General features: G+C 35.1%; 26 protein-coding genes, 5 long non-coding RNA genes, 2 other non-coding genes and 5 pseudogenes across 46 annotated transcripts; 21 read left to right on the top strand and 17 right to left on the bottom strand.

Annotated features, from left to right (window-relative positions):
• Positions 1–7,171: 7,171 nt before the first annotated feature.
• LOC147485013 (extradiol ring-cleavage dioxygenase-like) lies at positions 7,172–7,866 on the bottom strand (annotated as a pseudogene). Its single transcript, XR_015201999.1, has 2 exons — positions 7,537–7,866; positions 7,172–7,392 (listed from the first exon to the last, which is right to left on the bottom strand). The product of XR_015201999.1 is annotated as an extradiol ring-cleavage dioxygenase-like (transcript).
• A 2,527-nt stretch (positions 7,867–10,393) lies between these two features.
• Positions 10,394–11,751, bottom strand: LOC147485012 (uncharacterized). The gene is made up of 4 exons (XR_015201429.1): positions 11,634–11,751; positions 11,324–11,482; positions 10,833–11,224; positions 10,394–10,698 (listed from the first exon to the last, which is right to left on the bottom strand). It is a non-coding gene; the product is annotated as an uncharacterized LOC147485012 (long non-coding RNA).
• A 1,983-nt stretch (positions 11,752–13,734) lies between these two features.
• LOC147485011 (uncharacterized) lies at positions 13,735–15,073 on the bottom strand. Its single transcript, XM_086572915.1, has 2 exons — positions 14,657–15,073; positions 13,735–13,943 (listed from the first exon to the last, which is right to left on the bottom strand). Exons 1-2 carry the CDS (start codon positions 14,990–14,992, stop codon positions 13,857–13,859), a joined length of 423 nt encoding a protein of 140 aa, XP_086429041.1. The 5' UTR covers positions 14,993–15,073; the 3' UTR covers positions 13,735–13,856.
• Positions 15,074–15,962: 889 nt separating this feature from the next.
• On the bottom strand, positions 15,963–21,120 carry LOC147485010 (Cation efflux family protein). The gene is made up of 10 exons (XM_086570275.1): positions 20,631–21,120; positions 20,450–20,558; positions 19,575–19,614; positions 18,800–18,876; positions 17,939–18,027; positions 17,267–17,336; positions 17,108–17,146; positions 16,870–17,017; positions 16,697–16,786; positions 15,963–16,498 (listed from the first exon to the last, which is right to left on the bottom strand). The coding sequence occupies exons 1-10, from the start codon at positions 21,016–21,018 to the stop codon at positions 16,397–16,399; spliced, it is 1,152 nt and encodes a 383-aa protein (XP_086426401.1). The 5' UTR covers positions 21,019–21,120; the 3' UTR covers positions 15,963–16,396.
• Positions 21,121–22,914: 1,794 nt separating this feature from the next.
• Positions 22,915–24,935, top strand: LOC147485009 (peroxidase N-like). Its single transcript, XM_086570276.1, has 4 exons — positions 22,915–23,398; positions 23,738–23,920; positions 24,031–24,196; positions 24,410–24,935. The coding sequence occupies exons 1-4, from the start codon at positions 23,177–23,179 to the stop codon at positions 24,829–24,831; spliced, it is 993 nt and encodes a 330-aa protein (XP_086426402.1). The 5' UTR covers positions 22,915–23,176; the 3' UTR covers positions 24,832–24,935.
• Positions 24,936–42,870: 17,935 nt separating this feature from the next.
• On the top strand, positions 42,871–44,622 carry HAT14 (homeobox leucine zipper protein). Of its 2 annotated transcripts, XM_086571163.1 has the most exons (5): positions 42,872–43,241; positions 43,378–43,494; positions 43,594–43,718; positions 43,812–43,891; positions 43,976–44,622. In XM_086571163.1, exons 1-5 carry the CDS (start codon positions 42,938–42,940, stop codon positions 44,349–44,351), a joined length of 1,002 nt encoding a protein of 333 aa, XP_086427289.1. In that variant the 5' UTR covers positions 42,872–42,937; the 3' UTR covers positions 44,352–44,622. The 2 variants fall into 2 exon arrangements, with proteins under 2 accessions (XP_086427288.1, XP_086427289.1); XM_086571162.1 differs by having other exon boundaries at positions 42,871–43,241; positions 43,378–43,718.
• A 6,983-nt stretch (positions 44,623–51,605) lies between these two features.
• Positions 51,606–60,925, bottom strand: LOC147485007 (uncharacterized). 4 transcript variants are annotated; one of them, XR_015202188.1, is made up of 9 exons: positions 60,799–60,925; positions 59,517–59,614; positions 59,409–59,435; positions 53,579–53,693; positions 53,355–53,465; positions 53,114–53,182; positions 52,476–52,538; positions 52,275–52,400; positions 51,913–52,153 (listed from the first exon to the last, which is right to left on the bottom strand). It is a non-coding gene; the product is annotated as an uncharacterized LOC147485007 (long non-coding RNA). The 4 variants fall into 4 exon arrangements; XR_015202187.1 differs by lacking the exons at positions 59,409–59,435; positions 60,799–60,925 and adding an exon at positions 51,606–51,686 and having other exon boundaries at positions 51,823–52,153; positions 53,579–53,702; positions 59,517–59,745; XR_015202185.1 differs by lacking the exon at positions 60,799–60,925 and having other exon boundaries at positions 59,517–59,745.
• Positions 60,926–61,992: 1,067 nt separating this feature from the next.
• On the bottom strand, positions 61,993–64,697 carry LOC147485006 (protein trichome birefringence-like). Its single transcript, XM_086570891.1, has 5 exons — positions 63,704–64,697; positions 63,415–63,607; positions 63,119–63,312; positions 62,825–62,983; positions 61,993–62,643 (listed from the first exon to the last, which is right to left on the bottom strand). Exons 1-5 carry the CDS (start codon positions 64,477–64,479, stop codon positions 62,286–62,288), a joined length of 1,680 nt encoding a protein of 559 aa, XP_086427017.1. The 5' UTR covers positions 64,480–64,697; the 3' UTR covers positions 61,993–62,285.
• Positions 64,698–70,531: 5,834 nt separating this feature from the next.
• Positions 70,532–76,195, bottom strand: LOC147485005 (uncharacterized). Of its 2 annotated transcripts, none has more exons than XM_086572595.1 (7): positions 75,724–76,195; positions 75,097–75,149; positions 74,964–75,009; positions 74,442–74,519; positions 73,315–73,425; positions 72,509–72,588; positions 70,532–71,092 (listed from the first exon to the last, which is right to left on the bottom strand). In XM_086572595.1, exons 1-7 carry the CDS (start codon positions 75,925–75,927, stop codon positions 70,984–70,986), a joined length of 681 nt encoding a protein of 226 aa, XP_086428721.1. In that variant the 5' UTR covers positions 75,928–76,195; the 3' UTR covers positions 70,532–70,983. The 2 variants fall into 2 exon arrangements, with proteins under 2 accessions (XP_086428721.1, XP_086428722.1); XM_086572596.1 differs by having other exon boundaries at positions 73,315–73,419; positions 75,724–76,179.
• A 2,234-nt stretch (positions 76,196–78,429) lies between these two features.
• On the top strand, positions 78,430–80,197 carry WCRKC1 (WCRKC thioredoxin 1). The gene is made up of 5 exons (XM_086573483.1): positions 78,430–78,907; positions 79,018–79,092; positions 79,204–79,270; positions 79,397–79,414; positions 79,518–80,197. Exons 1-5 carry the CDS (start codon positions 78,591–78,593, stop codon positions 79,614–79,616), a joined length of 576 nt encoding a protein of 191 aa, XP_086429609.1. The 5' UTR covers positions 78,430–78,590; the 3' UTR covers positions 79,617–80,197.
• Positions 80,198–83,472: 3,275 nt separating this feature from the next.
• On the bottom strand, positions 83,473–84,590 carry LOC147485003 (E3 ubiquitin-protein ligase SIRP1-like; annotated as a pseudogene).
• Positions 84,591–86,251: 1,661 nt separating this feature from the next.
• Positions 86,252–87,877, bottom strand: LOC147485002 (Aha1 domain-containing protein). Its single transcript, XM_086572538.1, has 3 exons — positions 86,848–87,877; positions 86,685–86,764; positions 86,252–86,580 (listed from the first exon to the last, which is right to left on the bottom strand). Exons 1-3 carry the CDS (start codon positions 87,730–87,732, stop codon positions 86,487–86,489), a joined length of 1,059 nt encoding a protein of 352 aa, XP_086428664.1. The 5' UTR covers positions 87,733–87,877; the 3' UTR covers positions 86,252–86,486.
• Positions 87,878–93,097: 5,220 nt separating this feature from the next.
• LOC147484999 (2,3-bisphosphoglycerate-dependent phosphoglycerate mutase) lies at positions 93,098–97,715 on the bottom strand. The gene is made up of 2 exons (XM_086572441.1): positions 97,519–97,715; positions 93,098–93,456 (listed from the first exon to the last, which is right to left on the bottom strand). The coding sequence occupies exons 1-2, from the start codon at positions 97,660–97,662 to the stop codon at positions 93,277–93,279; spliced, it is 324 nt and encodes a 107-aa protein (XP_086428567.1). The 5' UTR covers positions 97,663–97,715; the 3' UTR covers positions 93,098–93,276.
• Positions 93,509–95,316, top strand: LOC147485001 (uncharacterized). The gene is made up of 2 exons (XM_086572440.1): positions 93,509–94,650; positions 94,684–95,316. Exons 1-2 carry the CDS (start codon positions 94,502–94,504, stop codon positions 95,306–95,308), a joined length of 774 nt encoding a protein of 257 aa, XP_086428566.1. The 5' UTR covers positions 93,509–94,501; the 3' UTR covers positions 95,309–95,316.
• LOC147485000 (uncharacterized) lies at positions 95,316–96,924 on the top strand (annotated as a pseudogene). Its single transcript, XR_015201985.1, has one exon. The product of XR_015201985.1 is annotated as an uncharacterized LOC147485000 (transcript).
• A 695-nt stretch (positions 97,716–98,410) lies between the features above and the next one.
• LOC147484998 (endoglucanase-like) lies at positions 98,411–102,337 on the bottom strand. The gene is made up of 8 exons (XM_086571227.1): positions 101,910–102,337; positions 101,132–101,344; positions 100,465–100,665; positions 100,281–100,358; positions 99,603–99,755; positions 99,379–99,487; positions 99,108–99,274; positions 98,411–98,907 (listed from the first exon to the last, which is right to left on the bottom strand). Exons 1-8 carry the CDS (start codon positions 102,138–102,140, stop codon positions 98,509–98,511), a joined length of 1,551 nt encoding a protein of 516 aa, XP_086427353.1. The 5' UTR covers positions 102,141–102,337; the 3' UTR covers positions 98,411–98,508.
• Positions 102,338–107,177: 4,840 nt separating this feature from the next.
• Positions 107,178–110,344, bottom strand: LOC147484997 (uncharacterized). The gene is made up of 5 exons (XM_086571105.1): positions 108,488–110,344; positions 108,272–108,400; positions 108,007–108,129; positions 107,743–107,917; positions 107,178–107,632 (listed from the first exon to the last, which is right to left on the bottom strand). Exons 1-5 carry the CDS (start codon positions 110,342–110,344, stop codon positions 107,457–107,459), a joined length of 2,460 nt encoding a protein of 819 aa, XP_086427231.1. The 3' UTR covers positions 107,178–107,456.
• A 5,974-nt stretch (positions 110,345–116,318) lies between these two features.
• LOC147484996 (pentatricopeptide repeat-containing protein At5g48910-like) lies at positions 116,319–116,895 on the top strand. 3 transcript variants are annotated; one of them, XR_015202559.1, is made up of 2 exons: positions 116,319–116,608; positions 116,715–116,895. XR_015202559.1 is itself a non-coding variant. In XM_086573327.1 (2 exons), exons 1-2 carry the CDS (start codon positions 116,340–116,342, stop codon positions 116,873–116,875), a joined length of 405 nt encoding a protein of 134 aa, XP_086429453.1. In that variant the 5' UTR covers positions 116,319–116,339; the 3' UTR covers positions 116,876–116,895. The 3 variants fall into 3 exon arrangements, 2 of the variants coding, with proteins under 2 accessions (XP_086429453.1, XP_086429452.1); XM_086573327.1 differs by having other exon boundaries at positions 116,319–116,604; positions 116,736–116,895; XM_086573326.1 differs by having other exon boundaries at positions 116,319–116,604.
• Positions 116,896–126,946: 10,051 nt separating this feature from the next.
• Positions 126,947–127,745, bottom strand: LOC147484995 (late embryogenesis abundant protein Lea14-A pseudogene; annotated as a pseudogene). Its single transcript, XR_015202719.1, has one exon. The product of XR_015202719.1 is annotated as a late embryogenesis abundant protein Lea14-A pseudogene (transcript).
• Positions 127,746–129,712: 1,967 nt separating this feature from the next.
• On the bottom strand, positions 129,713–133,019 carry SPC98 (spindle pole body component 98). Its single transcript, XM_086573481.1, is given in 4 exon segments — positions 129,713–129,950; positions 130,069–130,526; positions 130,657–132,444; positions 132,446–133,019. Coding segments are annotated over 3 exon segments (2,268 nt in total). The 5' UTR covers positions 132,877–133,019; the 3' UTR covers positions 129,713–129,950; positions 130,069–130,477.
• Positions 133,020–134,708: 1,689 nt separating this feature from the next.
• LOC147484993 (chaperone protein dnaJ 15-like) lies at positions 134,709–135,883 on the bottom strand. The gene is made up of 3 exons (XM_086573375.1): positions 135,131–135,883; positions 134,917–135,028; positions 134,709–134,852 (listed from the first exon to the last, which is right to left on the bottom strand). The coding sequence occupies exons 1-3, from the start codon at positions 135,187–135,189 to the stop codon at positions 134,742–134,744; spliced, it is 282 nt and encodes a 93-aa protein (XP_086429501.1). The 5' UTR covers positions 135,190–135,883; the 3' UTR covers positions 134,709–134,741.
• Positions 135,884–135,992: 109 nt separating this feature from the next.
• LOC147484992 (uncharacterized) lies at positions 135,993–138,413 on the top strand. Of its 2 annotated transcripts, none has more exons than XR_015202164.1 (5): positions 135,993–136,609; positions 136,721–136,800; positions 136,945–137,025; positions 137,672–137,801; positions 138,064–138,413. It is a non-coding gene; the product is annotated as an uncharacterized LOC147484992 (long non-coding RNA). The 2 variants fall into 2 exon arrangements; XR_015202163.1 differs by having other exon boundaries at positions 136,945–137,052.
• Positions 138,414–140,860: 2,447 nt separating this feature from the next.
• On the top strand, positions 140,861–141,256 carry LOC147484991 (uncharacterized). Its single transcript, XR_015202025.1, has 2 exons — positions 140,861–140,905; positions 140,987–141,256. It is a non-coding gene; the product is annotated as an uncharacterized LOC147484991 (long non-coding RNA).
• A 4,118-nt stretch (positions 141,257–145,374) lies between these two features.
• On the top strand, positions 145,375–148,781 carry LOC147484990 (E3 ubiquitin-protein ligase SINAT2-like). Its single transcript, XM_086573283.1, is given in 5 exon segments — positions 145,375–145,513; positions 146,699–146,996; positions 147,753–148,139; positions 148,261–148,482; positions 148,484–148,781. Coding segments are annotated over 4 exon segments (927 nt in total). The 5' UTR covers positions 145,375–145,513; positions 146,699–146,777; the 3' UTR covers positions 148,583–148,781.
• A 26-nt stretch (positions 148,782–148,807) lies between these two features.
• On the top strand, positions 148,808–157,441 carry LOC147484989 (casein kinase 1-like protein HD16). The gene is made up of 16 exons (XM_086573282.1): positions 148,808–149,251; positions 149,495–149,623; positions 149,720–149,793; positions 150,115–150,184; positions 150,395–150,450; positions 151,695–151,766; positions 151,896–151,990; positions 152,102–152,165; positions 152,253–152,382; positions 152,471–152,689; positions 152,803–152,945; positions 154,464–154,638; positions 154,769–154,859; positions 155,727–155,884; positions 156,800–156,988; positions 157,141–157,441. Exons 1-16 carry the CDS (start codon positions 149,069–149,071, stop codon positions 157,198–157,200), a joined length of 1,908 nt encoding a protein of 635 aa, XP_086429408.1. The 5' UTR covers positions 148,808–149,068; the 3' UTR covers positions 157,201–157,441.
• Positions 157,442–158,524: 1,083 nt separating this feature from the next.
• LOC147484988 (uncharacterized) lies at positions 158,525–162,360 on the top strand. Its single transcript, XM_086572837.1, is given in 4 exon segments — positions 158,525–158,835; positions 158,838–159,491; positions 160,387–160,802; positions 161,481–162,360. Coding segments are annotated over 4 exon segments (1,980 nt in total). The 5' UTR covers positions 158,525–158,651; the 3' UTR covers positions 162,207–162,360.
• A 564-nt stretch (positions 162,361–162,924) lies between these two features.
• Positions 162,925–167,905, top strand: LOC147484987 (dnaJ protein ERDJ2A-like). Its single transcript, XM_086570572.1, has 11 exons — positions 162,925–163,059; positions 163,210–163,418; positions 163,500–163,595; positions 164,161–164,281; positions 164,395–164,501; positions 164,653–164,871; positions 165,045–165,222; positions 165,323–165,442; positions 165,695–165,781; positions 166,291–166,401; positions 166,937–167,905. The coding sequence occupies exons 6-11, from the start codon at positions 164,816–164,818 to the stop codon at positions 167,771–167,773; spliced, it is 1,389 nt and encodes a 462-aa protein (XP_086426698.1). The 5' UTR covers positions 162,925–163,059; positions 163,210–163,418; positions 163,500–163,595; positions 164,161–164,281; positions 164,395–164,501; positions 164,653–164,815; the 3' UTR covers positions 167,774–167,905.
• Positions 167,906–168,024: 119 nt separating this feature from the next.
• Positions 168,025–169,561, top strand: LOC147484985 (uncharacterized). Its single transcript, XM_086570573.1, has 2 exons — positions 168,025–168,336; positions 168,423–169,561. The coding sequence occupies exons 1-2, from the start codon at positions 168,187–168,189 to the stop codon at positions 168,522–168,524; spliced, it is 252 nt and encodes an 83-aa protein (XP_086426699.1). The 5' UTR covers positions 168,025–168,186; the 3' UTR covers positions 168,525–169,561.
• On the top strand, positions 169,044–169,445 carry LOC147484986 (uncharacterized). Its single transcript, XM_086571098.1, has one exon. The coding sequence runs from the start codon at positions 169,044–169,046 to the stop codon at positions 169,443–169,445; it is 402 nt and encodes a 133-aa protein (XP_086427224.1).
• Positions 169,562–171,031: 1,470 nt separating the features above from the next.
• Positions 171,032–171,633, top strand: LOC147484984 (uncharacterized). The gene has a single exon (XM_086570557.1). The coding sequence runs from the start codon at positions 171,115–171,117 to the stop codon at positions 171,538–171,540; it is 426 nt and encodes a 141-aa protein (XP_086426683.1). The 5' UTR covers positions 171,032–171,114; the 3' UTR covers positions 171,541–171,633.
• Positions 171,634–172,491: 858 nt separating this feature from the next.
• On the top strand, positions 172,492–179,327 carry LOC147484983 (Pectin lyase-like superfamily protein). 2 transcript variants are annotated; one of them, XM_086570556.1, is made up of 4 exons: positions 172,492–172,759; positions 173,371–173,469; positions 173,666–173,890; positions 174,627–179,327. In XM_086570556.1, exons 1-4 carry the CDS (start codon positions 172,757–172,759, stop codon positions 175,704–175,706), a joined length of 1,407 nt encoding a protein of 468 aa, XP_086426682.1. In that variant the 5' UTR covers positions 172,492–172,756; the 3' UTR covers positions 175,707–179,327. The 2 variants fall into 2 exon arrangements, with proteins under 2 accessions (XP_086426682.1, XP_086426681.1); XM_086570555.1 differs by having other exon boundaries at positions 172,492–173,469.
• Positions 177,520–179,361, bottom strand: LOC147484982 (AAA-ATPase At4g30250 pseudogene; annotated as a pseudogene). The gene has a single exon (XR_015201003.1). The product of XR_015201003.1 is annotated as an AAA-ATPase At4g30250 pseudogene (transcript).
• Positions 179,362–185,514: 6,153 nt separating this feature from the next.
• On the top strand, positions 185,515–210,858 carry NRPA1 (nuclear RNA polymerase A1). The gene is made up of 21 exons (XM_086569974.1): positions 185,515–185,808; positions 185,884–186,043; positions 186,131–186,409; positions 187,340–187,621; positions 187,767–187,946; positions 189,208–189,364; positions 192,646–192,833; positions 193,121–193,399; positions 195,592–195,680; positions 195,793–195,940; positions 196,260–196,478; positions 197,778–198,053; positions 198,166–198,313; positions 200,810–200,922; positions 201,022–201,117; positions 203,663–203,865; positions 204,998–205,196; positions 205,286–205,656; positions 206,844–206,984; positions 208,259–209,030; positions 210,024–210,858. The coding sequence occupies exons 1-21, from the start codon at positions 185,627–185,629 to the stop codon at positions 210,693–210,695; spliced, it is 5,154 nt and encodes a 1,717-aa protein (XP_086426100.1). The 5' UTR covers positions 185,515–185,626; the 3' UTR covers positions 210,696–210,858.
• A 3,145-nt stretch (positions 210,859–214,003) lies between these two features.
• On the top strand, positions 214,004–219,249 carry LOC147484980 (protein STRUBBELIG-RECEPTOR FAMILY 2-like). Its single transcript, XM_086573260.1, is given in 18 exon segments — positions 214,004–214,130; positions 214,207–214,307; positions 214,936–215,068; positions 215,164–215,235; positions 215,334–215,399; positions 215,488–215,559; positions 215,650–215,721; positions 216,197–216,268; positions 216,362–216,427; positions 216,518–216,583; positions 216,668–216,984; positions 217,457–217,629; positions 217,631–217,732; positions 217,830–218,095; positions 218,175–218,322; positions 218,428–218,567; positions 218,659–218,815; positions 218,949–219,249. Coding segments are annotated over 17 exon segments (2,199 nt in total). The 5' UTR covers positions 214,004–214,130; positions 214,207–214,216; the 3' UTR covers positions 219,135–219,249.
• Positions 219,250–219,719: 470 nt separating this feature from the next.
• Positions 219,720–222,363, top strand: LOC147484977 (anthocyanidin reductase ((2S)-flavan-3-ol-forming)-like). Its single transcript, XM_086571095.1, has 5 exons — positions 219,720–219,857; positions 220,051–220,197; positions 220,879–221,079; positions 221,168–221,325; positions 222,219–222,363. The coding sequence occupies exons 1-5, from the start codon at positions 219,720–219,722 to the stop codon at positions 222,361–222,363; spliced, it is 789 nt and encodes a 262-aa protein (XP_086427221.1).
• On the top strand, positions 220,630–220,716 carry TRNAM-CAU (transfer RNA methionine (anticodon CAU)). The gene is given in 2 exon segments: positions 220,630–220,667; positions 220,681–220,716. It is a non-coding gene; the product is annotated as a tRNA-Met (tRNA).
• Positions 220,727–220,799, top strand: TRNAF-GAA (transfer RNA phenylalanine (anticodon GAA)). The gene has a single exon. It is a non-coding gene; the product is annotated as a tRNA-Phe (tRNA).
• Positions 222,364–277,323: 54,960 nt separating the features above from the next.
• On the bottom strand, positions 277,324–277,769 carry LOC147484976 (uncharacterized). Its single transcript, XR_015203080.1, has 2 exons — positions 277,693–277,769; positions 277,324–277,586 (listed from the first exon to the last, which is right to left on the bottom strand). It is a non-coding gene; the product is annotated as an uncharacterized LOC147484976 (long non-coding RNA).
• Positions 277,770–285,828: the final 8,059 nt, after the last annotated feature.

Below are 285,828 nucleotides of genomic sequence, written 5' to 3'. Positions count from 1 at the left end.
TGAATTAATGTAAAAAACAGGATGGTACGTTATATTTTCCAAGTATTTGCATGCACCTGCCTGAAATTTCATTTTCGTTCTACTTTGGTCCCCAAAATAGTTTCTTGGCTATCAACCTGCAGGAGTCTGGTAGCGTTGGTGCCTTACACTACAGAGCATTATGAACTTTCAAAAGAAGTCCACCATACATTTCTAATTGAAACACGAGTTTGTAAGAAGGTTGGTAGCAGTTTGTTACACAACAAAATTTGAAGAATAATTTGTGTTTTAATTAATCACAAATTCAAAGAAGCAGTACGGTTCTTCATTGTTCCAATCAGCATAGAGCTGCAACTATCTGCTTAAAAAAATGTATACGTTTCCATTTTGTTCGTGTTTTCAAAATATTCAAGCTTATAAATTTGGGATATGAACACGAATTTGGGGTACATCTGGTTTCCATTGGCGGTCCAATCAAATTGGTCAAAGTTGTCTGTCTATGTGGGTGGGTGGGTTATGTCCATAGTTCATGATTTTGACAGAATTTTCCGCAAAATATTCCGATTTTTGAGAAATTTGGAATTCCAGATCAAGAGGCGAAAAAACATAAATTTCAAAATGTATTTGAAATATAGCAGAATAAAAATCGGAATTCCAATATTTAGATTTGTTAGAATTTCATAAATTCAGAAATCTTGAACTATGGTTATGTCTAGGAAACTAACTTAAAAATATGTATCATGATTTGATTAAAGGTAGTGGCCTCACAAGGTAGATGCAAACAAATTTCCAACAACTCTGGATTGTGATTCAAATAGATATTGATTGGCCTATGATTTTGACATATGTCTATATACTATTTTCGCATTTGTATTATTATATGGGGACTGTGATTCAAATAGATATTGATTGGCCTATGATTTTGACATACGTCTATATAGTCTTCTTGCATTTGTATTATTATAACTAGCACGTCTATATAGTCTTCTTGCATTTGTATTATTATAACTAGCCCTGTTAGTTATAATAATACAAATGCAAGAAGACTATATAGACGTGCTAGTTATAATAATACAAATGCAAGAAGACTATATAGACGTATGTCAAAATCATAGGCCAATCAATATCTATTTGAATCACAGTCCCCATATAATAATACAGATGCGAAATAATAATACAATCTCAATGTGGTTGAGCCCCACCACTATTTTTCTTTTTTTTTTAAATAAAAATAAAAATACAATAGAAGTGAATTTACTACTTTATCCCTATCTGCAAATCTTTTTCCCACCACTAGAACCCACCACTTCGACGTGTTTGACAAAAAACAAAATTTTAAATTGTATAATTACAGTTTTACCCCTCAAAAAGCCCAAAAAAAAAAAGAAACTGTAAACTTACAAAAATACCCCTGGGGCGGATGTAGAATTTATAGTTCACTCGACCCCATATTTTTCTATAATAGTAAGAATAATCTTCTCGCTAGTGAATCCAGTTACTTGATACCTGATAAGAGCCTAAAACTGTAGTTTTAACCCCTTAACAATATAGCTGTTAGACCAATTTTGTGATTAATAATATAGGTTTATCACTAATTACGTGTTTTTTAGTATTTCGCGCTTGAGTTGAATAAATGTAAATTTGTTACTAATTAGCGCTTAAAGTGATTCTTTATGAAAGTTCTAAGAAGTTCCAAGTTTCAAATGGAGAAAAAGCCCAAAAAGCCGAGTTGTTGTTAAGTGAAAGTCAAACCGGATTAGAAAGCTGAAGAAAAGTCAACAGAACTTCAAAAGGCCATATCTTTGGGCTCAGACCTCGGATTTGGGCCCATTTTATGTCAAAATGACCGTCTCAGAAAGCTCTTTCCAATGGTCCAGACCTTGACTCGATCAGAATAGTATAAGTTGGTGAAAACTCGTGCTACAGTAACACGACCAGAAGGGGAAGTTTTGAATTCAACAAATTGGGTTTTGGGCTCGATTTTTCGGCCCAAAACATGGCTCCTCAGCCATGCACGAATTTGGGGATCTAACTCTTCTTAAAAGTAACATACAACTGAGTTGACTGTCAACTGAGTTGACTAACGATGAACAAACAGAACTAGGACTAAAGTATAATATTCAAGCTTTTATGGACCAAAGTCTAATAAACCAACTATGCGTATGATTGTATGACCAAAGTCTAAAAAGCCCAATTTATAAATCTGCTACTTAAAGATACTACTGTACTGGGAATAGTTTGATTTGCTGACTAATATTCGCATCGTTTTGGTGTCGAAATAAAATCAGGAGACCAAACAAATATTTGGTCTTCATGACTAATGTGGTTACTTGGAAGTTGGAACTGACCATAACAGTGAGATGAGTTTCATTTCAAAAAGTGTGCTCTTGTCCAAAGAACAGCAGGAAAACAATAGCAATAGTAATAACATCAGTATGCAGACAAATAAATGTTGTCGTTACTTTGAGAGGCAACAATACAGATTCATCCATAATGTTAGGAACGTACCCAAAAAAGATCATCCCAAACTGCTTTCTCCCTGACCGCTAGATATAATAACATTAAAAAAACCAAGCTGTTTTATTATATAGACCAGTACTCATACTCACATAAAACCTTTATGAAAACGTACACAAAAATAGTGAAAGTCATAGATCCATTAATAAGTAAAAACAAAATGGATCCTCGCTAAATCCAACATATATGCAACCAACAATACTGGATAAGAAGCTAAAGACAGCCTAAAACCAATGCTCAAGACAACATGGAGCAGTTTAATAGCTAGCTATTAAGAAGTAAGCCCAATTGACAATGAAAGCTGAACTTCTGTAGCCACTTCTTGCAACTAAATCTTAATCGCAAAGCCATAGCCAACCTTTCACAATGCAATGATGAAAATATAATATTTTGTCAATCCAGCTATGTTCGTTAGACGAGTATGAGTACTGGTCTATATAATAAAACAGCTTGGTTTTTTTTATGTTGTTATATCTAGCGGTCAGGGAGAAAACAGTTTGGGATGATCTTTTTTGGGTACGTTCCTAACATTATGGATGAATCTATATTGTTGCCTCTCAAAGTAACGACAACATTTATTTGTCTGCATACTGATGTTATTACTATTGCTATTGTTTTCCTGCTGTTCTTTGGACAAGAGCACACTTTTTGAATATGAAACTCATCTCACTGTTATGGTCAGTTCCAACTTCCAAGGATATAAACTATTAGTTTTCAAACTTCTGACCCAAATATGCAAGTCAATTGTATCTGATGAAGAGGGTGCTTTCATGCCTACCTTTATCTACTTGTTCTGATCTTAGTGTGAGGTAGTCTTCATGTGTCACATTCTCAAAATATTGGTTTCAATTCAACCCACAATCCTTTGTACCTGGATTTAACATAATTAATAACTGTCAAATGATAACTAAATTCATATACTGTGAGGTACGGTTATGAAGTCCTAATAAGTGCACACAAAGTCATAATACAAAAAGGCCGAAAACATCCAAGAAACTACAACCTTAATATAAAAATTTATCGAAACTAAAATATCATATTAGAAATTATGAGGATTCAAAAATCTAATAAGAAGATGGGATACTGATCCTTGATACTCGAGTGATGATATCATAAGAAGTAGAAGTTCTACTTGTGCCTTGACTTATACTCTTTTGGTTGTTATTGCATCCTTGACCATGCACTTATGTAACACAATAAACATGGAAAATGAGTCCAACACAAACATTTGGGATTGGGAAACGATACATTCTTCTGCATTTAGTCTCCCACTCAACACGTCCTTACAACTACAAAATGCACAAAATGAAGCATACATCTATAGACAAATAAGACATAGCTTTTCAAATATAAATAGTGAAAAATAACTTTTCCACTAACTTACTTGCTTCCATTATAGCTAATTCTTCACTCTTACATTTTCTTGTAACTCCGACACGTTCTCAGTCATGTTGACTAAAAAAGTTCCCATTCAACAATACGTAAACCTTCCATTGATTAGTTCAATCTTGCAAAAGAAGCATTGAAGTCTCTGCACTCTGTACATACCAAAATGAATGTAGATTTTTTGTTGTTCTATGTATAAAAATAAACTTGAACAATTATAAAGAAATGACGTTAAAATGTACTTGTCGTCACAACTGTCGCTTAATCCCGAGGTATCTTATTCAATAGAAAAGATTTATTCACGTATCAATGGATTTTGCCGAAATCCCATCCCGCCGAAATCCAAATTGAGTGTTAAAGGCATAGTTTTCATTACGCCCATAAAACTATACACTGAACCACTATGTAAACTAAATATAAATTAATATTATCTGTTGAAGAAGAAACTTAGAGTGGTGGAGAGAGCATGACGTAGTGGAGAGAACCGAGATAGATAAATCATATTAAGAATTCTTATTGAAGAGAAGAAGATAGTATTAAAGAAGGTTACTGAAAAAACATTGTGGAAAAAGCAACAAAACTCACTGACAACGAAATAATGAGATTTTTTTACCTTAAATTGAGAATTGCGCACGTCGGGAGATCCTTGCAGTCAAACGTGACAGGGTGAGAAGAAGGGTGTTACCTTACTGGTTAGGAAGAAGAAAGGGTTGTAAGGTATCTTCGTGAGAAAGAGGAAAGTTAAGAGTGAAAGACGTAGGATTTTTTTTCTTTTTTTTTTGGTAACTTAAAGTGATTTGTGTATTGGTAACTAAAAGTGATTTGAAGAAAAAAAAAATAGATTGGCCCAAGATTCTTATTTCCTAATTTCGTGGGTTAGTAAGTGTTATAATTACCGTTAAATCATCCCAAAACTAAAAGTGATTTGTTTATTGGTAGCTAAAAGTGATTTGAAGGAAAAAGTGAGATTGGCCCGATGAATGATTCTTATTTTTATTTCCTAATTTTGTACTCATTAGTAAGTGTTATAATTACTGTTAGATCATCCCATCCCAAAATTGCTTTCTCCCTGACCGCTTGATATAAATACATAAAAAACTAAGCTACTTTATTATATATAAATACTCTCCAAAGAATTTGCCAATAAGAAGGCTATGAGGATTAATATCATCAGTACGTTAGAATTTAGATAACTTTATATATATTTTTTTCGGTAACTAAAAGTGATTTGCTTATTGGTAACTAAAAGTGATTTGAAGAAAAAAAAAATAGATTGGCCCAGGATTCTTATTTTCTAATTTCGTGGGTATTAGTAAGTGTTATAATTACCGTTAGATCATCCCAAAACTAAAAGTGATTTGTTTATTGGTAGCTAAATGTGATTTGAAGGAAAAAGAGAGATTGGCCCGATGAAGGATTCTTATTTTTATTTCCTAATTTTGTGGGTATTAGTAAGTGTTATAATTACCGTTAGATCATTCCAAAACTGCTTTCTCCCTAACCACTCGATATAAATACATAAAAAATCAAGCTACTTTATTATATATACTAGAAATTAACCCATGGCTACGCCACTCGAGTCATAAAGTTATTCATTTTTTTATTAATTAAATTAAAAGCTGCAAAAGAAACACAAAAATCTAATAACTATTATTTACAAAATTAATATTGAGTGCTTATGGAGGGTGTATGCTACTTAGATTGTTTTGGATTAGGATGACCTTTGTTATATAAACATATGCATCAAATTCATTCATTTATCAAAAAAATTAAGAAGTCATTACAATACAGAAATAACTCTACAGGTCCACTCTTGGCTGCCTAAGCAGCAAGTGTTTTTGAGCAAGCATGTTACATGCTCTAAGGGTATGTCTAAAAGAAACGAAGTTCATTACAGAAAAATTTATAACAAAATATATTTGTAAGCACTGCTCTCCACCTCCATGGTGCATTGTCAACTCCATCCTTATATGCGTCTATAACTTGCTTGGCATCCCCTTCATAAAAAGTACTGCTCCATTGTTTCTGGTGTGAAAATTCCCCTACTGGCGCAGCATCTAGTAATTTTGCTTATGCAGACGTATTAGCCTTCTTCTTTCTTGAGCAAGCACCTTGAAAGCTTCCTTCATTGTCCCTTCCAGCCATAGCTAGAGTATCATGATAACCATCACTTTTAAAAGCATCATAAAACTTAATCTTCACCAAACCAAGTGGTGGGCAAATGGTGATGAATATGTTATTGTCTTCGCTTGACTAAGAAGAAGCCAATGCAATCAATTACGCTCCCTCCATATAACATATGAAGTATTTATAGATATCTCAAGCAAGATGCCCCTTAAAACTATGATGTGTGTCTTCTTAGTGTATGATGGATTTCAAGAATCATCGAGTAATGAAATCATTAAGGCAAAATGGCATAGTAAATAAGATTGTGTCAAATTCCAACAACAACATATGTCACTAAATGCAAGAACTCTATTGATAATTGATAATGGCAAAATAGTAGCAGACACATCTTTTATGGAATTTAAACAGTATATCATCGACTTTTTATATAAATGATAAAATATTATAAACACACAGCATTGGTTGTTCTCTACTTTCTCTAACCACTCTCTAATATTGGTTGTGATTTCGACCTCATGGCCATGAAAGATGAAAAGAGTTGGTGCTATCAAATTTCGAAAATCCTTGTTGCAGAGCCAACCATTATAGACATAGAACATTGTATTCTTCCTTTCGTCGCAAGTACTAATGAACTCCTTCAAGGTAATATTCATGCTCATTTACCTACTTTCCATCACCATGATACCCTTGGTTCTACTCTAAATTTATTTCAGCAGCCAATCATCTGCTTCAAGCTCGTATATTTTACTTGATGCTGAAGTTGATATTTCATTCATCATATTAAATGGAATTTAAGCTTTTCAAAATTAGAACCAGTGAACTTATAGTAGCTGCTTTCTAAAGGTCAGATTTGAAGTTATTTGTTTTGTGTGTCATCTCAATACTACGAAAAAAAATCAAGATAAATGTTTGAAAATGTAAAACTGGTAAAGAAAAAACTTAAATGCTAGCTGGATCAGAATAGATGTTTTCATAAAGAACTTTTATAGCAACCATCGTCGTCCCATTCCATTTACCTACTTAATTGATTTGATTCCTGTAAGGGGAAAAGTAAAATTGATTTGGAGCATTTTCTCATTGGTTTCTCTAGAAACAAATGAGATGACAATAATTACATACATATAATCTTTCAAATGTCAATTTTTATTGTCATCATGAATAAATACGATTGTCGAAAGTGCATCCAGGAATGATCAATTTGTCGTGAAACGGTAAAAGGCATATGAAATTGAACCAAGGCTCCAACTATGATAGATCTGTTCCGCCTTAGACTTGTCCCCTGCAACCCCAAGTGCTACGTGCAAAGGGTAAAAGTGATCTGGGTGGGGGTGTGCTTTTTTGCCATATGGGGCCTTCTTCTCATAATGGTTCACATCTTCATATCTGCAAAACAATCCTTTCCAAGTTCAACATATAATTATAGAGGTCCCCTTGTTTATGAACATAAGTTACCAACAATGTTTTTCTCTATCTCCATATTTTTTTCTAAATAATCAATGGAAAAACTTAGATTTTGAGTGCAGTTACCTTCCGTTTAATAGAGACTCTTTGAGCCATGTATCAAAGACTTCAGCCCAAGAAACAACATGACCATTACTCATACCCATTTCTCTTAAGTTGTGTGTAGCACTTCTTGATCCAAATATAAGTACCCCTTCTTCTCTAAGAGGAGCCAATGCCTTGCCCAGTGATAGGTTCCATCCTTGTTGGTTTGAATAGAAAGTTGACACATTGGAATGTCGGCATTGGGATACATGAGCATGGTGGGCACCCAAGCACCATGGTCGAGTCTACGTCCTTTTTCTACATTTACGCGTTTAAAGCCGCTCGCTATCAACAACTCCTTCACTCTCATTGCTAGGTGCAGTGCACAGTGCGGTAATTAATCTGGTGTATAAAGAACCCAAGTTCAGGGAAATTCATTAAATCTTTTAATTATGATTAAGACTTCAGAAATATAAAATCGTCTACGATTAAAGCATTAAACCAATAGCAGAATTAGGAAAAACCAGGACAATCTACCTTATCTCACCAGCCATAACTATTCAATTGTATATAAGACAATGAAATCTTTATGAAGAGCAATGTGGCAAAACATAATATTGAATTAAAGGACTGAAAAATAAGTCTGGTCACGGTTCATTGGATTAACGCACCTAATACATGGATTTATGAAAACCATAAAAATCATAGATGGTGTCATTAGGACCATTTACGACGTTCACTGTCGGTTCTGAAGTCTCCGAATCCCGAGATGGTGATTTTTTTAGAGTAAATAGGACTTTTAAAAGAAAGTAGAACTCTTTAGTTTAGAGTAAGTAGGACTCTTAAAAGAAGCTTATTTATCACTGTAAGATCATCCCAAAACTGTTTTCTCCCTGACCGCTCGATATAACAGCATAAAAAGACCAAGCTGCTTTATTATATAGACATGTAAGGCATGTTCTGTTTTTCTTGGGCTCATTAGGCTGGTATTAAGCTTCAAATTATGTTAAGCCCTAAAATCTGATCAGACTAATGAATTTATTAGGGCTTTGGTTTGAAACACTAATGAACTTATACTGTATAGAGTGAATTTTATATGTGGGCAATTATTCTATGTGGGCATGTGGGATGAATATGATATCGACATTTGTCAAAACTAGTTAGTCATTCTTAACTGTGGCAACTAATTTTGATGAATCTAAAATCTAGGGAAAGAGAGAGCAATTGTTATTCGAATTGCACGGACTCGAGTTACATAAACGCTAAGATTATTACCAAGTACATACATACTGGTTTATTGAGTAAGATGCAAACTATAATGGGATCCCAACTATAGTAGGGCTGCATGCTGCATCTAAGTGTGAGACTGGAATAGCCGTCAGTTCATCCATGTGCAACAAGAAGCTCATTGTACTTCAACAAGGGGGCTAGTCGCTAGCAAGCCAAACACAACCATATGATGAATTCTACTGGTGATACTAATGGTCATGGGACGCATACTGCTTCATGCACTGCCGCAGGTCGTTACGGCAAAAAGGGTATCGTACTTCGATTATGCTACAGGGACTCTGCTATTTGTCACAGACAACCACTCATTTTCTTCATGTTTAAAGCGTATCACGCCTCCCAGAGCCATATTTTTCCTTTCGGCTACCTGTTGGTTCATACAATTTAATTTGTTGTTTATGCAGAGAATGAGTCAATCAACGTGTACAGTTTTGTGAGTCTTGTATGTGACAGTATTCTTCTTGTTTGATTACATACTTAGCTTAATGGAAATGTTTTCATATATTGCCGATACATCATCATCCAATTATCCATACATAACGAATTGGTATGGTTTGCCAGAAGAAAAGAAAATTTTATCATGGGGATGGTTATATGAACTCCACCACTTAACTCAATGAACTAGAAGCTGATTTTTGGTGGAGATGTTTTCCACACAATAGAGATCATCCTCACAAAAAATCAGCTCATTTGAAGATGTACAACCTCATCAAAAATCATTTAGAAAGTTATGAAATTATCCAATAGTCCAGATTTTTTTAATTTTGATACAATTTTTGACAAGGTTAGACATATTCAATTGAGCTGATTTTTGGTGGGGGTGTTCTCCATCATGAGATGTACACATCCACAAAAAATTAGTCCTCAGTTCATTTTGTAAGTTCATTTTTATGAGTGGAGTAACTTTGGAGTTACTATAAGGTGGAGTTCATATAACCATCCCCATCATAGAGAACATAAGGTGCAAATGAAGTTCCATTGTTCCAACATTAAATATTAGCACGGGGTACTTGAGGCAGATCTCTGAAAACTCAGCAGAGAAATATCACTAATTTTGATTAATCTTTCTTTAGGTGGAAAGGATCCTCCAGAGGATTTGGATTAGGGAGAAGGAATGATCAGTACTTCACTCTAGTTTGCAACATATAGTATATATATAGGTCTGAGTCAGACAAACAAATCCAAAAGAGAATGGATATGCAACACCATGAGTGGAAAAGAGATCTTTGCAAAATTAGGAATCACTACTTCACTCATTTGAATCTACTTGTTCCCTGGAAAAGAGAATATATGGAGAAACAATTCTTGGCGCATCTTGGGAGAAACTTATCTTGGCGAATCCTTTTCTTCAGGCTCAGCTCATACTGTAAGACAAACGAGCTTTTGTGAGCCAGAAACTAATTCAATCCCCAAGTAGGCCTCCCTATTTGAATAGATCAAGTTCATAACTTTGTCCAAAAAATTTTGTTATTAATATTCTAAATATGGGCATTTTATGGTTTAAGTGACTGTTGAATATAGATTATAATCCTTATCTTACTAGAAAATGGACAAGATATGAAGATACATTAAAACTCTCTATGGCCATTATTTCAGGCTTGAGCCCTACAGCTCCTCAAAAAAATTTAATTGACTGCAGCATGCAAACTTTAATAAGACACAAAAAGTGCGATTTGAACTTTTGTTGTCAGCAGAAAATTACAAAGAAATGAACAATAGTGAGAAGAAACTGTCATTGAACAACTTAACAGACCTGGCTAGTAACAGGAGAGGATATGATGAAGAAAGTATTAGTTGTTTGAAGCGACAAATCAAAGGAGACTCCTGTCCAAAACCACCTTCCTAAGTATACCTAATGTTCAGGAGCTCAAGAGATTCCACCATTTCCGACATTGTTAGCCTGAACTCTGGCTCAGTCTGTGCATTGCAGAGAAAAACCAAGTATCATAATGTTGGTATATGCTAAATTCTGAACAATATTATACAGTACTGCAATTAAATGCATATCTGAAACTTATGTAAGAGGTATCTGAATCTTTGATTGGCCTTACCTGAATACAGAGCGTGACAATGTCAGCAAACCGAGAGAGGGACCTGGAGAAGAACATTGGTCTAGTTGTTGGATCAACGATTGCTTCCTTACATTTGTAATCATGTAGACGCGTTGAAGCCCATCACCAGAGATTGCTCCTGTCTTGGTCTTGAATTATAACATATCAATATAGCAAAACTTGATCAGTAAAATATAACAGTACGTAACAAGTTCCCATGTAACTTGGGAAGGAAGAGAAGGTTAATTAAGACATCTGCCAATGGGTTGTCTTCCTGTTAGAAGCTCCAAAAGAAACATGTGGAATGCATAGAGATCCCTCTTCAGTTGATCTACTCCTGGTTGGCTGTTTTCTTAAGCAGTGTAGTCCGTGCAACTAACAGGTTCAGAAGCCTGCAATGTTTGCTGATCACTGAGATGGCCAAGTTTATATGCCATCTTATATTTTACAACCAACTTGATTAGGATATGATTTCTGTTCAAATTGCTCACCTTAAGCTTAACGCTATTGGTTGTGAGAGGCCTCAAAACAGCTAGTCCGCAGTCACAGAAATGAAGCAGAAGCTCATTATCAAGTAAGATGTTAGCAGCCTTTAGATTGCAGTGTGAGCCACAGGTGACGTACAAGCAGGTCGAATGCAAATATCTGTACTGCACAAATATTCCATTAAATCAAGAAAACTAAAACAAACAGACAACTTTACACTCCCTTCAACATAACAGAACCATTGACTATAATTATCTGTACAAATTAAGATCTGCTCAAAGTTTAATTTTGAGAGATTTTGGAGAAGACACTTACAGCTGCTTAAGACTTGAGAGATTTCCGAGCTGCCTACCAAGGTATCCACCACGATCAAGTCCAATAAGCTGACTGGTTTCAGAAGTATGAGTTCAGACAAATCAGCAAAAAGAGATGAAAGGGTATACTCAAAAGTACAGAGATGAATTTTGAATTACACCTCTATATAATAAAAGACCCAGATGATGTTTCTTTCCATGTACAAGGATCACCTCCATCTAATTACCGTCCTATTAGCTGTTGGGGGTATTCAAAGTCTTGTACAGATCCTGAACAACTATGACTGCAACAAGGTCATGTACAAAACCAAATTTTACGCAAATTCTAAAACCAATTTTTGTCATTCCAAGTGTATAACATATACTACATCTTAGTATATCGACGATCTATCTGAAGAGTATTTGCAAAGAATTAGGGAGAATGGTGTTAGAAATCTCACTTGGCTTATTATTAGCACAGGGGAGTTGTCTAAATCGCAAGCTCTCTATGATGGTAAGTTTATGGCAATGATTCATCCTCAGTCATGTTTTTTTTAAAGAAGTGTCAGATTGATGTTTATGTTCGTTTAATGCCTTGGCTTTTCATGTGTTTTGTGTACCCCGGGCATTTGAAGGCAGATTGGCAGACTAAGCAGTAGAATAGGCAAAATGTAGTCATATGAACTATGAAGACAGTCTATTTTACTATTTTAAAGGAGATTCTGGTGCGTTGTTAATAGTTTGTAATACACTTGTGGAATGTACCCATCAATATGGCGCTATTCTAATATCCATCTATAGTTTGTCTGTTGCACTTTAAAGTACTAATTGTACAATTAAATTTATGACTCCATAGTTCCATACTCATCTTTCCAATTTTCAACAGCCCAAAAAGGACTTTTGAAGTAGCATTAATGTCTTGAATACATGGTTTGATATATTTTTTCTCCTCCTGGTGTATTTAGGTTGCAATCTGAAGTTTGGAACTCAGATCATATTGAAAACTTTGCTGGAACTAATATGCCCAAGTAGTTGCTCTTCACTTTCTGATTTCAAAGACTTCTGGAGAATGTATATAGTACGACAGAGTAAAATAACAGGCCAACATGAAGGGACTTTTGGTTCAACTAATGGTTGAAACACATTTTGCACACAATTCTAATATAAGAAGAGTATATGGAATTGGAGGTTCTTACTCTTATGAGAGCATGAGACTCATAACGGTCCAAATAGCGGACTTCTGTGATTCTGTCCCTCCTAGTTTGAGATACTCTTATATCTCTTCAGTTCTCAGCTGCAGCTGTCTTTGCACCTTGACACTGGGGATTCAAGAATCTCATCATACAGCAACCCATATTCTAACAGTTCTGTGTTTGCTTCTGAAGCGAAATCAGCTCTAGTATCATCACAGGTGGTCTCTCCCACGAGAGAGATTGAACCTACTCAGTCTTATCTCTAAGAGAGACTGAAGTAAGAGAACCTAGAACTCATCCTCATTGAAAAATAACAAGCTAGTGAAGTCTCAAACCTCAAGCTATACAAGTAAGTGCTGTTAGTGCTTTGTTCATTCGCATTCCTTCTGCCCCTATTGAATGAAAATTTTCCCTGTGAAATTCAATAGGAACATAATGAGTCGGCTCTAAAGAAACTTCCTGAATGATCCTCTTGATTGGAACCTATTTGTGGCATGAGAAGGTAGATAGATTACACAAAGGCGTAGGTTGTAGAATGATGTTGCATACTCAATGATGATCCACACTCCGACACTCGTACATCAAGCAAGGATAAATACATGATGAGAGCATTGCAAGATTAAGCCACAAAATTTACAATTATCAATAGAATAAGACCAACAAAGAACTGAACACAAATAACCCTTTCACAATTATCAATAGAATAAGACCAAATATTTGGTTCAACAATTTTCGCATTGCTTACAAAGAACTGAACACAAACTAGATAGTGGTCCTTTTTTTTTTTGTTATATATATTTTTAACAATGAAACTTTATTTATAGTGGTCCAGACAGAACTTAGACGGAATCCCCACATTGTTAGTGTTAAAAAAGAAGGTTTGTTAATCCACTACTTGAATTTGGCCATAGTTGGATGCCCAAACATTCATTTTTTTTCCATTAAAATTTTATTTCACTCGCCAAAAATGTAAACAAATAAACAACTTTGATGTATTATACAACAAAAAACAGTTTAAGGAGAAAAAATAGAATTAAAAACATTAGCTTGTGCTAAACGTCATTAATCAGACGCTTGTGTCGATTGTAATGATTTTCCATGAAAAACTTTGATGCACCTTCAACTGTTTTATGCCATGTCTGCAAAGAATAAAGTTGAATCTAAATTAGTCATACAATATACAGCGACACACTATACAGAATCAATTAGTGATCAGACAAAAAAAAACAGGCCAAATGTTGCTAATAAAAGTTTTTTTTAGAGATTTATAACAAATATTGACTTCAAGATTAAGGGGAAAAAAATCATTTTGCCGCAACAACACTTGCTAATAAAAATGCATTTGCATTGGTCTTGGGCCCTTGATGAGCACAGTGTTAAGCATCAATGGTGAAGCTTAATTAGGACTCTACCAGCAACAGTATGTAAAAAATCAGACTGGAGAATGATACAAAGGACAGAAACTTGATAGTATCATCTAACAATATTGGTTAACTTTACATAAAAAGGATGATAGAGCAACATAACAAATAAGCTAGATTGTGTGCTGCATTTTTAGTTTCACTGCACACATGATTGAACTCAAATATATAATAAGTTGCAAAGTGAGATGTAAAGTATTCAAAAAGTACCATGGTGGCTTCTCAACTCTCCTCATGGCTTTTTTCTCAATGGTTTTCATATGACTATTGGTTTAACATTGTTTCAAGTCTCAATGATTCTAGTTCATTGTTGATCCTACATTATTCTGCCTTTTTTTCATCACCAGAAAATTCTACATTCTAACTGCATTGGATATCTAACAAAACAAAATTAAGAGTTGGTGAGTTGGGATGAGAGAAATCTCTCTAACCTTTTCAATTGTTCCCAATAGAGACTTGTTCTTCACTTCCCTAGCTCTGAGTTGCGACATTCCCCGAATCCCAAGCCGTCGAAGCACCGTTGATCTCCTAGTACCTCGAGGAATAAGAGATTTCCTTTCAACTAAACCAGTTCCATTCGTAGATGGACTTTCGCAATTTTCGTTATTACTATCTCTTCGGCATTTCTTAGACCGTTTTATGATCTGCAAGTCTCTTTTTCTCGACATTTTGTTGCGCGATTCGGAATCCATTTCTGCGAACTTACTAAGTAATTCATCTGATGATGCTTTGGTAACATGTTGGACTTTAGGTGGAGTGGTCTCCATTAGAACTGGTGTGAAAGTGAGTTGAGAGAAGAAGAAGAAGACAGGAGAGATTTTGTTGGCTTATTGAGTGGGAAAATGACCGTTGAAACATTTGAAAGAATATAGCCGTTAGTCATTTTACAGGTATATATGATGCAAGTATGTCCAAACTCCAAAGGCCATGTTGTGAAACATATTCATACGCGCCCCTACGTTGATCTGTGCCAATTGTCTAATGATTATTTTCACTGAATATGAGGAGAAAATTTCGGGGATACAGAAGTTGGAATGTTGGGTAATCTGTTCCAAATTTTATCATTTACTGGCTTGGTAACGAATGTGGATAGAATGGAGTAAGAGCATCATCAAAGCACTGATATAATCAATTTCTAATGTGACACTTGACAATTTATTTGGATTTTATATTTTAACAATCAGAAAATTTCCCGTCCAAGAGTGGGACAGGACAAATTTTGCTGTCCAACATTTTTTTCTTTTTTTTTATTAAAAAATTAAGAGGACTCGATTCTGAATGTGGAGCCCAATAAATTAGAACGGGGCAAGTTTTGCCATTTAACTTTTTCAATTTTTTTAAAACGGCTAATGTGTCACTAAAATAAGAAATTGGAACGGGCCAACTATTCCAATCCAAAATAAAAACCCCAAATTTTGTCTAAATGCATTAGTACTTGACACGTTTTTAGCAATTTTTATAAACCAAAAAAACTGATGTGTCACAAAAAAAATTTAGCAATTTTGATCAACAAAAAAAATTTATGTGTTACAAAAAATTATAGCAGCACAAAAAATTAATGTGTTGATGATGCTCTAAAGACCTCGACTTCGAAAGCTTGACAAATCTGGGCACTATCAAGTTTTCTTTTCAAAATCAATAATAGAGTGCAAACTCAAAACACGCAACTTCCAATCTTATGCAGTGGTTATCCTCGAACAATATTTACTTCAAATTAGTGACACAGACACATAGGTCTTTCATGCAGCCGCAAGCTGATGTGTGAGACAGTCAACAGACACACATATATATATCCCCATTAATTTCTGAACCTCGGCAATAACTCTAAGAATGTAAAATGGGATCACTGTTACAGGTGCTGAGGTGCAGCAATATTGCACATCCACTAAAACAACTCACTGTTGGAAATTGGTATACATAAGCTTTTCTGTTAATCTATAAATCAAAATAACAATTCCACATTGTAAAAAAGAAAACCAAAATTGATGAACTTATTCACAAAAGGCCCATTCGTAACAATATCATCTTACGCCATTTTTTCTTGAACTGGAGCCTGTCACCCTACAGCCTCACTCCCAGGGTTGCTAATATAATGGTGCATGTCAACGATGAAATGGAAACCCAGGCAAGCTTTCTCTTAGTACAACATCAAGAGACAAGCAGAAAGAATCTCAGACGTCGTCAATTTGAACCGTCAAGTCCTGTACCCCCAAGTCATGGTACAAACTATGTACATAGTGTAATATCGGGTTATGATCTGCCCCTTTCTTTACCTATGGCATTCATTATAAGAAAAAAGGACAATTGTTAAACACACTGATAGGCAAAAATAACACGGAAAGCAGCCATATAGTTTACCATAGATGCCATTGTTGGTGAAATCATGTATAAAAAGATCTTGGAAGTCAAACCCATAAAAACAAAGCACCTTTTTTCAAATACAAAATGCATAAAACTTCTTCAGTGTTTACCTGTATCAAAAGGGAACCAACAACATGTCCAGGAACCAATGCCCAAAAACGAGCTTGAGAAATTTCAGAAACATCTTCAAGAGAAGTAATCTGACAGAACTAAATCTAATAAATATAATTATTGAAAAAAACACAAAGAAGATAACAAACAAACTACAGAAAGACAAGACTACCTGTCTCAAGCACTTATTTAAAGCCGAGGATGGTATGTTGGGTGACATCTGTAGTAAGATACTTCCTGTAGTTCTAAAAAGCGGTATGACAAGCATTACCACTGCAACTGAAACCAGTCCCAAGCACAAAACTTCAGCATTCTTAACTCTGAAAATGGAGGGTGGAGAAACCATCAGTATAAACAGCGTAAGAAGCACAATATCAAAGCAGTAGCAAGAGTAGGAGAGAGCGACTTACCCAAGGGTCAGCAACCAAGAAGCCAGGACAATACCTGCACTGAAGAATGATTGAAAAACAACAACTTAACTTCAATTCATCTGAGAAGGAATTAGGGGGGGGGGAAGAGACTACATAGAGAAATTGCCAGAATGGATAGTACAAGAGAAAGCATTATACCTACGAATAGAGTCTGCAAGAACATGCAGAAAGATCGAGTGGAAGTTCATATCTTCAGCTTTTCTGTAGACTACAAACGAATGAAGGAATCAACCAACCAAAAGATAAATGATCTTCACATCGGATTTAACTGACACAAATTTGGTCCTATTTAGCTTTATAAATATATAGGCCAAAGAAGGTACTCCACAAGTTCGCAGCATAAGGCAATAAATAAATCGGGCTTCCAAACTCATTGATGTTTATGAAATTATAGAAAAATCACCCAAGTTGCAAACTGCTTCTATATTATGATGCTGTAATCTTTTTCTACATATAATGAAATAGAGAAAGAAAAGGGTAGCTTTCAGAAAGTAACTACTATTTTCCAGGATTGAGAACTTTTTTAGATGGTAACACGTAATCACAGTAAAATTTATCACGTTATTTGGTTATCATTTGTTCTCGGGAACCTCTGTTTTAGGCAGGAAAATATAAATTTGTCCTAGAAATCTCAGTACTTGGGAGTTTGTAATATGATTATATTTATCACTTTAGTAATTCATTAGAATTTTTCTTTTCTTACATATCCACCTCTATTTTCAGATCAAAGGTAATAACTGAGCCAAATCAAATCTCAAGAACAGACTATTACGTAATGTACAATAAGAACGTCAACAACATGAAGCTCACCTAGATTAACACGAGCATAGTTGCGGAAGAACCACACACCAAGCATATTCACCAATAAGTTTGTCACCGCTGAGACTATTAAATAATGCCTAATGGAATAGGTCAACCAGTTAGCAAAATGAAAATACAAGAAGAAAATGGAACAGACAGTCTTTAAAACAACTTCCGTGTAGAATTTATTTAAAATCGTTTTATTCACACAACATGTTTATTCACCTAAATGGATAAACTAACTAATAATGCACTTGAAAACAGTTTAAACTATATAAATCTAAACTCTGAAGACTAGATTAGTTTCATAGTTATCTCAATGGTAGTGAATGCAACCAAAATCTCCTCCACTTCCTGAGCTAGTTGGGCTAATTGCCCACTTTCGTCTCCATGGTCAAACCAACCAGGTATCGAAGCTACAGATCAGAAACCTTGGTAACATACTCCATTGTGCTAACCTAAGGGCTTTACCACAGAAGAGGAATAAAAACATCTGATAAGGACAGTGAGATGGCATCACAAAAACTATCATACTTTTCGCCCTGATGTTTCCAAGAGGGTACCCAGCTTAAATGTATTAACAGAATATTTACTTCGAATTTCAATATACTACTACGTAATATGCCCTATAAGAATCACGGTCGCCATGGAAGACCTTGTGTTCACATTAGAACCAATACCAGGTATGGAATTCATGGTTTGAACAAGTATAGTAGTATAGATATGACCAAAAAATAATGTATCATGAGCTTAGAACTCAATAATTTCACATAAACAAAGTTGCAATAAGACATGAAGCTGGCACTCATTACAACAGATAACACTCAATCACAACACAAAGTTTTACCAACTAAGTAGCAAATTACTTACTTGTGCTCAGATTCATCTTGTATAAATGCATGAAGTGCTTCCACAGCTAAGGAGAATGCCATGAACAAAAGGAACAGCTGTCTACACATGCAGCAGAAGAAAAAAAAACTTCATATATTAGCTCTAAAAATGAAATTGCCGAAGTTAACAAATAGACTAGAAGAATTCAAGCCAATACCAAGTCTGAGAGAGCAATCAATGCAAAACTAGGTACATATTGCACTGTCATCAAGATACCAAATACATAATGCAACTAAACATTTGTCACATCATCTGATCATAGCAGACGCATCAAGAAAGGTAATCTTTTTATTTCAGCAACTCCAAATATACATCTGATCTTGGAATTGCAAAATTTATCAAGTAAAAAATTATTCCCAGAGTCTAGTAATTCAGCTTTGTCTAAGAATTTCGCCTATGCCTGTGTTTGGCTCACCATAAAAACGTGTAAAGTGTGACCTAAGTCGGAGCATTTGTCATTGCATGGAACTATAATATAGGATTTTATTTTTTCCCTGCTTACAACAAAATTTCGAAAAGTATCAATTTTATGCGTCCTTCATGTCAGCTTCATATGGTTGAAGTCTGAAACTTCGTCCATCTACCATTCTACTGTCAAAATGCATAAATTTTTTTATGACCAGGATGTTCTACGCCTCTTACACGGAAAATAACTACAAGAAGTTGCCCTATATTTTTAAAAAAATGTGAAGGATTTGCACGACACACATTTAAAGAAAATAGGGTAACACCGTAACATGTGTCAAGTACTTACAGCATTAGTAAAAGCAGATAGAACTTCTAGCCTTTGGTACCTGAAATATTCAAACAATTATAAGTAAGTTCTTCTGCCTCTCACAAGCTTCATGAGTCCACGGATCTCATTTAAATTACAGCTTTTACCTATATCATTACAATCTACCCAAAATCAAACAAATAACTCCTTGTTAGGGCATCTCCAATGGGGGGTGTAAAATTACACCTCCACCTAGGCTCCACGTAGGTGCCATTAGGATTTTACACCTCTAATTGTATACTATTGTATAGCCTATAAATATCCACATTCTATACTCTCCAATGGAGAAGTGTAAAAAAAATTAGATTTTAAACTCGGACGTCACTTTACTCTTTAATTTAAACTAAGACGTCACTTAAAGTGACGTCCGAGTTAAAAAATTACTTTAGAATTAGAAAGGGACGTTACTTAAAGTGACGTCAAAATTTTTTGTTCGGACATTGGTTAAAGTGTCTCCCGAGCTATTTATCAACTGATAGCGAGAAGGGGAATTCCCCACCTCCTCTATCAACTAATACTCTATTATCTACGGTATACCACCCCTATTGGAAAGAGTTTTTTTATTTGGAGTGTAAACTTTACACTCTATACAGTTTACACCCTCCATTGGAGATGCCCTAAGACTCTTTTACTTAACATGCTTATTTTAAACTCTGCAACAATTATCTAAATAAGTTGTGATCACACTTCCCTCGTTGGATATTTACGTGTTACGTGTCTTGGGAAGACACGGGAGAAAGGTGTGTATATTTAAGAGTCGTACAACAGAAATCACAACAATGTAACTCAGTGTTAATGATAATCAACACAAATTTCTATATAAACATTCATTGAAGCAAAGATTTTCAGCTTACCCATAGCTATAAACTCGATCGAGTTTCCTCCGTGAAGCAGCCATTGCAAACAACGAAAATGTTAAAAGCCCACAACCAAATGTCAAATGAAATGCATCCGACACCAATCCTAATCACAACAACAATAAAACATAAACAAATAATCATTCACATATATAAACTTAAAAGCAAATAATCTCACCAACACGGCCCGTGAAAAGACCAATAAACAATTCCGCAGTAGAATACGCAACATTAAGCGTAATCATAACAAACAATCTCTTCATAGCTCGATTACCCGATCTAATAATCCGATAAACAGACACAACGAGTAGAAAAAACGAAACACTCTCAAAGTTTCCATCTTTATTATAATTATTAAAGTGTGGAGGAGGAATGTTAATACTAGAAACAGTTCTAGAAAGTAATGGTCGAATTGAATCATTTGAAATGATTGAAATTGGTTGGTGTTCGTTTAATTGAAATGAAGATTGTCTTGTAAATGCTAATCTTCTATCACTTTCATTGAATCCATATGGTGATGATTCCGTGTCAGTTTTTCTGTATACGAATGATGTAGTTTTCTTCATTTTTTTTTTTTTTTTCCTTGGTCTCAAAACTCTTCAAAAAAAAGTTTAGAAGAAATGATGAAGAAGAAGAAGAAGAAGAGTGTTTGACTGTTATTTGCACCCATGGAAAATGGATGGGTTAAGGTTAACTATGGCTGTCAATGGGCCGAGACAAGCTCGAAGCCCGATTAAATCCGAACCGAGACTTTAAATTTAGCCCGATAAGATTATTAGGCCAAGTCTGGACATACTTATGTCCGATCCGATAATGGCTCAGCCCGAAATCTATAATAGTTTTATGTGTTTTATATTTAATATTATTAATATATTTATTATATTTACTAAAAGTTGACATAGAAAATTAGAAATTATATTGGTTAGTATTGTGTTTGTCACACAAGAGATGTGGGTCCAATTCTTGCCACTTACAAATTTGATTAAATTTTAAATGAAAATAACAATTTTCATGTATGCTAATGGATTTAGGCCTGGCCTGAATCCGAACTTGCCCAATATAGGACCTAGGCTAGGCTTGGACTCAAAATATCAAATATGATTTGGGCGGGGCCTGGACCTAGGTGTGTCATGTTCAGGTCCGGCCCATTGACAGCACTAATGTGGGTTCAATTCTTGCCACTTATAAATTTGATTATATTTTAAATGAAAATAACAATTTTTATGTATTGCTAATGGACTTAGGCATGGCCCGAATCCGAACTTGCCCAATATAGGACCTAGGCTAGGCTTGGACTCAAAATATCAAATATAATTTGGGCGGGGCCTGGACCTAGGTGTGTCTGTTCAGGTCCAGCCCGTTAACAGCACTAATGTGGATTCAATTCTTGCTACTTACAAATTTGATTAAATTTTAAATGAAAATAACAATTTTTCATGTATTGCTAATGAACTTAGGCGACCGAATCGAATTTGCCCAATATAGGACCTAGGCTAGGCTTGGACTCAAAATATCAAATATAATTTGGGCGGGGCCTGGACCTAGGTGTGTCCTGTTCAGGTCCAGCCCGTTAACAGCACTAATGTGGGTTCAATTCTTGCTACTTACAAATTTGATTAAATTTTAAATGAAAATAACAATTTTCATGTATTGCTAACAGACTTAGGCCTGACCCGAATCCGAATTTGCCCAATATAGGACCTAGGCTAGGCTTGGACTCAAAATATCAAATATGATTTGGGCGGGGCTTGGACCTAGGTGTGTCCTATTCAGGTCCGGCCCGTTGACAGCACTAGGTTAACCCGAACCCGACACTACTGTAAATGGGTTTCGGTCCACCACGCGATGTGCGACAACTTTCTTCTTTATTTTCTTTTCAAATCTCTCACGCGATTTTGCCAAAACCGCGCCGCGCCATAGAAGCCCAAGCCCATACGGTGTTAAAAAAACCACATGGTTTTTCCAAAACCGCGAGAGATATTTGATACAACACCAAAGTTGGAATCAAATTTTGGCCGATTTGGTGTTTGGTTTAGTATTTTTTTAGTATTTTCATCAACATGTGTCTCTCCTGAAGATGAAAAAACACCAAATTGTTAGAAATTTGGTATTTGATGCTAGAATAGTATCTCACCTAAAAATACTCTTAGTGGCTCTATTTGATAATCTCGACTTCCTTTCACCATCCCCACTATACTGAGATTACTTTGTTTAGTTCTCTTTAATGTTTGGAGCTTAGTTTGTGGATGTTACTTGTTGCCACTGAAAATGAATAAATCGTGCACGCAATTTTGACACTAGTTGTTCTGTTTTTAATGAGAGATTAACTGCATAGTTATTTTTGAAAGTCAAACTGATAAGATTAGCATCACCATCCATTTATTCTACTACAGTGGGCAATATTAAAAGTATATATTTACATGCCTATTAATACTTAAGCAAGGTTTAATGGAATTTAAGATAAAGTTTGTGCTCTTAATACAGACAAACTCAGGCACTCAGCCACTGCCGCCATACCTCACAGCACTAGGGTTAACCTTGAAAGTGGAATTATAAAATAGTTTTGTATTATGTACTAATTCAGCCATGGACTATGGGACTTGTCCTATAAATATGTCTTCCTGGACTGTTACGACAGTCTCACATCGCATTTGAAGTACAAATTTTCATATTTCCATTGGTTTTTTATAATCTTGAAACGATACTTGTTCTGTGAATTGAAAGATGAAACCAAGCAAAACTACTACACACCCTTCGTTGATTATAATAATGTTAATGTTGCTATTATGTGCATCAGTGAATTCACAATTGACCTCTGACTTTTATGTTCAATCATGTCCGAAAGTTTTCCAAATTGTTCGTCAAGAGGTCAAGAATGCAATCAAAACTGAAATGCGGATGGCTGCTTCTTTACTTCGTCTACATTTCCATGATTGCTTCGTAAATGTTAGTTCCACTTTTTAGTAGTCGTTTAGTACTAATAGCAAATTGTGCGAGATGCAAACATGGTTCATTTGCATGGGGTAGTTGGCTAATGAACAATTCTAAATGGTTGAGTTTGTTTTCCCCCCTAAAGATGGCATCCTTATTATCATGAGCATAAAACGAAAATTCAATCTATTGCTTCCTTCCTTTATTTGTTGATCACATTCTTAGGAGAATCTTCCTTGTATATCCAACTCATTACATGTTGTTTAGCAACTTAATTTGATATACATAGCACTAAGTCACTAACAGTATTTTGTTCTCTCAATCTTTCATTTCATATGTTTTGTACGTGTACAGGGATGTGATGCATCGCTCCTACTAGATGGAAATAACACTGAGAAATCTTCAAATGCTAACTTGAACTCAGCAAGAGGATTTGAAGTCGTGGACAATATCAAGAATGCTCTTGAACGAACATGTAGTGGAGTTGTCTCATGTGCAGATATACTTGCCATCGCTGCTAGAGATTCAGTTATCTTGGTATGTCTCAGTCCAATATATTTCACTAATCATTTAACCATATATTAACCTCGAACCACAATTTAAATATGATCGTGAGGCGAAGTAACTGATATAGCATGTTGTTGTAGAGCGGAGGGCCTTCATGGAGAGTTCTCCTAGGAAGAAGGGATGGTATGGTGTCCAATCAGACAGCAGCCAATTCTGCTCTTCCTTCTCCATTTGAGACTGCCGATCAAATACTTGCCAAATTTGTTGCAGTAGACCTCAACGCCACTGATGTTGCGTCCCTATCAGGTAATCACCATAAAATTCTCTTTAGAACACATTATTTCTTTTCTATTAAACAGTTAAAGGACTAATTTTCAGCGAAGGCACCTTGAACAACTTTTGCTCATTTGCTCAGAGGCGTGGTCCATGAACAGTATCAATAAAGATGTCTTGGCGAATAGAGTGCCCCTTAAAATTAAGTAAACATAATTATGAACTCATTTTTGTGCATACATGCAGGAGCCCATACGATAGGTTTAGCAAAGTGTGGCACCTTCAGCCACAGATTGTTCAACTTCTCTGGAAGTGGTGCCCCGGACAGAACAATGAATACAGAGTTGCAAACCAATTTGCAAGGTGTTTGTCCACTGAATGGAGATGGAGATAAGACAACTGACTTGGACATAAACTCGGTAGATTTATTTGATAATCATTACTTCAGCAACCTTGTAAACGGAAAGGGCATTCTTCAATCTGATCAAGAACTGTTTTCTGGCGGTGATGCAGCTGCATTGGCAACTAAAATTCTTGTCCAACAATATAGTGATGATTCCAAACTTTTCTTCAATGACTTTCGTAATTCCATGATCAGAATGGGTAATATTAGACCTCTAACTGGATCCCAGGGCGAGATTCGTAAGAACTGCAGGGTGTTAAATTAAATGGTTCACAATATTATTAGTCATAAAACCATTGCAGTTTAATCATATGAAATGTTGTGGCTTTGTATATTTGTTCAATGTGAGAATAAAGCAAATATTAGTTACGTTCGACAAGCTTTCATATTTCAAACAAGAATATATTTGCTAGGATACAATTATACGTTAAAAGTTTCAATGTTTTTGGAACCTACGATGAAAAATAAATCTTGGGCTGGACTGGAACCTCAGTAGATGGGGCCGCTTGTTTTTTGAACCAAAGACTGATATGTTCAAACGGTTCAACCTGGCCCATTAGTTAATTTTGGGTTACCGATTAACCGTACATACCAACTAATTCTTGGATTGAGCTTATTCTATTGCATTACCAACCCAATCAAACTCCATTGTTTTTTTTTTTTTTGTAGTGCTTCATTGTTTGATACTTCAACAGTTCAACATGGTTGCATAGTTGGATACGACTCATAGCTAGTAAATTCGCGTATACATATTTTATATATTTTTACATATATTATGAATAATAAGGTGAATGTTTTAAACCCAGGGATTAATATACAAATTCTATGATCTAGACTTATAATTGCCAAATAATAAAGTCTATATTTTTTAAACTAAAAAAAAATATTATAAAAAGTATGATGCAACTTCAAAATGGAAGGTTTTGAAAATCCACTTAAGTTAGAATCTTCCATACCTAAAGAATATCGAAGAACTAAAGTGTTAACAAATAAATATAAATGAAAAATTTGAATTATGTATTTATAGTTAATGAGTAATTCTGACAAATTATTATATTCTAAACTTGTAATGCAACAAATTATATATGTTTTTTTTTTTATTATATGCGTATAAAAGACAAATTGTATGTTTGTCATTTTTTTCGTTTTTTTGGCCGAATTTTTAAACGTATTATTATTCAAAATTTCAAACTTTTGACAAATAATTTTCATATCAAATTTTTGCCGTCCACAAATTTACTAGCTATGGATACGAGTTTTGCAACTGACACGGGTAGTCCAAGCGACTTGTAGAGTTGTAGGGTTGAGCAATGAATAACTTTTACTGGGTTGGGCTTTAGTTGAAGGCTTTTAGTGCTTACAAGCTTGCACTAACCTCAACTCTCACCGGCTCACGTAGTCACATAGACAACAAACTCAGCCCAAATTCAGAAAACTGTATCAATTTTGAAATCTGATTTCGGATATCATTAGCGGATCGGGGATCCCTCATCATCGAAATAGAGATTGACGATAAATGACAAAAACAATTAGAACTTAATAACCAATTTAAAGTGTGAGTTACTTGAAACGTACAATTCATATTGTATAAGAGAATGCGAGCAATGCCAAACAGCGACTAATCAAAGTCCTGAACCCAAGCTCGGTTTATTTTGAACCAAACACCATACGTTGTAACCCAAAACATCACCACTCCCGAAATAAAATGGCTGTGTGAAATGTTACTGTATCTGCTGGTGGTTTTTAATGGCCGTGAGTCTGTGACACCAAAGTTTAGTCGAATATATGACACAGAAAAACTCCTTTATTGGTTATTTATCGAAAGGCAGCTCTTATCGAAATGGAAAATCTATATAATAAGACACAATGGTTTTTGGAGAGATATGTTAATTAGTTTGTAGTATGGAACAGCGTATGGGGAGACACGTGTCCGGTTGAAATCTTCTCAGGTTTTAGGTGGACTTCGGGCCTTTAAGTTTTTACATTGTTAATTGGGTTGAGCAGTCCAATCAATACTAATCAATGTCACAATTTAATATGTATCGGTTTTTCTAAAGACTATATTAGCATTGAGTAAATAAGCCCAATCAATATTGATCAATATCTCAATTTAATGGGTATCGTTTTCATATTAATTTTATTAACCTTGACTAAATATAAAACCTAAATTGATTTTTTCTGGTATAAGTATTGAAAGGTTGAGCAGTCCAATCAATACCAATCAATAATATCCCAATTTAAATATCACCAAAACACATTGGTTTTTAGAGAGACGTGTTAATTCACGGTGTGGATTGGCGTCTAGAGAGACACATGTCCGGTCGAGATCTTCTCAAGTTTTAGGTGGGTTTCAGACCGTAAGTCTTTACATTGTTAATTGGGTTGAGCAGCCCAACCAATACTAATCAATATCACAATTTAATATATATCGGTTTTCTTATTGACTTTATTAGGCATAACTAAATAAGCCCAATAAATATCAATCAATAATATCCCAATTTAAATACCACCATATGGCAGTTTTCAATATAACTATTGAAGTACTAATTTAGGAGCAAAATTAATAGCAGTCATGCAAGATCCCAATTTAATAACACATGTATAGTATAGTAGAGATGGAGTTGAACACCCTTGAAGGGTCTTCTTAATAACAACTAAATTATTGACTTCACAAATTAAAGACTATTAAATATAGGTTATCAAATTAAAGACTTCAATGAATAACCCATCCCAACGAAAGAAATGGGTGTTATATTTTCCCAACGAAATAAAATGGATGCGAGAAATTCATATCTACCACCATCTCTCTACCACACTTTCCTAACTTATACTCCTGTTTGCTTACACAGTCAATGCATAAATGTATGAAGTGTGGGTTCTACTCAGTTAGTCAGGTCATAAACTCTCTGTTCCACTCATTTTGGGTTTTATATGATTTTAATTTCCTTGACAGTGTGAATTTGTTTAGTTTTATGTGATTTGATTATTCTCTTTTCAAAAGCACTCAATTTTAGAATTGTTCGTCTTAGTAATCAAATTAACTCCTCCAATGATTATTTTCTTTTTCTTTTCATAAAAATTGTTTTCAAGTCGGAATATCTAAAGATTCATGGGAGGTTTCTTTTTTCTGATGGTGAGTCGTCAATCCACACTCCTAACTCAAAGTGAGAGGATTGATGATTACAGGTACTAAAAGTGTGAAGCCTTTTTCTTTATTTAGTAAGATTATGCTCTACGATTATTGTTACATACACCGCATGACTTTTGATTGAAACATCCGACTACTTTCAAATTTTCATAATATTTTTGGTTAATGTTTTCTCACTCTTCCATTAAAGTTTTGAGCAAGGTCTAATGTGTGCATTGGTAATATTTGGGGGCATTAAGTTTTGGTTCTTATCAATTTCCTCTATTTTATATTTTGTATCTTTTTTACATTGTCTTGAGTATAGCAATTTCTTTCTAAAAGCAAATAGTAATGTTTAATTTCATTAGGAACGTTTCGTTGTACAAAAGAATTTGATTGCAAAAGTTTGATTGTTTACTGTTAACAAAAATGCAACATTTAAAGTTTTGTTTCAGCATTTTCCCTACCATTTATAGTTTTATATACAATTCTTTTTTCTTTTTTCTTTACATGGACTTCAGTATTTATTTCTTTGTAAAATTGAAAAACCAAAAATAATGATTCTAAGATTGAACATAACTTTCAAGTGAAGGGGTTTTAAAACCTAAGAGTGTCTTCTCTTTTATTTTATTTTCATTTTTCATTTTTGAGTTTTTTAATTTTGATTCTGTAGTAAATACCCCCGATAAACTGCCCTGATTGTATTAATTTGTACGTAAATTTTTACAATCATAACAATTAACATCAAACTGAAAACATAAAATGAAAACTGAAATTAATACAGTTGAAACCAACAGAAGCTATAAACAACCACCAACGGCACCTCGACCAAATAGTTGCTAATGCTTCCACCGTGTTGGATCTCCCAAGCTGACGACTCACGAGTCATCAAGTCGTACAACATAAAACTCCACAACAACAAAGTTAGATTAGTAATTCCAAACTGGAATTCCCCACCAAAGGCCCAACTAGTGAGCAGTGGCCTAACCAAGAACCCCAAACCAGCAATTCGGAGAGGGGGTAGAAAATGGGAGAGAGCCATGGCTTTGAACAAACAAATTATAGAGCCAAACCAGAAATCCGGACATAAAGGGCAGAACCCATGGCTTTGACGTTGATAGAGAGATGTTAGACCAAGTAAAACCAAATTGCAACTAACACAACCAGCTGCATACCAAAAACCAACTAAACCCAACTTATTTAAGGTCTTGAGATAGTGTAAGATCTACAAAATGTGGGAAGGTGGCTACACCAAAGGAGACAACCCCAAAACCCACCACCAGATCCAACGAAGATGGAGACCAACGTCGATCGATATAAACACTCCTACATACCATCAGAAAGGAGGAAGCTTTTTTTTTTTTTTTTTTTTTTCTTCTTCTTCTTCTTCTTCACCACTTCCAATTAGTAGATCTACTAGAATCAAAAAGTTTTGGGTTGTGGAGGCTGGGAATGGTAAGGCTTAGATTGTGGAAAACTAATTAATTTGGATAGCTCTAGGTGGAGAGGAGAGTTTAAAGGAGAAAGGGGAAGTGGAAGTGGAAAGGTTTGTTGTTCCCTATAAGAAAGGTATCTCTACTCCCTCAAGCTTGAGGGAGATCGAGAGCGGAGACCATTAAAGAATATTAAGAATATAATATTGCATTTTCCCATGCTTTCAATTTCAAACTTGCACATAACTTGATTTAATTGTGCAAACGAGTAAAAATGGCCAACCAATATCTTTGTTCCCCTTGCATATATATTTGATATTACATACTGATGCAATAGCACTTTAATACGATATAAGATATCGTTTTCGAACTTCAAATTCGATTATTTTCTTTGTTTGTGAAGAACACAAAATTATCCATGTCCTTTTTGTGAATTTCTAAAATTTTAAACCCAATTATATATGACCAACATTGTTTTTCATACGAAGTCCACTCCACTATATATATATATATATAGTAGGTTAGCATCTAAAACGAAGTCACTTTTGTACCTCTTACATTCAATTCAATTCTCACACTTTTTTTTATTTTCTAGTATACTTTAGATCCCGAATTAGGCTACACATTTAAGGGGACCGTATGAATACCACCTTATTGTAGAAAACAACTATATATCCCCATATGCATCACAATATTCTATTTAGATGAGAGAACTATATAGCGAAGACATTTGACTACAACGTGTTTAGGCTTGGTAGAAACTACAATGAGATAGAGAGAGCCTAACTATGAGGACACAAAGACATTGGTTTCCATCTTTGTTTTCTTTGGAATCTCATAGTGAAACCAAAGATGGACATCAAGCTCTTACAAAAAAAGTTGGCATCCGATACAATTTTCACGTAGTTTGAGAATTATAAACATGACTTCATTGTTAGGTAAATATAAGCTATAACTTATTTTCTTTGGAGTGGGATTGATGATTGTATCTTCTTGAGGAAGTATCAAATGATGCTCAATATACACTGTTAATTGTCTTTACAGGAACTAGTTGAATTGTCCCAAGAATCTTATAATGGAGTTGCTCGATCTTCAGAAATTGGTAATTACATATTATATTTTTCTATTTTCACTTATAAAATGCTAGGATTCTTCTTAATAATAAAATAGATCATTACCATCCTACCATTTTTTTAAGGAAATATGTATGACATTTTTAATAGGTGTTTTGCATATTTTGATCCATTAAAGCTTTCTTTAGCTGATGGCAAATGTTGATGCATGCAAACTAGAGCTCTAAGGATGCAACCTATAGTTAATTTGTGTTGCAATTCAAGTAACTTATTCGAACACACAGCTAATTATCCCCGGTCAGTAAGTTTTATATATATATATATATATATATATATATATATATATATATATATATATATATATATATATATATATATACAGTCCTTCTCTAAAAAATAGTTATTTAAGTTAACTTAAAATAAATACGTAAGTAAAATTTTACCTACAAAATAAATTTAAACCTAATTTTTTGTGGATATGATACTCACAATAAATATCATCTCTACAAAATTTTAACTCGTTTGGAAACCTCTAACATTGGCAAAAAAAATATTGCAAAAACTTAACATTTTTGGATCGTTACATTTTTTTTTTAATGATGACAATAATTTTTATCTATGTTAGAGGTTTCTAAATGAGCTGAAATTTTATTGAGATAATTTTTATGGTGAGTTCTTCATAACCCCAAAAAAAAAAAAAAAAAAAAAAAAAAAAAAAAAAAAAATAACATTTTTAAGTTAACTTAAGTAGCTACTTAAAAAAAAAAAAAAAAAAAAAAAAAAAAAAAAAAAACTATATATATACAACGTAAAATTTCTGTAATATATATATTTTTTAAATTTAAGTGCACATAATACAACATAAATAAATGCGTGTGTCACCTAATATTAAGATGCATTTCTTTTGATGATTCATCATATGCATTGTTTGTTGATAATGGTATGTGTAGATTTTTTACTTCATCATAACATTAGTTATTTTCGACCACCACTTTGTGTTTGGTTAGTATCTCACCGTTTCTTTACATTGAAAGTCAAAAAGAAAATAATAGATCGAGGGGAAAAAATACTTAAAATAATTTAACAGTTATTTTTTTATATGTGCATGCATTATATGTTGTGCCTTTCACTCCTTTTTAACCAACTTCTACACAAAACTTAATATGCTATATATGTTAGTTTTTCACTAGAAATTAATAATATATTAGTTTTTATATGTTATTTATATAGCCTACCCAAACACAATAGTTACAAACTATTTGGAATTGGCTACCTTTTGCTCTATGCAGGGTGATACGGTGAGCTCAAAATCACTACATCACCAACAAAAAATCAAGCAACTGAAATTTCTAATGTAGTTTAACCCTCAAAGGCTATTTACTTTGCTACATTTCTTCTTTGGAGTACGAGATCAGTTGGTACAAACTTAAAAAGTCTAGAATACGTGAGCCATCAAGGTTATATACTTTGTTGCATGTCTTCCTTGAAGTACAAGAACAGCTGGTACAACCCTGAAAATTCTAGGTTAATAGGTGTGTGGGAGTATATGAATCTTATGGTGTACGTGGGTTAGAATACGAAAAAATTGTTGTATTAAAGTTTTCAATGTTAAAACGTTTTTTGCTATAAAGTTTTATTGATGTGTGCGTATTATTTTGGTATGTTCAGCTGTGTGCATTGTTTGGCTAATTAAAATCTATTACACATTTATGACACAATAAATCTTATCTTATTAGTTTGAGAGGTTGTTTACATGTTACTACGTCATGGCGTGATATTTTACCATTTTTATTGTTTAAATTTGATTTTTCATTTCTAGTTGAACCTATTTTGATTGTTGATAAGAAAGATTGCATATGCATGAAATCAAGAATTTCCAAATATAAGTCAATTAAAATTTTCAAAAGCATTATGTGCCAAAAGCACGAGATACACCTAGCCTATCTAATAAAACACAAAGGTTTGGAGGCCGAATGGCGCCATCCGGTGGCTACAAATCATCCTCACAAATTTTGACATGACAGATCTAATGTATTCCACGTCTTGAGTTGTTTACTCTTTTTGCATGTGATCCACTCAATCACATTTTATAATAAAATAAAAAACTATTCTATTGTAATGGGACGGTGGTGGGTCAATGTTGTCCCCATGTTAGTCAACAATAGTTGTTGGACTATGGATTGGGCTTTTAACTATTTAGGTCTGTTAGTGTTTAACTTAAAATAAAAAGAGTTGGGCCTTAAGTCACAACAATAGATTAAGTGTGGCACCCACTAGGCCCTTGGTGCATGGTGGTGTTATGTCCTATTTACGAGTTGCTTCAAAGGCGCGATGAGCTGGTCAGTGCCATAATACCCACTAAGTAGTGATGGTGGTGGTAGTGATACGTTGCGTTTAAAGTAACGCAGAAGGGGTGATGAGCTAATCAGTGTTGTACTGTGGGTGCATCTTGGATATATATTTATACTGATAAAAAATATACAAATGTAGTTAAAATCAAGGCCCATTATTTCGATATCGGACCCTCAAAAATTGATATATATATATGAACTCCACTAAAACGAACTCCAAATGAACTCCACCACTTAACTCAATGAACTAGAAACTGATTTTTTGTGGAGATGTTTTCCACACAATAGAGATCATCCTCACAAAAAATCAGCTCATTTGAAGATGTACAACCTCATCGAAAATCATTTAGAAAGTTATGAAATTATCCAACGGTCTAAATTTTTTTAATTTCGATACAATTTTTGACAAGGTTAGACATATTCAATTGAGCTGATTTTTTGTGGGAGTGTTCTTCATCATGAGATGTACACATCCACAAAAAAATTAGTCCTCAGTTCATTTTTATGAGTAGAGTAACTTTAAAGTCGCTATAAGGTGGAGTTCATATAACCATCCCCATCATATATCTTTGAATTGATTTGTCAAAAAAAATTATATGTCGATATACCATAAAATATCATAAATATCAATGATATAAACTGATATATATATATATAAACGGAGATATTAACAAAAAATCGATCAAAGTCAACCAAGTCAATGAGATATTTCGATTAATATCAGATATATCAATATATCAAAAAATCCAATATATATCAGTTCAAAATTGTGTCAATATATCCAACCGATATATCAAAACATATCCATATCGGATACCCAAAATACCGATATATATCTCTAATATATTGATATATATCTCCAATATATAGATATATCAGTCATATTTTCGGACCTGGTTAAAATGGAAACTTTCTGTCTTATCTTCCCAGACGATATTTTCGTATCAGCTTTGGAGACATTCAATGCTTTGGTTCGACTAGGCATTTTGTCCTAGCCCTGGGTAGAGTGGTAGACCAGTGGTAGAGGAACCCGAAGTGAGTAGAGTAGTAGACCACCATAATACTCACTGTTTCTGAGCACTGACAGCGTAAGAAGCTATGATGATGAAGCTCGACTGAGACATATCCTGTTTATTAGCTTTGCTCCTTTAGTCCTTTGCCGCCCTAATATTCACTTCTCTTCTGCTGCGTATATCCTTTTTTTGTTTTTCGATGGGAATTCTGCAGCGTATCTCACCAAGAACCGTCCTTAAAGATCCTCTCGATCAAAGATAGGCTATACTAGATTACCTTGCACCCTACACTAGAACAGTCTACAACCGTCTGGGTTATAGGTTCAGACTATGTACTTTTAATGACCCTCCTGGTCAGGCACATAGGCTAAACTAAAGTTCCTCTAATTTGAAATGACCATACCTAACTTATTATTTATTGAGCAATCACCTTTTTATGATGTCTTTTCCAATTACCATGTCTATACATCCCTACAAGCCTACTTCCTTCCCCCAACAGTTTATAACCCCACATCAATCATGCCATGCTTTACTCCACTCAAAACATCCATTATGATCAACTACCCTTATAACTAAACGTCAACGGAAAATGATATCAGCTGATAAGGTGCCAAGGTGGTCTGTGTATTTATACTTTTAGATGGTGATATGGAATAGCCCATGAGATAGGAGTTCAAGATGTTTGCTCAATGATAAAGAAAATCATACCGCCTCGATCAGCAGTCTGATGATGCCAATCGGATGCTAACATTAACTCATTAAGCCCAGTTGGGTCAGTTCATTTCCTACACAGATGATGGTCAGCCTACATTGACTGGTCATTGCCATATCTTTAGGGGGCATGTCAAATATCGGACGAGAAGGTGTCTCACGTTGGGTTCCCGTTGGCCATTTTTTATTTCCGCTAATCTAGTTCCCGCCGTGTACTACAGTATTGGGTATGTTAGTCTTAAATTTTCCCTTTTGTGTCCAACGTGATTTGTAACTTGTGAACTGCGAGTCAAGACTTTGAACTTATGACTTTGGAGCTGCACTCGCTAGTCCCTACATATGTGGTTTGGTTTGGGGCCAATAATCCCAAATGACTCATTACTTGAACTAGACCTCTTTTCATTGGTGAAAAAAAATGGGTTTAATTTAATTTAATTTTTGTTGATAATGGAAATGAGTTTAAATCAGTGTTTAGAAAACCGGACCGGATCATTGGTTGAACCGAGATCCGATTGGAACTGGTAAATGTTCGTTCCGATCAGTTAGTCTAAATTTAAACCGTAGTTGAACCGGTTCAGCTCTAAACCGAGATCACTTTTATTATAAAAAAATTTATATTGTGGAGAGTTGAATCTAACATCTAAACAAAATAATCTAAACTCTAAAAAACTCTAAACCAATATGTTATTATGTATTTATTTTATAAAAAAATTATTTTGATATATAATATCAATTAATATTGAATTACAATATATATTTATTCATTTTTTTATTATAATTATTAAAAAATTTGCTAAATAAATATCAATCGGTCTGACCGAGTCAAATTATAATTGAACCATTTTAACAACAAATTCGATAACCAGTTCGATTTTCAAAACATTGGTTTAATTAAGTTGTCACCACGTTATTAAAAAAAAAATTATCTCCATTGTAAATTTAAAGTAAAATTAATTTAGTACTTCAGTTCTTCAAAACAAATAACCCCGCTCGAAAGAAAATAATTACTGTCTATCGAGAAAGAAAAAAAGTACAAAATTGAGGCAACAGGTTATTCAGCCATTCAGGTGCAAATGTGTAATGCAAATGTCGTACTAAAGATAGAAAATAGGACTATCGGATATTCGGATGCAGAGAAAAGGATTAAACAACTGAAAAAATAAGCACAAAAGTTACATGCGCACAAGAGACTCGTGGACAGAGAAAGTAAAATGGTGATGATGAGGAGAGAGAGAAAAATAGGAGACGTGAAGAAAAGGACGAGAGGAGGCAATGAAGAGAATTTAATCACTCCCATAATAATTTGGTCATTGGTCTTCTTGTATCAATTGCTGATTGGAATGGGACCATACCACCACCACAGTGGAGGACAAGAAAATAAAATATGAAACTAGGCTCCCCTAATTGTAGGGAAATTGTTGATGCTTTCACGTTCTTTGTTCTTTTACTGTTTCACAAGAGGAGCCCAAGTTACTTGATTCTTTGATTATTATCAACATAAACACTTAACCAAAATCATCATAATTTCCGTAAGCAAAATGTGCCGAAGAAAATAAAAAAAACTAAACAAATACTTTTATTCTAAGTGCCAAAACTTACGATAATTTTCATATTTTTAGTACGTTTGCATGGAAATGCTAAAACTCAATTTCTGTATTCCTTTCACCCCTTTCGGTAAAGTTAGTAAGTTTTGCAGTAAACTTTCATAATTGTTCTATTGGGAATGGCAGTGATATTTGCAAATTATGACTCTGTATATCTGGGCAATAGCTCTTTTTTATTGTGCTATCAGTAGTTTGCATTTTCTTCTCTTGGTGGTGACCGTCAACAACAATTTGACACTAGACATTTTGAGAGTATATTTGATGCAGTATTTTGTAATCTTAGCGTACTACGACATGTCTGATATGTTTCTCGCCACTACTAATGATGAATCCCTCTCTTAGAAAAGAGTGAAAAGAACTTATGTATAGAATAATAAAGAATTCCTGTTAATGATTAGAACTGGCCCTTTGACACATTCAATATATATACTTAATCAAATATCTAATGATGGTCACGAGATGAGGAGATATGTTTTGAGACCAAATCAATGAACCCCAGGTGACAACATTATCTTTAGGACCATGTTTGGGATAAACCGATAAACAAACCAAAACACATAAGAAAGTGTTGTTTTAAATTGGCTTTTAAATTGTGCAAAATGGAATATCAAATGATGGTCTCAAGATCAGGTGAGACCAAATCATTTGTTCCAATAAAATGCACTTCTTTTCAACACATCTTTTATAGGTGTCAATTGATGTTTAATGTTTCATAAATAATAAGAGGTTATGGTGTTGAAATTAAAATATATTGGTGTTCATAGTTTATTATTTTGGAATCCTTGAAATTCTGACAAGTTAAAAAACTAGAATTTCATTCGGAATACCGAGGACAGTGTCAAAACTTACAAGGTTGCCATAATTTATAGCAACCACTGATTATTTAGATATGAAAATCCAATTGTCTTAGATTTGTTCTCATTTAAAAACCCTATCTCTTTCTAGTTTCTCTCATTCAATTCAAATTTAGAAACATATCTATACTTAGTTAACGTGGAAGAACATTAAAATTGGTGAAGAACATGCTATTAATGTGATTAGAACATGAATAATGAACGCCATCAATAATGGATGACGTCGGATCTACATTCCATTATCTGGCTCTTTCTTTAATTTTATAATTTTTCTTATTTAATTTATGATTTTTTTTTACTTAATATTTTTATTTATTTATAATTTGGTAGTGTGTTAAACCTTTAGAGCATCTCTAGGTAGTAGTATAATTTGTGTTTTTATTTAAATTTGGAGAAAAACTTTGAATTTTTTTGGAATTTCATCTCTAGGTGGCTTCAAATCCGGTCGCATCACCTTTTTGTTTACATTTTTGTTTGCAAATTTGGCAATTTAGATGCGGATGTGGAGCGACATTGGTAATGCCGCGCGCCATTGCAAATATCGCCCCAAATTTTTTTTTGACTTTGACTAACACCACGCTCCAGTGGTACTATCGTGCGCCACTCCTAATGTCGTGTGGGGTTTTTTTTTTTTTTTTTTTTTTTTTGTTTTTTTTTATTTACTTTTGGAATGGTTGCGCGCCACTCCTAATGTCGCGTGAGTGGTTTTGGAATTGTACATTGGCGACACTCCAACTGTCGCACGACAATGGCAATATCGCGTGAGTTGCTTTTTGCTAATTGAATTTGTGACCACCTAGAGTTGGTTTAAATTTTCGACCAGCTTCTTCAAAAAATTTCTTCAAATTTAAAAATTATACTACCACCACCTATAAATGCTCTTGGATCAAGAGTTAGTTAATTTTTTAAAAATTGGTTAAATAAACCATGTTTAATGATTAATCCATTTTTTTTTATCGTTTTAATTTTTAAAATTTTGTTGGGAATTCTAACATTGTATCATTTCGGTGCCATTTATGTATATCCAGCAGAACTTCAAGATAAAAGGTTGAAGTAGAAATTTGGACAATGTTATTTATCTTTGGATTTCGACAATAATTTGACTCGAATTTTGTTTAGAAATAAAGAAATATAATGAAATTCTAAATTTTCACCTATACAAGAGTTTAAAATAAATACAAAAATAAATAAATAAAAAGTTTAAAAATAGTACCGAAAAGTGTTGTACATTACTATTACTATTGTAACTGGCTTGTTGACATATTATTTTGGGTTAAAAACCTTTTTTTTTCCCAACAAACTCTTGGGCTAAAAACTTACAAAACCATGCGAAAAGAAAATCAGAATGCCTGAAATGCCATGAAATTATGGTAGTTAGAAACTTACCTTCCTAGTTCCAAAACATTACAACGGGTTGTGTAAATTTACACAGCCACATATAAGTTCTATATAGAAGTCACATGTGGCTTTAAAAGAGATTTACATAGTGAGTTTAACAGGTAAAAAACACATTCAATAGTGAACCAATAGAATTTTTTTACAAAATGTATAAAAACAAGTAGTATTTGTTTTCTATTGGTTTAAAATAATGAGAATACAAAATTATGTTAGAACTAATTGAATTAAAAAATATATATAAAACTATTTTTTTTTTAAACTAAAAGTGTTTTAGAGATGGAAATTTAAATTTACATTAAAAATGGTTTTACACAAAATGTCTGTGGAAGTAGTGAAGTAGCAAAAAGTGATGGTGAAAATAACACAAAATGAAACAGTTGAGAAACAATAAAGAATGAGGAAGATCTTAGAGACCGTACTAAATAAATGATTTGGTATGTATAAGAGTTGTCTCCTCTAGACAAAGCACCTGTCCCGTCTTCGCGGCAACCGCTATCATTACATCTAGTCATCTACTACTTTCTTACTTACTCTCTCTTCTCATGATGCTTTTTTTTTTTTTTTTTGTTATTGTTGCTACTGTTACATCGCCTCATCACGTGACTCTTCTGACCCTTATGTCGCACGCCACCATCATAAGCTATTTGACTCTTTCTTTACTTTTCTCCACCCCAAAATCCCATTCCTTGCTTCTTTTTCAAAGATTTGACGTTCAATTTACTCCCTCTCTCCAATCAATTTTGTGTAGAGAATAGATTCTCCCAATGTTTAATAGTGACTGGTCACAAGAGATCAGATCTTCGAAATCAGTCTGACACGTGTCTGTACATAAACAAATTTAGTATGGCTCAGATAACATTCTTTGTTTTTTAAAATTTTTTTAAAAAAAAAATAAAATAATAATGTCTTGGATATTTGGGTGTTTGGATCTTGTTAATAAATATTTATTAGTGAAAAAACGTTTTTTTGAAAAAATATACACGTTTGATCTCTATTTTTTAAAAAACGTACGTTATTAAAAAAAAAATATTTATTGGTCTAAAAAATGTTTTATAATAAATAGCAAAAATTTATTTTTCAAGTTAAAAAAAAAATAGTTTTTTTTTCTCTAATTCTAATCTCCCCCAAAGACAAATAGACTGCCCGATACCTACCATTAGTAAAAAAATACGATGATATATCAAGAAATATTGTGAAATTGACTAGTTTGATAAAGATAGTTTTTAAAAAAAATCTTAACTAAATATGTTTATTTAAAATTTGTTTTTAAAATAAATATTTTTTTTTCAGAAAAATAGTTTTTTTTAAAAAATGAAATCCAAACACCCACTTAAGCTTCACCAAAATATAATAATGTGATGATTCAATAAAGGTGTACGAGTTGTGTGATAGTATCATTATATGAAGGTGAGGAGGAAGGTAGTATAGGATTTCATTATTTTTCAATATTTCAAATTTTCTAAAAATTATAATTTTTGTTGGACTTTCCATATATTCATTATAAATTTTGAATTTTCAACTCTAATACAGTTATTTTGATTTCTTCAAAAGCAAAGTATTCGACATAAATTCGGAAGAACTATGAAAAGCGAATAACTTCTCATCAATTCCATCGTCAAGCGTAATCTAAACATTAAAATACATACGCAGTGACCCCATAGTGTATGGGTAGTTTTAATGGTGCAACCTTTTTCCTCATATAACCTCTAAAAGGTGTTTGCAATTATGGGCAAAATGTCAAATCTTTATAATTATTTTTGTATTTTTTGAAATAATGAAACACCATTGAAATACTAACGCATTGATGGAATTCAAGTGATTCTGAAATCAATCATATAATAATTAATTCCGATTTTAAAACTTGTCAAACTTCCATTAATTTGAATCTTAAATGTAAAACCAAATTTCCCATATGATATGAGCAACTATATTTGGTCAACAAGACTAACATAAATTCACACTAGTTTAAGTTCATTTTGTATAGCACATACAATAAAAGTTGTTGCCAATTAAGTTTTTGTTGTACGTTAATGTAGCAATAACGCCTTGGTTTTTGATGAAATTAAAATAAATATGTAATGGACGAAAAATACAAATTTTGACATTTGTTTGAAATAAAAAAATGTTTTAAATATTTTAGAATTTTGAAAATTCTGAAACCTGAACTTTGATTATACTATTATAGCACAAAAGAAAATTTGAAAAGAAAAAATAGAAGTGAAAGAAAACCTTATCTTTGTCAAAAAACATGATGGGGGGAGTGGTTGAGGCTTTCCTCGGGTCATTTTCCACCATCCCTGCATTCATGCTTCTCCCATGTCTCATCCCTTACTCCCCATTTCTTCTCTCTCCAACCTATCATTAAAATCTGCATGACTTCAATTATTGCAATGATCCTAAAAGCATGACATTTGTGACCTCACCTTCAGTTTACCCCACCAGTGCTCTTCACCGGGTACCCCAGTCAACATAAAGTGCTCCTTTCCAAGAAAAACTCATTTTGATTTTTGATTAAAACATTCTAATATTCAAAATACAAATAAAATCAACACTGGGAATGATCATTGCAATTTCAGTATGTCTATCGTATAGACGTAGATAGTACACACTTTGTATGGCATGGACATGAATGAAATACTTACTAAGTCCAATGGTTTGTCCGGCCACAATAGATGGGACAATCCAATGGTTTTTTTTTTAAAATCTTCAACCGCCATTCCCATCCCGCGTGTGGAAAAAAAAAAAAAATTTTTTTTAGACTCTCAACCGCCCATATTTTTTTTTAATTAAGACTCTCAACCTCCAAAGCCTTTTTTTTTTTTTTTGAGACTCCAATTTTTCCCACAGGGAAAAAATAAAAAAAGATATATATATATTTTTTTTGACTCTCTAGCCGCCATTCCCAAAAGATTTTTTACCAAGTGGCGGACGCTATCCCGTTAAAAACCGACGCTCATTCTATATAAAATAAATTTATACCGATAGCATTGGCGGGTTAGCGTTTTGCCGCACCATTGGATCAAAATTTCCGTGATATTTGGTGTTTTGCCGCACCATTGGACTTAGCCTTAAAACATAGCAGACATAGCATTTCTTGTAGTTTTGTACATGCTGTCGTATCAAATACCAAAGTATTTGAGAAGATTTTGTGAAATACCAAAATAGTAAAAGGAGTTTATGTCCAAAAGTCCAAGACAAACCTTCCTACTCGCAAGTCCCAACCATTGTCACCTAAAAGTATTCTCAGCAAATATCAAATCTTCATCTTGTTGTTTTGACTCAATAAAGAAGGCCATCTAGTAAAGAAAATTCGATAAGGAAAAATTAGTCAAAGCTCGTGCTAAGCTGATTCTACTTTCCAAAGGTTAGATTCTCACACAAGCCCTCTTGGTCCAACACTTCAAAGCTTTGTTCCCAACCATACCACTAGTAAGCGAACACGTCGCAGACTGAGACGCTTATGCAGTGTAGACTGTAGACTACATTGCCTCTATTTGTGGGTTGTTGAGTCAGCGGTCCATATGATAATCAGCCGTTGCGCCACCATCCCATTTACTCTCCTATGTAACTAGGGAGCAGCAAATCTTAGATTTCTCGTTAGTGTCTGTTGGGAGTTGGGACCCATAGGAAAAATCTAATGAGTCAAAGTCAAAATTGAAAAATATGATTGTGGAAAAAGACCCAAAATCAACTGCTAATCTTGTAATCACCCTTGATTAGAGGTATAGGTAAAGAGAAGACCGTGTCCACTATTCCGCTATTGCATTTTCAATATTTTGAGCAACAATTTAGAGGGGAGAGGGTGGGTTTGTCAGTTGAATTTTAAATATTTTGTTGTTATTTTGCTTGAAAAACAAAAGATTCCTCAACTTGAAGTGGGAGGGTGGTTTTATGAGGGAAGCAGAGTTCTCCTGGTCATAAATGCATAATACAAGATTTCCAATAGAGTCCGATTTCTCTGTAACCGGGTAACTGTATTATTTCACTGTTAAAACTGTGTTGAGATACACAACACACGAAATTCGAGGTCAAAATCTGTATTTTGAAACGATCCAATAGTTAAATAACACGATTACAAAAATTAATCTATGTACCCGGTTATAGAGAAATTGGACTCTTTACAATATATCAAAACACAAAAATATGGTTTTGATATATGTCAGTGTGCCCATAGTCTTCAAATATTATGCCTGAGGAATTGGAATTTACTTGGGCATCAATACTCTGAAGTGTAAACTATACTTTATCAGCATTGACAATTTTATTTTGATTCTTCTTCTTTCCATGTTCTTTCATCCAAAGTTTTTATGGGTTGGGTTGTTCTCCAGTAGCAATGTAGCATCCAATGATCAAATAGTCTGAATTCGGAAATAACAAAAGGAGTGGTCTTTTGTTCCACGCTAACGCTTTGCCACTTCACACGAGCAACTTTTACATTGGATCCTAATTCAGTAATTCAAATAAGAGTACCCTTCAAAAAAATTGAATTTCAGACATTGTGTTTGTTTATTTTAGTGGTTTCTCACGTGTGTTTGTCAACATGAATCTAGATGTTGTCGGTCAAAGGAGGTTCTCAGTTCTCACAAGGCAAAATTATACAAGCACTGTGTCTCTGTGTAGTGTGTACTGTGCGTAAGATTTCGTTTCACTTTATTAAAATACAACAAATAATTATATACACAATAATTGCTTGGATGGGATTTCTATAAAGACTGTTTTGGTCCTTTTTTTTAACAATTCAACGCTCTCTTTTTCTCTCCTCATTCTTTATTTAAACTCACTTTTTTCTCTTGCCTCTGGAGCAAAAATGGAGTTGGGCTTGAGTTTGGGAGAGAGTTCAAGAACATCATTTACATTTCTAGACAAAGGCAATACTAACAAGATGAACAACAAGGGTTTTGGGTTTTGCATGGGTTTAGGCTTAAGTAGTACTTTGAATGCTAGTGAAGCTGAAAGGAAAGAAAATGGTGGAAATGAAAGAGAAGAAAGAAATGAGAAAAGGGTATCTGCAGAATGTATAGTTACACAACCCCTTCAGCTAGATCTCCTTCCACTTGCTCCTGTTCCTCGTAACAACTCATCACAAGGTCTTCCATGGCTGTCTGAAAATGGTATGACCACTTTTTTAAGTTCACTTCTTTTGCATAAAAGAACTGATCTTTTTGTGATTTTTATGAGTTTTGAAGCTTGGGTATTGTTGGGGGTTACTTATTTTGTTTGAATTTTGTGATTTTTTTGGGGTTTCAGGCAACTCTGAAGCTGGTTCTACAGGTCAATTAGGGGGGTCTGTTAGGGGTTTTGATGTGAATATGTTTCCATCAACAGAAGATGTAGAAGATGGTGCTGCAGTTTCTTCTCCAAACAGTACTGTTTCTTCATTTCAGATAGATTTCAATATCTACAAAAGTGGAAGTGGTAATAAAAGAGACTCAGAAACAGCTGGTTTGAATGATGTTGATGCAGAGAGGACTTCTTCTAGAGCTAGTGATGATGATGAGAATGGATCATCAAGGAAGAAACTTAGACTCTCTAAAGAACAGTCTGCTTATCTCGAGGACAGTTTCAAAGAGCACAATACTCTCAACCCTGTAAGTCCCATAACCCCCCCCAAATAAAACATAAAAATGGAGTGATTCTTCACTTAAATTCTTAGTATTAATCCATTTTTTTGGTAACTGCAGAAACAAAAACTTGCTTTGGCAAAGCAGCTTAGCTTGCGTCCTAGACAAGTAGAAGTATGGTTTCAGAACAGAAGAGCAAGGTAACAAAATCTTTCAATTCTTCTTCATTTCCTTTTGGTTAAATGAGTCAACAAGGTGTTTAATTTTGTTCTAAATGATTGCAGAACAAAGTTGAAGCAAACAGAAGTTGATTGTGAATATTTGAAGAGATGCTGTGACACATTAAATGAAGAGAACAGAAGGTTACAAAAAGAAATATCAGAGTTGAGAGCTTTGAAAACTTCACACCCTTTTTACATGCAACTTCCAGCTACCACTTTAACTATGTGTCCATCATGTGAACGAGTTGCCACCACCACTAACTCCACCACCAACAATAACCACCATAACAATAGCAACACTTCTGCTGAAAACTCCACCACCACCACCACCACCACCACCAATAATAACACCCCCATTGCATCTGCTTTTTCACTTACTAAGCCTAGATTTTATCCTTTTGTTCATCCCCACCCTCACCAATCTGCTGCTCCTTCATAGGATAAAAAATGTGTTTGGAGTTTGGACTGAAGGGTATTTTTGTAAATACAAGAAAAATCTAATGTTTTGATTTTATTGAATATTGGTTTGATGGTGTGGATTTGGGAGGTTGGTTGTAGGGGTTTTGTGAGGTGTAGGACTAGAAATTTTAATCTTTTTGGGGGTATGATTTTATTTATTTTTGTTTTGTAACAACAAATGTTATGTTGAAAAATTTGTTGTTTTTAGTATCAAAGTTGGATGAAATAGAATACATGAAAACATTATCATTGTTCCTACTGTTCTAGCACCAGCAGTTGTTCCATTCCATCAGATTATTATTAGTGATCAACTCTTGATAATATTCACAATAAATATATAATAATAAGATAATGATGGCCTGATGGGGTTGTTGCAGAGATGTTTTCATGCAGCAATATGTGACAAGATCTCTCTCTAAAAAGTCTCCGCTCATTTCATGCTTTCTTGCATCAGGCGTGCTGCATGAAAAGTTGGTATATAGGGGACAAAGTAGGTCATTAAGAAATGATTGAGTTGTCCTCTTTGAATGAGATTGTGATCCTCTACTCTATACTTTACCCATTGGATTCAAGTGTCGTCCCTCCTCTTTCCATGAACCCATGCCACGTCTCACCTAGTATATTGTATAAGAAAAAAAAGAGAGGATGTGATTAAGGTTGGCAAGTGGGTTATTACCAGTAATAGCTCTTCATTAGGTGAAAAGATGGTGGTGAGTTTATAATGTGAAGTCATTAGATATGATTTTTAAATATAATCTTGCCGACCATTCGACCAAGCCTTATTGGGAATTAAGAAAGTGGGGGTCGTATGACCTAAATAGAAAGTGAAACCACTATTATTGTAAGTCATCCAATGATTTGTTCAATGACCTTTTTGTTAATTTAATATTGATTTTTCTAATTTAATAAGTTCGTATATATCTACACATTTTGCTGATGCCATAAGCCAACTAAAATATGAGAGTTGAGGATAAAAGCAATAGACTAAGTTGGCTCATAGTGTATTAGTAGTACGAAGTTGAAAACACACTATCAGGTTCGCTAAAAATGTCATCAAAACATATGATAGTATGATACACATTAATTATATGTAATCTCATATGTGATATTTGGTTGTTTTCGACTTTAAGTACTGTTCACAACTTGGCATATGATAATTGTTAGGTGAGTGCTACGACGAACTCCAAATGATGATGAAATATGATATTTGGTTAAACTAACCGAGCAAACAGTCTGCAATTTTAAATGATTCAAGGCATAAGCTGAGAGGTGAATTATGTGGTATGCATGATGACCAACAACATGAGATATGATGACTTAATATTATTGGACATTGGCATGCTTTTGATTTGTAGTGAAAGATACTTGTACGCTGTAACAGTTCGTGATTACTTGTTATATTGGAAAAAAATTAAACTGAAAATTAAACATGTTAATAGAACTTATAGAAGAGAATAATAGGTGAATTATATGTACCGTATTCATCTTCAAGACTTCCACATTGGATGAATGTTTCTTATTTTCTACTTAGTTGATCTTAACATTGGTATTCTGAACAATGTCTTGCTTATTTGCTTGTGAATCCCATTCTTGATGTACTTTGCTCTGCATATGAGACCAACTCCAGCTCACCTAGACGAGTAGATCCCACATTGCCAGAAAAGTTTAGTATAGCAACGCATCTCTTTCCTTTCTATGTCCAAAAAGATTCTTCGAATTCTGTCGGATGCCGTTGTCTTGCTGTAGAATGCGCTGCAATCATCACTTCTGCTTAACCAGAATGAGAAAAAAACTCACATACTGGGAATCGGCTCGTGTGTGCCTAAACTTAATTAGGACTATTGGTCTGTTCCAGCCCGGGTTCATGTCATACCAAGTCTTGCAAGCTAAAAATATCCTGGCCTAAAAATTAGATAAAAAACGTTAAATCTGTAAACAGATGATCTAAATGGTACAAGATTGGAGGGATCCGCTTATTTTAGAAATATAAACCCTGTACTAACACATTTTGGAATTCGAGCTAAACGAGCCGAGTTTTATCATGTTCAAGCTCGGCTCGTTAATTACACGAGCTTTCAATTGAGTTCTAGCTCGTCATATAGTTAAACGAGCGAGCTCGAACCGAGCTAAGTCTGAGTGGTTTGGTCATTTTACACTACAAATATACTATTTGAATCAAGGCCCAAAATTTCGATATCGGTTAATATATCGGTGTACTCAAAAACCGAGATATATCGGATATCTCGGATATATCGGATATCTCGGTTTTTTGGTGACTAGTCCAAAGTTTCTAAAATATTGGATATCTCACCGATATATCTCGGATATATCGGAAATTTCGGAAATTTCAATATTAAGTTATTAACAATTGGTCAAAAAGTCAACTGATATATATCGATTATCTCGGAAATATCGATTATATCGATATAAACTTTCATATCGGAAATTCATTATGTTCAATATTATTGGATATATGCCGGAAATATCGATATCGGTGTTTTTACCGAATATCTTGAGATATCGGATATCTCGATTTGAATTAAACGAGTTTTCAACAACACGAGTTTTAATTTGAACTCGAACTCGACTTATATAGTTAAACAAACGAATTCGAGCTGAGCTAAACGAGCCAAGCCCGAGCCGCTCGGCTCAAATTCCCCCTTAAACGCAAAGTCATGAAGTCCGTCATTGAAAGTTGGAAACCTCTTCTACACGCAAGATCAAATCATTGGGTACCAAACGGTAAACCTTCGGAAATACTGAAATACATACAAAAGAAATAAAGATATTGGAAGAAAAGGTCCTTTTGACTTTTGAGCAAACTACCAAGCAAACAAACAAGTGAGATTTTAGAAAAATTCTTGCAAAAATCCAACTTTGGACACTTGGATGGATTAAGCAGAGGAACAGCAGACTTACGAATAAACAATTACTCACCGTGATTAGTATGTCATTAAAAATTAGCAAAAAAAAAAAAGTCTTGAGATGGCTATGTTGATAGGATCCTTAAAACATGCGGCTTTCTGGTTGGGACTGACATCATTGGTTTATCTTTGTTTGATTGATTCGATTGCCTAACATCCCCACTACTCCCGATTCCTTTGTTCCTTCATACTTTGTCTGCATTAGGCTCTCCCTTTTGGTGCCAAATGAATGATTGTTGTCCCAGCATGTTGATTACCTAATATATTCTACTCCTAATCGCATGCGTTCTTATTGCATTCTTGTCATAATACTTTGTCATCATGAATCATTTTATTTTTGTTTATTACTATGATCTGATCTAGCCTAACTCTTTATTTTTTGTTTGCAAAAATAAAATTAGGATTTTTTTGACCTCCACCCTAATTTGAAAATGGAATTAGACTTGCTACTAGACTCACTTGCCGTGTCTCAGTCAACATATTTTGACTGTTATTTCCATAGTCAAGGCAGTGAAATGTCAATACCTTTTGTCGTTATAAACTACCAAAATAACTTTTGACTTCCCAATTCAAAACTCATTTTCATGTTTCATATTTGAGAAAGAAAGAAACACATATCAACTTCTCTCATCTATCTCATAAACAATTAATACATGAGACACGTGGTGATAAAAGAGGCGTTAGTAGTAAAAAAAAACAATTAAAAAATAAATCTTAAATTAGAAATTAGACATGCCTCCTACCCAAATCGCCATTACAATTGAATAGTTTCCATTAATAAATTCAAAGTTTAGTGATGTGAATTACCAATTAGTTTTGATGTGAGTACATTTTCTATTTTAAATTGGATTGCAAAAATTATGATTTTGACATGTATTATATACATTTTCTAGTTTAAATTGGGTATTACAAAACCAATATATTATTTTGGTAATTTTTCAATAAAAAAAACATTGAAGACATTTCAAATGCCATGACCATGAGATGAGGGTCAATGATAGATTGACGGTTGACGGTGAGTTAGTATGGAGACAATCAGGCAAGTCTAATTCTCTTGAATTTGGAGGCAAGTCTAATTCCATTTTCAAATGGGGTTAAGTAAAAAAAACCCATAAAATTAAAACTGTTATGCCGGAAATGTCATAACAATATCGGGAGACTGTAGTTTTCTGACTTTTCTTGTTTCCACTTCAATGACTTACACGTTGTTGACAGTTCGATTATGAAAGTTTAATTATTTCAATGACGACGCCTTTTTGTCTCTCAATTTCTAGTACTAATAATATTCCCAGGAGTTTGTTGTTACATAAGATAAATCGTGTGGTGGCCGAGATTTTCTATAGTTGACGCTGGGAGGTATGCGGGTACGCTGTGTATACGTACTAGATACAATATTTTCTTTGGCACGGTTTATATGTGATCGACAATTTATGTGATCGAAAAAGTTTTGGCAAGATTCTAGAAGGAGTTTATTTTATCTATTTGTCAAAAAACTGTCATTTCATGTTTGCACTCAAAACATACAAATGATTTTTTACTTACTATTCCGATAGAAGGACTTGGACATCTTATGTCGCCGGTAAAGTATTGTTTTATTTTTCGATACCGTCTCATTATTTTTTGTACTATGGTGATATGTTCTATTTCTAAAAAGAATAAACTGGATGCTTTCGGAGACTATGCAATACATTTTAGATATTTTTCAGATTTCAAATATCGACATGATTATGTTAAAATTTTATGTAATGTATTTTGAAAGGCTGGGGTACAAGTGAAGAATGAGGCTCCTATCAATTTTCTCACTGATCCGAATGAGGGAATATTGGTGTTTTGGTCTACGAATGTATTGATTTATAGTTGGTCTGAAATGAAGCATATGTTTATTGATGTAATTGGAGCATTTTAGTGCAAAATTTGGGAATGAAGTCTTTGAAGTGGGAGAATAAGCTAATAGAGCAACGATAGGAAAGATTGAGAAACACAACAATACTTGTAGGGCTAGACCAGATTGTTTCATTCCATTTGGTTTCAACACTTCGATTTCTTGGCACAACATTTTGTTGAATTCTTTTAGAATTTACAAAAAGTTATGGATAGTAACGTAATGATAGGTTGTGTTCTAATGAGTTTGCATTTCGAAGGATACGATTTACCACTTATAAAAGACTTGCGGTGTAGTTTGTTGCACGATTGTCTTAATTATTTGTAAAATTTGTTATTATTATTAATAAAATTTTCACTTAAAATAAATATATATATATTTTCCACCATCCTTTTTTCGACAGGTAGCTAAGACTTTTGATTGGCATTTCCGCAGTGTTCTCTAGGGTATTGTGGTTTCTGATGGTCTTGATTTTGGTGATTTGCAGTAACGTTTATCGACACTCCCATCATGTCTTGGTTAGGCATTTATTGTGCCATTGATGTCTCTTGAGGTTTAATACAAGTGTATTTGTGGCTTTTTTGCCGATTATTTTTGTTGTCCGGGGTGGCCGATGAACTGGTATGTGAAACCTATCGCACAGGCAGAACCATACATTCTCCTCAAACACGGTTTTTTAGAATTGGACAGAGTAATTGTTTGATCGAGCAACTAACACATTTTTTAGTAGTTCCATATCTAAGTCGATTACGTACTGTTATCATCAGTGAATTCATAGTGCAAGCTAGAGATTAAAGAGATGTTCAATGTGAAACTTCTTCGAAAAACAAGACCCGGGAATTTCAAAGTAGAGAGAACAAATTGTCTCTTCTGATCGCCTTTGCCAATGACAAGCCAAAGGACATTTTCAAATTTCAATTCCCCTCTCTTCTAGGTGATTGCAAAACAGCAGCAATCAATGTCATGCATGATGCCATGGCCACTTTGGCAAAGGAAAAACGAAGAAAACCGGTGAGAGTAAGCTCGCCAGTAAGCTAACAGGGGCTAACCCCCTAACTTTCTAAGAAAAAAAAACTACTAAATATCTCTATAATGTTATGTATAGTAAAAAAGACATTGGTTTTTTTTATTAACATCCCCTCACCTAAAATCCTGGTTCCGCCCGAGTAAGTTTGGTGTCTAGTAAAGCAATAACTAATAATACCACCATAGAAGTGTATAGAACACCTGTGATTAAACAATATTAGCTTCACGATTCATGAAATGATTTCCTTTACAAAATGACTGCTACATGTTCCAAGCCCTTTAATTAAGGCCATTACAGGAATTAGGTTACCCTACAGTCTCCGACACTCCCCTTCTGGTTATGGACTGAGCTACTCAACGTTCAATTACACCGTACCTTCGACAAAGAGAGCACTCCCTATGAAGCTAAACAAATACCAACAATGTCGTGACCTCAGATGGCGCATATAATCCTCCATATCCATGCTGTACTAGTTGATACATTACTTGCAATGAGAAATTCAGTTTCGAAGTCAAACTTCAAAAAAATGGAAGCTTTGAGGACAACCATACGATCCTAGTGTATTCAAAGCCTCCTGTGGACATTTGTTGGCACGCATGCAAAGAGGCTATTAGATTTAAGAAGGTCAAAATTCCCGGTGGTGCAACAGAGGCTCTGAAGTTCAAGTTTAATGCAGGGATTCGGGCTGCTGCCACATTCCCTCTTCACACATCTTCCTTCCAAAGAATCAAGGGATGTTCTGATGATAGACAAAGTTTAGCATTAGAATCTCTACCTTCACTCCTTCAGTAGCTACTGTTCCACCTTTTTTTTTGGTATTGGTTTTAAGCAGGGAGTTACTATTTTGAACCAGTAGTCATGGCCTTTATTTGTTAGGACTAGCAAGTTGTTACTTGCGAGGAGAAAAGACTTGCCTAAGAGTCTAAGACCCAGCCTTTTTTGGCCTTAGGTTATAGATGAAAGTAGCCATAATCCAGTGCTTGGAATGGTTTACATATCTTTACATATGCAAACCATTGTGTATGAAAATATGAAATGTAGAATAGTGAAAATGGGTTGGTCTTTATGTGTTTTTTCACAATTCACAATCTAAAAATTTTGTGGTGTTGAAGGCAAAGGCATACATGATACATCTAAGTATCAATTGACTTTTCTTTTTAATATCTATCATTACAATTTACATCTTCTTATCACATGAATATCAATAGACTGCAGCACTGCTGCAGCAATATTATCTGCTCTGAGAAACTTTGGATATTCTTTAGTTACATATGTAAGTCAGATATGAAATCAAAGCAGCATACACCTCAGCATGTACCCCCAAGATATATCCTAACAAACAAAAATACGAGCCTCCTCACTAGGCAAAAATCAAAACAGGAAACCACTAACAAATAAACAGATCCACAAAATCTAGCTGATTGCATATATAGCAGGCAAAATAAATCAAACTAATGTCACGCATGATGCCACCTCCACTTTCTGGGAACAAGAAAAACAAAAAAAATAGGGGGAAAGAAGTCCAGTGAGTTTGATACACAGTCAAAGTAATAGCACCATACCATCAAGTGAACCTAGATTAGACAATAGTAGCTGCAAGATTAACCAAATGAATTACCTTCCAAAATGGCCACTAAATGTGCCGATACCCTGTAAAGAATGGGTGTGCAAGGGCTTCTCGAGCAGTCAATCTCTCAGAGGGTTTGTATTTGACGAGGCATTGCAAAAGGTTAAAATGATCACAAAACTCCGGATAATGGGCAAATTGCACAAAAAGATCCTGGCAGTCAGATTATAACCTCAAAACATGTTGAAAAGACAAATCTGAACCAGAAGGCCAACAAAAACTACATCCATTAAGTCCAGCCAACCCCTGAACATATTTTACGATCTTCGTCGAACCAAACTCTGCCCATTGTGCTGAAGTCCGTTTGAAGTGCTTCTTCCCACTAGAGCAAACATATTTACACAAAGGACTTTAGTACTAACAATAATCTCAAATTGACAGCTAGACAAAATGGAGAAACAAGCAATGAAAAACATTTGGAACGTGACCAAGGAGATGCATACCTGGCATAGATATATTTATCCAACATATCCTCTGGTACTGGGCCTAAAATTTTTGCATTATGGCAAGGTGCTCAAACAAATTCGTGGTTGGAAAAAACGACCAAAGAAAAAGAAGATAGTAATAATCTTTAGAATTTCTTCAAATCTATCCAACACTCAAATTTCCTAAAAATGGTAAAGAACCATGGGGAGAAATATTACAGAGATAATCTCGAACAAAACAACCAACACTCCACATATCACATGGAGAATTCCATCCAAGACCTGTTACAATAACCACATTAAGACAGTCCTAAGAGCAAGTCCAATGAAGGGCTGCTAAACCCTTGCAACATAAGATTTTTAGGGTTTTATCTATACCTTGCCGGCCAAATATGAAAGGCCAAAACCTTAAATTTCATTCCAATCGCCTTTTTATGTTTTGAAGTGCTAAATCATACGGACGACATAGTTTTTGCCGTCCATCCATTATTTTATAACTTGAGTCGATTTTTTTTTTAACTCATGACACGGTTTTTGCTGTCCGTCGAAATTTAACACATGGATGGCAAAAACTATACATTCCGTCTCGAAATTTATTGTGGTAGTTGCTAGACAATGCCACAAATTTGATTGGATTTATCACACCAGCCAAATTTAAAACCCTTCTAACAATCCCATTGGAATGACATTTTGGTGTTTGGGAATGCTATATGGCCCATTAGCAACCTATATAGCACCCCATAGGACTTGTTCTAAGGGAACAACTTAGTGCGGAAATCACTTAAAAGTTAAAATGAAAATAGATGTCATGCATAACATACGAAGCAAAATCTTAGGTGCATGATAGGGAACTGTACCAATAAGAAGATCAAACAACCGGAGCTGCCAAAATCTATCAGTTTAATCCCATTTGAATTGGGCAAATCCTTTAAGAGAACCAAAGCATTGGATGAAATAGAAATATGTCAACATTTAGGGTTAAACAGCAAATACTCAAATAATATGAAAGAACCCAAACAAAAAAAAAAAAAAAAGAAGAAAAGAAAACTAGCAAAACTTAAACGAGGAGAAGGTAATACATACTCCTACAGAAAATACCTTATCAATGATCAAATTTACAATATCTGGTGATGTAAAAAGGACGTTTTGAGGCTTCAAATCGCCATGTATGAAACATCATGAATAACTGTCACCATCAACACAAACCATCTGAGGAGAGCACCATGTATGAGACGATTATTTACTTAAACAATGATCTCAACTAATTAAGTAAAGCTTGAAAACGAAAAATATAAAATGGAAGATAATGAATCATTACGCACAAGAAACACACTCCAACAGTTGCCTGCCAAGCTCCCTCCATACATTAAACGAAAGATTCATAAATTCCCTTTTCAGCAGAAGATAAAATAAAGGAGGACCAAGCTTCTCATATACCTGTTATCACTTAAAACAAATGGAAGGGAAGTCAAGACTATATACAAATAATAAACAAATATTTTGTCATAAAATTTTTACGTACTTTAGACAGAAGTACATAAAAATTTATTGAAATTCAAAAATCAACTAAGAATATTTAAAGATAGAAGGACATGTCTTCAATCGTCAGGTTGCACTTGATCTCCAATCCCCTCAAATAATTGGTTTTCAATAAGGAGTTCATTCTCATTCATCATCTTGATCGTTAAAAAATTCAGCAAAACGTTGGTATAGGGGGACGTGATCTTCCCTTATATCGTAGCAAGTGCTTTCTCTCCTGTCATATTTTAAAAATGTGTAAATCATATGTGTATTAACTAAAATGGTGGCATGTAGATAGAATATTTGTATATATAATTTGGTAGTACCAACATTCTTGATAGAGAGTTCCAAATAGTTTCCTCGGCTTGTACCTGATTTGCTTCATTATCTCATGCAAACCCTGTAATTGACATCAATTTTTGTACATCCTCTTTGATTTTTTCCATTGACGAACCGACTTGTAGTACAGTGACTTGAGACGTCGACACAACATATGCAACTCACTTTATTGGCGATACGAAAAGAAATAATTCTAAAGCCCCTTCTATTTATATTGTGTTCTAGCTCTCTCAATGTGTCCACCAAAACAGAATCCATTTCAGTTGTCCATATAACATGACGATGTGGTTGGAAAGTTGGCATACATGTCTAAATAAGTATTAACACCAAATATTTATATATATAAGTATTTCATATAACTAAATAATGTTTAACAAAGCAAAAACACAAACTAATAAACTACCATCATTATTACATCAATTATTTTAAAGACTTAATAAATTAAATAAATTAAAAAACTACTTATTAGCCTAAGTAAGGTAACTATCTCCTAAAGCCAACTAGAAATAAAAAGTTTAACGAACCTAAAACCATAAATCCTAAATGTGAAACAAGTGTTTTTCACACTACTTTATTCTACTAAACTGTAGTTCTTTAGCTTTTACCAAATACCAACTAAAATTGAGATGGATATGACATCGAGTGGTAATTAAACTTCCTAATTAATGAGCCATCGTTGACATTGATGTTCGTCCGTATTGAGAAATATTCTCTACTTCTCAACATCTTGAGCAAACCATTCCATAGCTTCAATTTTAATATCTTCATCCACATCAACAAAAGCTTTTATAGCTTCCCACAAAAGAGCCCAGAGAGAATCATCCATTTCATTTGTCGACTCTATAACAGCTGTAATGCGACAAATTTTCTTACGTATTCCAACCATCTCACGTTGCACTCTTGCAATTATAGACCGATAACCCTTTAGTTTGTCATTTGGTTGAGCAAGGATTGGGTTGGATGAGGACGAATCAGGAGTAGGCGGCACTGTGTCCTCATCCCCATCATTATCATCGGCATCCTACATGTTTACATTATCTTCCATATCATCATTAACATGCATGCCTTCATCAGCCATGGTTGTAGTTTTGTCTCTCTCAAACCATTTGCTTGATCATTCCCTACCACTTTAATTTTGTTGGTGTATAATTATTAATTTCCTTGCCCTTTAGTTTTTTCAAATATTTCTTTTCCTGTCAAATATGAAATAACAAGTGTTAAATGTTTACTTCTTATTGTATATTGGGAAAACAAATATGACACGTAATACATAAAACTAATACCTTCAAAACATCAACCCAAACAATAAAAATTTCTTATGGTCATCCCAGCCAAAACCACTCAAACCTAGTAATTCCTGCACTTCACTCACAATTATCTTCCATGTCTTCAAACGGTTTTCGACATGGGTACTTGTGATTTTCATTCTGCATATGTGCAACACATTGTTAAGCACCGATGTATATGCTATAACTTTCCAACCCCTTGGCCTTTGTTACCAAGAGACAATTGTTCACGCAACGTGTCCAACATCACCTGGTCCATCTGGTCATTCCAAAATAGAGGACCGGACTGTTGAAACTCTGGCCCAGATTCAGATTGGATTCGATACCTATTTAATAATATAGTCGAAAATGCATTCAAGTTCCTGTCTAGTATAAAAGGGCAATCAAGTTTCTGTCTAGTATAAAAAGGCATTCAAGTTCCATACCTAACACTAATAACTTGATGAACAGTTATACTTTTCAATAAGGGCAATCCTTTTATACTAGACAGAAACTTGATTGCCCTTTTATACTAAACAGGAACTTGAATGCATTTTTGACTATTTTATTAAATAGGTATAGAATCCCAATCTGAATCTAGGCCAGAGTTTCAACAATCCGGTCATCTATTTGAAATTACCAGAAAGACCAGGTGATGTTGGACACATTGCGTGAATAATTGTCGCTTGTTAACAAAGGCCAAGGGGGATGGAAAGTTGTAGCATATACAACGATGGTTAACAATGTGTTCCACATATGCAGAATGAAAATCACAAATACCCATGTCAGAAACCGTTTGAAGACATGGAAGAAAATCGTGAGCGGAGTGCATGAATTACTAGGTTTGAGTGGTTTTGGTTGGGATGACCGTAAGAAAATTGTTATTGTTTAGGCTGATGTTTTGAAGGTATTAGTTTTATATATTACGTGTCATATTTGTTTACCCAATATACAATAATAAGTAAACATTTAACACTTGTTATTTCATATTTGACAGAAAGGAAACATTTGAAAAACTTAAGGGCAAGGAAATTGATAATTATGCAGAACTTCTTGAAGTGGTAGGGAATGATCAAACAAATGGTTTGAGAGAGACAACTACAACCATGGCTGATGAAGACATACATGTTAATGATTATACGGAAGACAGTGTGAACATGGAGGATGCCGATGATAATCTGGGGATGAGGACACAGTGCTGCCTACTCCTGATTCATCCTCATCCAACCCAATCCTAGCTTGCTCAACCAAATGACAAACTAAAGGGTCGTCAACTGTGATTGCAGGGGTGCAACGTGCAATGGTTGGAATGCGCAAGGAAATTAGTGCAAATGCTATGGAGTCGACAAATGAAATGAATGACTCTCTTTGGGCTCCTTTGAGGGAAGCTCTAAAAGTCTTTGGTGATGTGGATGAAAATATTAAAATTGAAGCTATGAAGTGGTTTGCTTAAGATGTTGAGAAGCGGAGAGTGTTTTTCAATATGGACGAACATTAACATCAACGATAGCTCGTTAGGAAGTTTAATTATCACCCGATGCCATATCCATCTCAATTTTAGTTAGCATTTGGTAGAAGTTAAGAAACTACAGTTTAGTAGAATAAAGTAGTATGAAAAACACTTGTTTCACATTTAGGATTTATAATTTTTAGGTTCGTTAAACTCTTTATTCCTAGCTGGCTTTAGGAGATGGTTACCTTGCTTAGGCTAACAAGTAGTTCTTTAATTTATTTAATTTATTAAGTCTTTGAAATAATTGATGTACTAATGATGGTTGTTTATTAGTTTGTGTTTTTGCTTTGATATATATATATATATATCGGTTACGTCTATATACAGAAATGACATACATAATCCAAAAATGAATTTACACATTGCACTAGGGGCTGATTTTTGGTAGAGATGACCTCCATACCATGGATAATATATCCATAAAAAATTAGTTCAATTGGATGTGTCTAGTCTTGTCAAAAGAGTGTTAAAATTTTGGACCGTCGGATAAATTTCAAACTTGAAATTTATATATAAAAATTTGGTGTTAATACTTATTTAGATAGGTATGCCAACTTTCCAACCATGTTGTCATGTTATGAGGGCAGCTGAAATGAACTCTGTTTTGGTGGACACATTGAGAGAGCTGGAAGACAATATAAGTAGAAGGGGATTTAGAATTATTTCTCTTCGTATCGCCAACAAGGTGAGTTGCATATGCGGTGTCGACGTCTCAGGTCACAGTATTACAGGTTGGGTTCGTCAATAGAAAAAAATCAAAGAGGATGTACAAAAATTGATGTTAATTACAATATTTGCATGGGATGATGAAGCAAATCAGGTACAAGCCGATGAAGCTATTTGGAGCTCTCTCTATCAACAATGTATGTACTACCAATTATATATACAAATATTCTATCTACATGCCATTTTAGTTAATACACATGATTTACATATTTTGTAAATTTGACAGAAAGAAGGCACTTCTTACGATATAAAGGAAGATCACTTCTCCTATACCAACGCTTTGCTGAATTTTTTAACAATCAAGATAATGAATGAGAATGAACCCCTTATTGTAAACCAACTATCTAAGGAGATTGGAGATCAAGTATAGCCTGACCATTGAAGACATGTCCTTCTATCTTTAAATATTTTTAGTTGATTTTTGAATTTCAATAAGTTTTTATGTATTTTTGTAAGTATGTAAAATTTTTATGACATAACATTTGTTTATTATTTTTATGCTACAACTCTTTTTAAATAAATTGATGTTCTATAATTTTGACAATGCCCATTTTATATGTTAGCTTAGTTATATTAGATTGATGATGTATAATATGTTGTAATGTATGAAATTTGATCACATTTATTGTGTTTTGGAATGACTATTATTTTGGTTTTGTGAAATACTTGAGCAAAAAAAATTAACAAATATGGTATGAGAAATTGATAATTCTTTGCAGCCAAACAACATGTGGGAAATTGATAGTAAGAATTATCGAAAATTCTCACAATTTGCCAAACAATCATAATTCTCGCATAATCATGTTCTAACTCTCACGATAATTCCATTTCTCATTTCCAAACGCACCCTAAGTATTAATGTGTCTATTTTTTTGTATATACTACCCAGCATAATATTAGGACTTGATGTGGCAAAAATAATACACCTAATATAATAGGCTAGATTGATAACTCTTAAGGCCCAAAAACAATAACACTGTTGGGCTTTAGCAATTACTTATTATAAGACCCAACAATTGAAAGAGGATGATGTCATCGTCTTCTTCAACAATCAACACGACTAAATCTAAAAACAACAACAATCACAAAACACTAAAGTAAAGTTTTACCTAAAAACTCAAGTGATGACATACCATATGAAATAATTAATAATCACTATTCTATCATAACTAATTCAAACACATTTCCTAGCTCCCTTCCCAAATCATATGTAATGCCAATTTCTCGACCCGTAGACTCTTTACCCCATGACTTGTTTACTCTACTAGTCCCATGATTCAATCTATAATCAATCGAAAATGGGTTCAACTTTTTCGTCTTCTACTTCTTTTTCCGATCTACTCACAACAATCACCCATATCTCAAAATTAGGAAAACCCAATTCGTATTCAAGCTCCTAGATCCAATGAACCACCAAAATAGACACAATTCAGCCAAAATTTTAACAATTTTTAAAAAAAAACTTTTGTACTTTAAATGGAAATGGTGTCAATATAAATCAAAACTAACCAACCCCCAGACCGAAATTAACCTTCACTAATTACACATCACCACTTAACTGACAGAGTATAACAAAAATTGAAAAATAATACATTGATACAATTGTTACAGAAAATAATATGTTGATACAAGTGTTAAGAGAACCTAAATACGTTGAATATTTTTGTAATTAAGCTTTAAATGCATATTTACTTCAATTGATATGACATAGCAGAATTAAAGCAGTCGAAAAATAAATAAATAAAAATAGAGAAGTATGCAGTAGGATACGTAAGAGATGTAACTTGCCTTCACCAAGTTGTCTAATAACTGTATCTGCAGTAACATAGAAATACAATAAGTAACATATCCTCGCAATAACAATAAGTAGTATAAACTGGTAAAGCAAACACTTACAGCGAGAATGTAAAAGCTCCCCAATGCTAAACAAGTAATGTCTCCTCGTAGTTGCCTCCATTTTTCTGTTGCTCAAGCTGAATTGAATGGTAATTAACCTAGTGACAGAAGCAAGGGAAACATAATCAAATCGCCAACCAAAATGCTAAAAGATTACGTAAAATGCAAATAATATTCCACGTAAAACCAATAGTTTGCTTCGTAAATGATAAAACAAGTGACTAGTGACAAAGTACACTCGAAGATATGTCAGTGATATAAAAGACTAAAAAACAAAATTTTATAATGACTCAAAAGTAGTGATGTCCAATTGTCCAAATGAGTACCCAACTTAGTTTGAACTTGATTTTTTGGGTTTTGAATGGGTATCGGATTACTCAAACTCAAACCGATTCTTAGCGGGTGGGGTTCGGAGTTGGATATTTTATTGAGAAATGTGACTAAACACTTTTCTAATTCTATATTTTAGATACCCATTGGACTCAAATTTCGAATAGGATAAGACTTGATATAAATGAAAAAAAAAATCAAATAATAAAAAAATTATTTAAAATATATATCTACATTTTATTTTATTTTTCAGTTATTCACTAATTTTTCAAACAAACTAATTTTCTAATAAATTTGGAAGTAATTGTCATCTATATTCGGACATAATTTTTTCACATACTCTAAAAATTGATAGACTCAGAAGGAACTATAAACTCATTAACACACATTAGATCACGTGCAATTGCCGAAAAAATTAAAAGCCCTTACACAAGTCTTTCAAAAATCTAATATATTAAATAATTCATCATTATAAATATAAATGAGATAATAATCCAAATATTTCTTTAACTCATTCTTTTCATGGGATTATTAGTTGGTAATTGAAACTAAATTTGGGGTTCAGTTTCAAGCATTTTAACCTTTTTAATAGGTTTAGAGCTAAATTATTATGTCGGTTTGGGTTTTAAAGAGTGACAAAATCCTACCCTATGTATTTTGGTCTTAGTTTGAATTCGGATTCGGTGGTGCTGGATTTTCTTTTTCGAGGGGTGAATTCAGATTCGGTGGTGTTGGGTTTTTTTTTCAGGGGTTCGAGCAAGATGGACATTCCTACCCAAAAGTAGTGTTTTATTTTCTTATTCTCAGATGGAATAATGGGATTTGTAACTCTAAACAGATCCAGACGTCGTTCGGATGATATTTGGCAAATCAAAGGCCACGCTCATACAACAATTAGGTAGGAAATTTTCAAGACAAACAAGTAGTAAAAAATAACTAAATAAAAATATACCTCGGTTGTTGGAGAAGCACCTAAAGTCCCCATGTATAATTTTGTGTGTCCCTGTCTCCATGATTGGACGATAAAAAACATTGGGCTGGTAATATATGCATTATGCACCGACATTGATCAAAATCTAGGCCCAAAATATCAATGCACTGCTGGAAAAAAACCTCCAAAGCGGAAAGGCCGATATATAGAGCCCTTCCTTTTCGGCGTTATATTCAACAACAAACTTACGGATCCTAATCTCCAACACCTTGGGTATAGCTAGCTGGAGCATTGAAGTATACTGTATACATAGTTACATACTATTCCATATTTTCATCTATAAAACATGCCAATTGTATGGCTTTTCATAACACTAGTTGGTGACTTGGTTTATTTTTTTCCCACAACTAATCGTAAAGTTTACAGCCACTTGTTGGACAGCAAATTTTCTCTATGTAGCTAGTTTATGTTTTATGTAGGCTCATGTGTATTTGCATAACAAAAACCTTTAGACTAGGGATCAACGAATAATTTTGTAAAATTTTGAGGACACAAAAAATAGAAGGTTTAGTAAAAATATATAATTTCAAAATGCAAAATAATACCCACGAGAAATTGAATCGAGAATTTGAGATGATTTGAGAAATAAATCCGACAAAATATCTAAATAATAAAAGAAATGATTGAGAAATTGAGAAAATTTGAAAAGTTTATTGAAAAAAGACTAAATAAATTACTCATTTTAAATAAAAGTATGGACTTAGATTACGTTACAGAGTCCATAATCCAAAATGTTAAAAATAACTTATAAATTAATGGGCCAAATGTGTTTTTTTATACTAAATACTAATGGCCAAGTTAAATATCAAGCATTTAACAAAACTTTTGGCTAGATAATACATACTTGGTCAAAACGTTTCACGAACAATTCTAATCTTGCACCGAAAAAAATGGGTTTTTATAAACCTAAAGTAAAGTAAAATAGCTTCAAAGTTCAAAAATACATTTTCCTACCTTGAATCTAACTTTTTTCCCTTTTAACATGCAACATAAAAATCCAATGATCAATTGCTGAGTACTGAATGCTAATACACCATTACTTCATTTTAAATAAACAAACTCATAAAAGAAATACACAATGTTTAAGTCTCATTGGACTAAAAAAAAATATTTCATTGTGGGGGAGAGATATCCCAGAGGACATATATACTAATCTAAACCGAAAGCCAAGATTTTTCTTCTTTGATTTTCCTCATATCCAAACACATAAATTAAAGCTCAACCCCCTCTTAATTCCTCTCCAAAGAAATCTCAATTGGGAACTGTGTTCATTTTCCTCACTTTGTCCACCTCACTCCCTCACTCCTCTCTCTACTTACCATTATTTAAGAACAATATGTTGGATCTTCTCCATTAAATATGTTTAAAAGAAAGTAAAAATTTATGATACACATATTTTCACAATTAACAAGAACATTGGACAACTAATCTGTACTTTTCTTTTTATTTTACCTATGTTGCTTTTGTTTCTGTTGTTGCTCTTGCTGTTTGATCAGGAGCCGAGCGTAAAGAAGCTCGTTCCATGAGTCAGGTACTCCTGGAAGACACCAATGACTGCAGTCTTGGAACCTTAATGGAGACTTCCTCTCCTCTGCCGACAAATTCTGTTTCCGATAAACTGATGGATGAGCATCCTTTCGAAAATCAGTCATTCTGGTAATGTTTAGATAGGCAACTGGTGTTTTCATATTCTTCAGTACTTTCTCCAAAACTCTCATCTTCGGAGGGTACTTTGACAGATATGTATTGTTCTTGATTGGTTCAGTCTCATCGTTGCATTGCCCACCAGAATTCCACTGTCCACCCCTGGAATACCAAAAGAAAAACATTAAAACTTGTTCATTTTCTTATCTCAGAACTTCAATGTGGATGAACTAATATGACGAAGTAAACTGATATGCATTCACAAACTAAACCATTCACATAATACAGGTAGCTCGACTATAAGTCTAAGCATTCAAAACTAATTATATTCTTGACTCAATACCTGAAATGGGAAGCCGAATAGCCCCTAAACAAAACCAGGGACTTGGTAGGATTTATATTTGCGTCGACCCATCTTGCCCATGTAGTCAGAGCTTTCCGAAAGGCCTCAACGACGTTTAAGTCCTCGTAAACATGACTACCTTCTTGGTAATAATCCTTCCTGTAAGATGCAAACATAATTAGCATTTCTACTTTGGTTTATCATTTAACAGTTCATGCTAGTATTGCAAATTTGATTGAGACAGAGATATGCAGAACTGCTCATGGATAAGAAATACAAGTTAAAAAGGAATACCCTTTGGAAGTCTTCTCATGAGTCCACCAGTGTCCAGTATTAAAGACAATGTAATCAGCATCTTTGTATTTAGATGACGAACTCTCAACTAAATCAAGACGAAGGGTTTCCTTCTTTGATCCATCTGTTTCAGGCAATTCCCATTCTTGAACTAGGAATGGCGATCGAAAAAATTCCACAGTGCAATTATAGTCCTATTGATCAAGCCAATTCCAAATCATCAGAAACATATATAACATATCAAACAATTAAATCTAAAACATAATGAAAACTAGTAAAATGGACTAGTAACATACTTTGAAAACAAACAAGTAAGAATGTTCTGTTCTGAATTCGCGTCTACCCGAACCTTCAAACACCTTGGATTTATCACTCACAGAATTTCTAAGAATGCAAATCAATGATTCCCACATATTCCTATTAAGTGAATCGCCAACGAATGCTAATCGCTTTCCTCTCAACAATTCCAACATGTCTTTCCCATTCAACCTTCAATAAGCACAAAATAAACAACAATGTAAATATAATTCAGTAAAATATAACAATGCCTCCAAAACAAAAACATTTATTTATTAAAACCCATACCTCGGGATATTGCAATCTTTGGGCTGCCATCTATATTTCTGAAAATCACGATCAAGCCGACCATTTATGAAACAATTAAATTGTTCATCGATAAGAGGACAAGAACCAGGTGAGTAAAGAGGGTAAGAATCATCCTTTACCCAATTCCCATCAAAGATGTCACAATGCATCAAAGAACTAAAATTTCCCACTTTGTTATTCTTCAATTTCTCATCTTTAGTACTATTATTACCACTAGTTACACTAGAACTAGAACTGTTACTATTGGTTTGTTTCGAAAGTGATGAAGTGTAATTATCCACTCTGCTTTGCTCTGTCACTGTCTTATTCATAGAACTAGTCTCATTCTTCACTCCTGATGATGATGTTGATGATCCATTAACAGTCTGATTCAATACAGGTTGTTGTTTAACATCAGTATGATTTGAAGGGGGAGCTTGTTTTTGTAATTCAGAAGTAGTATTCAAAGATCTAGTGATGTTGGGATTGTTATCTAGCATGGGCACAGATGAATTTGGAAAAAAGGAAGAAAAAAAAGAAGACAATTGAGATCCATAACTAGTACTAGTAGAAGAAGAAGAGAAGATGTTGTTAAACCAAGGAGCAGAAGAGTTAGAAGAAGGACTAAAAGCAATGAAAACAGTACAAGCAATAACAGTGAATAAAAAACCATATGCTACCATTGTTCTTCTTGTTTTAAAAACTGAAAACAAGTTTTTAAAGTCTGACAAAAAACTCCCACCACCTGCATGGATTTGTTTTGCTAGATCAGTCATGGTGGAGATAGATTTCTTTACATAAAACTGTGCAGTGGAAACAAGAGTAGTTTAAGAACAAGTGTAGAAGAAGAAAGATTGATGAATGGAAAATGGAAAGACTGGTGTTGTGTGTGTGTGGTGTAAAGAGGTTTTGAGGTGATGACTGTAGATGAAAATCGATAGTTTGGTTGTATACATTGTCAGTAACTACCCACTTATGTTTCTTAAATCTCATTAATGCCACTACAGTTAGAAATCCTAATCATTAGGTGATCTAGTAGTTAAGGAGTGAGTAATTCTAGCCCATTTTATGGTCAACTAAATTTGACGCAGCCAGAATTCTAAACTAGGAGGTGCGAAATTATGTGCATGTAATTTTTTATTTTTTATTTTTGTCAGTAGGTCTAAATAATAAAATTATGATATTTATTTCAATTTAAAAAACTAAAGTGTATTGACTATTAAAAATTTAATATTGACTGACAAAGTTAACTATTTAAGCAATTAAATCATTAATTTATATTACTATGTCTATAAATATCTACATAATTTATTCCACAAGTCTACAATAATTCAATAAATTATTAACTTCCTATAATACTATAAGTCTATATAACCCTACTATTATGTGGAAAAAACTATAAAAGATTAATATTAAAAGTACAAAATTACTTTGTTTTGTTTTGTTATATATTTGTTTTTTGTTTTTTTTTTAAGTAGATTTTTTTTTGATAATGATAACGAGTTTTACAAATAATTATGACAAGCGTTATGTTTATATATATCTACATAATTTAGTCCACAAGTCTATAATAATTCAACAAATTGTTAACTTTCTATAATACTATAAGTCTATATAACCCTATTATTATGTGAAGAAAATTATAAAAGATTAATATTGAAAGTAAAAAATTACCTTGTTTTGTTTTGTTTTTTATTTTTTTTAAGTGAAATTTTTATTGATAATGATAACGAGTTTTACAAATAATTAAAACAAACGTGTAATAAGCTGCGTCGCAAAGTCTTTTATGAATTTGTTTTTTGTTTTTTGTTTGGGTTGATGTCTGACGCTTGTTTAAGAATTGAGAGTAAAAGAAATGAGGGAGAGCTTTTACGGGTTTTGTTTTGGTTGATTAGAATTATATGAGGGAGAGACGGGGGTTTGTTATGGTTGATTAGGGCCTTTTAGTTATTTGTTTTTTGTTTTAGTTTCATTAACTCATCAAACCTTCGAAGATACATTTATCCCTCTTTAATGGTTTTCGACTCAAAATAAATGATAATTTTATAAGGGCAAATAGAGAAAAAAAAAAAAAACGTTGGTTTATTGGAATATTTTTTATTAGTTTTTTTTTTCATACTATTTTTTATTATTATTATTATATTCTCACTATAGTTGTGAAAATTTTGAGAGGTGAAATAGTGGAAATTTGTTTAAAAAATTGAAGGGTGCAAATCCTTATAGTTTGAATATTTTTCTAGACAATTAGTTATATGATAGTAGAACTTTTCTAATTTCAGGGGGTGTGACTACCCCACACTCACCCCCATTTATCTATATGTGTTGTTGTTTCATCTTATGGTTTCTCGATTTTATGGAAACACACATAAATCAATGTGATCGAAGATTTGTAGCCGTTAGATCAAATACTTCAAACTAAGTTATTATTATCATTTAACAAAAATACTTCTTCTTAAAATACTTAATTGGAGACCTTTTATTTGTCCACAGCAAAATAAAATTAAAACAGTTCAAAACCAAAAGGCCCATCATGGTAGTGAATGTAAAAATAACTTTAGAGATAGCACAACTGGTCTGATCTTGGGTTTGCTCACCATTGGTCACTAGTTCAATTCCATTCTAAGGCCACTGAGGGCAGTACGGACCGGATACCTTGTTAGCAAAAACAAAAAGAATGTGAAAATAACTTGGAAGCACACTTTGAATTGACTAGGCTGCCTCCATATGTGAATATGTGATCGAGTCCATTTGAATTGACTAGGCTGCCTCTATATGTGAATATGTGATCGAGTTCATCATCCATGTATCCGGCTCTCCAGACGAACTGAACTGTGGGCAAGGGGCATGGGCTCCATCACTTGTGGATTATTCGGCCTAATCACTTGAGATTATATTCAGTAATATCCTAGTACACGTTGTTTTCTGCCGAAGAGTTTGTTTTCATTAGCTTGAAAGCTATAAAGTGTCTAGAGTAGTGGCAAAGAGCAACATTTACATTTGGAGTTGATCTGTCTTCCAAATGAAAAGAACAGGTCTTAAAATAAGGTTGACAGTATATAAGAAAGATTTCGTTGGACTCTTACTGCAAACGTTCCAATAGGTGTCGTTTCTAGTCGGTGGTCTATTTAAACTCTTAATTTAACTAATGAATCAAATGATTTGCTTTCATTCTAAGAATTGACATGGTTTTGACTCTTTGTGACAGATTTGTGGTCGTGATTCATACATCGCCTGACCTTGTTGCCGTTGTGTTTACAATGGCCTACATATGCCAAAAAAATCTTTATCTCCATGTAATTTATCGACATTCAATTAAATCCTTTTGCGGTAAGCAATGCAATTCCTGTGGCAACTTCCCCATCTATTTATGTAACGCCTCAAATCCTGATTCTATGTTCTAACAATATGTACAAAAATTCTCTACTAACGAGTTCGCTTAGGAATGCTCTAAAACTGGATAGATATGGTATTTTTCTTTGGTCCTGAATCATTATAAATAGCAAGCGCGTTATAAACAAAGAGAATTATGTGAAAATGGACTAATCAACAAGTACATATCAAATATCAAATGCCATTTAATTACCAAAAAAAAAAATCAAATAGGGGCTCCATACCATTTAATTCGATGCAAACGCAACTAACAACTTTCTCCCCCACCGACTAAAGTCCCCAAGCAACTCGACCATCAGTTCTCCATTGTGACTTTTGAGTAGAAAGGGACAATTTCATCTTGGACACACACCCCTCTAGTATATGTATGCCATGTGAATCCAACTACTTCATTTTGAGTATATGGCTATATGCACAAGACTTTCTCATTCTGTGTCAACTCTCACACAGTCTATTCCTTTGATGGTCACAAAATTGTTAAACATTTCTCTGGCGTTGAGTGGTTGGTTTCATAATGTTATGAATTTGCATCTTCGTTTCATAGAGCTTTCGTAAAGAATTCCCAATCAAATTTTAGCTCCTTAAAAGTGTCTCATCTGTGTCTTGATTCACTCTTTATGCCCATATGGGCGTGGAAGCTACATTGCCTACTACTATACAAAATTACAAACAGTTAATCTGATTGATGATTGTTTATAGCTAATACAATGCATGTGATCGCTAGCTACCTGTAAATTACTAAAATTGATATAGTCTATAACAAACCATTTTTTTGTGATGTTCATTAACTGTACATGCAGGCAAGCCTACTAGTTGGCCCCAAAACATTTTTGGGATGTTTTGAGGAATTTGTCATTGAAGTTTGCAAGTTGTTTTCTGCAAACTAAAAGCAAAAGCTTTTGCACAGTTAGAAAATCACCGCTACATGGGAACTAAAGCTGTGTACCACGTACCTAGTCCCATGAGAAAAATAGACGTGTATATTAAGTGTGCTGAGCAAAGATTTCTCCTCTCCAAGATTCCCTCCATAATTGTAGCAACAATAAAGTGGAGAGATGAACTTGGGAGGCTAGATGGCAAACATTTGATTAGTGTTTAAAATCCCTGTTGTTAAGCTCATATGTTGAAAAATCATCTTATAACAAATAAATAAAAGGCAGACTTCGATCCACATTTGTTTTTTTTTTGGTGCTAAAGCGTTTGTTTCTTTGATCTTCCAATCGCCAATAATTGGCTACTCATCGACATAGATGATATATATATATAGTCATACTGTCATACACTGATACACATCAATTTCGTTGGAATGTCTAAAATGATTTTTTTTCTGTAGGATTTTCAGTTTAATTTCCAAGTATTATGTACAAAAGTTTCAATACATTTCGAAGCAGTACTAGTGGAATTACCGAAAAGTCCCAAAAAGCATATCACTCAAAATTTCACAGGTTGTAACTTGTCAGTGATTGAGGATTATTCTGTGAAATGGATGACCATACTTATATATAAGAAGGATACTCATACCGTCTTACGATAATGAGGTATGAGGTATCATTCCCTTGCTAAAAGCTTATCATATTGGTTCCATTTCTCACCGACCCACAGCTTTAGAAAGACTGGGAAGGCACGCCTCAGTACATGTGTTGCAAATGAAATATGTGCACGCCAATAATGATAGATATGGACACAATGCTATAACTGGGAATTAGCAAAGTTTGATCAAGTTTGCATTCTGTGTTTATTTCTTGTTTTGCTCATTGTTCAAGACCATATTCAAGTCAGTTCTGGAAAATAAAATATAATCATATTACTTTTTCCTATTTTTGAGTTTATAATACTCAAATTCATATTTGAAATTGTCCCGAGCCTTAAGACCTGTGACTGTATACTATTAAACTAGTATACAATTAAACTAGGTCTTCATAGCATTTCCAATGTAAACAATTTTTTTTCACCTCCACGTAAGACTATTTCTCCTCTTTACTATCTTTGTAGTGAAAAACAATAACAGGTTGCCCAATGCAGAGGTGATTTTAAACTTCGGATGGAATGTTTGATTCCGTCTGAATGTAAAAATAAAAAAAACGCACCGGACGGAATGAAACATTCTGTCTGAAGTTTAAAAAAAATTGAAAAAAGTTGAAAAAACACGCAAGATGGAATGAAAAAACATTCCGTCCGGAAAAAAAAAAACCGAAAAAATTAAAAAAAAAACACACAAGACGGAATAAAACATTCCGTCCGAAACTCACAACTCAGTGAAAATCTCAATAGCAAGTGTTACCCTCGTTCATTGTGACTTAGTCACCGACTTTGTCATTCTTGCATTGGGGAAGGATTTTTTGGTATTCAAAGGTGAAAACTCTCAATTTTCATTCATAGTGACTTGCATTGTAAATGTTCTAATTAAGTCCTAATGGTCCATTAACTCAAAGACGTGACTTGCATTGGGAATGCTCTAAGTCCTAATGGTCCATTAACTCCAAGACAACCACTGCCGACCACACACTGGTGAGTGCTGACTAATGAAAATATTATATGCCTAACATGTTATGTAACTTATACATTTTTTTTTTTATAAATAACTTATACATTTTCGTAGATGAATATTTTTTCCATTTTAAAAGCGATGGATCATCCTCATTAACACACTAAATTCTTATGTAAACAAACTCAGTAAACATTACTTTCTGATAAGTTAGGTAATGTGAATCGAGGCAAAGCATGATTAGTGCATCTAATAGAAGCAGCCTCAACTTTACTTTTGAAACATGTCTCCTACTTATTTTTTTTTATAGTTTGATTTTCTAGAGTAGTAGAGTAACAATCCTTGTCACCTATCATCCTTCAAAATATTATATATTTAGTGATAATGATTAGTCCTTGAACATGTTCTATTTTTTCTTCTTTGCCTTTGACACGCATCAATCAAATAGTGGTATTAATTCTAGTTTTTGGCTTCTAAGTAATTTTTTTTCCTTCTAAGAATCCATGGCACTTTTGAGTTTTGACTATGGAATTAAGAGATTAAAAAAAAGTGCGTATGAGGTTAGTTTTTTTTTTGGTAACTGTACAAGGTTAGTTGCCCAGACGAAATACATCAGGATTTCCGCATTTTGAATCGACGTTCATTGAGACAACTAATTTTCTAAGAACCACATGAGACTTATCGCAGTCAGCTTGAAGTGATGCGCTCCAACATTGTGAATATACAATTATTCAACTAACAATTGACACTCTAAGGACTTTCCAGAACAACTGACACTCTAAGGTCCACGCATAAGACCAGTTATATGTAGAAGAAGTCCAATTAGCTTTGAATTGAGCTTTAGACATTTTGGCTAGTTGTTAAAGAAAGTCGGTCAAATCGAGTTTTATTTACCAGAACAACAGTCTTCAAGGGGCTTTGTTCACGTTATTTTCGTAACACAATGTGCAATATTTTAAGGAAAAACATAGATCCATGCTATGATGGGTACCCTATAAAAAACACTAAAAGCAGTGTCACTGTGTCAGTGTAAAAGCTACAATAGAATGTCAGAAACTGCTAGAACAAACAGAATACTGAATCGCTCCCTGCCCTTCAAATCATTGTACCATTAATGTAACAAACCTTCGTCCATATCAGCACATGCAAATGCTTTTCATTTTCAATTCTTTATAGACTGACATGCTGCATCCATCAAGTAAAGTATGACAATTGACAAGAAGTCCCAAAATGGCAACCTTCTACTAACTACACTTGGGAAGCACTTTAGCAGCAAAGTATGCTGGCTCAACTGTATGTTTCACTGTATTCTCTTGCCTGTCTCACTCACGATCATGCATATTACTATAGCATGTGAGATGCAAGAGTTAGATACCAGTAGATATTAAGAAACAAGCAGTTGTAGTCAGTTGTCAGTGGCTGCATCACTCCTGAAATGTTCGACCGGAGAGGGAAGGAGAAGAGCAAGCCTCTGTTTATAACGCTCAATTCGCTGAAGCCGTTCGTCCCTTAATCTGTAATTAAAAGAAGGGGCTAATATGAGAAATGATCCACAACAGATATATCTTCGACAAAGCAGGGTTCACATCTCTTTTCACATCACAGTTGAGAAACGTACAATAAAATTAATGCACTCAGAATATCAGTGCAAGTTATAACATACCACTACTAGGTTTTTTCATATCACTACTAAGTTTTTTCTCCGATCAATTGACTTAACTGATAGTTGCAAGTTAAAACACTACCACCAAATTTTTTAACCTTTGTGCATGTTGGTGATTGTTCTAATTAACCATCCATCAGAATAGTTCAAAAATCCCTCTTGCAATCTTACTTAAAGCTCATGGGTAACACCTTACTAGCAAAGAAGAATGTCAACATACTTCAAAACCATATCCATATAAAGACGAAGTATGAACTACTACTTATTCAGAGGCTCCGAGCAAATTGGCTAGGATAACCCTGATATCACTAGTTAGTTTTTTCTCCAATCAGTTGATTTAATTGATAGTTGCAAGTTGAAACACTACGACCTATGGTTTGACATTTGTGCACGTTGGTGATTGTTCAAATTAACCATCCATCAGAATATTCAAAAATCCCTCTCCTACTCTCCTGGGCTCATCCTAGTCTCCTTCCTGTGCCTAGCACCTTTGAGTAGATGGCTCATGGCTGAGCTCTATAACTAGTATACTAAAAGATTTTACTTAGTTTTATGGATCATCACACCCCCGTTGTTATTGTAGAGCCAGGTGTCATTTAAAAAGTGTAAAAGACTAATCTACTCTGCCAAGTCACAACCGCCAATGTCCTCCCCGACCCCCACTAAAAAATATCTTACAATACAGGTGGCACATTTGGAGATTTATAAACTTAATATTATCACTTTTGACTTCAATCACAGCAAGTGAAGTGAGGCTCCTCTTCTAAGCTACATGATAGGAGTGGTAAGGGAAACATGTAGCGAGTCCAGCAGACTGGTTATGAATTTCGCCTTCGAGCAACTCATCTTTGTATCTTTTCACACAATACCTTAGATAGCAATTCCAGAATAATCACGTATCAAGTAGACAAGTACACACTTGTGCGTTAATTCTTGAAGCCATGCATAGCACATTTTTTTTTTATTAATATACTGATAGGCACTCTTTTCTAACCACATCATCAAGAACTGCACTTAGTTCAATGATGTCAATTGCTATAAATGGAGTTGGCCATTAGCATAGTTGGTTTTCACATTAATTTTGTCATATCGGTCTGTATGAGGCGTATATAACGTGATTGCATGTTTTCATCGGGATTGACACAGCAAAAGACAAGAGATAAAGCATCTACCATCAGGTATCATCATTCAGCAAACAGCTTCAACAGCCAAAGAGTGCAGCCCAAAGGAATTTATAAATTAGGTTTGTTGGAATAAAGGCACTAACCTTGCCCGTACTTTTTTAGCACGCTTCACATGTCTCTGTAACAACTCACAAGCAGACAAATGTTCCACTGAGGTTGCATCCTACAAGCAAATTAACAAACGAATTTACTCAAATACACAAAACAAAGCGAAAATGTGTATTTACATTTAAAAAATGTTAATGATAAGAATAAGATTCAACGAGCATATGAGTAGAGGGAGATTCATTCAACATTACAAAAATATACATATAAATAATCTTTTTTTAAAGAAAACAACTCATGTGACAGTGCAATGCAATTCCGATTCTCAAAGAGTGCAAACTTCAGTAAGCTATACCAGTGACAAATCTGAAATTCCTTTAACCCCAAGGTCTCTTGATTCTAAACAAGGGTACCTTATAGACATCCACTTTAAACATACAAATTACTATAAGATACATTGGGGCCTGGAAAGGCATTACTATACACCCCTAAAATCCCATAAATGCATTGCATGACGCATGCCAAAACCAAAAATTAAGTACCGCTTATTGATAATTTCAATAAAGTACACAATACATTTCACACAGTACTACCAATAAAATGGACCAACTAAGCCACAAGAAAGTCGAATCATGCCAACTCTTGTTTTAGACATCAGAAACAATATTAAGTTATAAACGGTCATGGGATGCTACCATCTCACTTCCAATTGAATGTGCCTAAAAGAAAAGACTTCTTTACTTCATTCATACTATAATTCCACCTCTTTGTCTAATAGATAAGAAAAATATACACTTAGATAAACATTTTCAGAAAAAAATACAAACTTGTTAAAACAACCAACCTCTTCTTTCTCTTCTTTGTGACAACTTTCATTTCTGTCTGTCGTTTGTGAGTTTGCCACACGTACGGGTAAGGGTCTTGGAAGAAGCTTTAAGCCTTCACCGAACTGTGGCTGCCAAAAAAAATTAATGAAGGGCCATGAAACCAGAATCAGACACAATAAGAAAAGTCTTGATATATTGTCATCAATAAACAATCATGGTATTAACGCAGATAGCATCGGATGCACGTTTGTAAGTGTTTCAATGTATCACTACTTGAAGAGAAACACATTACTACCACATTTGCAATAGATTATGCAGTGACTATTTATACATTCATGTATGCAAACAATAATATTAATTCGAAAGGGAAAATGGGTAATGAGTCCAAGGCAGGGTGAGACAAACCCTTGGCAGTGTAGTGGAAATTTCTAGAAAATCAACAAAAAATGACTACAAAATGAAAAAACCACTGCACATAGGAAATAGTTTTTGCAATGCAACATGGTTAATGGCAGTTGCCACGGGTTCCAAGAAGTCAGAATCAAGTCATTCAAGCCCATTAGGATTTGGAATCTACAAATAATATTATCAACATATTATTCATTTTTAAGTCGCTTATTATGAGATGGAGAGAGACAAACTGTCCTTCAACTTTCATTTCATTTATTTCATGATAGAGAAAAACATAATATCCTTAGTCTTTCATCTTAGTCGATTGATCACAAGATCATAGTTTCATAAGTTGACATGACAATTACCATCCAGATCAGGTTAAAGTATTTGTACCATATAGCTAAGCACGTAGATTTCAGTAACTACTGTAAATTGCATGAATTTTAAATTACTAAAGTTTCTTCTTGACTAATGGGATACCAAAATCTAAGTCACATTGATACGGATACATGTGTCGGTGCCCGACATGGACACAGAGCGTCTGGCACGGCGACCTATATAAAGTAGGGCATGGATTAAGATGGCGGTTTCTGAAGCTAGGTAAGTGGCAACAAGTTAACAACACATACAAACTTTACCAACTAAGCTAGCTGAGAGGAGCAGAAAAAATTGGAGAAAGAAGCAAAAATATACCAAGAAGAAATTGCTCCAGAATACGTAAACCCATAGAAAACAGAAAACCATGGCAAACCTGAGTTTCTTTAGGCAAACCGTTCCGCACCCATGACCGACAAAGAGCATAAAGAGAAGCTCCATCTGATAATCTGACCTATAAATAAACATAACTATCTTCGTATAAGGAAGGTCATAGTTTTGTAGTGACTATAGGAATGTGTACAATAGAAAGAGTATAATGGTATTTGAAGGAACTACATAGTTATTCCTTTTCATCTTCATAGTTCAACATATACACTCTATGTTTTAGAGTTCTAGCGTAACTTGTCATCTTTATCATTTCAACCCAAGAAGTATAAGAATGATTACACATGATGTGAGGTGTCATTGCTTCATTTAGAAATGTTTGATTGAAGGAAACCAATCCTTGATTCACTCACTTTACATGCATTGTCAAAACCCAATTTTGCAGTCAATTTTAGCAAAATTATAAAACAAAAAAAAAGAAAAGGGATCTCATGTTTTTAGGAAATCAGTATCACAACTGTTCTTCTAAAAGAAATGGAAACAAAAGTAGATAAGGATAATGCCAACTTACTTTTCGATCGTGAATCGTAACAACTGTATCATCTCTACTTCTATCCCTAATCAAAACCACATAGGGAAAATGTATAATTAGTCTACAGACACAATATATAGAGTAAGGAACAAACAGTAAAATGAATGTCTACCTTGAATCTCTATAGCCATTTAATTCAGGACCTGTTGATGGATATGGAGAAGCCTAAAGAAAAACAATGATTTAGAAACTGTCAGAAGTAACAAATTGCAAAGAATGACGAACGAAGATCTGAGAACAACAGTAAGCAGAATAACTGTTGACCCAAAATCTTGTAATACAAATTAGGTGCATATAGTGAGTCATAAGATGAAATGAATCACGCATAAGCTGAGGCATTCTTTGGTGACAATGAATTTCCCCGAGAAAATAAAAGCAACACACCAAGACAGCTCATAGGCTGCTTGCAAAGTATTACATGCAAATTACAACAACTATATAGCGTTCATTTATATGGCGGCTTAAGTATCTTAATATCTAAGACACCAAGTCCTAGATTCACAAAACAAAGATGATAATACTTATTCATCCAAATGTAATGCGCGACGACACCGAGCCAAAACAACTTCTAAAATTCTAAAAAGAATCAAATACACAACACCTTGTGAATACCGAAATGAAACATTTAAGCTGAAACCACACTACCACTAATAAATTAACAATCTTTATCCTTTTAAATAGCGAAAAACACATAAAAAACTATCATAGTACACTAGTTATTAAAAAAAAATAAACAAACCTTGGGTGTACCAGAAGCAGAATTACTCCTAACAGTACCAACACCCCGAGAAGCAAACGGAGAAGAATGGGGAACCCGGGGCCTCATAAGATTATTACCCGAAATTGGGTGAATCAGAACCAGAAAGCCCATAATTAGGCCTAGTCTGATTACTAGTATTATTATTATTAAACTGGGGAACAGAAGAACGAGGACGATACCCATTGTTTCCACGTGGGTTTGCAACAGTGACAAGTTGATCAGTTGGTTGTTGGGGTCTAAATGTTTTATTAGTAGCAGGTGGAATGAAACCACGACCTGAAGATGAAAGTGGGTAGAAATTATTGGGTTGTTGTTGTTGAAGTGATGGGGTTGTTGTTGGTGGTGGTGGTGATGGTGAGGATTTGGGCTGTGGAGATGGAGATGGAGATGATGGGTTTGTTGAGGCCATGGCTCAAAACTTGAATTCAAGAGTGTTTCAATTTTTCAAATCAACCGGCAAAAACGTTTTAATACACAGAGTAAAATATCGAAACAAATGTCGGTAGTATATATATCGGGAAATTGGACTGACTTTTTACTCAATTTTGACTTGACTTGGAAATGTTGAACCCTCGTCGACTTCTTGGGCTTAAGCAGAAGAAAGACACGCCTCTGATTTAGCCCATTTAATTGACAACCTTGAACCAACTAGTTTTAACATACCACGATCCAAAAGAAAACGTGTTTTATTACGAGTATGAGATTTTTTTTCAAATCTTTAAATTTGTCGCTCTAACATGTTTAAAAAATAATATAAAAATATTATGAAGGTTGATTATAATTTTAGTGACGTGAATGAGGTTTTTTAAATTATTTTAAATAATATGAAAACTATTTCTAATTTCAATGAAGTGACTATATAATGTAGAGATTGATTTCTCATTCAAAGTGATATAACTATGTTTTACAAAAAAACGAGCTATTAATTCATCTGGAAATGGTGCAGTTGGTTGGATCGGCTATTAAAATGTTATATTTGTTTGCAGTTTGGGTGTTATTGTTTGATAAGGCAATCTTTTGCAGATGTTGTAAAAATGAACTAAGAGCATCTCTAGGTGGTAGTAGTATACTGTTTATATTTGAAGAATTTTTTTGAAAAAATTAGTCGCAAATTTCGACCACAAAATTTGGTTGGATCCGCTATTAAAATGTTATATTTCTTTGTAGTCTCGGTGCTATTGTTTGATGAGGCAATCTTTTGCAAATGTTGTAAAAATGAACTAAGAGCATCTCTAGGTGGTGGTAGTATGCTCTTCATATTTGAAGAATTTTTTTGAAAAAGTTGGTCACAAATTTCGACTGCAAAATTTCATTATAGACCCACCCTATGCGAGTTGGAGTGTCGCTCATGTACAATTCCAAAACAACCCACGTAACATTAGGAGTGGCGCACAACCATTCAAAAAAAAAACACACACACACACACACACACACACACATACATATGCACGATATTAGGAGTGGCGCGCGACAATACCACTAGCGCGTAGTGCTAGTCAAAGTAAAAAAAAAAATTGGGGCAACATTTGCAATGGCGTGCGAAATTACCAATGTCACTCCGCATCAGCATCTAGATTGCCAAATTTGCAAACAAACAGATGATGCGACCGGATTTGAGACCACCTAGAAATGAAATTCCGAAAAATTCCAAACTTTTCCTGAAGAAAAAAGCAAATTATAGTGTTATACTACCACTTAGGGTGGGAATTTGGCCCTAACGACCCTAACCCTACCGACCGAAAATCCGACCTAAAGCCCTCACAACTAAAGCCCTCACGAGTTTAGGGCCGGGGCCGACCGACCTAAGGCCTTCTAGGCGTATTAATAAAGGCTAAGGTTCAAAACATAAAGGCCGAATACTTAATTCAAATTTCTAACCAAGCCCCTAGTTATAGTTTTATATTTTCACTATAAATACAAGCACCATAATAATTGTCAACTCTTTATTTAAATATTTTAAATTAAAATAACATTGTCGTTTCAGAATTTATCACTTATACCCAAAGTACTTCTAATAACTTGTCTTATATAACAAAAAACTTGTATAGCGTGACGTGAAGAACAATGAGCACTAGCTTAATAAAAAATAAGAATTTATTCTTTTGATCATCAAATCAAAGTCTATAACTTATTATTCTCAATTTATTTTTCCACTTACTTTTATAAGTTATATTTTTATTCACATCCATCCAAAAAGTCAAAAAAACTTTGGGTGATGATACTAAAAGGTTTTCGAACCCACAAAGATCAAAGAAAAGTTATTTAAAGTGAAATACGTAATGTGAGAGGATAAAGCGTAAAACCAAAACAACCTTTTTGTTGAAAAAACGACATTTGTAAAACGAATAAAATATATAGGTTCCGCCCTAAAACCCGATTCTAAAGCCTTTAAAGAGGGCTTAGGATAGGGTCAAATTTAGACTTGTGACCCGGCCCGACCCGATCCTATACTGACTTTAGAGCCAGACCGACCCAGTCTTAATATCTAAAAGGCTTTTAAATATTTACGGCCGGACTAGCCCAACCCGACCCATTGCCCACCCCTACTACCACCTACCTAGAGATGCTCTAACTCTTGGGAGCAAATTTTCTCTTGCCCACCGAGGCCTTTCTTGTCTGTATTTCTCTTTGCGGATAAGCCTTGTTATGTGGACTTAAAGGATAACCACTATTTATCACTATTTTATTCGATCAAAAATAAAAAAACCAAGAAAAGAAAATATCTAATCTCAATTCAATATCTTTCTCTGCTCAAGCCTCTAGCCAAATATATAGAACATGTCCAGCATGGGTTAAAAAGTGATTTTCATTAACATTTTTTTGAGTCTTAATAGAAAAACAAGTACATGGCAGTATCAGTTGCAAATTCCCACATATTCTGCAGAGAGATATTTTACAGTAAGGATCAAAACCAACAACAGTGGTTGAGCTCAACAAGTGTTGGAAGTAGTAGTTTAGTGTCTTCAGGAAATGGTGTAGGATTCTTCAGTGAGATTAAGAGAAAGGAGCCAAGATTCTCAAATAGAAGTGTGAAAGGCCAGGCGTTCTGGCAAGGTACAGCTAAACCAACAACCTTGGAAATGGAGGCCATTACTAGTGTAGAGCATTTGGATCAGATTCTAATAGAAGCCCAGGAGCAATCACAGCCCGTCATCATTGACTGGTAATGATTTTAGTAACTATTCAACTCCGGCCTGTAAATGTTGGTGTACTATCAACAGAGTTGTATTGTCTAATCATTAACTTGTTCCTAACTGAACGATATATTGTTAGGATGGCTGCTTGGTGTCGAAAGTGCATCTATTTGAAGCCTAAATTGGAGAAGCTTGCGGCTGAATACGACACAAAGTAAGTCATTACTGTTTTCTCCATGGACAAGATATCGGAGTTCATTTTGTTAATTCGAGTTCGGGTGTCCTGTGCTATGTCTAATTCATTGTTCAAAACTGTTGTCCACAGAGTCAAATTCTATTACGTGGATGTAAACAATGTTTCTCAACTTCTTGTGAAGCGCGGAAATATCTCAGTATGTGGATTGCATCCCAAGTAGTGGCTGATTATGTTTCACTAATTATTTTTCTTATTTAACTTCTGTCATTCTTAAAACCCTTCTTAAATTTCTAATTGCATTCATTGGTTTTGATGTCACCAGAAAATGCCAACAATTCAGGTAGTTTTTTGGTCCCCTTTGCTTTTCAATTTACATAGTTTTGATTCTTGAAAAAACTGTAATACGAATGAACAATGAAACTAAAGTGAAGTTCAAATGGCAGTTGTGGAAGGATGGAGAAATGAAGGAAGAAGTTATTGGAGGACATAAAGCATGGCTAGTTGTAGATGAAGTCAGAGAAATGATCCAAAAGTTTATTTGATTATACAGTTTGTATTTTATGAGCACTTGCTTCAGTAAAATCATGACGAAGTTGTATATAAAGGTCTTGATCACAGAATCAATTGAGAAGAAGTCTAAAATGGCAACCTTCTACAAACAACGATTAGGAAGCATTTTAGCAGCAAAGTATGTTGGCTCAACTGCATGTTTCACTGTATCTTGTTTTTCTCCTCACGATCATGCATTTCTTTAACAAGTGGCCGTAGTCAGTTGTCAGTGGCTGCATCACTCCTGAAATGTTCGACCGGTGAGGGAGGGAGAAGTGCAAGCTTCAATAGATATTAAGAAACAAGTGGCCGTAATCAGTGGCTGCGTCACTGCTGAAATGTTCGACCAGTGAGGGAAGGAGAAGAGCAAGGCTCTGTTTATAACGCTCAGTTCGTTGAAGCCGGTCGGCCGTATTCAGTTCGTTGAATATAAGAAATGATCCACAACAGATATATCCTTGACAAAGCAGGGTTCACATCTTCTTTTCACGTCACAGTTGAGAATCTTACAATAAAATTAATGTACTCAGAATATCGTTGCAAGTTATAATATATCCTACTAAGTTTTCTCTCCGATCAATTGACTTAACTGATAGTTGCAAGTTAAAACACTACCACCAAAAGTTTTAACATTTGTGCATGTTGGTGATTGTCTTTAAAATTAACCATCCATCAGAACCGTTCAAAAATCCCTCTTGCAATTCTACTTGAAGTTCATGGGTAACACCTTAATTACTAGGAAAGAAGAATGTCAACATATTTCAATATAAAGAATTAAAGACGCAGTATGGCCTAATACTTATTCAGAGGCTCAGAGCAAATTGGAGCCTAATACTTGAGCAGTTGAGCCTTATTTTCGCTTGCAATACTCACACATTGAAGCCAAGGGATCGAGCATTTCTTTTAGTGATCTTGCGGTTTAGGTGTCTATACTTTATAATTTCATTTTCCATGAAAGCCCACTGAAATCGTACACTCCCTTGCCCATACGACTTAGGGAACAGAGCTCATGAGCTCAAATACATTTTCAGCAGTTTGTCCCTAAACATCAACTACGATCAACCCCAGGATTACTGGATTCAGTTGCTTATTAACCACAATAAGGCCGTCGAGACATTTATGCCAGAATGCTCAGGGTGCTTGTTGTTATGTCCATAATAACGTGCCTACATAGTCAGAACTACAACTCACCTTAAACACGCTTCAGGGACACTACACTACGGGTTATAGCAAGATCAAGCATACAACTGTTCTCAGCTATATGAATATGCCTACTGACAAAAACAGAGGACGAACTGATGGAACTTCAGTTTCCTCAATATGCTTATCTCAGATTTCAAAACATTAGCGCAGAATATGAAAGAAGTTGGGTGTGAGCTAGATTGATGGTACACAATGGAAGGAGATGAAAAAAACATTCAATACAAGAAATTTGATAATCCATTATCCAATATTACAGAGGCAAATCGTAAAATTGTACAATTTACAGCAACTGTGATTTTGTACGGGAAAGAAAGGAAATGCCGCCATATTTTTGTTCACAATTGAAGATGACATTAATTTACATGAAAAAGAGAGCTCCACCTGTGCAAATGGACATAAAAACTGAAAGGTAAAAAAGGATCAAAAAGGGAAGATATAAGAAAATGAGAGCACAGACAAATGCAACTATGCAAGCACAGATTATTATCTATACGGTATACAACACAGGTAGTGAAGTCTTCTACTGCAAATTTTTTACGAGATTTAAGTAAATTAATGAAAGTTTGCCTGTCCGCATCACACCACTTGTTACAAAACCTGCATAGCAGAAGTACAGCCAGTGAGCTCAGGAAGGCAACCATAACATGGAAGAGTTAGTCAGCAGTCAGCACATTTATAGACATTCCCAAATTACAGCTTCCTAATGCTCTCACTGTAGACACAGTTGCTACCACACTTTACTCATTTATAAGGACCAATTACTTAATTGAAATTCTGAAACTGATTGCTTTCGTTTAAGACAAGATAAAATTAATTATTAGGTTCTTCATCCTATCAGGCTTTCTCTTAAACGGACATGTACGTGGGAAACTTATATAGTGTCTTGAACAGCTTTTTAATTTACACTTATTAACTTGTTTAGGACGACACAATATAAGTTGTGCAAGACACTATATAAGCTGCTCAAGACACTATATGACATGTCCGTGTCCGTTTAAGAGAAAGACTGTTCATCCTATTAGATAACACTTACTTAACAAGGCAAGGGGTAAATAAAAAAACAAAGGATGGTTAACTACAATATCAACAACTGATTCACATACATAATTTTGTCAAAAAGATTAAACTATAGCACGCCTTTCTACATTTGTAATAACCTCCTCCAGAATGAGCTACGGAGAACCTGGAACTGTGTTACCACATTTGTAAGTCCTCAGAGAGGCACACACATGGGGAAAATAACCTAATAGTATATGACATGCTCCCTGGACTGAGACCAAGCTCCTAGTACATTTTGAATAGAGAGGAGAGCTACACTGGGAATCTAGCACAGTAGGAAGCGCTCTGTCACGGAGTAAGGACTCTAGCTCCGGTAGGTAAAAGATAATTACTAGCTTCTTAGTCCCAACATTTTAGCTTGTGAAGTTCAAACTGGGTTAAATTAACAAAATTGACATGCTGACTACTCTTTAAATGAACTAACTATTATGGAATTTGCCGTTATTTACATCTGTGCTGGCTGAGAGCTACACTGGGAATCTAGCACAGTAGGAAGCGCTCTGTCACGGAGTAAGGACTCTAGCTCCGGTAGGTAAAAGATAATTACTAGCTTCTTAGTCCCAACATTTTAGCTTGTGAAGTTCAAACTGGGTTAAATTAACAAAATTGACATGCTGACTACTCTTTAAATGAACTAACTATTATGGAATTTGCCGTTATTTACATCTGTGCTGGCTGAGCCTAGCTCAATATTAGGGCCAAACGTCAATCCATCGACAGCATCCAACTCTACTTAGCATGCCTTATTTTAAGTCTATAAATACAAAAATACATGCATCAACAGGGATGTTAAACATTGTAAACCTTTCTAAAAGAATTACAAATCTTAACATTCCTGTTGCATAGTCTTTGGTGATATACACAAGCCATGCTAGGTACAATTATTTATAGCCAGAAATAAGGCCTTTGACATGAAAAGAGGGCATTCAAATTCATAACATTATTTGCAGACGTTCCAAGTTCATTTATGCCGATGTCCAGGGAGGGTTGGATGTCATAACCATAGGGTAGTAGCATTTCTTTTCCGCTCCCTCTACATATTGGTGTCACAAGTGTGACAGTATACTCCTTTGAATAACTGAAAATTTTCAAAATGTAAAGAGGCATGTATATTCCTTTTGACAACCATTTGATATATATAGCAGAATATATAAAATAACTCATGACAAGATGCACACATTCTGTTCTAATCTGTTTGAAACCAAGTGATTGGCTTAATGTTTCATATAGTTGCGGGTTTGCTAAATTTCACAGTTTTTACTCACTTCAGACTTTGATGTTCATTCCTATGTGCATAATATAAACTACGTTGGTCTTTTTTTAGCTGCACTAAACATTTAAGTATATGACTATGTGCACAATATACGGTCGGACTTTGATGCTCATCCCGGTGTCAATAATATAAGTTATGTAGGTATACATTCCACTGTTTTTTTTTTCAATCTATGAGAGTATGAGCTGCTCTAAACATTTCAAGTAACTAACTACTCCCAATCTTCTTAAAACCAAGCAATCATGCAAACTACATTCTAACGTCTAAACAGAATAAATCAAGAGAACCACAATGAATATCAAAAACATACCTCGATGAACCAATCACTCCAACAAAGCTTCCCTAATTTCAGACATTACAGTATCCCCATCCTCATCCAACCTCCCACTTCCACCAACACCGCCACCCAAACCGACTCCCAACCGGACGACTCGACACAGTCTCTCCACTATTAGCCGGACCCGCCGAGCTCGTCTCAGCTTGCGCTATTTGAGTAGGCGATGAAGACGACCCAAAATTCCCAGCAGGCCTAGGAGTAAAAACAAACCTATGTCTTCTAACAATATGTCTCAAAGTAGTCCCAACACCAAACTCATCCTCCTCCTCCTCATCATCATCATCCATTAAATTCCCAAACCGAACCGGAACTCTTCCCGTCCCAGTACTCCTCCTCCTACTCTCATTCTCATCCGTAGGTAGTAAAAACCTACAAACTGGACAAGAATTATGCTGCGAAAGCCACGGTAAAATACATTCACAATGGTAAATATGATTACAAGGCAATTGTTTCGCTTCCACATCAATAAAAAACTCATCTTTACACACTGCACATAACACAGAGTCACGGCCCAGAAACGAACTAGTTATTTTAATAGTGGGCATTGATTCAATTGAAGCTTTTGAAGCTGGGGAACTAGTATTTGCCCCACCTGGCATGATATTAATATCATCATTATCATTATTATCATCGTCTGGGTCGGTTAAATGTTGAATTAAACGGTCTAAAAGATACGCGTTAGAAAGACGGATTGGAATATCGTCGTCGGTTGTTGGGGTTATGGTTTGAGATAGAATTGGGTGTGGGTGTGGGTGTGGGTGATGATTATGGAGTGGAGGAGGAAGGGAAGAGAAATTAGGAGATGGATTTTGAGATTGGAAATGAGGTGAGTCCATTTCTTCTAAGAAATCACCATGGCAGTGTGGACAAGTGAGTTCTGGGTGGGATTGGGTTGTTGTTATTACAAGAGAGAAACTCATGTCACACTCGTGACACCAGTATGTTGTTTGTCCAACAACGTTGTTTCCGTTACTTGTTGCGGTGGTTGTTGTCGGAGAAGACATTGTTTGTTTCTAGATTTTTTTTTAAGGTTTTTGAGGTGGGAGCTTGTTTCTTCATCTCGTCTGGCTTCGTTGGGTTGGAGAGGATTGTGACCTTGGATGTGACCAAATTTACTGTTTTTACCATTGGTATGGGTTGAGGTGGAATTGTTTTTGTTAGCTGCTAATTATTAGCAATTGTTGCTTTGGCGTAGTGGTTAAGGCGTCTGCTTGCTAAGCACATGGGACTTCCCCGCGAGAGTTCGAACCTCTCAGGCGACGAAATGTGTTTTTTATTCAATTTGGACGAATATTTATTTTTTCACCTATAGTCGGACGTGTGTTAAATTTCGACGGACGGCAGAAATTGTGCTGCCAAAAAAATTTCAAAAAATAATGGACGGATGGCAGAAACTATGTTGTCCCGTGTGTTAAATTTTGACGACACCAGAAACTGTTTCGACGGATGGCAGAAACTTTGCTGTCCATCTAAAAAATTTCAAAAAATAATGGACGACGGACTACAGAAACTATGCCGTCCCGTGTGTTAAATTTCGACGGACAGCAGAAACTGTGCTGTCCATCCAAAAAAATTTCAAAAAATAATAGGACGGACGGCAAAAACTATGATGTCCGTATCATTTAACACTTCAAAATAGAAAATGCGATTGGATTGGTTTTTTTATTTTGGAGAGCCAAATTTGACTGGGCAAGCTAAAAAGCCTATATGGCACTTTTTTCAGCCCAATTTAGTAGTTCTCCATTGGACTTGCTCTTAGCTGCTTCCAGCAACTTTAGTCCAAAAGAAATTGATCCATCAAAGACTTGCCAATTTAATTTTATGCTGATCCAGAAGCCAGGCCCAAAATTTATCAATAAAGCGCAAAAAATCTGGTTTATGGTTGTAGATCAATAATTTGGGGTTCCATCGGAAACGTTATTGTCCAAGAGCAGCTTATTGTGGGGACAAAGGAAAACATCACCACTGCCCAACCACATGCAATTAATCTGGGTAATGGTCCCCTGTATTCTCCCCTCTGAGAATTTGTTGAAAATTTGGGGAAGACTGAATTGTATGACTGAAAAATGTAGGTAACCCACTGTTTCTTAAGCAAGCAATGTGCTACGTGCACAACGCTCAGAATATAATGTGAAAAATCAGTGTCGCACCAAATAACAGACTCAAGAAAGAAGCCAGGAGCCTGCCCCAGTTTACCGAGATAACAAGCACAGTTTAAAGAGACGACGGCCCCAGCTTACTCGGGATGAAAATTTTGATAGAAAACTCAAATATCAGCTGCACCATTTCAACAGAGCCAAAAACCAAAAAACAGCATACCATCTACACTGAAGCTATAATACTCTACTCAAAACACTCTATACTGACAGCCAGCAAGGAATCCCATCTAAAAGGCTTACCTAATAAATTAACTTATTTTGTTGGCCGGCCATGTCCTTCCTAAAAAACTTTCCCTAAAACTCAGGACTCTGAGAAAGCACTAAGGCTTCACCCCCACGCACACAAAACCTAGAGTGTTCCAGGAGATCTAATCATACTTATGTTTCATTGTTTTAACAAATTCACTACACAAAAGGTTACCCAATTTGAATAAAGTTCATACATGCAGTTGTCTAATGTTTTCTTCAAATACAGAAACTTGTAGTTATCAAGGCAAATCAAAACTATCAAAAATAGCACACAGGAATTATGTAAAGAACGAGCACCTCTCACAAATAGCACGCCATTAAAGAAATAACCAGCAGGAATGATAGGAATTATGCAAAGAAAAGCACATCTCATTATTTTGCCCAACTTCATACCATCCAATACAATAAAATCGAGTAAGAATTTTGAAAATTCGACTCTTACGCAGACTCCATAACCTTAATCAGAAGGATTTTTTTTCAGGACATTACACTATAATCAAGACATAAAATCACATGGCATTGCTCAAAATCGGACCAAATGTTGTAAACTTCTACATTGGGATATACTCTTTCAAACACCTTTTCAGATTCCGAAACCAAAAACTGCACGTATCTTGTTAAAGATAAGATCCCGCCATCCTCTTTCAGTGTTCTCAACCACAGTTGAATTACCATATCTGCAACCAAAACAATCAGTATCAGACAAACAAATCTAAGATTAGGAATAACTAAGACCATGGAGAATTTGGAGATGGATATAACATATAAAGTTAAAACAAACCTGTCTTCCTCTGGAACTCCAGTCTGCTTCAACTTGATGACAGTGTAACCCGGTTCAGGTTCATCAAATGCAATTCGCACCTGCAAGCATCAACAAATGTATTAATTCAAAGTTTGAGTTCAAACAATGCATAACATGAAAGACTGGAAAACACATGAATTACCGTGGAATAAACTCCATCAGTCCAACTTCCAAATCTCCATTTCTGCACAATCAGTTTCCCCTCTTGAAGCTCTTCATGAATCCCCGAAACCGATCCATCAAAGATAGTAAACTCCCCGCCAATTTCCTTACTAATCTTCGCATTGCTCTGCGTAAACCCTTTCCATCGATTCTCATCCATCAAAATCTCAAACAAATGTATCGCCTTACAATTAAACTTCTCAGTCATTGTAATTGTCTTATACCCCTCCTTCTCTTTCTCCTTCTTCTTCACAGCAGCTGGTGCAGTAGCAGCAGAAGCGGGTGCCACAGGCAAAACCACCTTCTCCGTCCCTTTCGCCACTGCCGTAGTAGTCTTCTTAACTTCCAGTTCCTCCTTCGCCGGCCCGCCTTTAGTCATAGTATCAACATAAACCCTCACTTTCTCCAACAAAACACCCTTCCCCTTTGTAAAAAACGCGTCTTTCAATCGTTTCCCAATAGCCCCATCATCTCTAACAGTAATCTTAAGTTCAGGATCTTCATCAGCATTCTCATCAGCAATATAAGGAAACTCAACATTCCCATCAACTTTCAATAAACTATTCCCCTCCTCATCTTTAGCTTCACCTTCCCAACTAAGCATAACACTAATTTCATACCCAGGTATTATTTTCCCTTTCCTAACATTAACATATGCTTCACCATCAACTTTATCAACAGTTTTAGTTTTAATATAAAGATTACCTTCACCATCAACAATTGTTACATTGGAAAGAAGCTTTGTCAAAAGTTGACGTGACCATTCTAGACAATTTGTTTCTGACCAATGCCAGTTGTGTACGTTTGCTCCATCTGGTCTCTCTTCTACGATCCATCGCTTGTCTCCTTCTCCGTATTTCGCCATTAGTTAAAAAAAAAAAAAAATTTTTTGCAGAATGAATGCAAATGGGAAGATTTGAGGATGGGGCTAAAAAAAAGGGACTAGTTCTGGATGGTACTGCAAAAAGTTTGGAAGACTCTAGAATATGCCAGGAAGTTGGAATTTGGATAAACCCTAATTTTGACTCAAGGGTTGATATAGTACGAAATGCCGCGAAATGTTTTGATTTCTCACTATATGTGCCAATTTTCAGTGATCGATATGGTTGGTTTATGGTTAGGGGTAGCAGTTTTGTACACGACTCCTAACCCGACACGAAATTAGCAGGTTTGGATTGGGAAAAAAGGCTTTTGGGTTATTTAAGGGTTGACCTGTTGAACCCGATAAATAAATGGGTTGGATTAGGTTACATATGTTAACCCGAGTAATCCGTTAGTAGACCCAATTAGTTTTCGGGTCTAATGGGTCGGGTCATTAACCCGTGACCTGTATAATTTATTTTAAGATAAGTTTCATTATTTTTTTAAAATCTCATTATCCTAACAATTTAAAATAAATGACTAAAAGGATAAAGATTAGTCATCATATTGATTCATTCGATAAATATATGTTTCATTATTCAATTTTCATTGATATATGTAATTGGATTATGGATTGTTTTTGTGAATTAATACATATATGTTTTTATATATATATTTTTTATAAATAAAATCGTGAAATACTAAATAATTTGCATACAGGTTGTCTGTGAATCCGATTCGAAAATGATCTGAAATTGACTTTTATTTCACCGAATTTATTTCACCGAATTTATTTCACTTTTATTTCACTTTTAGACCTAAATTTTTATGACCCTCCCAAACCCTAAAATACCAACTCCCAAACCCTAAAATCTCTTTCTATAAAAGCAGCACATTCAGCCCAAGTGCAAACACAACCTCCCCTCTTCTATAGCAAACAATGTCTGCCCCAGATCTATTAAGGTTGAGTTTGAAAATGGGTCTACTGTTTCCGTTCGAAAAAATGGGGAAAATCTTATTGTAATGGCTAATGCACCACCACCGCCACCGCCATCCTGCTGGGCCACTGCCTCGTCCTGCTGGGCCACCGCCACTGCTTCGCCTTCCTGGTGTTTCAGAATCTCAAGTCGACAGCTCTGGTAGTGGGTTTGTGACTGTTGATATTCCTCAGCGTCCTCCTCAGCGTCTTCCGCATTCGAGTTATCCGGGTTGATGGGTTTAGATGAATTGGGTCTTTTTTTTGTTTGTAGGCGTCTTCCGCATTCGAGTTATCCGGGTTGATGGGTTTAGATGAATTGGGTCTTTTTTTTGTTTGTAGGCGTCTTCCGCATTCGAGTTATCCGGTTGATGGGTTTAGATGAATTGGGTTGTTTCTTTTTTTGTAGATAAATACAAACCTAATTTTTTGTAGATATCATCTACTCACCATAAACATCATCTCTACAAAATTTCAACTCATTTGGAAATCTCTAACCTAGGAAAAAAAATTATTGCAAAAATATTATTTTCTAGACCGTTAGATTTATTTTTAAATATGACAACAATTTTTATTTAGGTTAAAGGTTTCCAAATTAACTGAAATTTTGTGGAGATGGTCTTTATGGTGAGTAGATGATATACACAAAAAAAACAATTTGTAAATACATGATAGTAGAGTTATATATACTTATAGCATTATAAGAAGTTAACAATTTGTTAAATTGTTATAGACTTGTGGATTAGATTATGTAGATATATATAGACATAGTAGTATCAATTAATAGTTTAAGTACTTAAGTACTTAACTTTATCCGTCCATATTAAATTCGTAGTAGTTAACGCACTCTAGTTTTGTGAATTGAAATAAATACATAATTCTATTTATCTTTATTATTTAGACCCTTCCACAAAAAAAAACAAAAAACAAAAAACAAAAACAAAACAAAAATTTGCATTTTTTTTTTTTGCCCTGGTTGTGATACATGATAGTAGAGTTATATATACTTATAGCATTATAAGAAATTAACAATTTGTTAAATTGTTGTAGACTTGTGGATTAGATTATGTAGATATATATAGACATAGTAGTATCAATTAATAGTTTAAGTACTTAAGTACTTAACTTTATCCGTCCATATTAAATTCGTAGTAGTTAACGCACTCTAGTTTTGTGAATTGAAATAAATACATAATTCTATTTATCTTTATTATTTAGACCCTTCCACACAAAAAAAAACAAAAAACAAAAAACAAAAACAAAACAAAAATTTGCATTTTTTTTTTTTTTGGCCTGGTTGTGATACATGATAGTAGAGTTATATATACTTATAGCATTATAAGAAGTTAACAATTTGTTAAATTGTTGTAGACTTGTGGATTAGATTATGTAGATATATATAGACATAGTAGTATCAATTAATAGTTTAAGTACTTAAGTACTTAACTTTATCCGTCCATATTAAATTCGTAGTAGTTAACGCACTCTAGTTTTGTGAATTGAAATAAATACATAATTCTATTTATCTTTATTATTTAGACCCTTCCACAAAAAAAAAAAAAACAAAAAACAAAAACAAAACAAAAATTTGCATTTTTTTTTTTGGCCTGGTTGTGATACATGATAGTAGAGTTATATATACTTATAGCATTATAAGAAGTTAACAATTTGTTAAATTATTGTAGACTTGTGGATTAGATTATGTAGATATATATAGACATAGTAGTATCAATTAATAGTTTAAGTACTTAAGTACTTAACTTTATCCGTCCATATTAAATTCGTAGTAGTTAACGCACTCTAGTTTTGTGAATTGAAATAAATACATAATTCTATTTATCTTTATTATTTAGACCCTTCCACAAAAAAAAAAAAAAAAACAAAAAACAAAAACAAAACAAAAATTTGCATTTTTTTTTTGGCCTGGTTGTGATAGATTGATTAGGTTGCCTATAAAATTCGCAATACGCACATTTAAGTTGTTTTTTTATGATTCTAACAGTGCGTGAGAAGTCCTTCTTTATATTATCTTCTATTGCACAGTGAATATAAGAGTGCTTCCTTTGCTATAAGGCGGTGCTTAGTAAAGGAATTTGTTGGAGTGGGTTTCATGTGCTTAGTAATTCGTTATATTCCACTTTTCATATTCATTTTCAAGAATAACAAGACTTGCTCACTTCATTGTTTAAGACTTTAAGTAAATTCGCTGATATGACGTGAATTTGTTATGGTCCTCTCTACTTGGTTTGCGTTTGTTGTGTCAGTTATGCATGATAATCTTGTCGTACATGCTGATCTAAAGCCTGAAAACATCCTTTTAGCATCCGCAGATACTGTAGAATTTATAATTGATAAGGTATGTTTGGGATGAATACATACTTCTCATTGTATCAGTATTACTTGTTTCTTTTTCCCTTCTTTTTGGGGGTTCTTTTGCAAGGCCTCTTCAAATATGAACCACAAGAAGCTCTTGCACACCCATTCATGACAAGGGATTGGAATATTTAGTGGTCATTTTGGAAGCGAAATCTATTGGTGAATCGTGTAGCTAATATCATGAAATCCGAGATGAACTATACTTTTGTGGTGTTATTACTTTGACTGTATTAAACTTACTGGACGAGCACGTTCTCTCATACTAATCCCTTTATTTTGGCCAAATTCTGTAGTATCTGACCATATTTAGGCTATGTATAATTTGTGGTGGATACCCAAAAAGTAATAAGTCTGGAGACTGTTTGGTCTCTCAGATTTATCTGGTACTGTTATTCATATTTTATTTATTTTGTATTTTTATTTTTATTTTATCAATTCTCCAAATTGAATAAAAATAACATCAAATTTCCTAGAAAAAATAACCACAAATCAACCGAAAGATAACTTGGATTAGTAATTTCAAAATGACAGCCAAACTTCAATTCAACATAATTTCAACATAATCTCTCTATTACTTGAAGTCCAACAAAAAATAATTAATAATTTAAAAGCACTCCATTAGATTGTGAAGAAAGAGAGAATATTGAAAGTATAAAAATGAGGAAATTGTGAAGATAGTTCTTCTTCGAATACCCAAATTCTATTTGTGGGTAATGTTTTGGTTTTTTGTTTTTTTAAATACACAAAAGAGAAGATGGTGGGGTTAGAACTTAAAACGGAGGAAGTGACAAATATTTGCGGTGGTCGGTCGAGATCGGAATGGAGATGGTGGAGAAGAAGAAGTCATAGAGTAGGTGAAGAAGAAAGTTTTTTTTTTCCAAGTTCTCGATTTTTTTTTTAATTTATTTATTTTTTTCTCGCGTGATTAAGTTGAATGAATATCGTTATCTTACATTTCTAAAGAGATAACGTGATCATTGTTATCGGGCATTTATGTTCTCCTTATTCATAAGTTGTGGCCCATATTCTGAAAATAGACTGGACCAAACAACTAAATACCTTATAAGAGGTCTTATACATTATACAGGCTACCCAAACCATGCTGCCAAACAGGCCTTAGTGGTCATTTTGGAAGGGAAATATTTTGGTGAATCATGTAGATAATATCATCTAATCCGGGATTGATTTATACTTATGTGGTGTTATTATTTTGACTGTATTAAATTTACTGGACGAGCTCATTCTACTCCCCTTATATTTAGTGTTCATTTTGGAAGGGAAATCTTTTGGTGAATCATGTATTCTGGGATTGAGCTATACTTCTGTGGTGTTAATGTGTTACTTTTGCTGTGTGTTTAATTTACTGGACGACCTCATTCAACCCCCGTTACTGTTTTTCCTTTTATGACATAATGAATGACATTTTTTTTTCAGCAATGTGTTATATGAAATTATTAAAGGTGTGGTTGTACTCATTGGAGACGTCTCTCCATAGTGCTATTGATCACCTCCAAAAACAGTTTTGAGGATTGTTCGGATTAATACCCTCCTGACTTTATACTCTTGCTTACTTTTATCCGACTTTGTGTTGAACTTATATTAACCGTGTTAAACATAATATTGCCCTCTGGAGAAAGTTTTATCCCACTGTTTATCAAGGCGAGCAAGGTACCCCGCGTACAAGTGTACAACAGTCGTAATATATTGTCAAAAATCATTGTCTCACCAAATTAAGAAGATTTGAGGAGGGGGCTTAAAAAAGGGGGAGTAGTTCTGGATGGCTTTGGAGTTTGGATATCGGTTTGGTGGGCATTCATGGGTTAGATATCTTGGATTTACATTTTGGTTAGGAAGTCCAGGTCCACCTTATTTGCAGCACTGAAAATTACAATTACAACATCACCTGTTTCTCTACTACTGCGACCTAAATTATATATGGATTTAGACTTTTAGCTCAAGCTTGGATGTCGTATAATTTATTTTCTGACATTTGTACGAGTAAGCCGAGACTGTAATAGGAGTATAAGCAAGCAGAATATCTATTGTTTACACGCAGTACTGAAAATAGTACACACAGTAACCAAAGAGCTGAACAAATATACGCTCACTTCAAAATTCAGAACTCATAAATTTAGTTTTCTTCAGTAGCAGCAGTTGCGATAATTTTAAAAAACAGAGAACAAGCTCATTACAACTTTACGTACTACTTGGGAGTCTTTTTGAACTGTCGGTGATGGATTGTGTTTCCTTTTTGTTTGCTCCACTTGTTGACTCATCAGGTGGTGGTGGTTTTACAATACTAAGCTGACCACCTTCTTTGTTGGCAGCAGCTGCAAATTTCACTTCATTGCAGTGGTTTATGAACTTTGTCAATTCCTGTACAAATTTTGAAGAGAGTTAGACTTCACCATCAGTGTGAAAAATTGAAGAACCAGACCATCAGTATCCAGTTATTAATGAAGAGAATTAGCTCTTGTCAAAGGACTTCGGTGATAACAAATATCAAAGAACGTACTTACTAACACCCCTAACAGGACAACTGCATGCTATAAACATCATATGAATACTAAACAACATCAAAGAAGGTCTAACACTATATACTTTTCTAAATTTTGTCATACTAAACAAGGGGGCGGCAGTAAAACAATTGCAGTAGCTAAGACGGCTGTAGTCCAGACTCCAGAGGTAAGGAAAGTTAATTCTTCATAAGAGTTTAACATATATATTATTTTGGAAGTTTTCAGTGTTATTCATTGAAAAAGTAAGAACCTTTACAATCTGACTTGCGGAAAATAACAAAGAAGAATTTTTTTCCAAAAGATTGCCATTTAACCAATTATTTCACCAAATTAACAACAACTGCATCAATATACAGACAACAGGATTCAATAAACTTCGCTCATCTCTGGACAAGTTGTTATATACTACATGGTGCTACAGCTACATGCAGACACAGCGATCTCTCCAACAACACGAAGCACAAGGAAGTCAGTTCTCTTGTAAATTACTTGGGTAAACTTTTAAGAAAGACTTTCAAACTTCTAACACTAAGATACAAGCATTACAAAATCGTGTTATGGCTTCACTGTGATCAGTATTTTCATATGAAACCAAAGAAACATTCACTAATTTTGCTACCCCACAAGAGAGCCACAACTTTACACAATTACACTCCAGTGGCACCTACATTAGACAATAAATCTACTAGAATAATTAGGGATAAGTAGCTGATGCTAATGCAGAAAACGCATGCAAATATTTCAAAAAACTAACTCTAATCGTGGTCTTAACCAAAACTAACCAATGTGAGGTCTCTTTTTGAACACTTGATTGAGCTTGTTTTGTCTCTAATGGGGACCTTTAAGGGGCGACATTAGGGTTTAAGGGTAATTCAGTCAATTGGTAATAAAAATAGAAAAACATGCCAATTTCTAGAGAATTTAGGGATTTTGCAGCCGCAAGCTTTAGCACACCAGCTAAGGATTGCAATGAGGGAGATGAGACTGAGAACGAAACACCAACAACGGAGGATGAGGAAATGGAATTTGCCAAGTCTGTACTTGTTAAGAAGTACAGAGAAGGTTCGCTGGAGAGATTTAGGAGAAGGCTCGATCTAATCGAAGTTAGATCTGATGGAAGTTGGGCACACCAAGAAGGCCACAAGATAAAGGAGGAGGCTTTGGATCTCGTCCTCAATTATGAAGCTAAGGGGGGTGAGCAGAAGGAAGTAGATTCGTCAGAAGAGGAAGAAGCTTTGAAGGCAGTAGATTCAAAAAAGGAAGAAGCTTTAAATGTTCAACAAATTATCTTGTGCTATTTTGAAGGTAGAGAAGGTGAGAAGAAAGGTTTAGATTCAATATCGAGCCTAACCCACTCATCTGATGGGGCTCCATCAACAGAGGTTAAAACAGCAAAGGGTTTGAATGGGGAGTCAAGGAAGACTGGAAAAGCAGGATCTTATGCCGATCAGCAAGAAGACAATGTAAGTGTGTGGGCAAAGATGCACGCGGTGGCTGTGCACTCTAAGCAGCCTATTACTGCTGGAAACGAGAAGACGAGAATAACACCAGCCATGAAGAATAGTGAAGAAGATTCATCTGTCGAATATCGAGTGGTGCATCGATCACCTATGGATTTGGATGCTAGAAAGGATGGAAATCAGGTAGAATTTATTCAGAACAAACTAATGGAGGTTTTTGGAGTGGGAAACAATGAAGATATGCCTTAGGGGTTTACAAACAACAAAACTGAAGAAGAACTGATCCAAGAGGCAAAAGATTTGTTGGTGACTGTTGGCTACAACCTTGAAGCTACACAGGTTCAAGATGAAAGCTTAATTACTAATGGGGATCCAAAACAGATTGGGAATGAAGAAATTACATCGGGAACAATTGAAGAAGGTGCTGCAGGCTCTAATGGTGGGAAGATAAGCTCATGGGTAGATATCATTGGACGTGCATCTGTTGGCAAAGAGACACTTGAATATATTCCACCAACACTAGTAAATGGTAAGCCAGTGCTTCATGTGAAGTCTTCTCAATTTGAGAATGTCAATAAGAAATATGAGAAGTTCATTGTGGGCAGAAGATTGGGGTTCAATTATGTCAAAGATATAGTTCAGAGAACATGGAAGGTGAAGAAGTTCATCATGAGAACCTATGGCGACAGCATGTTCACTTTTGAGTTTGAAAGAGATGAAGATAGAAGCACTGTTTTGGACATTGGTTCATTCCATATTGCGAGTCATTTGTTTGTAGTCAGACCTTGGAAACTATTTGTTGAAGCGGAAGCAAATGAACTGAAAACCATTCCTATATGGGTAGTTATGAAGAAATTTCCAATGGAACTATGGAATAAGGAGGGGTTTAGTAAAGTAGCAAGTGTTATTGGAAGTTTGGAACGCCAATGTTCGTTGATAAGCCTACTGAATCAATGGCAAGAACCTCTTACGCAAGAGTGTGTGTTGAAATAGACACGGATTGTGCCTATCCTGATGGGCTACCAGTCATTGTGGATCAGAAAAGAAATTTTACTATACCATTTGAGTATAACTGGAAGCCAGTAAAGTGCTCGTGCTGCAAGGTGTTTGGACATAGCCTTTTGCAATGCCCAAAGACAGTACATGAGAAAAAGGTAAAGAACACAGTATGGTTGCAAAAGGAAAAGGATGTTCAACACGAGGACACAAACAAAGAATGCATCAGTAGGGATGATCAGGGAAAGAAAGTAGATGAGGATGCTCGGGCTGAACAAGGGCAACAATGCCACAACTTGGAGCAAACTAAAGACAAACAGGAAGGCCAGCAGTGTAAGATCTCTGAAGGAGTTAAAGAAGCCCCCAATGCCCAAGATGATAAAGAAGGTGAGTGGGAAATTCCTACACGGAAACACTCAATAAAAGTCAGAGAAGGTCATCATATGATTCAGTAAGGGAAGGGGAATTTGAACACAAACCAGCGAACCCAAAGCAATAGTCCAAGGGAAAGAATTATTGGTGGAAAGAACTTGAGCCCTAATATAAGAAGGAATCAAGGAAGTGGGCCAAGTGCCGGTGATAGCTCAGGCTCACAAGGTGATCAAGACAACACTGAAGGTAGTCACATTAAATACCATCGCTCTCATCAATGATAGATCTTAAAGGATGCACAGTGGTGGAGGAAATCAGTTTTAGGAGAATTGGGCCAGAAACAGGCCCAATTAATGAAAAAAAAATTATCAAGGAAAATAACAAGCAACAAAGGCACGCAAGGAAAAGGATGGCAGCAAGATTGGTTAAGATTGATAGATTAATTTTTTACTCTATTATGCATATTTACATGGAATGTAATAAACTATCAGATGTCATTGCCTATAATGTACCAACTGTATGGTACATAGAAGTTATCCCTAGTTCATTTTCTGAAGATATCAAGAAAATCATTTATGATGATGCTAGGGATAGACAATAGGTGAGAATGTAACAAGAATTTTATTTATGAATAAAAAGGGGTAGGGTACCTCTCTAAAAACCTCGCTTACCGACCAAAAAAAAAAGGTCTCTTTCCGTTACAGAGAGAAAGAATTCCTGTCTTTCATTTCTCCCTTTTTACATCTTCAACTAGCAATATACCAGCAATCTCTGTTATTCTATTTAGCTATTCCCTCTTGGTTATCCTCTTCCTATGAACATTTGATCTTCACAGTCTAATGGTACTTAAGACAACTAGTTTACTAGTATTTACAGTCAACAAGCCCAAGAGACAGGCAACACTTAACAGTATATCTCCAAATCCAATGGGCAAGTAAGTTTTGCAGATCCTCAATAAACATAAAGAAGCATATAAAAGGTATTACCCAACTCCAGTTTGATTCCCATGTAAAACAGTTATAAACTAGTAATAAAAAAGAATTGATTTTTAATATAATTTAGAGAAATGTAAAGAGAGAGGTGTTTCTTACACGATCCGTTTCCATTTCTTTAGTAACCTTAGAAGACTTGATGACTCTCTTTCCTTTACGAATGGTAGGGGCTTTTCCATGCCTACTTGGAGGTATTGTCTTCTTCTTCTTCTGCCCTTTAAACAAACCTGCTTTCTGCGTCATCCTCTTTTTCTTCTTTCTCTTCTCTCTTCTTTCAAGGGTTTTAAGGGTTTTCTAATAGATTTCAATTTCGATATTTATTCTTACACCCAAAACTGTTATTTCGTCGGCATCATATTTTATCGCGATTTATGCTGACATTTCAGGGGTTGGCATTTTGCTTTTTTTTTTTTAAAAAAAATTATATATTTGTATTATGGGTGGAACTCGGGCGGGTTGGGTCGGGTTGAGACATAATCCGGGCCCAACCCGATTTTCAAATGTTTCAACCCGAGTCCGGACCAAGTCTTAGTTGGTCTTTAAATTTTCAGCCCAAGCCCTAGCCCGATCAATTTGGATTATATCGGGTTATGTCGGATTGGTCAAATTTTTCGGATTTTTTTTGGAATTACGAGGTAAAAAAATATTGAAATTGAAATCTTCTAATAAAATCAAAGGAATTTGATTGTTTGAATGGAAAACTAACTTTGTTGGTTATATTATTTTCTATGAAATAGAGATTCTCAACCTCATTTTTTTATAAAAATAGAAGAAATAAAATATATACGTACATATATGCACACGGCTCGGGTTTTTCGATTTTTTGGTATTCTAACCCGAGCCCAACCTAAAATCGAGTCGGATTTTGATTTTACAAAACCAAGCCTGGACTACGGATTTGACATGTTAGCCCACGACCAACAAAAATCAGGTTTTAGTCTATCGGGCTTGGGCTAACCCGACCCAAGTTCCACCCCTAATTTGTACCCTCTTCAATGTTCAATCCATTTATTAGCAATGTGGTAAAAGAAAAATTAACATACTACATACTACCATAATAGCTTTCTTGTGTCTCCATACTACAGAGTACTAGTAATTATATATGTGTTCCACAAATTCATACTGGGCGATGTTCATGGTTACATTAGTTTGCGAGTTCTTGGCAACATCTGTGGCAAGTACAGCAGCAAGTGAACTGACCATTGCTGCATTCATATAAGTTGTAGGCTCCAAGTGGGAGTAGTCGGTTCTTGCGTCATTGAACTGGTCATTTGAGTTTGGACCTCCAACAATTGCACCAGTGTGAGTGTTGGGGTTGTTGCTGCCAGTATTATACCATGACTGTCCATCATTACAGCCCACTTTGGCTGGGTGGGTTCCAATCGAGGGGATGGATGAAGCTCTATGGTGCAACTGCATGGGGTATTTGTTTCCAAAGCCAACCATGTATGACATCTTCAGTGGATTATTTCCAAGTATGTAATCCACCTGAAATGCAAAAAATGAGGATCAAGTTTTATAAAATGGTTTCCATTTCATATGCTTTGCAAGCAGACCATTAAATTATGCAGTATACTGTTTTCACTGAATATCAACAAGGGGTACCATTTTGGATCCTCACTTTCTATAAATCCCATGAATCTCCCAAACATGTTTGTGAAGGGTCTAAAAGAGAAAAGATGCTTTACCTGCGCTTTCGCAAATGCTCTTATTTGGGAGGTAGAGAAATGCGCTGACCCACATTGGACGCCATCAACCCCGCCTGCTTTCAGAGTTCTCGAGTAGACAAACAACACTGTTGTAGCACTTGTAACATACTGCAAATTACTACTATCTCTGGTGTACAGAAGTCCCCCTGCAAGTAGTATCACAACATTTTACCCTGAAGGATATCCAAAGAAGTGTTCTATCTTTCTAAAATAAAAATAAATAATATAGAAGTGTGCAACTAATTCATACCAGGAGTTGTCTGGATCTGTCTAGAACTACTTCCTGGCATCAATGCACACACAAACGAATCTGCATCGTTCTTGAACTTCCCCAAGTTTGTCTTCCCAGCCACATAATCCTGAGGAGGAACGGAAGATATAATATAGTGTATAGTGTACTCGCAGTTTCGCCTTCACACACTGAGTTTTCTTTCCACTATCATAAGAAGGTTTCGGAGCTTAAGATAATCATACCTTCAAAAGTAAAGTCTGAACACCCGCAAGTTTATTATCCCAGCTGAACTCAGAAACTGCCTGACTCCATCCTTGATTATTCAAGACAAAATTCAAGTACTTGGTATTTCCACTTGCTCTATATAGCCAGGCAGCAGCCCATAAAAGTTCATCCTAGTAACATAATAAGAGTTGTCATCCATTAGCACAATTACCACATATATATACAAATAAGTAATCTCGCTCTTGATAGTAGTTATATCGAAAAACGATTAAAAAAGGGATTGAACTTTACAAGTTTTAACAATATGGAGACTAAATTTTTTTTTCGGGTTAATTTGGGGACCAAACTTTTTAATTTTTGTAATGTGGGTACATGTGTAACATGACATCTAAATTTCTCACACGGCGTTTCACAATTCGAATTAATTTCTATAGTCATGAGGTTGTAGCATGGTTATGAGGTTGTAGAATGTTAGCATGGTGTATAACAATATATGTAACTTGTGAATTATGAAATACCGTGTGAGAAATTTAGACTACATGTGTAACTAGTCCCCACATTGCAAAAATTAAAAAAATTGGTTCCCAAATTGACTAAAAAAAAAGTTTAGTTCCCATATTGTCCAAACTTGTAAAGTTCGATACCCTTTTTAGTCGTTTTTCGTAGTTATATTAGTCTTAATGCTCTACTAATACCTGATAGCCTGAGTAAGAGCAGTAGAAAGGGCAAGAACCAGAGTAGGATCCCCTATACTTGTCAGCAAAATCGAACAGCTGATCGAAAGAATGTCATAAACCAATTACATTCGGAATGAAAAAAATTAGAGGATCTAAATATATTAAGGTATATATATGCATGGGCATTTAGTTAATCAGTTACCGATTGTGATTGACTTAGAAGTTTTGAAGAATAGCCTGAATCCACACCACGAAATACAATGGAGGCCGCTGCAAGAGCAGCAGCAGCTTCAGCGGCCGCTTCTGTGCCTGGTTTGGAGGAAGTTATTTTGTAAAGAGTTCGAGGTGTGTCCATGTCTTCAGGACGCTCCCAACATTGATGGTCAGCGTTACCATCACCGACCTACAATACCACAGCCAAACCTTGTAGTGCAGTTCAAAATATGAAGCAGGTAAGCTTTCTGATGGATCTTCATAAAATCCCAATGACATATAATCATCCATATGTGTGCTAGTGATTAATGTTTTAAAAAGCTTTTGAGGTGTGCCTCAAGGCGAGGCGTACCTAAAACGCCCTAGAAGCGTTGAGAAATGTGTATATGCATACGAGGCGTACGCCTTCAGTGTGTGAAGTGTTCCTGAGGCGTATGCCTCAGTTGTGAGGGCGTAAGTCTCCATCGCACAGACTTCACGCCATATGTTTTAAAAAATACATTGTTTTTAACTTTTTGTGAATTTTTTCAAGTAGACATCAACAATATGTCCACCAAACTAAAATTTGTGCATTAATTCCTTATTGGTCAAATAGTTCAAACAACATCATCAGGTATATATACTTGTATCAAAACACTAAATAGACCTGTGTTAACCTGAGTATATAGTGTGGTGGGCGTGGTGTGAGCTTTTAATATAAAATCTGCTCCCCATTGGATTGCCGATTGAAGATAGCCAATCTGGTTTGCGGAAGATATCTGGGACTTGTACTCCACTGCAGCCCAACTCAATAAGCTGATGCTGAACGACAAGGGCCACCCGAACTTGACGTTGTCACCAGCATCGTAGTATCCCCCACTCAGCTTCACCTGCCAAATTACACAAATCATTTACATCAGTCCATCTGTACTTGCTAAACATAATACACTCTGGATTGTTGGTGAGTACAGTATCAAACAATACGGATCCGGAACATACCACCGACATCGACTATAGTATCATTTGACAGTTAAGGAATCATACCTAACGGGCACTTCGATATGAACTTGTTGATGGTACAATTTAGTCTCATGGTCAAGCTATGAGATTCTGTTATATATGTTCAGCGCCTAGTTAAGGTCTGATTTATATAGGCTATCGTTCATATAATGTAGAGAAGAAAAAATGAACTGTGTAAAATGTGTAATGTGTAAAAAGACTCCACTTAGAAGGCGAAATAAACTTGCCTAGCTGCAATATGCTAATGGCAGATTGGCAGTTGGCAACATTCTAATGAAAACACACCCCCTCAAGAAAAAAATTCACTTTGGTACAATACTGGTGCTGTAATTTATGAATGGCTGCAAGAACGCTGTGAGCGAAAAAAAAAACATAAAGAAAATAACTACTCAGACATAACTGTTATGCAGATTTAATGTTAGTTTGTCATATTACATTCTCACTTTGGCCGTCAGCAAGTGCAGAGTCTCCTCTCCAAGTGACTCTTTGATTAGTAGGTAACTTCCCTGAACGTTGCCCTTCGAAGAACAAAATGGCTTTGGTAAGAGCATCTTTGTAGTCGAAACCTGGCCCCTCACTAACATTCTGAGCAGCTAATCCTTGTAGACTAACTAACACACACCAAAACACCAACAGGCCCTTCAGTATTCCACTCAACATCGCCATATATAATGAGTGTACTTGCTTCCTTAGTACAGTAAATGTTTCAGTTGCTATGGTATCTATATAAAGAATAGCTATAGTACAGAATTGGAATAAAATCTCCCACCGAATATCTTCCTAGTTACCATGTATCTATAGTAGCTTCCATATACAGGAGCTTGATTGTTGTAATCAATCTGTATATAGAGCTGAAGTATGAACTTATAGGCATGTGCACATAAAATTCAAGTATGGACCCAAGGATATGGAGTGTAACCGTACTCCTCTTTGTTGAGCACAAGTAAAAAACTGAAGGGACGATGAGCTCATAAAATTAGCATCCACATTCTTCATAAAGGTAAAGAAATCTGTGTAGTAAAAGTTCATCGAGCTCATATTTACGGCGCATGTGAAGCACATATATTTGGCCTATGGCTCTCTCACCATCCCTTGCTTATGCATCAGGAATACGTGCAGTGCTGCATTAACTTTAGTTCACCAATGGACATTATCGTTGTTAGACTTGCCTAATTTACTACAAAAATGACACAAGGTATTGTTGACCAAGTATGAATTGAACCATTCTTTATGTTGGCATAGGAACTTGATATAGTGGAATGATCGAATAGAACTAGTTACGTCCAGGAATGGGCAGTGATATCTTCTTACACTCATGTAATCTATGGTGACTTGATTTCCTTGACTTTCAAGCACATAATGTTTTTATCACGCAACTCAAATATATCATGAATGCATTTGGCCTTCAGTGATTTTATTATGTCTATCAGCTTTAGGTTCATTTACTGTTAGTCGAAATCTATTTAAGCTGTAAGCAAAGGGGATTAACTTGTCTAACAATTATTGGCTTCCATAATCAATCTTCATCCGCCTAGAAATTAGCATGTACTTATTGAAAGTGAGCCACCAGCACCAATTGCACGTACACCCCATGGCCCTTGGTCCACAATTAAATGATTAGTACGTTCGGACTTCTTGTAGTGCTATTGGATCTTGAAAGATGAAGCATTAATCTTCAACGCTGAAAGCCATCTAAATGGTAATCTAACTAGTTAAAACAGTTATCGTACCGCAACTTCAGTCACATAATGGGTATATCAGCATATTGTCAATCAGTGAATGAATACCTCTAACCTGACTTCTCAGGAGATAAAATAGCTTGGCTGCTTTTTTCAAGCATATCAATGGGTGGAATTTGGCCTGATCTTAAAGAGTTTTTTGCGGGCAAACAATCTCAACGTACGTTAAATTAAGAATTTTTGTGACGAGCTCTGAATTTTATATGCTATAGAGTATGAGATACTCTTGAATATCATGACAAAACCTTACCAGGGGTGCATTATTTGCTGCCAGACAAAATGTTTCACGAAAGTCAAATTTGGAACAGGCTAAGCAACGAACCACTGAGCACAACCATGAAATATTGTTCTCCAAACTCACTCTATTATTCATTCATGTTATATTGAACTGCACAACTGGCGAGAACATAAATAACTAATTGACAGTCAATTAAAGGGAATTCAGTAGTCACCACATCATGCATGCATACTCGGACAATGCAAACACAATTGAGTTCCAAACTTTTCAAGATATTCAGAAGCAAGAAACCAAGTACTTATCTGGTTGATCAAGAAATGTATTGAGAATTCATCCACTATTTTCCATACAATAGTTTGTTTGGAAAATTGACAATCAACACGCTTCATAGTTTGGGTTGACCTCCAATTGTCGTTGTAATTCTATGAATTTTGGTAGCTTTTCGTTTTGATTGCCACGCTTTGTGAGATTGGAAATTGGAATCTTCAAAAAGAAAGATTGATAGATTTGAGTTTAATTAGTAGATGAATTTCCAAGAAATTTGATCCACAGACGATGCCAATGTAAATATGCGTTTTGGTCACGACCTTACGATTCTAGGTGATTAGGGAAGATGATGTTATGACTGAGTTTGAATGATCGAACTGCCTACGTATCCAGTTCTCCGGTGAATTGGAATCAAGTCAGACGTAGTTCACATTGGGTGGTTGAATGGGAGATGGAGAGAATGGGAGCATGAATCTCCCTCCCCTCCTTTGTTAGTTCCCTCATCATCTATAGCCTGTGACCTTTGGTCAATGTGGCTCTTGAATGAGCTTAAATGCGGATGCCATAAAGTGCATGGCTACTGTTATAGAATTGTTGTAACCAGTGGCGGAGCCAGGGGGGTCCCAGGGTACACCCGGGCTCACCCTCACTTTCTAACAAAGAAAAAAATACACTTCACTCTATACCAAAAACCCAAACAGAAAAGAGAAAAAAAAAAAAACCCAACTAAACCCAACCTAATTCTTTTGAGAATTCTATATATATGCTTCAACATGTTTTATATAGTCTTGGATTAGCTTGTTATTGGTCAATTCTTAGTCCTTTTATTTATGGAAGGCAACCGGAAGAAGGTTGGAAGATCAAATTAAAAGGTTTTCTGACTTTTCACCTTGCTCATGTTCCGCCTCTTTAAATCTAAAATGCATTAGTCAAATGATAAATGTCTATGACTTGTCGTAACCAAAGTTAAAGCAAAAGTGATATGCGCACTATGGACAATTGATCCGAGACACTATACTGGACCTAATGATTGATTTGTAATTCTAGAGATGATGATTGAAGTTCCAAATTACTATTCATGACCTCGCAATCCGGTAAAAATAATTTCAGTACGTATATAATTCCTCGAAGAACTTGGAATAATCTCTGTATATAGTTCCACCCCTTTCAACCAAAAAACGAGCCCCTCTCTGAACAATTGCATTACTCTGTGTGACATTAGTAAAACCTAATCATATCTAGAACACCTAAGATAATTAGAAAATAAGAAATTTAGATGCACAAGAATTGTTGAAATTATTCATAAAAATCTGGACATTAGTACATAACAACACTAATGGGTCTAGAGATTTGCACTAGCACATTCAATTTTGATTTTTTTCATTTTGTGTGACAAATAATAATTTCAAATAAGAGTTGTGAATAATTAGTTAAAAATGAGTTTTTTTTTTTATTTGTTGATTTGTGATTGCGTGGTACTTGGGTGGGGTTGGCTCACCCTCACTCAATTTCCTGGCTCCGCCACTGGTTGTAACGTCTGCCTTTCCATCTTCAAGCGTTATAAGACCTGGCAGAGGTCTTGGTATAAGCGACCTAGTTGAGGTCTTGGTATAATCGACCTGGCTGAGGTCTTCATATGAGCGACCTGGCTGAGGTCTTGGTATGAGCGACTTGACTGAGGTCTTAGTATAATTCTGTGATGTGCTGGACACATGTATAATATGCATTGGTTGTGAATATTAGTCCCTCACATCTACTTTTGGAGAAACTTACGATTTCTTCAATTTGATACAAGCATCTTTGTATAGGGTAAGTTCGTAATTTTTACTTTTAGCTACATGCGCCCTTTTGATTGTTTATGTGACCAGACCCAATTCAGTGGCACATGGCACGTCTAGGCGAGTCTCATTTGGCTGACCCATATTACGGCGTTCGCAATTGCTTGAACTAAATTTTGCTTATGATCCATATTGCTAGAGATCAACAAGACGAATGCCATTTTAGCATTTCTACCAGCAAGCCAATTCATAGCATCACAACAACCTAACCAACTGTAGTTATGTTAGTCAACTGAGCCTGATTGGTCTCTTTTCTAACTACTTTAAGGCATGTTGTGTTATTCAGTTGTAAATGTGAAGTAGCTGTGTCTATAAATCCGAATACTTGTGATATAACGCAACAGATTGAAATAAAAAACATAATATTGAATTATTGATTGTCTCAAATTTCTAAACTGAGTTACCCTTTAAAGCTTTTCTTTCGAAACTTTTCTTTGCTATCGGGCAAGGTTTGTAGGCTTTGTGTTGGGATTTGCCAGACCCATCCCATTCAGGACTAGAAATATTGCTTTCTTTATAGGGTTAACTAGTATAACACCCCCCCCCCCCCCCTAGATGAGCCAATTAGGATTCCCCCCCCCCCCCAAACACACGGTCAACTTGGTTTGACTATTGTAGATATTAGTTATTTTAGTACTACGACCTGATGATTTGTTGGATAAGGAATAGCTGCACTCTTCTCGGGATAAGAGTTGCCTACATATCAAGTTTCTCGGGGTAAACCTGAATCAAGCCTTACGTAGTTCATCTATCTCTATTTATACTTGAACCGTTATGGATTGCAGATCCACCTTATGTGCTATCTTGATGATTCGTCATTAATGTGTTGTTACAAAGTTAATGTTTCCTTGATTGTGACGTTGATTGAGCTCAAAAATTGTGCTAGTTGATATTTTTCCATTAATGCATGGTTGTAACTGCTGATGATGACGACCTGGATGATGGGTCGTTGGTACGATCTGATGTTGTGGGACGAGCTGAAGTAAGACGTCATGCCATGTGGACACGTGCTCTGTAGTGTAGAACGGAGGGTACTTACAACTGTTAACTTTTAAGTCAAATGGCTGAAAATGACACAATTGCCCCCACCTAATTAAAATTGAACATGTTTTTTTTGAAAACAATGAGAACATTTGTGTCATTTTCAGTTTAGAACTATCCTATCCATGTTTTCAAAAAATTTGACTAGGGCTAGATATTTTAGCTTCTGGAGGATAGACAGTAAAACAAGAAAATAAATAAGATGCCATCATCACAAATGGTGTTCAAGCAATGGCAGAAAAATCTTCCTCTGTGCACCCCTCTACTAGTCTGGGAGCAACCTCGAGTCTTTTTTTATCCAAGCTGATGACTCATGCACTTGAACAGGAAGATTTCAGTGCCTTCTGAACTCTCTTGTACACCATTTTGAACTTAATGGAAGAAAAGACAGCACAGAGAAAAGCTATAACAGCAAGCTAGCATTTGTTTTCGGGTTTTCTTTTAGCATTTCTCTTTGTACTGCAGTACTGCCCCTGTTTTAGTTTAGGAGATTCAAGGGTTCGTACTTATGTTGGTTTTACAACTCATAATACCTCCAACCCATTGCATGGATATACTGAGAGACGAAGACCACAAGCGATACGACTATAAGCTGTATCGGTTATATATATGGTACTTTTTTTCTAAATTCTATGACAACAAAAGTATTATACGGAACTATACAGAATATCTCAACTACCAAAGTAAACTAAATTGTGAATTGAACAGTTCTAACAAGACATGAGAAAATTGTCAAGGCTTCATCATACGGCTTCTTCAATGGTGATATGAGAAAAATACCAATGCTTTGTCGTTCTGCTTCTATAGGTCGGATTGGTGTTTTATTTCCTCTGATCTAAGCTGCCTCAAAGCTTCTGTGTCACACTCTTCCACTGTGACTCTCTCCCACACTCTCCCACTTTTGGATCAACTCTCCCACACTCAAAGTTTCAGCTTCACACTCTCCCACTTTTGGATCAACTGCAGCCTCAGACTTCTCGGTGGCATCACCCACACAGCCTTCTGATTCCATTTTCTCCAAGTTATTTTTAGTCACTGTCTCCCCCCAGGTCAACCATGAATCACAACCATACTGAACGTCAATTATCAAACCATGCAAATAGGAGTACGTAAGGAATACATCTGACATGATAATAGAAAATTACCTTTGCTTTGTCGTATTTCTTCTTCTAGGATGCTTTGCCGCATAGCTTTTTTCGTGTCGGTATCTAACTCTCTATCCCTTGAACTATGTTTTCTCACAGTTTCTGTGTCACTATTACTGGAAGCTAAAACTGTTTCCTTTGCAGCCTCAGATTTCTCTGTGCCTCCCAAGTGTGACTAAATATACAAACCAAGAAAATGTTAAATTCAAAATTGGGAAGGTTATGTTATATAACGGGATGCAGTCAAACAGAATCAGTAAATACCAGTTTCGGACCAACTTGATCAACATCCTCTCTAGGCCTCTTACTGGCAGCTAAACCTACTTTCCTTGCGGGAGCCTCAGATTTCTCTTTGGCATCATTTCCAACAATTTCTGGCATTTGTGCCTAAAAATGCAAACCAATAAATTGTTAAATTAAGATTGGAAAGGTAAGAATATAGTACGAGAAGCATTCAAACCAAGCAGCAGCGTCAGATTTCTCTTTTTCCATCATTGCAAGCAATTGTTAAAAATGTAGAAGTAAATACCTTAATGTATGCCATCAGTAGAGAAAACAGAATTTCCCTGTAATCAGCGGCAGCCAAAGAGTTGACTTTAAGTGCCCATAGATGCATGTATCCAGAAACTTTCACGAGCCAAGCATCATTATGGTTAAACTGCAAGAGACATGAAATTAGAACAAAATGGCTACAAACCAATTTCGTAAGTTCTGTCTTACAGATATAGGTATGGAAGGAACCCACCTCTAAATCATTAGTATCATTTTTTTCCTCTTTGCAAATGTCTACTAGGAACTTCAGCCTTCTCGGATCTCCATCCTTGCCAATTTCTGGACCAGAACTATCAGTAGCGACACTTGCCAAAGTTTCCTGCTTTGAAGTGTCTACAGTTTGTACATCCTCAGAAATATCTTTCCCTTTCTCAAATTCAACCAGTTCTGCTTCCCTCTTCCGAAGAAAAATCTCAAATTGATGAAGCCCTTCTTTCCAACCATGTTTTCTTCCCTCAGTCAAATTTGTCCATTTTAACAGACTTTCTTCACTAGAAAGACATGAAAAAACCCAAGTCGTAAAAGTAACATGGCTAGGTAGTCCCCAACCTTTATGATCAATATCAACAACAGACGTTTCTGAATCGTCATTATCTTCACTTTCCTCAGGAATGGTATATAGATCTCGACTAGAACGTGAGGAGGCCTCATTGAAAAAGAGAGATAGTAAATCACCCTTCAAATCCATCCTCACATTAGTATAAGAGGCTTCGTACATGCTTGTTTTCGCCTGAAAATTCTTATTACAACTATCATTGATCTCCAGCAAAAATTTATAGATTCTTTCGAGTTGGGGAGCTCCCAGGAGGCAAATGCATAGATGAGTTTGATCCAAGCCGATCTCCTCAAGTGAACCGCGAATGAAACTGTGTAACTCGTTCATTGCGTATTTTGTCACCTTAGTCACATGTACATCCAAAAGAGCATTCTTGAACAGAAGATCCTGTAATGTAATCTGAATACATTCAAGACTTCCAGCACGCTTAGAATTACTAGATTCTGGGCAACTCTGAGAGAAGAAAGGTCCCCTATCCCAGCTCTTGGGATCACATATAATTGATTCTAAACTCTCATTGCGGCTATCCATTACCTTCGACTCAGAAGACACCCATTTCAAGTGCTCTTCAAGCCTATCACTTACAGTAGAAGCCTCTACCGGTTTCCACTTTCCTTCTGTAATCATTTTAATCCAATCGTTAGTCCAATCATCACAATTGACTGTAAGAGAAAAACCTAAGCAATGTTCAACTGATAATCCCTTAAAGTGAGTTCTCCAAACGTGTTCCAAATGCTTGTAAGAATCAGAAAATTTCTCATCACAGCAACAGCACTCCCAGAATTCCCATTTCTCATTTTCTTGAAAATATAACAAAGCTTCTGATATAACCTCATTTGCTAAATTATTGTCTAAAGAACTGAAATGAGACTTAAGATCAAGAACACTCACTTTAAGAACACTCTGTTTCTCATCAGTACTCAAAAACGCCCACCAAAGAATTACCTTTTCCTGCATACAGTGACCAATAAGTTTTTCAAATTTAGCTTTCACATCCAAAATTCTTTCTTTAGGGTCTTTTATCGATACTTTATCGTCACTTAGAAGTATATCTTCAGCAGGATCACTGGGGTTCTCAATCTTGAGACCCTTGTAACATATCTTAATTGCTTCGTCGTACGCATTTGCGTCATTAGCATGTAGGTAAACCAGACGAGCAAGAAACAAAGCAAACACAAGTGATTTAGGTGCAAGCTTAACTGATGTTTCTGATGCTTTAATAGCAAACCTGAGGAATGTATCTTGCTTGGTTGGGTCCTTTGACGAGCAAGTTTGGGCAATCCCAGCTTGAATATGGTGAAGATAAGCAGAGCTCTTGTGTTTTTGACATGAAACTGTGATGAGTTCCATGGCTTTGTTATATTCATGTTTCCTTACAGCAGCAACAGCTCGTTGTACTTCCTCCTTGATGTTCAATGATTCAATGGTGGGTTTCTTTGATGATGAAGATGAAGAAGCAGGGGTGTGTTCGGGGTGATTCTTGTTATCATCCATTAATGGAGTTGATGGTTATATCTTGATTTTGCTTGGGGAAGAAGAAATGAGGCAATGGCTAGTTTCTTGGAAAGAAACAAAAAGTTTAGTGATGAAGAAGTTTTCAAGTGAGAGAGAAGTAGTTAAGACGGTTGGGCAATTGGAGGTTTTTATAGTTGGTTAAATAAGAGACAGCTGTTTTTATTCCAACGAAAACACAACAGAATTTCTTATGACCGCTTGTTTTTACTTTAAGCCCAAGTTTTTTGTTATATTTTTTTCATAAAACTAGGTTCAAAACCCTGATTCGGGTCTTTATTAGCCTAAAACCCGTTGACTTTTTGAATTATGTCTAAAGCCCACCCGGTCTGTAAAAGTGCAAAATAAAGGTTTCGTTTTCGGTGAGTTTGTGAGAAAAAACCAACCGTACCTTTATTGTTTTTTCAAAATACCTTACATACCCTTTTATATGAAAGTTGTTACTTAATTTCTTTCTTCCTCAATTGGCAATGGTGATTTCTCATATCGTGATTTTGGACTGAAATTGAGACCATCTTTTTCTTTTTCTTCTTTGTTCTCCTTTTCTTTGGACTTTCTAGAACTGTCACCACTAAGGTACATTTATTTACATCTATACTTCTATTATTATGTTATCTAGGGCAAGCAAAAGATGGAAATTGACTACTGATAATTTAACTTATCGTCATCTCTCAGATTTGATCATTTTTTCATTGAATAATATAACCCGCACTCTTTTGAGATAATGGAATTGTTGTAATTTTTAGTTTCATTTCAATTTTGTGTTGTAGGATGGATTTTCTTGTTCTTGGAGTTATATCCTACAAAAATTTGACTCTCGTGGAGTCGTATTGGTCCGTCTTCTTCAATTATCGATGTCAAAAATGAGATTTCGATGAATTTCCCTTGCATACATACTATTGCCCCGTTGGTAGTAAGGGTGATTCCTTTTATGGCTACATTGATGAAGGATATCACGGTGATCGCTCGTTCGAGCAATGCTACTCACATTCTATCAAGCCGGTTCAATGGTTTTATGCCAAGACGATGCCCGATTCTCTTCGCGGTTTATCCGTGTAGTCCGAAGATTGGTCCCGGGTAGACCCAAGAAGAAAAAAGAATTGAAAGCACCGGTGTGATTCGTTAGTCTATGATCGGTTTTGATATTCTCGGCAAACCATATGTTTTTAGTTGTCTTAATTGAGATTTTTAAGTTTGGTCTTTTGACATTTATTAATGAGAAATTGATATTCATTGTATACTTTTATGGAATGTTGATACTCATTTGAGATTATTCGCTAGTCGGTTTGTTTTATTTTTCATTTGTTATAATGAAATTTATAGTCCAGAAAATTATTCATGTTGCGGTAATTGAATGATGCAATAATATTCATGTTGCGATCATTGCGATCGTAATTGAGAGTGCAATATTCATGTTGCAGTCGTAATTGAGAGTGCAACATTCTTGTTGCAGTTGTAATTGATAGTGCACCATTCATGTTGCAGTCTGTTGCAGTCGTAATTGAGAGTGAAACATTCATGTTGCAGTTGTAATTGAGAGTGCAACATTCATGTTCTGCATCTGTTGTAAGTCAGTGATTGAGTGCAACATTTATGTTGCAATTGTAATTGAGAGTGAAACATTCATATTGCATGCAATCGTAATCGTCGAATTTTATCGAACCCATCTCTTTTTAAAGGAGACTTCTTCATTTTACGGTGCCATGCTATGTACTGCAACTACATAGTTTGATGCTTCCTTTTAAACTTGGTGTTTTTGTCTTTGGAATCATGTACTCATAATGTAGACAAAGCTAACCCCATTTATTAGAAACTTGGAATTTATGGAGCAACTGGCTGATGAGGCATTCAACGTCTACTGATACAAATTGCAGGGATTGTAGGTCATCCTATATAGGGTCTGAACTTTACTACACATTCACTATGATGCCCACCAACACAACAAAACATTGCAACCCCTATTGGACAAGGATACCATTCATAACAACAATCACAATTCACAAGAATGAACCTAAGCACAAAATGGGATTTATGAAGTACCAAATTCTCAAGAAATGACGAAACAGAAGCCTCAGTACCACAACCTTTCATCAATTTAGGCATAAAAAAGTAACCAAACTTTACAATTATGCTAACATTTTCTTAACTGCCATCATTCCAATTCAAGATCCATAACCATCATCAATTATAACGGTTACGTAAATTTACCAATAACACCAGATTGGCATTGTAATCAAACCATCTCAGATCTGAACTAGGTAAAATGAATGAAGAAATCAACCAAAATAGAGAACACCAGAAACCCTAATTTCATTCACAAAAGATCTAACTCTAATTCATAGGTTCCAAAACAACTATATATTACATCGACACCACTAACATTGAAACATTCTAATACTAAATACTAAAGACAGAAACATTGAAACATTGAAACAAACCCTAAACAAACATCTTCAAGAACTAGTAAATTTGGTAACCGCCTTGGTGCCTTCAGAAACGGCATGCTTAGCCAATTCAATAAGAAGAACAAGACGAACAGTAGTCTGAATCTCCCGAGAAGTGATGGTGGGCTTCTTGTTGTACCTTGCAAGACTTGAAGATTCCCCGAGCCGACTTCTCAAAGATATCATTAATGAAACCCGATGAGGTATCAAACCCGATAGCACTAATAAGGAATTTTATATGCCTTCAAAACTGAACCAAACATCAATATTTGCTTTTATTGTGGTCTTAACATTCACCCTATTTTCAATAAAGACACTAAAAAGATTTGCAAACGGTGTATCCATCATTTTTTTCCTTATGCACTTCCGTTATATCATCACTCTAATCAAATCCATAATATCAATCATTGACTTTAAACTGGACCTATAATTCAACAACTCGCTTTTCACCAAATTTTCTTTACCTTTCTCCTCTATCTTTTCTTTGCCTTTCGTTTTTGGGTTTTTGCTCGTTGAGGTAGTTGCATCTTTAGTTTGTTTCGGAAGGCTCAGTTTAGATTTAGCGGCCTTCCCTTGCTGTGTAACCTGAAAGAAAACTAATGAATTAGTAGCTTGTTGCAACCAATTACGATTGCAACATGAATATTTTAGTGTGTTTTTTTACTACAACATAGATGTTTCAGTGGAAAACATGCCTCAAAACTTAAACAAACATCACCAATTTAAACCTCAAACAACACTCATGTTGCATTCGACCCAAAATACTCATGTTAAAGTGGGATTTGACACTGCAACATCCATGTTGCATTGGGATTTGATAGTGCAACATTCATATTGTAGTGGTAAGTGACATTGCAAATGAAAATCTAAGTATATTCGATGCAACACTCATGTTGTAGTGAATACATTCAACACACTTTAACCAATTTTTCATAAAATGAAAATCCTAATATATCAAAATTGTGAAACTATCAATGAAATTTGGTATCTAACATTTTTGCCATCTTGTTCTCTTTTTTTTGTAGTAGATCTTGTGTTTGCTTGCACAGTATCGTTTGAATCTTTTCTTTTTTCTTAATTAGGGTTTTTCATTTCGAAATTTGGGTTTAATTTGAGGAAACTAGGGTTTAATTTGGGTTTAATTTGGGGAAGTAGGATTTGGGTTTCAAAATTTAGCTTTAATTTGGGGAATTAGGGTTTTGAAATTTGCATATGTTGTTGACTGCAACATGAATGTTGCATATTTGTCTAGTTTGATTTTTGTTTAAGGGACAATTGTGTAATATTGCCAACAAATGGACCGGATGGGCTTTTGATATAATTAGAAAAAACTGTGTCTTTTTTCCGTAATTAAATTGAAACACTGGGCTTCAAGCCCATTCTCTGTATTTTTTTTCACTTATTTTCAATTGTCATTGTTAAGTAAATTACTTGTCAAGCAGTCAACAGAAAATATGCGCATGTAATAAGATTGCACGGTCATGATCATGCACTATTGGGGGAAAACTCTCACGTGAATTTTCAATCACACTCACATTTCATGTTAGGACTAATATGAAAATTTTAATTTATTTTATGTTGTACACATATATAGTGGCATTTGCATGTTTGTTGAACGCATGTATATTGGTGTGTGCATGTGTGGTAATAGTATTTGCATGTTTCTTACACACATGCATAATGGTATATGCATGTGTGATATACACATGTATAGTAGTGTTTGTATGTTTGTTATGCACATGTATACACAAATATAGTGTTCGCATATGTGTTATACACATACATAATAGTGTGTACATGTTGGTATACACATGCATAATGATGTGTGTATATATATTGTACACATGCATAGTGATATTTGCATGTGTATCGGACTACTATTCCAAACTTAAAAATATCATCGACGATAACAATATCGAAATCGAGATAAATCACACAATTGATTAATACAATATTCAAAGATTTGAAAAAGAAATTCAATTGTTTGTCAAACCGGTGCCAAAATCGATCCAATTATTTTTCAATTACCAATAATCTAGAATTTAAAAATGAAAAGAGTGTTTGTCATAAGAGAATAATATGTTTTCTTATAGCGTAAATCACTAATCACAACACACAAATCAACTAACTCAAATATGGAAACAACTAGATCTCAAAAAAATTTACAAATTTATAGTTGGAATTTTTTTTTTTTGCTAGATGGAGAAGCAAGAAATGGGGCTCAGCCCCTTGGTTTGAATCCGGATGAGTGTAAACCCCTTCCTATCCACCTATATCATATAACCTCCCTATTTATCGGCCCATATCACAAAAACTCCCTGCTTTCTAATATCAGCGAAATTCCAGTCCGATTTCTATTCCCTATTTTATTTTATTACCCGTTTGACCCTTTTTCCATATTCATTGTAATTTCGACCATGAAGAACCAAGAAATGGGGCTTAGCCTTTTTTTGAAGAAGAAGTGAAAAACGAGAAATCCCCACTTTCGAAGTTTCTTGAATCACATTCAGAGGCAATTGATGCATTGAAGTCTTTACTAGAACGTAAACTAGAAGACGGAGAAGACGAAGAAGCGTTGCAGATTTTGAAACGTTTGATTTCAGCTCAAGAGTTTGTGGATGAACTTGCCAAGTTACAGGTATTCATCTTCATCATATCTCGTCCTGCAAATCCTTATCCTTTTTGGATGTGACGATACTAAGTAGTTAAATTACTGGTATGTCTTGTCGTGATTTTGTTCAAGTAATTTGAAGTGGTTATCAATAAGTTTCAACCATGATTTTGAGATGTGTTGTGTTGAAGATGTGGTATGCTGGAATGCTATGATTGATGGGTATGTGAAATATAGTGAAATGGAGCTAGCTAAGTTGGTTTTTGAGAGAATGGTGTGTAGAGATGTTGTGTCTTGGAATACTATGATTAATGGATATGCATTGGTTGGGAGTATTAAGGAAGCAAAGAGGTTGTTTGATGAGATGCCTGAAAGAAATGTGGTTTATTGGAATTCTATGTTGGCAGGGTATGTTAAATGTGGTGATGTTGAGGGAGCTCATGGGATTTTTTATAAGATGCCTAGGCGAGACGTGGTGTCATGGAATGCAATGTTAGCGTGTTACGCACAGAGTGGTAAATCGAATGAGGCTATGGAATTGTTTAATGAGATGCGGGATTTGGGTGTCAAACCGACTGAGGCTACTGTCGTTAGCCTGTCATCGGCTTGTGGGCATTTAGGTGCACTAGATCAAGGAGCTAGTTTACATGCTTATATTAGTGAGCATAAGATTGGATTAACTACTATTGTGGGTACGCACTGGTAGATATGTATGCTAGATGTGGAAGCATTTCTCTAGCTACTGAAGTCTTTTACTCTATAGAACTTAAGGATGTTCTTACTTGGAACACCATCATAATCGCATGGCCATGCATGGACATGCCGCGAAGCTCTTCGACTTTTAAAGAGATGCAAGAGGGTCGGTGTATGTCCCGATGACATAACTTTTGTAGTCGTGCTTAGTGCATGTAGTCATGCAGGGATGGTGGACGAAGGCCGGAGATTTCTAGCTTGCATGAGCAATCTTTATGGTATTGACCCAAAGGTGGAGCATTATGGCTGTGTTATTGATCTCCTCTCTCGTGCTGGGCTTTTAGTGGAGGCTGTGGAGCTGATCGAGAGAATGCCCATGGAGCCAAATTCCAGTGCTTGGGGAGCATTGCTTGGAGGTTGCAGGATCCATGGGAACATCGAGGTCGGTGAACTTGTGGGAAAACACCTTGTCAACATCCAACCTCACCATAGTGGTCGGTAATAGTTTCGATCACATTACATTTCTGCCTTACTGTTTTATGACGTCATATAGAATGTAGAGTTCATGAGAATGTGACTTATTTATATTTTTTGACATTAACAGCTATACTTGCGAATTCCTCAGATGCCGACAATGTTAGTTCTGATGATATTGTCTCTTTCGAAGGGATTGAGTCTAGAGAGAAGATCTCTGAAAGTGACCAGAGTTGTGAACTGATACAGACTGCTGCTCATGTGGATACCTTTGTTAAGGAAGATATTTAGACTACAGAAACAGAAAATAACCCTGAAAGAAACAGAAAATAACCCTGAAATTCTACCTGCTGTAGAACCTGTTCAAGCTCCTCTTTCTCGTCGTTCGGCTGGCCTTGGTGGCGCTGCTCCATTGATTGCTCATTTTGATGTTATATAGACACATTTTGTAAAACTATATTTACAGTCACTGAATTTTTATATATGTTTTTTTTACATTTGAGTTCTAACTAGGTGACGCGGGTTATGGAAATATGAATTTACATATGCAAATATGAAGTTACATATGTGCACACAAATTTACATATGCAAATATGAAATTTCATAGACATTTTTTCTAACATCTGACAGGTGACACAGGTTATGTAAATATGAATCTTCATATGTAAATATAAATTTACATAGGATGATGTCAGCCCGGTTTGTCCTTAAATCGAAATTATAAGTAAAGATTGATGACGTCAGCCCGGTTTTTACAAGGGTATTTTGGTCTGTTTTGGCTTTAATGTTATGTTTTAAATAATAAGGAGGTTTTATGCATGTGTTCGGTTAGAGGGGGTTTTTATGCTGGTTATGTATCAACCAGGGAGATTAAACCCAAAATCTGGATGGAGAAGAAAATAAATGTTTTATCATATCTTAAATCATTAATCACAAGTTCACAACACACAAATCAACTAGCTTAAAGATGGAAACAATTATATCTCAAAAGTATTTTACAAATTTATAGTTTGAGTTTTTTTTGCTAGATGGAGAAAAATGTCATAATTAGTATTAATAAAAAATAACTTGCTTACGTCTCGAAAATGTCCCAAAAATGTCTTTGTAGCGAAATTATTAGGTAGTCCATTTTTGTTCTAAAACCGAAATTATTGGTCAATTTATGTATTTGGGCCTAAATTTGTGTATAGGGATTTGGCGGTTTTTCTGTTTTGGGCTTTTTTGTGGACTTAATTTTTTTTTTTTTTTTTAAAAACAAAAACAGAACCGGCACTATTAAGCCTGAAGGGCGCTTTTTTATACCCGCTCATACCTATAAAATTTTTCTTGATTAATTGGCGCTTATGCACCGATTATTGTAAGATACTAAGATCAGTTGGAAACATGTAAGGTTACTTGGTAAGGGCGAAAAACGAGTATGGTAAGTTGTCGGTACCATAAGCTGTCGACATGGGAATTGGGATCTATTATCAATTTCAAGGATCTTTTAATATCTGAATCTTTAGTCGATTTTCATCACCCCGGTCTTCGGAGATATTCAAACGCGATACCATGTGCTCTAATTCTTGAACAGTGTAACTGATGTAGCTGCAATCCCAGATTAGCCTATGTCTTTAGATGCGTGTCGTCCAGAAGATCTCTTGGAAGAATGACGCCGTTTTGCACACACATACATACTAATGCGTGTCGTCAAATAATTTAACAAGCATATAAAGACTTGGTTGTGAAAGTAGATGTGTTATTACTATTACAAAGTAGATGTGAAAGTAGATGTGTCACTTATTTTCAATTGTCATTGTTAAGTAAATTACTTGTCAAGCAGTCAACAGAAAATATGCGCATGTAATAAGATTGCACGGTCATGATCATGCACTATTGGACTGCATATTGGGGAAAACTCTCACGTGACTTTTCAATCACACTTACATTTTATGTTAGGACTAATATGAAAATTTTAATTTATTTTATATTGTACACATACATAGTGGCATTTGCATGTTTGTTTAAAGCATGCATATTCGTGTGTGCATGTGTGGTAATAGTGTTTGGATGTTTCTTACACACATACATAATGGTGTATGCACATGCATAGTAGTGTTTACATGTTTGTTATGCACATGTATACACATATATAATGTTCGCATATGTGTTATACACATACATTATAGCGTATACATGTTGATATACACATGCATAATGATGTGTGTATATATGTTGTACATATGCATAGTGGTATTTGCATGTGTATCGGACTACTATTCCAAACTTAAAAATATCATCGACGATAACAATATCAAAATCGAGATAAATCACACAATTGATTAATACAATATTCGAAGATTTGAAAAAGAAATTCAATTGCTTGTCGAACCGGTGCCAAAATCGACCCAATTATTTTTCAATTACCAATAATCTAGAATTTAAAAATGAAAAGAGTGTTTATCATAAGAGAATAATATGTTTTCTTATAGCGTAAATCACTAATCACAGCACACAAATCAACTAACTTAAATATGGAAACAACTAGATCTCAAAAAAATTTACAAATTTATAGTTGGAATTTTTTTTTTGGCTAGATGGAGAAGAAAATAAATGTTTTATCATATCTTAAATCATTAATCACAAGTTCACAACACACAGATCAATTAGCTTAAAGATGAAAACAATTATATCTCAAAAGTATTTTACAAATTTATAGTTTGAGTTTTTTTTGCTAGATGGAGAAAAAAATCATAATTGGTATTAATAAAAAATAACTTGCTTATGTCTCGAAAATGTCTATAGCAAAATTATTAGTTAGTCCATTTTTGTTCTAAAACCGAAATTATGTATTTGGGCCTAAATTTGTGTATAGGGATTTGGTGGTTTTTCTGTTTTGGGCTTTTTTGTGGACTTAAATTAAAAAAAAAAAAAAAAAAAAAAAAAAAACCGCACTATGAAGCCCTCGAAGGGCTTTTTATACCCGCTCATACCTATAAATTTTTTCTTGATTAATTGGCGCTTATGCAACGATTATTGTAAGATCTGTTGGAAACATGTAAGGTTACTTCGTGAGGGAGAAAAACGAGTATGGTCAGTTGTCAGTCCCATAAGCTGTCGACATGGGAATTGGCAGTGGCGGAGCCAGAAATTTGTTCCAGGGTGAGCCAGTGAGCACTAAACGTTTTCAACTCAAGTCAACTACTTGTGTGTACACAACTACAGGAGCTTAGTTTGTTTTATTTTAGTTAAACATTATTCATCAATATATATAAATATTTTACGTAAACAAACACTTTTTAATTTATTTTGTCAATATTTGAAAATAAAAAAATTATGTTAATATATTTAGGTAAGGGGAGGGATAGACTCACTCCCATTAGAGCCACCAGCTCCCGAGCCACTCCCAAAATGTACAAGGCCATATCCCATCCTACCAGTTAAATTAAGAGCTCATATTTTGTAGATATGATCTTCCCACCATGAATAACATGCCCACTAAATTTTGGCTTATTCAAATATATCTAACTTATCAAATGTTATTATGAAATCGGAAAATTCTAGGATCAAGATAAAACGTTTAAAATTGAACACTAGTTTTCGTAAGATTAGACATATCCAAATAGGATGAAATTTTGTGGGCATGCTATCTATTGTGAGAATATCATATCCACAAAAAATAGGGTCTTAATTCAATTTGTAAGCCGATAGAGTGGCTCGGGAGTGGTTCTAATGGGAGTGGGTCTATCTCTCCCTTTTAGGTAATGGAGATTTCCTAATTCATAAGTAGTGTTAAGTTGGGTTACAACCCACAACTTATAGCAACTAGTTAATCTAGTTTAGCCTTAGTAAATTGGACTAAATAAGATTTTTAGTATTTATATTTATTAATAAGTCATATGTCTTTTGTTTTCCATCAATCATGACTTGTCACTTGTTGTAAATTCTACATGACTTCTAACAATTAAACTTAAAGAACCGTGGAATCAGATATGAGAGGCTTCTATATCATTAACCATCTTTTCAGGTACAGTATTTCTAATGTGAGTACTCTGCTGAGTCCGATGAATCCATCAGCCTAACAAAAGAAATATTACCTTTACCAAATAACCCCTCATAGTTTACTTTTTTACAACTAATTAAAGCTCTTATTCAATTCAATGGCACAAAAAGAAAATTCAAAGTATAATAGGAACAAATAATGTTATCAGTTTTGTTGACTACCTACTCAAAATTTTTTTTGCCAAATTTCAGGGTGAGCCAGGGCGTATCCTGGGGCCCCCCTGGCTCCGCCACTGTTCGTATTTGAGGAGGCCTTGCAAAAGGTTATAAAAATCGCTCTAGACGATCTCATGAGCATTTTCCACTATAAGATCCTACAGAAGAGTTTACAACATACAAATGCAGTCAGATTATAAACTCAAAACACAAACAAGGACAAAGTTGAACCCAAAAACCAACAAAAAACTACATATCACAAGTGTAGACATAGTTTTAACATATTCAACGACGGGCCTCTGTGTCAATTCTGGCCAGCGTGCTAAAGTTTGTTTGAATTGCTTCTTCCCACTAAAGTAAACGAAAGACTTTAGTAATGAAAATAAAATTTCAAAATGAGAGCTAAACAAAATGGGAGAGAAACAAGCAATGAAAAACCTTGGAAGCATGACTCAGGGAGACGCATACCTGACAAAAATATATTTATCCAACATATACTCTGGGCCTACAAATTTCTACATAATCGCAAGTTGCTCAAACAAATGATCGGTTTGAAAAATCGTGTGCCCCTACAAAAAGAAAAGAGCATAAAGTTTAAAACAACAACATATTTATCCAACATTCAAAAAATCTGAAAATGGTAAAGATTCTATAGGAGAAATATTACACAAACAATCTCGTATAACAGACAACCATAGCTCCACATATCGCATGAAGAATTTCATCCAACACCTGTTACAAGAACCATGTTACTTCAGTAATAAGCCCACAATTAGGTGTGGAAGTCACTAAAAAAAGATATCACGACATACCAAACAAATTCTCATTCAAACGATAGGGAGCTATACCACGACCCTCAACCGTCCTATCGTTTAAGTCAAAAGTTGCGCAGCCAAAATCGATTAGTTTAATTGCCCTTGTGGGAAACTTCATCATGTCAACCGAAGCCTTCTACACGAGAGGAGAAATATAACAAAACAAGAGAATCAAGTCAAATAAAAGAACCCCCAAAAAGAAGGGAAAAAGAAACAAGTAATACTGATACAATGAGAAGTATGTATTCATCCCAAACATACCTTATCAATTATAAATTCTACAATATCTGCGGATGCTAAAAGGATGTTTTCAGGCTTTAGATCAGCATGTATGACAAGATTATCATGCATAACTGACACAACAAACGCAAACCAAGTAGAGAGGACCATAACAAATTCACGTCATATCAGCGAATTTACTTAAAGTCTTAAACAATGAAGTGAGCAAGTCTTGTTATTCTTGAAAATGAATATGAAAAGTGGAATATAACGAATTACTAAGCACATGAAACCCACTCCAACAAATTCCTTTACTAAGCACCGCCTTATAGCAAAGGAAGCACTCTTATATTCACTGTGCAATAGAAGACAAACCTAATTTTTGTAGATATCATCTACTCACCATAAACATCATCTCTACAAAATTTCAACTAATTTGGAAATCTCTAACCTAGGAAAAAAAATTATTGCAAAAAAATTATTTTCTAGACCGTTAGATTTATTTTTAAATATGACAACAATTTTTATTTAGGTTAAAGGTTTCCAAATTAACTGAAATTAAGCCTTGATTCCTTGTAGATATGATCTCCACACTATGGAGATCATCTCCACAAAAATTCAGCTCATTTAAAAATTCCTAATCATGAGAAATATTGTTCTCAACCTATGAATTTTTATCAACGGTCCATAAATATCGATTTTGTAACTTTTTTTTGGCAAACTTAGAAATGTTCAAAGGACCCAATTTTTTGTGGAGATCATATCCATGGTAATAACATCTTATCTACAAAATATTAGCCCTTAAAACATCTTGAAGGGTTCGGTAGGGGCTATTGTATAAAACGTTGTATAAAAAGTGTTGTAAACGGAACCTACCCCTATATATATATAGTCCTTCTCTAAAAAGTAGTTACTCATATAAGTTAACTTTAAAATAAGTACGTAAATAAAACTTCACCTACAAAATGAATTCAAACCCAATTTTTTGTGGATATGATATACTCAATATTAAGATCATCTCTATAAAATTTCAGCGCATTTGTAAACCTTTAACATTGGCAAAAAACGATTACAAAAACTTAACATTTATGAACCGTTAGATTTATTTTTAAATATATAAACAATTTTTATCTATATTAGAGGTTTCCAAATGAGCTGAAATTTTAGAAAGATGATCATTATGGTGAGTGCTTCATAACCACAAAAAATTAGATTTTAATTCATTTTGTAGGTAAAGTTTTATATAATGCATTTATTTTTACGTTAACTTAAATAGCTACTTTTTAGAGAATTACTATATATATATATATATATATATATATATATATATATATATATATATATATATATATATATAGTATTTTCTCTGCTCGAGCTTCTTATATATTTACCAACTGTTTCCGTTGTTCCATTGTTTCTTTCACATCTTCAAGTCAGCTTCAAACATATAAACATGGAACAGACGGCAAGAAGGGTTATTACATACATATTTAAGTTCGGAAAGATTTTGCATTCGCGTTGTAAGTATCATTTAAGATCTCTACTATTTTTATTTGTTTTTATTTTATTTTTGTCTTGAAATGGTTGGAATATATATTAGGTTTTACTGAAATCCTTTCACATGTTTAGTGCTTTCAAGTGTTAGGTGTGAATGTGTGATTTGTTATTTTTTTATTCCTAACTTTGGAATCAAAACCTTAGTTCTGTACTTTTCATCTTTTACATTTGATTTTTTTTTTTAATGTTTTTGCAGATAAGGTTATCAGAATGCTGGGTAGAGGCAAGTTATTTCTCTTGTTTCTTTTACATTATTTCTTTTATTGAAATCTTTTCTTTTCCAACGTTCCTCGGCGAATGTTGTAGAATGTTGGGACATGGACAAGTGGGAGTATGTTGTAATCAAAATTTATAGAAATTTTGTGAAGGCCAAATTCGTGATGGATGAAGTAGAGTTTCTTGGATATTTGGCAAGTAAGGATAAAACTGGAACGTAGTATGAGTCTTGACTTTCCTTTTATCAATTTTATGTGATAACTGATTTTTTCACGGTCCACTACATTGGTTAAGTTGTTATTTTTATTTTATTTCTTTTAACAATTGTGTACAATTGCGGAATGTTTTTAAGTATTCCAATCATCTTTGTGTGGTAAATGTTTGTTTTGTGAGTTGTGATCATAGATGGATATAGGAAGGGGTGCGTGTAGGGGCGGTCGCAACATACCCCCTGAGATTAGAAAAATCTCACTACCACATAACTAATTGCTTATAAAAAAATTCAAACTATAAGGATGTACTCGCACCCCAACCCAAAAAAAAATTATTTTTACAAATTTCCACTACCGCACTCTCAAAGTTTTCATAACTATAGTGAGAATATAATCAACAAAAAAATAGTATGAAAACAAAACTAATAAAAAACATTCCAATAAACCATTTTTTTTTATTTCTTTTTTTTCTCTTACAAAATTATTATTTATCATTTATTTTGAGTCCAAAACCATTAAAGATGGACAAATGTGTCTTTGAATATTTGATGGGTTAAGAGACAAACAAATAAGCAAAGGCCCAAAGCCCAACCGACCAATTTGTATAATTTTAATCACCCATAACAAACCCATAAGCTCTCCTTCCTTTCTTTCACTCTCAATTCTTAAACAAGCGAAAGAGCTAAACCAAAAAAAAACAAAAAACAAAAAACAAAAACAAATTCAGATGAACTTGTGGCGCAGCTTGTTGCACATTTGTTCTAATTATTTGCAAAACTCGTTATCATTATCAATAAAATTTCTACTTAAGATTAAAAAAAAAACAAACAAAAACAAAAAAAAAAATTCTTCACATGATAGTAGAGTTATATATACTTATAGCATTATAAGAAGTTAACAATTTGTTAAATTGTTGTAGACTTGTGGATTAGATTATGTAGATATATATAGACATAGTAGTATCAATTAATAGTTTAAGTACTTAAGTACTTAACTTTATCAGTCCATATTAAATTTGTAGTAGTTAACGCACTCTAGTTTTGTGAATTGAAATAAATACATAATTCTATTTATCTTTATTATTTAGACCCTTCCACAAAAAAAAAACAAAAAACAAAAAACAAAAACAAAACAAAAATTTGCATTTTTTTTTTGGCCTGGTTGTGATAGATTGATTAGGTTGCCTATAAAATTTGCAATACGCACATTTAAGTTGTTTTTTTATGATTCTAACAGTGCGTGAGAAGTCCTTCTTTATACAAAAAGAAACAACCCAATTCATCTAAACCCATCAACCGGATAACTCGAATGCGGAAGACGCTGAGGAGGACGCTGAGGAATATCAATAGTCACAAACCCACTACCAAAGCCTCCTCCTTTATCTTGCGGCCTTCTTGGTGTGCCCAACTTCCATCAGATCTAACTTCGATTAGATCGAGCCTTCTCCTAAATCTCTCCAGCGAACCTTCTCCGTACTTCTTAACAAGTACAGACTTGGCAAATTCCATTTCCTCATCCTCCGTTGTTGGTGTTTCGTTCTCAGTCTCATCTCCCTCATTGCAATCCTTAGCTGGTGTGCTAAAGCTTGCGGCTGCAAAATCCCTAAATTCTCTAGAAATTGGCATGTTTTTCTATTTTTATTGCCAATTGACTGAATTACCCTTAAACCCTAATGTCGCCCCTTAAAGGTCCCCATTAGAGACAAAACAAGCTCAATCAAGTGTTCAAAAAGAGACCTCACATTCAGTGGCGGAGCCAGAAATTTGTTCCAGGGTGAGCCAGTGAGCACTAAACGTTTTCAACTCAAGTCAACTACTTGTGTGTACACAACTACAGGAGCTTAGTTTGTTTTATTTTAGTTAAACATTATTCATCAATATATATAAATATTTTACGTAAACAAACACTTTTTAATTTATTTTGTCAATATTTGAAAATAAAAAAATTATGTTAATATATTTAGGTAAGGGGAGGGATAGACTCACTCCCATTAGAGCCACCAGCTCCCGAGCCACTCCCAAAATGTACAAGGCCATATCCCATCCTACCAGTTAAATTAAGAGCTCATATTTTGTAGATATGATCTTCCCACCATGAATAACATGCCCACTAAATTTTGGCTTATTCAAATATATCTAACTTATCAAATGTTATTATGAAATCGGAAAATTCTAGACTGTTAGATAAACGTTTAAAATTGAACACTAGTTTTCGTAAGATTAGACATATCCAAATAGGATGAAATTTTGTGGGCATGCTATCTATTGTGAGAATATCATATCCACAAAAAATAGGGTCTTAATTCAATTTGTAAGCCGATAGAGTGGCTCGGGAGTGGTTCTAATGGGAGTGGGTCTATCTCTCCCTTTTAGGTAATGGAGATTTCCTAATTCATAAGTAGTGTTAAGTTGGGTTACAACCCACAACTTATAGCAACTAGTTAATCTAGTTTAGCCTTAGTAAATTGGACTAAATAAGATTTTTAGTATTTATATTTATTAATAAGTCATATGTCTTTTGTTTTCCATCAATCATGACTTGTCACTTGTTGTAAATTCTACATGACTTCTAACAATTAAACTTAAAAAACCATGGAATCAGATATGAGAGGCTTCTATATCATTAACCATCTTTTCAGGTACAATATTTCTAATGTGAGTACTCTGCTGAGTCCGATGAATCTATCAGCCTAACAAAAGAAATATTACCTTTACCAAATAACCCCTCATAGTTTACTTTTTTACAACTAATTAAAACTCTTATTCAATTCAATGGCACAAAAAGAAAATTCAAAGTATAATAGGAACAAATAATGTTATCAGTTTTGTTGACTACCTACTCAAAAAAATTTTGGCGTATCCTGGGCCCCCCCTGGCTCCGCCACTGGGAATTGGGATCTATTATCAATTTCAAGGATCTTTTAATATCTGAATCTTTAGTCGATTTTCATCACCCCGGTCTTCGGAGATATTCAAACGCGATACCATGTGCTCTAATTCTTGAACAGTGTAACTGATGTAGCTGCAATCCCAGATTAGCCACAATATCCTATCCTATGTCTTTAGATGCGGGTCGTCCAGAAGATCTCTTGGAAGAATGACGCAGTTTTGCACACACATACATACTAATGGCATATAAAGACTTGGTTGTGAAAATAGATGTGTTATTACTATTACAAAGAGAAAAGTTTAAAACAGCATAAGAACAACTGCACGAGTCACTACTTAAACAATCTCTTCTTAAATAAAAACAAACTTAGAACAGATCAGAAAAAGAAGGAAGTTTAAACTCCCCCTTCTTCTCAAGTGGTATAGTAAAGTTGCCGATAATTGGCAAATCAACCGTAAACTTAACTTCAAGATGATAATCAACATCCCAGTCAGAGCCAATATCTCTAGCTATGTCAGCCAATACACTGTATGGAACTTTCATTTCAACATCCAACATAGTTACTCCCTCTGCAACTATAGACCCTGGGTCGGCAATCTTCCCAGACGCAATGATCTTGTTAGCAGATTTGAGAGTGTAAGCAATATCACAAATAGGAATAGAATGATCATATGGATTGGTAACCGAAATCTGAGACTTGAAATGGACCGAGTCACGGGTTACATTCTTGAGATCAACATCAGTGAGTTCAGCTTCTGGTTTCTTGATTTGAGCTACGTGTTCTGCAACAAAGTTCTTTGCCTTGTCCATCAGACCAGCCATTTCTTCGTCCTTGTGTTTCTAACGATCAAATTATCCAAGACTTTTCTTAAGGATGCTTTGGAATGATGAGTTTGACAAAGATTTATATATAGAAGCTGGATGTTCGCCATGTGCTGTCGTGTTTGCAGGAAGTGTACACACTTCTGACGCGTTAAGTTATACGTGGTGAAATCTTGTAAAGTTATGTAGTTTCCAAGACTTTGGAGTTTGGAATCAATGGCCGTGGATTATTCTATTATCTATATCTATGTCGGTAGTAAAGCAGCCCCTAGGTGGAATTGAGGAGTGTGCACGAGATATTTATCTCATACATACATTTACTTTGGTAGTTTGGACTTTGGAGTATACTGTATACGTGATACCATGAGAATGCCACCAATGGCAGGCCCATTAACAGCACAATAACAATGGAGATTGTCTGTGGGTAACTTGGTACGGACCAAATAAGCTCCGCGCCTCCACCTAGTATCCAAAAACAATAAATGAAATGAATGTATGGCAGAACCGCAGAAGACTGGTTGGTCTACAGCCATTCTACAAGAGAATACTCTGCGATGTCTGTATTCTGTAATACTCTGCTTACTAAGTATGAAACACAATGAAAATAGATGTGCAAAAACTTTCTATTCTCAAGACAAAACGAATAAAAATATCTCAACAGCTCAACTATTCAGCATCATCATATAGGCAAGTGTGTCAAATAAAGTTTAGGGGCTTGTTCAGACTTCAGACTAGTCTTACTTAATATACACTTATAACAACATCATATCGTTATGTCATCTAGATTGCATGTAGTCTGGCAACGCTCCCAACACTGAAGGATGGTATTTGATTATTGTGCCAACTGCCACCTAAGCAGAAACCCCTACAAGCAACTCAACTTCCATGGAGTCTACGCTACCTCAACCAAGCTACCTTAACATTACTTATTTATAACATTATTTAAACTTGTTTATTTTACGAATTTCAATTTATTTTATTGATGACAGAATTCATCCAAATAAGAGACACAAACAGGACTCTGCCTACTGCAGGAAGAAGAAAATATATTAGTGCCTACAACCAACAGAGACCACCAATGCCCTTAACCTCATTACAACCTGAAAGGACTATGGGCGGTTCTCCTAAACCCAAAGAAGAGGAAACAAAATACCGACCATATTTTTTTCTGATGACCCATTCTATTTCTTTCCTTGCATATACGAAGAAGATGAAACAAACTACCGACCACATTTCTAGATCAATTTCCACATACAATTCCAAGTAGACTACAACCTGACAAACCCCCCCCCCCCCCACCACCACCACCACACACAAAAAAAAGGGGGACACATAGTAATGTTGAACATTTCCAAATCAACAACCTTTCAGTCAGCAAAGAACAAGTTGTTTAATTCCATAAGATGTTTCAATTCAATTTCTTTTTTAGGCTTTTTCAATGTATTCTAACTCGTGTGTTATAAACCATTTAAGCCATCTTAATGGTACAATAAGGATATGAACCAGGGTTATGGAGGTATTGGCAAAAATGAGCATGGCCATGTCCTATTTACATACACAGGAGAAGGCACCATCAGGTCAGAGGTATATCGAGAAATAAAAGGTATTGAGAAGGTTTGGAAAAATGCATCAAAAGAGGTTATAACAGAATCATTGTTACTTCTGATTCTATGGGGCTGTGCTAATCATTAAGGAGAAAGAAGCTCCACCATGGAATTGTCTCAATATAGTTGCTATCATCAGGAAGCACATTCTTAGATTCACTGAAATCTCATTCAAGCATTCCTACAGGGAAGTAAATCCGGCTGCAGATCATCTAGCTAAGCTTTCTCTTTCTTTTCCTGGCGATCATTTTAGTTTCATTCCCCCACTATGTAATTCATTACATCAAATAGCAGTTAAGGATGTAATATTAACTTATTTGAGAGATTAATACAGGTGGGGATCTGCCTAATCCCAGCAACTTTTCAAAAAAAAAGGATATGAACCAGGGGAATCTTGTTATCAAAACAAAAATAATGATAAATAAGAGGAATCGGGTACTCAAAATAAAGCTTTCACATTAGCAGTGTGCTAACACAGACACCTGTGCACCTATCATATATCATACAGCAAACAAACTTCTTAAAAGTCTTCTAGTTTTGGGTTAGAAGCACACAGTAAGCTCAATCACACATGTCCAATGATAAAAAGTCTTCTAGTTTTCTCAAAAGAATAATCTCATACATGCTTATATTTTCAAAAGAAAACAATTGTATAGATATACAAACTAGGGATAGGAAACTTGCAGAGGCCGCAAAAAAACACCCACAAATCATTTGAACAATCAAATACAAATCGTGTACACTAATACTTGTTAACACACTAAGTTAATGAAACTAAATACCTTGTAAATCGAATAAGAAAGTTTCCACAAAAGCCATGAGAAGGAGTAAACATCTGCAATGGAAGGGAAAATGAAAAAGTCTTAAGAGAAAGAAAGGATAGAAAGCAAACATTTAGTATACACTGAAAAATAAAAGAAGTAGAGCAAGCATGAGAAAAGCTGGAACCTTACCAGATATGGAGACGAGCAATGGAGACGGAATTAACTGCTCCCAGTGCCAGCCACATCATTAATGCCGGAGCACACGATGGACAAACAACAAGTTAGTGAGTTCTGACTGTCACACCTTTCGTAGCAGATACATTCACTTAGAACTTACTCCAAAACCAACAAATCTATTTATTAAGACGAAGACGGGTATAAAATTCAGTGAAATCCAGCCGGAACAAGAGGAACTTCAAATCAACATGTTGCTGCATAGGCAATTGAGCAATGAACCCCTCTAGTGATGATGAGTACTCTTTTGCAACTGCCTCCAAATCTTCTCTTATGTCTCTAAGAAACTCTGCAGCACGTTGTGTCAGAGCCTTCCTGCCCCCACTAACCCATGACCCAGCCTCTGATGACTCATTACTTGATTTCAACTTTGACTTGGATCTACCTCGGAGGACTTGGTGTAATCAACTCTTCTGCATACCAGAATGATAAAGTGTATCCATCAAGATTAGAATACAAAATAAGTGTTCAACGCTAATAACTTTGACAGTTACTAACATATTGTAAACAATGTAGTCAGTGGTAAGAGAGAATGAGTATTACCTTGCCTGCAACTCATGGATACCTTCATATAATCTGTCTGCATGACTTCTGAACTGCAATATAAGGTCAAACAAGACAAAAAGTGTCTTAAAAAGACTATGGGACCGTTCCCCAAGCAGAGACTTCTCCACAATAGAAAGGAGGTACTTATCATGTGCTGCAAGAAGGTCATCCAGATCCTTCGCAGCTTCCATTTCATCCACAAAATTAGCCCATGACACTTCCAAGACTTCAAACATGATATAATATTGCAAGTTAGAAACAAAATGGTTCATTTCAACCCATAGAACTTGGCAACGCCTCAAGGTCGAAATGAATTGCAGCTTTACTGCACCTTCCTGCTTTGTCAGAAAATGGGAAGTGATACGGTTTGGCTTCATTGTCTTCCATGCACCAATAAGATTATGCTCTACGCGTCTGAGCTTCCAAAGAAAATTAAATATTCTAAGATATCGTGCCATGACAGACTCTGTAAACACAGTATTCAGAGGAACCCCAGCGTCATATTCCAGTGAGAACACATCCCAACCCCTGTCTCCAGTACCATGCGGCATCATCTTAACCCTCAGCCTATCCAACATGTTAGGATCGTCATATTGAGCATTAGATGACCGGACTGCACTTTCAAGCAACCCTGCTAGCTTAAACGAGCTGAGAGTGTTAGCAGGTTCCGAAAGCTCAGGTCCTACAATATCCATTAAATATTGCACGAAATCACCTTGACCAAGGAGCAAATAACGCTTAATAGTGAGACAATGTTCCCTGAACTTATACTGCTTGTACATAACATCCAGTAGATGCTTATCTATCCTTTTCGCAGCTTCCATTACCAGAGTTTCAAGGGCATCAGTTTCCCCATAGCCAAGCCCTCCCCTCCTAGTCGTGGTCCCAGCAGCAGCTGCTGCTTCCACTGCAGCATCTGCCCAACCTTGGTCTTCACAACAAACCCGAAGGAAATTGATTGACTTTCCAGTCCTTAGAATCCGTTGGGCAAGTGACTGTGAGATGAACGATGGAAGCATCCCAGAGTGTAGCCTGTAGCCGTCTCGCCATAGAGACTCAGCCTTCACAGGCTGCCCCAACACAAAGAACTCTGCATATATGTCATCCAACTCTCCTTCCAAAACCCAACTTCTAACCATTTCAAAAAGTGGAGAGCAGACTCTGCGAAGCAGCCGCCTCATAAACTCCTGCACCAAAGAATCCCCGTGCTGAGCATGATGATGAATTGCACCAGCCATTGCACCACCTTTCATAACCTTACAACTGTCAACCAAAACAGCCATCAATCTCATCTTAACCGTCGGTTCAGCAAACCAAACCGACAACCTCCTCAGCGAAAGATAATTCCCCGAACTCACCACCTCCGAAACCATCGGAATAGGATTCATCGATTGTGCTTCAAGTACCGCCAACAACTTATAATACTCCGAAAGTTCATCCTGCAACGCAGCACAAAACGCTTGTCCAACTGTCCCAACTTCCTCTGCTGGAAACTTATCCATACTCTCAGAAACATACCCTTTCACTTTCTTAAACAACCAACCCAACTCACATAACTTCCTAACCATAATCCTAGTCGCTCTAGGCACTTTAACCGAATCCAACACAACATACCCATCTAAACTCTTATCAAACTTAACACACTTCCCATCAATCCCTTGACAAGCATATAAAACATCTCTAACTAAAACCCCTTCATTCACTTCACTCTCTTCCTTCAACAACCCCCCAAACTCCCTAAACGCGATTTCCCTAAAATTCTCCGGATCTTTCGAAACTAACAAAACCCCCATTACTCGAATCGCCATATACATTAGGTAGCCCACCATTAACATTCGATGCGAAAAAACCAGAAGAAACCCTATAATCAGATTTCTTCTCATTTTTTCGATCTTCGGAAACAACTTTAAGTATATAAAGTAAACCCCATTTGTTCTTAACACTACCAGTACCATTTTTCGATGAAAATTTGACGTATAAATCAGCAAAAGTTAAAGCATCTGATGATTTACCTTGGTTTACTAAACTCCTTTTAATTGATTCAGCAAGTGATGACTCGTCGATTGAGATTGAAGGCGCGTTCATTCTACTGGTAAGTATACGCGTAGCGTATTTTAAAGAATTGTCTGAGTCGAATCGGTGAGTTGTGGGTGGGAGTAATCGGTGGACCAGTTGTTTAACTAGGTCGAGGAATTTTTCTTGTTGTTGTTGTTCCATGTTTTAAAGAATTATTAGGGTGTGTTTGGTTGGTTAGAAGGATTTGGGTTAATTCATTTGGGGTTTTATAGTGGGAGAACAAACAGAGGAGAGAGAAAGATTCAGATCTTTGTGAGCGCCGGCAGACACTTTATGTTTTTTTTTTTTTTTTTGAGAAAATGATTTGAATTGATAGCGGGGAATCATTGGGCTATTTTTATTTTCGTGCCAAATTAGGCCCGTCCATATAATGTCCTATTGAGTTGTATTATCAGAACAAACATTTTTTTTATTCGAAAAGTGTTTATGCTCACTTGGCTCTGAGTACTCATAAGATATATTTTATTTTTTTATATTATATATGTAGAGTACCATAATTATTTCTATTTGAACTAAATATTTTTACTACATATGATATTTAATAACGGTAGTTTATGTAATTTGAGTAAAATAGGTGAAATATAAAAAGAAAAGTGAGCTATGGTTATTTTGTGTAAACCCTAAAAAAAACCATTTTTTTTTTTATTTTATATTATATCTATATATTATACTATAATTGTATAGATTGTATAAAAAAAAACATTAAATTAGTTTTTAATATGGGATCAATTATCTATTATAATAAAACACAATGGCAGGACAAAGGGTGGTCGGGATCGTCTTGGGATCTGAGTTTGATGTGCATGGGGATCAAGAAGAGACACGCATGTATATGACTTAGAACGTTTTGAAACCGTTTCTAATTCTCAAAGGCATTTAAAAAGATTTATTTAATGAATTAAATGTTGTAAATTCAATGCATGCATGCATTATCAAAATTTTCAATTACTAAAACAAAAAATTATTGCTCTTCTTTCCCATTTGGCTCTTTCCTATTTATTGCATTTAAAACAAAGTTAACAACTAATTTATTAGTTTTATTTCTCAGATAGATACATTCTAAATTAAATATATACATTTCTCAAATATAAGTATGGGCTTGGGCTTCAACCACACTACACTCTAGCACCAGAGATTAAATTGAGAGCGTGAACGATCCATCTTCATCTTCCAGTAATAGCATAGTCTAGCGCTCCCACCTTTCAAGCTCTCAAAGAAACAAAGAAACGGCAGGAGTAAATTTCACAACGACTCATTTCTCTCAGCCAATACTGATTGCTATTAAAACAGCCATGATTTTCCCCTTAAGTAGTTCCTCTACTCTCAGTATAAAACCTGGCTCGCTCGCTCTCTCACAATTCGCTAAACTCTCGCTCCAGATTCGCCATTGTTCAAAGAGGTGCTTTCCTATTACTAATAGATGTCTATTTCTTTACATGATTTTCTAATTGTTCATTTAACAATTCATGTTCTCTGTTTGTTTCTCGCTCAAGATTTTGCGGCCTCGGCTTACCAACTCTTCTTGCCAGATTCCAAAGGTTCTTTACTTGATTCAATTTGCTTTCCCTTCAATTAGTTTTCGATTTCAGGTTACATGATTCAATTTGCTTTCCCTTAAATTAGTTTTCCATTTCAGAACCTTACATAATTTACTATTGCGTGCTATCTTTTTTTACTGAAATTGGCCTCACGTTCTCAGAGCGGCGGAATATGATGCATGTGCCATTTACGGCATTTTATGTTGATTGCCCATATGTTCTGAAATCCAATTGACGTAACTAAATATGTTGCAAAACATTTTGACAGTTTAGTCGTTTATGCGTGGCTTAGTTTGGGTTAAGGTGTTTGTGAGATATGTTAAGCGTTCCTGGTAACCAGTACCATTTGTAACTGCTAACAAACAATCTTAGTGTCACATCTATTAATATATTTCCCAATCTTGGGTATTTGGGATTCGAGATTGGACACAATATTATACGGTACACATCAGACCCGAATGTTGCTAATCACACCTTAAATTTGCTTTGAGCAGGCGAAGTAACTCTAACTACAATCCCTGCCTCAGCTTGCTCCTCAAGGATTGTGACACCAAAAAAGTGCGCACACTGCTTTTCTACCTGTGGATCAGAAATAGGAGTAAGAACTACACTTAAAGCATGGTAGAAATTTTAAATAGAGCACCTTTCCACTAACTGAGGTCCCAATAGGTAGAGGTCTAACGGTGACAGTTCCATTAAGCGCATCTTCAAGCACATTAGCAGAAATTGTTGTCTTTATTGGAACACCGAGCTTGCTATAAATAATATGTTGGATATGTATATAAGAGCTTCAGAAAAGCTATATAAAAGATAATAAAAAAAAAACTTGGAAAGCGCAATATGAACTAATTTATCACCTGAATAGTGCAGCAAACATCGTATTTACAGTTCCAAGGTTGGATAAGTCAATCTCCATATCCAAGTTGTTTTCAAGAGCCTGATTTTTTATAAAACAATTAGAAGAGTGTTTAAACAGTTTTCTGGAACCAGAGAAACAGGATATGTATCAAGAGGGTGTTTAATAAAAATCATTCTTACCAGATCATCTTCTTCGTGCAAAACACAAGAATAGACAGAGATATGAGATAAGAACAAATCATCACAATATAACAGTTCAAGTTCAATATGATAAATTCAAAACGGCAGGACTTGATGTTCAACAAAACTTATTCTCAGGATACAAAGCCAAGATGGGAGGAGTGGAGGACCAAGTAACAACAGTTAAAATTGAAAGTGTGTGAAGCGCTATAAGAGGAATTGTAGGGGCGTCCCATGGGTACTGTTGAGATTTTTAGTACAGTTTCATGCAGGACACACTAAGCCTTGCATAGTAGTATATAAGCTCTTGGGACTGCTCCACTCATTGCCAATTGGCTTTGAATTGGATGCTCCAAAATTTTAGACGGTATTAGAACAGCTATTTTAGTATTTAGCCTTAAGGGCCCGTTTACTCCAAGCCACGCCAGATGTGAGGAAGCCTGTTGAAATGTTAGTATAGTCTCACATGGGACATTTAAAGCCTTGCATAGTAGTAAACAAGTTCTTGGGCTGCTCCACTCATTGCCAATTTGTTTTGATCTTATGTTGAAGAGGTAAATCATCATCTTCAACTTTGATCATCTCCTTTCTCAGCGACCTAAACACCTCTGAACCTCCCACCCTTACGACGTCAGATTGCCGGACTTCTTCAGCCATATTTTGACGCCGCATACACCTCCTTACCTTCTTTCACTCTGTTATCTTTGAAATTATATTTTGGACTCTCTGATTCTAAAAACACTTTGACTGTTTTCAAGCTTTCAAGCAGCAATAGCTTGATCGAATTCACGAGTCACTCCACAGTAGCTAGAAATCTTTTTAAGTATTTCGACACTCCATAGACAATAGGCTAATCCAAATACAACATTGTTGAGATCAAATCATTATGCTGGCAGAATGTTTGCTGTTGGTGTGCAAGGACTACTTCTCACCCACTCACGGCCAAATTAGGGTGTATTCGGCTGTTATTTTGTAGACAGATTAAGCCTTGGCTCACATCTCAGTTTTAAAGCTCAAAAAATGGGGAAGAAATAAAACTGGAGAAAGGTTTACTGTCTATGTTGTGGTACCAATGTGGCCAGAACGGATACCAGAGAGTGGATATGTTCATGCAATCTTAGACTCGCAACAAAAGAGCAATGGAGATGATGTACAACAACACTATTCAGTCTATTAAGGCTAAGGGAATACAACCAAACCCAAAGGAATAATCATAGTCATTATCTCCGTTTTCGTCTCCTCAAATTTGGGCTAAGCAACACGTATCACAAAACTGTTGGAGCAATTGTAAAAGCAAGGTACATTTATGGTTTCTCTTGGTTATTATTATTACTTTGATTAATTTTTGGCAAAATCATGTCCTTGATGCTTCTTTTTTTCAAATGAATACTCATTGTCGATTATTTTAGTGGGAGTTGGGGATGGACCTTGGGATATAATGAAGGCATTTAACGACAATATTCCTCCTCGAGCTTTTCATAATTTCAAGGTAATTGATAGCGAGCGATAATCACACCCCTTACTCTGTTTGATTGTACTGCACGTCACATATTTTATGATCACAACCTTATATTTCTCTCTTTCAGTTTGTGATTTTTACCGAAATTATGTCAAAGAATATGCCTTTATACAGATAAGCCACGGAGTTTGCTCTTGCAGCTTTGATGGAATTTCCGGCATAGTATAAAGCAACATTGAACTTTAATATATTGGGGTAACAAGAGACGCCTTTCCTTTAAAGGTTTTTCATTTAACCGTCTGATTTTTTTAAGCATATTCCACATAAACATAACAACGATGCACTTACTCTAGAGGCATTTTTTAAAGCAGTTCTAGGAATGGGAAATTAGTAGAAAGGGTGCCTCTTTCACCACCCCTTTACAATGCTGCTTCATTTAGCACAAATAAACCGTCCTGGTCCAGCAGTTTCCAGCATAGTGTGCCACCATATAATCCCAAGCAACCTCTAGAGGGACATCTCCACCTGAAAATTCAACATTCGATAACAAGGTCCAACTTTCATGTTGCCATCTTATCTCTTCTAACTTCTACAGTGATTTAAGGACCTGTCATTGTAGGTTAACTTATTAATTTCGTTTGATACATTTTAGATGCAACATATTTTCCCAAACTTTGTGCCCCAAACTATTTTATATATATATATATAAGAGCCTACAGCCTACTTCTTAGCTATCATTATGGGACTTTTCAATGATTAAGTCTTAAGAAAAAACAATGTAGGTCTTTTATTTAGCCTTTTGTTATTCTTGTGTACGTTTTATTTATAAAAATCAAAGCATTTTTTACAGTAAGCTAGGAAGAACTAATGGGCTATTTTGCCCTATTGATAAATCAATTAGGGGGAACCAGGAGCAATCAAATCTTGGAAAAAGTTATTAAGGTCTCGTGAATCTTTCTTATGGATGTCCACCGGTATGCCCCCTTTTCCTTACAAGCACAAAGGATATGGCTTCTAGCTGCGGACATCATGTAAAATCTCAAACCCCTTGGTGCTATTTTTTTTCCTTTTTCCCTTATATTGGTCCAAAGGCATTTATGCTACTTGCTTTTTATGGTTAATTGACCGCCTGGAAGGTTTATATTGACATATAATCAGCCGCTTTCAGTTATGACCTACAGTTATGCCAGATATCGTGTTGAAAATTAGTCCCAAATCTTTATTAAAATATTAACAGGATCTATATATCTGCCAATTTCTGACTTTCAGCCTTGATGATCTCAATGCTCTCAGCAACTCTTTGGGACTCAGCCCACTCCTTCAATGTAAATTTTCCCCAACTTATGCATTGTCGGCTTCATTCTGGAGCATCGAAAGGTATATCATTGATGCGAGTGTTCCTCTGGTAAATTCAACTCTTCTTGATATAGTTGCTTTTATTCATTCTTTTAAGTTTTGCGTACATAATTATGTCTCTTCTAGAAGCTTGATCAAGGTCCAATAACATTCTTAAAGAACGAGGCACAATATAGCAGTACAGATAAGTTTATCTATTATTTTCGCATGAATGCTATTACTGGTACTGTTTCCTCGCTCCTAAACATTCCCAACACAGTTGTTCATTCGCCAGTAATGCTCAGACAAAGAATTCCAATTGGGAGAACTCCATCTTCTCCCGGTATGTATTCTTCAACGACGCTTTTTGATTTCAATTAGGGTACTAAGAATATACCATAAGTTGCTAATCACTCAAATTTACTCATTTTACTTCCTCCAACATATTGCTCACGTGTCTAGCCCTACAATGTTTTGTTTCATTCTTATACATATTTACTTTTATTTTCACACTTTTGACTTCGATATGAAATAAAACAATCATCATTATTATCCACTTGGTGTCAATAATTCTTTCTTTTCCCCTAAATTGTGGTACATGGTGAGTATAATTGCGCACTTCCATGTTCTTATTTAAAATTAGTTATTAGGGTGTAATAGTGTATCAACAGTTCAAGGAAAGTGAAAAGAAAGAGGGCTTTGGGCGTAGATGGCTTGCGGTTTATAATCTAATTTATTCCTGATATAGTGATATACGTTTCCTAAGAACTTTTAAAGTGGGAGTCTGGGGTTTCAGTTTTACAATGAAGAAAATTAAGTATGGTAATTAAGGAGTTTCCAAAAGAAAGCCTAACGAGATGGGCTTCAACTATGGGCATTACTAAATAGTCGAAAAACTGTTTCGGATTTTCAAGAGTATGCATAGTTCCCTTTTTGCTTTGATTTCTTTATCTGTCTCTCAGTTCTTCCTATATGTTTTTTTTCCTCCTAAATTTTAATCATCTCACTTTTTCCCTCAGTTCAGTTGTGACTCATTTCTCCCCAGGCATTTGGTTGTTTCTTTATAGACCAAAATTCAGTGTTTAGAAATTTGATTACTAATCTTGGTTGAAATGTGGACAGAGATTTCAAGGAAGCTACATACTATCAATGAATACATTGCACTCAGGTACTCTCTCTCTCTCTATTTCACTGTACTTTTTGGTTTTTCATATGATATCTTTAGTGTGACTTTGTTCTTCTGCTATCTTATTTTCTCTATTTTTAGTAACACTCAATTTCTATATTGATAGAGATTAAGTCTTGGTTTTTGTCAAGTTAGCATTGATTTTTCAGAGATTGTCTTTTTCTACCATGTAATTTGTTTGAATTGGAGGCTTTCAACATTATTCTCGAGGCTTCAATTAATCTCAAAAACTATTCTTCCAACGTCTAAGAATTAAGGTGAGCAATTATCACTCCAACCTTCTTAGATGTGTGTCCTCTTTTTTCCTTTCCTTTTGATATACCCTGACTATATCATTTTGAATACCAAAAATGGATTAATGTGTCACACATATATACTCTTGAATCTTGACTACCCATTTTTGGTTACTTTGTGATAGAAATATTAGAAGGAGAGTAAACGACTCAAATCCGTTAATGGAGTCATTTCAGTTATTGCCTTTTTATTCTTTGTTTTTTGTGAAAACATATGGTACTTAACTTAGGTGTTAGACTGCTACTATATATATTTTCCTTTGCTATAGAATTTGTATGCGGCCAACCTGCAAATTGTATGTACTGTGTAGATTGAACAGTTGGGAATTGGAACATTCTTGACGACAATTTTTATTAATCTTTGTATTGCATCCATTGGGTGGTTGGCAATCATGGACCTCATACAGCTTGCTAAAAATGCTTGCAACTGTTCGCCTTCATTAGGTTCTGATCTGATTTTTCAAAATTCAGCTCCATAGAAAATGGTTAACGTGAACAATTTTAAATTTGCTGAATCGAGGGTTGAGTGCAAATGTAATTTTGTCGATTAGGTATGTCTCATTGAAATCCGTAAATGACTAAATTTATTAGCCAAACAACTCCATCTAAGCTATTTCATTCTCTTTCTTTATTTTCCAATCTTTGAAGTGTGCGGCTGTTGGCGCATACATACATAGTTTCGAAATTAGAAATTAGAAGTCGGAACAGTTTGATGCCCCCGAATGCATAGGGATTCCCTCCACTGTTTCATCTATGTTGTAATATTGTACCAAACGCGATTATCCTTTCAATGGTTGCAAAACATGATCACTTACGATCACTATCCCTGATCTTCCCTATCGCTTTCGTTTGAGATGAGCTTCTGGCTTTGAGAGAAAGACCTCCTTGCTTTCTCAATTCCAATATGAGGGGATTTTAATTTGGGCGGTATGAACTCTATTATATATAATTTTCTGTTCAACTCGATTCCTTAACTTAAAATTAGAGTTCCCTCAGATAACCTATTAACCTCCATAACCGAGACAGACGGATAGCCGGGTGCACTTTGGGCTCCCTAATTTACTTTTTTTTTTCCCAATTCGTTTGTATACTTCCTCCCATATTTTCATTCTATTTTAGTTTTTCTGATTCAATCTATTTCAATTCCTATTACTTCTTTAATATTATCATCGAATGTGTTCACACAAACAAAAACCAACTGTTAAGGTACCCCTTTTGTCAAATTTTAAGGTTGCTTTGGCCCACGGTACAACAACTCAATAAGGATCGAATCGAAAGTGACACAGACATGCACAAACACTTTGTGTTGCGATTCCAATTGGTATGTTATCTGATTTTGGTTTAGTTTGTTGTTGAAGTTTGTTCCTCTGCAATATCTGACATGGTTTAATTTGTTACCCAGGTAAGTTTTGGAACAAGAAGTCCTCCATTTGGCAAAGTGCGTCATTAGCTTTCAATGGATAATTGCGGATGGTTCTCATATAGACCTTTGGAGGGATTATAGGGGAGTTCGAGTCTCTTCACAAAAGGATGCATGCAAATCAAAATCAAAATTGAGTTAGATTTTATTTAGTTTAGAATGGAGCCTTCCAGTAGAAATATTTCACTTACTACAAGGTGATGCCATGAACATTAACAACCTACGTAAATGCAATCAAGGTGTAAAGGATTACAGAGTTTGCACTCCGATATCTGAAGGGACAATTTATAATGAGTTCCAGACGTAATGGGAAATGATATACTAGGCCAAAGGTCTGCTAGAGCAAGCTTTTATGGAATTCACATTTAAAGTAATTACTACCTACTTGGATTGGGATGGCAGAAAGAAGAATCTCTTGATCATTTGTTCTGAGAATGTGACACTACAAAGGAACATGGGCATGGATTTCTAAAAAGTTTAAGGTCAACTCCGTCTTTCACAATTTAAAAGACACTATAAATATTTGAAATCGAACAATTGCATCGATTAAACACCTATGGAACACTCAATGGTGTCTGGAATCGTAACTATATGAAAGAACACAAAGTGTTGCAAAAAGAGGATAGTAATAACTTGGAAAACTAGAAGAGGGAAGTGATCATGCAAATTCAGCACACTGGCTCTCTGAAAGCAGCTATGTACACCACAACCACTGAAGTGGAAATAATGTAGTGGAGACCATCATCCCATCAAATAGGCTCAGAAGGTCACCAATAGAGAATGACTGCAAATGGGACTTGCCCGATCAAGATACCATTAAAATCAATGTTTAGCGAGCTTCACTTAGTAGTCTTGGAGCTTCACTTAATAGCTTCACTTATGTAAAATCACTTAAATTCAAACCGTGCCGTACGGCACGGGTTATATCTAGTAACATAATATAACATATGTGTTTTTGTAATTAATTTAATGATATGTATATAAATCATACATAAAAGTAAATCTAACCCAACAACATAGTTAAATATGAAAAATGTATATGTTTTGAGAATATCATCTCTTCCACTACCTCTATCTATATTTTTTCTAAAGACATAAGAATTAGTTTTGTATACTTAGTTAAAATTGATATTCATAATCAAAGTATGATAAAAATAAATCAAAGCACAAAAATTGGTATTCATAATCAAAACATGATAAAAATAAATAAAAAATCACAAAAAAAAAAAACGAAACTAGTAAAATATAATTAGACCCGGGCCTTATTTGGCCCTAAAAAATGAGGGTTGAGGGGTGGGTTAAAGGCTTAAGTTTTCATGCTTTAACCTATTCAACTTGGCCCTCAATATAAAATAGTGACGGGCTGACCCGGCTCTCAGTCATGAGACTTTTATAGTTTGAGGGGCGGGCTAGCCCGGCCCGACTCTTTTCCCTACTTGGAACTACTTCCCTCCCATAAACAACTTTGGATTAACAAACACCAAACCTATTTAGTTATAAGGGGAATAAATAAATATCTATCCTTACACAAAAAAAAAATATATATATAACAATAATAATAAATAAAAACCTACTAGGTTTCTTCACGAAATCAATAAAATCAAATTAGAAAAACACACTAGTTTCTTCTAATTCCATAAAACAATTTATCTCTCTAATGTCTTCTAAATTCAATAGATTTCTAATTCCACACCGACTTTTTGTATATATATTATTTTAAATTTTCAATCTAAATCTAAACCGTAACATCTAAGGATTCTTTTTCTCTTCCACTATTGTAATCTAATAGGTTTATTTCGTTGTTGTAATTTGAATCATAGTATTGTTAATTATTTTTTTCTTTGTTGTAGTGAAGTTAGCTATTTAATCATTGTTGTAACTTGAACTACAATGGTGTTATTCCTAATATAATTATGTTATGTATTGTGTCAATCCATAGTTTGTTATTTTTATTTGTTTAAAAAACAAAATGTTAATATTGTTGTATTAATGTAAGCATGTTGTATTTTGTTAAATTCAATAATTTTATCCCATTCATAATATATTATTATGTTATGTTTAAAATAATATATATATAGTTTTATTTCGTTCGTAATTCAATCCATATTATTGTGATACAAGTCAAGCTCCAATTAGTGTTGAGATATTTACAAACACTTCTAAACAATCTGAATGTTTTTTTAAAACAAAATACTACTACTCTCTATAAGCTATTCCAAATAATCTAAATCGGTATCATGGATGATTAGCATCACAATTGGATGCGGAGTTGATTATTGAAAGTCATTTGAGTTACACTTCAAACATTTATCTTTAAAAAATTCCTCATACCCAAAAGATGGTAGTAAGATTAGTATCCAGATGATCCTGTTCATAGCCTACGTCAAAACCAAGGTCTTGAGGATTTTCAAACATAAAAAATGGATCAATAAGGTTAGTTTTCCCTTACCCGTATTGTTTATACAACTCCAAAATTTTGCAACATAATAAATAAAACATTGATAAATGCGAGTATACTGGCTTCAAAATTTCATGGTTATTTTATTATGGTTTTAACACAATCATTACTAAATAAATAATAATAAAACAAAAATAAACAAATATACCCAGATGATTTGTATCTCTTCTTAGTCGTCCACTTCACCATGACGAATATAAACAAAGTGGTGAGTGCGGTACTTTTTCAATTACTAAGGAGCATCTCAAATAAATTTTATAGGGTGTTTTGGTCAGTGCAAGATACTTCACTTAATCCAACCTATATATAGTTGGGGGCATGAAGGTGCAGTTCAAGACATCTTGGGGCCCTAAGCAAAATAAAAATGTGGGTCTTATACAAAAGTGAAAAATTGCTTTCTAATGTAAAATATAATGTCGAGCATATAATCCAAGGACCAAAATATATTCGATATATATCGGTATTTTGATACACCGATATTGGTATTTTTGACATATATCTACTGAATATAAAATCATTTTTTTTCGATATATATCGGAAGTTATGATATAAAATTTTATATCGCCAATATAAACGATATATATGATATTTACGATATATCAGTTGATTGTTTGACAATTTTTTAATATAAATATGATATTTATAATATATTTCTAATATATTTTTGATATTTTTGATATTATAAATAATTTAGACGGGTGACCAAAAAAATAAATATATCTAATATATATCGGTTTTTAGGTACATCGATATATTCATCGATATCGATATTTTGGGCCTTGATATAACCACATGTTTATTTTATTTATTAATTATAAATTTATATACTTCTATATCTTAATATTAAAGCTCCCACAAGGGGTATTTTTCGAGCTTTATTAAAATTTCACGTCATCTCCTATTAAAACGATAATTTATCTCCTATTTCAAAAACGGGAATTTCTCTTCTATTATAACGAGAATTATTCTCATATTAAAACAAATTCTAACACTTTTAATTAAAGCGGGAATCCTTCTCCTATTAAAATGAAATTCCCCCATTGAAAATTAAAGTTTTGGTAAATGATCTAATTAAAACGGGAATCATTATTCTATTAAAACATAATCTCTATCCCAATTGAAAAAGCAGGTTTTAAAACTTAATTTAAAACAATTTGTTATAAAATTAAAAATAGTTAGCGACAAAAAATCTCCAGTCCCAATTTTTTTTAAAATATAAATGTTTTCAAAAGATTCCACAAGGGGTATTTTCGAAATCTATTAAAATTCTAATGATCTCCTATTAAAACGGGTCTTATTTGAAAAAGCGATAATCTTTTTTTTATAACGGAAATTATTCTCCTATTATAACGAGAATTCATTTTCTATTAAATAAATTATAGCACTTCTAATTAAACCGGGAATCATTCTCCTATTAAAATGGCTCGTTCCTAGTATTTTCATAAAAATATAACTGAAATTTGGATATTTTCTAGTGAAATTTTGAGTACGAGTAGATCTGGCAAGGTACAGTTCTGAAAAATCTTTACCAAAGCAGTGAAAGAAAAATGATCCGGCCTAGAAAGACATGTAGAAGACAGAGTTGTTTTGTAGTTAGATAGATATGTTAAAAAAACACACAGAGACGTCAACATCCACAGTGAATTTATTTTTTCAAACGTTGCGTGCGGGTAATGGCACCCGTCCCAATATATGAAAGTTACTGAAGAAAAAGTAGAACCATTCCATATTTGCATTAAAGACAACGCGCAACTTTGAATATTAATTAATAAACAAACACAGACACATTAAAAAGTTTCTCATCAGAATCTGACTAGTTCTTAAAATTCAACTTTTGAGTAAGACAAAAAAATATACTTCCTTTTTTTTATTGCTTGAACCAAACGCGTAAAATTCGCCACAAATTTCTCTTTATTTGTCTTTTTGTTTTGTAAGATTTAAGGAAATTAAACAGTGTCTATTTATTTTTTTTTTTTTTTTTTTTTTTTTTTTTTTTAATTGTAGATCATCATATCATTAGTAAAGCAAGTGGGAGCTCAAATTCTTGATGGGTAATGTATTGTTGTTGATTGAGTACTTGATGACCATATGAGTTGTTGTCTTACTTTTTGGTGTAATGATATTGTTAGTGTCTGCTTGTTGAGCTTGAATTTGGGGGGAATTGATATACTTGGAATATTTTTGTAATTGGTTTTTTTATACTTGATGAATTTTGCCATACAGATTATCTCATCTGATTGTTCTGAATATGAATGCCTGTCTGCCTGCATATTGTAGTACAGTTGTCACTGTAGCTATTTGTTATGATTTTTTTTTTTTTATTTTTTGATTGGCAAGCCTGTTTTAAATGAGATCAGTAACTTTTTGATGCTGGCGGGGTTCGTCCCAGACCTTTGGTATCATCACCCAAAGGTTTTACGAATTCATTCCTGAATGTGGTTCATCACTACGAAATCATGTGATCACTGTTGAAATTGTCTTTGTTGTCAGTGACGTTTCTATATTGGTATCGAGTAGAGACTGGAGACATTTATGAGCAAATATTCAAATTGCCCAAAATTTTGTAGTTTTTGCCGAGAACATAGATCTATAGAAACACTTATTATGAGTTGAAAGCAGTTTCTGCTGCTGAATGTGATAGCAATGATCTCTTGGAATTCATCATATGAAATTCTTGTTTCATATATCTAGTGTCTCTTACATTTCTTGTTTACCTGAATACCTTAAAACTCACTTGTCTAACCGGAGTTAGAAATTTGAAATATGTCCTATTAAAAATTTGATGGCTACATCCTTCATAGAAGTCGGAAGATTGTTTACAGATAAGCATTGAGAGATATAAAAGAAAATTTTGATTTATGTTCTTACATGATTGGACTTGCTTGGAAAGGATAGTTTATCCTTGACAGAAGGTTGCACTAGTGTTCCATGTATTAAAGTTAATTGGTGAAGCTACCATGTTTGGTTTTAGCTTACATTTTCCCCATCTATTGTGGAACGCACATCAATGTTTGTAAACCAGAAGTCCAGAACGTCATATTACTTCTGTAATTCATTTGAGCATGATGAACATTAAGGCAACATTGTTTGAACTCTAGCTGGCTACACGGCTGAGATGAAACTAGATAGTGTACTTGGTCGTTTTATTGATTGTTTCTTGTTGCCAAATGTACCAGATGATTGTCTTTAAATTGTTTTGACAGAATATAGTGAGTGATATCTCTTTATATTGTCAGGTGGGAGCTGATATATGTCTTGGATTTGAATTTACTGAAGGAGTATTACTTTAAAACTATAAGATCCTACTTCTTAGTCATGGCTCCTGGAGGCCGCATCTGCAAAGAAGTCCTCGAGTCTCTCACTACTGTTACAGACTATGATACTGTAACTGCAAAAGCAGATGTGAAATCTTCTGCCTCTGCTAGGGTCACCCTTACTTCAGGAGGAAAGCTTGGAATTTCATCAACTAATGGTGTGCATGAACTACTTGAGTGCCCTGTTTGCACGAGCTCAATGTACCCTCCCATTCATCAGGTTTGCTATCTTTTCCTGCTAAGTAGAAAATCTTAAATGGACTACTGACACTATGGACTTAAATAGTATAATTTAAACATCTCATTCATCGGTTCTCCTATCTTGGATTATTGATTTTAGTAGTCCCATTCATCAGGTTTTTTTTAGCAGCTGAAGGCTGAAAAAAGGAAAGCATTTCTTATGAAGAAAAAGAGAAGGAAAGGAAAGGTTAAAAATGGATTTAGATAACCTTTCGAGGATGATTTCTTATTATTGAAATCCTAGTAGAAATCAAAAGGATTTTAAGTTTAGAAATGCTTAGAAATTTAAAAGCAAAGCTGTGGGAGAAAGAAAACTGGTAATTTACTGTATACCATGTCAATTTTGGCAAAACCGTGGCTTGCTCCATCTAGGTATGAGTGCACAGTGGATTATGCTATAGGCACATATACCAGTATATGCGTGCACGCTGGCGTATGCTCTAGATGCATGCTTGCGGACCTAGCTCACATGCGCATAACACACATTCTGTAGTCCCTCTTGAGGCGGTTAGGCTGCTTGTACAAGAGTGCTATTAATTGTCTGATGAGTGGATTGAAAGTCCTGGAATGTGAAGATTGTACATTTTTTGAGCTTGTGATATAAACATAATGCTGAAGTTGCACAGGATGTTATTTCTTTAATCAATTTTTGTACCTGTTTTCTGATATTTTTGAACTTCTGATTTCTTTGTTATTTTACCATTGGTATATCATATGCATTTTAACTTCTTTGTAGTGCCCCAATGGCCACACTCTTTGTTCAAACTGCAAAGTAAGAGTGCACAACTGCTGCCCAACCTGTCGCTATGAGCTTGGTAACATTAGGTGCTTGGCTTTGGAGAAGGTAGCGGAATCATTGGAACTCCCTTGCAGATTCCAAAGTCTGGGTTGTCATGATATATTTCCCTACTACAGCAAACTCAAGCATGAACAACACTGCCGTTTTCGTCCATACAATTGCCCTTATGCCGGATCGGATTGCCCTGTCACTGGTGACATCCCAATGCTTGTTGCACATCTGAAGGGTGACCACAAGGTTGACATGCATGATGGATGCACCTTTAACCACCGATATGTCAAATCCAATCCACATGAGGTTGAAAATGCTACATGGATGCTGACTGTAAGTTCTTTTGATAGTGTATAGATATGGATGTTCATTTAATGTTCACTATCAGGTCATTTTCTTTATTCACTTCAATTTCAAAAGTTTCAATGCTGTTTCTTAAACTTATCTGCTGCAGGTATTCAACTGCTTCGGCAGACAGTTCTGCTTGCACTTTGAAGCATTCCAACTGGGAATGGCACCTGTATACATAGCCTTCCTGCGATTCATGGGTGATGAAGATGAGGCTAAGAAGTTTAATTACAGTTTGGAAGTCGGTTCAACTAATCGCAAGCTAACATGGCAAGGAGTTCCTAGGACAATCCGCGACACCCATAGGAAAGTTCGAGACAGTCTAGACGGGTTTGATAATTCAGAGAAACTTGGCTCTCTTCTTTTCTGGTGGTGATAGGCAGGAGCTCAAGTTGCGAGTTACCGGCCGTATATGGAAAGAACAGTGAAAAATGGCCAAACTCTATTTTGTAGTTTTCTGTAGCAAAACAGAAATATCAATATCTCATGGATCTCTATATATCCATGTAGAAAATCAAAAAAATAGTACCTGTAAATTGTTTAACACCAGATTGTTTGCAAGTTTGTCTACACTTTGTTGTTACCTACATAACGCCAGTTTAATCAAATGGAGCACGTTGCAAATTAGATAGCTTGAGTAGACTGATGTGTGCATGTTGAAAAATGAAAGTTAAATTTTTTGACATTTGGCGCGTGTGAAAGTCAAAAAAATTTCACCAAAAAAAAAAAAAAAAAAGGTCAAAATAAGTTGACCCCTCTAAAAACAGGACAGCCCTATTTCTCTCCAAAAAGGAGGAAAGCGCTCAAAAACGAATATCCTAAAAATTTTCTCTCTCTTAGGGTTTTGCAATTCAGTAGTAAATGTAGATAAAGATTCAATCTTTATTAACAATTATGTTTAGAGAAGAAGAAGAATGCGTCAGCTTCGAATTGTAGACAAATCAGTTAAGGTTAGAAGAAGAATAAGTAATAAGAAGAAGCTTGGAAACGAAGCTGAACAAGTCATGGTTGATGATAGTGATGGTGTGAGTGCTAATAATAATAAAGTTGTTGGAAATGAAGAAGAAGAAGGAAACACTGCCCCTTTTCCTGATAAGGTATAATAATTTTTTTTTTTTTTATGTGCCCATATCATTGTTATAGCTAATTAGTTGAGTGCATGTCTGATTTAGTTAACAATGGTCATGTTGAATGAATTATAAGCTTTGTGTGCAGTTTGGGAGTATTAAGTAAAAAATTTGTACTTATCAAAGTATAGTCAATATTTGAGCTCTTTACTTCATAAGAAAGTACTATGTGCACTTGCTGGTTTTTATCTGAGAACTTGAAATTGTTTTCAGGTTCAAGTAGGTGGTTCACCACAATATAAGGTAGAAAGGAAGCTGGGTAAAGGTGGTTTTGGTCAGGTATTTGTTGGTCGTCGTGTTTCCGGTGGAACTGAGCGGGGAACGGGTCCTGGGGCTATGGAGGTAGTTCTCAGTTTATTGCATTTCATGTAAAATTATTTTTATTTCTATATTTTCTGAGTTGGTATGCTGCTCCTATTAACTTTTATGTCTCCTTAGGTGGCGTTGAAGTTTGAGCATAGGAGCAGCAAAGGTTGTAACTATGGTCCTCCTTATGAGTGGCAAGTTTACAAGTATGTCTGACAGCCTCTATTGTAACTATGTGATATCCTTTTGTTATTCCTATTTTCCCTGTAGAGGAATGCCAAGGAGCCACTTCTTTGACAAGAAGCACCACTGAACTACTGCTCTAAAATACTAAATCCTTTTGTGGTTTCCCGTGCATTGGGAATAAAATCTTGTGTCCTGGAATCCACAAAAATATGCATTTTTATTGGGGTAGCTTTGGATCTTCCTCTTTACAGGGGTAGCTCCTTACATTTCTCTCTTTGGTTATTATTGTAACTTTCTCAATAGATAATAATAGTTTTTAATAAACTGTATTTTATTGATAGTGTACTTGGTGGAATTCATGGAGTGCCTAAAGTGCATTATAAAGGGAGGCAAGGCGACTACTATGTAATGGTATGATTTAAATCTTTTCCTCTCCCTCATATCATATTCGATGCTACCTTTGGCTGTAAATGATTATATGCTATATGATCATCTAAGGAATGAAATGCACTGAAAATGGTAATGTATGACTTTCAAGGTTCTTCTTATGGTTGTATTAGTATTCTGAATCTGTATAGGCCTAGTGAAGTGCACAAGTGACTAATTTTTATATGGTTTCAGGTCATGGACATATTAGGACCTAGTTTATGGGACACATGGAATTCTTCAGGGCAAGCGTGAGTTCTATATATCTTTCTTATCTAAATATCTTGTCTGTGTGTGTATGTATGTACGAGCAGTATCTGAATCTTCTTATTGAGAAATCTTGTATTTATTCTGACTTGTATACTGCTGTTGATTGGTAAAAAAAATTTCTTCTTTTAAAACTGGCGTATAAAATTTGAAAGACCACGAGGAATCACACAACATACTAGATTGAGATAAGAAAAGAATGCACTTGGGATGGACCAGGGGATGAAGGGTTGGTGATGTTAGTTATGGCTTATAATGCTTCCCAATGCTTATTTTATTTAAACTTGTCCACTAGCAATTTTGGTCCATATTATTGTCTTACTGGTCAAGACTTGGGAGGTTGGTCTCAGAGTCTTTGGTTCAATTCCCACCTTCACTGGGGAATAAGGAGATTTAAAGGGATTTGGAGAATAAAAGTTCTAAATATAAAAAAATGAAGCAATTTTGGTCAAGATGGATTCTCAAAAACTTCTATTTGGAGACACCTCCCTTCATCGATGATAATCTGGGTCCCCTAATCTAAAAAACCCAGTGTTGTTATGTTTATCACCTGGGAAAGGTTGTAATTCCAAAAATGTATTAAACGCGTAGATCTCATTTCCTTACTGCATTTATTTATTAAAGCAATGACATTATGAATCTTCCTATTCTTTGTTATGGGTTGTCAGCGTATTACAGAGGAAGAACATCCTCACCTACAAACAAAAAAGACAAAAACCCTTGAACTTATATATGAGCGCAGAGCGCGTGATAAAAACCAAATGCATGAACAGATAGCAGGAAATTAACTAAATAAGCTAAACTCACATAAATTTGACTAGTAAATAAATCAGAAATCTGGTACAAATGTACAATGTGCCTTCTATCTTTATTTACTTTTCTGTGTGTATCTTTTTCTTCTTTGCTTGTGTTTGGGTTATGTTTGGTGTGCGGTGGCTTGGGAGTTGCGACCTAGAATTGCTAGCTTAACTAGCTGTTCTAGGAAATAATGTAATTGGTTTTCAACTACTTAAATTGATGAAATATATTTTACTCTTAGAAAAATCTTTGTTTTCCGTCTGAATGGATCTGGAGAGGTGACCACAACATCATTCCTCTCACCAAATTGTTCAGCCTTGTGAAACCTTATTATTTTATCTACTGAATGTTGAAAAATGACACAGAAAAGTTTTCTAAATTTCTTGCTAGATATTGACCTCTCTTCCCTTCTCGTATGTTAAATATGCAGGATGTCCTCAGAAATGGTAGCATGTATTGCTGTTGAGTCAATATCAATCCTGGAGAAGATGCACTCAAAGGGGTAATTACTGATAATGTTCCTACTGTTTAGCTTTGTAGTCTTGGGAAAGACTGGTTATGTGTAGTTACAGAAGTTTACTTTGTTGGTCTGTTCTTATATTTCTCACGTGATGCCTCTGTCCAATATTAGTTATGTCCATGGAGATGTGAAGCCTGAAAATTTTCTTCTCGGACAGCCAACTACACAACAAGAGAAGAAGTTGTTCCTTGTTGACCTGGGATTAGGTGAGGAAGATGGCTATTCTTCACATGAAAGCACCAATGGTTTTGCATGTTCTTTTCTTCGTCTTCATTTTGTAGTTACTGATATTTGTTACTTTAAATTAAATCTTGCAGCATCAAAATGGAGAGATGGATCCAGTGGTCATGTTGAATATGATCAACGCCCTGATATTTTTAGGTAGATCGCTATTCTTGGACATGTTACTTCATTCTTTTTTCTAGGCTGAATATAAATATAAAATTCGTTCATGCTTTATTGCTCCAGGGGAACTGTCCGATATGCTAGTGCACATGCCCACTTGGGTAGAACCGCAAGTAGACGAGATGATCTAGAATCTCTTGCGTACACACTCATCTTCCTTCATAGAGGCAGATTACCATGGCAAGGTTATCAGGTATTTTGGTGTTGTCTCAGAGAGTCTGTGTATTGTATACTATTTTTCTTTGTGTTCTGTGATTGACATTAGTTTTTTTGTTTTTCAGGGAGACAATAAGTCATTCCTGGTTTGCAAGAAAAAGATGTCGACATCCCCTGAGTTGCTGTGTTGTTTTTGCCCTCCACCTTTTAAGCAATTTCTTGAGGTAGTGGTAAACATGAAATTTGATGAAGAGCCTAACTATTCCAAACTGATATCTCTGTTTGAGGGGTTGCTTGGACCAAACCCGGCAATTAGACCAATAAACACGGATGGCGCTCAAAAGGTTATAAATGGTCAATGTTGAATACATTATTTTCCAATCGATTTATTGATGTCTGTGTAGTGCTTAATGCTAGCTTAATACTTACTCTCTTTTTCTCTTTGAAACAATGCTAGATCATCCACCAAGTTGGCCAGAAACGGGGTAGGTTGACCATTGAGGAAGAAGATGACGGTCAACCGAAGAAGAAGGTCCGTCTAGGAGTTCCTGCTTCCCAGTGGATTTCAGTTTACAACGCCAAGCCACCAATGAAACAGAGGTAGAACAATTTTCTAACATTATGTATTTTGCCTGAGAGTAGATCAGGTTAAGGAAAACTATAGCGTAGCACATTGTGTTACCAGCCAATACAAAGCTGTCACATGGAGCTAAACTGGACAACCGGTTAACAACTCAAACTTGTGTAGTAAAAAGTTTCCTTTCTCTTTTCTCACCTCTTCTCTCTGCCTCGCTTCTCTCAATCTTTAGTCCCCTCTCTTCAATCAGTTCCATCTTTCCCTGTTTCTTTGGTAGAAAATCAAACTAGTGGACTAGTGGTGAAATACTAACTAAACCGATTTTAAGAAAATAGGTAGTGAAAAGCGAAATATGTATTTTTTATAAATTCATTTTCATCACCTTCAAATTCAAACATTTAATGTTGCAATAGGGAGAATTTGTATGGATTTTTGGGATAGAGATAGTGTTTAAGGATATGGGTTTGAGGGTAAGTTAAAAAATGACTCTCACAAGCAAGTTGCCTTGATTTCAAAGGTGTTAAGGGAATAATTTAAAATGGAATTTAATCATTCTGAGGAAGGGTTTATTCAAATTTGAAGAGGGTTCTTATAATTTTAATTGTCTAAAAGTTAAAGGATTTTTCCCTATTGAGTCTTGTGTGAACTATGAAGTCGTTGCTGAAGTTCATCTCTGCTTAGCTATTCTCTCTTCCTCCCTTCTTTCTTTGTCTTTGCCTTTGTCTTTGCCTTTGCCTTTGCCTTTGTTATTTTTATTTTTTTTTCAAATGGAAACATATTGTACCTGCTTTCCAGTTTGAAATCCACGTGGCTGTGCTGTATTTGTGTGTTACACTCAGAGTGTAACATGTTACTCTAGAACAACTCTTAAGTTTAATCATACAACACGACAGTTTGGAGGGAAATCTTGTTGTAAATAAAGACCATAGTCATAAGGTAGAGGATATAATGTAAGGAGGGACTGAATTTATTGGGAGAGTTTGATTATAGATTTTACTGTTAGGAGGGCTTCTAACAAAGCAAAATTTTCCAGATGTCGCAGTGCAAATTAATTACAAGGAAAAAAAGTTATTTATAGGTTTTGCATTAGCACAGCACTTGTCTTCATGCTTGTTTCCTATCTCTGTAACTAAGTAAGAAGACACGGCGTAAAATAACTCTATCACCATATTATGTCTTGTTGATATCTTAAAAATAGTAATGCGCTTATAAAGTGATGAGTGCTTCCTACTTTTAGATGCTCAAGTGGTCGCTCCTGGATCATTTTATCAATCCTTGTCTTGTTCAAGGTGTACAGTCCATCATTTCCTGTTATGTACAATAATGAATGATGCATGATCATGTTCCCTTTAAAACTATATGCTCGTTATTTTCACTTTTGCTAGCTAAAACTAAAATTGTATTGCTAAATAAGTAAATAGAAAATTCAAACTTTACCAGGAAAAAATACCTTAAAAGAAAAAGAAAAGAAACAATACATCCTTTGACAAAACCAAGCATGTGATAAGGGATTAACATACTTTACTTTTGTTGTTGTTAAGGTATCACTACAATGTGGCGGATGGACGATTATCACCACATGTGGAAAAAGGGAATGAAGATGGCCTTCTTATAAGTTGTGTTGCATCTTGTACCAATCTTTGGGCACTAATTATGGATGCTGGAACTGGATTCACATCTCAAGTTTATGAACTGTCACCGTGCTTCCTCCACAAAGTATGACTTCATTTTGCTAACTCATGAATATATTTTTGTTTTTGTTTTTGTTTTTTTTTTTTTTTAAGCTTTTAGTTATTTAATTTCATGCTCAATCAATATAATGTCATTAGTACCTTCAACATCACAGGAATGGATTATGGAGCAATGGGAGAAGAACTACTACATCAGTTCAATTGCTGGTGCTACCAATGGAAGCTCTCTCGTGGTGATGTCTAAAGGTTAATCTCCAATATCCACTTGCTTAATGCAGAAACAAATGCTTTAATTTACCTTGTTTCTCTTTAACATACCAACTATCTGTATCATATACTTTGTTCTTTAATGGAATAGTATAAATACGGTGTACCATTACTATTTTGGTCCATGTGTTTGACACATGAGTTCTGTTATATAAACTTGAAGGTCTTCTTAAATTGAGAAAGGTAGCACACTTGATTACTTTTCACTCTGCTGTTTGCCCATTCACCCATATATATATATGGGGTAGGTTCCGTTTACAATACTTTTATACAATGTTTTATACAAGGAATCAAGGCTTAATTCATATATATATAGGGAGGGATCCGTTTACCATGGTTTTTTATACCATGGTTTATACAAGGCCCCTTTACAGGACGAGTTAAGAGCTAATATTTTGTGGATATGATCTACTAACTATGGATAGCTACTCCACCAAAATTCGGTTCATTTGGAAACCTCTAACTTAGTTAAAAAATGTTGCCAACTTTTAATTTTTTTAACGGTCCAGATTCTTTGATTTTGCAATCATCTTTTGACATTGTTAAACACCATCAAATGAGATGAAATTTTGTGGAGGTGATCTTCATGGTTTGTTGGGACATATCCACAAAAAATTAGGTTCTAGTTCGTCTTGTGGGTGAAGTTGTGGGGCATGGTATGAAAACCATGATATATTGATCCCTACCCCCTATATATATATTATTTTTCAGATATTGTTTTTTTTGTCGATCTTTCTTTTCAATGTAAGATAGCATAAAACGAGGCTCAATATACAGCATTACAATTTGAAAGCAAGACTTGATCTTCATTTGCTTGAGTCTGAATTTATGACCCAATTTATTCAGGTACACAATTCACTCAGCAATCTTACAAAGTGAGTGATTCTTTTCCTTTCAAATGGATAAACAAGAAATGGAGGGAAGGATTTTATGTCACTTCAATGGCTACTGCTGGGAATCGGTGGGGTATTGTCATGTCTCGCAACGCGGGCTATAGTGATCAGGTTAGTAATACGTCTGTCTTTTGTTAAAAGTAAGTATTTATTCTGTTATTAATAAAAAGACCAAAAAGCGGATATTAGGAAACTGTGTAGGATGAGATATTCTACACTGCAAGAACATAAAAAAGAGTAAAAGAAACTAAAGCAGTACAACTCACTGGAGCACACTAACTAGCCATTCCATGAATGAATCCCAATTGTAACACACAGCAGCCATTCCAGTGTTAAGCCCAAATCAGCCAAACACCACAAGTTTGAACATTAAAGGCACGGTTCCAAAGTTTTCAACTCAAAGGAATATAATGAATCAGTTTTGATTTTAATCAAGGACCGCCAATGATGGTTAGTGAGACACCTCTTCTCACTTTGAAGTTTGAACACTTGAGAAGGCACTAGGTTTATTTACATTCCTATCCGTGTCTTCAACAACTCTCTCTTAAGGAACATACATGAATCAGTTCTTGGTTTTAATTAGAAGTGTGGCTTTAATCAATTTGAACACTTAGCATTTTGGCATTAATGTGTGCAACTTAAATTTTGTCCCACCAGCAAATCTGAACAATTCTACTTTCTCTGGAGACTGGAGTCCATAAACAATGTTAGTAGTTATAGACTTGTACCAATCTGGAGCTCCAGTGATTTGCTGATTACTGTTAAAACTTTATAGATATATACCTTTATTTTACTCCATAAGCTAGTGGAACAGAAAACAACATAAAGCTGAACGAGGGTGATTATGAGTAGATTTGCTTATATAAAAAACTCTCTGTACATGTTTGATCATCTTTCTATATGTCGCACGCCTCCTGCGATATAAAGTCGCACTGGCAATGTGATTAAAGAACTCAATTGTAAAGGTGTTTCCATGAAAGATCCCCCTATTCTGTTTCTGATTTTTTTTTATCCCTTGTTCTGCAGGTTGTTGAGCTTGATTTCCTCTACCCAAGTGAGGGCATACACAAGCGCTGGGATAGTGGATACCGGATAACATCTGCAGGTGCTACTTGGGATCAAACTGCTCTTATTTTGAGTGTGCCAAAGCGTAAACTTACTGATGAAACTCAAGAGACTCTTCGTACATCTGCATTTCCAAGTACTCATGTTAAGGTGCGTGGTCTAATCTGGTTACTTTGTTATGGAAACCAAAAGCATACTGTAGTGCTTCTTTGGAATCAATTTGTTCCAAATTTTGCAGTACTAATCTTACACTTGACTCCTAGTTAGTGACCAAGTTAATCAAATTTTTATGGCATGTGCAGGAGAAATGGGCAAAAAATCTTTATCTTGCTTCACTCTGCTTTGGACGCACTGTATCTTGAAGATCATTATCCTACGACTACTACAGTGGTTATGATAAATTAACTAACTTAAGAAAACTTTCAGAGCTACAAGAAGGGAATACATTTTCTCATGTTGTTGTACTTGTCATGTTGTTGTACTTGTAACAATTGTATATTTGTTTTTGTTACCTGATTGATAATTAATTCGAAAGAATTTTTTATCTAGTATTTTTCTTTTGTTTTTTCGGCAAGAAATATAAGAGTTGCACACTGTGGTTCATATTTGGCTATGTAAGTTAAAACAAGTCAATTATTAGTTGAACAATCTACCTAAATCCTCCGATTTCTAACAGTTTAGTCCAAACAATATTCACTGTTCTTAGATTTGAACTAGCGATAAATGCCAGGTAATTCATATATTTTGTCAAAGCAACTCAAGTTTGCGACTTGAGATTTAATAGAAAACTCCAAACCTCCATTAGACACAGAAAATATGGACAAATATGGTGAACTCAAAATCATAGCTAGTAATACTCCGTTTTATACACGTTTTATATGTTTTTCCGTATAATATGAATAATAAGACGAACGTTTTAAACCTAAGGATTAATATTTTGTATTCTATGATCTAGCCGAATGATAAGGTTCGTATTTTTCAAATGAAAAAAACACACTACAATTTGGACAAAATATTAACTTCTAAACTTATAATGCAACAAAATATGACCGAGTTTTTTTGTATTATACCCGTATAAAACACGAATTATATATTTGGCATTTTTTTGGGCCGGATTTTTAAACGAATTAGAATCCCAATTTTCAAATTTTTAACAAATAATTTCCGTACCAAATTTTTGCCGTCCACAAATTTACTAACTATCAATGCTCAAAATCATGAACCAAATATATGTGATTATGTGTATGAATTTACAGATGAATGAAATAATTGATGAATGGGGCAACATATTGTTGAAATAGACAAGTCAGAAAATTAATTGGTCAACCTTATTATACATTTATACATACCAAACATTTGGTCATCTCATTTCCTTGTTCATTTGGCTTTATTATATAACACTAACTACAACCTCGACTAATAATAAAGGGTGTTATGACAAACAGAATAATTAGAAAGATATTTCATCCCAAATATAATATTTTATTTCCACTTATACCCTCCATTAATGTAAGAAAGGCTAGTTTTTTGTCCTGGGTTTGCAGTCTACATCTCAAAAATTGTTGGAATTTATCGTTGGTTCCTGATAAGGGGTTTCATTGGTTCATGTTTACAAAGGTACTCCTTTTAAATTACTAGTTTTTGGCTACTTAATGTTGTTTTATTTCTGTGGGGTTTTTTGACTGGGGTTTTGGTTTTAATTTGAAGCATTGTTTGTTTTTTTGATTATTCATTGGTGGATTTTTATGAAAATGAGGAAAAGAGTTGAACTTGGTTAGAAAAGTGGTGATTTTAGGATAAGTGTGGGAAAATAATGGATTTATGGGTAGTTGCAGCAGCAGCTGGTGCTGGATATGTAGCTAAGTTTTTACAGAAATCAAAAGAGAATGAAGGGTTGTTATCTGAATCAGGTTTAGAGGAATCTAGTTCCGGGCCATTTCTTGAAAAACTTTGCGAAAAGACTTGCCCAATTCGAGGAAGAACGGGGAGAAAGAGGGTATGACTAGTTCATTAGGTGGAGCATTTTCAGGAACAAGTAAATTAGATGGGCTTGGTGTTTCGGAAGTAGTGTCAACTAGTGGATTCGAGGATGAAATGCTGGTGAATTTTGGGAACAATGAGGATTACAATGTACTCTCATTATCGAGTTTGTCACCGAGGTTTACTGCGACGAGAAATAATCAAGAAAATGAGGATAGGATGAAAGGGAATAATGGTTTTGCTGATAAAAGGACTCTTAGACATAAAAGGGCTCTTAGAAATAAAAGCCGACGTGGGTATTCTGTTAAACCTTTAAGTTCTTTAGACAGTTGTCTCATAGCTCAGTTGTATAATGAGCATGTTGAAATGGAAGAATATGTATTTAGTTCCTTTCCTTCTCCTTCCATGTCAAGTGTGAGGCCGTTGCTTGTAACTGACGGGAGCAGAGTTATCAGTAGAGCAAGTAATGATTCATTTAGCATGCCTTGTAAATTGCATAAGGAAGATGATTTGTATTCAGATTTAAAGAAAACGGTAGTGGGGGTTCCACCTCTTCCAGAGATTGATCTTTTGCAGCTTCCAAAGAAACCCAAACGAAAGAAAGGAACTGGATCACATGGAAGATTGAGCAGTCCCAATACAAAGGTCTCTAGCAAACAACTTCAGTACCAAGGTTAGTTGTGTACAAATAAACCTCCTGAACGCGTTGGATATTCATTGTAAACTTCTATATATCTGTTTATTTAAATTTGTAAATTGGTGTCATGCTTATGCAAGAGAGCCTCTCCCCCCCCCTAATGGAAAAGAAAAGTATTTTAAGATTAGTTCTTTTTGTCATCTGTTAGAATAGTTCTTGTTCTTTGTCATCCTTATTTTGGAACACAGACTAGGTATGCAGGACATATTGATTTCACAGAATCATTTACCTAGTTATGCTTAGTACTATGGAATACTGTCTTTTTTTCTTAGATGTACTTAGCAGTATCCCCATCACCACAAATTATTAGCTTAAATCCAGTATGGTTGGGATGACAATGCTGAGATGGTCATTTACTTCATCTCTATTTCCTTGCTGGGAGCTGAGATACTAGACCAGTACATGTACTTCCAAGCTCGTACTGTCATGGTCATGACTCAGTATGCATATGTTCTAAAGGCTGAAATTTCAGGAAAAATAGTATAATTATAGAAAGAATTGGAGGACAACATTGAGCAAACTTGTCCGTAGGCTTTGTACTCTACATGGATATGTGCTTTGGCAAGGTCCTTGAGCAGAGGATGTTGGCTGAAGCGCTCCGACAAGGTCGTGGAGAAAATCCTGCTACAGATATTCCCCATCATAGAGTTGTGTGTGAAGCTGTTATAAGTTGACAGGTCATGCATTTGTTGATGTATATAGAATATTTCGAGCATTTAGTGAGTTGCTCACAATGACAGATATGCCCATGGCTTGAATATATACATATAAGTGAAAAGTCTGTCGATTTCAGAAAAAGCATGTCTTTCATTAATTTTTTTTATATGTATATCCTTTAAGTCTCTAACTCTAATGCACGTACTCTGAGCAGGGTCACATGATAGAATGTTTCTCTTATGTCTTGGGATCACCCTTGGGGTGATGTCTACTGTCACGACGAATAGAAGAGAAGTTGACAAATTAAATGACCTACTGAAACAGACTGAAAATCTTGTACAAGATCTGCATGAAGAGCTTGAGATGAAAGATTCACTGACCGTGAAGGTCCTACCTCATGAGGGTTCTGAAACCCAAGAATCTAATGATCGTTACTTTGCTAACCAGGATCTTGGTTCGTTCTCATCTGGAAGGGACGTGAATGATATCAGAACACCAGAGAAGCACAGGTCAGGTGAGAACTCAGTGTCTAGAAGTAAAATTGAAGCGGAGCTTGAAGCTGAATTAGAGAGGTTGGAGCTGAGTATGAATGCCTCCAGTCTGGAGAGAAGATTGTCTGGTATTCTTGAGGTAAGCTTGCATTGTGATCGTAGATATTCTTCATCACTCTTCACGTTGACGTCTTTGATTTGTGTCAATATTCATCTTATTGCACAATGCACTCATGTTATCTCATGGCTATGTGACTTTTTATATGTCTAGCTATAATGTTCTGTAATATTTTTTCAAATACAAAGCACACATCATGAACTAGTTCTTCCAAATGTCCATACCTGTTTCATTATTCTAGAATAATATTATCTTTGTGTTTGAGTGATGAGGTATAATAGTTGGTGACAAGTCTTAGCCCTCCAAGAGTCTGATAACCTGACTGCGAGTAATGTAGATTGAAGTGGCGGAAGCAACACTTAATCAAAATCTACACTTTTTTATTGGAAATTTGTGCGATGTAGTTTTTGCTGTTCTTGGTTTTTTTTTTCCTTGGCACCCTTGTTAAAGTAGTGTGAGGAATCTATTTGCTCAATGGAATTATATCTTATGGTTAAAAATAATGATTGCTGCCATGTTTGGCTCATAATTAAATTGATTATTTGAGTACAATTCCAGTGGAGGCGGCCTTTTCGAGAACTGTATCCCTCTTACTTGTGTTGTTATCCTTGTGAGGTTGAGAGTTTTTATCCATACGGAGGCACCTTTTATATAAAATGAAATTCAACGTCTAACAGTATATCTGTGTTTTGATTGCAGATTGATCCAGATTCTGTTGCAGATATTGTTCATGGAGAACTGAGGGTTGATATGGTGAAAGGAGGAGGTGACAGAACAGACTCGGGTAGAGGTACAAGTGGAACCTCTACCATTCGAACAGAAAATGCAAATTATGCAGTGTGTCCACAAGAACTTAGCTTGCGTTTGCATGAAGTCATTCAATCACGACTGCAGAAACAGATCACAGAACTTGAAACTGCTCTTGAAAGTAGCCAGAAAAAGTTGCAGTCAATGGAATCCAGTCAGATAAACTTGTGGAGAAAGTACTCAAATAGTGAAATAGGATCCTCACCCCAAGAGAGCCCAACCCTGAGAGAAGAAAACAACAACTTAGCAGAGCCCCTGTTTCTAAATCTATCCGGCGATGCTCTTGATGCATACAACGAGGCTTATGAAGAACTTACAAAGATAACTGAGACAGATGAAGATAGCCCTCCTCCATTCATGGCATACAAGAATAACCAGTTCAAGGAAGAACTACAACAATCTGATCATTCTGTCCTTTGGAGTCGAGATGGAAGCACGGAAAATGGATTCAAGTCCGTTGAAGTTGTTGAGATTCAAGACGAGAATGATGATGACGACGATGATGATGATGAAATGGCGAGGTTATTGATAAAGCAGATTGTTGAGAAGACTAGACAAGGTTCTCCAGTAGTTCTAAATGCTCAAAGAATGCTCTTTCAAATGGACGAGAAAGCCTAATTTTTTTTCTCACTAATTTTGACTTGTATAGAGGCTAATAATTATTTTTGGCCTTTTGGTTTATTACTGTAAGCATAATCTTCTGTATAACCTCACAATTTAAATAGCCTATAGTTTTTTGAGATATCAAATCCCATGATTATATTTGTAGGCATTTGAAGTGGTTTGAAGTTCGAACATGGGTAAACAGCAGACTTGCATTTACCACACCAGAAGCTTTCTTTTCAGGATATGGTAGTTGAGCACTGTCGACAAAACTGGTAAAAGAGAATAAAATTTTGAACTTTCAAACAAAAAATTACCGATACTTATTTGTTGTCTATCAAATGCATTCACCCATAGTACAAAATATCACGATATGTTTAGAGATATATATGACTGTAAATATTGACAATATTTAGATTATATTTGTGATATTTGATGATATTTTGTGTATGTAACAATTTTATTTAATATTTACCATTATATTTCAAATAAATATAAATAATATATCATAATATATCCACAATATTTACATGTGAAATAATGTCAAATATCCCCAGAGGAGAATATATCCACCGTACATATCGATAAATTGAGTATTGATAAATATCCATATCCTGATATTTATGCATTCACAGATTCACCTACTAAAAGAAACAAAAGAAGAAGAAAAGAATCATGAAGCAGGGGCAGTGTCGTCTTTTAAAACGTTTTGAATATCAAATGTCGGTAAATTTTGGAATATCAAACGGATATGGATCAGCGATTTTTGACCAATGACACAACAAAAAGAGTCAAGTCCTAAAACCAAAAAAAAAAAAAAAAAAAAAACATCTTCTTCTTCTGCAGTTGTCTCTGAGAGAGAGAAGAGGTAAATTTAATTTCTTAAATTTTTAGATCTATTTTTGTCCGATTTCATTTCTTGTTATTTATTCTTATGTCAATTCAAATCTAGGAATTCAATTACATAATCAAAATAGTAAAAAGACTGTTTTTTTATGATTTAAGTTGTTTATTACAGATTGATAAATAGAAAGGTTAGTGATGGCTACATCAGAAGAGAACAGCTCATTATTTCCAATATTTATTTTAACGTTAATGGCGTTGCCTTTGGTGCCATATACAATGATCAAGTTAAGTCGTGCTGTTTCTAAAAAGACCAAAAGCATACACTGTCAGTGTTCTGTATGTTCGCGCTCTGGGAAGTATCGTAAATCCATTTTCAAAAGGGTGAGTTTTTGTTATAGGTTGGATTTTTGGGATTGGCATTAGTGGTTTTTCTTATGTGCTTGGTTGTGGCTTACTTTGCAGATTTCAAACTTCTCGACATACAGCAACTTGACCCTGGTGCTACTTTGGGTTATCATGGGAGTTCTGGTTTATTACATTAAACATATAAGCCGTGAGGTAAAATCTACGACTTCCAACAACATATCAAACTAAAATTATGCATTTGAAAATTCATCATACAACATGTTTATGCACAGATTAGAGTTCTATAATGACATATCAAACTAAAAAGTATAGGCCTAGAAAAATAATGTTGTTACGGATTTTCTTAAATAGCTCTTCCTATATTTTTCCATTTCAAGATGAAAATAGACAGGTATGCATGCACTTGCTATTATTACATTTTGGGTCTGAAATAGGTGGCAATAGAAATTCAAATATGCTAAGCCACATTGACACGGGTGGTGGCATATATTGGCGTTTTGAGTTTTGACTATGTTAATAGATTATGTTCTTAATATGTTAGGGTTTTGAAGAAAGAAACCTTAGTTTGAAATCTTATGCATAATGTGTCCGTGTGTCTGATATCCCTGTGGACACATATTTCTATTTAGAATAAGAAGTCAACGTGACATTGGAAATATGGTATTCAATTTTATTCAATGTCAAAATTGTTGTAATGCGTGTATACAAATGTTGTGAGTTGTGACGGTACCACTCATTAAACTATATTTTTTCACAGGTACAACCATTTGAGCCATTTAGTATTCTTGGGTTAGAGCCTGGTGCTTCTGATTCAGAAATAAAGAAAGCGTATAGAAGACTGTCTATACAATACCATCCTGATAAAAACCCAGATCCAGGTTGAAGGTGTTTTACGCCTGGTTTATTGTTGTTTCGTACCTTGCATTTTGGGGAAACCGATGTGTTTGTTGTTAGAGATATATGCTTACTAGTACTTGCCTTCCTGTTTCAGAGGCCAACACATACTTTGTGGATTTTATATCTAAGGCTTATCAAGCACTGACAGACCCTACATCCCGAGAGAATTTTGAAAAATATGGCCATCCCGATGGCAGGCAGGTATTGTTCTCACACTGCTAGGAAATAGCAAATCCATCAGTTTGATTTTTTGTGTCCCTTCTATATGAAGATTGTCAATAGGGAAAATTTATTTAGAGTAGTGTATGAATTTTTAAAAATGTTGTAGTAATGGCTATAACATTGGATCCAGGGGCTTCAAATGGGAATAGCTCTCCCTCAGTTCTTGCTAAACATTGATGGGGCATCTGGTGGAGTTCTTTTAGCTTGGGATAGTTGGAGTTTGTATTCTTTTACCCTTGATAGTGGCTGTCATCTATCTCTCAAGGTCATCAAAGTATACGGGAAACTATGTCATGCATCAAACGTTATCTACATACTACTACTTCATGAAACCGTCTTTGGCTCCCAGGTATGACTATTTTGCAGGATATGTTCTTTTTTTTATCTATCCTGAATTTAAGTAAATCTATGGAAATTCGAACTTTACCAGTTTTGTATTCTTTTTACACACGCAAACACAGATGATAGTATAGTTTTCAGTATTTTTCTGCTCTGGAATGAGTAACTTCTTTAATGATACAGCAAGGTTATGGATGTATTTATTAAGGCAGCTGAATACATGGAAATTCCAGTTCGTAGGAGTGATGGTGAACCCCTTCAGAAGTTATTCATGCTAGTCAGAAGTGAATTGAACCTGGACCTTAAGAACATCCGACAAGAGCAAGCTAAATTTTGGAAGCAACACCCTGCCCTTGTCAAGGTAAGTTTTGCCAGTTATTCGTTCCCATGTGTTCATTTTTATTTGTATACATCCTTGGATCGCTGCTCACTTACTTATGTACTGATATTTACTTTTGCAGACAGAATTGCTTATTCAAGCCCAATTAACGCGAGAATCAGCAGATTTACCTCCAATTTTGCATGGTGATTTCAGACGTGTGCTTGAGTTGGCACCTCGTCTTCTTGAAGAACTGATGAAGGTGATTTGACATGTTTTGTGATATTTTTTACAATTTTGTGGGTAAATGATTTCTGGAAAACTTCCTCCAATCACCCCCCCGGCCCCTTCTGTAAGCTGGGCCTTTCATCTGTTTTGGTGATTGTGTTCTGGGCATTGAACATATAATGTTTTCTATAGTTCTTCTCCAATTGTTTCGATGCTGCCTTTGCTGTGCTTTTACAACGTACGTATGTAATTCAAAACGTTTTGATTGTTTCTTTTGTTTATGCAGATGGCAGTTATACCAAGAACTCCTCAAGGGCATGGATGGCTTAGGCCTGCAGTCGGAGTTGTCGAGCTTTCTCAGAGTATCATTCAGGTGCGGTTTGGGTCTACCCCCTCTCTCTCTCTCTCTCTCTTATCAAGTATATTAGGGAATGCTGTCATTTAGGATTTCAGATAATTCTTCCTACCCATGATTTGTAGAATCCCTATTTTGAGTTGTAGCTTATTATCTCTGGATACCTTGGTATCTATCATTTTTTGTCTTCTTGAACACTAAAAAACCAGACACAAATCATGGTGCATCTTTTCACACCTGACTAGTGTGTTTGTGATGTGCTTTTTCTGATCTTTGTTGTTTTGTATTGTGGAAGACATAAGTTGCCTGAACTGTTACAAATCTGACTGTTTTAAACCCATGCAATTTCTTGTATATTTGATAAAGTAATATTATATTTTTTTTTTTTGTTAAAGTAATATTATCTGTAGTCAATCCACGAATCTTATGTGGATTTCTTATAGTAATATTAGTATTAGCGATTTTTTTCTTTTTGGCCCATATTAACCATATTTATACTTATTTGGTTCCTTCATACAATGGTCCAGGCTGTCCCTCTTGGTGCAAGAAAGGCATCTGGTGCATCGACTGAAGGCACTGCACCATTTTTGCAGCTGCCACATTTTAGTGAAGCCATTGTAAAAAAGATAGCACGCAAGGTGAGTTGATCTCAACTTCTGTTGGTAAATTGTTATATTTAGGGACTATTTTATCTGCATAAAACTTCTGATGTATGTGCTATCCACTTTTTTGTATTTGTTAATCGGTGTTCAAAGAGCTACATGTATTTATTTTTATCTACATGTATTTGAAGAATGATAAAATAATGATGGTGAAGTTCAAAAGATAATCTATTCTACGTCAAATTGACAAATTGTCTTTTCCACTTCTAGTAAGATCAATTAAGCCGTTAGTTAACTTAAAGAGAGAATGGGGACTCTTCATGTATTTGCGTTCTGAATGATTGGGCTATTAATATCAATAGAGCTTGTTGGAGGCAAATATACTTCCTAATGTAATCTACATACATATACATAGCTAAAGAAGCAGGTGCCCGCTAGGCTTGAGGGGTTTCATATGGCTCTACTGGTTTTAAAGATTCTCTATTTTCCATTTGTTTTTTTTTTCCCTTTTCCCTTTTCCATTTTTAATTTGTTTTTCCTACACTGAATATTGAATGCAAACATTCTGCAGAGAGTGCGCACATTCCAAGAACTACGAGACATGACTCTTCAGGAGCGTGCTGAGCTATTGACTCAGACTGCTGGATTTTCGGCTTCCGATGTTAGTGATGTAGAGGTTGTTCTTGAAATGATGCCATCCATAACAATTGAAATTACTTGTGAGACGGACGGCGAAGAGGGGATACAAGAGGGTGACATAGTCACAATGCAAGCTTGGGTCACTCTAAACCGCAGGAATGGTCTAGTCGGTGCCCTTCCCCATGCCCCTTACTTCCCATTCCACAAGGAAGAGAACTTTTGGTTGCTGCTTGCAGATTCTGTCTCAAATGATGTGTGGATGTCCCAGAAGGTTAGCTTCTTGGATGAGGCTACTGCTATTGCAGCTGCATCAAAGGCAGTTCAGGAAGGAAAAGAAGGCTCTGGAGCAAGTGTGAAGGAAACGAGCACAGCAGTTAAACAGGCAATTGAGAAAGTGAAGAACGGGTCAAGGTTGGTGATGGGCAAGTTCCAGGCCCCTGCAGAGGGAAACTACAATCTTACATCGTACTGTTTGTGTGATTCATGGATCGGTTGTGATAAGAAAACAAACCTGAAGCTAAAGGTACTCAAACGGAGCCGAGCAGGTACAAGAATCGGTGCTGTGGCAGAAGAAGGACCAATTTTGGAAGATGGTGTTGAGGAGGAAGAGGAAGATGATGAAGAGGGATATGATGATTATGAAAGTGAGTACAGTGATGACGGTGAGGATGAACAGGATACAAAGAAAAATAGTGCGGTAGCTAATGGTGTTTCACATGGAAAAGATAGTGGTTCCAGTTCTGAAGAATCAGGCTCGGAAGAAGAGTAATAACACACTGACTTCTTAATTCTAGTCATAGCGAGAACTAAATTTTGTTACTTCCACCTCAACAATCATAGTGATTTACAAATATGTTATGAGATTTCCTTTTTGCATTAATAATTTTGCGATTTCATATAATGGCCTCCTGTTATCATTGCATTATTAGTTCGCATTTCTCTCTCTCTCAGCACATCTTCTCAAGTCCAAAGTTGTTGCAACTTGCAAGAAGAAAAAAATGCTAAAACCCTGCTTCTAGGACAAAATGTCAATTTGATACTGTGTATGTTTGAACATTTCAAAGTTTCAGTACGCTTAAAACCGGTAGATATTGTGACATTGTCATATATATCAAGCCCTTTTTCCTCTCATCAGAACCCTACCCCCAAAGTCCCAAACTAGTAGAAGTAGCTGAACACAAAATGATGAGAAGTGGTACAAAAATTCAAATGAATGCAAGCGAAATGCAAGAAAAAGAGGCAATTACTCGTATGGAGCCAGATAAGAAGGCAAATGATAAGCCCTCATTTAAACCAGCTGAAGATGATACAAAACCAATTCTCCGTGACCCTGTAAGTCCACTTCACATCCATTTCTATACATTAATTTCATGTACATATAATTAGTTGTTAAGTTGTTTTGTTTTCATTTTTATTAGATATTGCGTTCGGATCCAATCGAGACTGAACAAGTATTTCTACGGTTGCCACCTTTTCCTTCTGTTCCAGTTTCGGAACCACATCCCCATCGATCAATGTAAACTTATTAGAATTTGAGTATGGAATGGCTAGAGTTATATTTTATGTTTCTTTATGTACAAAATGTTATGTTGGTGTGATGTGGCCATCAATTTGAACATTAAATTCATTTCCATGAAACACTTTGTGTGGTAGGGAGTAGAGAAGCCGAAAGCGCTTGCCAGAACACTTTTGCCAAAATGCTTAGACTACAAGACCATATAACTCATAATCTACCATTAAACTTGGCGTGGGAATGAAGTATTTGGTCGAAGGTTCAAAAGTCCCAATTCTATGCTGTTCAGAAAGCATAAAGGCAACATGTAGAACTGGCATATTTGCCGCATATAACTAATAATCGATGCCAATTGTTAATGTAGGAAGCAAAGGCATATATTCCTACCCACCCTAAATTGAAGGCCAATCAACCAACAGCAACCTTTCATCTTTTAACATAGAAAACTAGACTGCCTATATAAATTGATCAAACCATATGTTAAACTTACCATCAAAGCATTAGTTGTAACCGAAAGACCTGAACAATGAGTGTTGCAATTCTTGATGGCCTAACGGTGACAAAGTTTGTTGAAGACGGAGATGCGTTTAACAAATTTGTCGACGAACATTTCAGTGCCCTTGATGTCAATGGAGACGGAGTTCTTTCTCGTCTTGAGCTACAGAAGGAGTTCAACAGTATGTTGTTGGGGAACGAAACTAGTACACAAGAGGAGATTAGCAACTTATATGAGAACATTTTTGAGAAATTCGACAGTGACAAGAATGGGACTATTGATGTCGAAGAATTTAGAACTGAAATGAAGGAGATCATGCTTGCTGTGGCACAGGGATTAGGGAACTCGCCTATTCAAGTGGCCCTTGAATACAATGGCTTCCTCATGAGGGCCTTGGAACATGAAATGGGCAATAAAGTAGCTGAAGAATAAAAATTCGAGCGCAGAGCAAGATTATAAAGACCTCAGTGTTTTGTGTAATGATGTATCTTTTTTCCCCTCTTAATTGTAGTGCAGCTTCAATAGTTTGAGACACAAGTTAACAGTTACTCGTGGTTTGCAACTAAAATTAGCATGTATGGTCTGTCACTCTGGTAATTTTGTACCATTTGCACCTACGGTTCCCTATTTGTTTCATACTTTAATTATCGAAGAAAATAACTAATGTAAGTTGACTAGTGTCATGCTGCGTTACAGAGTGTGTTTTCCTGGTGGAACCAAAAGGTAGGTAGAGCTGACAAACATTATGATTCTTTTTGGATTGATCAAACTCGTTTGTGTAACTATATTACCCGAGCTTGAAGCCATGAGGCCATGAGATATCATCAGCAGAATCCACAAAATGCAATCTCAAATTCCAATTGCTCAATACCTCCAACATTGGCGAGCAGGCTAAGTGTTATCCATATATTAGCCAGTCCCAGTACTAACTCCTAACTCCTAACTCCTAAAGCCCAAAGCCCACCCACCAGAACACAAAACGCAACAAACATTCCAATTTCCTTCTAAAATACACTAACCCACACCATATGCGTCTCATCACTAAACTTTGATAATAAAAAACACCGAAAGACCAATATATCCTTCGCTAAAAGCTCCAAATCTTTTGCCCTTTTTAACACCGAAAAACCAAACGATATTCTACTCATTCTAAAGACTCCAAATCTTTTGCTCAATTTATGTACCAATAACTTGACAAACAACCATATCGATGTCCGTAGTCTATACTTTCATAACTTCAAACATAGTAAAAAAAAAATGCTATGTGATAGTTACAAAGCATTTTCAAGAACATTGTCATTTGTCAGGGCTTAAACAAATTCTCAATTATCAAATTTATGTCCAAGGTAACATAGACACCCAAGTGACAACTGAGTTCAAACTTGCTGTGAGTGTGTGACCATTGTATTTTGTGGAGGGCTCAATCTCTTTTGTGCCAAGTTTACAATTTACTATACAATTTGGGGACTTTGAAACAAATTCTCAATTATCAAATTTATGCCGAAGGTAACATAGACACCCAAGTGACAACTGAGTTCAAACTTGCTGTGAGTGTGTGACCATTGTATTTTGTACTCTGAAGCTTTTGTGCCAAGTTTACAATTTATATAATAGCAGTTCTAAAGTACGCCTACTGCACCGGTACCAGGGCCGGCCATGGACCTATGCTGTCTAAGCATTTGCATAGGGCCCCCAAATTAAACCGAAACTCAAAGTCCTATTAACCTTGTTACAAATCTTGGTGATTGATATTAAAAATGTGATGTTAATAGTTAATGTTTAAACAAATTGGCCCCACGTTGATTGGACTTTGCATTGGGCCTTTTGATATATTTCTATGAACGACCCTGATCGGTACGCATAAATCTGAGCCCTTACACAGTATTTCGTGATGAAATACACACACTTTATGGTGTGATGAGTGGTCTCGATTGACTACACCACGCTCTCTCCTGTTCACAATAGATTTTCTCTACAATTTATATGAGAGAAATACATTGCCTCTTAAGGTCATTATGGTAAGTTGAGGTATTGAGGTGGATAAGAAGTGTCGGGAGAAATAGTGCCCATAGTGACTTGAAAAAATTGGAAGGAAAAAAAAATGGGAGTAGTGATATTGGATGGCACAACAGTTCGATCTTTCATAGAAGACGAAATTGAGTTCAATAAAACTGTGGACTCACGTTTCAACTCTCTTGATCTCAACAGTGATGGAGTTCTCTCGCGCAGTGAACTCCGGAATGCGTTCGAGTCATTTCGCCTTCTGGAGTCTCATTTTGGAATCAGTGTGGTCACACCACCACAAGAGCTCACTCAGCTCTATGACTCTATCTTTGAGGGGTTCGATGAAGATCATAGTGGTACTGTTGACCTTGAGGAATTTAGATCAGAAATTAAGAAGATCATGCTAGCTATAGCTGATGGCCTTGGTGAATCTCCAATTCAAATGGTTATTGAAGATGATGATCAAAGTTTTCTTAAGAAAGCAGCTGATCTTGAGGCATCTAAGATTGCTCAAGCTATGTAACATTTTCTTTATTTTGTGTGCTGGTTCACTGAGTTATATATATGTATCAATAATGTTGGTTTCTAGCTAATAACAAGTGGTGTGTTTTACTTACTTATATATGTTTAATATATTTGACTGTTTAATGACTATTTGACTAACAGACAGAAACCAACCAATTTAATTTTTGTAGCATAATCCCCTCTCGGGGCGTTGGCGTGACTAGCGGAGAGGGAGAGCGAGGAGGAGAGAGAAAGTGTATGAATCTAGTATCGAAAAACAAGAATAAGAAGGGAAGTAAAACTTATCATCGAGACTTTCGGCAACCAAGACAATTTAATTTTTCCCAGATACGCCAATGGATGAGCTGTCATAATCCCTCCTACTCGGACCAGTTTTATCGAGAGGAAAATAAGGAAAGACTGTTACAGCTTTGGAAAGAAGACCAAAACAACCCACGCCGAAGCCCAATTTGATCGGCGATGCAAAGGTTTTGGAGCTCCCACCTCCCGAGCCCCCAAAACAAGGGAGGCCTTGGGCTAGCGAGCACCTCCTTATATCTCTACACTATCCCTCCATAAGGACACAACCCAATATAAACTTAAGAGTGGGTAAGTTTAAGTACCAATGTGGGACTAAAGCCCCCACATGGGTGAAAGATACAAAAAGGTCATGGGTTCAAACCCATGAGTATTTATTCACATTTCCAACAGAAAAAAAAGATGGGTGAAAGAAAAAAAGTATTTGAAGAAAAAAAAAAAAATGAAGAGATGAAGACAGACAGAAACTAACCAAGTTGGTTTTTGTCCGCATAACCCTTTTCTCCCAAAATTGTTCGATCCGCTCACTCGATTAATGTTTAAGCTTCATTTCACAAATTAAACTTCACAAAGAGCTGCACTAATGATACGTGTACTCACATGCCCACTTATTTCAGAAAACACCTGAAAAGTAGATAACAGTGTACTTATGGCCATTTTGACTATTTGTGGCCTGCATAGAAACGCTTCAGAGTTCAGAACCACACCAACGAACTTTTATGAGGAAAAAGCTAAAGCTGGAAAACAACTAAAACCATCATGGAACATTTCGACTTTCGGTTTAGATGGAATACATATCTGTGCCAATTACCAGAAAATGTGCTACACGAGGTTAAACGTGGTCCATCAAATGAATATCGCTGGTTTCATCATGATCAACATGCATCCCTATTGATTGCAATATATCATTTCTCTGTATGGTAAGGTTACTAATTAGGTGTGAAATATTTTTGATCATGTTTGCGCTTCACTCTAAATAAATACCAAATTTGATTTTAAGGAAAAACCAAAAGTAGCTTTCACCATCAGCCATAATCATATGTATCTTTTGCTCACATTCTGTCTTTGGACATAAGAATTAATGTAGTTACCAAAAATTTAATATGGACCTTCAATGAAAGATATTTTATGTTGTCTTTGAAACAACATATATATGTACATCCCATTGAAAAAAAGAAACAACATATGTACTTGAAACCTGGGATAATAAACCTTCAGCTGCACTGCACAAGGTGAGAGACTCTTGAGAGTTGAGACCATCTTTCCTAATCTCAAAACAATTAAAAATGGATAAAGGTTCAACAGCTAGGGGAAACTAATTCATTGAATAAATGATTTTCCCTTTTCCCACTCACCAACATTTAAACACCTACTCTTTTTAGAAACTTCTTTTGGTATATAAAACAACACCATGGCTTCTAATTGCTGCAAACAAAAGCAATAGGTAAGAATGAGAGCTCCCAGCAGTAGAGTTATTTGTCTTCTTCTAGTTATATTTTTTCAAGAAGTGTACTCTTCATTCTCACTGCAGCATTATTCCAGATCAAGGGAACACTTGACAAAGTTCAGGAAAATTGTTGCTGCTAAATCAAAGCCATTGGTAACTTTAGAGGACAATGGGCAGAAGCAAGTGAGTTAACTGTTTTTCTCTTTCTCTATTATTACTCGTACAGGCTCCACTATGTAATCCATAAAAATTTGTGAGCTCAAACTTTTCATGTGCATCTTATCTTGTACTCATAATTATTTACAGGGCGCGAAGCGCTATTACTGTTACATCTCTCTGTAGGAACTTTGATGGATAAATATTGTGTTTGTATTTTCAGAATGGGAGGGTATTTTATCCAATCGGTTATGGAGCTGATCCAACTGGCGCACAAGATAGCAGTGTGGCAATACTAAGTTCTATAAATGATGCTTTCAAAGTACAGAGTGGGCTAGAATTGCTACCTGGTGTGAATGACTTGGGGGGAGTGGTAATTGATCTGCAAGGTGGCAACTACAAGATTGATCAGCCCATAAGGTTACCTTCAGGTGGAGGAAATGTTGTGGTAAGTATATCAATTTAATCGCTCTTTATATCTCGTTCGATTACAGTAAAGAAAAATATGTGTTGCTGGTGTGTCAAGAAGATTTCTGCCAGAGTTCATAAGCGCACAGTGTGAATTGTTTCATCAGTTATTGCATAACAATTGTCACTAAAACTCTTTTTTCCTTTTTTGAATAATTTTTTACATTTATATATGTTTTTTTTAGATTGTGCTCATGTGAACTCTAAGTTTTAACATTACAATATGGTTATTTTTTTTGCTTTTGAGATGATATTCATCTTAGAACAATCTAAAGTCTTAACTGATAATTAGTACCAAAACTGAGACGAGACTATTGTTGCTATATCATTCTCAACATATTTGTATAACTTAAAGTTTGAACACGGGCACAAAAATATACACACAAAAATTAAAAATCGTAAAAAGGAAAATCAAAGCAAAAGGAAAAAGAAGTACATGAGGGCAATGGGGGGTGACTTTTGAGCTCCTCCCAACCACTCCGGAATATGGGTGGTGATTTTCAACCCTTACTACTCCTCAGAACTGTTGTCGTCATTTATTGTAAAAGTACATCACTTTCACATGAAAAAACTTCCGTCCCTTTTTCTGCAATACCACCCATTCTATCTGATACGTGGATGACTCTGTAAGCTCAGAATCACACTTCTTGTATTTTTCTGTCCCATTTTTTTTAGTACATTTTAAACTAAAATGTCTACCTTCTATGTTTACTCAGATTCAAAGTGGAACTCTTCGAGCATCTTCGATATTTCCTGGTGATCGACACCTCATTGAACTATGGTCGCCAAGTTCTCCTAAGTTTCAGAACGCAGATCTTGTCCGTCCTACAAATTTCACTGATATAAAAGCAGCCAATGTGGGTATTTACTACGAAGATATCACCTTTCATGACATCCTTTTCGATTCAAGTTTCAGAGGCGGTGGAATATTTATTATTGATTCTGCTCGTATTCGCATTAGTGATTGTTTCTTCATTCACTTCACCACTGAAGGGATACTAGTCCAAAAAGGTCACGAGACTTACGTCTCAAATTCATTCCTTGGACAACAAGTAACAATTGGTGGTAACCCAGGAGAAAGAGATTTTACAGGTATAGGGATTGATCTTGCTAGCAATGACAATGCAATCACTGACGTTGTTATCTTCTCAGCTGCTATCGGAATTGTCCTACGCGGTCAAGCTAATATGATCACAGGGGTGCATTGTTACAACAAGGCAACATATTGGGGTGGTATAGGGATACTGGTACGATTAGCAGGCAATTCACAGACTAGGATAGATAACTGTTACCTGGACTACAATGCTATTGTTCTTGAAGATCCAGTTCAAGTTCATGTCAGTAATGCATTCTTCTTAGGGGATGGTAATATTGTACTAAAGTCTGTTAAGGGGCAAATATCTGGGTTAACAATTGTTGACAATTTGTTCACTGGAAGTCCAAAGAATGTCCCGATAGTGAAATTTGACGGGGAATTTTCGAATATTGATCAAGTGGTGGTTGATCGAAACACCGTGGCTGGCATGGCATTGAAGTCGACAGTTGGGAAGTTAACTGTTGCTGGAAATGGGACTGAGTGGATTACTGACTTCTCACAGATTTTGCTTTTTCCAAATAAGATAAATCACATACAGTACTCATTCTATGTTCGGGGGCAATCTGGGATTCCTGCACATGCTGTGACGAATGTAACTAACAATGTGGTGACTGTGAAGAGTGATAGAGCCGTGGATGGGGTGGTATCTGTGGTCGTTGATCAGTATAATACGGGAGGAGAGGCTAGTCCTTACATCTAATGCGCAAGGATCAAACTAATTTCACTTACAATGAAGATATATACCAAAAGTCAAATAACAGCTTTACCTCATTTTGGTTCAATAGTTGATTCAATACCTTTAAAAGTTCACACAGCTTTCCTGAGCAATATCACATCATTATTTTGAACTAAACATTATAAACTATAAACTACACCATATTCAGAACAGATAAGGAAATTCTTTTTAAACCAAAATTAAAGCATCACTAACATCTCCAAGTTCTTGAAATGTAAAATGATCAGAACTACCAGAGAATCACCTTTTTTCTTCCTCTACTCTGATCAACTTTAGGATCTTTAAAAAGTAAGCTTGGATGACCACCTCTAAAGAAAGTTCCATATAGGGGCTTATATAAAGACAGCTTCTAGTATATTTGTTCTAGTCCTGATATATCTCCACATAGCAGGACCAAACCATAAGAGGATTTCAAGAGTACTTACATTTTAAAGGACTTTGAGACACAAAATTGCCATAAAAATTGCAATCAGCAGAGGAAATCAATGACTCCGGGAGCCTTGTCCCTCACATCAAAAGTCCACCATAAAGCCAAGCAACACTGCCACGATGAGTAGTTGAATGATGGAATAAATAAGATATAAGGTGAGACAACCGAAATAAAATTACCTTTCGGTTACAGCTACACCGCACTTTATTGTAGCAGAAAGAAAGACAAATAAAGTAAAACTTACCCACGAGTATAACTTAGACTTGGAGGTCACAAAGAAGAGACTCACTAAATCAGGTAAACGTATTGTCAGCTACCTCACTTGGTATCAATAAGTTCCATACGAAGTCATGGCATATATCTTCAAATCTGATAGTTCAAGCACCTCAGACGTTCAACATACAATGTCAATAATTGCTATACGTCTCCATTATTAGATATCATTGTTCACATTATCCAGCTACACCCAGGAACATTCTTCAAACCCTTGGCTGTCATGAATACTCTCAGGTTGGGCTTCATCATCCCAGTTGTTGGACACAGCAGAGACATTGGCATCAAGTACATAATTGGCTCCAAGACTGGGTTCATCCTCGAGTAACTTTGTTAAGATATTATCTAATTGAATAACTTTTCCACAAACCTGCAGGCACTCATGAACCTTCTCAATAAGAGCTTGGTTCCATTGGCATGTTCTTGATAATCTCATAAAATTCTTCAACCATCCCAGGTACACCCAAACAAATCGACCATACGTCCATACAAGTATACAACCATAGTGTTCCATCATTGGGGATATGTTGTAGACATTTACTATCCTATCAAAATACTTCTGGCCATCATTAACATGACCCAAATGGCTGCAAGCCCATAAGATAGCGGACATGAAAAACCATCAGGTTTCAATCCATCTGAGCAAACAAGGAAATAGCATCTTCTCCGTGACCAGGGTTAACTAGGCTAGATATCATTATTGTCCAAGTTTGCGAATATTTATCACTCATGGAGCAAAAAACTTGAACTGCATTATCGATGTCACCACATTTAGAGTACATGTCAATTGTCCACAAAAGCAGTCCCCAAAGCTGCCTCAAGTTCAATATATTGTTAACAGTGACATACAAGTGGACGGATTTTCCCAATCTCAAACTCCCACGATGAGTACAGGCACAAAGCTTACCAAGGTGACAGAATTGGGTTTTGACATTTGCAAGACTCATCCAGTGGAATGTTGTTAAAGCCTAGATCTCGCATTTGCTGCTAACAATACCGAAGCTAGGATTAAGTTTCATAGCTAATAATGCAAACAACTATGTAAATTAACAACAATACTAGTTATGTAAAACATTTTTGTCTCTAATTGTGTTGCTGATTGGTGAACCAACTTTTATTAACAAGAACTAAAGACGATTATTACATAATACACTACATCGAATGGTTGGTCCCATAGATACAGTTCGAGCCAATGGGACCTACCAGTCCACCACCCACCTATAAGACCCAAACGAACCATGATTCAAACCACAATTCCATGAGGGTGCACAATGGTTTAGGTCAACTAGACCACTCTCCTCCCTGAGTCTGACTTGGTCAATGATTTGAGCCTCACTAAGAACTTGATTTTTTTTCTTTTCCCAACAAATTTTCCAGACGAAGAATCTGAATTCTCTGGTGAATTCAGCAACATACTGTCAATAACATCCGGCACATTCACCATGTCATCTGATTCCACAGCATCTCGACCACCTTTCAATGCAGTAACCACACCTTGGATGGCCACATCGGCGTCATTTCTATTCCTCAACAAAATTTCGCCAATCTCCGCTGGCGTCAGGGCTCCACCTGACCTTATATAGCTCTCCACGACACCAAACAACCTGTGCGAGTCCAAACCAAGGTAGTTCATCACCAATGACTTGAACGCGTGTATTCCACACGCGCCAAGTCTCACATGCATATCCATGCGCCCTGATCTAACGAGCGCATGGTCCACATTGTCCTTATGGTTTGTAGTAAACACAATAATTCTCTCTTCACCACAACATGACCATAGCCCATCAGTAAAATTCAATAGTCCTGATAATGTAACACGTCCTTTTTCTTCATCACATCCACTGCTGCGTGTATGGTTACTTGACTTCTTCGATTTTAATTTCGACACTCTATCAGCCGTTAAATCAAGCGAGCAATCTATATCTTCGATCACAATAATCGAACGATTAGTAGTTTGTATGAGCAATGTACGTAGCTCGGAATTATCAGAGCATTTAGTTAACTCGAGATCGTACACATCATAGCACATTAAATTGGCCATCGCTGCAATCAAACTGGACTTACCCGACCCTGGAGGCCCATACAACAAATAGCCACGTTTCCAAGCCCTCCCAACTCTATGGTAAAACTCTTTACCGTTAGCAAACGCCGTTAAATCTTCCGTTAACTGTTCTTTCAGTTCTGGCTCAAGTGCCAACGTGTCAAACGTTGAAGGGTGACGGAAAGGAACAGAAACCCAACCAGATTCATAACTACCATGACCGTTATTGGTAAACAATCTTCGCTCACGTGACACCCGCTCAAAATCTTTAGCACGTGCCGATACGAAATTGAGATAAGAAGATAACAGTTTGTGTCGGTGACGTTTCGGGAGTTTAAGGGAGAAGCTACGTTTCTCATCTAGAGAATCTTGTACAGTGTCTACATGGTGAGTCCATGAAACACGTTGACCATTGAAAAATCATGCACGGTGTGATTTGGTGCAACCGTGAATGAAATGCGGTTTGATGTTTTGGAACGAGTGAGTGTGAGACGTTGACAAGTGGATGATGAGTTGATGGAGTTGAGGTAGAGGTTGACGTGGAGGTAAAGTTCGTTCATGTCTACGCCACAGTAGCCATTGAATTCAGGGATTTCGAAGTAAGAAAATGGAGAGAAGAAGTCTAGGAGAGATTCGTAGATGGAGTGAAGAAGAGAAAGGAGTTGAGTTGGTAAGATGTTTTGGAGAACTGTGAGAAGGCCTAAGAATGACCACATTTGAGATAGGAGCTCCATGGTTGGACGTTGGAGTACTTTGTTTTTTGGAGTACGTCTATTATTAAGAGGTGGCCAATAATCTAACTAGCTAGTTCTTTTTTCTATGTATATCAAGTCAAGTGAATGCATGCATATCTAGGGTGTGTGTAGTTATATAGTGAAGAAGAAGAAGAAGACAAGGAAAGTGGATCATGCACAGTACACTGAGGCCACAGGAGACATTTTTTCCTAAATGGGAGAAAGTAAGATATAAGAGCTCACAAAATAATATTAGTCTAAGACTGGCGAACTTATAATGCAACATTACAAAATTTAAATTGCATTTTGTAGAAAGAAATAATGATTATGTAAAAGGGGAAAGGTGAAACGATTTCCCTGAGTTGCCCAGTGCCCACTATTCTTTTCTTCTTTACCTTTATATCTTAATATTCCTGAAAATTTAAAAGTAATTTTGAAGAGTGAAGAAGGGCACTTTTTGATTTTGTGACCGGCTCCATAACTTTAGCTCACACATACACACGCGGGGGACTGCACTTTTTCTTTGTTTTTTATTTATTTGTGTTTTACTTTTTGTGATTTTTGGCTTTAAATACAGGGGAAAAAAATATCCAGAATGTTCTTAATTAGACAATGTTTGCTTCATTATTGAGAAAATATGTGGTATACTGTTCTCCTAGCTTAAATTCCTTTAATTTAAAATTATAAAATTAATTTTTTTGTTATTACTTGCTGTGTACTTAGTGGCTTCAATTCATTGGTTTCACTTTTTGCCGGTTTTCTTGAGGCCAATTTTCTAGTGTCATGCACTCTTGCTTTATTGGATGGTATTGTGTGATTTGTGGCTTTGTGAGGTAAATGCAAATTCAGCTTTTAGTTTAGCTTTTGTAATTGTTAACAATTCATTGGTAAAATATATGGATTTGATTCAAGTGGAAAGCTGGAAAGAGGTGTCCGTGAGATTAGAGAACGTAGATCTTTGTGTCATTTTTATGTGATGGACGACTAATGGCCAGTTAAAGAACGTATATATCTAGGTCAGCAAAGGGATAAAGCTTAGTTTAGGAGAATCGAGATTAAAGCCAAAAAGAGGCTTGGTGCGTGCTCGATCAGAATGTCAATTAATAATCGATGACTTAGATTCTTCCACTTTAATCTCAATCTTTATTTGATGTGCTCAAATGCTCAATGAGAGTTTTATTGTTTTTATTTTTGGCACATGCATTAATGCATATATTTAACTTTGTTTCAGTATTGATTCTCTATTTGCTAGTGCTTTGGGTTGGCCGAATTCAAGACATTGAGTATACATTTTTTTATATTATAAAATTCATATTACAGTGACCTTGCCGACATTTTACTTCTAGTGGATTTACTGATGTTATAAAGGAAAAAAAACCATAAAAAAAATAAAGGAAAAAAAACAAGAAAAAGAAATAAAATAAACTGAAAAGAGCAATGGAATCGATGCTAATTTATCTCTACTTTTATTGGTAAGTCGAGTGTAGAACAAAGCTGATAAAGGGCCAGCGAATTCGAACCACCACTGACTGATTTCTTCGGTAAAAGAGAGGGGGAGGGTCTCACTGATAAGTGTGAAATGAGTACTTTGTTTGCATCACTCACTCCCATACACAAAAGGGCTAAAAAGAGACGCAAGAATACGACAACATGGAACATATTGTCTCTTGCAAAAACAATTAAGATGCATCTTACAAGGCATTAAGGCGCATCACTGATTTGCATAGCTAAACAATTAAATCAATTCTATCTGTAAACATGTCAACTATTGAGTAACACCTGTAAAAATCACAAATTGTTTAGACAGTAAAAAAAAAAAAAAAAAAAACAACAACAAACAAACAAACAAAAGCAACAGCAATATGAAAATTGTATCTCTCAAAACATTGACTTCAATAAACTAAAAGAGAAATGACTTCACAAAATGGAACACATGCTTCAATTTTGGAAACCCATAAAACTTCATTTAATTCATATTTGTGTCTTTCTCTCAATCCATTCAACTTAATAACAACTTGTAAAAATCCAAGTTTAGAGTGTGTCATAATATAAAACTTATAAAAATTGTATGATTTCTTGTACCATTCAACTATTAGATCAAGTGTGATATGATGTGTCACATATAGCCAAAAGTGTCAAAAAACAAGAAAAAACTGCAAATGATGATAAAGCGCGTGCCTAAACAAATTAAAATGCACAAAATGCACGTGCCTTATGAGTGTACCCGCCCGCGCCTTGGTTGAGGCGATGCACTAAAGATGTGCCTCGCCTCTTTGTGCCTTGACTACATTGGTTACACCTACTTTAGTTTTCTTTAATCAGAAAAATTAATTTATAATCATGGTTCGAGAGTTCACATGTATATTATATATAACAAGATGCAGATTCAAGAGGACAATTCCTCTGTATCCATGTATCCATCTAATTGAATTTGCTTATTCATTTTTTTTTTTCCTTATAAACTTTAAGAGTTGATACATAAATTTAGTATGTGTGTGGAGAATCTCGGGCTTTTTCATATCCATATGCATTGTCGTTGGTTCTCAAGTTAGTGCTACAAAAGTACAAAGTATGGTTCAATTATATAAAGGAACGTTAATTTTTTTGTAATTTGGAAAAGAATGTGTGTATTTGGCTATTTGCATCTCAGTGTCTTACATGTCACTCCCTAGCTCATATTGACATTTTGTGCAAAGAGTTATAATAGTTTTAGAAAATATCAAACTTTTTGTAATAAATTAAACAACTTGCTCTAAATGAAGATTTCTAAAAGCACAAGGACTAGAAAGGATCAAATTAGTGAGATAATTGCAACTGGAATGCTTTTAGTTTTTATATTTCACAAACATTTGCTTTAGATGTTAAAAGTTGAACAAAACATTTGGTTATAAAAAAAAGCATCACAACAAATAACCAGATGTAAGGAAATTGATTCTTTATTCTCTAGTACTCTAGTACTTTACTACCAAAGCAGATATGAACAAAAAAAAAAGGTGCATGGGATACCATTTTTTTTTTTTTTTTTTAAAGATAAAGTTTGTACTTGATCTTCCAAATCGTGGAGGGAATCGCAATTTCACTGCTACAATCTCTTTAAAGAGGTACACCTCGAACTGTGCTTAGGTGAGTCAAGTGGGCTTCATACTTCTAGCTTGATTAGTCTTGGCCCACGTTATTAGATTTTCGAGACACACACACACGTTATTGGTTAAAGATAACTTATAGCAAATAACATCTTGAAGATGATAAAATTATTAATATAGGTTAATGAGGTTGAAATCAAATCTAATCTGAATGTCTCGAAGATGATATAATTTGAATATCTATCTCACTTAAATCTAAAGTCAGTAGACATTTCATCCGGAGAAAAAAAAAAACAAAATGAATTTCTTAATAGTGAAACCTTTAGAGATAATGTTGGAAAGAATGAGACTTCAATCATAAATGAAATATGGGAATTGAATGTGTTATGAGCTAGAGACATACGGTTTTAGTTTTTTAAGTTGAGATTAGGCCAAGTAAGTCATCACAGGTTTCCCAACTTTCACATTAGAACAATTTTCTTACCCAATTGAGATCCCAACACACGGACAACACTATGTATTTCTATATTATTACGGCTAATATCAAACAATCATTACGAAGATGCGAGTTTTCCAAGTGTGGTATATCTAAACATATTTTATGTTGGTAACAAAAAACACAAAAAACATGTTTTTTGTTGGTACGAAACATATTCATTCCTTCCTCCAAATTATCAATGTATGTAATGAGGTTTTTTTTTATCATGATAACAAATAACATCTTGAAGCTGATATAATTTTCTTGCGGAAACAACAACGAACATAACAAAAAACATTTACTCCAAATTTGGCTTATCTTAAGGTGTGTGATACCGAAAGATATTTCAGTATTTGCTTGCACACATGTGCTTCAAATTACGGCAACTAACCTTAAATAACATAACAATAACAAATTATTATTCATTTGATTAGTATAATAAATGATTTGATTGCGATGTGTTAAAGGTTGTAATTGATTGATTGCGATGTCCTTGTTTAATTGCGATGAGTTAGATAGATGATTTGTCAACACAAATTAAGTTATATAATTATCAATTAATAATTAGTATATTTTTATATAAATCCCCAAAAATATCAATGTAAAACTAAAAAAAAATGGTGGACGCACTACCAAAAAAGTGGCTTTTTGCAATGAGGTTTTTTCCACGATCAAGAGTTTTGTGGCTAGATGGTGTTTGTTGCCACAACTTGTAGAAGTCGTGGGAAGAAGTTACATTTTACTTCGCCTATTTCCTTCTATTGCAAAAGGTACATTTCTTGCAACAGATGTAGTCTTGCCATGGCTTTAAGTCTAGGTCTTCTAATTTTGTGTTTGCAATGGAATCAATGGATTGAGGTTCTAATCTTATCTACACTATTTATAGGTAAAATGCGTGACTTTTAAGTTTAAAGCTTGTACTTTCTTCTTGCATACCTCGGCCCCAATCTACTCGGATTTGTTGCTCCCCTTTTGAAAATCGAGTTCATATAAGCTCGATGTGGCAAGTATGTCCCTATCAAACTATTTTTTCTTTGTTTCCCTATTTCCCTCAGTCCCAACAATTGAAAGGTTTGGAGCCCTCTACTCTAGGGTGCTTACACATTCTCTGAAAAATGAGAATTTAAAGGTAAAGTTTATAATTTGTGCATTTAATTTATCTTGTACAAATGAAATTTATAATCTTTAAAAAAAAATTCCTTAAAAAAAAGGGCCTTGTTTGGCCTTAAAACTTTCACCCTTCCTCTATACATACAACTTCCATATGTGAGTGAGGGTCCCTATCTGATACTTTTGTTTTGGTTTGTAGATATTTTTCACCATTCTTACGGACGGAAACAGAAGATCCATTTTCAAATTCAACTTGAACTGACTTTGGGCCAGACATAATGATAATGTGTTTGCTGTAGAGTAGAGGTAGAGGTAGAAGGGGGGGGTGTGTGTGGATGTGTTCGAGAGTTCACATGTATATTATATATATAACAAGATGCAGGTTAAGGAGGACAATTCCTCTGTATCCATCTGATTGAATTTGTTTATTCATTTTTTTTTCTTATAAACTTTAAGAGTTGATACATAAATTTAGTATGCGTGTGGAGAATCTCGGGCTTTTTCATGTCCATATGCATTGTCGTTGGTTCTCAAGTTAGTGCTACAAAAGTACAAAGTATGGTTCAATTATATAAATAAACGTTAATTTTTGTTGTAATTTGGAAAATAATGTGTGTATTTGGCTATTTGCATCCAAGTGTCTTACATGTCACTCAGCTCATATTTGCATCTCAGTGTTTACATGACACTATGCATTTCTATATTATCATGGCTAATATCAAACAATCATTAAGAAGATGCAAGCTTTCCAAGCGTGGTATATCTAAACATATTTTTTGTTGGTAACAACATAACAAAAAATAATAACATTACAAAAACATATTTTTTGTTGGTATGAAACATATTCATTCCTTCATCCAAATTATCAATGTATGTAATGATTTTTTTTTATTTTTTTTTTATTTTTTTATCATGATAGCAAATAGCATCTTGAAGCTGATATAATTTTCTTGTTGAAACAACAACATAACAAAAAACATTTACTCCAAAGTTGGCTTCTGTTGAGGTGTGTGATACCGAAATATTTTATAGTTTTGCTTGCACACATGTGCTTCAAATTACGGCAGCTAATCTTGAATAACATAACAATAACAAATTATCATTCATTTTATTAGTATAATAAATGATTTGATTGCGATGTGTTAAAAGTTGTAATTGATTGATTGCGATTTCCTTGTTTAATTGCGATGAGTTAGCTAGACGATTTGTCAACACTAATTAAGTTATACAATTATTAATTAATAATTAGTCTATTTTAACATAAATCTCCAAAAACATCAATGTCTACAAAAAAAAAAAAAAAAATAAAAAAAAAAGGCGGACAGTCTTTTTTGAAGGAACTTTTTTTGGTAACTTTGTTCGTTTGTATGCATTTAATTGCTCAATACATCGGATCTCTCTCACTACTTTTTTCTTATGAATTTACTCCGTCTATCAATTTTTTTGTACCAATAAAATTGATAATCTTTAAATGAAAAAAAATTACCACGTGAAAGGCCAGCACATCATGTCAGCCCGTATAGTTTAAATAAAAAAGGGCCTTGTTTGGGCCTATTACTAGCTATTGGCCAAGCCCATCTAATTTAACCCCTTTATTCCCTTTCTCTCCTTCCTTTTCACATTCCGCGCGCGCAGACACCCTTCACTCTCTCCACTAAAACCCTAAACCCCGAAAAATAAAAAAACAAACCATACTTAAAAACCTTTTTCTTTAAAACTTTTGAACGAGATTAAAATGACGATGCAGTTGGCGACGGAGAGTGTGGATTCAGTTAAATTCAGTTTCTTAACATCTGAAGAAGTTGAAAGTTATAGTTTTAAACAAGTAACGAGTGTGGAATTGTTGGATAATCTTGATAGACCTGTGCCTGGTGGATTATATGATCCAGCTTTAGGTCCGTTAGAAGATCATACAATGTGAGTTTTTTAATTGATACTATTTTTTTTTTTTTTTTTTATTGTAAATAATTTGGTTTATTTGTTTTGTTGCAGTTGTAAATCATGTGGTCAGTCTTCCTTCTTTTGCACTGGTCATTGTGGTCATATTGAGTTCATATGTCCGATTTTTAATCCGTTGTTGTTCGACGTTCTTTTCAATATTGTAAGGAAGATGTGCTTTTCTTGCCATCATTTTATGGACGCAAGAGATCCGGTAACTTAGATTTTATTTGTTTTTTTTTCTTATAGTTAATTGTTGGTTCCTTTTTCGTGAGTGACTAATTTATGTGGGTTTTTATAGGTTGAGAAATGTGCTTCACAGGCAGAGCTCATACTGAAGGGTGAAATTGATGCAGCCAGCAATGGAGATGTGGTGTTACAAAATGATTTGTCTGTGTTGGACGGTAATGGTGCAAAAGATACTAGTGATCATTTGAAGGGGAAAATTTGGACTTCTCTTCAATATAGCCGTGCCATGTCCATGTTAGATGACTTTATGAAGATAAAAAAGAAAAAATGTACAAGATGCATGTTCAAAAGCCCAAAGATTACTCAACCTACTTTTGGTTGGATTCACATGGTATGCATTTACTTATATTTTTTGAACTGGAAAGCGGTTATTAAACAAGATGATATTAACTTCATGATGCATATAATTTGCTTTTCCTTTACTGGGTTTCCATAGTCAAATCATATGATATCGTTTCTTTGACATCAAACTGAAAATCCAAAGGACTTATAGCATGCTGTCAGACTATGCATGTTGATGTTTTCGCCTGAAAAAACCACAGAATAAACTTAGGCTGGGATTTTTGTAATAATTGATTCGGATCTCTGAAAGTAGTAATTAGTTGTCTGCTAGTCGAACTAATAAAATGCTCAATTTTCGCTTTCAAGTCATTAGTATATATATATACCAATCTAGTATTACAAGGTGAATACAAGTTTGTATGCCCGAAATAGCAAGGAGCTACCCTGTTGCATTATTCACCCTTATATTGCAAATACATTCCAATTGCAAGAATGTGTTAGAAAGCACCCCCCTGAAGCTTGGACTAGCCAATGCTCAACAAAATATAGTTATTCTTTAATCTTGTCCACAACTTGATGAAGCTCCCTTTCGATGTTTGGACGTATTCATGTTTCTTCCATTCATATGATCCTCATACTTGCCATCAGAAGGTGCTCCGCTAGCCATGTTGTATTTGTAGAGGGGACACCAACCACCATCTTCTTGATAAGGCATCTCTGACATTTTATGGTTGCGTGCAAGGCTTATGGACGGAATTGTAGAGCACCTCCCAAACCCACTTAGAAAAAGGACAATTAGCTAGAAGATGTTTAACACTTTCCTCCACCGTCTTGCGTGAGATTGTAATTGAGTAATATGATAGGTAGTCTAGACATGAGTTGTTTATTTCTTTTGTCAGCTATAATAGTTATTTGTTCAACTCTTCTGCTATGAAAATTGTGGGACTGAAGACACATTTTTTGGTATCAACTCTGGTAGGACACCCCAGATAGCACCATTAGAAGAAATGTTCTCCGAGAGTATACTCAGTCATCCATTGATGAAGCTGAACAAGAATTCATAACTGGCGGGGCAGAAAATGCTAATGATTCGTGTACAAGAGGAATAGAGACTGATGATGATCTACAGTCATCTGGAGCTGTTTATGATGGGACACCAAATTCTTCTACAAAGGCGTTCAGAGACCTTGGTGAAGGGAATGTACCTTCTGAATTTGGAAAGCAGAAGACATTATCTAAAGGCCCACTCTTACCGTCAGAGGTAAATTCTGAATGTTGAATTTCATGCACCATCGAGTATGGGCTTTTAGCCAATAAGTTCAAAATAAATCTTGTCAACTTGCATGCCTTTTGTTAGTTTAGTCAGACATTTTCCGCTTGCATTACAAAGTCAAATGCTACCACAGGTTAAAGATCATTTAAAGCTTCTATGGGACAATGAGACTCAGCTATGCTCGCTTATCTGTGACATTCACCGGGAGCGATTATCTATGTCAGAGAAGAAAAGGAGTTATTCCATGTTCTTTATTGATGTTCTTCTTGTTCCTCCAGTCAAGTTCCGACCACTTACTAAGGGTGGAGACTCTGTGAGTATTTCGCTCTATGCTGAAGCTCGTCACTTTGTTTTCGGTACATTGGATGTTTCTTTTTCTAAAGATTTCTTCTAATATCGTATGAATTTTGTTCAAGTGCTTGGTGACAAGTATTTAACTTTCAGTCATTGCCCTGGAACATTATGATCAAAATTTTCCTTTTAGGGTTGTGGTTGGAGTGGAATGTTGAAAATGAACTTTTCTGTGTATCCACAGAAAGGCATGCTAGTCAAGCCTTAGGTGGTTGGGACCAAGGTCTTAGGCTTGATTCCACTAAACTACTAACATGCTTAGTGATGCGTGCACATGGAATATCTAGTACCTGGTTTAATTAATTAGTTCTATCTAGTTTAGTTTATATTTTTATTTATCAGGTTAGTAGAAGTTTCTTCTTAGGGCTAGAATTAGAAGTAGGGTTATATTATAAAAAGGCTTGGACGCCTCATTGTTAATCGGTTGTTTTTGGATGATTGATTGATTGTTCAATTGAAGGAATTTCGTTTTCCCTTTAAAACCCTAGTTTTTGGGTGTTTATCAATTTCATTCATTGGTGTTATTAACTTGAAGTTGCTTCCACCTTCGTAATACATCACTTAGTCATGTAGGGTTGCCATAGTCTTTACGCTGCTTTGGTTGGTAACGGGTATTCGTGCATTTGGAAGCAATCACTTTGATTCTATGATTGTTCTTTACTGACAATGGATGTGGGTGCCCAAACATGATCAGTTGGTGTATCTCACAGCAGTTTCCAGAATATTTTGTTTATTAATTTGAAAATTATATGTTGGCCATCTTTTCTTACATTTTGGCCATTTTGGTACCATTTATTTTATTTATACAGATTTGCTCTGTGTTGCTCTAAACCCCGATTAACAATTTAATGTGCAGTATAACAAAAAGAGGCACAGAAAAGATCACCATTCTCCTTACTCTCTATACTGCCCCTTTTTTTTTGTGGAATTTAAACTTAGTGAACCAAACACAGCCTCAGTCTTGTATTCTAAGTGTTTCTTTTGTGTAATTGTAAGTATCTCTTATAGTTACTAACTCTCTCTCTCTCTCTCTCTCGCCCCTCATGTTATCTATTCGTTTCAGTTATGATGAAAGTATATTTATGTCAACATATTTTACACTAAGATGTACAATATCTGTACTTCTTCTGTTATAACGTGTGACTACGACTGCATTTTTGAGTATTATCTCTACAACATCAACAATCATTATCGTTAAATATCATTTAACTTTCTACTTTCAGGTTACCCATCATCCTCAAACTGTTTTATTATCAAGAGTGTTGCAATCCAATATTGATCTATGCAATGCACTTAATAACGACCGCTCACAGATGGAAAATAGGTCGCTCGTTCTCCAGCAGTCTGTGAATGTGCTATTTGGTAACAAGAAATCCTTTGGTTAGTAGCTGCCTCTTCACATCCCTTAAGTTAATTTGCTTGAATGATTTGGCATCCCCACTTGTAGTAATGCTTAGCGTCTCAAGAACATTATTGTTACGATCAATGTTATTATTTACAAATCGTACAATTAGTGTTACATTTAGTGCTACAATTGTTGTTCCTTCGTACAACGAACATGAAGCCTATCTAGTGTGGGTGCCTGGAGAGAGCCAGTATTTGTTGTCGGCTTTTTACAATTCCAATTTGTATGATTGGTAAGAAGCACAAAGTTTTGTATTTTTATTGCAAGAATTTGTTTAACTTTTAAAATGGATGGTACTTTGAAGCAACTTCTCACGTTCAACAATCTAACTTAAACTTTAAACAGCGTTCTAACTTATGATCACACTGCTTGAATCCTCAGAGTTTGGGTTCCTAAGCAGCCATCATCTGGCTAAGTGTTTCATAAGGTTTATTTTGACCTTGCGTTGTTGAAATTACATGGAAATATACATATGGTTGTTTCCGACACGGTTGCGGTTTTCTGGAAACACTTTTCTTTGCTAACTTTTTGGTTTTTTTGATTGGCAAGCCTTTTTTCCAATGCGATCAGTAAGTTGATCATGCTGGCCCATACCTCTAGTATCATCACCTAAAGGTTTACTAACTAAGCTAGCTGGCACTTCTTTTGCAAACTCGCTTCACTGCAAGTCCAGCAAAGACACGAGCTAGAAATAAACATTGACGGGGATGAGGTTTGGGCTGCCATTTGTAGTATAGGGTGTCATTGTTCTCCTTGTCTGGACGGTTTCCTTATATGGTGGGAGATTATCAGTGTTGATTTTATGAGTATGGCGGTGGATTTCAGTCGGTCGGGTTTTTTTTGCTCATATAGTCATAACCTTGATAATACTTTCGTGACTCTGATTCCTAAAATTGACGATGTGGAGGACATTGTGGATCTTCATCCTATCAGCTTAATTGGGATTTGCTATAAAATTGTATCAAAAGTTCTTCCATCTCGTTTGAAATGAGCAAGGAGCTTTTGTGTATCATAGACTAATTTTGGATAATAATCATATTTGTTAGTGAGGCGATTGACGATAGGAAAGGGAAAGGTGCGGGGGGTATTGAATGTAAGGTGGATTTAACTAAAGCTAGAAGTTTTGAATTATGTCTTAGATAGATTGAGAATTGGGTCTAAGTGGAGAGGTTTAATTAGGAACATTCCTACTGCATCTTTTTAAGTGCTTGTGAATGGGTATCCGTCTGATTTCTTTAAGAGTACTAGAGGCCTTAGGCAATGGGATTCTCTATCGTCTCCTTTTTATTTTGGTAGTGGAGGTTTTGGGTAGCATGATCTCTAGGGTGAACGAGATGGGTGTTTTTTCAGGGTTCAGAGGCTGCAGGGAGGACGTGCTCATTTCTCAACCTTTTTTGGGAGATGATATTGAGCAGGTAAGGTGATTTAGGGGCATCTTCTGGTGTTTTGAAGCTGTGTCAGGGTTATGTGTTAATCTTTCTAAGAGTGAGGTGTTTTTGGTGGAGCATTTGTCTTCTGTGTATCTTGGCCTACCGGCTACCTCTAAGGGCTTCTTTTCGGTCTAAGGTTATTCAGGATCATGTAATCCAGCCGTTTGGTTAATCTAGGTATTTGTGGGAGTTGGGGGAGAGGTGCCTTGTGCTCATTAAGAACTCACTATCCAACCTACCTGTGTACTCTGTCTTTTTCTTATGCGCCCGTGAGTGTTGCCCATAAGACTGAGTCGATCATTACAAATTTTATGTGGAAGGATTCAGACAATTGCCTTGTTAATTGGAGTTTAGTTTGGTTGTCCAAAATGGGTGGGGTTTAGGTATTTGGAGTATCTACACCTTCAATTTGGCGCTTCTATAATGTTGACTTTGGAGGTTTGGGTTAGAGAGGGATAGCTTGTGGAGAAGACTAATCGTGTCCAACTTTGGGGAAACTCATTTTTCTGGGAAAGCGGTTCACATTCCTTATGGATGTGGTGTTTGGAGGGGCATCATGAAGGTTTTACCCATGTTTATACTAGGTATTAGCCTATTAGGTATAAATTTTTTTGGTAGTAACATCCTGTTTTGGGAAGATATGATTGGGAGGTGTTTGGTACTTGGCTCAACATGTGTGAGCATGAATGGTGCACAATTAGCGAGTAGTGTAGGGCTTTCAATGATTGGGTCATCGATGAGTTAGCATCTTTTATGGCTAGGGTCGGAGAGGTAAATTGCAAGCAACAGGACTTTGTTCCAATTGTTTGGTACACAAGAATGTGATCTTATGTTCTTCTTCACCCTTCGTTCTTGGTAACCCCCAATCAATGAGTTGTTTCCACTTCCCATTTTTAAGGTTCAAGATTCTGGCATTTTAAAATACATACAAGTATTTTATTTATTTATTTTGTTTTGTTTTTGGAATTTTGGTTAGTATGCAGCTTAGAGTTGATAATATTAGGAATTAAAAATTTAGGGGTCAAATGGTGGACCATTGTCCTTAATGGTCGAGGAGTCGGTCAATCATGTACTGTTGTGTTGTCCTTTCTTTAGCTGTTTTGGTCCTGTTTTCATTGGGATAATCCGGGTTGGATTGGCCGATTGGGTCTAGGATCTCCTTACACAATGGTACACATGGCCATCTTCATCTAGAAGGCAGAGGATATGGAACATGTGACCTTTTGCAATCATGTGGGGGTATTGGTTGGAATGCAATAGACGCATCTTTGAGGGTGGACCTCAGAATCATCTGGTTTGATCTATTCATAGCTAGATGAAAGGATATTATGTCTGGAGAGTCTTGAATAGGGGTGGTCATTTTTCCTTTTGGGTTGTTTTTTGTTACTTTGGAGCTGTAGGTTACCTCGACCTACATTCTTTGATATAATAAAAATAACTTTAACCGATAAAGAAAAGACGATCTTTTCTGTTTCTCTTGTTACTCCTGGGATAGCGATATGGTTACAACTGACTTGTTGATGTTATGTTGTGATTTTAGTTCTATGAAATTAGTGTTAGAGATTGTATATGAAGTATGTGAAACTGATATACCAATGGGATTCAATCTTTTCAAGAAAGAGAAAAAGGACTTCTCCGTAATTATTGGATTTCCTTTTCCCCATATGTTATTTTCTTTCTAATCCTTTTCTTTGGCGAGGGACCGAAGTAGCTTTTCCCCTTTTGACTGAGATTTGGTGTACTTCTATTTGTACTTATCTAGTGTTGCTCCCCTGCGCCATTAAGCTAATTCTATGCCAACTTTTTGTTTTATTTTGTATTGTTAGGTCAGCGAGATAATATGGGTATGGGGATATGCCAGTTACTGGAGAAGAAAGAGGGTCTCTTCAGGCAGAAAATGATGGGGAAAAGGGTCAATTATTCATGTCGGTCTGTTATATCACCAGATCCATACTTAGCAGTAAATGAAATTGGCATTCCTCCTTGTTTTGCATTAAAGCTAACATATCCGGAGGTAAGGGTTTAGTGATTAGATACACCCAATGATATAGCATCTGGTTCAGGCATCGTTTTGTATATTACAAATTTGTAACATGCGTACATGCAACAACCCGCATCTGTGGCTACATTGAAAAATCTACATGCAAATGTCTATTTCACATGTGCACTCACTGATGCTAATATGACTGCAGAAAAAACGAACACATGTTTGATCTGGTGTTTGTTATGCTTCTGTTTTTCTTTGCATTTATTTAGTTGGGCCATTTCCCTCAAATTGTTGCTTATGTATATGATGTACAGAGAGTGACTGATTGGAATGTCAAGAAGTTGAGGAATGCTATATTGAATGGACCTGATATACATCCAGGAGCTACAGAGTATTCAGATCAATTTTCAACTAGGAAACTATCAAACATTGGAAAAATGCGTACATCAGTTTCAAAGAAGTTCACCACCTCAAGAGGAGATACCTCAAGAGGAGATGTTACGAAACCTGGGAGGAGTGTGGAGCATGAACATGAAGGAAAGGTTGTGTCTCGTCATCTGCAAGATGGGGATATTGTTCTTGTCAATCGACAGGTATCTTATGTTGGGACATGATTTAAGTTTTATTGTTTTTGTTTCACTTTGAATCAGTTTGAGGAACACTAAATCATATAAATCACTTAAGGGTAAATGTCCTGAATAAATACAAGGAATAACTAACAATCCTTTTATACATGATCCTTTTTCCGATGAATCATACAGACCTACGATTTCGTTGACTAATAAGTTCATCAAATAAATGGCAATTAGATTTTTTTTTGGCTTGGTAAGTTTATCTATTGTATATTAAGAAAAAGGAACAAGTATGTGAATGTGAAGCAACAAGTTAACTGTTGTACAAAGTATGTGAAGCAACAAGTTAACTGTGCTATACACACTTTAAAGGGCACTATGAATGGTAATTAGAATTGAAACAATCAACTATCAAAAGCTCTCTTAATTACTTAATTAGAAAAGTGGTAGTTCATAAGTTAGTTCTAATGCATAAGGGTACGTTCAATTGACTCTCCGGATGCACAGCAAGAAGGAAAAATATCGATAATTCTATTTTTCCTTTTGGTTTTATTATCTTTGATTCTTTGGTAGCATTTTCCTGAGATAGATCATTGTGAAGAATAAAACTTTAGAAGGAGGGCTAGGGGGTTGGGAGGGGTGAAGTTAAAATGAAACTATTTCATGCTCTGATGATGAAGTGCTATTTTTGAGTGGCCTAAGTTTACCACACTTCTGCCAATTCCATAGTGATGAATTCCTTGATAGACGCCTTTTTTCCCATCTTGTTTGGTATAACATAATTCAAACTTTCAACCATTCATTTTTTAGTATCCCCTGGACACATATTTCTAGAACCTAAGTTACATTGACACTGATACGTGTGTTGTCTGACATGGCACTAATATGTAGTAGGACAGGACACAGCTAATTAATAAGAAAACTATTAGTACATATTCCTTAGTTATTCTTTAGTTTCAATTCTTGGGCTCGAGACCTTACAAAGCACATCCTTACAAACAAATAATGATGAAAGTAGCATATTTTGGAGTTGTAACTATTTTAATGGATTAATTTCTTAGTCTTTTATGGTATAGAAGAAACCCTAGTTTTAAATGGTATGCACAATGGGTGTGTGTGTGTGTGTCCAACACATTGTTTTAAGAATATGAAGTGTCCATGTGACTTGGTCCAGAACCTAATCATTTCTGTATTCTGATCTTAAACGGAAACTACGCGCTAATGCCTTCTAAAACCAAGTACCCAACAGGCCAACAGCCACAAATAGTCTTTTTCATAAGTAGGAATCATGTGTGCATGTCTAGGCACCAGTTCATGTGTCCATGGTCTATGATCATGGTGTCCCAATCTCCAAAGCAGTATTTCTCCATGCGAGCATACCCCGTAACAACTAACAAGTGGTCTTTGAAAGCATGACCAGCAATCATCCATCTAGTACTGGAAACTATTCCTCTAATCATCCATTTACACAAGATTGCGTGCTTTCTCAGGAATTACTTTGTCTTTTGGAATCAACCTCTATTTGATTTCATATTGTGCTTCTTTTATTGATTTCAAGAATGTAGAAGAGGCCAAGTTGGGCTTAGAGTACTCCTTGGAGGATGGATATTGTGTTTATGCCAGTGATAGTTGGGTGGTCAGCAAAGCATAGGTATGGGGAAGTGTTTTGGTAGCGGTAGATGTACAAGTCTGACAAAGGGCATGGTTCTGGTACAATCTTGTATTTAGGGTTTTATTATATTGGTGTATTAGGGATTTTGGGTCTCTTTTGGTCATAGGTGCATTAGCAGGCTAGGGCCTTATGTGTTGATGTAATTTTTAAAGTTATATGTGAGGCACAAGATCTGGGCAACTTTTTTCAAGCCGGGGGGGTAATGATAGGAATCACAGGAGCATGGACTTATTTGTACTTTTAGCATTTTTATTTTTGGTTACTTTCGTATTGTATTAGTTGAGTGTTCTATTTGAAAATGAGTAGTTTATTTCAATTTAGGATTAGGAGTCTTTGTTTTGGTCCAAATAGAACTCGTAAGCAATTTCAATTTTGAATTGAACGAATTTATAAATTTGGAATCAAGTTTGTAGAATATGTGGAGTTTTTTCGTTCATAGTTTTTAACTTTTTGTGGCATCAGATCTTCTCTGTTTTTTCTTGGCTAAGTATTGACATGTTCACACTTATTAAGTATTGACACATTCACAATTATTTGGCAGCCTACCCTTCACAAGCCAGGTATAATGGCACATGTTGTACGCGTGTTGAATGGCGAGAAAACAATTCGAATGCACTATGCAAACTGCAGGTCATTGTGTCTTCCTGTTTTTATCCCAGTGTACTTTTTAAGATGTGCAGTGTATTCATGGTTGTAGTTGTATATGGATGTTTTACAAACTGGTCTAATGTTGTTTCTGCAGTACATACAATGCTGATTTTGACGGTGATGAAATGAACGTTCATTTCCCCCAAGACGAGATTGCACGAGCAGAAGCTTTTCACATAGTAAACGCGAATAATCAGTACATAATTCCCACTAGTGGCGATACTAAAAGGGGCTTGATTCAGGTTAGGATTTCTGCGAGCAGACTTTAAGTATACAATCAGTCATCAGTATATTTTATTGTTCTGTTTGTATGTTTTAATGTTTGTTACCCCCAATGTTCTCATCAAAGACTGAATTTGTGACCCCATGTTTATGGTAATCTGCTTTTAACATAAATATTCAACTACCTAATTTTATAATGTTAGTTGACTTGAAGCACTTTGGAACCCAAGCTCATGGGGTGTGGGAGTGGTGGACCACTCTATCTGGTCTCTTTATCAAATATTAGACATCTCAGTATTGTTTGCTAATGTTTCCCTTCTTTTCCCTCCTGTTCTTTAGGACCATATCGTGAGTGGTGTACTTCTTACAAAAAAAGACACCTTTTTATCTCGGGATGAATACACACATCTTCTCTACAGTTCAGGTCTCTTTGCAGCTGGCCGAGGTTCTTTTGTTGGTAAATCTGGCCAAAAGGTTTCTGCAATAGTATCTGAGGACGAAATAGAGTTGCTTGTACCTGCCATATTGAAACCAGAGCCTCTATGGACGGGGAAACAGGTTAGTTTATGAGAATTATGATTATTTCATGCATTGTTTTGTTGGTATATTGGTATTTAGGATCTTTTATAAGTAATTACACTTTTTTTATTCTATTGTATTTTGTCCATGTTATCTAGTTGCATGAGGAGTTCTGTAGGAGCAAATTAAGGCTATTTAGAGCCTCATGCATGTTTTAGTGGTATCTATATAAAACATATTGGTCTTGGCGATGCCTTGTAACTAGTGGGAATCGATGCTATTTAGAACCCTTACATGAAATTGATGCCATTAAATTTGGAGCTGCCAACTCAAAAATTGGCAATGAATGGAGCAGCCTAAGGTTCTGTAATGCAAGGCTTTAGGATTGAACATCTCACGACACCTCCTCACATGTGGCTTTACTTGATCCTAACACAAGGACCATCATTATTGGGCGATGTGGAGCAAATAAGCCCTTTAAGTCAAATGTAATAGCCTGCTCTGATGCCCTATTAAATTATACCATCCAACTAACTCAAAACCAAGTCAGCCCCATGAGCTATACACTGCAACGCAAGGCTGTAAATTCCCAATGGGGATTAAACATCTTAACAGATGGTTTTTTACTTAGGAGAAAATTATATGTTAATTATTATTATGTTTAATAATATCTCTGTCCTCATTTACTTGTACATATTTATGTTTATGACTTGGTTGAGTTGTGAACTTGTGATTGCTTTATCTTTAACTGCTTGGTTCTTAGTTGCCTAGAGGCAATCTTGTTGACTCCTCAACACTCATTTTTCGTCATTATGGGTTGTTTACGTTGAAGAGATAGATAGTGAGGTGTATGCCATTGGGGTGTACACATGTGCTTGCATCATTGCATGTGTAGGTTTAATTAAGAGATGGTTGGCCCTATGAAAATGATTTGTCTCGACGAGTTCCGGCCTGTTGTCCATGAAAGATTACACCGAACAATTCTACTTGCTTCCTTACCGTGCCAATTTGACAGACGCGGAACAAAGTAGGTTCCATTCATGGATTGCTTATCCAAGACGTTATTGGTTGTTAGGATATTTTCATTCTCTCCAAGTCTTATCAATGTGCTTTCAAGAGAAAGACCCTTTCGGCCTTTAACACTACTGCTGCTTTTCCTCTGCATCTTCAGTTTCTTTAAAAAATTAGACTAAAGTCGGAGATACTGATACTTATTTCAATTGTAGCGATTTAGACACATGGCTAGTAAATGCCGTAAGAAATCTATGAAAACTGTTGTTGTGGCATATGGTATTGTGTCCAAGAAAAGTTATGTTTTTTTGTTTCTTATATCTTTAGGTCATAACTTCACTGCTAAATCGTATGACAAAAGGTGAAGGTCTCCCACCTTTTACATTTGAAGCAAAATGCACAATTGATGAAGACATTTGGACAAGTCAATGTGGTGATGATGTTCAGTTTCGAATACTCAAGAACGATTTCTTGAACGGAGTGGTTGACAAGGCTCAGTTTGGAAAGTATGGCATGGTTCATACGGTTCAGGAGCTCTATGGTTCAAAAACTGCAGGTGCTTTACTTTCTGGGTTAAGCCGCTTATTTACAGTGTTTTTGCAGGTTTGTTTGATATTCTTCCAGTTATGTCCCTTAATTACCAATATGGATACTCTGTATTGTTGTAGTTTTTAATGAAGACTTTTGCGTTTCGACATTTGTTTTGTTGTTTTAGTTGCATGGGTTCACCTGTGGTGTAGATGACCTTCTATTGAAACAAAATATTGATATTGAGAGGAGGACGAAGCTTAAAGATGCTAACAAGATCGTTGAGAGTGTGTATTTAAAATTCGTCAAAGGCAAGGATGATCAAGGCAAACATAGTGAAAAGATTGATCTCCAATCTAAGCCTGTTAATGCCAAGGATGAGAACAAAGGTTTGTTAATAAAGTTTTATTTACTCTGCATATTCAGTATTTTCTGGTTTACTTTCTCTTCTCTCCCCCTATAACATAAAATGAAGTTCTCATTGATGCAATATTCTGTTGTTTTATGTACTTTGTGTTCTTGAAGAAGTTGAACCTACCTATGTCTGTCTTTTGATATGGCACATATGCTGGGCAAATAGATGTGAGATGCCCTCGCCTTGGTTCAGAATTAAAGCCTTTTCCCTGCGAATCTTTTCTTTATATAGCAGACAGAGCAAGAGAGACATCATGCCATGGGCATGCGGTGTTAGAGCTAGTTCAATGCATCATGCTTTTGAGCATGCCACGTAGGAGCCAAATAAGCCATATGACACCTATGTTTGGCAATTCTAAAACAGCCAGTGGTCAATCCAATGTGGGGGAGATCTTTTAGGACCTGTGCCCCAGGGGAAAGAACAACCTTTACGTTGCTAACTTGAGTATGCCTCTTCCCATGTAGTGTAGTCAGCATCCGTAGTTTGCAGTATGCGGGGCCAATATGGAGCTGGGAGCCAACCTATACTTTCCTGGGCTTGCCTTTCCCACCATCGTGGTTGTCTCCCAGCAAGCTTTATAACAAAACTCCAGGGCACGGTAGCTCACACTAGTTACATTTTGTGACTTAGTTATAGTTCCGTTCTGAGCTTTATTTCCAATTAACGATTCAAAGGTGAGCTGACCGTACTAAGTCCCAATCTGTTCTGGAATTAGCTGTCTTAAAATATTAGTCTTGATGAATAAGCTAACATCCTCGACAACCTTTTGTTTCGCAGAAAAAAATGAAAACAACTGATTCCATTGTAGAGGGCTTAAAAAAAGTGCGAATGGAACTACACAACATCCACAAGCCGTTCTTTAACTTTATTCATTCCTCAATCCCTCATGGACTTCCAGCGTCCACTTTTCAATTGTCGCTTGTCATCCATAGTTTACACAAAATAACTAGTAGGAAAGAGTCCTCATCAATTCAAACAACAAGCTTATCCAGTAGGAGAGAGTCCTCAACAAGCCTAACCAATAAGAAAGACTCGATTAGAAAAACAAAAACAAAACCAAATGGATAATGATTTTGGGTTTTTTTGTCCGAAAAAGTTTATTAAAAAATAGGTTTTTGGTGTTTATAAGGCTTTTAAAAGATTATGTTTTTTTATTTTGTTTTAGAAAGTTTATCTATAATTGCTAAACAATATATTTTAAGATTAAGGACAACAATTATGGACTGACTCACAAATTTTGCCGTCAGTATTTTTTAACCTGTTATTAGTACCTGTGTATACAGAACAAGCTATATTTAATATGGTGGGATAAGGGCATCACCAATGCAAACCTTCAAAAGAAGGGTCCAATCAGCTTTTAAAGGTTTAAAAACTTACAATACAAGTTTTAAAGGAGTTTTGGAAGTTAAAAAACAAGAGGTGCTCCAGTGCGCTCCTATAAAATCAAGCAAAGGTTATGGGGTTGCACTTAGCAGCAGCAACCACGTGGTTTGGTGGTTCTATGCATTTCTTTGACATGGATACGCGTGTTGGTGTCTAACACGAATACAGAGTATCCGACATGGCAACCTATATGAGTTGGATACCGAGACACACTTAATTAAAAAGAAACATGTTACTGTTCTTGAGTTACACAACTAACTCTTGGGCTCAAGAACTTATAAAGTGCCTCCTTACAATATGTAACTATCAAAGTGGCATATTAGGGAGTTTTAACCATGTTAATAGATAATTTCCCAGTCTTTTAAGGTATAGAAAAATCCCTAGTTTGAAATCGTATGCACAATGTGTGCAGGGTGTCCCTCCCTAGTTTGAAATCGTATGCACAATGTGTCTGGGTGTCCTGACATGGGTGTCCGTGTGTCCGTCACAGATTTTTTTAAGATTGTGAAGTGTCCGGTTTACATAGGTAATAGTATAGCATAAAAAGGAGCTCACAGGAGAGATTCGAACCCGGGACATATACAAGATAAATAGGCACGTCTACCAGTTGGTCTGTAGTACTTTTGTGTTATGTATTTCACTCATCACTACAAGTTATGTGCGTAAGTTCCTTTTACATCAGGTTTCTTTTAACTGATCTTTAAGTTCAAGAATCTTTTCAAGGATGGAAATAATAGAGGCCCACATAGGGGCTGCATGGGAGGTGTATTTTTCAGATTGTCCCTCAAATATGACGATAGAGGTATGCTGATTCCCAACAGCTGCATTGGGTTGGGATTTTTGTGTGCATAGCTTTAGCACCTGTTTTACATTGTGCATTGGACTTGCTCTTAGACTTCCCAGTTTGGTTATTAGTGATAATATACAATCATGTAAGGTGTGTTGAACTAGTGACACACCTTACATCATGTGCATATATGTATATTCTTTGATCTGTTTGCCTGATCTTTCTATTCCATATTTTCCTTTGTAGAGCGAAAGGAACTGCAAGTATGTATTGAAAAGAAAGTGCGGGATCATGGAGAATCTACAATATCACTCTTAGATAAGATGATGAGCAGTGCTGCAAATGTTTTAACCAACGCAGTTAACACCATAATATTTCCAAAGAAGACCAAAAGCCTGTCAGAAGACAAGTCAAACTCAGCAGACAAGTAGAGAGACGACTCAGCAGACAAGTCGAAGGACAAGTTAGCAGAGAATCTAAAAGGAGGATTCTCGAAACCTTTCCCGAAGAACTGTTTTTCCCTTATGACTATAAGTGGAGCTAAAGGTGGTCAGGTAAGTAGATGATGCACTTTAAGGTATTGTTGCTCCTATTTTGTTAATACTAGAAATTGCCTGTGACTTTGTCACCAGGCCTTAAGTAAAATTATTAATATCTAGAAAATTATATAAAATAATAGGGGCACACCCAACACACAATGGAGATGGGAGCTCTATAACCTCGATATTGATGATTCCCAAACCAAAGCAAATAAGGTGTCGGTCAAAACATGTTTTTTTTTAATGAGATTTCAACTTTGTTTAATAAGTCGACGTTTTTTTTATAAAAACTTGAAGTAAAATTTGTATGACTTTGAGTGCATGCATCACTTTCAGTGCCTTGAGGATTTACGCGGTCTCAAATTTTCACAAAATTTCTTGTTAATTAGGTATAATTCGATAAAATTACAACTGCCTCTCCATGGTCCTGAATTTTCATAAAACTTTGTGTTAATTTGGTGTAATTCGTTAAAATTACAATGGCTCGTTTGGAAACCCTGGACATTTGTTTTTGTGGATTTGGAGTCTAAAGTTTCATGCGGATATGGAGTCTGAAGTTTGGATCTGTTTCCAAAACTTATTACTACCGTAATTGGAGTCTAAAATTTCCTATTAAATAGGTGAGATAAACATGACTTGAGATTCAATCTCAGCCACCACTTAGCTCTTGTGAGATGAAATCCTGATCACCACTCAGAAGCAGTCCTGTGGTAAAGTGCTTTGTAGAAACGACTCTTGTCATTTTTTTTTTCGGTAAAGTATAGTTTTATATATATATCCAAAGCATAAAGAAATAGGATGAGATATCCTGTAGTACAAGTTACAAAGGAAAGAAAAAACACAAGACAGAAGACAAAAGCAACATTTCTCCCATCAGCTCATTATAGTCTCCCATCTGTAAATGAAAGTCTCGAAAGGAATGTGACGAAACTGATCATGCACTTTTGACCAGAAAAACAAAAGCGCTTTGATGGCCAAAATCACTTTCTCCATAGACAGTGACGCGTCTTCAAAATTTCTGTTATTCCACTCCAACCATATACCCCACAAAATCGCAAAAGGGAGCATACTCCAGAGGCAGTGTCTCACCAGAGAATGGATATTCAAGTTTCATGAGGCTAAAAGTTTCTTCACTGACCTAGGACAAACCCAAGAAACACCGGACTCTAGAAAAAAGAAACACCAAATTCTCCAAAAAAAAGGGCACAACAACAAAAGATGATTCACCGATTCCCCATCCCTTAAGCACAAAGGACAAAAGATGATGATCATCTCTTTGAACGCGGCCGGGGGTGGGGGGTAAAGAAAGAAAAAACAAAAAAGAGAGGCATAAACCAATCTGCTTAGCGTGCAGTAATCATATATTTGATGTCCTGATTAAATTACCTGGAAAACAGGTCTCTTAGGTACTTGGGTACAGTTACTACTTTCACAAGATATTCTGCTTGCATGGTACACAGTACGTTGGGTTTTCTGGGATGCTCTTTGTTGTGGTGCATTTCGGAACTGTTATGAGATGTCAGATGCTATATATATATATATATATTAAGTATACGAATAATTATTTTTTTTGGAACCCATGACATGACTAATAATCATATTTATACATGAATAATAAAAGTTGAATTGCTAAAACTAAATAAAATTCAGTTGTTATTGGTCTGTAATATTTTAATAAAAACACAGTTGTTAACAGTAATGAATGGTGGTAATTTAAAGAAAGTGTTAAAATTTATTTTTGTATGTTCCAATATGAGTTCGAATAATTGAACATATCCACTGTTTGGACAAGCACACAGTACTGATTTTGTGTTCACATGAAACTCTGTGATATTCACTTGTGCAAACAAGAATTGCACAGTGGCATGTCCTGGAAATGTTTTTTTGCTCACTAAATACTTATCTGTTCGAGATACATTTATGTGCTTCTTGCACCGGTTAGTTGTGCACTAACCCTTGAGTAAAATTTGCCTGTCTGTTACGGGAAATTTCTAGATTCTTTCTTGCAACTTGCTTTTAAACATGAGTGGCCTTCGGAAGGATATTGATGCATGCCCTTTTCAAAATTATCACTTTTTACAAAACCAAATTGTGAAATTAAAGTAATGGCATTTTGAAATGTCAAAAGTTCAAATTATAACGTGACATGAATTTCCTACACTCCACAATTCAAAATATCTCCACCACTAAAAACAACTTTTGACAGGGTTAGACATGTTAAAATGAGTTGACATTTGTGAGGATGATCTCTATTGTGGGGAAGATAATCTTCACAAAAAACAGCTCTCAATACATCTTGTAGGTCCACTCTTGAATGTGAAGCTCTTTTGGAGTCTACTTGGGGTGTCTTAGTGCAGTACACATGTTTGATTACGTCATTTTGTTCTTACGTGTAATGCATGCATGTATGCTTGATTAATGGTATTATTAATGATTGCGAACTAAAGGATAAAAGGAGGGTCTTGCCTCACTCTTTGTGTTTCTTGTGCTGTTGGCTCTTGCGGTGGAGATCATGAGATACTTTAGCTGGCTTTACTAATCATTGCTTCTCCTTGTACAGGTTAATTTTTCACAGGTTTCTTCTTTGTTAGGCCAACAATCATTAGAAGGTAAGCGAGTGCCTCTTATGATCTCTGGAAAGACCTTACCATGCTTTCCTCCTTGGGATCCTGCACTGCGTGCTGGAGGCTTTATAACAGATTGTTTCCTTACTGGTCTTCGCCCTCAAGAATATTACTTTCACTGCATGGCGGGCCGTGAAGGGTAAGTCAGAAAAGTTAGTATTTTTTTTTTTTTTTTTGAAATATTTTGAGGGTTAGTTACATTGAAGGACCCTAACCAGAAGGCTTACATTGCCCGAAGGCTCACCAACCCCGAAGGCTCTCGCCGATGCGCCATTTTCAACCACGTCCACCTTGTCCATGAAGACTTGCTTTCACTCCTCGGTTCACCCATCGTAACAACACACTCTGTCTCTAGCCTGAAGGCTCACCTGGCCCAAAGGCCCATGCCCATCACATAATTACACAAGAAAGAAATCCCAACCAACAATTGGTGGGATTCGAACTTGCAACCTCTCCTATGAGGAGAGGGGTTAGTTAATAAAGGTTAATGTTTGCAACATGATAATTCGTTACTTTGTTTATTATAAAGAACGAGCAGCCTTATTAGTTTTCCCCTTTCTACACGTCCATGAAAAGTTTTCAGTGTATAGATAGATGGGTATTAGTTTGTAAATTTATATTATATAGCTCAATAAGCAGCTTGCGGTTCACTGTTGTGAATGGTATGCAAATCCCTAATTGCAATATTGTAGAGACCTCTAAAAAGAAAACACCTTTGATTTTGTTGTGTAGTTCTATATTTCATTTATTAGCATGTATTACATTTTGTTACTAAATATAATAAATGAAATAATGTGTTGTTAGTAAATAAGATGGAAATGAAGATAGACAGAATTTACTTTTTGTTACTTACAGTGCACTGACACTTGCCCCTTTTGTCCTACTAAGTGTTTCATTAACTTTACAAACCAAGTGTAAACGTGTTTGCACAATTTGTGGCACTTGTTGAGATGTGACAACATTCCTTTTATATGATTTAGCATAGTTTAGGTAAATAAAATCACGTTGTTTAGATAAGAGAAAATTAGATACGTCAAAATTGATATACAAGCATTCTTTGTGTATATATCATAAATCATTTCAAAATAATTACTGGATGAGAATATGCTTGTAACAATCTATAGTTTTTCTTTTACTTGTCTGAGACTATAATGAGAATGACATCCATATACATATTGACGCTCCTTTCTCAACACTACACGGTATGAATTGGTAAAGTATGTTGTGAACTAATTTGTTATGTCACTAACTAGCATCTTATGCTTATGTAGACTAGTTGATACAGCGGTGAAAACATCTCGAAGTGGATACTTGCAAAGGTGTCTTGTAAAAAATCTTGAGTGTCTAATGGTGGGCTATGATCGTACTGTCCGTGATGCTGATGGATCCATCGTGCAATTTTGCTACGGCGAAGATGGTGTTGATGTTCATAAAACCAGCTTCATGGCTAAGTTTGATACACTAACATCTGTAAGAACTTCACCCCTTCTTTCATTCAGTCCCAATGCCACTTAAATAATCCTTACAATTTTATTTTTTTTCTGTTGTACAATTTTCAGAATCATAGTGTTGTTTTAGGAAGACTCATGGCTCAATGTAAAGATGATCTAGAAAAATCGAAAGATGATCATCTTACATTTGATAAATGTATAGAAAAGTTGAAAGAAGATCATCTTACATTTGATAACTATATAGAAAAGTTGCCTTTGAAGTTAGTGGAAGTCATATACCCAGAAAAAAAGGAAGGAAAAGAGAAGCCAGAAAAAAAGGAGCAGCATTCTTCTCTTGTGGAGAAAAGTAGGAAGCTTCTTCCAAAGGAAGAAATGATGAAGTTGATGATACTTAAGTATCTCTCGAGTCTTGCACAACCAGGAGAGCCTGTTGGTGTGATTGCTGCTCAGTCTGTGGGAGAGCCATCAACTCAGATGACGTAAGAAACTTGTTATTTCTGTATTTGTATTTAAAGAATTATTGCTCCTTTTAACTTACATTATAGTTAATTTCCTAAATAATCTATCATCTCAATGTATATAGTAAAAGCTATGGTGCATGGACACGCCATATATTATAGATAATCCGCATCACACCACGGACATATATTGTATGTGAAATACCTCAATATTTGATATTTCGCCATGTCAGACACTTCGTATCCGTGTTGGGTACGGACACACGTATCCGGGTCAATGTAAAGTAAAAAGCATGTGGAAACACACGTTCATTAAGGCGAAGGGTAGTGCTTCACGTTGGTGCTCTTCTATCACCTCAAGGCTTAAGTTCTGTTAGAGATTAAATAATCCTGTGTGTGCTGCTATTGCTCTTGCTGCAAGCTTCGATTCGGTCCATTCACTTACAATTATGGACTAAAAGTACTACAATAAAACATGACATGACTTATCTTTTCCAGTTTGGGACATTTTCTATTTTATGGTATTACCAAAGCTTTCTTTGTGTTGATAGCCTTAAAACAAGATAACTTTTAAGCATAGATTAGTTTGGGTTCACTGCTGTAAGGTTTACAAGTAGGAGAATAAGAGAAGAAGAGGATGAGAGGAAGTTAGGGTGCATGGCTCACATGTATTCACTATGTTATTATACCAAGTGATGAGGGGGCAAACAAAATTGACACTTTCTTGACTGCTCGGGGTGAGACCTTGCAAATGGGACCAGTGACGAATATCAAATTCTGACAAATAAAAGATTAATTTGTGTGTTTTGTTCACGCCTTTTGGCAAGAAGGCATCACCTTTGGGGATGCAGTAGAGGCATGTCATAAGGTCATGAATGGTGTAGCTAGGTGAGCTAGCTGATGAATAGTGTTGTTGACTTGTTGTTACTTTGTAACTTCTAGTATCTGTTCAATCAAACTTCTAACAAGTTTATTGGTACCTTGTAATTACACTACCAACTATAATACTATTTGCTTCTTGTTTCCAGGACTTTTTTTTTTTTTTCTTTTATCTTTTTAAACAAGTGGTCTATATTATAAAACATCTTGACTATACTATTTTTACATATATGAAAAGATTCTTAGTTGATTGTTTCTCATTTTTTTTAAGCAGTTACTTTTGGCATCAGTTTCTAAATTGCTGAACCCTATTGTGTTGCATTTTTCAGACTCAATACTTTCCATCATGCTGGACAGAAAGATTCGAATGTGATGTTAGGTATTCCTCGTTTGCAGGAGATTCTAATGAGGGCATCTGAAAGAATTTTAACTCCAATTATGTCCTGTCCTTTGCGGAAGGGGAAGAAAGGGTAAGTATCTGTGTCCTGGACCCTTCTCTCTCTCTAGCAAAGAGTTGTCTAATTGAGAATTGGAAAAAATCAAGAAATATTCCTTGAGATTTGTGTTTAAAAAAGATGGCTTCATGCAATTGTTTTGCCATTTTGATGAATTGTGAGGTTCTGGCCTCAACTTCAGCTCACAAGAGTTTCTGTAAAAATGATTGAAACCAATAATAACAGTAGTATTATTTTTTTTTAACCATCGTAATAGTAATGGTAGTAATTGTAATAATACCCATTTTAATAACAAAGATAATAATAATAATAATAATAATAAAATAATCATGGAAAATCCAAATAACACAAAAGTATATATGTAGGGTTGGCTGTATATGCACTTTTAATGTTTTTCTCAGTCTCATACCAGAGAGCTTCTTTCCCTAGTTTTAATTGGATGTTTCTCACAATTTTATCAAATTTTAATAATAAATAACAAGCATATAATAGAACAGAAGTGTAAAACACCATGCGTCCATGCCATGTTTGTAAATCAAATGAAAAAAGAAACCACCAATGTAACAAAGCCAATACCTCTAATTTATATGCAATATCTTTTGTACTATTTTTTTTTATATTTTTTTTTATTTTTTTGGTTTTGGTTTTGCAATTGGTGAAACGTTGCAAGAAATCCTTGTAAGGCTGTACTTAAATTGTGATTTTAGTGGCAGTGATAAAGGTAGTCCAGCTTTGTAAATTGTAACAGTTTAGGTTTGAGAGCCAATATTTTTATATTTGGGCTGGATTTTGTAATAATGAGATCAGTTAGGAGATCACTTGGTCTTATAGACCTTAGAGAGTATGTGATATTTGTTGCAAACCATGAAAGTGAAAAGTGTACTGTTCAGAAATTTAAAAGTATCTTACGTCGATAGGCATGCTTAAAATTTTATAATTGAAAGTTTTGGAACTTAATTTCCTTGGACCCAGATCTGTAAACTAATGCAAAACCCAAAAAAAAAAAAAAAAAATGATTATCTGTTCAAAGTTCAAACTTAAACAGCTTATTACTATGTGATTGTTATTATTTGGTTGGTAATAGTTATTGTGTATAAAGATGCATTTTACAATGTGTTATGTTAATCGCTTTAAATGATAGTGAAAAGATAAAATATGTCTCTGTTTCTTTATGTTTATGCATTGACTCAATTTTATTTCCTCACTCCTTCTTCTGAGCTTTTTATTGTATCGTCTTTTGTTTTATATTTGCAAGTGATATTTGAGTATTTCATTTTCTTTTGGAGCAGAGAGGATGCTGAACGGCTTGCTAGAAGTTTGAGAAAAGTTGCTGTAGCGGATGTTATAAAAAGTATGCAAGTCTCTGTGGTGCCTTTCTTTGTTCAGAAGCACCAAGCTTCTGCTGTTTACAAGTTGAAAGTGGAGCTCTACCCCATTGATATGTATCCCAAGCACTCAAATATAGATCTAGATGACTGTGAGAAAACCCTAAAGTCTATATTTGTACCAGAATTGGTAAGGGCAATAGATTCCCATGTTGCCATGTTATCTAAGATTGCTGGTATAGTAAACATTGTCCAGAAAGGTGAATCTGATCTTTCCAAAGGAACAGATGAGGCCGATCCTTGCAACAAGGTAAACAGGAAAGGAGAAGAAGATGATGGGAGTGATGATGATGTTGATGCAGAAGACCTAGATTTCGATGCACAGAAGGGAAAGCTGCAAAACTCAGATGAGAAGGAATATGAGGATGGCATGGGGAGCGAATATATTGAAGGAGAGGCTTCAGGATTTGAAAGTGAAATTGATCAAGTGGAGCTTGAGGATGACAATAGCAGTGATGACAAAGCTCCGACAATTGAGACCGACGATAAGTCGAAAGTTAGATCCGTTTCAAAGCCTAAAAGTGTGAAGAAACTCAAATCTGAAGCCCAGGATGACACTTGTAACGATCTGCCCCACAACACTGGAGGAAGAATTTTTGTTCCCCCCTCTTTTAAGGAACACAATTTCGAGGTTCATTTCAGATCTGCCAATGAACCACATATTTTGCTGTCTCAGGTATTTTTCCTCTTAGTCATAGTTTTGCTGCTTTATATCTCCGCTTGTTTCTCACTGTGCAAACTGGAAGTTAAAAGTTAAATTCCAGAACTCTATGGTTAGGGTCAGGGTTTTCTCGTACAGGGATGGTATTGCCAGTCTAAGCAGTCTAGTGTTGGTTACTCCACACCATTCTTTTTACCCCATCCATTGAATGTACGAAATATATAAGAATGGAAAACAACAGTAAGAAATATCTCTTTGATCGTACAGAGTGCAATGGGATGAACTCTCTAGTTGAGAGATGTTGTGATAGCAGAGTTGTTCATTTCACCCTTCGGTTTCACTAGTTCCCTAGCATAATCAAACTCTGCTAAGATGTTCTCTGTTGACATCATACTGAGAATATTTTGGAGTTAAGCTCCGAAAAGATGTTCTCTGTTGACATCATACTGTGTTTATCTGTAAGTTGTAGTAAGCAATGAACCAAAAGCAAAACTCTTTAATTAGGTTTTTAATTATTTTTTCCCTATTATGTGGAATTTCTAATTTAGTAAATGAACATGTTGGTTTTATATCCCGTCCTCTTATCTTTTTTCGACAAAGCCTTCAATTTTGAGAAAGGCTTTCTTGCATTGACTGTTAATTGGAATTTCTGAAACCATCTCATTTGTCTTTTTAATTCAATTTGGTGGGGTTCTTGTATCTCAAAAGTTCTTTCTTTCCCATTTACTCTTTTTATGGCAGTGTTTCGTGCCTAAAAATTAGCTACAGTTACACACAATAAAGGCATATCCGAACCATTTTACGTCAAGCTTATGTTGATCTGTAGCAAAAGTCAAAACGTCTTTGTTTATTACTGATGGCTGAGACCAAATGAAGCCATTTGTTTGTGTGCTTCCTCTATATCCTATTTAGTAACTTGCGTTTGTTCAATTAAAAAGGCATGATTTATTAGTTACAGTACGTAAATTTTATATAATTTTACAACAAAGTTCTCGGACTTCTTTGCAGATTGCACAAAAAGTAGCCAAGAATGTCTATATAAAGAAGTTGGCTAAAATAGATCGCTGCTCGGTGTTTGGGGACACTAAAACTGCAGATATACATACGTCTGGGGAAACCAAAACTCCAGATATACAAACGTCTGCGGACACCACAATTCCAGAAAGACAGAGGTCTGGGGACACCAAAATTCCAGAAATACAGACGTCTGGGGACAGTGAAACTCCAGAAATAAACCCTATTGGAATAGAGACGTCTGGGGTTGACTTCCATGCACTTTGGGATATGCAAGATGACCTTGACATCAGGCTGATAGAGTCCAATGACATACATGGAATACTCAAAACTTTTGGAGTCGAAGCTGCAAGAGCAACCATTGTCAAGGAGTTGAGTAAGGTCTTCGATTTATATGGCATAAAAACTGACTTCAGGCACCTTAGTTTGATTGCTGATTTCATGACTCAGTCTGGCAAGTACCGTCCAATGAGCAGGCATGGAATGGCTGATTCCATATCACCGTTCAGCAAAATGTCATTTGAAACAGCTTCTACTTTCATTTTGAACGCCGCTTATCGTGGTGAGGTGGACAACTTGGAGTCCCCATCTGCAAGTATCTGCCTCGGCCAGCCTGTTAAGATGGGTACTGGCTGTTTCGACTTGATGCAGAAGGTCCAAGTTTGATAGAATTGTGTGATACATGTTCCTTTTTCTTGATTCAGATGTTTGTTTATTTGAATTGCTCGTCTACATTGAAAAAGAAATTGTATGAAATTGATTAGATGCTCACTAAACACGCTGTTCTCTTGTAATGCCTTCCGGTTATACAGGTCTTAATATGTATGTACATATGTGGGCGTGGTATGTCAACACGCACAAATATTGTCGTAACCTACACCACCACCACCCAACAAAACCCCACAAGAAATATTAGCTTTCCATTCAAACTAAAGATGAACAATGTTTTGCCAATGGAGTTTTCACCATGCTTGTAAATGAAAAGATCGCAAGACTAGTATGCATTGTTGATGTTTATATACTGACTTCCTTCTTTCTGAGGTTGGGGAGTGAGTATAGGTACTAAAATTTTGTTACATTATCGACGCTAGTTTGGTAGGGAGGCGCGACCTTTTTAAAGAGCATTTGTCTATGAGTTTATTTGAGACCGCCTTGCGAGATGTGGCTAGGTGTGAATTATGTTTTGCTGTGAAGGCGTTAGTTATGAAATTGAGGACTGGAGCCTCTGCAGGAGGCTCCGGCACTTTTTTTTTTTGATGCAATTCATACTATTTATATTTATCAAACTTAAGCAACCCCCTTTTCAACACAACTGCACTAAATATTTTTAGAAAAAAACAAATGTAGTTGTGGTTACTTATCTTATTTAAAATAGGTTTGCCAATCCAAAAAAAAAATAATAATCTAGCACTAAGAGCATCTCTAGGTGGTGGTAGTATCACTACCAAATTTGAAAGCGAAATTTGATGAAATTTTGACCAACTTTAAATTTGAAAATATCGGCCATTTTAGGTTTTTTAAAAATATATCGGCCGCAAATTTATATGATTTTTTTTTTTTTTTTGCAAAAGGTCTTAACAATAAAGATCAACAAAATTATACATTTATTTCAATTCACAAAACTAGAGTGCGTTGACTACTAAGAATTGAATATGAACTGATGAAGTTAACTACTTAAACACTTAAACCAATACTACTATGTCTATATATATATATATAATCTAGTCTACAACAATTCAACAAATTGTTAACTTCCTATAATGTTATAAGTCTATATAATTCTACTATCATGTGGAGAAAACTATAAAAGATTAACATTGAAAGTAAAAAATTATCTTGTTTTGTTTTTTGTTTTTTTTAACACATGAAAATTTTATTGATAATGATAATGAGCTTTATAAATAATTAGGACAAACTGCGCCACAAGTCCTTTATGAATTTGTTTTTGTTTTTGGGTTGAGGTCTAACTAAAAATTGAGAATGAAAGAAATGAGAGAGAACTTACAAGTTTGTTATGGGTGATTAGAATTATACAAACTGACCGGTTGGGCTTTAGGTCTTTATCTTTGTTTTAGTCTCATTAACCCATCAAACATTCAAACACATTTGTCCCTCTTTAATAGTTTTTGACTCAAAATAAATGATAAATTATAATTTTGTAAAGCCAAAAAGAGAAATAAAAAAAAAAATGTTGGTTTATTGGAATGTTTTTTATTAGTTTTTTTTCATACTATTTTTTTGTTGATTATATTCTCACTATAGTTGTGAAAATTTTGGGGATGCGGTAGTGGAAGTTTTCTAAAATAATTGGAGGGTGCGAGTCCTTATAGTTTGAAGATTTTTCTAGGTAATTAGTTATGTAGTAATGTAGCTTTTCTAATCGAGGTGAAACTTATTAGGTTTGACATTTTAGTAAGTGGGGTAATTTTGTTACACATTTTCTTATGTGTACATGTAACATGTTGCAAGTTTGTAACTCTTTAAAATGAGTTGCTTGTTAATAACATCCAATGTCCTGATAACCGATAGATTCCATTTCTCTAACCGCATTCCCAATGCACTCAACTATTATTCACCTCCACGTAGGTAGTATTTTCCTTCTTTTCCACCATTTTGGTAAAAAACAAGATGAGACTGCCCAATGCAAAGGTGAATATTAATCTCGGACGAGATGTTAGATTTCTTCTTGACGTAAAAATAAAAAAAACGCTCCGGACGGAATGAAAGATCCGGTCTGAAATTAAAAAAAAAAAAAAAAGTTGAAAAATCACGCGAGATGGAATGAAACCATTGTCACCAAATTCGGTATTTTTTAAAAAAAAAAAACGCTTTTAAAACCCGAGATATTGGCAAGGCGTCTTGTTCCAGTTTAAAACCCGGGGTTTTAAAAAAAACATGTTTTAAACTTAAAAAATGGTTAAAACCCAAGATTTTGAAAATCACCCGTTTAATTTTTTTTTTTAATTTTTTAATTTTTTTAATAATCTAAAAAAAAACACAAGAAGGGGTTTTGAAGTTTACCTTTTTGAAGAGTGGGCATTAGATTGACTTATTGAGACAGTTCTATTTTGTTTTGGACTATTAATAATTGAAAATTTAAAAGTTATTAACTTATTTATATTTGTTGATTATGCCATTATGGTTGGTAATTAGTACTATCTTATTTAGAGTCATGTTTTGGTACTCAATCTAAAACTTATAGTATTTTGATGAATAATGATAATTTGATACTTTTATATATTTGAATTTTCTTTCATTTGTATTATTATCATTTTTATTTTCTGTGCCTATTCTTTTTTCCACTCTTATAACAAATCAAATTCCTTATCTATCATATTATTTATCATCGGTTTTTACGTATTATACGTTTTAAACCCGTTTTTTATGCTTTTACGTTTTTATTTTTCCGAGACGTTCCGTTTAAAAGGTTACTACCTTCTTCTTCTTCTTCATCATCATCTACCTTCTTTTCTCTCCTTCAAATTTGATATCGCCATGGCAAGAAAACATACTACCGGATATCTTGTAAGGGGAAGAATTTTTAAAGTTACTCTCCGGAAGTTAAGAAGAAGAGCTGGTCGTCTATTGAGACGGTGCTTTCGTAATACACCGAGAGTCTCGAAATTAGCCATATTCGCCATGATATTGGTTTTGTTGATAGGGCCGCATTTAAAAGACGCTCTGTTTTAAAAAACTAAGTTTTTTTCAAGTACACCGTTTTAAACCCGTATCATATTTGGTGACAATGAATGAAACATTCCGTCCGTTAAAAAAAACTCATTTTTTAAAAAAAAACACACGAGACCCAAGTTTACAACTCAGCCACTATTTCTGTTGAAAGTTTCACCACCATATTCACCTTTTGTATTAATCAAAGGTTTTGAACAAAAAATAAGTGAATAAATTCACAAACCCACCTGCATTGGGAAATGCTCTAACAAAATAACCGTTTTCATCCGACGTGTCACACCAAATGTGTTTTCCCGCCTTCAAGTATATATATACTCTCTCACACACTCCACTCCCCAAAAAAAAACACAACCTCAAATTCTCTCTCTCTCTCTCTCTGAAAGAAAGAAAAAAAAGACTAGAGCTTAAAAGGTTAAAAAACAAAACCCTAATTTCGTCAAAATAATCACTTTGATTCATTGTTTTAATGATTGTTTTCATTTTTCAGGAGAAGGAAGATGGAGAAACGGTGTATTTGGACTGCTTCGTTTTTCTTGTTAGTGTTGTTCTGTTCTTCAACTACTTACGCTACAACGGATCCACTTGATGGTAATCTTTAATTTTATGTTTCTTGCTTTTTATTTCATCTTGTTCTTGATCGCTATCTTTAGTATATTTGATCTTTGATTTTTTGCAATTAGATTGAGTTCTGTGATATTGGGTGTGTTTGGCTACTTAATCATGAGCCAGCTGATCTTTTACTTGGAAAAATTACCAAAATCGGTTCGGTTTTTTGCATCTGTGCAGTTTGTCTTGCTATCTTGAGTAGTTATGAGCTTTGTAATTTGCAATTAGACTTAGTTTTGAGATCTTGATTACTTTAAACATGAAACAGTTGCAATAGCTTTGTGGAACTGGCTGGAATTTGATTGGGGATAATCCATTTGATATTCTAAATGAAAATGGTCCAAACTCGGGTCTGTAGTGCATTTGTGCAGTTGATCTTGAAGTTTGCTACTAGACTTAATTTGGATTGAATTTCTGGAACTGGGAATGTAATTGGGAATTAACCATTTTATCTTCTAAATGAAAATGACGAAAATGTGCATTTTTTTTTAGTTTCGGTTAAAATGTTAGCCATTACGGAACTATTGTATTGTTATGTTATACACTTAGAATGACAAAAGCTGTTTTTGAAATTCCGTAAAATTTATTTCTACACGTGAACTTCTTGCAGTTGCAGCTGTTCAAGATCTGTACAAGACTTTGAATTACCCTTCACAGCTAATAGGGTGGAAATCGGATGGAGGTGATCCTTGTGAGGAGCCATGGAAAGGAATATCATGTTCTGGGTCTTCTATTATATACGTGTAATTTATAACCCCTCTCTGTGTTTTCGAGTGTGCCTTTCATCTCTTTTTGCTGATAATTTGAACTCATACTTCCTCATCTCTTCCGAAACCAGTCAGCTTAGTGGACTTGACATTGGTGGATACCTTGGTGGGCTACTTGGCAATCTATTAAGTTTAAAGCAGCTGTAAGTGTCTTCACCAGAATCTTTCAAAATTAACTTTGAGTGGATCCTAAGTTGTACAGATAATTATATTTGTCTATCTCTGGATTTTCTATATATAGGGATGTTAGCTCCAACCACATACAGGGTGGAATACCTTACTTCTTACCTCCCAATGCGACACAATTGTAAGTTTACGTTGACTTTTCAGTGATTCTGTCCCGTATAAATTGAGACTTTTGATACTAAAACTAACTAATGTCTACACAAATGCAGAGATTTTTCTTGCAACAATTTCACCGTGAACATACCAGACTCCTTATCATTCATGAAACATCTGCATCATCTGTGAGTTATTAATCCTTAATGTTTAGATATATCGCATATATGTTTTAGTTTGTGAACACCCAAGTCACAATTTCTGTTGTTTGTGCACAGGAATATCAGCCACAATTCCTTGTCTGGGCCAATTGGCAATATATTCACTGGTTTGCAGAATCTAAAACGAATGTATGAAGTTTTATGTCTTATTTTTTGCTCATAGACGAACTTGAATAGTTTGCGTAAAAAGCATTAATAAATTGTTTGAAAGACTTGCATGTTTCCTTGGTGTTTGTATTGGCTAAGTGTCATTTGAGCTGTGTATTCTCATTCTTTTTTATACTCTCTTTTCACGTCTGTGATATCTATGTTTGGGAATATATTATATATAAAAAACTTTCAAATAATATTTACAGGTAGATGTTTTACTGTCAGTTAGAAATTTTGGATCACAAGGTCTTAGGAGCTGCTGATTAATGTATTTAAAGTAGTCCTACATAAGTTAATTATCGAGCTTAGGTCTATGTCTGCCATTTCAGGTAGTCCATTACTACCAGTTTTGGGCCTTTTACATTTTATATGTCGCTTTGTTCCATCTATCTCTTCCATATTTACAAGTGAGCAGTTATTCATACTAGCTTAATTTATTGCTATCTCATTTCAGGGATCTGTCATACAACAGTTTCACTGGAGATCTCCCTAGCTCATTTCAGAATTTAACGAATCTCACTGGCTTGTGAGTTACTTATACCAATAACTAATTAGTTCCTTTAACGAGGCATTATTGTAGTGTTTGTATTTCTGGTTCTTACTGTGGACAGTATTGCAGGTACTTGCAGAATAACGAATTCACTGGCTCTGTTATTTTCCTAGCGAACCTCCACCTTATTGATCTGTATGTGCTACACGAAAATACACTGCATTTTACTACCCACTGTCGGTGCTTCTATTAAATTTCTGACTCAAAATGTGTTGTATTTGTCAGTAACATCCAAAACAATAGCTTTAGTGGTGTTATTCCAACGCAATTTCAACATGTGCCAAATCTATGGTAAGATGCGAAACTTGCTTTCAACTTATCGTATCTGAATTACTACTCATCCAGTTGCACTGACTACAATTTACTTTATGTTAGGATTGGGGAGAATGCATTCCAAATAGGAGGAGATTATCCTCCTTGGGAATTTCCACGAGACACTATCCCAAGTGACCAGAATATCAACAGCCCACCAGCTACCGAAGCAAATGCCATTGAGAGTTATCCCTCTCGTGGCATAAGTGAACACAGGCATAGAAGGAACCCTGCAGGAATAGCTTTTACCGTTGTTGGAGTAGCTTTAGTGGCGATCTGTGCAGCAATTATTATTGCAATCCGTATAAAACGATCAAGAGAATATAAAATGCACAACGTGGAAGGTGATGGGAATTCGTTACCAGTCAGTACAACGTATGGTGGGTGTTCCAGCCATTTTGCTATGATAAATACTTTACATCGCATACATTTTCCTGGTTGAATCACTGTATGGTTCTTAGATGGTTAATTAATACCATTTACCTGCTTCGCCAGAAAACCTGATAAGTCTAAGTTTTTTTGGAACATGACCTTGATTCTGTACCATTCTATAACCTAATGTTTTGGTATATTACCATGTTCTCGAAGTAGGGAAGCAATTGATAATTGATACTCTGTGTTCATACTGTTCCATGTCATCTTTTCTACTTACAATATAATTATGAGCAGACTTCCATCTGTTATAACGCCAATGTGTTTGAACAGAAAATACTATATGATGTATTAGTCTTTAGTAAATAATAATTGTGTACTCGACTGGGGCCGTTTGACCTTCTTTTCTCAGCAGTAAATACCTATTACAAAATATTACAGATGTTCTCTTACTTCTGTTGCTTCTCCGGTTTATTACAGATTATGCCTTTGACATTCCAGACGATATTCCAGAAAGCTTGCCTAATATGTCTCCTCCCATGCTTGCTCTGAGGAGTCCACCCTCTGTTCGCCATTGCACAGCTGGAAACTCGAATAAAAGAGTACATTTTACAAGGAGATCCAGAAACCTGGTGACTGCTAAAACTTATACCGGTTGCAGAGCTGCAATCAGCTACAAACAGTTTCAGCGAGGATCACCTTCTTGGAGAGGGATCACTCGGTTCTGTTTTCAAAGCAGGGTTTCCAGATGGCCAAGTATGATCTGATGATTAAACTTATTGTAAATAAGTAATATATTTTTTCAAGTAAAACGTGATAATTAAGCAAGCTCTTTCTGTGGTTTTCTTAACAGATTTTAGCTGTGAAGAATATCAATACAGTAGCACTATCTATCCATGAAGAGGAACAATTCTTGGATGTGATTTCTAATGTTGCACGCCTGAGACATCCCAATATTGTAACACTTGTCGGATACTGTGTGGAACATGGGCAGCATCTTCTTGTGTATGAGTACGTCAGGAATTGGTCACTTGAAGATGCACTACATTTCAATGTACATGATCGTCTTACCTGGATTGCACGCATAAGGATCGCCCTTTCCATAGCCCGAGGGTTGGAGTAAGTAATGCTAATGCTGTTAGTTGTCTTTTTTTTTTTTTTTTTTTTTTTGATTTAATGGAAAATTTGTGCTGTACAGATATTTGCATTCAAACTGCTTGCCACCTGTGGCCCACTGCAATTTAAAGGCTGCTAATATCTTACTTGATAGTCAGCTTATGCCTCGTCTCTGCGACTGTGGGCTAGCTGTTTTGAGGTCTCTCACAAGCAATAGTGTTAAGCTTAAGGTAAGCAATTTGAACAGAAATCATATCCTAATCAAGTTGTAAACAAAATAAAAGGCTGTATATAAGCTTGCCCATCTCAGTGATTAGCATATGTTTGCACCGCAGGCTTCTGAGCTGGCTATTAGTTGCACGGGCTACACTGCTCCAGAAAACAGCCAACCCGGAGTAGATCAACTGAAGAGTGATATCTATGCCTTCGGTGTGTTGCTTTTGGAGCTTCTAACAGGAAGGAAACCATTTGACAGGTGTCTTGGCCTTCTCACCCCCCTAAGTTACATGTGAACTTGTTTTTGTTCTGTTTTAGTGATCGTGTTTTGCTATTTTCTTTCAATATAGTTCACGACCAAGACAGGAGCAGTCTCTGGTGAAATGGGCATCATCTCGTCTTCATGATTACAAATGTTTAGAAGCGATGGTTGATCCAACAACTAGACCAATGTTCTCCTCCAGGTCCCTCTCTCGGTTTGCTGACATTGTCTCTCTCTGTATTCAGGTGAGGTCAATCAAACATTCAAACACCTTTTATATGTATTTCAGATATGCATTCAGTTGCATTACTTTGTAATATTGTTCAGAAATTAGCATATCAACATGCATATGATATTTTGTCTCTGCAATGCCAACAGACTGAGCCAGAGTTCAGGCCAACAATGTCCGAGATTGTGGAATCTCTTGAGCTCCTGAACGATAGGAGTTCGGCAGATGCCATTGAAGGGGAGTCCTTTGATTTGTCTCTTCAAACAACTAATACTCGCTTCATATCCTCTCCTGTTACTAGCTATGCCTCTGCGAATGTACAACAATTTTTGTGAGAAAACAATCTGTTTCACCGTTTGTTTGTTCAATGGCAGTGTCATGTCAATATAATTTTGTAGTTCTCTGTTGGACAACAAAACTGTTAATTACATTTGATCCTTTCTTGAGTGACTCTGTATATTCACATCTCCATTTTTGCATCATCCTAACTACCAAATCAAATATTTTTCTTAAATGACTCTTACTACCCCTGTGAATGTAAAACTACCAAACTATCCTTATTGCTGTTTACATGTGGTGACACGTTTTATCATCCTAAAAATCATTTTCCACCGACCCAACTCTTCCTGGAAGCATTCCGTTCAATACGACAGAAGCCACATTTTCGACCCTTAAGTTCACGCCCTGAGTATTTCCGTGAAGGAGAAGCTTTTGGTTTAATGATGAGCTTTGCAGGTTTGGTAGAGAAAACAAGGGAGGCCCAACTTAATGAAACTAAAACTAGAGGCTATGTTTGGTCAAATTAAAACTAGAACTAGGAAGGCCAAACTAAGAATGCAGGCTCACAAATTTTCCGTAGGACAAGATAGAGGGTGTATATAATAACTCAGTTTTGTCCCCTTTGTAAATCGAGCAATAACATGGATAATAAAGCAATTGATAAGAAGTTGAAGGCGTGTGTGACTGGAGGTAATGGATATATGGCTTCTTTGCTCATTAAGCAATTGCTGCAAAAAGGTTATGCTGTCAACACTACTGCTAGAGACCTAGGTTTGTTGGTTGATCTGATCTTGCATTACATGTAGAAAGAAACATATATGAACAATGACATTCGAATGATATTTAGTGATCATTCACATTTGGTGTTTTAATAACACCAAAGGCCCGAGAGCCATTAATCCTTGCTTCGCATGCCATTATTTTTGTTGCTACTATTGTGGTTTAAGTATATTCTCATCCAATATGGACCAGATGAACTTTATATGGCACAATTTGGGTGAGCTAAAAATTTACCGAGCAGATTTAACTGATGAAGGGAGATTTGAAGAGGCAGTTATGGGATGCCACAGTGTGTTCCACACTGCCACACCAGTTGACTTTGCTTCTGAGGATCCTGAGGTAATTGACACAGATCCAAGATGATACCAAATGATTTATTTGCTCATACAAATGATTTATTTAGTGATAACGAACTACAAGAAGATATTACCCCCCCACTAGATATCATCACCCAAAAGTTTTACCTACTTTGCTAGGAAATTGCCTTATTAGGGACTATTGCCCTTAATAAACGTACATAACGTTAAAATCTTGTTTCAATACTAAGACCATCAATTATCCCCTAACTGGTTTAGACGAACAATGGCATAACAAAGGACATAAGGCATTTTCCCCTAGAAGTCTAGAACTATATTTTTTTCATACAAAAAAAGGACATAAGAGCTCAGGGATTAAGGAGGCCATTTCAAGGTTAATCAACATGTGACATGTGAGCCAACACAATCATTCATCATATTGTTGTGTGGGAAAAAGTTTGATAGAAGGCACAAAGGGGTGGTGGCGCAGTTGGCTAGCGCGTAGGTCTCATAGCTACATTGAGTGATCCTGAGGTCGAGAGTTCGAGCCTCTCTCACCCCATTCCCAGTTTGCGGGGATAGCTCAGTTGGGAGAGCGTCAGACTGAAGATCTGAAGGTCGCGTGTTCGATCCACGCTCACCGCATTTTTGTTTTGACTTTTTTTTGGGAAAAAAAAGAGTTATTTTCAGGAGTTATTTTATAGTTTCTTTATTATGAGAGCAGAAGGACATGATCAAACCGGCAATTCAAGGGACGCTAGATATTTTGAAGGCATGCACGAAAGCGCAGACAGTGAAGCGGGTTGTAGTGACATTGTCGGCAGCTGCTGCGTCAATTAACAAGCTGAACAGCACTAATCTGGTAATGGATGAAGAGTGCTGGACTGATGTTGAGTATTTATATTCTGAGAAGCCACCTACTTGGGTATGTAAAAGCATGCAATGCATTTTGCCCATGATGATTGTTACAATGTTTTCACAAGAAGTGCATTTTATGAGTATGGCATTTGCAGGGATATGCAGCTTCAAAGACACTGGCAGAGAAGAAAGCTTGGAAATATGCTGAAGAAAACAAGATAGACCTTATCACTGTTATCCCTTCACTAATGGCAGGTCCATCTATCACTCCTAATGTCCCCAGTAGCATCTGCCTGGCCATGTCATTGAACAGGTCTGCATTCCAATCCAGTAGACTTGTGTGCTCATATATGATTTCCTTTTTGCAGTTTAACTCTATCAAATGCACAAATACGAATATCTAACATGTCCAGTTAAGTAGCTGATCGAGCATTACTATTTCAATGGATTTACATAGGATAACCTTGATAAGAAAATAAGTAGTTCAAAAATTCTGAGGAAACAAATTCTGAAATTAAAACGACATTGTTCTCTATTCGAATGATTGATATTGCAAGAAACGAATTTCTGATAAATGGTTTGAAAGGGATGCAAATTCTCTCTGGCTCAATCTCATTGTCACACGTTGAGGATGTTGTTAGAGCGTTAGAGCACACATCTTTCTAGCAGAGGAGGAATCAGCTTCAGGTCAATATATTTGTTCTCCCATCAATACCAGTTTTCCTGAGCTTGCAAAGTTTCTGAACAAAAGATATCCACAATACAAAGTTCCTACTGAGTAAGCTACTTTCCATAGAACATCCATTTATTTGAACATTTATTCATACAAAATAAATGAAAACAAGTTCATTGAACGCAAACTTATATGAACCTTCCGGCCAATTCAACCAATATTGGTACCTATCTTGACTAACCAGGTTATGGGAAACCGTACTGTTTACTTCATTATTGGTCCAAACATATAAAACACTGAAACACGCCTGGAAATGTGCATCACATTCTTTAGTTAACTGTCTGAAGCAAAGCAAGTGATCAATTGGTTAAGTGATTCCAACATTAGGCAATGATTCGGCTTGATTGACATACACAGTCACAGTGTGCTGAGTGAAAAGTTCAGGCTCACTTTTGGCTTGTTTGTAGTTTCTCTAGTGTGAGATTGCAGTAGTATCATTTCATTATCATTGTCTAAATTGTGATATTCTGCAGCTTTGGAGATTTTTCTGCAAACGCAAAGTTGATTCTCTCCTCAGAGAAGCTTACTAACGAAGGCTTCAGTTTCAAGTATGGCATTGAAGAAATTTACGACCAATCTGTTGAGTATTTCAAGAAAGTTGGGCCACTGCAAGAGTGAAGAGACTTCAATGAAAAGCATCTTCCACTGGATGTATCTATGTTGTCTATTAGTATGACCAAAAGTGGTTGCATATCAGTGACTACAGTACCACTATCAATATATATATATATACATATTCTGTATGTTTATCTTGGGGTTTTTAATATATTTTCCAAACGTATGCAGTTATCCACCATTTTATGTAGATCGAGTCTTCGGAGGTTACAAAGAAAATGGTGGTTTTGTGTTATCTGATAAAATTATATAACTTACTGATGGTCTTGCGGGGTACAGAACAGTATTACTGATTTGGGATATGAATATTTCCAATACTTCAGGAATAACCACCATGTAGTGTTGGAGTTATCCCTCACATGAGGAGAGAACTGGAGCCGACAGAACGGCTTAACTTCGACATCGCTTGAGAGTCAAAGCGGCGCCAGGCCAGAGGAGGGCGCCCAGCTCGAGTTCCAATAACATAGGGCGACCAGCTCAAATAGTGCGCCAGCCTCCCGGCTTCCAGTCTTCGTAGCGACTTCGCCAGTCCAATTCGTGGGCCCTTGCTACATTACGCTTGAATTTGGTTTTGAAGATAAAACCAAAATCAAGGTTTTGGAAAAAACCTAACCTAACAGAACCAAAACAAGTCGAAAGGATTGGAATCCGGACTAAAAACAAAAGAGAGAGAACCTTTACGAGAGATACAACCCTCAGAAAGAGATAAGAGTGATCTAGTAAGGTGAGAGACCCAAAAGGAGAGATTGTAATCTTCCTTCCCATTTTATTAAGAACCGGCTCTTGTGGAAGTAGGCATCATTGGCGAACCACGGTAAAATCTTTGTGTTGTGGTTTGCTTTTACTTGCTTTACATTATTATCCGTTGTTAATAGTTGTTTAGCGAGTTGGGCATGTTAGTATAGGTAGTTTGTGATATTTGAGATTCATCCGAGTTGAAGTGTGTTCATACAAGTTATCCGTGGTAGTGGGGAACCGATTGGTATTGGTGTAATCCCCAACAAGTGGTATCGAGCCTTGGTTAGAATAGCTTTAAGGGTGTTATCCGAATCTTGGTCGGAAAGGTGTTTGTGAAATTCAGAGAAGATTTGAGGTTAAATAACTTGTAGAGATGGACCATTCCGCGAACACTTTCATTATGATGAGTCCGAATAGGAAGAACTACACCATCCGGAAAGCCAAGATGGAAGACTTGCTATCTTGCAGGACTTGGCACTTCCATTGAGAATGAGGGAGTAAAACCGAAAAAATCGATGAAATTTGAGTGGAAAAAGCTTGACGTAAAGCGATTGGATACATTCGACCCGGTGGATTGGCGGCGTGTCTTTCACCATGTGGCCCAAGAGACTACGGCCTTGATCATGGAAGAAACTTCGAAGACCTTTATGAGAGGAAGTCGGGTGGAAACAAAGTGCTAGTCGTTAAAGAAGTTTGCGGAACCGCGAACGGTACCAAAGGTTCTTCTTCAATGTCTGAGCATCTTAATGAAGTACAGAATATCATCAATCAGATGCATTTGATGAAGATCAATTTGGGAGACGAAGTTGAGGCTTTGTTTCTATTAGGCTCTCTACCCGAAAGTTGGGAGACATTAGCAGTTTCTCTACATGGAGCGACCAAGGATGGAATTGTTACCATGGAGATGGCTACCACGCGTCTTTGTTGAATGAGGAGACTAGAAGGAGTGCAAGGAGCGCCTCCTCTCACTCGAAGGTCCTCTTCTTCGAGAAAGGGGGAGAGGTCGGCGAAAACCATCTCGTTCTAGAGGTGATGACGTAAGTAAATCTAGGGGTGAAGCTAGAACTCTAAGGCGGAGAGGCAATGTTACTATTGTGCCACAAAAGGCCACTTCGGATATGAGTCGCGAACACCTTTGAAGAGGGATGAGAAGAACAAATCGTACATGAAGACATGGTGCAAAGGAACGGAAACACAGGCGGAGATACTACACCGCACTAGTCGGCGACCTAGTGCGGTAATCAGTCGGTTGTGGTGTGTCTTTGCCTTAGTACCTCATGTCGATACTGAGTGGGTGATAGATACTGAGGGAGCATCCTATCACGTCACACCCGCGATGGGATTCTTCACTACCTACGGTATGGTGAATATGGTGAAGTGAGGATGGGTAACATGATGGAGTCTCAAGATTATAGGCATTGGAGATGTTCATATAGAAACCAATGTCGGCTACACCTTGACACTTCAAGGATGTAAGACATGTCCCCACGACATGCGTTTAAGCCTAATTTCGGGTGGGAAATTAGATGACGATGGCTTTGTAAACTCGTTTGGTAGCGGGGTATGGAACCCACCGGGAGGTTCCATTGTAGCGGGAGGAAAGAAAAACTTGCTCTCTTTACAAAACACGGGCTAGTTTGTGTAAAGCGAAGCGAATCGCGTAAGAAGAAGCTTCATCCGAACTGGCACAAGCCGAGACCGTGGTCACATGGGCATAAAAGGGATGGAAGTTCTTGCTAAGCAAAAGGCCATGCCGGACATTAAATGTACACATTTAAATACATGTACTCATTGTTTGGTAGGAAAGCAACACGGGGTGTCTTTCCAAAGATTCCCCGTCTCACGAAAAGGACACCGTCCTTGAACTAGTGCACCGAGACTTATGTGGTCCTATGAGAGTGAAGTCTCACCGGGGAGCTTAAGTTACTTCTTGACATTCATTGATGATCGTCAAGAAAGATATGGGCCTATAGTCCGAAGACCAAGGATGAAGTACTTGGCGTGTTTGAGAAATTCCACAACATGGTGGAAAGAGAGACCGGAAGTTGTTGAAGTGTATTCATTTCGGATAATGGGGGTGAGTACATTGGGCCATTTGAAGAGTATTGCTAGAGTCATGGGATTCGGCCATGAAAGCGCACCGTTCCCAAGACACCGCAATGAGAATGGAATAGCGAGAGAAATGAACCGCACCATTGTAGAGAGGATAAGATGCATGCTATCTCACTCTAAGCTACCTAGAAGCTCTTGGGTAGAAGCAATCGTCTGACCGTGCATGTGATCAACCTGTCACCAAAAGAAAGCCTCCGAATAGTGATTATCCGTGAGAGTATGGTCGGGCCGAGATGTTGATTATGGATACTTGAGTGGTATTTGGGTGCGTGCATTTGTGCATATTCCGAAGGATGAGAGATTCAAGCTTGATGACAAAGCCAAGCGGTGCATTTTTCCGGTTATGGAGATGAAAAGTTTGGTTACAAACTCTATGATCCGATTAACAAGAAGGTAATCCGAAGTCGAGATGTTGTGTTCTGGAAGACCAAACCATAGCGGACTTTGAGGAGGGTGAGAAGCTACAAGCTTTCACCAATGATCTTGTTGATTGAGAACCGAAGTTCCTACCGTGGAACGTCGCGTAAGGCATTGAGAATGCTGAGAAACCATGAGTTTGAAGCTCATGATGAGAATCCTATTGCTTCATGATGGGATAGAACCTATTGGTATAGAAGATGCGATGATGAGATGCATGAACCACCACCGAGCAAGCGAAGTGCATCCTCCGAGGCACCGGCCAGATGGGGCAGGGAGGTCCGACAGAGAGACTAGCTTCAACCAGGTATCCACCACATACGTGCGTGCTACTATCGGATGGTGGAGAACCTATGTACTATCAAGAGGCACTTGAAGGTACGACAAAGAAAAGTGGTTGAAGGCCATGATGACGAGATGGATTCTTTGCATAAGAATCACACTTATGAGTTAGTTGAGAAACCCACGGGAGAAAAGTTCTCAAGAATAAGTGGATATACAAAGTCAAGCATGGGAGAACAATCCTCACCCAAGGCACAAAGCTTCGCCTTTGTTGTGAAGGATTCGGTCAAAGGAAAGGAATTGATTTTGATGAGATTTTCTCTCCAGTAGTGAAGATGACTTCTATCCGGGGTGGTATTGGGTATGGCCGCAAAGTATGAACCTAGAGGTTGAGCAAACTAGATGTCAAGACGACTTTTCTTCATGGAGACCTTGAAGAAGATGTCTACATGGACCACCCGAGGGGTTTGAGGTCAAAGGCAAGGAGCACCTAGTATGCAAGTGATAAAGAGCTTGTATGGGTTGAAGCAAGCACCGAGACAGGTGGTACATAAAGTTTGACTCCTTTATGGTGAAGCAAGGATACAAGAAGTCCGCTTCCGATCATTGTCGCGTTTGTTCGAGAGATTTCCGTGATGGAGATTTCATTGTGCTATTCTTTGTATGTGGATGATATGTTGATAGTTGGCCCAAACATCAACAAGATATCCAAAGTTGAAGAAAGACTTGAGTAAGTCCTTTGAGATGAAGGATTTGGGTCAAGCAAAGCGATACTTGGGATCGGGATCACTTCGTGACGAAAAGAGTGGGAAGTTGTGGCTTTCTCAAGAAAGCTACATTGGTAAGGTGTTGAAGAGATTCAACATGGATCAAAAGCGAAGCCGGTCGGTTAATAAACGGTGGCGGTTCCATGACCAAAGAGATGTGTCCTAAGGGTGAGCATGAAGCGGTCGGATGGAAAAGATTCCTTATGCATCCGCGATGGGCGGTTTGATGTATGCCATGGTGTGCACTAGACCGGATATTACTTTTCGCCGTTGGGGTGGTAAGCGATTTCTGCCAAATCCGGGTAAAGAGCATTGGGAAGGTGTTAAGTGGATATTGAGATATCTCAAAGGCACTTCCAAATCATGTTTGTGCTTTGGTGGAAGTAAGCCCTTACTTGAAGCGCTAATCGATGCGGATTATGGCGGTGATGTTGACTTTCGATGAAGTCCACCTCCGGTTATCCGGTTACTTTGCGGGGGGAGCGGTTTCTTGGCAATCTAAGTTGCAAAAGTGTGTTGCCCTCTCCACTACGTAAGCCGAAAGCATTGCAGCCACCGAAAGTGTTGCAAAGAGTTGCTATGGATGAAGAGGTTCTTCGACAAACTAGGGCTAAAGCGAAACAGTTTGTAGTTCTATGTGACGGTCGAAATACCATCCACTTGAGCAAGAATCCGAAGCCATTCTAGATCCAAGCACATACACGTGCGTTATCATTGGATTAGAAAGTACTTTCGAAGACAAGCATTTGTGTATCGAGAAGATCCATACCGACAAGAACGGGTCGGGATATGATGACCAAAGTCTTACCGAAAGGTAAGTTTGATGTTTGTTGTGCTATTGCCGGAATGGCGGCGACACTCCTCCGCTGATTTGGCAATTGCATGGAGGTATCCCCCTCACCGCTCGGGAGGGGAGATTGTTGAGTTATCCCTCACATGAGGAGAGAAACCGAGCCGACGAAAACGGGCGAACTTCGACATCGCTAGAAGTCAAAGCCGCTCCCGGGCCAGGAGGAGGCCAGCGCCGAGTTCCAAGAACATAGAGGCGACCCCTTCCAAAGTGGCCAGCGCCAGCCTTCGGCTTCCAGTCTTCAGCGACTTCGCTCCGGGAGTGGCACCGCCCAGCTTCAGTCTAATTTCGTGGGCCCTTGCTACAAGATTCGCCCAATTTGGTTTTGAAGATAAAAACCAAAATCAAGGTTTTGGAAAACCTAACCTAACGTAACCAAAACAAGTCGGAAGATTGGAATCCGGACTAAAACAAAAGAGAGAGAACCTTTACGAGGAGATACAACCCTCGTAAAGAGATAAGAGTGATCTAGTAAGGTGAGAGACCGAAAGGAGAGATTGTAATCTTCCTTCCCATTTTATTAAGAACTGCTCTTGTGGAAGTAGGCATCATTGGCGAAACCACGGTAAATCTTTGTGTTGTGGTTTGCTTTTACCGCTTTACATTATTATCCTTTGTTAATAGTTGTTTTTAGCGAGTTGGGCATGTTAGTATAGGTAGTTTGTGATATTTGAGATTCATCTGGAGTTGAAGTGTGTTCATACAAGTTATCTGTGTAGTGGGGGAACCGATTGGTATTGGTGTAATCCCCAACATGTAGGACTCAGGCTTATTGATTCCACACTCAGAGACTCAAAACAAAAGAGAATGTTTATTTCAACTAATATTCTCCTATCCCAAGAATATCAATGACCACATTTTTATTGATAAAAAAGAAGAAGAGGATGCATCGATCTGCTGACAAATGGGTAACAGAGAAATCTAAGAACCAGTAGTACTACTAAGACCAAGGAGACCCTAACTGTACAACTTGATGGAAATTTGAAGCAAGTTGAAGGAGAGATCAAGAGCGAAATGAATGATGAACAATCACTGAAGTCTAAAAGTCTGTTGAAATTGGTGAGAAACTTGGGAGCTTCGAGAATCCGTGACCAAGATTGAGAAGGAGCTGAAAATGGTTGAGATGGAAAAGCAGGCCAAAGGCTCTAGCATTGCCTCATTGCAAAAATGGCATGCATGATGATATTGTGAAAGAGCTTGAGAAGACCACATTTAATTTCGCATGTATAGCTGCTGCTCCCTGATAAATATATCTTCATCGTCAATGAAGCATTGTACAAGTACACATTTAAGTTCTATGCTCAAACTAACGAGTCCAAACTAACTCATTTTTTTAAGGATACATTTTTTTAAAGAATACTTTTTGGGGATGGTTATATGAACTCCATTTAAAATGACTCCAAAGTTACTCCACTCATAATAGTGGACTTACAAGATGAATTGAGATCTAATTTTTTGTGAGGATATACATCACATGATGGAGAACACTCCCACAAAAAATCAGCTCAATCGAATACGTTTAACATTGTCAAAAGTTGTACCAAAATTAAAATAATATGGGCCGTTGGATAACTTCATAACATTATAAACGATTTTTGACGAGATTGTACATCTTCAAATGAATTGATTTTTTGTGAGGATGATCTATATTGTGTGGAGAACATCTACACAAAAAATTAGCTTCTAATTCAATATATTTAGTGGTGGAGTTTTTTTGGAGTCATTTTAAATGGAGTTCATATAACCATCCCCATACTTTTTTGAATAAATATTTGTTTAAATAATATTTTTGAAGAAATGTTTTTAATGTTTTTTTTGGATAAATATTTATGTTCTTGATTTTTTTTAATATATTTTTTGGGTAGATATTTGTTTTCTTGATTTTTTTAAGAATATTTTATTTCATTTTTTCTATATATAAATATTCATTTTTATTGTTTTTTTTAGATTAATCATAGATAACGGCAAATTTGAGATGACAGGTTAACGGATTACCCTTATTGACCAATCCTATAAGTTAATTACCTTAATTGAGGGGAAAAAAAAAGTTCGTTGCCTCAATTAAAATTTAGGTGTTATTTTTGTTGCCCTATTTGGATATATTTCCATTATTTTATGTGCGGTCACTTGCTAATATATATAGGGGGAGGGAATTGAAAGTGATCCGATCCAATTGATAGTTTAAAATATCAAAATGCAAAACTAAGCGATCAGCAATTGATAAAGGGTTTATTCGATTTATGCCCCACTTTTAATATGGTATTCAACGGCTCTTGTAAGTTGCTTAATTCGTTTTTGGCCCCAATTCTATCAGTTAATTGGGTCAACTTTAACTGTACCGTATCATATTTTTAAAATGACATTTTTACCTTTCATGTTACTCTTGCACATTTGCACATGAAATTTGTAAATATCAGTTTCAATTTATTTCGATCTTGAATTCCATTACAATTTCATTTTGTTGATTTCGATTTAAATGACCATCTAAATTAAAAAATCGACAACTTGGATGTTACTTTTTACATATCATGAGAAGTCGAGAAGGTGTTAGTTTATAATTAGGGTACAAAAATTACTAATTAACAATTACCCTAAAAATTAGTGTTTTAGGTTACTTACAAAATTTTGGGGTTTTTTTCAATTATAATTTATTTGTAAAATTGAACATAAATTAGCCCAAATTATACCGTATAAATTGGGGCTTTTGTCAAATTAGGATTCTATTGTACATAAATTAGCCCCAATTACATGTAACAAATAAAGGCTTTCGTCAAATTAGGGTTATATTGTGCACATTATTCAACATAAATTGGGCCTAATTACACATAACAAATTAGGGGTTTTATCCAATTAGGGTTATATTTTGCAAAGTGAACACTATGAAGTCTATTGGATTGTGGGATTTAAGTATATTTATTATAACTTATTCCATTTAAATATATTTTTATTTTTGGCTCCTCTTTCAACAAAACTTTTAAGCTCTTAGCCCCTCTTCTATTAGTGGACTATATATGGGAGCAAAATTCAAAACTCCAATGGCTAGTAGCTAATAACCCTTGGATGCCAACCGTAAGATTTCGAAATGTGTCATTTTGTTTTGTTTAAAAAAAAAAAAAAAAAAAAAAATCCCGTGTGAGAGACTGAGAGGTATTTAATTATGCCATTTTGAAATTATGAGGAACAAAACATACAATGTGGTTAAAGTTGACCCAGTCCACTGACAAAACTAGGGTCAATAACGAATTAAGCAACTTTCATGCCTATTAAAAGTGAGGCCAAAATCGAATAAACCCATCGATAAATTACCTTCAACACCATTACTAACATTCACTAATTTTTTGAAGAGTAAAACAATTCATTTTTATTTTATTTTTTGATAATGAAATTCATTTTTATTTGTAACATTCATAGTGCCCAATCTAGTATTATATATTACTGTTTAGATTGAACCAGTAGTTGAGTCTGCCACTTAATGCTCTAGTGATTAATCAGAACATGTCTGAGCCTTGCATGCACAATGGTCCATATCATTCTAAATTGCTAAAACATGTGTGAACATTTGAAGTTGATTTTTGGTGGAGATGTTCTCCACCCAATAGAGACCATCCTCACAAAAAATCAGCTCATTTGAAGATATACAACATCGTCAAAAATCATTTATAATGTTATGAGATTATCTAACGACCCATATTTTTTAAATTTTGGTACAACTTTTGACAAGGTTAAATATATTCAATTGAGCTAATTTTTTTGTGGGGGTGTTCTTCATCATGTGATGTATATCTCCACAAAATATTAGTCCTGAATTCATTTTGTAAGTCCACTTTTAGGAGTGAAGTAACTTTGGAGTCACTATAAGGTGGAGTTCATATAATAACCATCTCCATTGATAAATTATAATATCAAAATGCAAAACTAAGCGATCAGCTCAATTGATAAAGGGTTTATTCGATTTAGGCTCCACTTTTAATATGGTGTTCAAGTTTGGTTCCTGTAAGTTGCTTAATTCGTTTTTGGTCTCAATTCTGTTAGTTGACTGGGTCAACTTTAAATATCAGTTTTGATTTATTTCGATTTTGAATTCTATTACAATTTTATTTCGTTGATTTCGATTTAAATGACCATCTAAATTAAAAAATCGACGGCTTGGATGTTCGTTTTTACATATCATGAGAAGTTGAGAATGTGTTAATTTATAATTAGGGTATTAAAATTACTAATTAATAATTACCCTAACAATTAGGATTTAAGGTTACTTACAAAATTTTGGGGTTTTTTTTTCCAATTATAATTTATTTGTAAAATTAAATATAAATTAACCCAAATTATACCATATAAATTGGGGCTTTTGTCAAATTAGACTTCTATTGTGCATATTGTACATAAATTAGCCTCAATTACATGTAACAAATAGAGGCTTTCTTCAAATTAGGGTTATATTGTGCATATTATTGAACATAAATTGACCCTAATTACATGTAACAAATTAGGAGTTTTATCCAATTAGGGTTCTATTTTGCAAAGTGAACACTATGAAGTCTATTAGATTGTGAGATTTAAGTATATTTATTAAAAATTATTCCATTTAAATATATTTTTATTTTTTGCTCCTTTTTCAACAAAATTTTTAAGCTCTTAGCTCCTCCTCAGCTCCATTAATGGCCTAAGGGAGCAACATTTAAAGCTCCAACGGCTAGTAGCTAATAACTCTTGGATGCCAATCGTAAGATTTCGACACATGTCATTTTGTCTTGTTCATGTTCTTATAAGACAAGGAGTACCCCATTGAATACGTCAACACATTCAACAACAAAACCATAAAATGCCCCATATTTAGAATATAATTAGTAACAAATGCTTATTGCTGACTCGTACTTTCATTCTGGCTTACAAAAGCTCGTTTATCTTACAATATGAGCTGAGCCCAGGGGCAGATCTATGAGTTGGCTGACCCTGGCTGTAGCCCCCCTAACTTAGCTCAAAAATTATAAATACAGTAATTCTCTAAAAAGTAGCTACTTAAGTTAACTTAAAATAAGTACGTAAGTAAAACTTCACCTACAAAATGAATTCAAACCTAATTTTTTATGGTTACGAAACACTCACCATAATAATTATCTTCCTAAAATTTTAGCTCATTTGGAAACCTCTAACATAGATAAAAATTGTTGTCATTTTTAAAAAGAAATATAACGGTCCAGAAATGTTGAATTTTTGTAATCGTTTTTTGCCAATGTTAGAGGTTTCTAAATGAGCTGAAATTTTGTAGAAATAATCTTAATGTTGAGTATATCATATCCACAAAAAAAATAGGTTTGAATTCATTTTGTAGGTGCCGACGCTTTTACTTACGTGCTTATTTTTAAGTTAACTTAAGTAGTTACTTTATATATATATATATATATATATATATATATATATATATATATATATATATATATATATATATATATATATATATGGAGTAGGTTCCGTTTACAACATTTTTTTTATACAACGCTTTTATACAATACCCTTTGAAAATATGAATTAAGCTTTTGATTCCTTGTAGATATGATCTCCACACCATGGAGATCATCTCTCACAAAAAATTCAGCTCATTTGGAAACTCCTAACCATGAGAAAAATTGCTCTAAACCTATGAATTTTTATCAACGGGTCTAGAAATATTGATTTTGTAACTTTTTTTTGGCAAACTTAGAAATGTTCAAAAAACCCAATTTTTTGTGGAGATTATATCCATGGTGAGAACATCTTATCTACAAAAAATTAGCCCTTAAAACATCTTGAAGGGTCCGGTGGGGGGTATTGTATAAAACGTTGTATAAAAAGTGTTGTAAACGGAACCTACCCCTATATATATATATACCCGGCTCCTAAAAGGACCTTAAATAAGTACCAAATCTAAAACACCCACAACTTCACCTACAAAATAATTTAAACCCTAATATTTTGTGCATATGATCTACTAACTATAAAGAACATCTCTACAAAAATTTAACTCGTTTGACAATTTTTAACACTAGCAAAAGATGATTGCAAAAACTAGACATTTCTGGACCTTTATATATATATATATATATTCAAAAGTGGAAAATAATTTTATCTAAGTTAGAGGATATCAAACGAGTTGAATTTTTGTAGAGATGTTCTTTATGGTTAGTAGATCATATGCACAAAAGATTAGAGTTTAAATCATTTTGTAGGCAAAGTTGTGGGTGTTTTAGATTTGATACTTATTTAAGGTCTTTATTTAAGGTCCTTTTAGGAGTCGGGCTATATATATATATATATTTAATATTAAAGCTCCCACAAGGGGTATTTTTCGAGCTCTATTAAAATTCCACGCCATCTCCTATTAAAATCGGAATTTCTCTCCTATTAAAACGAGAATTTATCTCCTATTTGAAAAACGGGAATCCTTTTTTACAACGGGAATTTCTATTCTATTATAACGAGAATTCCTCTCCTATTAAAACAAATTCTAGCACTTCTAATTAAAGCGGAAATCATTCTCCTATTAAAATGGGAATTCCTCCCCTATTGAAAAGGGAAAATCTAACATATCTAATTAAAACGTAAATTATTCTCCTATTAAAACATGATCTCTCTCCCAATTGAAAAAAATGAGTTTTTAAAACTTAATTAAAACAATTTGTTAGAAAATTAAAACGGGTTAGCTACTAAAACGGTAGTCCCAATTTTCTAAAAAAAACTAAATATTTCAAAAGAGCCGGTGCGTATGCACGGGCCTTAATATTAAAGCTTTCACAAGGGGTATTTTTCGAGCTCTATTAAAATTCCACGTCATCTCCTATTAAAACATGAATTTCTCTCATATTTGAAGAACGGAAATCCTTTTTTACAATGAGAATTTCTCTCCTATTTTAACAGGAATTCTTCTTCTATTAAAACAAATTATAACACTTCTAATTAAAGTGGGAATTCTTCTTCTATTAAAATGAGAATTCCTCTCTTATTGAAAATTAAGAGAAAATCTGTGTATCTAATTAAAACGGGAATCATTATCCTATTAAAACAGAATCTCTCTCCCAATTAAAAAAATGGGTTTTTAAAACTTAATTAAAACTTAATTTAAAATTATTTGTTAGAAAATTAAAATGGGTTAGTGACTAAAACGGTATTCCCAATTTTCTAAAAAAAAATCTAAATGTTTTCAAAAGAACCAGTGCGTATGCACGGGCTTACAAGCTAGTATATAATAATAATAATAATAATAATAATAATAATAATAATAATAATAATGATGATAATAATAATAATAATAATATTGAGGATTAGTGCTAGTAGCCCCCCTATTGTTGAATCCTGCAAAATTTCTAAACAATTACAAAGTGAATATTTAAAATATAAATATTTCAAACATCGCTATGTTCAATTGTCTAAAAACCCAGGCTATGACGGGGTGGATACAACACATGCCAAAATCGAAAACCCACATCATAAAGAATCAACTTAACAACAATAATCTTCCAAAATTTCTCAACCATCACTTTATAAAAAGACTATCTTCCGTCCCAATAAAACATCAAACAAACTCTAAGAATAAAAGTCTTCAATATCGTATGCCTAAACCGATTTATAGGATTAGTTTAAAGCACGAGTCAGCAATAAGCATGTCGAAGCTTGCCTAGTTATGCTCGAATACAATCTCACTTGGGGCTCAGCTCGTTTCTGGCTTGTGCAATAAGCTCATTAATGTTGCAATGCATAAACTCATTAATCCGATCAGATTTAGGGCTTAACATATTCTGAAGCTTAATACCAGTCTAATTATTATGCCCGAGAAAACAGAACATCCCTTACATATATATGGAGTGTAGAATTTATGGTTCTCAAAATGACAGAATTTGCAATTGAGACAACAGACACGTATATTTTGGTTTATCTGATTCGGAATGGGGAATGTTAGTTGGTCTTATAATATTTTGGACACTCTAGTGAAAAATTAGCCCAATCTTCATTCCAACAAATCACAACTAACTAACTGCCACACCTGATTACCCATCAAGATCATCACCATTTCATCACACAGCTAAGAATTGTCCACGTGTCAAAAAATATCATTTCAAGAAAGCGTGATCAACAAGTCACAAAACTGAACAAACCGAATGTTAACAATTACAGAAAACCAACTCCTATAAATAGCACTCTGAAAACTTTTTCATCTTATTCTTCACCATCATCACTACCTTCTTTTCTCTCCCTCAAAACTCCAGCTCTTACTTTCATTCCCCTCGAAACCCAAACCTATTTCCACATTCCCTCGTATATCTTTACTTCACCTTTTGATATCCAACTATTGCTTTCCACATTCATCTTCCTAAACCATGTCAAGAAAACATAGTACGGGCAATCTTGTACGGTTACGAAATTATAGAGTTACTCTACAGAGGATAAGATGAAAAGTTGTTCGCTTGTTGAGACAATATTATCGTCATACACCAATAGTTTCCAAATTATTCTTACCGAATAAAAGACAATAGTTTTTTATTTTTTTATTTTTTTATTTTTTTATTTTTTGTAGTATATAATCTTCAAATAAAAGAAAATGTTGTTGTTGTTGTTGTTTTTTTTTTAAAGTGGAAATTTTATTGATAATGATAACGAGTTTTACAAATAATTAGGACAAGCGTGCAACAAGCTGTGTCGCAAGTCTTTTCTGAACGGCAAATCCTCTCCTCCTAAATATAAACTCGTTAGAACCAGCTGTCATGACGTTGCAGTCCATAACTTTCTACAATCACTTAAGGAGCTTAACAGATTGTTGTGCCAAAAAACCAAAAGTGTCGAAACTGAACGGAATGAAACAATACTGGTTAGCTCTACAAACATCCTCGTGTTTCCCAATCTTCCCCCCACGCTTCTATTAGTCAGCTTCTCCCACCTCAAAGACTCTATTCCCAAGCCCTACCAATGGAGAGGCTCCAGTTACATCAACACACGATGCATCCCTCAAACCAATCAGAGACCAATACATCCATAGCCGGCGTGTTGATCTTCCCTCATTCGGATCGTGAAAAAATTCACGAGAGCCTCCTTCTTCACTTGTACTCCAGGCCTCCAAAATGAATCACATAAAATATCCCTGACATGATCATGTCGTTATTTCAAGCTTGCAAAATGTATACAATGTGCTGTCAATGATATTTCGTGCATGAATGTTTATGAAAAGATGTAAAAACTATTGTGTACATATTATATTATGTTTTTAAGAACAAATCCTAATTCGAATACTAGTGTGAGATTTCTAGACAATTTTCATCATAGAAAAGGAAACAAGACTTTATAACTAAGTACACTTATTCATCAATAAGCTTTATACAACCTAAAAACTGCCTAAATTTTGCTACAGGTTCTTACCACCCCCTAACAGAAGGATGCTTTGTCCTCAAAGTGTCAAGAGATGAAGAAAGAAAATACCTGTGAAGCTTGAACAAAAATTCAGCTAACACTGTGGCAAAAAGATAGTCGAGCATAATATGCAACATGTCAAAAGGAAGTTGAAAATATCACACCAATCAAAGAAAACAAAGAAATATCACACAATAGGAAAGAGATAGCACACCAAATGAGACATGTGCTTTTGTCTGAACACTCTTACGTGGTATGTACGAGAAAAGTTAATTTTTTCAAGATTGGTCTTTTAACGTCAGATTTCCTAGACGAAGATCGTGGCTTGGTAATGAGGTAGAACATATGGAAGAATTCTTCACAAAGTAGTTAGTCCAACACGTATATTCTGGATTGATGGTGCAAACTTCAATAGTGGAAGTTCTTTGGAGCTTATAGAGAACTGCACATGAATGTATTTTAGTTGAATAAGTTCAGTTAGCTTAGTTTTTGTGAGTTTTTTATTTGTTTTATTTTTAATGGTATTTTTTGTAGTATATACTCTTCGAAAAAATGAAAATGTTTTTTTTTTATTTACTTATTATTTTTTTTATTTTTATAGTTGTTTTTTTAGTATATACTCTTAAAAAAAATGAAAATGTTGTTGATTTTTTTTTTATAGTTTTTTTTTGTAGTATATACTCTTCGAGTAAAAGATTGTTGTTGTTGTTGTTGTTGTTGTTGTTGTTGTTTTTTTTTTTGTAGTATATTATCTTCAAATAAAAGAAAATGTTGTTGTTGTTGTTTTTTTTTAAGTGGAAATTTTATTGATAATGGTAACGAGTTTTACAAATAATTAGGACAAGGGTGCAACAAGCTGTGCTGCAAGTCTTTTCTGAACGGCAAATCCTCTCCTCCTAAATATAAACTCGTTAGAACCAGCTGTCATAATGTCACAGTCAATAACTTTCTACAATCACTTAAGGAGCTTAACAGATTGTTGTGCCAAGAAACCAAAAGTGTTGAAACTGAACGAAATGAAACAATGCTGATTAGCTCTACAAGCTTCCTTGTGTTTTCCAATCTTCCCTGCCGCTACTCTATAAGCTGCTTCTCCCAACTTAAAGACTCCATTCCCAAGCCCTACCAACGGAGAGGCTCCAGTTAAATCAACACACGCATGCCTCAACTCAAACCAACTGTAGACCAATACATCCGCAGGCCGAAGTGTTGATCTTCCTTCATTCGGATTAGTGAAAAAATTCACGGGATCCTCCTTCTTCACTTGTACTCCAGCCCTCCAAAATGAATCACATAAAATATCCCTGACATGATCATGTCGGTATTTGAAACCTGCAAAATATATACAATGTGCTGTCAATGATACTCCGTACATGAATGTTCATGAAAAGATGTAAAAATTATTGCGTACATATTATATTAAGTTTCTAAGAACAAATCCTAATTCGAATACTAGTGTGAGATTTCTAGTCAATTTTCATCATAGAAAAGGAAACAAGACTTTGTCACTAAGTACACTTATTCATAAAAAAGCTCTATACAACCTAAAAACTGCCTAAATTTTGCTACAAGTTCTTTCCATCCCCAAACAGAAGGATGCTTTGTCCTCAAAGTGTCAAGAGATGAAGAAAGAAAATACCTGTAAAGCTTGAACAAAAATTCAGCTAACACTGCAGCAAAAAGTGAGTCGAGCATAATATGCAACATGTCAAAAGGAAGTTGAAAATATCACACCAATCAAAGAGAACAAAGAAATATCACACAATTGGAAAGAGATAGCACACCAAATGAAACATGTGCTTCTGTCTGAACACTCTTACGTGGTATGTACGAGAAAAGTTAATTTTTTCAAGATTGGTCTTTTAACGTCAGATTTCCTAGACGAAAATCGTGGCTTGGTAATGAGGTAGAACATATGGAAGAATTCTTCACAAAGTAGTTAGTCCAACACGTATATTCTGGATTGATGGTGCAAATTTCAATAATGGAAGCTGTTTTGAGCTTATGGAGAAGTGCACATGAATGTATTTTAGTTGAATAAGTTCAGTTAGCTTAGTTTTTGTGAGTTTTTTATTTGTTTTATTTTTAATGGTTGTTTTTGTAGTATATACTCTTCAAAAAAAAAAAAAAATGAAAATGTTGTTGATTTTTTTTTTATAGTTTTTTTTGTATTATATACTCTTCGAGTAAAAGATTGTTGTTGTTGTTGTTGTTTTTTTTTTTAGTATACACTCTTCGAATAAAAGACAATCGTTTTTTTTTTTTTTTGTAGTATACAATCTTCAAATAAAAGAAAATGTTGTTGTTGTTTTTTTTTTAAGTGGAAATTTTATTGATAATGATAACGAGTTTTACAAATAATTAGGACAAGCGTGCAACAAGTCCTTTCTGAACGGCAAATCCTCTCCTCCTAAATATAAACTCGTTAGAGCCAGCTGTCATAACGTTACAGTCCATAACTTTCTACAATCACTTAAGGAGCTTAATAGATTGTTGTGCCAAGAAACCAAAAGTGTCGAAACTGAACGGAATGAAACAATGCTGGTTAGCTCTACAAGATTCCTTGTGTTTTCCAATCTTCCCTGCCGCTACTCTATAAGCTGCTTCTCCCAACTTAAAGACTCCATTCCCAAGCCCTACCAACGGAGAGGCTCCAGTTAAATCAACACACGCATGCCTCAACTCAAACCAACTGTAGACCAATACATCCGCAAGACGAAGTGTTGATCTTCCTTCATTCGGATTAGTGAAAAAATTCATGGGATCCTCCTTCTTCACTTGTACTCCATCCCTCCAAAATGAATTACATAAAATATCCCTGACATGATCATGTAGGTATTTGAAACCTGCAAAATATATACAATGTGCTGTCAATGATACTCCTCCGTACATGAATGTTCATGAAAAGATGTAAAAATTATTGTGTACATATTATATTAAGTTTCTAAGAATAAATCCTAATTCGAATACTAATGTGAGATTTCTAGTCAATTTTCATCATAGAAAAGGAAACAAGACTTTGTCACTAAGTACACTTATTCATAAAAAAGCTCTATACAACATAAAAACTGCCTAAATTTTGCTACAAGTTCTTACCATCCCCAAACTGAAGGATGCTTTGTCCTCAAAGTGTCAAGAGATGAAGAAAGAAAAAACCTGTGAAGCTTGAGCAAAAATTCAGTTAACACTGTAGCAAAAAGTTAGTCGAGCACAATATGCAACATGTTAAAAGAAAGTTGAAAATATCACAACAATCAAAGAAAACAAGCAAATATCACACAATAGAAAAGAGATAGCACACCAAATGAGACATGTGCTTTTGTCTGAACACTCTTACGCCAGTATGTAATGAAAAAAAGTTAATTTTTTCAATATGGGTCTTTTAACGCCGATTTCCCGCATCGAAGATCGTGGCTTTGTAATGAGGTAGAACATATGGAAGAATTCTTCACAAAGTAGTTAGTCCAACACGTATATTCTAGATTGATGGTGCAAACTTCAATAGTGGAAGCTGTTTGGAGCATATAGAGAAGTGCACACGAATGTATTTTAGTTTAATAAGTTCAAGTTAGCTTAGTTTTTGTGAGTTTTTATTTGTTTTATTTTTATGGTTTTTTTTTTTGTTTTGTAGTATATACTCTTCAAAAAAAAATGAAAATGTTGTTGACTTTTTTTTTTTTTTTGTACTATACTCTTCGAAAAAAAAAATTGTTGTTGTTGTTTTTTTTTTTTTAGTATACATTCTTCTTCAATAAAAATCAAGAGGGGTTTTTTTTTTTAGTATATAATCTTCAAATAAAAGAAAATGTTGTTGTTGTTGTTTTTTTTTTAAGTGTAAATTTTATTGATAGTGATAACGAGTTTTATAAATAATTAGAAAAAGCGTGCAACAAGCTGTCTCGCAAGTCTTTTCTGAACGGCAAATCCTCTCCTCCTAAATATAAACTCGTTAGAACCAGCTGTCATAACGTTGCAGTCCATAACTTTCTACAATCACTTAAGGAGCTTAACAGATTGTTGTGCCAAGAAACCAAAAATGTTTAAATTGAACGGAATGAAACAATGCTGGTTAGCTCTAGAAGCTTCCTTGTGTTTCCCAATCTTCCCTGCCGCTACTCTATAAGCTGTTTCTCCCAACTCAAAGACTCCATTCCCAAGCCCTACCAACGGAGAGGCACCAGTTACATCAACTCACGCATGCCTAAACTCAAACTAAATGTAGACCAATACATCCGCCGGCCGAAGTGTTGATCTTCCCTCATTCGGATTAGTGAAAAAATTCACGGGATCCTCCTTCTTCACTTGTACTCCAGCCCTCCAAAATGCATCACATAAAATATCATTGACATGATCATGTCGGTATTTGAAACCTGCAAAATATATACAATGTGCTGTCAATGATACTCCGTACATGAATGTTCATAAAAAGATGTAAAAATTATTGCGTACATATTATATTAAGTTTCTAAGAACAAATCCTAATTCGAATACTAGTGTGAGATTTATAGTAAATTTTCATAATAAAAAAGGAAACAAGACTTTGTCACTAAGTACACTTATAAATAAAAAAGCTCTATACAACCTAAAAACTGCCTAAATTTTGCTACAAATTCTTACCATCCCCAAACAGAAGGATGCTTTGTCCTCAAAGTGTCAAGAGATAAAGAAAGAAAATACCTGTGAAGCTTGAGCAAAAATTCAGCTAACACTGTAGTAAAAAGTGAGTCGAGCACAATATGCAACATGTCAAAAGGAAGTTGAAAATATCACACCAATCAAAGAAAACATGCAAATATCACACAATAGGAAAGAGATAGCACACCAAATGAGACATGTGCTTTTGTCTGAACACTCTTACGTGGTATGTACGAGAAAAGTTAATTTTTTCAAGATGGGTCTTTTAACGTCAGATTTCCTAGACGAAGATCGTGGCTTTGTACTGAGGTAGAACATATGGAAGAATTCTTCACAAAGTAGTAAGTCCAACACGTATATTATAGATTGATGGTGCAAACTTCAGTAGTGGGAGCTGTTTGGAGCTTATAGAGAAGTGCACACGAATGTATTTTAGTTTAATAAGTTCAGTTAGCTTAGTTTTTGTAAGTTTTTTATTTGTTTTATTTTTAATGGTTTTTTTTGTAGAATATACTCTTCAAAAAAACGAAAATGTTGTTTTAGTTTTTATTTTTTTTTTATTTTTATTTTTTTTTTATTTTTTTTATAGTTGTTTTTGTAGTATATACTTTTCAAAAAAAAAATGAAAATGTTGTTGATTTTTTTTTTATAGTTTTTTTTTGTAGTATATACTCTTCAAGTAAAAGATTGTTGTTGTTGTTTTTTTTTAAGTGAAAATTTTAATGATAATGATAAAGAGTTTTACTAATAATTAGGACAAACGTGCAACAAGCTGTGCCGCAAGTCCTTTCTGAACGGCAAATCCTCTCCTTCTAAATATAAACTCGTTAGAACCAGCTGTCATAACGTTGCAGTCTATAATTTTCTACAATCACTTAAAGAGCTTAACAGATTGTTGTGCCAAGAAACCAAAAGTGTCGAAACTGAACGGAAAGAAACAATGCTGGTTAGCTCTACAAACATCCTCGTGTTTCCCAATCTTCCCTGCCGCTGCTCTATTAGATGCTTCTCCCACCTCAAAGACTCTATTCCCAAGCCCTACCAACGGAGAGGCTCCAGTTACATCAGCACACAGATGCCTCCCCTCAAACCAACTGTAGACCAATACATCCGCAGTTCAAGGTGTTGATCTTCCCTCATTCGATCGGTGAAAAAATTCAAGAGAGCCTCCTTCTTCACTTTGTACTCCAAATTCTCTAAAATGCATCACATAAAATATCCCTGCCATGATCATGTTGTTATTTCAAGCCTGCAAAATGTATACAATGTGCTGTCAATGATATTTCGTGCATGAATGTTCATGAAAAGATATAAAAACTATTGCGAACATATTATATTATGTTTCTATGAACAAATCCTAATTCGAATACTAGTGTGAGATTTCTAGACAATTTTCATCATAGAAAAGGAAACAAGACTTTGTCAATAAGTACACTTATTCATCAATAAGCTTTATACAACCTAAAAATTGCCTAAATTTTGCTACAGGTTCTTACCAACCCCAACCAGAAGGATGTTTTTTCCTCAAAGTGTCAAGAGATGAAGAAAGAAAATACATGTCAAGCTTGAACAAAATTCAGCTAACACTGCGGCAAAAAGTTAGTCGAGCATTATATGCAACATGTCAAAAGGAAGTTGAAAATATCACACCAATCAAAGAAAACAAAGAAATATTGCACAATAGGAAAGGGATAGCACACCAAATGAGACATGTGCTTTTGTTTGAACACTCTTACGTGGTATGTACGAGAAAAGTTAATTTTTTCAAGATGGGTCTATTAACGTCAGATTTCCTAGACGAAGATCGTGGCTTTGTATGAGGTAGAACATATGGAAGAATTCTTCACAAAGTAGTTAGTCCAACACGTATATTCTGGATTGATGGTGCAAACTTCAATAGTGGAAGCTGTTTGGAGCTTATTGAGAAGTACACACCTAATGTTTTTAGTTGAATAAGTTCGGGCTTAGCTTAGTTTTTGTGAGTTTTTATTTGTTTTATTTTTAATGGTTTTTTGTAGTATATACTCTTCAAAAAAAATGAAAATGTTGTTGTTGTTGTTGTTGTTTTTTTTTTTTTTTTAAAGTATACACTCTTCAAAAATAGACAATGGGGTTTTTTTTTATTTTTTTTTTCTAGTATATAATCTTCAAATAAAAGAAAATATTGTTATTGTTGTTTTTTTTAAGGTGAAATTTTATTAATAATGATAACGAGTTTTACAAATAATTAGGACAAGCGTGCAACAAGCTGTGCCGCAAGTCCTTTATGAACGGCAAATCCTCTCCTCCTAAATATAAACTCGTTAGAACCAGCTGTCATAACGTTGCAGTCCATAACTTTTTACAATCACTTAAGGAGCTTAACAGATTGTTGTGCCAGGAAACCAAAAGTGTTGAAACTGAACGGAATGAAACAATGATGGTTAGCTCTACAAACATCCTCGTGTTTCCCAATCTTCCCTGCCGCTGTTCTATTAGCTGCTTCTCCCACCTCAAAGACTCTATTCCCAAGCCCTACCAACGGAGAGGCTCCAGTTACATCAACACACACATGCCTCCCCTCAAACCAACTGTAGACTAATACATCTGCAAGCCGAAGTGTTGATCTTCCCTCATTCGGATCAGTGAAAAAAATTCACGAGAGCCTCCTTCTTCACTTGTACTCTAGCCCTTCAAAATGCATCACATAAAATATCCCTGCCATGATCATGTTGTTATTTCAAGCCTGCAAAATGTATACAATGTGCTGTCAATGATATTTCGTGCATGAATGTTCATGAAAAGATGTAAAAACTATTGCGTACATATTATATTATGTTTCTAAGAACAAATCCTAATTCGAATACTAGTGTGAGATTTCTAGACAATTTTCATCATAGAAAAGGAAACAAGACTTTGTCACTAAGTACACTTATTCCTCAATAAGCTTTATACAACCTAAAAATTGCCTAAATTTTGCTAAAGGTTCTTACCACCCCCAACCAGAAGGATGCTTTGTCCTCAAAGTGTCAAGAGATGAAGGAAGAAAATACATGTGAAGCTTGAACAAAATTCAGCTAACACTGCGGCAAAAAGTTAGTCGAGCATAATATGCAACATGTCAAAAGGAAGTTGAAAATATCACACCAATCAAAGAAAACAAAGAAATATCACACAATAGGAAAGGAATAGCACACCAAATGAGACATGTGCTTTTGTCTGAACAGTCTTACGTGGTATGTACGAGAAAAGTTAATTTTTTCAAGATGGGTCTTTTAACGTCAGATTTCCTAGACGAAGATCGTGGCTTTGTATGAGGTAGAACATATGGAAGAATTCTTCACAAAGTAGTTAGTCCAACACGTATATTCTGGATTGATGGTGCAAACTTCAATAGTGGAAGCTGTTTGGAGCTTATAGAGAAGTACACACGAATGTTTTTTAGTTGAATAAGTTCAGTTAGCTTAGTTTTTGTGATTTTTTTATTTGTTTTATTTTTAATGGTTTTTTCTTTTGTAGTATATACTTTTCAAAAAAATGAAAATGTTGTTGTTGTTGTTGTTGTTGTTTTTTTTTAATTTTTATAGTTGTTTTTCAGTAGTATATACTCTTTTTAAAAAAAAAAATGAAAATGTTGTTGATTTTTTTTTTATAGTTTTTTTTTTGTAGTATATACTCTTCGAAAGTAAAAATTGATTGTTGTTGTTGTTGTTTTTTTTTTTTAAGTATACACCCTTCAAAAAAAAAAAGACAATGGGGGTTTTTTTTTTAAATTTTTTTGTAGAATATAATCTTCAAATAAAAGAAAATGTTGTTATTGTTGTTTTTTTTAAGTTGAAATTTTATTGATAATGATAACGAGTTTTACAAATAATTAGGATAAGCGTGCAACAAGTTGTGCCGTAAGTCCTTTCTGAATGACAAATCCTCTCCTCCTAAATATAAACTCGTTAGAACCAGCTGTCATAACGTTGCAGTCCATAACTTTTTACAATCACTTAAGGAGCTTAACAAATTGTTGTGCCAAGAAACCAAAAGTGTTGAAACAGAACGGAATGAAACAATGATGGTTAGCTCTACAAGCTTCCTTGTGTTTTCCAATCTTCCCTGCCGCTACTCTATAAGCTGCTTCTCCCAACTCAAAGACTCCATTCCCAAGCCCTACCAACGGAGAGGCTCTAGTTAAATCAACACACGTATGCCTCAATTCAAACCAACTGTAGACCAATACATCCGCAGGCCGAAGTGTTGATCTTCCTTCATTCGGATTAGTGAAAAAATTCACGGGATCCTCCTTCTTCACTTGTACTCCAGCCCTCCAAAATGCATCACATAAAATATCCCTGACCTGATCATGTCGGTATTTGAAACCTGCAAAATATATACAATGTGCTGTCAATGATACTCCGTACAAGATGTAAAAATTATTGCGTACATACTATATTATGTTTCTAAGAAGAAATCCTAATTCGAATACTTGTGTGAGATTTCTAGTCAATTTTCATCATAGAAAAGGAAACAAGACTTTGTCACTAAGTACACTTATTCATAAAAAAGCTCTATACAACCTAAAAACTGCCTAAATTTTGCTACAAGTTCTTACCATCCCCAAACAGAAGGATGCTTTGTCCTCAAAGTGTCAAGAGATGAAGAAATAAAATACCTGTGAAGCTTGAACAAAAATTCAGCTAACACTGCGGCAAAAAGTGAGTCGAGCATAATATGCAACATGTCAAAAGGAAGTTGAAAATATCACACCAATCAAAGAAAACAAAGAAATATCACACAATAGGAAAGAGATAGCACACCAAATGACACATGTGCTTTGTCCAACACTCTTTACGCGGTATGTAATGAAAAGTTAATTTTTCAAGATTGGTCTTTTAAAGTCGATTTCCTAGATTGGTCTTTAAGATCGTTTCTAGGGAATGATCAAAGTGGCTTGGTAATGAGGTAGAACATATGGAAGAATTCTTCACAAAGTAGTTAGTCCAACACGTATATTCTGGATTAATGGTGCAAATTTCAATAGTGGAAGTTGTTAGGAGCTTATAGAGAAGTGCACATGAATGTATTTTGGTTGAATAAGTTCAGTTAGCCTAGTTTTTGTGAGTTTTTTATTTGTTTTATTTTTAATGGTTTTTTTTTTTTGTAGTATATACTCTACAAAAAAATGAAAATGTTTTTTTTTTTTTAATTTTTATAGTTGTTTTTGTAGTATATACTCTTCGAGTAAAAGATTGTTGTTGTTGTTTGTTTTTTTTTTTTTTTGTTTTTTTTTTTTTTTTTTTTTTTTTTTTTTTTTTTTTTTGTAGTATATAATCTTCAAATAAAAGAAAATGTTGTTGTTGTTGTTTCTTTTAAGTGTAAATTTTATTGATAATGATAACGAGTTTTACAAATAATTCGGACAAGCGTACAACAAGCTGTGCCGCAAGTCTTTTCTGAACGGGAAATCCTCTGCTCCTAAATATAAACTCGTTAGAACCAGCTGTCATAACGTTGCAGTCCATAACTTTCTACAATCACTTAAGGAGCTTAACAGATTGTTGTGCCAAGAAACCAAAAGTGTTTAAATTGAACGGAATGAAACAATGCTGGTTAGCTCTACAAGCTTCCTTGTGTTTCCCAATCTTCCCTGCCGCTACTCTATAAGCTGCTTCTCCCAACTCAAAGACTCCATTCCCAAGCCCTACCAACGGAGAGGCTCCAGTTACATCAACTCACGCATGCCTCAACTCAAACTAATCAGACCAATACATCCAATAGTCGGGTGTTGATCTTCCCTCATTCGGATTAGTGAAAAAATTCAAGGGATCCTCCTTCTTCACTTGTACTCCAGCCCTCCAAAATGTATCACATAAAATATCATTGACATGATCATGTCGGTATTTGAAACCCGCAAAATATATACAATGTGTCATCAATGATACTTCTCATACATGAATGTTCATAAAAAGATGTAAAAATTATTGCGTACATAATATATTAAGCTTCTAAGAACAAATCCTAATTCGAATACTAGTGTGAGATTTAAAGTAAATTTTCATCATAGAAAAGGAAACAAGACTTTGTCACTAAGTACACTTATAAATAAAAAGGCTCTATATAACCTAAAAACTGCCTAAATTTTGTTACAAATTCTTACCATCCCCAAACAGAAGGATGCTTTGTCCTCAAAGTGTCAAGAGATAAAGAAAGAAAATACCTGTGAAGCTTGAGCAAAAATTCAGCTAACACTATAGCAAAAAGTTAGTCGAGCACAATATGCAACATGTCAAAAGGAAGTTGAAAATATCACACCAATCAAAGAAAACATGCAAATATCACACAGTAGGAAAGAGATAGCACACCAAATGAGACATGTGCTTTTGTCTGAACACTCTTACGTGGTATGTACGAGAAAAGTTAATTTTTTCAAGATTGGTCATTTAACATCAGATTTCCTAGACGAAGATCGTGGCTTTGTAATGAGGTAGAATATATGGAAAAATTCTTCACAAAGTAGTAAGTCCAACACGTATATTCTAGATTGATGGTGCAAACTTCAGTAGTGGAAGCTGTTAGGAGCTTATAGAGAAGTGCACACGAATGTATTTTACTTTAATAAGTTCAGTTAGCTTAGTTTTTGTAACTTTTTTATTTGTTTTATTTTAAATGGTTTTTTTTGTAGTATATACTATTCAAAAAAATGAAAATGTTGTTAGTGTTGTTGATGTTTTTTTTTTTTTTGTTTTTTTTTTTATATAGTTTTTTTGTAGTAAAAAAAAAAAAAGAAAATGTTGTTGATTTTTTTTAATAGTTTTTCTTGTAGTATATGCTCTTCAAGTAAAAGATTGTTGTTGTTGTTGTTTTTTTTTTTCCAATGGCTCTCTATCCCCTTTAAAAGTAGTGTGTTAAAAAAGTCAATAAAGTAGTTAAAGAGTTGTCAATAAAAGTAAGAAGTCAAAATTTACTTATTGTCTCTTTATTTTAAAAAATAGAGAAAGCTAAAATGTAGAGATAAGAGTAAAAATATGTCAACTTTTTTTTACTTTCTTCTATTGACTTTAGCTCTATTTTAGCTCTACTTTATCGACTTTAATATGTTGACTTTTTATCGATTTTAACACTACTTTTAAAGGGATAGAGAGCCATCGACTCAAAATTTAAGTGACAATTTTATTGATAATGATAAAGAGTTTAACTAATAATTAGGACAAGCGTGCAACAAGCTGTGCCGCAAGTCCTTTCTAAACGGCAAATCCTCTCCTCCTAAATATAAACTCGTTAGAACCAGCTGCCATAACGTTGTAGTCCATAATTTTCTACAATCACTTAAAGAGCTTAGCAGATTGTTGTGCCAAGAAACCAAAAGTGTCGAAACTGAACGGAATGAAACAATGCTGGTTAGCTCTACAAACATCCTCGTGTTTCCCAATCTTCCCTGCCGCTGCTCTATTAGCTGCTTCTCCCACCTCAAAGACTCTATTCCCAAGCCTTACCAACGGAGAGGCTCCAGGTTACATCAACACACACATGCCTCCCCTCAAACCAAATTAGACCAATACATCCTCAGAAGTCGGGAAGTGTTGATCTTCCCTCATTCGGATCGTGAAAAAATTCACGAGAGCCTCCTTCTTCTTGTACTCCAGACCCCAAAATGCATCACATAAAATATCCCCGACATGATCATGTTGTTGTTTTTCAAGCCCGCCTGCAAAATGTATACAATGTGCTGTCAATGATATTTCGTGCATGAATGTTCATCAAAAGATGTAAAAACTATTGCATACATATTATATTATGCATCTAAGAACAAATCACAATTCGAATACTAGTGTGAGATTTCTAGACAATTTTCATCATAAAAAAGAAACAAGACTTTGTCAGTAAGTACACTTATTCATCAATAAACTTTATACAACATAAAAATTGCCTATATTTTGCTACAGGTTCTTACCACCCCCAACCAGAAGGATGCTTTGTCCTCAAAGTGTCAAGAGATGAAGAAAGAAAATACATGTGAAGCTTGAACAAAATTCAGCTAACACTGCGGCAAAAAGTTAGTCGAGCATAATATCCAACATGTCAAAAAGAAGTTGAAAATATCACACCAATCAAAGAAAACAAAGAAATATCACACAATAGGAAAGGGATAGCACACCAAATGAGACATGTGCTTTTGTCTGAACACTCTTACGTGGTATGTACGAGAAAAGTTAATTTTTTCAAAATGGGTCTATTAACGTCAGATTTCCTAGACGAAGATCGTGGCTTTGTATAAGGTAGAACATATGGAAGAATTCTTCACAAAGTAGTTACTCCAACACGTATATTCTGGATTGATGGTGCAAACTTCACTAGTGGAAGATGTTTGGAGCTTATAGATAAGTACACACGAATGTTTTTTAGTTAAATAAGTTCAGTTAGCTTAGTTTTTGTGAGTTTTTATTTGTTTTATTTTTAATGGTTTTTTTTGTAGTATATACTCTTCAAAAAAATGAAAATGTTGTTGTTGTTGTTTTTTTTTTCTTTTTAAATTTTTATAGTTGTTTTTGTAGTATATACTCTGCAAAAAAAATGTAAATGTTGTTGATTTTTTTTTATAGTTTTTTTGTAGTATATACTCTTCGAGTAAAAGATTTTTGTTGTTGTTGTTGTTGTTGTTGTTGTTGTTGTATTTTTTTTTAAAGTATACACTCTTCGAAAAAAGACAATGGGGTTTTTTTTTTTATTATTATTTTTTTTGTAGTATATAATCTTCAAATAAAAGAAAATGTTGTTGTTGTTCTTGTTTTTAAATTGAAATTTTATTGATAATGATAACGAGTTTTACAAATAATTAGGACAAGCGTGCAACAAGCTGTGCTGCAAGTCCTTTCTGAATGGAAAATCCTCTCTTCCTAAATATAAACTCGTTAGAACCAACTGTCATAACGTTGCAGTCCATAACTTTTTATAATCACTTAAGGAGCTTAACATATTGTTGTGCCAAGAAACCAAAAGTGTTGAAACTGAACGGAATGAAACAATGATGGTTAGCTCTACAAGCTTCCTTGTGTTTTCCAATCTTCCCTGCCGCTACTCTATACGCTGCTTTTCCCAACTCAATGACTCCATTCCCAAGCCCTAGCAACGGAGAGGCTACAATTACATCAACACACGCATGCCTCAACTCAAACATCCACAGGCCGAAGTGTTGATCTTCCCTCATTCGGATTAGTGAAAAAATTCACGGGATCCTCCTTCTTCACTTGTACTCCAGCCCTCCAAAATGCATCCCATAAAATATCCCTGACATGATCATGTCGGTATTTGAAACCTGCAAAATATGTAGAATGTGCTGTCAATAATATTCCGTACATGAATGTTCATGAAAAGATGTAAAAATTATTGCGTACATATTATATTAAGTTTCTAAGAACAAATCCTATTTTGAATACTAGTGTGAGATTTATAGTCAATTTTCATCATAGAAAAGGAAACAAGACTTTGTCACTAAGTACATTTATTCAGAAAAAAGCTCTATACAACCTAAAAACTGCCTAAATTTTGTTATAAGTTCTTACCATCCCCAAACAGAAGGATGCTTTGTCCTTAAAGTGTCAAGAGATCAAGAAAGAAAATACCTGTGAAGCTTGAGCAAAAATTCAGCTAACACTGTAGCAAAAAGTGAGTCGAGCACAATATGCAACATGTGAAAAGAAATTTGAAAAAATCACACCAATCAAAGAAAACAAGCAAATATCACACAATAGGAAAGAGATAGCACACCAAATGAGACATGTGTTTTCGTCTGAACACTTTTACGTGGGTCTTTTAACGTCAGAGTTCTTAGACGAAGATCATGGCTTTGTAAGGAGGTAGAACAAATGGAAGAATTCTTCACAAAGTAGTTAGTCCAACACGTATATTCTGGATTAATGGTAGTATATACTTTTCAAATAAATGAAAATGTTGTTGTTGTTGTTGTTGTTGTTGTTGTTGTTGTTGTTGTTGTTTATTTATTTATTTTTTATTTTTTTTATTTTTTATTTTTTAATTTTTATAGTTGTTTTTCTAATATATACTCTTAAAAAAAAATGAAAATGTTGTTGATTTTTTTTTTATAGTTTTTTTTTGTAGTATATACTCATGAGTAAAAGATTGTTGTTGTTTTTTTTTTTTTTTTTTTTGTAGAATATAATCTTCAAATAAAAGAAAATGTTGTTGTTGTTGTTGTTTTTTTTTAAGTTAAATATTTTTGATAATGATAACGAGTTTTACAAATAATTAGGACAAGCGCAACAACAAGTCAAAGGCCGCAAGTCCTTTCCGAATCCAAAATCCTCTCCTCCTAAATATAAACTTCGTTAGAACCAAATTGTCATAACGTTCTGCAAATCCATAACTTTCTACAATCACTTAAGGAGCTTAACAGATTGTTGTGCTAAGAAACCTAAAGTGTTGAAACTGAACGGAATGAAATAATGCTGGTTAGCTCTACAAGCTTCCTTGTGTTTCCCAATCTTCCCTGCCAGTACTCTATAAGCTGCTTCTCCCAACTCAAAGACACCATTCCCAAGCCTGACCAACGGAGAGGCTCCAGTTACATCAACACACGCATGCCTCAACTCAAACATCCGCAGGCCGAAGTGTTGATCTTCCCTCATTTGGATTAGTTAAAAAATTCACGGGATCCTCCTTCTTCATTTGTACTCCAGCTCTCCAAAATGCATAACATAAAATATCCCTGACATGATCATGTCGGTATTTGAAACCTGCAAAATATATATAATGTGCTGTCAATAATACTCTGTACATGAATGTTCATGAAAAGATGTAAAAATTATTGCGTATATATTATATTAAGTTTCTAAGAACAAATCATAATTCGAATACTAGTGTGAGATTACAGTCAATTTTCATCAAAGAAAAGGAAACAAGACTTTGTCACTAAGTACATTTATTCATAAAAAAGCTCTATACAACCTAAAAACTGCCTAAATTTTTCTATAAGTTCTTCCCATCCCCAAACAGAAGGATGCTTTGTCCTCAAAGTGTCAAGAGACGAAGAATGAAAATACCTGTGAAGCTTGAGTAAAAATTCAGCTAACACTGCAGGAAAAAGTGAGTCGAGCACAATATGCAACATGTCAAAACGAAGTTGAAAATATCACACCAATCAAAGAAAACCAGCAAATATCACACAATAGGAAAAAGATAGCACACCAAATGAGACATGTGCTTTTGTCTGAACATTCTTACGTGGTATGTACGAGAAAAGTTAATTTTTTCAAGATGGGTCTTTTAACGTCAGAGTTCCTAGACGAAGATCGTGGCTTTGTAAGGAGGTAGAACATATGGAATAATTCTTCACAAAGTAGTAAGTCCAACACGTATATTCTAGATTGATGGTGCAAACTTTAATAGTGGAAGCTGTTCGGAGCTTATAGAGAAGTGCACACGAATGTATTTTAGTTTAATAAGTTCAGTTAGCTTTGTTTTTGTGAGTTTTTTATTTGTTTTATTTTTAATTGTTTTTTTGTAGTATATACTCTTCAAAAAAATGAAAATGAAAATGTTGTTTTTGTTGTTGTAGTTGTTGTTGTCGTTGTTGTTGTTGTTGTTTTTTTTTTTTTTTTTTTTTTTAGTTGTTTTTGTAGTATATACACTTCAAAAAAATGAAAATGTTGTTGGTTTTTTTTTTTTTTTTTTTTTTTTTTTAGTATATACTCTTCAAGTAAAAGATTGTTGTTATTGTTTTTTTTAGTGGAAATTTTATTGATAATGATAAAGAGTTTTACTAATAATTAGGACAAGCGTGCAAACAAGCTGTGCCGCAAGTCCTTTCTAAACAAAGAAATCCTCTCCTCCTAAATATAAACTCGTTAGAACCAAAATTGCCATAACGTTGCAGTCCATAATTTTTACAATCACTTAAAGTCTTTGCAGATTGTTGTGCTGCCAGAAACCAAAAGTGTCGAAAACCGAACGGAATGAAACATTCTTTGGTTAGCTTTACAAACATCCTCGTGTTTCCCAATCTTCCTGCCATCGCTTCTATTAGTCGCTTCTCCCACCTCAAAGACTCTATTCCCAAGCCCTACCAACGGAGAGGCTCCAGTTACATCAACACACACATGACTCCCCTCAAACCAACTGTAGACCAATACATCTGCAAGCCGGAGTGTTGATCTTCCCTCATTCGGATCAGTGAAAAAATTCACGAGAGCCTCCTTCTTCACTTGTACTCCAGCCCTCCAAAATGCATCACATAAAATATCACTGACATGATCATGTTGTTATTTCAAGCCTGCAAAATGTATACAATGTGCTGTCAATGATATTTCGTGCATGAATGTTCATGAAAAGATGTAAAAACTATTAAATATTATATATTATATTATGTTTCTAAGAACAAATCCTAATTCGAATACTAGTGTGAGATTTCTAGACAATTTTCATCATAGAAAAGGAAACAAGACTTTGTCACTAAGTACACTTATTCATCAATAAGCTTTATACAAGCTAAAAATTGCCTAAATTTTGCAACAGGTTCTTACCACCCCAACCAGAAGGATGCTTTGTCCTCAAAGTGCCAAGAGATGAAGAAAGAAAATACCTGTGAAGCTTGAAAAAAATTCAGCTAACACTGCGGCAAAAAGTTAGTCGAGCACAATATGAAACATGTCAAAAGGAAGTTGAAAATATCACACCAATCAAAGAAAATAAAGAAATATCACACAATAGGAAAGAGATAGCACACCAAATGAGAGATGTGCTTTTGTCTGAACACTCTTACGTGGTATGTAAGAGAAAAGTTAATTTTTTTATCATTGGTCTATTAACGTCAGATTTCTTAGAGGAAGATCGTGGCTTTGTAAGGAGGTAGAACATATGGAAGAATTCTTCACAAAGTAGTTAGTCCAACACGATATTCTAGATTGATGGTGCAAACTTTAATAGTGGAAGCTGTTTGGAGCTTATAGAGAAGTGCACACCTAATGTATTTTAGTTTAATAAGTTCAGGAGTTACCTTTGTTTTTGTGAGTTTTTATTTGTTTTATTTTTAATTGTTTTTTTTGTTTTTAGTATATACTCTTAAAAAAAATGAAAATGTTGTTTTTGTTGTTGTTGTTGTTTTTTTTTGTTGTTGTTTTTTTTTTGCTTTTTTAGTTATTTTTGTAGTATATACTCTTAAAAAAAAAATGAAAATGTAATTTTTTTTTTTTGTTGTTTTGTAGTATATACACTTCAAAAAAAATGAAAATGTTGTTGGTTTTTTTTTTTTTTTTTTTGAAATTTTTTTGTAGTATATACTCTTCAAGTAAAAGATTGTTGTTGTTCTTTTTTTTTTTAAGTGGAAATTTTATTGATAATGATAAAGAGTTTTACTAATAATTAGGACAAGCGTGCAACAAGCTGTGCCGCAAGTCCTTTCTAAACGGCATATCCTCTCCTCCTAAATATAAACTCGTTAGAACCAGCTGTCATAACGTTGCAGTCCATAATTTTTTACAATCACTTAAAGTGCTGAACAGATTGTTGTGCCAAGAAACCAAAAGTGTCGAAACTGAACGGAATGAAACATTGCTGGTTAGCTTTATAAACAACCTCGTGTTTCCCAATCTTCCCTGCCACTGCTCTATTAGCTGTTTCTCCCACCTCAAAGACTCTATTCCCAAGCCCTACCAACGGAGAGGCTCCAGTTACATCAACACACACATGACTCCCCTCAAACCAACTGTAGACCAATACATCTGCAAGCCGAAGTGTTGATCTTCCCTCATTCGGATCAGTGAAAAAATTCACGAGAGCCTCCTTCTTCACTTGTACTCCAGCCCTCCAAAATGCATCACATAAAATATCACTGACATGATCATGTTGTTATTTCAAGCCTGCTAAATGTATACAATGTGCTGTCAATGATATTTCGTGCATGAATGTTCATGAAAAGATGTAAAAACTATTGCGTACATATTATATTATGTTTCTAAGAATAAATCCTAATTCGAATACTAGTGTGAGATTTATAGACAATTTTCATCATAGAAAAGGAAACAAGACTTTGTCACTAAGTACACTTATTCATCAATAAGCTTTATACAAGCTAAAAAATTGCCTAAATTTTGCAAATGTGTTCTTACCACCCCAACCAGAAGGATGCTTTGTCCTCAAAGTGCCAAGAGATGAAGAAAGAAAATACCTGTGAAGCTTGAAAAAAATTCAGCTAACACTGCGGCAAAAAGTTAGTCGAGCACAATATGAAACATGTCAAAAGGAAGTTGAAAATATCACACCAATCAAAGAAAATAAAGAAATATCACACAATAGGAAAGAGATAGCACACCAAATGAGACATGTGCTTTTGTCTGAACACTCTTACGTGGTATGTAAGAGAAAAGTTAATTTTTTCATCATTGGTCTATTAACGTCAGATTTCTTAGAGGAAGACCGTGGCTTTGTAAGGAGGTAGAACATATGGAAGAATTCTTCACAAAGTAGTTAGTCCAACAGGTATATTCTAGATTGATGGTGCAAACTTTAATAGTGGAAGCTGTTTGGAGCTTATAGAGAAGTGCACACGAATGTATTTTAGTTTAATAAGTTCAGTTACCTTTGTTTTTGTGAGTTTTTTATTTGTTTTATTTTTAATTGTTTTTTTTGTAGTATATACTCTTAAAAAAAATGAAAATGTTGTTTTTGTTGTTGTTGTTGTTGTTTTTTTTTTTTTTTTTTTTTTTTTGCTTTTTTAGTTATTTTTGTAGTATATACTCTTCAAAAAAAATGAAATGTAATTTTTTTTTTTTTTTTTTTTTTTTTTTGTTGTTTTTGTAGTATATACACTTCAAAAAAAATGAAAATGTTGTTGGTTTTTTTTTTTTTTTTTTTTTTTTTTTTGTAGTATATACTCTTCAAGTAAAAGATTGTTGTTGATCTTTTTTTTAGTGGAAATTTTATTGATAATGATAAAGAGTTTTACTAATAATTAGGACAAGCGTGCAACAAGCTGTGCCGCAAGTCCTTTCTAAACGGCAAATCCTCTCCTCCTAAATATAAACTCGTTAGAACCAGCTGTCATAACGTTGCAGTCCATAATTTTTACAATCACTTAAAGTGCTTTGAATCAGTTGTTGTGCCAAGAAACCAAAAGTGTCAAACCCGAACGGAATGAAACATTGCCGGTTAGCTTTATAAACAACCTCGTGTTTCCCAATCTTCCCTCGCCATCGCTTCTATTAGCCGCTTCTCCCACCTCAAAGACTCTATTCCCAAGCCCTACCAACGGAGAGGCTCCAGTTACATCAACACACACATGACCCCTCAAACCAAACTGGCCAGACCAATACATCCGCAAGCCGAAGTGTTGATCTTCCCTCATTCGGATCAGTGAAAAAATTCACGAGAGCCTCCTTGTTCACTTGTACTCCAGCCCTCCAAAATGCATCACATAAAATATCACTGACATGATCATGTTGTTATTTCAAGCCTGCAAAATGTATACAATGTGCTGTCAATGATATTTCGTGCATGAATGTTCATGAAAAGATGTAAAAACTATTGCGTACATATTATATTATGTTTCTAAGAACAAATCCTAATTCGAATACTAGTGTGAGATTTTTAGACAATTTTCATCATAGAAAAGGAAACAAGACTTTGTCACTAAGTACACTTATTCATCAATAAGCTTTATACAAGCTAAAATTGCCTAAATTTTGCAAAATGTGTTCTTACCACCCCAACCGGAAGGATGCTTTGTCCTCAAAGTGCCAAGAGATGAAGAAAGAAAATACCCGTGGAAGCTTGAAAAAATTCAGCTAACAACATGGCAAAAAGTTAGTCGAAAGCACAATATGAAACATGTCAAAAGGAAGTTGAAAATATCACACCAATCAAAGAAAATAAAGAAATATCACACAATAATAGGAAAGAGATAGCACACCAAATTAGACATGTGCTTTTGTCCGAACACTCTTTACGTGGTATGTAAGAGAAAAGTTAATTTTTCATCATTGGTCTATTAACGCCAGATTTCTTAGAGGAAGATCGTGGCTTTGTAAGGAGGTAGAACATATGGAAGAATTCTTCACAAAGTAGTTAGTCCAACACGATATTCTAGATTGATGGTGCAAACTTTAATAGTGGAAGTCGTTTGGAGCTTATAGAGAAGTGCACACCTAAATGTATTTTAGTTTAATAAGTTCAGTTACCTTTGTTTTTGTGAGTTTTTTATTTGTTTTATTTTTAATTGTTTTTTTTGTAGTATATACTCTTCAAAAAAATGAAAATGTTGTTTTTGTTGTTGTTGTTGTTGTTGTTTTTTTTTTTTTTTTAGTATATACTCTTCAAAAAAAAATGAAAATGTAATTGGGTTTTTTTTTTATTTTTTTAATTTTTTTTTTATTTTTTATTTTTTATTGTTGTTTTTGTAGTATATACACTTCAAAAAAAAAAAAATGAAAATTTTTTTTTTTTTTTTTTTTTTTTTTTTTGTAGTATATACTCTTCAAAGTAAAAGATTGTTGTTGTCCTTTTTTTTTTTTAAGTGGAAATTTTATTGATAATGATAAAGAGTTTTACTAATAATTAGGACAAGCGTGCAACAAGTCGTATTCGCAAGTCCTTTCTAAACGGCAAATCCTCCTCCTCCTAAATATAAACTTCGTTAGAACCAAATTTGTCATAACGTTGCAGTCCATAATTTTACAATCACTTAAAGTCTTTGAACAGATTGTTGTTGTGCCAAGAAACCAAAAGTGTCGAACCGAATCGGAATGAAACATTGTTGGTTAGCTTTATAAACAACCTCGTGTTTCCCAATCTTCCCTGCCACTGCTCTATTAGCTGCTTCTCCCACCTCAAAGACTCTATTCCCAAGCCCTACCAACGGAGAGGCTCCAGTTACATCAACACACACATGACTCCCCTCAAACCAACTGTAGACCAATACATCTGCAAGCCGAAGTGTTGATCTTCCCTCATTCGGATCAGTGAAAAAATTCACGAGAGCCTCCTTCTTCACTTGTACTCCAGCCCTCCAAAATGCATCACATAAAATATCACTGACATGATCATGTTGTTATTTCAAGCCTGCAAAATGTATACAATGTGCTGCCAATGATATTTCGTGCATGAATGTTCATGAAAAGATGTAAAAACTATTGCGTACATATTATATTATGTTTCTAAGAACAAATCCTAATTCGAATACTAGTGTGAGATTTCTAGACAATTTTCAAACATCATAGAAAAGGAAACAAGACTTTGTCACTAAGTACACTTATTCATCAATAAGCTTTATACAACCTAAAAATTGCCTAAATTTTGCAACAGGTTCTTACCACCCAAACCAGAAGGATGCTTTGTCCTCAAAGTGCCAAGAGATGAAGAAAGAAAATACCTGTGAAGCTTGAAAAAAATTCAGCTAACACTGCGGCAAAAAGTTAGTCGAGCACAATATGAAACATGTCAAAAGGAAGTTGAAAATATCACACCAATCAAAGAAAATAAAGAAATATCACACAATAGGAAAGAGATAGCACACCAAATGAGACATGTGCTTTTGTCTGAACACTCTTACGTGGTATGTAAGAGAAAAGTTAATTTTTTCATCATTGGTCTATTAACGTCAGATTTCTTAGAGGAAGATCGTGGCTTTGTAAGGAGGTAGAACATATGGAAGAATTCTTCACAAAGTAGTTAGTCCAACACGTATATTCTAGATTGATGGTGCAAACTTTAATAGTGGAAGCTGTTTGGAGCTTATAGAGAAGTGCACACGAATGTATTTTAGTTTAATAAGTTCAGTTACCTTTGTTTTGTGAGTTTTATTTGTTTTATTTTTTTTAATTGTTTTTTGTAGTATATACTCTTAAAAAATGAAAATGTTGTTTTGTTGTTGTTGTTGTTGTTGTTTTTTTTTTTTTTTTTAGTTATTTTTGTAGTATATACTTCAAAAAAAATGAAAATGTAATCGGGGTTTTTTTTTTTTGTTTTTTTGTAGTTTATACAGTTCAACACTTCAAAAAAAAAAAAATGTTGTTGTTTTTTTTTTTTTTTTTAATTTTTTTTGTAGTATATACTCTTCAAGTAAAAGATTGTTGTTGTTCTTTTTTTTTTAAGTGGAAATTTTATTGATAATGATAAAGAGTTTTACTAATAATTAGGACAAGCGTGCAACAAGCTGTGCCGCAAGTCCTTTCTAAACGGCAAATCCTCTCCTCCTAAATATAAACTCGTTAGAACCAGCTGTCACAACGTTGCAGTTCATAATTTTTTACAATCACTTAAAGTGCTGAACAGGTTGTTGTGCCAAGAAACCAAAAGTGTCGAAACTGAACGGAATGAAACATTGCTGGTTAGCTTTATAAACAACCTCGTGTTTCCCAATCTTCCCTCGCCATCGCTTCTATTAGTCGCTTCTCCCCACCTCAAAGACTCTATTCCCAAAGCCCTACCAACGGAGAGGCTCCAGTTACATCAACACACACATGACTCCCCTCAAACCAATCAGACCAATACATCCGCAAAGCCGGTGTTGATCTTCCCTCATTCGGATCAGTGAAAAAATTCACGAGAGCCTCCTTCTTCACTTGTACTCCAGCCCTCCAAAATGCATCACATAAAATATCACTGACATGATCATGTTGTTATTTCAAGCCTGCAAAATGTATACAATGTGCTGTCAATGATATTTCGTGCATGAATGTTCAAGAAAAGAAGTAAAAACTATTGCGTACATATTATATTATGTTTCTAAGAACAAATCCTAATTCGAATACTAGTGTGAGATTTATAGACAATTTTCATCATAGAAAAGGAAACAAGACTTTGTCACTAAGTACACTTATTCATCAATAAGCTTTATACAACCTAAAAATTGCCTAAATTTTGCAACAGGTTCTTACCACCCCAACCAGAAGGATGTTTTGTCCTCAAAGTGCCAAGAGATTAAGAAAGAAAATACCTGTGAAGCTTGAAAAAAATTCAGCTAACACTGCGGCAAAAAGTTAGTCGACCACAATATGCAACATGTCAAAAAGAAGTTGAAAATATCACACCAATCAAAGAAAACAAAGAAATATCACACAATAGGAAAGAGATAGCACACCAAATGAGACATGTGCTTTTGTCTGAACACTCTTACGTGGTATGTACGAGAAAAGTTAATTTTTTCATCATTGGTCTATTAACGTCAGATTTCTTAGACGAAGATCGTGGTTTTGTATGAGGTAGAACATATGGAAGAATTCTTTACAAAGTAGTTAGTCCAACACGTATATTCTGGATTGATGGTGCAAACTTCAATAGTGGAAGCTGTTTGGAGCTTATAGAGAAGTGCACACGAATGTTTTTTAGTTGAATAAGTTCAGTTAGCTTAGTTTTTGTGAGTTTTTTATTTGTTTTATTTTTAATGGTTTTTTTTGTAGTATATATTCTTCAAAAAACTGAAAATTTTGTTGTTGTTGTTTTCATTGTTTTTTTTTGGTAGTACTCTTCAAAAAATTGAAAATTTTGTTAGTTTAGTTTAGTTTTTTTTTTTTTACTTTAAAAAAAAATGAAAATATTGTTTTATTATTATTATTATTAATAATGATAACGAAGTTTTACAAATAATTAGGACAAGCGTGCAACAAACAAGGGCCAAGTAAGTCCTTCTCGAATGGCAAAACCTATCCTCCTAAAAGCAAACTTCGTTAGAACCAATTTGTCATTACGTTGCAGTCCATAACTTTCTGCAATCTCTTAAGGAGCTCAACAAACTGTTGTGCCAAGAAACCAAAGGTGTCAAAACTGAAAGGAATGAAACAATGCTGGTTAGCCCTACAAGCCTCCTCGTGTTTCTCAATTTTTCCTACCGCTGCTCTATATGCTGCTTCTCCAACCTCAAAGACTCCATTCCCAAGCCCTACTAATGGAGAGGCTCCAGTTACATCAACACATGCATGCCTCCCCTCAGACCAACTGTACATCAACTCCATTCCCAAGCCCTACAATGTTGTTGTTGTTGTTGTTGTTGTTGTTTTTTTTTTTTTTTTTTTTATTTTTTTTTTATTTTTTAGTTTTATTTTGTAGTATATACTATTCAAGTAAAAGATTGTTGTTGTTGTTGTTGTTGTTGTTTTTTTTTTGTACTATATAATTTCAAATAAAAGAAAATGTTGTTGTTGCTGTTTTTTTTTAAGTGGAAATTTTATTAATAATGATAACGAGTTTTAAAAATAATTAGGACAGGGGTGCAACAAGTTGTGCCGCAAGTCCTTTCTGAACGGCAAATCCTCTCCTCCTAAATATAAACTTGTTAGAACCAGCTGTCATAACGTTGCAGTCCACAAATTTCTACAGTCACTAAAGGAGCTTAACAGATTGTTCTGCCAAGAAACCAAAAGTGTTGAAACTGAACGGAATGAAACAATGCTGGTTAGCTCTACAAGCTTCCTTGTGTTTCCCAATCTTCCCTGCCGCTACTCTATAAGCTGCTTCTCCCAACTCAAAGACTCCATTCCCAAGCCCTACCAATGGAGAGGCTCCAGTTACATCGATACACGCATGCCTAAACTCAAACTAACTGTAGACCAATACATCCGCAGGCTGAAGTGTTGATCTTCCCTCATTCGGATTAGTGAAAAAATTAATGGGATCCTCCTTCTTCACCTGTACTCCAGCCCTCCAAAATGCATCACATAAAATATCTCTGACATTATCATGTCGGTATTTGAAACCTGCAAAATATATACAATGTGCTGTCAACGATACTCCGTACATGAATGTTCATGATCAGATGTAAAAATTATTGCATACATATTATATTAAATTTCTAAGAACAAATCCTAATTCGAATACTAGTGTGAGATTTCTAGTCAATTTTCATCATAGAAAAGGAAACAAGACTTTGTCACTAAGTACACTTATTCATAAAATAGCTCTATACAACCTAAAACTGCCTAAATTTTGCTACAAGTTCTTACCATCCCCAAACAGAATGATGTTTTGTCCTCAAAGTGTAATGAGATGAAGAAAAAAAAATACTTGAAGCTTGAAAAAATTTAACACCTTAACATGCAAAAAGTGAGTCGAGCACAATATGCAACATGTCAAAAGGAAGTTGAAAATATCACACCGATCAAAGAAAACAAGCAAATATCACACAATAGGAAAGAGATAGCACACTAAATGAGACATGTGCTTTTGTCTGAACACTCTTACATGGTATGTACGAGAAAAGTTAATTTTTTCAAGATGGGTCTTTTAACGTCAGATTTCCTAGACGAAGATCGTGGCTTTGTAATGAGGTAGAACATATGGAAGAATTCTTCACAAAGTAGTTAGTCCAACACGTATATTCTAGATTGATGGTGCAAACTTCAATAGTGGAAGCTGTTTGGAGCTTATAGAGAAGTTTACACGAATGTATTTTAGTTTAATAAGTTAAGTTAGCTTAGCTTTTGTGAGTTTTTTATTTGTTTTATTTTTAATGTTTTTTTGTAGTATATACGCTTCAAAAAAAATGAAAATGTTGTTGTTGTTATTGTTGTTGTTATTTTTTTTTATTATTATTGTTGTTGTTTTTGTAGTATATACTCTTCAAAAAAAAAATGAAAATGTTGTTTGGGGTTTTTTTTTTTTTAGTTTTTTTGTAGTATATACTCTTCAAAAAAATGAAAATGTTGTTGCTTTGTTGTTTTTTTTTTTTTTTTTTTTTTACATACTTTTTGAATGAAGAAAAAAAACAACAACAACAACAACAACATTTTCTTTTTATTCAAGATTATATAATAGAAAAAAAAATGATCTTAGAGTAAAAGATTGTTGTTGTTGTTTTTCTGTTTTTTTTCTTTTTTTTAGTATACACTTTTCGAATGAAGAAAAAAAACAACAACAACAACAACAACATTTTCTTTTATTCGAAGATTATATAATAGAAAAAAAAATGGATTTTTTTTTCTATTATATAATCTTCGAATAAAAGAAAATGTTGTTGTTGTTGTTGTTGTTGTTGTTGTTTTTTTTTAAGTGGAAATTTTATTGATAATGATAACGAGTTTTACAAATAATGAGGACAAGCATGCAACAAGCTGTGCCGCAAGTCCTTTCAGAACAACAAATGCTCTCCTCCTAAATATAAACTCGTTAGAACCAGCTGTCATAACGTTGCAGTCCATAACTTTCTACAATCACTTAAAGAGCTTAATAGATTGTGGTGCCAAAAAATCAAAAGTGTCGAAACTGAACGGAATGAAACAATGCTGGTTAGCTCTACAAACATCCTCGTGTTTCCCAATCTTCCCTGCCACTGCTCTATTAGCTGCTTCTCCCACCTCAAAAACTCCATTCCCAAGCCCTACCAATGGAGAGGATCCAGTTATATCAACACACGCATGCCTCCCATTAAACCATCTGTAGACCAATACATCCGCAGGCCGAAGTGTTGATCTTCCCTCATTCGGATCAGTCAAAAAATTCACTTGTACTCCAGCCCTCCAAAATGCATCACATAAAATATCCCTAACATGGTCATGTCAGTATTTGAAACCTACAAAATGTATACAATGTGCTACCAATGATACTTCGTGCATGAATATTCATGAAAAGATGTAAAAACTATTGCGTACATATTATATTAAGTTTTTAAGAACAAATCCTAATTCGAATACTAGTGTGAGATTTCTAGACAATTTTCATCATAGAAAAGGAAACAAGACTTTGTCACTAAGTACACTTATTCATAAAGAAGCTTTATACAACCTAAAAACTGCATAAATTTTTCAACAGGTTCTTACCACTCCCGAACAGAAGGATGCTTTGTCCTCAAAGTGTCAAGAGATGAAGAAAGAAAATACCTGTAAAGCTTTAGCAAAAATTCAGCTAACACTGCGGCAAGAAGTGAGTCGAGCACAATATGCAACATGTCAAAAGGAAGTTGAAAATATCACACCTATCAAAGAAAACAAAGAAATATCACACAAAAGGAAAGAGATAGCACACCAAATGGGACATGTGCTTTTGTCAGAACACTCTTACGTGGTATGTACGTGAAAAGTTAAGTTTTTTCAAGATGAGAGTTTTAACGTTAGATCTCCTAGACGAAGATCGTGGTTTTGTAATGAGGTAGAACATATAGAAGAATGCTTCACAAAGTAGTTAGACCAACACGTATATTCTGAATTGATGGCGCAAACTTCAATAATGGAAGCTGTTTGGAGCTTATTGAGTAGTGCATGCGACTGTATTTTAGCAGAATAATTCAGTTAGCTTAGCTTTTGTGAGTTTTTGATTTGTTTTGATTTTAATGGTATTTTTTTTGTAGTATATACTCTTCAAAAAAATAAAAATGTTGTTGTTGTTGTTTGTTTTTTTTAAGGTTTTTTTTTTGTTGTATATACTCTTCGTGTAAAAGAAAATATTGTTGTTGTTGTTGTTTTTTTTTTTTTTTTTATATACTCTTCGAATAAAAGAAAATGTTGTTCTTGTTGTTTTTTTGTGGTGGAAATTTTATTGCTAATGATAACGAGTTTTACAAATAATTAGAAAAAGCGTGCAACAAGCTGTGTCGCAAGTCCTTTCTAAACGGCAAATCCTCTCCTCATAAATACAAACTCGCTAGAACCAGCTGTCATTACGTTACAGCCAATAACTTTCTGCAATCACTTAAAGAGCTTAACAGATTGTTGTGCCAAGAAACCAAAAGTGTCGAAACTGAACGGAATGAAACAATGCTGGTTAGCTCTACAAGCTTCCTCGTGTTTCCCAATCTTCCCTGCCGCTGCCCTATTAGTTACTTCTCCCACCTCAAAGACTCCATTCCCAAGCCTTACCAACGGAGAGGTTGCAGTTACATTAACACACGCATGTCTCCCCTTAAAGCAACTGTAGACCAATACATCTGCAGGCTGAAGTGTTAATCTTCCCTCATTCGGATCAATGTAAAAATTCACGGGAGCCTCTTTCTTCACTTGTACTCCAGCCCTCCAAAATGCATCACAACAAATATTCCTGACCTGAACACGTCAGTATTTGAAACCTGCAAAATGTATACAATGTACTGTCAATGATACTCCGTGCATGAATGTTCGTGAAAATATGTAAAAACAATTGCGTACATATTATATTAAGTTTCTAAGAACAAATCCTAATTCGAATACTAGTGTGAGATTTCTAGACAATTTTCATCATAGAAAATGAAACAAGACTTTGTCACTAAGTAAACTTATTCTTAAAGAAGCTCTATACAACCTAAAAACTGCCAAAATTTTGCTACTGGTTCTTACCACACCCGGACAGAAGAATGTTTTGTCCTCAAAGTGTCAAGAGATGAAAAAAGAAAATACACGTGGAAGCTTGAGCAAAAATTCAAATTTAACACTAAGGCAAAAGTGAGTCGTGCACAATATGCAACATTTCAAAAGGAAGTTGAAAATATCACACCAATAAAAGAAAACAAACAGATATCACTCAATAAGAAAGAGATAGCACACCAAATGGGACATGTGCTTTTTGTCGAACACTTTACGTGGTAACGTCACGCGTGAAAAGTTAATTTTTTCAAGATGGGGATTTTAACGTTAGATTTCCTAGACGAAGATCGTGACTTTGTAATGAGGTAGAACATATGGAAGAATGCATTACAAAGTAGTTAGACCAACACGTATATTCTGAATTGATGGCGCAAACTGCAATAGTGGAAGTTGTGTGGAGCTTATTGAGTAGTGCACGCAACTGTATTTTAGCAAAATAAGTTCTGTTAGCTTAGCTTTAGTGAGTTGTTTTTTTGTTTTATTTTTAATGGGGTTTTTTTTTTGTAGTATATACTCTTCAAAAAAATGAAAATGTTGTTGTTGTTGTTGTTGTTGTTTTTATTTTTATTTTTTTATTTTTTATTTTTTTTAAAGGTTTTTTTTTTGTTGAATATACTCTTCGAATAAAAGAAATTGTTGCTGTTTTTGTTTTTTTTGAGTGGAAATTTTATTGATAATGATAACGAGTTTTACAAATAGTTAGGACAAGCGTGAAACAAGCTGTGCCGCAAGTCCTTTCTAAACGGCAAATCCTCTCCTCCTAAATACAAACTCGTTAGAACCACCTGTCATTACATTACAGTTCATAACTTTCTGCAATCACTTAAAGAGCTCAACAGATTCTTGTGCCAAGAAACCAAAAGTGTTGAAACTGAACGGAATGAAACAATGCTGGTTAGCACTACAGGCCTCCTCGTTTTTCCCAATCTTCCCTGCCACTTCTCTATTAGCTGCTTCTCCCACCTCAAAGACTCTATTCCCAAGCCCTACCAACGGAGAGGCTCCAGTTACATCAACACACGCATGCCTCCCCTCAAACCAACTGTAGACCAATATATCCGCAAGCCGGAGTGTTGATCTTCCCTCATTCGGATCAGTGAAAAAATTAACGAGAGCCTCTTTCTTCACTTGTACTCCAGCCCTCCAAAATGCATCACATAAAATATCCCTGACATGATCATGTCGTTATTTTAAACCTGCAAAATGTATGCAATGTGCTGTCAATGATATTCCGTGCATGAATGTTCGTGAAAAGATGTAAAAACTATTGCGTACATATTATATTATGTTTCTAAGAACAAATCCTAATTTGAATACTAGTGTGAGATTTCTAGACAATTTTCATCATAGAAAAGGAAACAAGACTTTGTCACTAAGTACACTTATTCATCAATAAGCTTTATACAACCTAAAATTTGCCTAAATTTTGCTACAGGTTCTTACCTCCCCCAAACAGAAGATTGCTTTGTCCTCAAAGTTTCAAGAGATGAAGAAAGAAAATACCAGTGAAGCTTGAGCAAAAATTAAGTTAACACTGCAGCAAAAAGTGAGTCGAGCACAATATGCAACATGTCAAAAGGAACTTGAAAATATCACACTAATCAAAGAAAACAAACAAATAGCACACCGAATGAGACATGTTCTTTTGTCTGAACACTCTTACGTGGTATGTACGAGAAAAGTTAATTTTTTTCAAGATGAATCTTTTAACGTCAGATTTCCTAGACGTAAATCGTGGCTTTGTAATGAGGTAGAACATATGAAAGAATGCTTCACAAAGTAGTTAGTCCAACACGTATATTTTGGATTGATGGTGCAAACTTCAATAGTGGAAGTTGTTTGGAGCTTATAGAGAAGTGCACACGACTGTATTTTAGTAGAATAAGTTCAGTTAGCTTCGTTTTTGTTAGTTTTTTATTTATTTTATTTTTAATGGTTTTTTTTTGTAGTATATACTCTTCAAAATAATGAAAATGTTGTCGAGTTTTTTTTTTAGTATATACTCTTCAAAAAAATGAAAATACTGTTGGTTTTTTTTTTTTTTTTTTTAAATTTTTATAGTTTTTTTGTAGTATATACTCTTCGACTAAAAGAAAATGTTGTTGTTGGTTTTTTTTTTTTTTTTGTTTTTGTTTTTTTTTTAAGTATACACTCTTCGAATAAAAGACAATGGGTTTTTTTTTTTTTTTTAAGTGGAAATTTTATTGATACTGATAAGGAATTTTACAAATAATTAGGACAAGCGTGCAACAAGCTGCGCCGCAAGTCCTTTCTGAATAGCAAATCCTATTCTTCTAAAAACAAACTCGTTAGAGCCAGCTGTCATAACATTACTGTGCATAACTTTACGAAGTCTCTTGAGAAGCTCAACGGTTTTTGTTCCAAGAAACCGAAAGTGTCGAAACTAAACGGAATGAAACAATCTTTGGTTAGCCGTGCAAGCTTCCTCATGCTTCTCCATCTTCCCTGCCGCTCGCTCTCTTAGCTGCTCCCCACCTCAAAGACTCCATTCCCAAGCCCTACCAACGGAGGGCTCCAGTTACATCAACACATGCATGTCTCCCCCTCGGACCAATCAGATATCAATATATCTGGCTGGGGTCGGTGTGGATCTTCCCTCATTCGGATCGGTGAGAAAATTCACGGGAGCTTCCTTCTTCACTTGTACTTTACCCTCCAAAATGCATCACATAAAATATCTCGACATGATCATGCCTCGGTATTTGAAACCTGGAAAATATCTACCGATTGTGGCCGCATGGTCTCCAAAAGCATCTAGTCTACTCTTTTGCAAACAGGGGCATAGACCACCCTCGTGAGTACAAAGGAATCATGAGGCGGTCATCGGGAGAATAGAACGATACTCCAATCGGCGACATATCTTTGTCCAAGTCCCTCCATCGAATAGCAAGTAGAAAGTCCTTTTATGTTACATTTTGACCAAGCATCCAATGATGACTTTTTCGAAAGCAGATAACACAAACTCCCTCTCAAGACCGGCCAGACAATCTTACTATAGAACGCCTTCCGCCAAAACTTTTGTGGTTTTGAGGGGACGGTAGCATTCCCAGCCATAGAACTGAGGTCAAAATCGGGTAGACAAAGACTCATTGCACTGCTAGCCACATCAAGAATCTCATCCAAAGGCACTGGCCCACAACTCCTAAGAATGTGGTTCTGAAGCTCAGACGTCTGACAACGGGAGGCCACAAAAGCAAAAGTAGAGACATCAGTGGCACAATAAATACCTAACCCACCCAAACGTAATGGGAGTGTCGATAAACGCCACTGCAAATCACCGAAGTTAGGACCATCAGAAACCACAATGCCCTGGAGAACACTGCGGAGTTGCCGATCAAACGTCTTAGCTGCCTCTCTAAAAGGGCCGGAGAACATCTTTTTTTTGCGATATAATCTTCAAATAAAAGAAAATGTTGTTGTTGTTGTTGTTGTTTTTTTTTTTTTTTTTTTTTTTTTTATTTATTTATTATACACTCTTCGAATAAAAGACAATGTTTTTTTTTTTTTTTTATATAATCTTCAAATAAAAAAAAATGTTGTTGTTGTTGTTTTTTTTTAAGTGAAAATTTTATTGATAATGATAACGAGTTTTACAAATAACTAGGACAAGCGTGTAACAAGTTGTGCTGCAAGTCCTTCCGGAATGGTAAATCCTCTCCTCCTAAATACAAACTCGTTAGAACCAGCTGCCATTACGTTGCAGTCTATAACTTTCTACAATCACTTAAGGGGCCTAACAGATTGTTGTACCAATAAACCAAAAGTGTCGAAATTAAACGGAATGAAGCAACGCTGGTTAGCTCTACAAGCCTTCTCATGTTTCCCAATCTTCCCTGACGCTGCTCTATTAGTTGCTTCTCCCACGTCAAAGACTCCATTCCCAACCCCTACCAATGGAGAGGTTCCTGTTACATCAACACACGCATGCCTCCTATCAAACCAACTGTAGACCAATACATCCACAGGCCGAAGTGTTGATCTTCCCTCATTCCGATCAGTCAAAAAATTCACGGGAACCTCCTTCTTCTCTTGTACTCCAGCCCTCCAAAATGCATCACATAAAATATCTCTGACATGATCATGTCAGTATTTGAATCCTACAAAATGTATACAATGTGCTACCAATGATACTCTGTGCATGAATGTTAATAAAAAGATGTAAAAACTATTGCGTACATATTATATTAAGTTTTTAAGAACAAATCCTAATTCGAATACTAGAGTGAGATTTCTGGGCAATTTTCATCATAGAAAAGGAAACAAGACTTTGTCACTAAGTACACTTATTCATAAAGAAGCTTTATACAACATAAAAACTGCCTAAATATTGCTACAGGTTCTTACCACTCCCGAACAGAAGGATGCTTTGTCCTAAAAGTGTCAAGAGATGAAGAAAAAAAATATCTGTGAAGCTTTAGCAAAAATTCAGCTAACACTGCGTCAAAAAGTGAGTCGAGCACAATATGCAACATGTCAAAAGGAAGTTGAAAATATCACACCAATCAAAGAAAACAAAGAAATATCACACAATAGGAAAGAGATAGCACACCAAATGGGACATGTGCTTTTGTCGGAACACTCTTGCGTGGTACGACATGAAAAGTTAATTTTTTCAAGATGGGAGTTTTAACGTTAGATTTCCTAGACGAAGATCGTGGCTTTGTAATGATGTAGAACATATGGAAGAATGCTTCACAAAGTAGTTAAACCAACACGTATATTCTGAATTGATGGCGCAAACTTCAATAGTGGAAGCTGTTTGAAGCTTATAGAGTAGTGCATGAGATTGTATTTTAGCAGAATAATTCAGTTAGCTTAGCTTTTGTGAGTTTTTGAATTGTTTTGATTTTTATAGTTTTTTTGTAGTATATACTCTTCAAAAAAATAAAAATGTTGTTACGTTTGTTTATTTTTATTTTTTTTTATATTATTTTTTTGTAGTATATACTCTTGAAAGTAAAAAAAAATGTTGTTGATGTTGTTGTTGTTGTTGTTTTTTTGTAGAATATACTCAATAAATAAAAGAAAATGGTTTTTTTTTTTTTGTAGTATATACTCTTGAATTAAAAGAAAATATTGTTGTTGTTGTTGTTTTTTTTTTGGAAATTCTATTGATAATGATAAACTAATTTTACAAATAATTAGAAAAAAAAACAAGGCTGTGCTCCAAGTCCTTTCTGAACTGCGAATCCTGTCCTCCTAAATACAAACTTGTTATTCCAAGCCTGCAAAATGTATACAATGTGCTGTCAATGATATTTTGTGCATGAATTTTCATGAAAAGATGTAAAAACTATTGCGTACATATTATATTATGTTTCTAAGAACAAATCCTAATTCGAATACTAGTGTGAGATTTCTATACAATTTTCATCATAGAAAAGGAAACAAGACTTTGTCACTAAGTACACTTATTCATCAATAAGCTTTATACAACCTAAAATTGCCTAAATTTTGCTACAGGTTCTTACCACCCCCAACCAGAAGGATGCTTTGTCCTCAAAGTGTCAAGAGATGAAGAAAGAAAATATCTGTGAAGCTTTAGCAAAAATTCAGCTAACACTGCGTCAAAAAGTGAGTCGAGCACAATATGCAACATGTCAAAAGGAAGTTGAAAATATCACACCAATCAAAGAAAACAAAGAAATATCACACAATAGGAAAGAGATAGCACACCAAATGGGACATGTGCTTTTGTCGGAACACTCTTGCGTGGTATGACGTGAAAAGTTAATTTTTTCAAGATGGGAGTTTTAACGTTAGATTTCCTAGATGAAGATCGTGGCTTTGTATTGATGTAGAACATATGGAAGAATGCTTCACAAAGTAGTTAGACCAACACGTATATTCTGAATTGATGGCGCAAACTTCAATAGTGGAAGCTGTTTGGAGCTTATAGAGTAGTGCATGAGATTGTATTTTAGCAGAATAATTCAGTTAGCTTAGCTTTTGTGAGTTTTTGAATTGTTTTGATTTTTATAGTTTTTTTTGTAGTATATACTCTTCAAAAAAATAAAAATGTTGTTACGTTTGTTTATTTTTATTTTTATTTTTTTTATATTATTTTTTTGTAGTATATACTCTTCGAGTAAAAGAAAATGTTGTTGATGTTGTTGTTGTTGTTGTTGTTGTTTTTTTTTTTGTAGAATATACTCAACGAATAAAAGAAAATGGGTTTTTTTTTTTTTTTTTTTTTTAGTGTATACTCTTCGAATTAAAGAAAAAGTTGTTGTTGTTGTTGTTTTTTTCGGTGGAAATTCTATTGATAATGATAACGAATTTTACAAATAATTAGAAAAAGCGTGCAACAAGCTGTGCTCCAAGTCCTTTCTGAACTGCGAATCCTGTCCTCCTAAATACAAACTTGTTATTCCAAGCCTGCAAAATGTATACAATGTGTTGTCAATGATATTTTGTGCATGAATTTTCATGAAAAGATGTAAAAACTATTGCGTACATATTATATTATGTTTCTAAGAACAAATCCTAATTCGAATACTAGTGTGAGATTTCTAGACAATTTTCATCATAGAAAAGGAAACAAGACTTTGTCACTAAGTACACTTATTCATCAATAAGCTTTATACAACCTAAAGATTGCCTAAATTTTGCTACAGGTTCTTACCACCCCCAACCAGAAGGATGCTTTGTCCTCAAAGTGTCAAGAGATGAAGAAAGAAAATATCCGTGAAGCTTTTAGCGAAAATTCAAATTAACAACTAGGTCAAAAAGTGAGTCGAGCACAATATCTATGCAACATGTCAAAAGGAAGTTGAAAATATCACACCAATCAAAGAAAACAAAGAAATATCACACAATAGGAAAGAGATAGCACACCAAATGGGACATGTGCTTTTGTCGGAACACTCTTGCGTGGTATGACGTGAAAAGTTAATTTTTTCAAGATGGGAGTTTTAACGTTAGATTTCCTAGATGAAGATCGTGGCTTTGTAATGATGTAGAACATATGGAAAAATGCTTCACAAAGTAGTTAGACCAACACGTATATTCTGAATTGATGGCTCAAACTTCAATAGTGGAAGCTGTTTGGAGCTTATAGAGTAGTGCATGAGATTGTATTTTAGCAGAATAATTCAGTTAGCTTAGCTTTTTTGAGTTTTTGAATTGTTTTGATTTTTATAGTTTTTTTTGTAGTATATACTCTTCAAAAAAATAAAAATGTTGTTACGTTTGTTTATTTTTATTTTTATTTTTTTTATCTTATTTTTTTGTAGTATATACTCTTCGAGTAAAAGAAAATGTTGTTGATGTTGTTGATGTTGTTGTTGTTTTTTTTGTAGAATATACTCAACGAATAAAAGAAAATGGTTTTTTTTTTTAGTATATACTCTTGAATTAAAAGAAAATGGTGTTGTTGTTGTTGTTTTTTTTGGTGGAAATTCTATTGATAATGATAACGAATTTTACAAATAATTAGAAAAAGCGTGCAACAAGCTGTGCTCTAAGTCCTTTCTGAACTGCGAATCCTCTCCTCCTATATACAAACTTGTTATTTCAAGCCTGCAAAATGTATACAATGTGCTGTCAATGATATTTTGTGCATGAATTTTCATGAAAAGATGTAAAAACTATTGCGTACATATTATATTATGTTTCTAAGAACAAATCCTAATTCGAATACTAGTGTGAGATTTCTAGACAATTTTCATCATAGAAAAGGAAACAAGACTTTGTCACTAAGTACACTTATTCATCAATAAGCTTTATACAACCTAAAAATTGCCTAAATTTTGCTACAGGTTCTTACCACCCCCAACCAGAAGGATGCTTTGTCCTCAAAGTGTCAAGAGATGAAGAAAGAAAATACCTGTGAAGCTTGAAAAAAATTCAGCTAACACTGCGGCAAAAAGTTAATCGAGCACAATATGCAACATGTCAAAAGGAAGTTGAAAATATCACACCAATCAAAGAAAACAAAGAAATATCACACAATAGGAAAGAGATAGCACAACAAATGAGACATGTGCTTTTGTCTGAACACTTTTACGTGGTATGTACGAGAAAAGTTAATTTTTTCAAGATGGGTCTATTAACGCCAGATTTCTTAGACGAAGATCGTGGCTTTGTATGAGGTAGAACATATGGAAGAATTCTTCACAAAGTAGTTAGTCCAACACGTATATTCTGGATTGATGGTGCAAACTTCAATAGTGGAAGCTGTTTGGAGCTTATAGAGAAGTGCACACGAATGTTTTTTAGTTGAATAAGTTCAGTTAGCTTAGTTTTTGTGAGTTTTTTATTTGTTTTATTTTTAATGGTTTTTTTTTTGTAGTATATACTCTACAAAAAAATGAAAATGTTGTTGTTGTTGGGTTTTTTTTTTTTTAAATTTAATAGTTGTTTTTGTAGTATATACTCTTCAAAAAAATGAAAATTTTGTTAGTTTTTTTTTTAATTTTTTTTTTTTATTTTTTTGCAGTATATACTCTTCAATAAAATGAAAATATTGTTGGGGGTTTTTTTTTATAGTTTTATTTTGTAGTAAAAGATTGTTGTTGTTGTTGTTGTTGTTGTTGTTGTTGTTTTTTTTTTATATTATATAATTTCAAATAAAAGAAAATGTTGTTGTTGCTGTTTTTTTTTAAGTGGAAATTTTATTGATAATGATAACGAGTTTTAAAAATAATTAGGACAAGCGTGCAACAAGCTGTGCCGCAAGTCCTTTCTGAACGGCAAATCCTCTCATCCTAAATATAAACTCGTTAGAACCAGCTGTCATAACGTTGCAGTCCATAACTTTCTACAATCACTTAAGGAGCTTAACAGAATGTTTTGCCAAGAAACCAAAAGTGTTGAAACTAAATGGAATGAAACAATGTTGGTTAGCTCTACAAGCTTCCTTGTGTTTCCCAATCTTCCCTGCCGCTTCTCTATAAGCTGCTTCTCCCAACTCAAAGACTCCATTCCCAAGCCCTACCAACGGAGAGGCTCCAGTTACATCGACACACGCATGCCTCAACTCAAACCAATTGTAGACCAATACATCCGCAGGCTGAAGTGTTGATCTTCCCTCATTCGGATTAGTGAAAAAATTCACGGGATCCTCCTTCTTCACTTGTACTCCAGCCCTCCAAAATGCATCACCTAAAATATCTCTGACATGATCTTGTCGGTATTTGAAAGCTGCAAAATATATACAATGTGCTGTCAGTGATACTCCGTACATGAATGTTCATGATCAGATGTAAAAATTATTGCGTACATATTATATTAAGTTTCTAAGAACAAATCATAATTCGAATACTAGTGTGAGATTTCTAGTCAATTTTCATCATAGAAAAGGAAACAAGACTTTGTCTCTAAGTACACTTATTCATAAAAAAGCTCTATACAACCTAAAACTGCCTAAATTTTGCTACAAGTTCTTACCATCCCCAAACAGAATGATGTTATTTTGTCCTCAAAGTGTTAGGAGATGAAGAAAGAAAATACCTGTGAAGCTTGAGCAAAAATTCAACTAACACTGCAGCAAAAAGTGAGTCGAGCACAATATGCAACATGTCAAAAGGAAGTTGAAAATATCACACCAATTAAAGAAAACAAGCAAATATCACACAATAGAAAAGAGATAGCACACCAAATGAGACATGTGCTTTTGTCTGAACACTCTTACGTGATATGTACGAGAAACGTTAATTTTTTCAAGATGGGTCTTTTAACGTCAGATTTCCTAGACGAAGATCGTGGCTTTGTAATGAGGTAGAACATATGGAATAATTCTTCACAAAGTAATTAGTCCAACACGTATATTCTAGATTGATGGTGCAAACTTCAATAGTGGAACCTGTTTGGAGCTTATAGAGAAGTGCACACGAATGTATTTTAGTTTAATAAGTTCAGTTAGCTTAGTTTTTGTGAGTTTTTTATTTGTTTTGTTTTTAATGTTTTTTTGTAGTATATACTCTTCAAAAAAATGAAAATGTTGTTGTTGTTGTTTTTTTTTTTTTTTTTTTTTTTTTTTTTTTTTTTTTTTTTTTTATAGTTGTTTTTGTAGTATATACTCTTCAAAAAAATGAAAATGTTGTTGGTTTTTTTTTTTTTTTTTTTTTTAAAATTTTTTATAGTTGTTTTTTTGTAGTATATACTCTTCAAAAAAATGAAAAAATGTTGTTTTTATTTTTTATTTTTTTTTTTTTTTTTTTTTTTTTTGTTTCATTTAGTATACACTTTTGAATAAAAGAAAATGGGTTTTTTTTTTTTTTTTTTTTTAATCTTGAATAAAAGAAAATGTTGTTGTTGTTGTTTTTTTTAAGTGGAAATTTTATTGATAATGATAACGAGTTTTACAAATAATGAGGACAAGCGTGCAACAAGCTGTCCCAAAAGTCCTTTCTGAACGGCATATGCTCTCCTCCTAAATATAAACTCGTTAGAACCAGCTATCATAACGTTGCAGTCCATAACTTTCTACAATCACTTAAGGAGCTTAATAGATTGTGGTGCCAAAAAATCAAAAGTGTCGAAACTGAACGGAATGAAACAATGCTGGTTAGCTCTACAAACATCCTCGTGTTTCCCAATCTTCCCTGCCACTGCTCTATTAGCTGCTTCTCCCACCTCAAAGACTCCATTCCCAAGCCCTACCAATGGAGAGGATCCAGTTACATCAACACACGCATGCCTCCCATCAAACCAACTGTAGACCAATACATCCGCAGGCCGAAGTGTTGATCTTCCCTCATTCGGATCAATCAAAAAATTCACGGGAACCTCCTTCTTCACTTGTACTCCAGCCCTCCAAAATGCATCACATAAAATATCCCTAACATGGTCATGTCAGTATTTGAAACCTACAAAATGTATACAATGTGCTACCAATGATACTCCGTGCATGAATGTTCATGAAAAGATGTAAAAACTATTGCGTACATATTATATTAAGTTTTTAAGAACAAATCCTAATTCGAATACTAGTGTGAGATTTCTAGTCAATTTTCATAATAGAAAAGGAAACAAGACTTTTTCACTAAGTACACTTATTCATAAAGAAGCTTTATACAACCTAAAAACTGCCTAAATTTTTCAACCACTACAAAAAGAACTACTTTACCCGACTGACTATGGCTATCGCAAAAGGTATTACCCGACAGACCAAAACTGCCGCAAGACCGCCGGAAAATGCTCGGTCGGCATAGGCTTCCGACGGTTAAAATCAGTCAAAATAGGCCTTCGGCGTTGATGATCTTTCCCGACAGACATTCCTACAGTTTTGGACCGTCGGATATTCCTGCTGTCTTTGACCGTCGGGTATACCTATGATAGTTTATGTCCGTCGGAAATTAGGTTTAGACGGTTGGATATTCCTACTGTCTATGACCGTCGGGTATACCTGCGACAGTTTATGTTTGTCGAAAATTAGTTTTTTTTTAAAAAAAAATAAAAAAATATTACATTCTTTTTAATATATATTGGGATTTTAATAAAAATATCCCAACATCACATTCTTTTTCAGGCCAACATCACAATTATTACAAAAGAGCTACACTTAGTACAAACAAAAATGAAGTAAGCCAAAATAACAAAATATAATTTATAAGACCAAATAAGAACATACGGGTGTCTTTGATTTATTCTCGGAAATGCTTAACACCTGAACACTAACCAGACTGAAATGTATCATGATGGTGTCTGTTCTACCATATTCATCCTTAATATCTCATACCAAAAATCACTAGAAGCAAAAACCCCAATTACAATCTACATTATCAATTTTTCATTTTGTTACTAAAACAATGAGGGAAACCTCATCCTCAAGCATCAGCAAACCTGAAAATAAAGCATCTCGTTAGTAGCTTGAAAGCAAGATGATACGAAAGTCAATGATTGTTCAAGTGACAAGGTAAGTACTAAGTAGTAATATGAGAAAAGTAACCTGGAATATTTCCAGGCAGTCAAGTTTCTCCAGACGCAAGCATCTCTCATCCTCCTCCAAGCGATCTTGAACTTTACGCCAATCGGCCGCTTTTGCCCAAAAATGAAAGGTCAATTACAATACATGAATAACTAAAGATTGTAGATAGGTTCTATGAAAGACCACTCTACTCTGAGAGCCCAAGCTGATAGAGAAAAGCACAACCATGCCTACCAACCTAAGTCTTCAACCCAACCTACCACTTTGCTATAGAAGCTCAAGCTGATTAAGAAAGGCACAACAATGCATAACAAAGGTACATGCCTAACATAGAGTGAGCACATGCTCCGCAATGGGAGCACATGCAGTTCACACAATTTCAACTATAGTATAGTCCGTCAGATAACCAAAAACCTTTGTTTTTTTCTACACGCATACCTTAATGAAGTCACGGAATTTGCGGGAAGCGCTTGTATTCCCTAATATTCCTTTTATGCTCCTCATGGGCCTTTGCCTTCTCCTGCATCGAATTCCACAATGGAAACAATAAACTAGTAATGTTTTTAATAAGAAAACACCGAAAAATATCCGCCACCACCATAAGGATTAAAATATATCTAACCAACGAGGATAATTCTATCGAAACCTTTTGACTATGTACATAAAACCCCATCAATCGTTATGTCTTCTTTTTTAAAATACTCATCATGTTGCTAGCTTGCAATTACACATTACACCGCAAGTGTAAATATAACTATTGAAAAGCTTTTATACACAATACTTGTTGTGCCCATTTCAAGTTGAAAGTTTGATTTTCTCTTGTAAGAATTTTTTTAGTGATAGGTGCAAGTGAGCAACAAATTGAAGCGAAAAAAAACGTAATGCAGCTATTATATAGGAGATAAAACAATAAATTATTTAGCTATAAGCAAATGAAAAAGGAATTGGATTGTGATGATGATATATAAAGATCATTGGTGTCTAACAAATAATAACTACAAAGAAAATTTTACCTTTTTCTTAAGTTCCGCCAAATTGCTTTCAAAAGATCCTCATGATCTCTAACTCATTTCAACAGCAGATTCAACATTAGCAGTCAGATTCCATTCATATTCAACATTAGCAGATTCCAAGAGTGCTTTAAACGCATCTTTTGCCTCCTGAAGGGACAAGGTAGATACTACATTACACGCCATGGCATTTGTATCTATTAACAAAACAAAAAGGGATAATACCTTTGAGTCAATCTTCCTGTCTAGGAGGTTATTCCAGGTGCATTCAGCACCTCCTAAAAGCACCGATCCACAACCAAACAGCAATAACATCTTAAAATCAGGAAGGTTTACAGGAGGTGTTGCCAAGGTAATAGACCTAAACAATAAACGAGACAATTTAATTCAAATCCAGAGAAAGGTCGAGTCACGTCGGATGAGTTCGTTGATTATTTAAGTTATATGGAGAAAGCTTTCAATCAGAAAAACCTTCAAGACCACAAACAGGTCAAGCTTCATGCTACGCAGTTGAAAGACTATGAACTTGTGTGGTACGATGAGTTGAACTCAGGGAGCACTTAGGAACCCAAGCGCGAAGAGCTGGTGGCCAACTTTCCCAAGCTAATTCATCTAAGAGCAACATAGCGGGGTGCTAGCCAAAGAGAACTAACCAAAAGCTGAAGCCTTAACTAACCCAACACCAAAACCAAGCTTTAATTCATTTCCTAAAACGAAATAACAGTAACCAATTGAAACAAATTATAAAGCAACCTAAAATCTAAAGGAAATCTCAATAAAAAAAAAATACCCAACCTGAAATTTTGATTCTTTCTCTAACAGTAATTTGACCTTTAAATCAACCTATAAAATTACTTAAGAGAATCAACATCTAAAGTAAAACCAAAGAGAACAAAAAATTAATTAAGCTTGAATATATAAGAGAACCAACTTTGAAAATCAGAGCTTTTTGAGAGAGACGGTGAGAAAGAGATCTTTCTGATAATGCCGATAGATGTGATTCATTGAGCGGTGATTGAAGGAAAGGTCAATACTACCGATGGATGTGACTAAACAGGTTTTATCTTTTTGTTTGATGCAACCTAAACAGTTAGCTTTAAGGTCTTTTTTGGTTATTTTTTTAATTTTCCAAAAAAAAAAAGGTGGGAAGCGAAATTAGTTTGCCGCTTGGTATTTAGAAGAGATATGCCGATTGTTAACAACTCTTGTAGAACTGTCGGGTATCCAGGGAGATTACCCGACAAATGGTCAGATTATACCCGACTGATAACATGTGTTGTTAACGTCCTACCGACGGAATCCGTCAGGTATTCTTTATGGTGTTTCTCGGGTAAACTCGTTTTTTTGGTAGTGAACATGTTCTTACCACTCCCGAACAGAAGGATGCTTTGTCCTCAAAATGTCAAGAGCTGAAGAAAGAAAATACCTGTAAAGCTTTAGCAAAAATTCAGCTAACACTGCGGCAAAAAGTGAGTCGAGCACAATATGCAACATGTCAAAAGGAAGTTGAAAATATCACACCTATCAAAGAAAACAAAGAAATATCACACAAAAGAAAAGAGATAGCACACCAAATGGGACATGTGCTTTTGTTGGAACACTCTTACGTGGTATGTATGTGAAAAGTTAATTTTTTTCAAGATGGGAGTTTTAACGTTAGATCTCCTAGACAAAGATCGTGGTTTTGTAATGAGGTAGAACATATAGAATAATGCTTCACAAAGTAGTTAGACCAACACGTATATTCAGAATTGATGGCGCAAACTTCAATAGTGGAAGCTGTTTGGAGCCTATAGAGTAGTGCATGCGACTGTATTTTAGCAGAATAATTCAGTTAGCTTAGCTTTTGTTAGTTTTTTATTTGTTTTGTTTTTAATGGTTTTTTTTTGTAGTATATACTCTTCAAAAAAATAAAAATGTTGTTGTTGTTTTTTTTTTTTTTTTTTAAGGTTTTTTTTTTGTAGTATATACTCTTGAGAAAGTAAAAGAAAATATTGTTGTTGTTGTTGTTGTTTTTTTAGTATATATTCTTGAATAAAACAAAATGGTTTTTTTTTAGTATATACTCTTGAATAAAAGAAAATGTTGTTCTTGTTGTTTTTTTTTTGTGAAAAATTTATTGGTAATGATAACGAGTTTTTCAAATAATTAGAAAAAGCGTGCAACAAGCTGTGTCGCAAGTCCTTTCTAAACGGCAAATCCTCTCCTCATAAATACAAACTCGTTAGAACCAGCTGTCATTACGTTGCAGTCAATAACTTTCTGCAATCACTTAAAGAGCTTACCAGATTGTTGTGTCAAGAAACCAAAAGTGTCGAAACAAAACGGAATGAAACAATGCTGGTTAGCTCTACAAGCTTCCTCGTGTTTCCCAATCTTCCCTGCCGCTGCTCTATTAGTTACTTCTCCCACCTCAAAGACTCCATTCTCAAGCCCTACCAACGGAGAGGTTCCAGTTATATTAACACACGCATGTCTCCCCCCAAACCAACTGTAGACCAATACATCTACAGGCTGAAGTGTTGATCTTCCCTCATTCGGATCAGTGCAAAAATTCACGGGAGCCTCTTTCTTCACTTGTACTCCAGCCCTCCAAAATGCATCACAAAAAATATTCCTGACATGATCACGTCAGTATTTGAAACCTGCAAAATGTATACAATGTACTGTCAATGATACTCCGTGCATGAATGTTCATGAAAATATGTAATAACTATTGAGTACATATTATATTAAGTTTCTAAGAACAAATCCTAATTCGAATACTAGTATGAGATTTCTAGACAATTTTCATCATAGAAAATGAAACAAGACTTTGTCACTAAGTAAACTTATTCTTAAAGAAGCTCTATACAACCTAAAAACTGCCAAAATTTTGCTACAGGTTCTTACCACGGCCGGACAGAAGAATGTTTTGTCCTCAAAGTGTCAAGAGATGAAGAAAGAAAATACCTGTGAAGCTTGAGCAAAAATTCAGCTAACACTGCGGTAAAAAGTGAGTCGAGCACAATATACAACATGTCAAAAGGAAGTTGAAAATATCACACCAATAAAAGAAAACAAACAGATATCACTCAATAAGAAAGAGATAGCACACCAAATGGGACATGTGCTTTTGTCTGAACACTCTTACGTGGTACGTACGTGAAAAGTTAATTTTTTCAAGATGGGGCTTTTAACGTTAGATTTCCTAGACAAAGATTGTGGCTTTGTAATGAGGTAGAACATATGGAAGAATGCATTACAAAGTAGTTAGACCAACACGTATATTCTGAATTGATGGCACAAACTGCAATAGTGGAAGTTGTGTGGAGTTTATTGAGTAGTGCACACGACTGTATTTTAGCAAAATAAGTTCTGTTAGCTTAGCTTTTCTGAGTTTTTTTGTTTTATTTTTAATGGATTTTTTTTTGGTAGTATATACTCTTCAAAAAAATAAAAATGTTGTTGTTGTTGTTTTCTTTTTTTCTTTTTTTTTTAGTATATACTATTCGAATAAAAGAAAATGGTTTTTTTTTTTTGAGTGGAAATTTTATTGATAATGATAACGAGTTTTACAAATAGTTAGGACAAGCTGTGCCGCAAGTCCTTTCTGAACGGCAAATTCTCTCCTCCTAAATACAAACTCGTTAGAACCACCTGTCATTACATTGCAGTCCATAACTTTCTGCAATCACTTAAAGAGCTTAACAGATTCTTGTGCCAAGAAACCAAAAGTGTAGAAACTGAACGGAATGAAACAATGCTGGTTAGCACTACAGGCCTCATTGTTTTTCCCAATCTTCTCTGCCGCTTCTCTATTAGCTGTTTCTCCCACCTCAAAGACTCTATTCCCAAGCCCTACCAACGGAGAGGCTCCAATTACATCAACACACGCATGCCTCCCCTCAAACCAACTGTAGACCAATATATCCGCAAGCCAAAGTGTTGATCTTCCCTCATTCGGATCAGTGAAAAAATTAACGAGAGCCTCCTTCTTCATTTGTACTCCAGCCCTCCCAAATGCATCACATAAAATATCCCTGACATGATCATGTCGGTATTTTAAACCTGCAAAATGTATACAATGTGCTGTCAATGATATTCCGTGCATCAATGTTCGTGAAAAGATGTAAAAACAATTACGTACATATTATATTATGTTTCTAAGAACAAATCCTAATTTGAATACTAGTGTGAGATTTCTAGACAATTTTCATCATAGAAAAGGAAACAAGACTTTGTCACTAAGTACACTTATTCATCAATAAGCTTTATACAACCTAAAATTTGCCTAAATTTTGCTACAGTTTCTTACCACCCCCAAACAGAAGATTGCTTTGTCCTCAAAGTTTCAAGAGATGAAGAAAGAAAATACCAGTGAAGCTTGAGCAAAAATTAAGCTAACACTACAGCAAAAAGTGAGTCGAGCACAATATGCAACATGTCAAAAGGAAGTTGAAAATATCACACCAATCAAAGAAAACAAACAAATAGCACACCAAATGAGACATGTTCTTTTGTCTGAACACTCTTACGTGGTATGTACGAGAAAAGTTAATTTTTTCAAGATGGATCTTTTAACGTCAGATTTCCTAGAAGAAAATCGTGGCTTTGTAATGAGGTAGAACATATGGAAGAATGCTTCACAAAGTAGTTAGTCCAACACGTATATTTTGGATTGATGGTGCAAACTTCAATAGTGGAAGTTGTTTAGAGCTTATAGAGAAGTGCACACGACTGTATTTTAGTAAAATAAGTTCAGTTAGCTTAGTTTTTGTGAGTTTTTTATTTGTTTTATTTTTAATGGTTTTTTTTGTAGTATATACTCTTCAAAATAATGAAAATGTTGTCGAGTTATATATATATATATATACATATATTTGTTTTTGTAGTATATACTCTTCAAAAAAATGAAAATGTTGTTGATTTTTTTTTTTTTTTTTTTTTAATTTTCTATAGTTTTTTTTGTAGTATATACTCTTCGACTAAAAGAAAATGTTGTTGTTGTTATTTTTTTTTTTTTAGTATACACTCTTCGAATAAAAGACAATGGTTTTTTTTTTTTTTAGTATATAATCTTCAAATAAAATAAAATGTTGTTGTTGTTGTTGTTTTTTTTTTTTTTTTTTTTTTTTTTTTCTCTCTTTTTTAGTATACACTCTTCGAATAAAAGACAATGTTTTTTTTTTTTTTTTTGTAGTATATAATCTTCAAATAAAAGAAAATGTTGTTGTTGTTGTTTTTTTTTAAGTGAAAATTTTATTGATAATGATAACGAGTTTTACAAATAATTAGGACAAGCGTGCAACAAGCTGTGCTGCAAGTCCTTCCGGAATGGTAAATCCTCTCCTCCTAAATACAAACTCGTTAGAACCAGCTGCCATTACGTTGCAGTCCATAACTTTCTGCAATCACTACAAGCCTTCTCATGTTTCCCAATCTTCCCTGACGCTGCTCTATTAGTTGATTCTCCCACGTCAAAGACTCCATTCCCAACCCCTACCAATGGAGAGGTTCCTGTTACATCAACACACGCATGCCTCCCATCAAACCAACTGTAGACCAATACATCCACAGGCCGAAGTGTTGATTTTCCCTCATTCCGATCAGGCAAAAAATTCACGGGAACCTCCTTCTTCTCTTGTACTCCAGCCCTCCAAAATGCATCACATAAAATATCTCTGACATGATCATGTCAGTATTTGAATCTTACAAAATATATACAATGTGCTACCAATGATACTCTGTGCATGAATGTTCATAAAAAGATGTAAAAACTATTGCGTACATATTATATTAAGTTTTTAAGAACAAATCCTAATTCGAATACTAGAGTGAGATTTCTGGGCAATTTTCATCATAGAAAAGGAAACAAGACTTTGTCACTAAGTACACTTATTCATAAAGAAGCTCTATACAACATAAAAACTGCCTAAATATTGCTACAGGTTCTTACCACTCCCGAACAGAAGGATGCTTTGTCCTCAAAGTGTCAAGAGATGAAAAAAGAAAATACCTGTGAAGCTTTAGCAAAAATTCAGTTAACACTGCGTCAAAAAGTGAGTCGAGCACAATATGCAACATGTCAAAAGGAAGTTGAAAATATCACACCAATCGAAGAAAACAAAGAAATATCACACAATAGGAAAGAGATAGCACACCAAATGGGACATGTGCTTTTGTCGGAACACTCTTGCATGGTATGACGTGAAAAGTTAATTTTTTCAAGATGGGAGTTTTAACGTTAGATTTCCTAGACGAAGATCGTGACTTTGTAATGAGGTAGAACATATGGAAGAATGCTTCACAAAGTAGTTAGACCAACACGTATATTCTGAATTGATGGCGCAAACTTCAATAGTGGAAGCTGTTTGGAGCTTATAGAGTAGTGCATGAGACTGTATTTTAGCAGAATAATTCAGTTAGCTTAGCTTTTGTGAGTTTTTGAATTGTTTTGATTTTTATGGTTTTTTTTTTGTAGTATATACTCTTCAAAAAAATAAAAATGTTCCTGTGTTTTTTTTTTTTTTTTTTTTTTTTTTTTTTATAGCGTTTTTTTTTTTTTGTATATATAGCCGAAAGTAAAAGAAAATGTTGTTGATGTTGTTGTTGTTGTTGTTGTTGTTTTTTTTTTAGAATATACTCATCGAATAAAAGAAAATGGTTTTTTTTTTTTTTTTTTTGTAGTATATACTCTTCGAATAAAAGAAAATGTTGTTGTTGTTGTTTGTTTTTTCGGTGAAAACTTTATTGATAATGATAACGAGTTTTACAAATAATTAGAAAAAGCGTGCAACAAACTGTGCTCCAAGTCCTTTCTGAAAGGCGAATCCTGTCCTCCTAAATACAAACTTGTTAGAACCAGCTGTCATTACGTTGCAGTCCATAACTTTCTGCAATCACTCAAGGAACTTAACAGATTGTTGTGGCAAGAAACCAAAAGTGTCGAAACTGATCGAACGAAATGAAGCAATGCTGGTTAGCTCTACAAGCCTCCTCGTGTTTCCCAATCTTCCCTTACGCTGCTCTATTAGCTGTTTCTCCCACCTCAAAGACTCCATTCCCAATCCCTACCAACGGTGAGGTTCAAGTTACATCAACACACGCATGCCTCCCCTCAAACAAACTGTAGACCAATACATCGTATTGATCTCCCCTCTTTCGG

The sequence above is a fragment of the Coptis chinensis genome, chromosome 7 (assembly GCF_015680905.1).
Source record: "Coptis chinensis isolate HL-2020 chromosome 7, ASM1568090v1, whole genome shotgun sequence".
Classification (NCBI taxonomy): domain Eukaryota; kingdom Viridiplantae; phylum Streptophyta; class Magnoliopsida; order Ranunculales; family Ranunculaceae; genus Coptis; species Coptis chinensis.
The sequence above is the reverse complement of the archived record's forward strand: the minus strand, read 5'-3'. Positions and strand labels throughout refer to the sequence as shown.

Bases quoted from the DNA above. Each gene is read 5' to 3' on its own strand.
- LOC147485005 (XM_086572595.1), bottom strand. From the start codon at position 75,927: ATGGGTATCGTCCTCGTTCTTCTGTTCCCCAGTTTAATAATAATAATA. The intron at 74,520-74,963 runs GTAAGTTGGCAT...GTTTATTTATAG, and splicing joins TTACGATTCACGATCGAAAA to GTCAGATTATCAGATGGAGC. The intron at 71,093-72,508 runs GTTAGTGCCTTT...TTTTAATTACAG, and splicing joins GCTAAAAAAGTACGGGCAAG to ATTAAGGGACGAACGGCTTC.
- LOC147485001 (XM_086572440.1), top strand. From the start codon at position 94,502: ATGCCAATTTCTAGAGAATTTAGGGATTTTGCAGCCGCAAGCTTTAGC. The intron at 94,651-94,683 runs GTACAGAGAAGG...GAGATTTAGGAG, and splicing joins AAGTCTGTACTTGTTAAGAA to AAGGCTCGATCTAATCGAAG.
- LOC147485009 (XM_086570276.1), top strand. From the start codon at position 23,177: ATGAAACCAAGCAAAACTACTACACACCCTTCGTTGATTATAATAATG. The intron at 23,399-23,737 runs GTTAGTTCCACT...GTACGTGTACAG, and splicing joins TCCATGATTGCTTCGTAAAT to GGATGTGATGCATCGCTCCT. The intron at 24,197-24,409 runs GTAATCACCATA...GCATACATGCAG, and splicing joins TGATGTTGCGTCCCTATCAG to GAGCCCATACGATAGGTTTA.
- LOC147485002 (XM_086572538.1), bottom strand. From the start codon at position 87,732: ATGGCGAAATACGGAGAAGGAGACAAGCGATGGATCGTAGAAGAGAGA. The intron at 86,765-86,847 runs GTAATTCATGTG...TGATGCTTGCAG, and splicing joins CTGATGGAGTTTATTCCACG to GTGCGAATTGCATTTGATGA. The intron at 86,581-86,684 runs GTTTGTTTTAAC...TTTTGGTTGCAG, and splicing joins GGAGTTCCAGAGGAAGACAG to ATATGGTAATTCAACTGTGG.
- LOC147485006 (XM_086570891.1), bottom strand. From the start codon at position 64,479: ATGACTGATCTAGCAAAACAAATCCATGCAGGTGGTGGGAGTTTTTTG. The intron at 63,608-63,703 runs GTATGGGTTTTA...TGCTTATTGAAG, and splicing joins AAAGATTGCAATATCCCGAG to GTTGAATGGGAAAGACATGT. The intron at 62,984-63,118 runs GTATTCCTTTTT...TGCATCTTACAG, and splicing joins CATGAGAAGACTTCCAAAGG to GAAGGATTATTACCAAGAAG.
- LOC147484989 (XM_086573282.1), top strand. From the start codon at position 149,069: ATGCGTCAGCTTCGAATTGTAGACAAATCAGTTAAGGTTAGAAGAAGA. The intron at 150,451-151,694 runs GTGAGTTCTATA...TTAAATATGCAG, and splicing joins TGGAATTCTTCAGGGCAAGC to GATGTCCTCAGAAATGGTAG. The intron at 154,639-154,768 runs GTATGACTTCAT...TCAACATCACAG, and splicing joins CACCGTGCTTCCTCCACAAA to GAATGGATTATGGAGCAATG.
- LOC147484987 (XM_086570572.1), top strand. From the start codon at position 164,816: ATGCATCAAACGTTATCTACATACTACTACTTCATGAAACCGTCTTTG. The intron at 164,872-165,044 runs GTATGACTATTT...TTAATGATACAG, and splicing joins AAACCGTCTTTGGCTCCCAG to CAAGGTTATGGATGTATTTA. The intron at 166,402-166,936 runs GTGAGTTGATCT...AACATTCTGCAG, and splicing joins TAAAAAAGATAGCACGCAAG to AGAGTGCGCACATTCCAAGA.
- LOC147484983 (XM_086570555.1), top strand. From the start codon at position 173,290: ATGAGAGCTCCCAGCAGTAGAGTTATTTGTCTTCTTCTAGTTATATTT. The intron at 173,470-173,665 runs GTGAGTTAACTG...TTGTATTTTCAG, and splicing joins AGGACAATGGGCAGAAGCAA to AATGGGAGGGTATTTTATCC. The intron at 173,891-174,626 runs GTAAGTATATCA...ATGTTTACTCAG, and splicing joins CAGGTGGAGGAAATGTTGTG to ATTCAAAGTGGAACTCTTCG.
- LOC147484986 (XM_086571098.1), top strand. From the start codon at position 169,044: ATGAGTGTTGCAATTCTTGATGGCCTAACGGTGACAAAGTTTGTTGAA.
- LOC147484998 (XM_086571227.1), bottom strand. From the start codon at position 102,140: ATGGCGATGTTGAGTGGAATACTGAAGGGCCTGTTGGTGTTTTGGTGT. The intron at 100,666-101,131 runs GTTAACACAGGT...GTGGTATTGTAG, and splicing joins CCACCACACTATATACTCAG to GTCGGTGATGGTAACGCTGA. The intron at 100,359-100,464 runs GTAACTGATTAA...TCTTTCGATCAG, and splicing joins TTCTAAGTCAATCACAATCG to CTGTTCGATTTTGCTGACAA.
- WCRKC1 (XM_086573483.1), top strand. From the start codon at position 78,591: ATGGCAGTATCAGTTGCAAATTCCCACATATTCTGCAGAGAGATATTT. The intron at 78,908-79,017 runs GTAATGATTTTA...ATATATTGTTAG, and splicing joins CAGCCCGTCATCATTGACTG to GATGGCTGCTTGGTGTCGAA. The intron at 79,093-79,203 runs GTAAGTCATTAC...TGTTGTCCACAG, and splicing joins GCGGCTGAATACGACACAAA to AGTCAAATTCTATTACGTGG.
- LOC147485010 (XM_086570275.1), bottom strand. From the start codon at position 21,018: ATGAAGAAAACTACATCATTCGTATACAGAAAAACTGACACGGAATCA. The intron at 20,559-20,630 runs GTGAGATTATTT...TGTTGTGATTAG, and splicing joins TCTTTTCACGGGCCGTGTTG to GATTGGTGTCGGATGCATTT. The intron at 18,028-18,799 runs GTAAGTAATTTG...CTATTCCATTAG, and splicing joins CAAGATGAATCTGAGCACAA to GCATTATTTAATAGTCTCAG.
- LOC147484985 (XM_086570573.1), top strand. From the start codon at position 168,187: ATGATGAGAAGTGGTACAAAAATTCAAATGAATGCAAGCGAAATGCAA. The intron at 168,337-168,422 runs GTAAGTCCACTT...CATTTTTATTAG, and splicing joins AACCAATTCTCCGTGACCCT to ATATTGCGTTCGGATCCAAT.
- LOC147484993 (XM_086573375.1), bottom strand. From the start codon at position 135,189: ATGGAGATTGACTTATCCAACCTTGGAACTGTAAATACGATGTTTGCT. The intron at 135,029-135,130 runs GTGATAAATTAG...TATTATTTATAG, and splicing joins ATGTTTGCTGCACTATTCAG to CAAGCTCGGTGTTCCAATAA. The intron at 134,853-134,916 runs GTGCTCTATTTA...TCTGATCCACAG, and splicing joins GGACCTCAGTTAGTGGAAAG to GTAGAAAAGCAGTGTGCGCA.
- LOC147484977 (XM_086571095.1), top strand. From the start codon at position 219,720: ATGGATAATAAAGCAATTGATAAGAAGTTGAAGGCGTGTGTGACTGGA. The intron at 220,198-220,878 runs GTAATTGACACA...TTATGAGAGCAG, and splicing joins TTGCTTCTGAGGATCCTGAG to AAGGACATGATCAAACCGGC. The intron at 221,080-221,167 runs GTATGTAAAAGC...TGGCATTTGCAG, and splicing joins CTGAGAAGCCACCTACTTGG to GGATATGCAGCTTCAAAGAC.
- LOC147485011 (XM_086572915.1), bottom strand. From the start codon at position 14,992: ATGGAGACCACTCCACCTAAAGTCCAACATGTTACCAAAGCATCATCA. The intron at 13,944-14,656 runs GTTAGAGAGATT...TATTCTTTGCAG, and splicing joins TATTGGGAACAATTGAAAAG to ACATGGCATAAAACAGTTGA.
- NRPA1 (XM_086569974.1), top strand. From the start codon at position 185,627: ATGACGATGCAGTTGGCGACGGAGAGTGTGGATTCAGTTAAATTCAGT. The intron at 186,044-186,130 runs GTAACTTAGATT...GGGTTTTTATAG, and splicing joins TTATGGACGCAAGAGATCCG to GTTGAGAAATGTGCTTCACA. The intron at 187,947-189,207 runs GTGAGTATTTCG...TTCTACTTTCAG, and splicing joins TTACTAAGGGTGGAGACTCT to GTTACCCATCATCCTCAAAC.
- LOC147484984 (XM_086570557.1), top strand. From the start codon at position 171,115: ATGGGAGTAGTGATATTGGATGGCACAACAGTTCGATCTTTCATAGAA.
- LOC147484996 (XM_086573326.1), top strand. From the start codon at position 116,340: ATGGTGGACGAAGGCCGGAGATTTCTAGCTTGCATGAGCAATCTTTAT. The intron at 116,605-116,714 runs GTCGGTAATAGT...TGACATTAACAG, and splicing joins CATCCAACCTCACCATAGTG to CTATACTTGCGAATTCCTCA.
- LOC147484997 (XM_086571105.1), bottom strand. From the start codon at position 110,344: ATGGATGATAACAAGAATCACCCCGAACACACCCCTGCTTCTTCATCT. The intron at 108,130-108,271 runs GTATTTACTTCT...TTGCATTTTTAG, and splicing joins TACTGATGGCATACATTAAG to GCACAAATGCCAGAAATTGT. The intron at 107,633-107,742 runs GTAATTTTCTAT...GGGGGGAGACAG, and splicing joins AGAAATACGACAAAGCAAAG to TGACTAAAAATAACTTGGAG.
- HAT14 (XM_086571162.1), top strand. From the start codon at position 42,938: ATGGAGTTGGGCTTGAGTTTGGGAGAGAGTTCAAGAACATCATTTACA. The intron at 43,242-43,377 runs GTATGACCACTT...TTGGGGTTTCAG, and splicing joins TCCATGGCTGTCTGAAAATG to GCAACTCTGAAGCTGGTTCT. The intron at 43,719-43,811 runs GTAAGTCCCATA...TGGTAACTGCAG, and splicing joins AGCACAATACTCTCAACCCT to AAACAAAAACTTGCTTTGGC.
- LOC147484999 (XM_086572441.1), bottom strand. From the start codon at position 97,662: ATGACGCAGAAAGCAGGTTTGTTTAAAGGGCAGAAGAAGAAGAAGACA. The intron at 93,457-97,518 runs GTAAGAAACACC...AAATTTGTACAG, and splicing joins AAGAAATGGAAACGGATCGT to GAATTGACAAAGTTCATAAA.